The sequence below is a fragment of the Dermacentor silvarum genome, chromosome 6 (assembly GCF_013339745.2).
Source record: "Dermacentor silvarum isolate Dsil-2018 chromosome 6, BIME_Dsil_1.4, whole genome shotgun sequence".
Taxonomy (NCBI): Eukaryota; Metazoa; Arthropoda; class Arachnida; order Ixodida; family Ixodidae; genus Dermacentor; species Dermacentor silvarum.
In genome coordinates, this window is record NC_051159.1 from 127,015,227 (window position 1) to 127,237,543 (window position 222,317).

General features: G+C 46.3%; 1 protein-coding gene across 2 annotated transcripts; it reads left to right on the plus strand.

The window, feature by feature from the left end:
• The first annotated feature begins 43,941 nt into the window (after positions 1–43,941).
• On the plus strand, positions 43,942–220,900 carry LOC125946399 (uncharacterized). Of its 2 annotated transcripts, XM_049669461.1 has the most exons (5): positions 43,942–44,132; positions 55,334–55,397; positions 100,010–100,091; positions 162,370–162,577; positions 220,508–220,900. In XM_049669461.1, exons 3-5 carry the CDS (start codon positions 100,029–100,031, stop codon positions 220,588–220,590), a joined length of 354 nt encoding a protein of 117 aa, XP_049525418.1. In that variant the 5' UTR covers positions 43,942–44,132; positions 55,334–55,397; positions 100,010–100,028; the 3' UTR covers positions 220,591–220,900. The 2 variants fall into 2 exon arrangements, 1 of the variants encoding a protein (XP_049525418.1); XR_007467555.1 differs by lacking the exons at positions 162,370–162,577; positions 220,508–220,900 and adding an exon at positions 100,567–101,247 and having other exon boundaries at positions 43,945–44,132.
• Positions 220,901–222,317: the final 1,417 nt, after the last annotated feature.

Below are 222,317 nucleotides of genomic sequence, written 5' to 3' on the forward strand. Positions count from 1 at the left end.
TAGACGCTGCTGCTAAGCCGCACTCAAAGATTATGCCTGTTTGTTCTTCAGGCCGCACCTGTGGTTATAAAATAATTATGTAGATCATGATGAAACCTATGGGAAGCGAAGCTTTATGTAGAGAGAGAGAAGGAGAATAATATATTGAGAAAACGCAGAGAGGTCCTCCAGCGTACCACTTTGCTCAGGGGGAAAGGGAAGAGGAGAAAAAAAATCGGAGACTGAGAAGTAATTATGAGGACAGGAAGTTGTGTTCGGAAGGGACCCGTTCACAGCCTTGAAATCTATAGGCCTGTATTAACTAAATATTATTGGAGAACCTTCATGGTTTGTTCATTGTTATGTCCGTTCGACGGCCCAGCAACACTTTTACATTATCTGAACGCGTCCTGTTGTTAATTGGTGCTAACAAAGAGACTAAAGCCTGCCGTTCACACTCTTACTGGGAACAAGCAATAAGTATACGTGTTTCAGTGTCTCAGGCACTTTGCAAGCATCACAGTCTGGCGAGTCTGCGTGTCGGATGCGCTGCAAATATCGGCTCGTTAACGCAACACCGAGTTTGCCCCTGACGCAATACGTTGAAAAACGGACCAACGGTGCTACTTTTATAAATCTCGGAAATATGACGTGTATGTAAAAATGAAGTAGCCTACTTGAGCCACAACTGTAGGTAATGCATGGATGAAAAGCTCCAGAAAAAGTGGCCAAGGTAAACTGAAAATTGTTATAATTTTTACTTATATAGGGTTTCGCTCCGGAATGAAAAACGTAACGTTCCGGTTCATGCAGTTCCTGTTCTAGCAAACGATGTTTTTTTTGGGGGGGGGTTTTCGGTTTTCTGTTGTTACGGTTCGATAACCCGTTTCACTGACCAATGATGGACAAGTGTAGCGTAAGAGCTTGCGTTGCCGAATTAGTTTGTTTTTCCTGTTTTTATTTTTTTCTTCACGTCTAGCTTTTGCAGGTTCCTACAATTCTCGGTGTGCCCGTCCAACTACTATGACAAAGAACTATAATGATGATGTCACCATCGCTACTATAAAACAAAATCACTGTCAAATAAGGCAGAAAAGAAAATCAACTCGCAGGTTCAGGGGAAACGCTCACCGAAGTCTGAATTGCCATAAAGAAGCCAGTTAAAACTGTTTTTCGTTTGTCTGCAGTTTTCCCACCTACTTTTTTTAAAAGCGAAGATTTGCCTACCCTCCCGCGTTTGGCGTTTCTGCGGCTGTTGTCTGCTGCTGGGTCGGTCGATACCTCGACAGATATATTTGCGGATATAAGTACGAAGGTTATATGTGCGCCGATTGCAAGTATCCTACCAGCAAAAGAGTTTATATAACCCCTGTAAGCTGAACGACGAGGTAGTGCCACTAAGCGCCACCTCCTGTTCTGCTTAATGAATAAATAAATTCCTACATAAAACCTGAGCATAGTGTTTCCGGCCGTCGTTTGCATTCAGTGCTCGCGGCTTTTCGCTGAAGATATGTTCTCCGATTTCATTGATTTCATCATTTTGCCATACAGAGCGGGCGCTCATTTGACGACGACGCCTTGTGGTCGAAAAAGTTGCGTTCACGTTTTCCTATTCTTTATTCGTTATTACTTTCGTGCACTAGTACATTCATCACTTCACATTTTTTTTTTTTTACGTTGACATTATTTGATTCGATTTCGAGGCGCCCCATGCTCGCTTCGTCTACAGATTCCCGGTCCAGCCGAGGCTTGTATAGAAAGCGTGCGCCAGCTAATGGTCTCCTCTGCCTCCATTGTTGACACGGTGGCTCAGCGTGGCTTGCTGGCGTAGCGCGCCGTTTTACTGGGGCGCGCGTGTCACGGCTGAAGACCATTAGTCAGACGCGTCTTCTAACAGCGCATACAGCGCTTGACGCATCGCGGTGGGTCACATGGGTGCTGCTCGTTGGTTGCGAAGGGCAAGAAAGAAAGGGGGGGGACATTACAATAATAGGAAAAGCAACGCAAAAACATAATTCTTGCTGAGTGCACAACGCAAGCCGTTGTTACGACTTGCTTTAGCCTGAGGGCATGAAACTGCTGTTATTTGGAAACACGCTGGAGTTGTGTATGTTTCCAAATACGGCAGAAAAAGGCAGAAAAGGAAATCAACTCGCAGATTCGGGGGAAACAGAAACTGAAGTATGTTTCCTGTCATTTGGAAACATACACGTGTTACCGCTAGCCTCTTACCGTGATACCGCGGACGATGTAGACGCGAACAGCGTCGCTTGTGGCGACGTCCTGTTAATGTGGGTTCAACTAACGTGCTCAATTTCTTAAGGTGACGAGAGACTGCGCATTGCTTACCTGATGACCTATAAATGTGTCGCCAGTGACGCACCCTTTCTGAAAGTGCACGCTTTAAATCTTTGTTTTCTTTGCGTTGAAAACTTTGAGTTAGCAACATATTGGTCGACCTAGCATTCGGAGTCTACGGAAAATAACGTATACACCAGACAGAACAACAGGACCAGAATGCACAGCAGCACGCTATACACTGTTATTTCCTATGCGCAGGCAATTTTGCTAAACATTACTGTTCTGGCGCAGCCCTGAACGAACGAAATTAGACAACTAGACAAATTGAATGTCGCTGCATTCTGCAGCACAGCGACGTGTGTAATACTCAAGCGATAGAGGAAAACAAGCGACTATTCTCGCTGGCGGTGCCGCCATGTCACTCTCAAAGTGCTCATGAGAGACAGAGAGATAATGAGCACGCACGCCAACAAACAGAGCGCGGTTTATATGTACTGTCGCGTTTCCTTCGTTGAACGCTGCAAACGCACCGACAAAGCACAACTCCTTGAGCGCAGATCGTCAGTGAAGGAAGCGACGGACGAGGATTCGTTTCCTCGCGTATACTCGAGAAGATCTCGCGAGAAAATTACGCCGTTTCATCACCATCGTCGTGGCGGCAGCTTGTTATCTCACGACACTGGCGGTGTGCGAGCACCTCAACCCTTCCCGTAAGAAAAAACGGCAGCAGCGTTTCCTTCCAAAAATATATCGCAGCCTAATTTTTTTCTTGCCTTTTCCTGCCCCTGCTCGTTCTCCCACGACCAACTCACTGCGCACCCCTTTCGCATCTCGCGCGTATCCAGGTCGACGGCAGTGCTCGTTTCCCCTCTGCTCCTTCCCCTCTCCCTCGGGGCAGCTGCAGTGCACGCGAAGATTATCGGGCGTGCGGGGTGGTTATATATATCTACATTCGACGCGGCGCCGCTATCTGCCTGCCTGCTTCGCAGCGCCAGTGGTGCGCCGCGCGAGCACGGAAGTCGGGGCGGGCGACGGCGAAGCCCAGTCGGCCCCATGCGAGCTCGCCGGCTGCCCTGCATCGTGTCGGCGCCGTGCTGGCCTCGTGGCCACCGAAAAAGAAAAGAAACCAGAGCAGGCATCGGGGGGCCCTCGTAGTAGTAGAAGCAGCAGCAGCAGCAGCAGCAGCCACTGCCAGACGTGTCCCGGGGCAGTCGCGTCTCGGCAGTAGGGGAGACGACGGCGGAGGGGAAGGGTTGCGCCGCGCTGGAGGAGGAGAAGGGTTGTACTCTTCCGCTTCCCGTCTGGGCCGCCGACGCCGCGACCGCGAGCAGCGTACGCGCGTAACAACCGCGCCGCGACGCGTCGGCGCCGCGCCGGCGCTTCTCCCGCTGCGTGCGCCGCCGCAGTCTGGCAGTGCGGGCCGGGCCGTGTCGGATCATCTTCTTGACCCGAAGACCAGTTCTTTTGGACCGAAGGGCTGTAGAGCTGGCAACAGGACTCCCCTTCCCATCCACCTTTTGCTCCTCTCTCTCCACCTCTCTGGTCTTCCTAACCTCCCCCCCCCCCCCCCCCCCCCCCCTGCACGCAGCCCGGAGAACCACCGCAGCCGATGGAGAACGCCCACCTACTACCGCCAACTCTTTCGCGCGAGGCAATCGGTTCCTCTTGTTCTGTTTGTTTCTTCTTGCTCCGTCTTCCCCATTAGCTATCTCTTTTGCATCTTGATCGCTTTTCTTTCTTTTCGCGAGCGCCTCTTTTGCCATGCCTATAGCACACCGTACGAAACACCGGTCTCCCGCCCAGTCGCCGCCAACCGCTTCGGCCCTCCTCGTGAGCGGCGCTGTCTGGGCACCGTGTTGCATATACGAGGCGTGCGAGGAGACGCGTGCGGCACAGCCACGGGTCGTTCGATGTGTGTACGCTCCGCGCCGGTCCGGTCTTCTTGCCACTTGCCCGTCTTTCTCTCTCTCTCTCTCGTCTGCCTCCTTCGTTACGGGCCCTTGTCCCGTCGCATTTGGGGGACGTGAATATTGCGCGAGGCCATTTTGCGGGTCAAGGGTGGGCGGGCCTGTCTGCAGTTCTGGGCACGCGCCAGCCGAGCTTCTTTCCGTCTACGGCGACCGCGCATAGCGCGAAGCCGGGCGTCGACCGAATAGGTCTTGCGCAAGCATTTCGGACATGTGCGTCTCTTCACTTCCTTCTGTGGTGGTGGCTGTATTTCTTTTTTTTCGTTTACTTTATTTGCCTACATGCCACGGCTACAGACAGAATCGATAGGTTACTGTTCAATAAAGTCCGTGTTGGACCGTTTGATTCCGTCCTGCGCAATACAAGAGCACACGAAAAAAAGAGTTTGTGCTGTCTCTCGCTCCATTTTTTAGTCAGTGCAAATGAGGTTAGGACATTTGGTCACCTTATAAGTCTTGCTTCGTAAGAGTGCCTTATCGGTTAGGAATGTGAGAGCGTTTTGGCAATAATAAAAAAATAGAAAAATGACACAGTGTTAGCAGCCGCGAGTGAATGACTGCGTTAAACAGCTCCACCGTATGTGTGCCCCTTCATATGGCCTATAGCAACGCCTGTAATACAACCGAGCAAATGTTTTAATAGGCAATGCTCGCAGTTGTACATTGGTCGGGGACATTGTGCCCCTGCAAGCGGGCAGATTGATCCTAAGTGGTGGTTCGGGTTATCGGTGGCAGACAGAGGCGCACACGAGTCCCCAACGCGGTCCAGAAACGTACTGCTTCACTTGGCACTCGCTAACTTCCCAGGCATAGTGTACGGCGTGCGGAAGCAGCGAACTGAAGGCCATCCGCTCCCGAAGGAATGTCGACTCTGCACGAAGGGCGCATCTTTCGTATCTTCAACCCTGCTATACAAACGATGCAGGGCACACCTCGTCTGATGGTGGTGGAGGCGAGGTTGATGTGAGAATGCAAATTGTACGATATCGGCAATTCACCTGATGCCGCTTCCGCCACATTCTATATCTGTCTACGCTTCCTCGTCGCTTCTTTTTGTTATCTATGTCCTGACACTTTGACATATGCCGTCGGTTTACCAACCGACACGCGTCTCCAGTCCAACTTTATTTGCTCCTCTTATCCAATTTCCGCAGATGGCTCACTCATGCATGGGTCATGTGCCTGTAGTAAAAACGACACAATGCACAGGGCAAAGAGTCTCTCTGCCCCCGTGCACCCCCCTTTTTATGTTTTTTATTTATTTTTATTTTTTCTGACCGCGCGCACAAACGTCATCCTCACCAGCGCTCAGGCGATTTTTGTCGTCGCCAGCTCGGGGTGTCACCACATGCTCATGCGCGGGTCAGTCAGCGCTCGCTCGCCTGGTACCTACAGTGACCGCACATTGCCTTTGCGGATTGTGCTTTTCAATATGCTAACATTCACCGAGATTTCACTTGGTTGCATCCAAGATGCGTGTGGTAGAGGCCTACTATACGTCCACGATAGGTACAAATCACGCTTAACACTCGCTCTAATTAAGAATCGATAGAGACAGAACGAACAGGGGCGGTATTCTGTAAGAGTCCAATTAGTGGACTGTCCATTTCGGCTGTCGCTGATTGGCTGCTGCTTCACTTGCAGGAAGGTGCCAGCCAGTCTCCTTCCTGCACGTGAAGCCGCAGCCAATCAGCGACAGCCGAAATAGACAGTCCACTAATTGGACTCTTACAGAATATCGCCCCTGGTCTTTGAGTCTATTTCGGAATAACGTAACAGCGATCGAGGCTTCAGGTTGAGAAAGCATTTGCAACATTGCGAAAAGCATTAATCCAAGGCGGACGTTACGCAATGAAAAGAAAAGAAAAACAAAAAAAGAATGTGAGAAAAGAGAGGATACAGAATGTGGTGACAGCATCGCCTGCGCCTCTAAAATACACGAGAACGAGGAGGCGACGTCATTTTTTGGTGCCCTCGACTCCTTAGTCATGTCAGTGGGTGAAAAAAAGAAAACGATACAGCGTGACGGGATGCAGTTACTAGACGCTAAATTTCGTCAGATGCTTTCAGCAGGCCTACGTATGTCCTTTTAACCTTGTTTCTTACTCCTTCGTCGGAATCAACGCCGGAAATCACGTGCTGGCGACGTGACGGCTCGCCGCGGTCGGAGCGACGTGGCAGGTGTCAACGTTAACGACTTGTAACAGCGTAACACCGTCGCTTGCCACGCATGTTAGCTACTGCTCAAGCCTTCCTCTATTGTTAACCAAACGCTGCGAGGCGAATCAGTAGACTCCCTGAAGCGTATAGTATAGCGCTCTAGCAGTTTAACGAATGCCGGGTGACAAGACCATTAGTTGGCGTGAATCGACGGTTACGTAACGACCCGGTGTACGTGGCCATCGTGATCTGCAGTCATCTGCGTAATAGCTGTCAGGCAGGTGCCACAGACATGGTCTTGTTAGCGTGAGATCTGTCGAAAGATGTCTGGCGTGGTCGCCAGAGTATAGAGTGCAGTCTGCCGAAGCGGTAGCCAACTGACGTAGATGAAAGTGGCATCTCTAAGTAGTTGTAAGCGTTTTTTTTTTCTTGGTTTGAAACGGACTATCATTAATGGCGTGAGCGTATGTGGCGTTCAGCTGTTCATGTCGTGTAGTAAAATCAGTGTCCTCGTGCAGCCGCGCAGCTGGTCTCGGCACGTATTGTGAGGCAATAGTAGGAATGACACATGGAAGTAACGCGGGTTTGCTTGTACGTTTGCATGATTTAGTGAGATATATTTTATTTTCTAAAATGTTTGCATTGCTGACAATTTGCAGTGGACTTACTATAGGCTTGTTGTAGGTAACACCCTGAAGTCGATATGTAAGTGACAGATTTTCTCAGAGGAATGTTGTAGCTGTAGCAAATTCTTATTGGGAGCTTAAATTCGCAACCGAAGAAGTCGAGAAAAACAAGTCCCAAATATTAGTTTGACCTTATTAGACTAGAGAATGTATACCAATAGAGAGACATGTATACAAATATAGAGACATGTATACAAATATTCAGGAGCGGGTTCCAGTCGAACAGATTGTACCGGGACTCCCCATACACATTAAAATACAGAAGGAAGAGAGAGACAGAAGGTGGGAGAAGAAAATGCAGGGAAGTTAATCCGAGGGCGCGTCTTGTTTGCTATATACATATCTCAAATAATACATGTTGCTAAACTAGATGCAATTACCAGACTCTGCAACAGTAAATGATGTCTTTGCTGCGCGAAGCACGCGAGCAGATGGTGTTCGAGATAAGAGAGTTTATTCACGCCATGGCCGAGGAGGGACACCCCATCACATTTCAGTATCATGCGCTAGCTTGCGCTAGTTTGACTTGCTGACAGATCACTTTCGGAACGAACCATTTCAGTACGCCGTCTTCGCAAGTCGGTGAAGCAGAGGGCGGCGAATGCATTGTTACAATTATTGCAGGAAATGAAACCTGCACCAACGGCTTTAGCGTTAATTGGTGATAATTGCGATCCTGTGATATCTGTGCGTGAGGTAATGGTGAACGGCTGCGGTCGAATACCTGTGTTCAATGTCTATCTAGTGCTTCCATCTTGTGTTTCTACTTCGCCCTGCACCATACTCCGGTGTACGGTAGCAAACCGAATTAGAGCAGGAGGAACCTTTGGCAAGCTTATAGCACTGTGTGCCTGTTTAAAATGTTAGTCTCCCTCTCAGTGACGCCTCCCATACATAGCAGCGTAGCAAATTTATATTAGAAACTAGGACGCCATATTGGGGTAATGTGGGCGCAAAAATCAACAACCGGCCACTCTTGGGTCGCGCAGGCCCTGTACTGTAGAGCACTGCACGGGCCTGATTTTTCGGCCCGAGCCCGGCCCGGGCCCGCTTTACGAGGCCCGAGCCCAGCCCGGGCCCGTAATACAAAGCCCGAGCCCGGCCCGGGCCCGGGCGTACATGACCGAGACCAGCCCGGGCCCGACCCGGGCCCGTGGTTCCAAGCCCGGGCCCGACCCGGGCCCGTGTAACTGAGCCCGGGCCCGGCCCGGGTGTTCATTACTAAGCTTAGCTAGGGCCCGCGTGTGCATGACCAGGCCCGGCTTTTTTTTACTTACAGATTGTGCTGCATCTGTCAGCCTCACCTTCTCGAGGTTTAATCAGCTGCAGTATATAAGCAATAAAAGGCCGAAATCTTTGTTTCTCCCACGGGAACATCAGTAATCCGGCCCATTGCCTGTGCTACTATTTTTCTGGTGGTGCGCATGTACTTACCTTGATTTGTACAATATGGTTCTATGATGTCATTTAGCATGCAAATATACAGGGCGTTTCATTTTAGCTGAACCAATTTTTTAAAGATTGCCTGTGGCAGATAGCACAGTTACAATCCTTGATCTAAACTACTCGATGAGGCGGCCATTACTTCCCCGAGAAATCAAAACGCCTAATTGAAGAATTAACATAATTACGCTAATTAACGTTTTAATTAATTATTTCATGGCACATCTTTCAATCCAATAATTATATCCGCCGAGTTCGCAAGGCGTATCCACTTGAGCGAATTCTCAGGACTAAACCAGTTTCGAGATAATAATTTTCGAAGTGTCCGACGAAATCAATCAAATCAATTCAATTTATCGTCCAGTTTACATGCTGGACGGTTATTTTGGACTAAAAGCCACATATGTAGCTTGACATGACCCGAAAGACCACACATGCAAAATAATTCACATATTCACATATTCACATTCACAAGTGAATGGTAGGTCATGTATTAACGACTGATGCTTATAGAGTGTTCTGAAGTATGGAATTGACAATATCTCAGGATTTCTTGTGTTCGCATTAATGCGACGACGCTCTAAGGAGGCTAATTGTTTTTTGTAGTTACAAGCTAATTCTGACATGGATTGCCTAATGGATGGTAAAAACGCCTACTTGAATATTTAACATAATTACGCAAATTAACTTTTTAATTATTTTACGGCACATCTTTCAATCTACGAATTATAGCCGCTGAGTTCGCAAGGCGTATCCACTTGGAACGAATTCTCAGGACTGAACCAGTTTCGAGATATTAATGTTCAATATGCCCGACAAAATTCATGGGCGTTCCAATTACCTTTTTGAGGAAAACGCTGTTTTATGCATTGAAGCAAAAAGTAACTGGCCTTAGCGCTAAAATAATGCCATATTATCGACACTGGTAATAGTGCGATCGCAAAAGCGGTAACATGGAAATGGTTTGAGGAGTGGTTCTTTGTATAATTTATTTTTCCTTACGCGGAAACAATGTACGTTTTTGCGGAAAAGGAAAAAACAAATTAGCGTAGCTTGCACTGGCTGCGCAATGCTAAAGAGACAGCGGAGATGATGGGCACCTAGCTAGTCCTGGCTTCTGGACTAGACTAAGCACTACCAAGTCATCCCCAGCATTTCCCGGAATTTATTTATTATTGATTGATTATCGATTAGCTATTGATTGGCTATTAATTGGCTATTGCAAGATATTGGCCACGTATTTAGGATAGGCTAAGCACTACCAAGTTATCAAAATTTATTGAATATTGATCCATTATCGATTAGCTATTGATTGGCTGCCGATTGGCTATCGTAAGGTATTGGCCACGTATTTGGGCTAGGCTGAGCACTACCAAGTCATCCCCAGCATTTTCGGGAATTTATTAATTATTGATCGATTATCGACTAGCTATTGATTGGCTATCAATTGCCTATCGATAGGCAATTAGTCCCCACTATTCTTAGCTAGACTTATCCAGGCTCAGCTTCGCTAGTTCACAGGTGTATGTGCCATTGCGCTTGGACCCTTTCTGCACTGCTGCCAGGATCGGCCCACATTTTTGGATTCAGCGGACACATTAGGCCCGGCTGAAACAGCTCCGCTATTAAAAATGAGAACTTCATCTGTTTTACTATTTTCTTTGATAAGATATAGTCATCTGATAAGATATACAGTCAAGAGAGCGGTGTGGATCTGAGAACAAACGGGGATAACCGATATTCTAGTTGACATTGAGCGGAAAAAATGGAGCTGGGCAGGCCATGTAATGCGTAGGATGGATAACCGATGGACCATTAGAGCTACAGAATGGATACCAAGAGAAGGGAAGCGCAGTCCAGGACGACAAAAAACTAGGTGGGGTGATGAAGTTAGGAAATTCGCAGGTGCAAGTTGGAATCAGCTAGCGCAAGACAGGGTCGATTGGAGAACGCAGGGAGAGGCCTTCGTCCTGCAGTGGACATAAATATAGGCTGAGGATGATGATGACAGTCATCTTGCACGTGTCACTTCAGCTTGGCACAGAATGCATTGAACCATGCAATGCATAACGGTCGCGTATGCTCGAAGGCCTACTTAGGCCCTTCAATGAGCGGGCCCGAGTCTGGCCCGGGCCCGTGGCTTCAAGCCCGAGCCCGGCCCGAGCCCGCCGACAAAACGATTCGGACGGCCCGGCCCGGGCTTTCGGGCCGGCCCGGGCCCGTGCAGTGCTCTACCCTGTAGTGACGCCTAATGATATCGCGCCAAGAACGCTTGGCCTCTCACTTGGTCGCTTGGAGCATGCTCACAAATGGTCATAGTTCGCTTTTCCGGGTTCTCACTCACCACGCGCTCCACCTGCTGTAGAAACTCAACCACCTGAATGGCATCTGACCACTGAGAGCAGCTTATCTCTTTTTTGTCGCAGATGATAATTGGGTATAAACTGTTGCTCACCCCTAAAAGAAAGGATTTGGCGACATTTAAGAAGGTGGCGATCTCCAAGTCACTGGAGTCGGAGTGGAAGGCATCTAGGACAGCGCATGGCTTCATCTCCTGTGTCAGATTGGAAGCTAATACACTGGATTAAGTGCGCCGAATATATCACAGAGGCACTGAGGATAACAAAGTTAAACGTCTAGACAGCTAGAGTACGAATGTTAACATCTACTGCATGCAGTTCGAAGCTACTTCCATGGCAACATGCTGCCCGTATCTCATAGTATGAGACACAGGCAGTTAGAAGTTGTACTTATGAGAGAATAGAGTGTGGTTAGTATTCCCCACGACACTACAGTTGATCGAGTTGCGTGAAAATTGTTTGTGTTCGAACAATCGTTGTCTCGAGTTAGAGTGAATGTTGGACGAAGGGGTCTTCACCGGGCCAACGACGACTCGTTTTGTGCAGCATAGTTGTCGTTGCCCCGACCACGAAGTGAAGTGCCCCTCGTCAAAACGTTGGCTTCGGCCTGATTCACCCTTTATTCGACCACTGCTAATCACTCGTGTATACGACGAACAGCAGACACGCAAGAACTCACGAAATCTTAAACGTTTAGGCGTGACATTGCCATATAGTTGTGGCCTTTAGCACCGGCGCCGTTACTGCAGCGTCCCCTTGTGTCTGGTCAAACTGGCGAGGCATGTCACATATACGATAAGTGGTGTCGAGACGCTCCGCAAGGCAGGGGGCAACGACGCTGTGCGCTCCAGAGTGCGAGCAGAATCTTCCGTATAGCTCGAGCCGAACGAAAGCGAAGCGCGGAGAGCGCGCGGCGCAGCTCTCGAACGAGCGGAAAAAGGGGCCAGTCGTGGGTGACCGATTAGGGAAATGACCGAGCCGTGCACAAACTGATTTGGGCGTCGTTCCCCGGCTGCCGCAGCCTCTGATCCGTGACACTGTCGTGCTTCGTGTTTCAGACGCCCGCACGGCGTCGCCTAACGCGAACTGAACTCGGTAGCACGTCGCTTGCCTTGGTACAATAACCTTTCTGTATGCTCTGTAGCAGCGGGTACATTTAAACGTTGTACGGCGTCAGTCATATATGGTAAGATTCCTTGGGTGAATAGTTTCGAGAGCCTATACCGAACTGCCCGTGCCCCACGAAAACGAATATTTCGTCAACATTTGTGCAGCAGCGGAATGCGAACAGCTGTAGTGGACACTCACATTTTCTTCTCGCGCTATGTAATAAAATAACGGCGGTAGAAAATCATGGACAAACGAATGGTGCTCAAATTCGGTTGTCCGTGTTTTGAAATATGAAAGTACAAAAAGCCACCGACTAGCCCCTTTCATCGCCCTTTTTACGTGGGTGCCTGAGCTAGTCCAACATACGCTAACTAATGAGCCATCGCTCGAAGGTTAACAGCTAGGGCTTTGCGCATTACATCGTGTAGCATGCGCGACCTTTTATCTAATGACCCACGAACTTCTGATGCCGAAGCACTATGATACGTTCTGCAGCGTAGTTCAATTCGGAAACAGATGGTGTGCGTAAATTTAAAGCTCCTGATGAGAAATACATGTTACCCGTAACTATCTCGTTCACCACAAGACGGCGAACGATGCGCGAACCGTAAACACCGACGAACAGTTGACCGCCATTAAGTGTGCCTGATAGGTAGGTGTTCCAAAGTTCATTGAGCTAGGTTCAGTAGGACGGATAGTTGGGCGAGTTGTTATTTAATCATTCGGAAACTATGAATCGCTGAGACGAGTGATTGATCAACGGAGTTTATCAATCAATCAATCAATCAATCAATCAATTAATCAATCAATCGACAAGACACGAATAAAAAAGGACATGTACAAGCGCCTTGAGGTTCAACTCTGCTCAATTTGGTCGGAACAGGGCGAGGACAGCGGCGTACCTAGCCAATATATGGTCAGAGAAGGTATATAGCAGTAGCGTACTAACGACAAATATGCTTCACAGAACTTTTGCAGCCCGATAGTCTGGAAAATCTTTCATTGCTTCTACGCCGTTGGGTGATCGTCATATTACCACTACCATTACCACCACCACCATAATCGTCATCATCATCATCATCATTGGGAATTATATTTAATATATGTCCGCTGCAGGGCGAGGGCCTCTTCCATCGTTGCTGAGCGCTCATTTATGCATAGATCTTGTTCGATGTATAGGACGAAAGTATATCGCTCATGTGCGGGACTCATTTACCATTTTTCTGTAGCCCCCCTCCCACCCTCCCCCTCCAAAACATCTCTCTGACAGGACACGCATGCTCCTATTCATCTGCGTACCCGCTTCCACTCTTGTAGTATCACAAGCGTGGATAGAGAAGTGTCTTTGAGGAAGAGATGTGCCGGGGTAGCCCTCACTCCTGCTTTCGCCTGCAAGTGGAAGGGCTTCGTCAAAACTGACATTCGGGCGAGTTGGTTTAGCTTCATCTTGGGTATATACAGCACAACACAAACACGGGCAAGAGCTAAGGAAGTGACGGGAACGGGCTTCATCGGGGACGACGCCACCTCCACCAACGGCACGACCTTCGCACAAGACACCGTTGTATACCACCTGTTGTGGACGTGCCCAGGCGCACAGCATATCTGGGAGCTCTTGCTCAGATGGTCTGGCCTCCGCAGTGACCGGCATGCTGACTGCATCACCTGGACTCAGATGGCTCTCATTACAGCGCATTACTTGACTTCCTTGCAAGGTGCGGGGTTGCGTCCATTTACATAAGATTTTCTTTTTATTGCGATAGCAATTATATGGACACTTGAACCGGATTTCTGCCGTCGGCGTCGTCGTCGCCGTCGTCGTCGCCGTCGCCGTCGCCGTGAGGTTCCCTATAGATAAAATCTTCGCCGCGCGCCGTATGCCCGAGAGGAAGCGTGCGGAGACGCGCGCTATCACGGAGAGCGAACGCACTCAATCTCCCACGCGCAAGCAAGGAAGCAGGAAGCCAGCGCCGGAGGGAGCAAGGGGGGGGGGGGGGGGGGGCGCACTTCTCTGCCAACAACCGCGCTCGTCGCTCGCTCGCGCCGTCTCTTATCTCCACACGGCTCTGACCTTTAAGTGCATTCGCCGCTCAGTTTCCGTTGAAGCAATAGACCGCACGTACCTTCGCCCGCTGCAGCGTATGCTTGCTGCCAGCGTTTTAACAGTCGTTGTCTGCTGTCATTCAGTGTGATCTCTTCGTGTTTGTGCGCGCTCACACCACGCTTGTTCATTCAGTTCGTAATAGTCGGGCCACATTTTCCAACGCACGCTACACACGCAATGCTGCCCGGATCGGCAGTGCAGCGCTACAGGTGTGTCCCTTCGCACGCGCTGCCCACGGGAAGCGCTTCTCATCAACACCACCGTTTCACACGCGCCTTCTCGTGGTCATCGAGTCTCTCTTCATGTCGGTCTACTTACGCCGCAGCACACCTGCTTACTTAATCAGCTCATGTTTACTACAATTCATATTGCTACCAAAGCCGCTCACCTTACTTCGTATGACATTGCTGTGTTGCTATCGCATTCATTGCTTCGCCCTTAGGGCGAAACTGTGACATTTTTTTTTTTATTATTGTTACTACGTGTAAGGCAGCCCGTGTAGAATTAAACAAATCTCGGTCGAGGTTTGTCGCGTTTCCAAGTTGCTATGTAAGGGGGATCGAGGTACGTAGGTTTTCCAGTCGTCACAGCTGATGGTGGGCCCACACTAAAGTCAGATGCGCGCTGTCATTTTTATTTCGCGCTTCCACTATATGACAACAGACACGCACCGTCTCGCTTGCTTAACGTCCCGTGCAAGATAGAGCCAGTCTTTCGAGCGCTCGCCATCCAACCAAAACTCAGATCAGGTCTGTTCTATAGCGCGCATAACTTTGGGAGCCAGGTACCGAGGTCGAAAGTTTAATTATCTGCACCCGCCGTAAGGGTTGAGTCGCGCTGCCATGGGAAAGTGTCCCGCGATGTGACTTTCGCGTGTTCTCGAGGTAATAAACTTAATAGACTGTGCCAATGTATCGCTGCTCCATGTATCCCCCTCCTTTCCTCCGTCGTCAGTCTCACCATTTCTAGCTTCCGCGCAACCATGCGCAGCGCCGTTAAGCATTATTGCGCTCCTGTCTTCACGGGTGGTCCAGATTAGTCGCGGTTCATGGCTGTCGTTTTTTTTTTTTTTTTTTTTTTCTGCCTGGTTCCAAGTATCGCATACTTCTGCGCCTATTTACCACCGCAGAAGGCTTGGTTTTGTCGAAATTCATCGCTGCAATCGCAAGACACGGTTCATTGATGTCGCACTGACCTTGCCAAGGCCTTTATTGACTGATTCCCACGGTAGAAACAACAGACTACTTGCTGCTGCTACTCAGTGTGCAGTGCGAAAACTCGTACTTCAAGGGAAGCGAGCTTGTTTGTCGATGCTAAAGCGACCATCGGAGCAAGTTACCTTTAGTTTTCATTGCTACTGGATCGTCCAAAGAAAAAAAAGGAAAAACAAATAATACAAGCCCAAGCACTCCGTACAGATGGTAAACCAGTGAAGCTGAAACGCGTGGCCCCGGTGTTTATCACTGGGCTAATCCGGACGGTTCATTAAACGATGGATGGGTAGGCTGCTGGATACTCCGTTCGCATTTGCTGCTTGCGCTCGGCCACCAGGGTAGGGTGGCTAGAAGGGGAGGTGTGAATACCGGCGGCGCTTTCCTTGAGGCGCGCGTGACCCGCTTGCGCACCAATGCCACCAGCGGAAATATGGCGTTACCGCTCGCGGCGCGGTAAGCATAGCCGCGCCGGCCTGCCGGCCTCGCCTCCGTGCCTTCGCCGTCAGTTTTGGTCTCGTCGCCAGTTTTGGGGTGTTTCTCGCGATACATAGCGTGTTGCACAGCATCGTCGTGGCATTGCCAATTGCCATCCTAGTATTATTCACGAGGCCTTTCACGCTAGCTCAATCTGATCACCACCGTCTGTTTTTTTTTTTTTTTTTTTCCTTAGGTTTATCGCTCGCGACTTTATTAATGGAACTGCAGTCTTGATACCACGTCGCATTCTTGCCCTCTCAGAAGATGCCGTGCCCACAGTACTTCCGAACTTGCCAAAATACATTAGCAGGACTCTGACGAAAGAAAGAAAAAGAAGAGATGCTCACGTGCTCCACGGGTCCCAGGTTCGGCACGCAAACCACTTCGGTGTAGCAAGTTCCGCCTTCTGTGACCCTGTATGCCTGGACTACATATTCTACTCCCTGAGTACGAACAAAGTATTATTATTATTATTATTATTATTATTATTATTATTATTATTATTATTATTATTATTATTATTATTATTATTATTATTATTATTATCTTACAAGAGAAGCGGCGCTTGTCTATTGACAAGCGCCGCTTGTCAATAGACTTGAATACATGCCCACCGGCAGATGGGGAGGCTGCAAATATACAGCGGGACGGAATGCCCAATCCAGTCGCAGAAGAATTGTTAATTTTCGAGTTTAAGCGACCTTTGAAACTGTGGTCACTGCAAAAGTTTAAACAAAACATTGTTCGTTACCAGACTGCAGAGTTTACAATGAACGAAATGCCGCGGCTGTTGTGTTAATCAAAATGGTAGTGTTCTTCATTGGAGAAGGACTTGCCAGCTGTAGCATCTACTTGGCTGGGCAGCTTCACAACGAAACCGTTGTGGAATCTAAAGAACAAACAGAAGGGACCTTGGGGGCCTTTTATATCCATCAGAACCATTCTACAAGCTGGTCGATGCCCTTGAAAACAAGCTCACTCGTTTGCATGCCAAAGCTGTAGCAGAGTTTATGCAGTCGATCATGGTGGTGTGCTTTGCAGTCGTGGTGTGCTAAAAATTGGTTGCCTAGAGCATTCTGCTGCCCTGACAGCATCAGTTGTACGTTTTTATTGTGTAACAAGGATTCATTTTTTGCTTAAAGGTGTCATTCAGCAGGGCACTGAATAAACTAAAAGCACTGAAATCTTGCGTGTTGTAGATCAAATTTTCCCATAGTTTTTTTTTTCTTCACTTAAATATACGATTTTATGACCAGATATGTTGCTGTCTGCAATCATAGGAAATTGCTTATTTGAGCGTCGAAAGGACATGCTACAGGTCAGCAAGCGCTGGCATAAAGTGGTTTGTACGTCGAGAAGTAATCGGGTAATGACTGCAGTTTAGAGGTCGTACGTACGGCACGCATAGGGTGATTACTGCTGACCTCGAGGACGACGGTCGCATTTTGAGGGAGTCGAAGTGCAAGTCACCCGTGTGCCGTAAGGTGTCAGTGCGCGTTAAAGAACCCGAAGTGGTCGAAATTATTCCAGAGCCCCCAGCCCCTATATGATCCCGAGGAAAAAAAAAAATTAAAAAAAAAACGCGTTTGAATCTATCGACGCAATGCGGACTGGGCCGTAAAATCTCACAGGAGTAATGATGTGGGCTGATAAAACGTTGATTTCATGATAAAGACGTATTCCATGACGCTCGCAGAAAGCGCGCGATACCCGAGGCTGGCGATGCGCTCAGTTCGGCTGCGTGCCTTCCCGCGCCTCGGTCAGCAGCGCCGCCCTGCGGCATCGGTGCGCTGGGGGGCCACGCTTGCGCCGCCGGTATTCACACCTCCCCTTCTAGCCACCCTAACCAGGGCCTGTTCTTGTGCCCGGACTGCAACATCGGCACGGCGAACACGAGCTCTCCCACGGTGCTGCTGTCGGCGCTGTTCTTCGTAAGCTGCCTGCTGTTCGGGAGTTCGTACGATGCGTCGCCTATACCCATGTTGCAATCGGAGAGAAACTGCTGAACTCGCGCTCGGCTGCGACGGAGAGAACGACGTCACTATCGGCGCAGCCAATGGCGCGCCTCTCTTTCTCTTTTACGTGTGACAAGGGTAGTTCGAGGGCGCGTTACAGGTCCCGGAGTCCACCACCCGCTTGGCGCTGAGCCGTGCTCCGTCAAGGGTTGCAGGAGATAGCGTCAACCTTTCCCTTTCCACACGAACCACTTACTACCACCACCCGGAGTCCACAGGGGTATGTTACCTTGAGCTTGGACCCTTTCTGCAGTATCACCATGATCTGCCCGCATTTCTGCGTACATCGGAAGGACGGATTTTGGTTTCGCCTAGCCATATACAGCTTCTCTGTAAAAATAACACGGAAATGCGTGTCGTTGCCATGGTCTTCCAGACCTTCGTGATGGCGGCCTTTCCGCAAACATTGCTGGAACTTTTGCGACGAAGCTTAGTGCTCGAGGGCTTGAGACTGCGCAGCCGGTTTACGTTGACGGTTTACGACTGGGCGCTTTTAAAGTTTGAGGTGTGGATAGTTAGCGGAGGTGCATTCCTATGTGAACATAACAAAAAGAAGGAAAGAAAGAAATAAAGAAAGTGAAAAAAAAAGAAAGACAGAAGGAAGGAAATAAAGAAAGAAAGAAATTCAAGCAAGCAAGGTGTATATTTTTATATACTTTCATGCGCGAGCATATATAATATACAACGCAGGCAAGAATAATTGTTGCAAGAGAGAGAGAGAGAACAAAAAGAACTTATTATGACAATGTTTTTTAGGCATTTGTGATTTTCCAGTGCATGGCTTAGCCGCAACACTCACCGTCGCCTCACCTAGACGGATTATAGCCGAGACGCCTGCCGCGCACCGTAAAAATCGCAATTCACTACTACGGTTGCGTTGACTATACTACCACTGTTCTACTGGTACTGTTATTAACAACTGTCGGCCGAAATGGCTGAAAGCTGCGACAGAAAGCAAGGCACGCCTTGCAATCACCGCGATGTCGCTTGCGTGCCCAAACCTAACCACAGCTCGCGCAAGATAACGCAGCGTGGAAAGCTCATTATAAGAAAAGCAGCGCGCAATTAAGACGACAGTCAGCACTTGGCCTCCGCTACCTTCTTTCGCTCGACCCTATAGTCTCTTGTGCGCTGTTTCTCTCTAATTAAAGTTAGGAACCGCAAACAACCCCGAACATGCACGTCGCTAAAAGCGCATTGTTCCTTCACGCACTCATGCTTCCGCGAACGTATCTCTAATAGTCATATCCATATAGTCAGCGTTCACGTGCATCAAGTCCAGTCGCTTCACGAGGTCCCTCGCGGCCTCTGGTTAACCCTAATAACAGGGTTCTTCGTTCGGGACACTCGTGGAGGGCCGCCGCATTGCGGCGGCTAATGAGACAGTTCTCGCTCGGCGGTCAGCAGAGTATATGAAAGGAAGTTGCATAGCTTTGGAAGATGAGGGGGGGGGGGGGGGGGGTAAAGAAGGGTTTGTAAAGCTTGATGACTCAAAGCGAGCTGGAGGGAAGGGGGGGGGGGGGGGAAGCTAACAGTCACATACGAGTGCTGTCGGCGCCCCTTTCTCTTTTTCGTTCACTCATCGTCCGCACACCTTCGTTCTGGCCGTCAGATAGCGCTTGGTTCACCCTGGACATTGTTAGGGAGCGTGAATGGGCATCTTGCAGGGCTCTCCGTGTGCCTTTGTATGCCCGTATATGTTTCTTCTCGCGCGTGTGGTGGAGGGTCCTTTTGTTTCGTGGCCGGCCATCGCTACACACTGGCTGAATGGTGAGTGGACTTGAGCGGGAGTAATGAGCCGTGAGGCATGCCGCTACACGCTTACGTCCCGTACCCCTAAGGTGCCGCTGTGCCCCGTGTCTGTTAAGCGGCAACAACTTGGAGAGTATTTGCGATGCTTATAATTTCGGCACGCCGCACGATGACCGCGCTGTTTTATTGCGGTCGAAATGAGCCTCACGTGGTCATCGACTAAAGCGTAAGCAGTGCCCGCGACGCACAGTCCGGCCATGACAACAACGTGGTTCTTGCGCGGCATCACTTCGACACGTCCAACACCGAAACGTACGTCGAAAACACCTTTCATAGATGTCGCTGCCTCCTGCCCTGGGAAGATAGTGGTGTGAGTTGAGATTCGTGCAGAAGGGGACTGCGCGACGCGATTGCCGCACTTTCCGCTTGATAGCCTCTGGGCCAGTACATTAGGCCATTAGGCAACCGTGGGAAGTGTGAATGCTCGAGCACTTTGCTAGTAATTAGATAGCTCAGCCTAAGCTCAAACGACGGTATTTCCCATAAGAGGTGGACGAGAGTATAGTATAAGTCGAGAAATTACCGGCTTTCGGCTTGCTCTCCAGGGGCCGTTCCTGGTTGTCATGGTGTTGCTGACTGCGTTTTAATATTATCCTCACCACTGCTGCTGTGTTGACGATAGTGATGATATATATGTCATCAGGTGTCGGAAGTGTTCATGATGCCTGCCGTCTTGGTTCACTTTTGTGGCAGCACCGCAGCTAAGCACGTCGATCGGTTATCGTCAACATTTAGTACATATTCCAAGCGTTGAAATACACGAAACGCCAAAATCAATCTGTGCTATAGACATGCAGCTTAGCGTGTTTCGTAATCATTTCAACTGTCGGGGTGACGGACATCCTGGCGAGGTGCTTATGAAATGCTCTATAACACTACAACTTCACTTTTCCCGAATAAGTTTTCCAAGCTAAATTGACGCACCTTGCATGGTTAAGGAGTCTGGTGATGGTTGCCTGGAGGTGGCCTCCTGGCCCCGTCAAGCTGTACACTTACAGCTTTCTGGCCAGGGTGGCCTTCAACACTGTATTCTTTACATGTTGTAAATATACGTGACTTGACTTGACTTGACTTGATGTATTGGAAGCACACTGCTTCACATTTTAGTTCATACGCGCCATTGTTCCTCAGCTATCATTTTGCTGAGTCAGCAAAACTAAAACACAGAAGCTCACTCATTTAAGATTATCCCAACACTCGCGGACCATTCTTTATCGGCAAGCTCAAAACACTTGTTCACTGGCATGCGCGCACACCTGAGCCGTCGTTATTGGCAAATTAAAATAAGTAGTATATGGAGAACGGGACTGTAATATGGGAGTGCCCTTATGCCGACTTGGGTAAAATAGAGAGACGACGGAATCTCAAGGCGCCGCCAGTTGTACGCAAAAAAAGTACGCTCAAACAGTCTAGCCGAGACGTGTTACAAGGTAGAAATGCCGGTACCTGCAACAGCGCTTCCCTGTATACGGCGCACCTGACGTATGGAAGCGTTGAGTGGGGCGCTCTGCATGGGGTCTAGGCGTTAATAGCCGACCGAGACGGCACGGGCGACCGCTCCCACGATTAAGCAGCGTGCTGCATCTGAGGGGGGCCGCTGTGGAAGGAAGTGGCGGTGCGCTGCGCACATACGCGTGAATCCACGCATGAAGCAGCGGACAAAGCGAGCGCTGGCGTGTGCCGCGCCAATTCGAGGGTCGGGCGTCCGGTCAGTTGTTTCCTGGCGGTTCCGGTAGGGCCAGGTGGCGATTAATCCGGTAGCGCGTGGAGATCAGCGAACAAGGCGCGGACGCTTGCAGATCGCGGTGTCCAGTGCAACCGAGCACTCTACTGTCTCGTCGAACGCTGAATGCAACAAACGCAACTCGTTGTCAAAGGCGGTGTTTCACGCTGTTTACTTGCCTCAGGCAGCGGAGAAGATTTAGAGCCAACGGTAGCAAAAAGGTGTGTCACGCCACGACATGCAGGGATCTAGAATATTGGTCACTAATCAATATATCTGCCGTTCGCGCGATAGTTGACGATGGTCACCGCGGTCACATACCTGCAGAATACCAGGTGATATAGTCACACACACATACACACTCAAAAAAAAAAGAAAGAAAAGAAAGAAAGCTGCTAGGTCTTCGTGCGCCTTCGCAGTTCAATAAACGAAGAAAGTCTGTATAGACAGGTGAAGTCGCGAACACGAAAGACTGCTACTTTCAGCAGATACAATGAACGCCCCAAATGTTACCCCTGCAGCGTGAAAATCGGAGATCTACACTTGCCAGAACAACTTGTGCGCCCGAGTTCTTTGTTGGTTTCGTTGGGACGACGCTTCTTCGAGAAAGAAACAACGCGGTTGATGTCAACCGAAGAAAAAAAAAAAAAACAGCAGAAGCGAGAGGGCTACGTCGGCGCTAATGGCCACTTTCGGTCAGGTCGCGAGCGACAGCCCGCAGAGCGTAAAACCACGACCGCGCCACCCTCCGACCCAACTCAGCGCCTCAGCGTGGACGAGTCAGACGGGCCGCTGTCATCGCGTGGCGAGACAGGCGGAGAGGGTGCGCGATTACACCCTGCTCCCCTCTGCGAGCCAGCGCACGTCAACGCCGCTTCGCCGCCAGAATTACTCTTGACGCGATTTGTTGTTGTTCCGAGGCTTTCTTTACCTGCTCGTTTCTTCCTTCTTAACTTCCACTATGATTGCGTACTCCATTTCTTGCTTTAGACTACAGTTGTACTTTATCTATCGCTTTCTTTCTATGTCTTTCCGCACAAGCCTGCGAGGAAGGACGTTCTCGAAAGACAAAAGGCTGCGCCTAGCCCAGGCCTCCTCTCGGTACGGAGGCGATGACGAAGTCGAGGGAACCGAGTTTGTTTCCGCAACACGGCGCCGAGCTTTCGGTCGCGCGCGGAGCAGTGCGTTAAGAAAAGTCGTCACGGCGACGCGGAGCTAGAACCGGCGCTCTACGGTGCCGAGCGGCACCGAGGTGGACTCTTCCCTCACCTCTCTCCTCCTTATTTCTTCCTTTCATCCCGCTCGCGGGAACCGTGAAAATGAGTGGGAATTATTTTTGAGTCTTTCTTCGTGGATGAACTCCCTCTCGGACTCAGTCGAGAATCTTCGCTCCTCTTTTCTCCTATATACACTTTACATTCTCTCGAAACCCCGTGTGTCTGTGTGTGTTAGCGTGCGTGTGTGTGTTCGCGTGTCATTGCTGTGCGAATCCGGCTATAGCTGCTCGGAGGTCTAGCGTAGGCGCCCGAGGGGGTCCGGTGTAGGCGTCAGCTCTGTGCAGGGAAAGCTGTCTCGTAGGAGAAGAGAGGGTGTACGCGGCACGGAGCAAGCACCGTTCGGTCGGTCATCGTCCCTTCTATTAGGAGTCATTCCTCGCCTTCACCGTCCGGTCGCGCACGCTTATATATTTATTTATGTCTCAATGGACGAACGGATCTCGACGTGTACACACATCCGTGTGCCCCATACAAAGGGGATTCCTTGCCTCTCCCTTCAACGCTGGCTTCCCGCGTACTGGCTTGCGCCCTCCCTCGCTTCCTCCAGCACCTCGGCTCTTCCTTGCGACAGTGCCGACCGGTCTCCCGAATAAAAAGAAAAGGGGAAAAGAGGGAGTAGGCAAGTTCAGCTGGCCAAAAAAGGCGAAGGCATCGTTGGGGACGCCAGTGCCGCTTGTGATGAGGCGCGATGGGTTTCTCCTTGCTCATCGCGTAGGAAACCGAATTTAGTTATTTTTCTTTCTCGAGTGGGGTGAAGATTTTAAAGTTTTCCAACTCCCTTTCTTTCCCCCGTTCTCTCTCTCTCTCTCCCTCCGTGGCTCATCGCCTCGGTGTCTTCTTTTCCTTAAAAGCTTTCTTTTTCTGTGTTTAGCGTTTTTCGTAACCCCGGGTCTCTTTTGGTGTCTCGTACAAGTGCCGTTATTTGTTGTCTTGGCATAACAGAAACGAAAAAAAAAAGTAACATAAGTGACAAAGACGAAGTTCGTTGAATGAAACCGCGTTATGAAAGAGAGAAGAAAATAAATAAAGGAAATAAAGGAAACAGAAAAAAAGCGCGTAGCACTCTTTAACGCTGCAAGCCGGCGGCTATTGGGAAGCATTGGGAAAGGCGCGACTATATAGGAAGAAGGAGCGCGCGGGAAGTTGGAGAGTGTACGGACGGGCAGGACGGAACTCGCTGGCTTCACCTCATAGCTTCACGGCTCCGCGGCCCTGTTCTGTTCCTCTCCCCGCTCGCTGTCCACGCGCTGCCTGGCACGCGCTTCTATGGTGGTGCGGGGTGGCGAGGAATAAGGCGGCGGGGTGCGGGCAGTGCAAAGTAAAAAGCGCTGAGCCAGAACCTCTAAACCGGGCTTTAAAGTCCCTTTCAGTAATAATATAGAAAGAAACGCTGAAGGTGAGAGAAACGGCAGGGTGCTAGACCCCCCGGCTCCCCTTGTAGTCGTCCCGGCGTCCCTTCTCTTCCTGTGCCGAGAGAGAGAGAGAGAGAGAGAGAGAGAGAAGCGTTAAAATGCCAAAATTACATTGAAAAGAACGCAACAAAAGAAAGCTGATTTTGGAGTTATTTGGCTGCTTCCTTTGTACGCTTGATTCGTTGAATCTGTATCTGTGTCCTCGCGCACGTCTTTACGTGCCCTGTCTGGATGCCCCCTTTTGTAAAAGAGCAACAGAAACATGGCTTATTATTACTTTTCTTTCGTTCATTCATTTTATTATCATTCGATGTACTTCTCTTTCTCTCTGTATTTTGTCCTGTATTTGTGAGTTTTCTGTAAATGTGCGTTCGTCGACACGCGAGCGCGAGGAAAAAGTAGTGGACTTGCGTGTGTGTGTGTGACTCAGTGCCGCGAAGGAAAGAAGCATACAAAACAGATACTTTTCCCGCTCTTCTGTACCTTTCTTTCTTTCTTGTGCGCTTTAAAAAAGAAAATATTCGCAGTATAACTCGGACGGGGGCGTTTTTGAGCCGCCGCACACCGCCGGCTCGCTCCAGTGTGCTGCAATGAAGTTGTAAAAGCGACGCTCTCTGCGAGCAGCTCCGAGGGCAACAGCAGTCTCTGTTCATACATGGTATATATGTGTCCGTGTGGGAAGTGTAAAAAGGTGGACTCGAGGGGGGCAGTCTGTGAGTCTATGGTGCCAACAAGATCGGACTTCTCTCTTTTGAGAGGCTTTAGAATCGCCCGCGAGCGCCGCGCTTGACGCCACTTCGCCGCTTCTCTCCCTTTACGAATCTCTTTTTGAAATGATGAAGAGGTGAGGGGGGAGTATAGCTAAGCCAGTGCAGCAGCAGTGAAAGAATAGGAAGTGTAGGAAGCTCCACGCGTCCACCGAAGCCTGACCTAAAGTTGCTCTCTTTCTTACGAGACTTTTCCTCTCGTCATTCTTTATGCCACGTTCTCTGGCGCGCCGTATTTCGTAACTTCGACAAACCTTCCGCGCGCACGCTTTTATTTATTTATTTTTTACCCGACAAATATCCGCTCCTGAATGCCCGCTCGCGCACGCTTTCGTGCACACAACGTCCTGCACACACACGTAGGTTTCCCATTGAAGCACCGAGGGCTTTCCTCGCAACGTACGTGTGACTTGAGTATTTTTTTTTTTTTTTTTCTTCGAAGGAGGCATGCAGCCTTACGAGAGCAGATCAAACAAATTTTGTTCGCTTGCTCGCTTTTCATCGGTTCTACTGGACAGGCCAGAATTGGAAGTGGTCGAGAGGTGCGCGGGGTGAATAGCTGTTTAATCCCGGTCTCTATTTCGCGTCTAGTTTGTAGAAAGCGCTGGCGCGCTTATCGTTGAAATGCACGCGAGCCAGATTGGGACGAAGAGGCGAGCGCGGACGTCTTCGAGACGGAGCTGTGTCATAATCTTGGCCGCGAGCCTTGTTGCGACCCGAGGCGGGGAGAAAAAAAAAACGAGTGCTGCTGTGCCCAACAGTGTGTCTCGCGGGATCGCAATTTTCGATGTAAACAAACGAGGAAACTTGGGTGTATAGTGGCAGCTTGCTCAATTACTGATTCACAGTTATATTTAGGCGATACTTGCCTTGCTTGCTGCGATGGGACAACACGTCGCACCCGCGAATGGTTATAGAACACCATCCGAAAGAGAGAGAGAGAGAGAGACGCATATAAGGAAGGCAGGGATGTTAACCAGTCAAGAGTCCGGTTGGCTACCCTGTGCTGTGGGAAGGGAGAAGGGGAAGAGAAAGAAGGGAGAGAGAGGGCGGGGGGGGGGGTATGGAGACGTGCGCACGGACTGTACTACGGAGTAAAAGGCGGTCGTACAAACCAGACGCTCTCAGACGGCTCCGCCTTCAGCGGGGATAGGTGTGCTGCGCTCTTTGGCAGCCCCGAAGTCAACGACCAAACCCTGGCTGTTCATAGTGCCCGCGATCGGGCCGTCAAGCTCGGCTTGGCGGCCCTATACGTGGGATTAGTCGGGAGGCGCGGGGTCTCCCCTGCGTCTTCTCCGAACCGAAATAGTTATTTCACTCACTCAGACGCTCTCAGAAAGCACAAAAGTGCCTTCACTGGCTTCTGAGCCGATGATCAGTGGGGACGGTGTTCTAGCGTAGTCTGTTCAGTCAGAGGACGACTATCTCGTCCGAAGATGTCAAGCGCAACGGTAAGCCTCGCTGTCGCTGTCATTGCATCGCCCGTCGGGTGAAACTGCCAAATTTTTATAAGCGCTAACGTCTACGTTGAGACAGCACTGTGCTTATAACGCAGATAAATAAGTTTTCCTTGAGGAGAGAGGACTAAAAAAACGCAAGACTCTTTGCCAGGTTAGCTTCGCTTCACGAGAACCGCGGATGTGCGTGCCCATTTTGTGCCGAAATTGACCTATCACAAGTGGTCTCCTTAGACAACTACAGTAGTGTCCACATTTTTTTTTTACTGTTTTATGCCTGACTTGAAGTATCACGTGTGGCCTCAGCGGGAAACTATAGTGGCAGTGCGCTAAAGGGAAGTCGCAGCTTCTTGTGTGCGAATGCTTGTTTCAAACTATTATTTCTTCTAATTGTCGTAGGCTGTTATAATAAATATTCGAATTCGTTAATACAGCCATTACATTGCGAGAGAGTGGAGGTATTTACAAAAAGAAAGAAAAGAGTATACGGAAAAGTAAGGTGGTTATAGCATGAGTCGGCACTCCCTGCACTACTGCAACCATACTGGTGCCTGGAAAGTCAGTTGGTGTTTGAATTTATAATGAGTCGTGCATTGAATTTATTATGACTTGGCTGGCACATCCGCTTTCGCCGTGGTTTTCGCTTTACCGGATGTGCTTGAGGCCTGTAGGTAATGACAAGGTGGTATTTGTAGCAGTATGTATACGCCGTCCGCTCGCGTTCTTCGAACCCGTACCTTAAGCAAGTGTCACCGTTATGTTACATAAGTGAGAAAAGAGATGAGTGAGTGATACAACTTTAATGGATATCCTGCAAATTGATGGTCTGGGTCTAGGCCGCGCCGGAAGCAGCAGAGAGACCCTATCTCTCGGTAGCTTCCCGGGCTTGAGGTGTGCCAGGCAGTGAAGAGTTGAGAGATTGAAGAGGTACGTGCCAAATTTAAATTATTAAATAAACTAATAAGTTAAATTATTTTAAATTAATAATTAATTATATTATCTCCGCAGCCCTCTACCGAAGAGGATGACATCCATAAAGAAGCAATGAGACGGACCCATTATGAACTGAATTCTGGGCATCTTTGCAAATCGACTTAGAATCTGTATTTGACATCGTTTTCCTCCAGGAATAACTCTCTGGGATGCATAAAATATTATATATACATCCGAGTTATCCTTTTGCCTTTATTATTTCACGTTTCACACTGACGACGCTGATAACACGCTTTCGTCAGTCAGAAAGATGTTCGTCGATAGTTAAACAGGTTTGTTTCAGTAATATTACGACAGTTACATTTCTCTACACCGAAAAATAAAGACAAGAATGCGAGACCTCAAGTCACAGGCATCAACGCTGTAATCAAAATAACTTAGCAGCCATGTTTCACAATCAATTGAATGCGAAGCTAGTTGTGTGGCGCCCATTTCATGTGTGGCGCCCATTTCATATTTGCGGCATATAAAACGCGGTTTCGAACACGAATACGAAGTGCGTGACCGCCCAGCACACTTTGTCCAATAGACCTCTTCACCACCCACATGAGACAAGTTCAGACGGTGAACCGAAAGGGGCAAGCAAACGCAGTCACTTGTGAACAGCACACTACACAGTCGTGCACTTAGATAAGACCGTTGTGCATGTATGCGTATGCGTGCTGTTGGCGCACTGGCCCGACACGCATTGTGCTCAGAGTAGCCGCTGTTACGTGCCGGATTTGGTAAACCTTCAACAGCGTCTGCTTGCAGCTCGAACCAGGTTGATCATCGGAAAGGGTCTGGCAGGGAACACGAGGCGATGTAAAAACAAATAACACAAGTTTAATACATAGTTATGGGTGAGCGGTGTGCTCCAAAGAAAATATACAAGAAACGTTCAGCATGCATGCTCTTGCACGCTAGGGCAAAACAAAAGAGTTTTCCACGCGGCAGCTTGCTGGCTTTTTTTACCCCTCCACCATCCGGGCATTCTCCCCCTTTCGTGCCCCCACTGCAGAGGGCCTTGTTAGGACACGTCAGGGCAAACCAAACGAAGTAGTGAGGGTTGGTGATGGTAGCGGGGTGAACGTCCCCAGCGGGGATGAGCTGGTCGCAAGGTGGCACGGCAGGTTTCGCACATTCCTCATACGTACGTTTGTTCATGTTGACGAGCGAGATCGTTAGGCACGCCGTTTCCAATGCGTTTGCACGTGTTCCGGGCATGGCCGCTCAAAGTCAATCGTAACATCACCGATCAGTGGCGTCGTAAGCGCAAGCTGCTCGGTAAGACAAGCATATCAGCGCGACATACCGAAAAGAAAAGAAAAAAATATATATATAGAGAAAGAGCGTGTGAAGCGGGCTTCACCGCAATAAGACTCTGCATGCGGTGAAGCCCGCTTTGACAAATGCTGTTCAGTGAACTAACAGACGTTTTTTTTTTTGTGTGTGTGTGTGTGAGGCGCACAACAAGCTACCATAAACACGCTTTCGCCTGTATAAATAATAAAAACCAATAACATTGAACTGCGTTGTGCCAGTGATGAATACACCTGAATTCTTGATTCAGCGTTAGCCGCTCGACCAAATGAAGCACAACCCAACGGGTAGCAGTGCTTGAAGGCTATGTGATGGCTTCACCTGGTGGTCTCATGCTGCAGCCCGTAGCATCTAAAACTAGGGTGTCCGAGGCTAGTACTGGCCCGGTATTTCTCATCTTGCAGCTGCCGTTGCGAGCCGCGAAGACTACATCAAAGAATGGCATGACTGCTGAATCATAAGTGACACGCGAACGGAGGTGCTCTGTGTTCGGCAGGCAAACAAGAAGAGGCATCCTAAGGACATCGCTTAGTGTTGTCATTATGAAGTATTTTTCGCTGCATGTGGCTGTTTCTTTGCTTGCAGAGGGGCATCATCGTTTTTTTCTTTTTCCTACAAGAAAGGTTTTTTTTTTTGGGGGGGGGGGGGGCATTGCGTAAAACTTTTCAATTAGAGCGATTTCGAGCAAATTTAGAATGACGTGTTTGCGGAATAGTGCGATATTGTGAAATAGTGGCATTGATTCGCAGTGCTTTTCTTTGACAGCATGGACGCCATGATGAAACAATCTATTGTAGAAGTCTTCTCGCCCATTCTGCACTGCTTAACATAGAACACCACATAATCCTAACGGACTCTACAGGGCTGCTAGTGTTTTCGCGGAATCTACGCAATAAAACATGTTACTTCAAAATTTGCAGATTCCTCCTGCTCTAGGCTCACAGACAGCGACAGCGACAGCAGCAAGTTCTCACGGGGGACCACCGCCACATTCTCGAGAACGACTCATTCTTAACTGTACACACAAGGTCGTCCTCGTCCGCTCGAGTGTTTCTTGTTGTGCCCTCAGAAATACACACAAGCCACCACTCTCAGTCTGCTCGGCGCGCGAGACTCTGCATAAATTACCAAGCGCCTAAGTGGTGTGGCCGCGCAGTAGTTGGCACTCCGAACTGCATATTGCCGCAGGGACGTGTGTTTCGATCGCCAGTGGCAGTGACGGGCAAAGTATTGTTTTCTTTCGCTATAAGGTGGTGTTAAAGCTGAGGGTGAACTGGTTGCCGGTGACGACTTCGCAAAGACAGCCGTTGTCGTAGGCGTAACTGAAAGGACGTACGCGAGAAACGGAGCATCTAAATTTTAACTGCTGTTGCGGTTAAAGACAACACTGACCGCTTTTACGGCGTACCGTGCAAAAACAAAGAACAAAGGCAGGAAGGTTGCTGAAGCGAAGCGTGTGAAACGGCACAGTCACATGAGACTATGTGAAACAGCGGCTGGACTAACAGTACAGGTAGAACTTTTGTCGCGCCACAAAAAAATACGATTACGAAACAAGACACATCTGCAGGAAGTTCTCTGCTTGCTTTTTTGCGCCATAATACTTATTCCAGTGTGTCTAACTCTAGCTTGCCACCAAAGTCCAGCATATATAGTCAGAATTCAGTAGTGTTAGCAGAGCCCAGTGAAAGCATTGCCCGACTGAACGTTTGCTCAGGCAAACGCTCAGTTGGAAAGTGTTTGGACTAGCAGATCACACACACTGGGGATGACAAACAGGGCCGGTATATTGTAGCGATGCCTTTCCGATGCTAATGCCTTTTCGCGCTTTTCGCGCTTTTCGCGGTTGGTCAGTGGTCAGAGCGACGGCCCGCTTACAGTTATCAACGGGATCAGCCGGCCGTGAGCGGTGGATGATAAGACTAGTATAGAATACAGCATAACGCATCGCTACAAAATACCGGCCCAGAAGGCTAATTTGGACCGGTGAGCCGACGAGACGCATGACGAGATGCTTTTCAGGGCGACGCAAGTGTTTTTGGGTGGGCTGTAGAAATTCGGTGGCAAAGGCGGGTTACGGCTTTGGGTGTACATTTCTTAGTGCGATACGCAGTATTATAGAAATTCTAGGCGATGGTACGTCTGTAAGTGTTCTGAAGTGACCGGAGTGGGAGAGTATAATTACGTAGCGTGTTGTAAGTGCAGCGCAAATGGCGCGGGCAGGCTATCGCAGAATTGTCTTTGAAAATGAATTCAGGCAAATAAATTTTATGCTCAAATAATGTCGAGTAAGAAGAAGCATAGAATTTGGTAAGATGTTCAAGGTAAGGTTGCCGCTCAATTTAGCTCTGCTACATAACGTACATGTTGATTTATTCGATAATATTGGATGTGGTTTTCAAGCGTTCGTTGAGCGGCTTTTCAACAATATTTGATTATGCTGTGAACAGATCGAATTGAATATGCGAAAATAAGAAAGTAAAGTGCGCGCGTGCGTGCACACACACACACGCACGCACAAGCACAGGCACATACACATACGCGCAAGCACACACACACACACACACACACACACACACACACACACACACACACACACACACACACACACACACACACACACACACACACACACACACACACACACACACACACACACACACACACACACACACACACACACACACACACACACACACACACACACACACACGTGAAAACTGGAGTCTTAGACCGACTGCAACGTGTTCGGCGTGGACGGGCCGCGGCCTGGTCGCCCAGGGAGGGGTGCATACGTAACGAGGCGCTACGCGAACTTGAATTCGAGCGCAGCCAGCGGCTTCGCCGAGGCCTTCGCGCTGCTCCGTGTTCCTTTTGAAATGCGAGCGGCGTTTTACGTTCTAGAGCGGAATCTCTTTCCGCCTGATTTGCTTCGAACGCCACTGTTCTACCGTGGCTTTTGCTTCTGGCATCGCTGTTCTTCACACGACGAACACGTCTTTGGTTTTCTTTCTATGCGTAAGCTGCGCGGTGCGGCACGACGGCTGGTCATGGCCGTGGCGCAACCGTCACGCATCGCTGTGTCGACTCGACTTGGAACGCGAATTGAAAGAATAACATACGACTCGCTAGATTGAGGTGCCTGCTTAAAGGAAGAAGCTTGGGCCCTTATTCGGAAGCGGAACCGGCGTCACGCCAGCGCTCCTTTGAAGAAGCTGTGTGGGAATAGTGGTTTTCGAAGACATGCGTAATCCCGCGATATTATAGATTCGAAGGCAATGACCCGTGCGGCCCCCTCCTGGTTCAATATGGGTGCGAAATTCAAAACCACGTGCTATTCCTGTCGAGTATGATCGCTGTTTTTTCTAGTTTATTTTTAATTTTTTGGCGCTTCTGCGCTTTATGATAAACGCCTTTCGTAATTTTTCAGACAGAGAGAGTGGACATTGCGGATGCGTGATCGTGACTCGTGTTGATTTCCCTTGCTTACTGTTTTCATCTACTTTTAGCCGTTAACGACTGCTAGTTTTTGAATCATGTGATTTCTTAATTATCCAGGCTTCGTGGTGCCCTTACCAATGCTACTCGAAAAAAGAAGAAGAAAAAAAAAAAGAAGACAGCAGACTTGTGCGATCATCACAACCCAATTTCCAGCAAAGCCGTTTCTTTCGAGTCGTTGCATTAAGAATTCTAAATGCTTGATATTAAACCACATAGTCTAAAACCCTAACTGCCACCGTACACCATCACATAATACAAACTCGGCATGAATCTAGTTGGCATTGTGTGATTTGTGTCCCTTGAAATCCGGAAAGCGCACGCTCTTGCTTCAACCCACTTTTCCGATGGACGCTGCCGTTTTTGTTTTGATGTCCTAGCGGTGTTTCGCCCTAGTATAATATAGAACAAAATTTTTGATATTTTGTTAAAGTTAGAGACTTTCGCTAATTTCAATGCTTATCGTGTACTCCTGTTCCAAATTTGTGCTACCGTTAATACGAAGTTTATGCACGACTCTCGTAACGCTCCGAATCGCTTGTGTACGTAATTTACTGCTCAGGCCGTAATTAGTACGCGCACTTAGAGCTTCACCTACACATTACCCATAACATAACCCTACTTTAAACTAAATATGAGCACGGTGTCGCGTTTACTTCGCCGAGGACAGAGGAAAAACCTTCCACGAACTTCGTACAACGCATGGAAATAGCTAGGGAAAAACACGAGTGTTTACTTCCTATTTTACTTATTTGCACGCTTCACGGCACACGCTTATATTGTAAAGTAGGGGGTAATCACCTTAATAGTCTAGTTCCGTGTTTCCGCATTTCAAAATGGCCACGTAGGCCCGGATAGCTAGCGCCAAATTAATGGTTAAATTTACATGATCACGCACGCGGCACCGTGAAGCTAGGCTCTCCGTCCAACTCATCTGTGGCGTAAAAGTCTGGCGTAGAAGGGAGCCGCTGTCGCGCTTACCTCTTTCCACGAAAAGATTTTGCGATTGGCGGTCTACGCAACTCGCGATTGGGCGCATAGTCATTCCAGCAGCAGGGGCGAGACATAACATCTTTATCTCGCGGTATGGTGAAGCGTTATTTTACGTCGACCTACTATACGACGCAGGGGGGGTTGAACGGCGAGCTGCCAACCGCAAGAAGAATCTCAGGTTTGCTCCCCTACACTACATGGTGGAAAGGGAAACAGAAAGATAGATATTGAAAACGGAAACAGAATTAAGCAAAACGCAAGAAACGCGGGAGCGCTAGAATTGTTTAGACCACAAGGAAGCGCAAGCGCTACTCAGCGGCCAGTCGTGCGACAATTTTGCGTGTATTCGCGGGCTTCTTTCACGCTCGGAAAAACACTTTTACGTAGCATGCCTTGAGCATCAGAAAGTTGTATCGAGAGTTTTTCGTGTTGCTCTACAATTTTTAAGCGAAGCTTTACAGGCTCCCAAGTGTCGGCGGTGGTGGTGTCACGCTGAAAAGTGGGCCGATCCTGGTGATAGTGCAGAAAGGGTCCAAGCTCAATGGCACATACCACTGTCATGTGGGTCTAGGGTGCGCGACGAGTTCGCGTCCTCGCCGGACCTGTAATAAAAGTTATTTCACTCACTCACTCACTGTCATGTGGGCTGATCCTGGTGATAGTGCAGAAAGGGCCCAAACTCAATGGCACATACCCCTGTGGGCTCGGGGACCTGTAAAACGCCCTCGAACTATCCTTGTCACAGGTGGGACCCAAAGAGACAAAATCACCAGCATTTTCCCTATCGAGAAAATGGGGGCAAGCGAAGTTTGTCGTCTGATTCTAACGCGAGGGCTTCCGAAGCCCGGGCGAAACGTCAGCGAAGAGCCGCGGACCCCGAGTTGCGGGAGCCCGATGTTGAGGTCAAACGTCAGCGAAGAGCCGCCGACCCTGAGTTTGGGGGCAAACGTAGCGGAACGCCTGCGACAGTGTAGTCTTGCTACAAGCTTCGCTTGCCCCCATTTTCTCGACAGGGGAAGGGCTCTGAATTTTTTCATTTACACTTTTAATCTAATTGTAATATTCGAGACGTTCACTTATTAATTAAAACTAATTACGCAATTAGGCGGAATGCAAAAAAGCTAATCTGAGCATCTCGAAGCGACGGCAAATATTATACTTTGGTTCTGTCCAGCTAAGTGGCATTTACATATTTTTAAATCTTGGGGCACGATAGTTGGGACACCCTGTATACTGAAAGTCCGCTGTCCGCGGCGGGGGGTGCGCGCGAATGCGAGTGACCCCATGCCACGCAGGCGCATCCGTTTGACCTTGACCGCGTCACGGCCTGGTGAGGCAGAGGCGTGACACTCGACACGCTCACTTGTCCCATTCTCGCTCCCATTGTGAGCTCCGTGCGCGGACTTTCGCGCGCTTAATTGGCCCTGGCAGGGCAGCTGCCCCCGTCGAGCTTCGCTAGTTCTCCGTCATTCAGAACCCGAGAAGCGTAAACAGCTTAGGTGGACTAATTAGGGGAGGGCCCGCCGCAGTCCTACTTCTTCGCCCTTCTCTTCTTTTCACTCCTTGGTTACATTTTGTCGTGAACAGATTAGGAGTGGAATGCACCGTGGTGACGTCACTGTAGGCGAGAGCACGCGCCGGCATGTTTTACGTATTAAACGGGTATGCGCGCAGCCCGTTTACTAGGTGTCTATCTGTACGACATTTTTCAATGTCGTTGGTTGCTGAAAGCAAAATTTTACTGCGGTAGGTAGATTTCGGGAGGCCGACAAAAATTCTATGAGAAAGCAAATGTAAATACTTATCTTATTAGGAAACTTAAAAAAAATCTTTCTAATCACTTGAAGGCACATGTTGCAATTGATGAATCGCTTATTTAGAGATACAGCGCAAGCGCGCAAGACGGACGGGAGCAGACACGCATCGCTAACTTAAAACAAATTTATTCGATGAACGCGCGCAACACATGCAAGCCTACACATTCGTAATTTCCGGTGCATCAGAGCTAGAATTTTTTTTTTCCCAACAACAAAGCGCTGTGTGCCGCTTCTACCCGGGTCGTGTTCCTGGGCTTTACAACTTTACTCCCTCGATTTATTGATTTCGCAAGGCACGTCCACTTCAAACGAAATTTGAAACTAGCGCTTGTTTTGAAGTAAGCGCGCTCAAACTTGCGGCGGAATGCACTGTTGTTCCACCGAAGTGTTGATGCACTGTTGTTCCACAACAGGGGAGGGCAAGTTTATGAAGCATACTTACCGCACTAACAAAGACGGAACACAAGTTTATACGATATGCAGAGGACTTGCGATGAACGGCAAGGGTCTCACATGCGTTACATTATGACGGATGCGCTGTAGTAAGCTTCGCCGCAGTACAGATGCGTACTGCGGTGAGATCATTTAGCATGCGAAAATAAAAATCATACCGGCAAACGGAGACCTCAAGAGGGCACCTGAGGTTATAATAAAGCGGGAGGCGCGTGATCTCCAGGACACCCAAGGGGTAGTGGGTGAATCAAAGCTCGAATCATGTAGGGAGCTCCGTACGTGAGTTGGGGTCCCCATAGTTGGGTACGCGGAGGCTTCGGTGAGCCCACAACACACGGACCAGTCCAGGTTCAAGCTCTCGTATTCCCGTTTCCACTTTGGTGTCCTGGAGGCGCCTCCAAAGTACTCTAAATGATGACACGTTAATTACACTTAGTACTTGCGCAAATTCTCACTTCTCTTCACCGCATTACACAGCTAAATTGGGATGAAGTCATTATGTGACGCATAAAGAACTTGCTCGCAGGTCATCAACTGACTTCACTACACAAATGATTACATGCACTAAAAGCTGACATTGGCGGCCAAATCCTAAAATACATTATAAAGAGCTCAACTCAGCCGTGCCGTTTTTCTTAGTGCTCTGAATATGTTTCATAATGACAGTAACCACCTCGCCGAGTTTTCAGCACTGTAACGAGGTCAAATTTAACTGGGATAGCAATAAACTTCGTCAATCATATGGGGAACGGGTATTTCAAAACCAGTGAGGATTCCTACCAAGGTAACTTGCGTTGCGACTGCCAGGACCCCAGTTCGTATAGATGAAGTTAATTCGTAGATTAATTCGCAGCCCCCCCCCCCCTTTTCTGGATTTGCCAGTGATCGGAAGTGACAAATTTAGCTTAAAAATAAGTACGTTTGATTAAGCTTGTCTAATTACCCGTAATTAGCGCGCAATAATTATTGTGGGGACGGAGGAGCACTGATGCTCGAACAACGTAGGTATCATAATCGTAGATTTTTTTAAACATCTTACGTTAACTCGGACACCCTGTATGTGGCTAAGGCGCTAATTATAAAACATAATTTTGTCTCGTAAGGATGTCTGTTTAATAAATGAATAATACTGCACAAACTTAATGAATTTCATCTACATGGAGATTCCCATTGAAATTGCGGAGAAATTGCACACTCGATGATCGAACGTGTTGGTTCATATTGGCAGGTTCAACAAGCGTGCACTTTGCAACAGTCAAAAGAAGAAATCTTTTTTTTTCTTTTTGCCACTTTTGCTAAGTCAAGTGAGAGCCACCGCCCAACTTTTCTGGCGTTGTTCACCGATAGAATTCTCCTGCTGCGTGCTGCCTGCGTCGCATTACAGTCATGCGGCAAAGTCCACTGTTCGGGGGAGAACAAAACGGGGGCCGCATGAGTTGTGTCGGAAAGCATAATTAATTAGCGGGTTATTATGCATGGACATTAGGAACAAAATATCCACACAATTTATTGCGAAATCTCGTCTTAATTTCGTTTGAAAGATGGCCCACACCTTAGAAAAGAAATGTGAGGATCCCACGCGCTGTGGGAATGGGTTGAAGCGAAGCTTTCATTTGGGTTTCCGAAGAACGCTGTTCTTGTTTAGCGTCCATTTGCAAGTATAGAGCACACGACCAATTAATTTGGACACATTTTCGCCGGAAAACGCCTCGCTCAAACGCCTGTGGAGCTCAAACGTGCGGATACCACGCTGGACAACGAAGGAATTTCAGTTTTGGATGTATGTTGCAGGCCACGTCGTAATCTCACTACTGAACTTGACTGCCGCATTCGAGAGCTATATACGTGTGACGTACGGTGTCAGTGACAATTCGATAGGTGTTCGTAGCACTTGCTGTGGGCGGCCAGTGGAAAATACGTATGCGATTGCAAGTTCATGCGAGCGCCAACAGGCAAGGACAGAAGTGGCAATGAGACAGGTCGTGGTGCTGACTAACAACGATACGTTTACTGCGTTTATATAGTATACGTTTACTATGCGTTTACTACGTTATACGTTTACTACTGTACGTCTACTATACTATTACTTTACGTATATTATACGTACATTATTATATGTCTACGATACGTTTTCTTCTCGTTTCGCCTCCGTCTTTGTATGCTGGCGCAGTGTGCATTTGCAACGTCCCACCAACTATACCAACGAAATGTGTTTGCCGCGTATGCGATTGTTTCTACCCTTCATATCAATTACTGATTTCGCCGAAATTCACTGCAATCACGCTTCATTGTATATTAGTAGAAATCCTATATACTTGAATAATATCGTGTGCAATATTTCATAACTTAAAGGTGCAAAAAAAAACTTTCTGTTGAACACCACCTCTCCAACAGCCAGCTCATCAGCGGTTTGATGCAGAACACGGCCAGGTATTCTTTAGAGGGGTCTTTCGTGGCCATAAATCGAGACGTTAGGTGGTGCGTTTCAACATCGTTCACTTCGAAAGCGTTCACAGCGCACACAAGCTAATAAAATAAGGAGCAAGCCAAAGATGGTAGGCTACTTCCTGAAGCTTGCACGCTTGCACTCCTGATGTTATGTACCCAACCCGAGGTAATGTAGCCAAGGCGAAGGCATCGCGTGGCTGTAGCAGGTGTCAGAGTGGGCAAGAAGAACCAGACTTAGCTATTGTGTCAGTATTTCGGTGGCTTTTAAAGCGCATGTTCACTTCTGTACCGCAAAGTCACATTTCAGAGATTTCCTCATGGGTAAAACGTAATCACCGTTACAACTAAGTCATTGTTGAAGGCGTACTCGACTCGAAGGTGGCATTGCACACTTTTATACTTGAAACGATACATCACCGAGGCGTGAAGGAACGCGGGGTCATTTTTTCAGTTGATCTTTTTCTTGCTTAATTCTCAATTTTTCATTTTTTGAAGTCAGTGGGGAAGTTGCTCGGTTAGTCCACGGAGAAAACAAGTACTTATCAATTTCGCTTTCAAGGACGGACGCTGCAATATAACTTCGTATATTTGCCTGGCAATGCTCACTATCCGACTGGAATGGGCCGCATTCATAACATGCCCGATTTCGCTCCCTGTGGGCTATATTAAGCCATCATTTACCATAAGGCCTGCCCCGAAGAGGTGCGCCAAAATTGTGTAGACGTTTGGCGTGGCGTTCACCAATGCCTACGCTTTGAGCATAGGGATGGCCGATACAGCTGCCTTTGACCACTGCGATCAATGGAGAGCTATCAGCCATATTCTGTGCCAGTGCCCGCATTAATGTGGGGACACAGATGCTCACTCGTCGGTGTGCTCAACAAGTTCCAACCATCGATCCTTTGTCGGAAAAGATACTTCTACAACATAGACGTGACTCACCATCGCATCGGAATACCTGTGAAAGCATTGTGCTTTTTTTGCGATTCATCAGACTCTGTGACCGCCAACACAATCTTATTTTTATTCTCAGGTTGCTCCTATGTTTCTAACTTGTTTTTCCCCGATTCATGTGCAGGGTAGCAAACCGAAAACTTACGTCTGGTCGATCTTTCTGCATTTGCACTCTCTTTATATAAGGAGTTTTGACGAAAAAGCCGGCAGATCCCACGCCCTGTGGTAATCGATATTATGAGAAGCAGTGTGCGCGGAGCGCCTACCAAGTTATAATGCATCGACCATGAGAGCACCAAGACATAGGCGGCTGTTTCATGACCAACATGAGACGCATGTCATGAGTCCTCAGGAGTTCTTTTAGCTACGCCTAGGAGACCTTAAGGCGAAAGCCTTAGTCATGCTCATGACTATGACTTCGACCATAGTTCTTTAGTGTTTCCTTCACTTAGCACCTACGTCGGAACCCATTCTAGTGGTTTCTGAGTGTTCATCTTTTTTTGCTGGGTCATTGTCATTTTGGGCGGCTGTTTCATGACCTACATGACACGCATGTCATGATATGACCTATCATTTATGTTCTTCATACACTCGTGTCATACTATGCCAATTTTGGTACCTACGAACTTAACGAAACGACCATAAAAGCACCAAGACGTAGGCGGCTGTTTCATGACCTACATTACACGCATGTCATAACATTCATGTCAGGACTTATAATTTATGTTCGTCATACACTCTTGTAATACTATGCCAATTTTGGTACATAACAAGTTAACAGAACGACCATGAGAGCACCAGTACGTAGGCGGCTAGATAGATATTGTAAAAGTGGCAAATGTTCGCCAAGAAATGCTTCGCATTTAAAATTTTCATTTATCGCAAAAGAGGCAAACATTTGGTGAAAATCATTCAAAAGAATTTTATATGATGCTTAAAAAGTTGACTGTTTATTGAAAAATTCGCAGACCTTGTTCTGTGCGGACGTTATGAACAGGTGTTCTATCACAGCTAGAATGATTTGCGCCATGGACAAACGGAAAAGTTCATATAGTTCATTCGTGACAGATTCACGCAACGATGCAAGGAATTTCAGTCGCCGTTATATACATTGCTTCTATTAACAGGTGGAGCTGCTATGGTTAGGCCAGAATAATCGAGCAAGCCCGGAAATTTAGCCCTACAGGCCTGTCGGGGACTGTCTGTATTCTATAAAATCAATGTTGCCGTGGATGTAAATCAGTTTTACCCTAAATTGAACGCCAATGGAGGAGGAGGAGGAATGAACGTTTATTGCTAGAAACAGCGAGAAAGTGTTCTTTCTTCGCCCTAGGTGGGCGGCTCTCTCAGTCCAGAAAGCCGTTGGCTAATGCCGCAGCCCGGGCCCGGTCCACCAGACTTCGCTGATCCTCCAGGCTCTGTGCCGTTAACATTGCCTCCCACGTTTCTTCGGTGGCTTGTATCGTTTCTGAGGCATCGTCTTGACTGTTTTTCTCGCGGTGTGGGCACACCAACACCATGTGTTGTAGGGTGTCTGGTACATCACAATATCTGCATAGGTATGAGAATTTAGTGGGATGCATCCGGTGCATGATAATTCCATGGACATATGTATTTGTTTGTAGTCTGCGGAGGGCGGTGGCTTCTTCCTTGCTTAATTTTGGATGTGGTAAAGGATATTCTCTTCTTTCGAGTCGGTAATGTTGCAGTATTACGGCGTAGTTGATGGGAATGTCCTCCACCCTCGTCGATTTCCGGATCCCGTGCGGCAGGAAATCCCGGCTGGTATGTTCTCGGGAGACAGCATGTGCTGCTTCGTTTCCTGCCAGGTGTTCGTGGCCTGGGGTCCATACGACGTAGGTTTCGGGTAGTTCTTGGCGTCTTGATAGCTCTTTTAGAATTTTCACGGCTGCGGCAGAGATTCGGCCTTTTTGTAAGTTTCTACATGCCGTTTGCGAGTCGCTCAAGATGACTGCGGTGTCCTTGCATGTGGCGATGCCGAGGATGATGGCCACTTCCTCCGCCGTTTCTGGATTTCTGGCCGGTATGGTGGCAGCGACTAGCTCATTCCCTTTGTTGTTGGTCACGGTAATTGCGTAGGCTCTTCTACCTGGGTATTTTGCCGCATCTGTATATCTCGTGTTGGGGTTCCTTGAGTATTTCTTGCTTAGCGCTCGAACTCTTGCTTGTCTTCTGTCTTTGTGGTGTGTTGCATGCATGTTTCGAGGTATTGGAGCGACTGAAATAGAGTCACGGAGAAGTGGTGGCAATCGGGCTTTCACGTCTGAGTCCGCTATAAAGTTTTCGCTGTATGCGAGTTTGCGAAGTACTGCTCTTCCTGTTTGAGTCAGCTTAAGGCGTTCCAGCTGGCTGGCCCTGTGCGCTTCACTCATTTCTTCCCAGGTGTTATGGAGGCCAAGTTTGAGTAGTGTCGTGGTTGAGGTCGTACTGGGAAGTCCTAGTGCGCTCTTGATTGCCTTTCTGATGACGATGTTGAGTTTTTCAATTTCAGCTTTCTTGAGGAGTAGATACGGGGTGCCATATGTTATCCGGCTTATAAGGAGTGCTTGGATAATTTGGACGGTTTCTTGCTCTTTAAGTCCTCTTCTTTGAGTGGTTATACGTCTAATGAGATGAGTTACTTGTGTTAGGGTCTTCTGAAGCTTCGGAAGTGTAGCTGCACCAGAACCATCTTTATGTAGGGTGAGGCCAAGGACGCGGAGGGAGTCAACTTGAGGTATATCGATTCCATTGAGTGTGACGTTGGGATCTGGGTCGACGTAGGCTGGTGGTCTTCCCCGGGTCCTTGCCTTGAGTATAAGTAGCTCTGATTTTTCGGGGGCGCACTGGAGACCGCATCTTGATAGGTACTGTTCTATTAGATCGATTGCCTCTTGCAGGGTAGTTTGCTGTCGGCCGGTTGTCGACGCTTTTGTCCATAACGTTATATCGTCGGCGTATATTGCATGGCTTAAACCTTCGATGTCATCGAGTTGTTGCGGGAGCTTAATCATAGCGAGGTTGAACAGCAAAGGTGAAATGACTGACCCTTGTGGAGTGCCTTTGTTGGGCATTTCGAATTTGTCGCTTCGGATGTTGCCGATGCCCACCGTAGCCGTGCGATCCTTGAGAAAGTCCTGTACGTAATGGTAGGTCCGGATTCCGCAGTTTGTGTCTTGGAGATTCTGGAGGATTGCATCATGCTTCACAATATCGAAGGCTCCTTTTACATCTATTGCTAAAATAGAGAACTTTTTGTGGCGTTCTAGGTAGTCCAAGAGGTCTTCCTTGAGCTGTAAAAGTATATCTTGGGCTGAGAGGAGCTGTCGGAAGCCAAACATTGTGTCAGGCATGAGTCCTGAGTCTTCGAGGTATGTGGTGAGGCGATCGTGAACCATGTGTTCGAGAAGCTTTCCAGCGCAGGAAGTCAGGGAGATGGGCCGTAGGTTGCTGATTTGTAGTGGCTTGTTGGGTTTTGGAATCATAATGACTTCTGCGTGCTTCCATTCTGCCGGGAGCTTACCTTCTTCCCAGCAGTTATTCATGTAGTCGAGGAGCCAATTTAGGGCCTTGTCCGGGAGGTAAATTGAACGCCAATGGAATATTGTTAAATTATTGGGGTCAATACGACCATCGTAAACAAGCTCTCGAAATCGGACATTTTGCGATGAACTCGTAAATGTTTACAGGTATGATCAATAGATTCTTAAGTGAATAATGAAGCTGTCTGACCTGGCCACATGCGTAGCACGCCACACCAGATTATATGGATGTCTCGTAAAATTACTTATATTATTCCAAGGCAATCGGATGTAGAGGGCTGCGGTGATTAAGGTGGATAATGCCGTAGGTTAAGGTGGTCGGCTGGGCTCACTTCACCTCTGCGTTTCCCACGCACCAGCCTCTCGCCTGCTTGAACACGGCGATAACCGGACTGAATTTCTTCCCGTGTATTGGAAAGTTCTTGTCACATCGACTTTTGCTGCACTCTTCAATAACTTAAGCGCTTTTCCTTGCAGCATTTGTTATCGGGGGCCGGGTGTGAGCTTTATCAAGCTGCCTAATGTGCAGTATTTTTTTCTCACTCCCTTTGTTCTGCACTTTCAGAGCATCAAATAATTTATTTGTCAACTTGCACTGACTGGCCAGGATTACCTGATAACCAGCCTACGATTAAAGGTGGTGCGCCTTCGAACAATTGTATGGAGAACGAGGAACAGATTGATAAGTAAAGTTACTAGAACAGCTAACCTGGTAATGTTGTTCGACGAGAGAGGCCTGCCTCACTCAGAGAAGGAAAATTTAAGGCGCCCTATGCACTTCCGTAGACGGTGTGATTTGGGGGAGCTTTTCATTAATAAGACGATTTTGAGCGTGCAATGCTTCAACAACGCTAACATATAAGCCATTTTAACACTGGCATATTTTGATAACGCCCGGACCAAGAAGAAAAGTAATGAAATATTTCTAGCAAAATTTAAGGAATACCGATGTTATTTATTTAGAGAGCAAGAATACGAGACAGTTAAAATGGAAGAAATAGGAATGAATTGTTATCTTCGTGCGTTAACTATAAAGTATAGGTTACATCGTATACAAGTTGCAGCGTATAGCATCGTTGGTTTTCATCTCTCTTGGATACCTCATAACATAACATTGAATGCGATCGAAGAAAACAGCGCGAAACGGTTCGAATTTTCAAATCTCGCAGAACGCGTCGCATGCCAAGTCAGGAGCCCGGCGCACTGCTGCCATCTCTCCACAGTGACGAGAACCACTCGCGCGAGGCATCTTTTCGGAAGGCGTTTTCCCGCCTTTTCTCGTTCGTTTTGTGCGCTTGTATAACTGCTACGCTTGGTTCTTGCAGTCTATAGCACATAATGAGCATTCTCAAATTTTCCCATTTTTTTCGGCTAGTGCTTCGTCGAAAAGTTATTGGCCAACGATCGATATCTCGAGTTTTTCTTGATCACTTTTGGTAGCAGATATCTCCAGATGAAATTAATGGAATAAAAATCTAACGCCATGAGGTAATGCTGAATTGAGTGTTCGCCTTCGAGGGCTAAGCATGAGCGGTGACGAATAGGGGAAAAAGAAAAGCTCACAAAAGCGCGCGAAAAGTTCTTTTGCTTTGGCGCCAAACCAGCACTGGACTAGCTGTCGGCAGATGGCGGTAGCATTCGCGGCACCCTGTTAATTCGAGTCAAGGAAAGGGAGGAAACACGTGAATTTGTACCTGATGGCCTCTTTTCTTTTTAGCCATCACAGACGACTTCCTAGTGTCAATCAGTGTTTTTGCTGTTGTGTAAAAAGTATTCCCGAGTTAAAGTGCTATCTCGTCTCCTATCCACGAAAGGACTTTGCTGCCACTCGGTGGTTCTGCTTTTTCTCAGCGGCATGTGCTAACAAGGTAACATATATTCAGTTCGAAATTGCTCGATGCAATGCAACGAACTTTTTGCGCGGTTGCTTTAGTGCGCAGAACATGCCGACATACCGATGTGAACGAGCTTCACCGCTGGTCGCATGTTGAAAAGCTCAGTGGCCACGATCAATAGTCTGGTATGCAAAGGTGAGCTATATTAGTACAGTAACTGATGTAACTATCGGAATTGACAATTCAGTCGCAACAGTCGCAGTATTGTAGCTTCAAATTCCAAAGCGAAAAAGTGCTCGACAAATTTTTGTAATTTCTTTTTCTTTTAGCTGCGTAACACATATTGATGCCTCCACTGTGGCTAACGGGCAACCACTTTTGTTTCGAGAACTTGACTCTACATATACCGGCAGCAACAGAACACTCTGTACGTGACACATTAGTCCTAAAGCAGGATAACATCACTGTAAAGGTCACCTTGTGGGTTTAGCAATCGTTCCGTGTTGTTTTCTTGTGGCATGCAGCCACGAATGTCTGTGGAAATTCATTCACAAGCAAGAAATCATCGAGGCAGTGATAAACATGGCAAATTCGTTCAACTTCAGGAAGATATCAGACTCCACAGCGGTTCAACATAAGGCTGCATACTTTTCTTACATATGTGCTACTAATGCATGAATAAATACTCTTTTCGCGTTCTCCGTAAACTGAGTCCCTGTTTTTTAGGTACATACGTTTATTTGGTTGGCAACTGCATTTTTCTACGCTGTTGCTGTTATCGCGGTGAGTCCTTGCCGTTCGCAACATCTTTTCTCGGGAGCGATTTCTTAATGGCGACAGAATATCAAAATACGCACGGCGCTCTGATAAGATACTGCAAGCTAAGTTGTAACATAATTCACCATCGTTTTAGATGGCGTATTTCAATGTCTCATATTGTAATCCCATATTTTATATTGCATCATGCAGTATTGCATATTACATGATTAATGATTTAGGATGTCACATATTGCAAAATGTCTCAAAATACAAGCTTCGCTTGAAATGTAATACAATTTTTTTTTCCCGGGGATATGAGCTCCTAGACATCATTGCTGCGTTCGTAATTCAATATCAGTTGATGCTTTTTGTAACTGCGTAGTTCTAACGTCTGGGGTTCTTTCATTTGTTTCGCATGTGCACATAAGGCACCCTTATTGGCTTTTGCCCTGGTGACCTTTAGGTGCCACAATTACTGAAACCATGTGCACGGCCGAGCGGATACAATTGTTTTTAGGACTAGCAGCGACTATTTATAAATAGTCATGATGATTGTCTGCGCTCGCTCATTTCATACGCCTGCTGCCGTGTGGAACTATACATATATCGTGGCGCAGAGAGGCTCGCATTATAGTAAAATATATCATAAAGTTAATCTAACTCAAAGAGCCAAACTACCGGTGCAGTGACGGCTGTGTTGTAGAGATACGAGTATAGGTGTGCGCTAAGACATGCATATGCAGAAACTGTCAGAGTTTAAAGAACATATGGTTGGAGAGAAAAAGAAAAGCGAGAAAATGTATTGGTCTGAAATCGACACTTTGATACTATCGATTGCTGTGTAATTAAAGTGTTAGTAACGTGACATCATGTTCTTAGGTGGGTGACCGTATAGAGCTGTATAACGGCTTAGGCAGTGGCTTTACCGTAGCTGTTTTTCTCACAGCTAGCTGGCTTCGGTGTAATGCAAATGCATGTAACTTTAGAAATGTTTCGTACTTCTCAACAAAAATTATTTTTTTTTGCTTCGCTGTTACATCGACAAATAATTGCCTAAGTGTTTATTTTTTTTTTTACTGCTTTTAGCAGCTGTTTATTTATGAATAACGTGGTTTCTTTATAGCGCTTTCAGACCTTTGCAGAGAATCGCCGGGACTTCTAATAATCTTTGAAGTCATTCATCACGTATATACGCATAGGTGTTTCTCCTCTGGTCATAGAAGCAGTGGTGCTTCTTTTGCAAGGCTTCATTTGTGTGCTTTATAAAATGCATGAAGTTGGCAAGTAAACCCATATATATTCCAGAAATGAAGCTGTTGTGCTCCAGATATTTCTAGATAAAGACAGCCAGGTTTTGTTCGTAAGGCAGGTCAATATCCTTGATGCCGATATCATTCTCAAAACAGTACATTTCGTCAAATTTTATCGTGCGTATACGATGTTCACAACTTGCTGTAAAATATGCCAGATATATTAATAATCTCTACAATGTTGACTCGCGCAATACTGGCGCTTTGTGCGTGTCTTCAGGTCACGTGGTTGCTCATATCTCACCCTTAATAATCTTAATAGGCCTGCCAGATACATGTGCCCGCCTCTGCTGCCAGTTCTATTTCACGAAGTCTCGTACGATTGCTTACAGTTTGTATTTATGGGGAGGGCGAGGTGTATATACTGGTAAGTTTTGTCAAAAACTAGTATGTAATTGCGATTGCGGTGCAACATTTCCTTCTGATATATATAACTATGATGTCATATTACGTAGACGCCGGAAAAAATCATGGGAATTTTAAAACCGATCACACATCGACATTCTCTTATTCATAATCATCAGCGTTCTTGCTATGCCTTGTTACATTTTACCGCTGTGTTCCTGGCCAACCGTATAATGACTTTTCGGTCTCAGTTTATTTTGCTATTGAAAATTCATCGCACTAAATGTTAAACAGCTAATGCTTTGTGAGAACATCTTGCAACGTGATTTACTTAATCAATATTTTCTATCTCTCGTACAGTATATATAGTCTTCTGAAATGCATGCCTGTTTGATTGTATATGCTGGGCACACAAACCTTTCAGTGTGTTGGCACATAGCCTGTAATTAATCATTGTTCTGGGGCATTCGTGATATCAGACCATTGGGATAAAATGTCACTTACGAGAAGATACATTACTTTATGTTCGGTTTGAAAGATGAACCTTCATCTTATCAGCTTTTACCGAGCTACTGTGTTTGGAAGTCTTTGATTAAAACTCCCTACCTGGTCATGTATATTACGTACATGTTCATGTACTCGTAATTAATCTCCGATGTCACTAACGCTGCTTTTGTCTTATGAGACTTGATCTACTAAAAACAATAACAAAACATAAACCTGAGGAAAAAAACAAAATGTAGTTATATTCTCTTGTATTGGTCTTAACCAGCGTTAGAACATGGAACAAAATGTAAAGTAGATGACAAGATCGTTGTCTTCGCGGCAAACGATTCTGTTTACCAGTAGTAAACTGTGCCAAGATGAAAAGGTTAACTTTCGAGTGAATGTTAATTTGTTTGCAAAGAGCGTTTCAGCTCGAAGCATAAAAAACGAAGTAAAATAGATGACACGAAGCGAACGCTGTTTCTTTTACGTAGTGAGCATTTCGATGTGCCAGAATTACCGCTTAGTGAACTTTCAGTGCGATTACGATAGATATGAACATACACCAATTAAACGACATATTGTAGCGCGAAGGCCCAATTACACAGAAGATACACAGACACCCGTCATACACCAACTAGTCCAGCTTTCGATCTTGTTGCAGGTGTTTCCTTTCTGCAGCAACAAATAATCAACAAACTAAGTGTAACAGGCCAGGTGTGAGTGTGACTCATTTCTTTTTCTTCATGCTCGTAAAATTGATGGGAGGCATAATCTAAATGTAGTCTTCAGTGGCTAAATCTTGTCATTGACATTTAATTAGAAGAGAATTGAAAATTTTCAATAGGGAATGTTGCACGCACCCACTTTAGTGACATAAAGAAGGGCTCGAACAGGCCAGGGACATTCTTGCAGCAAATAGAAGTCTGGTGTCTTTTCTGGGACCAAAAAGAAATGTGTTCGTTGGTACGTTCTGTCATGCGCAGAAATACTAGTGTTACATATCTCGTAGTACGCTTGATTGGTATATATCAATTTCGCGATCTACTCGAACTATATATTGCAATACTTTTACGGCTATCACTGTAAGAACCGGAGTATAGGCTCGATATAAAAAAAATGTAAGTGGAAAAGGTCTTATATAGTCCTCTCTGGCACAATTTCACTTGTCGTCTGGCCACTGTGGAAGAAGAGAAAATAAAACCGGACTACAGTGTAACCGGAGAAAGTGACGCCATTTTGTTGTTGCCGTTGCGGACGCGCGAACATGCAAACGAGCGGTGTATATTGCTGTCTCATGATGCAAAATTAGCAGTATCGGCTTGACGTTAGGGCTGCATTCGAAAACGATGTGATAGAATACGCAGAAGCGAACGGGAGCATGCATGGCGGTACTGCACCGTTCGGTTGCCGCGAACAAAAAGTGAAACGGTGCCACCAACGGCATCTGTTGACTTTCACCGAAAACTTCTTTCCACGATCGCTACGCTATTCATACTGAACTTGAAGACATCGTAGTGGAATTTATTTGCGAGCATCGTGCCCGAGAACGACTACCCGTCTGGGAAAATCGGCGGATCGAAAGGGAGGTGTCGGCGGCAGTCTGCGAATACGGCGCGAAAAATCTGAAGCTGCTATCGACGGGAGCTAGACCATCAAAACGAGTGAATGAGCGGCAGTCACGCGAGGACGCCTACAGTCGGCTGTAGTGATCGTCAGTGGGCACCTTTGGGGTGCTCAGTGCGGGCCGCTCATTGCCGGATGTTTAGTCCTGCGTAACGAATTCCTTGGACATCACCGACGGCGTGCTCTGGGGCGTCATACATGACTAGCGGCTGTCCGCGGACGAGAATCCTAACAGTTAACGTGCGATTTTTGTCTCTGTCGATGAATGAGTGTATTGATCGAATAAGGTATGTTCTGTCGGCAGGGTTGCCATTTTAGAGATTTTGTCGCTAGATTTAGCGACTTCTTGGTCTGTTTGGCGGCAAACCTTTCTGTTATAGTTACCGGCGACTTTTTTTTAGATACTTCGCAGAACAGTCGGCGACATTTTAGTGACTTGGATTTGCTTCGTAAATAACTTTTTATAACGCGCTTTATTATTCAAATGCTTCAAGAAAGCGGCCTATATTAGCTGTACGATGCGTGGGCTCTGTGACCATGCATGATTAAGCAACGGTTGTCTGTACTCATGGAGGCCATACATTGGGTTTATTGGCGCTGTGGCAAACAGGCTTCCCACTGTATTCACAAAATGCACATACCTTCGTTCTTTATTATACCCATTAGAATGGGTCTTAACGCCGCTGGTGCTGCATTTTCATTATGTTCGATTGGTGGATGTTTCGCAAGCTATAGCAGTAGGTTAAATTGCCAAGACTTACTGTAATACATTTTATGGTCATATTTAGAGCGCATCAGGGGAATGAGAGGGCAGATCAACTGAAGAAATGCGTACACGTGGAGACAGCTGGGATTATTCACGTGAATCTGAACGCACCGCCTCCGTTTTTCTCAACTTTCAGACAACTCTGCACTGAGATTTCGGGCGTATCAGTGGGTGGCAACGTATTATTTGACAGGTAGAAAGGCCCTGCCATTGTCATTGCCGTGTAACAACATGACGAAGATCGTTTGGCAGAATTTATTTCTCCTTTCTCGAGCACCAATAACTAGAAAGATTGCAGGCATAACGTTGATAAGTGCTTCTTTGTGATAGGAAATCGGGTGACCCGTAATCTTAAAACCTGGAGGTAAACGCAGTTTTTCAGCTGTCATAATTAACTGCTTTCTTTTTCAAATACAATATTAAAGTAAACGTCATCTACATCTAGCTGGTAAATTCGCTGTTTATTTCCTCGCCTTCACGGGCAGTAGACGTGCGTGAAACGTTTTGGTAGACGTGTTACGGCATGTTGGTTTATACTGTAGCATTCCAAGGACGCCTACGTTATATGAACATTACTTGAGAGTTATAGCGACAATCTCAGTGTCTTTAGAGCAAAGTTTACCGACAGTTGAGCGAATTCTTCGTCACAATTTAATGACTTAATTGCTAAAGGAGGAGGAGAGAAAGAGAAGGCAGGGATGTTAACCAGAAATGCGTCTGGTTGGCTACCATATATACTCTGGGGGATGGGAAAGAGGGAATAGAAAGATGAGATAGAGAGAGGAGGGGGGGGGGAGGACGCTAAAAGTTTGTAACACTGTCGGTAGGTAAGTGCATTGATGATTTTTTTTTCCCTTGAATAAGCTAGGAGTCGACTTATATTCCAGATCCACCTATATTACGGTTGTTGCGATATTGAAATTGGTTCAGCAATTGAGGACCAATTAGCAGCAAAAAACTGGCACGTGGTTTACGTAGGAGCTTTCCTGCTAGCGTTTCTGAAATTTAATTTTATCCGGGCTCCTTGCTTGACAAGGTTCTTGCATGCTCATGTATTTAACTGTAAATAATGAAGTTACAATGGAAATAATGGGATAATGGATGGTATGCACTCACATTTCTTTTACATGCGACCAGGAATATTAGATGAAAAAAGCATGCTAAGAAAATGTTCTGAGGGTATGCTCATGCTGCTCCGTTCGACATGTTATCACTAAAGACTACTGACGTCGCATTTTCGCATCCTGAACGCCGCGCTAGACGAATGAACGTGTCGATACGTGGCCCGCGTTTGACGAATTCTGGTTTAATGCCCACGTCTTAGCCCGCACAGGTTCCTGGTGTCCTGACTTCTTAAGCATACTGTTAGTGATCCTTAACCCCGAATTTGCCATAGACCCATCACCGTATATTTCACCCTATACTAACCAGACCCACGAGTCAACATCAGGCAAACTGTTAAAACACCCTATTTTGCTAGAACTGACACATATAGGCATTCTTGTTTTTCCACGCACAGTTTAGGATTCGAACGAATTAACCCTGGCATTTTCTTAGTCTCTGCTACCACGTCAAGGTGCCCCTGTTGCACGATTTCACCTTTGTTATTGTAGTGCTGTTATCAGACTAATCTAGAAACAGGTACCGTGTTCTTTTGTATTCTTTTGTGTTGTACCTTAATACACTAACCTCGACACAGTTTTAATTGTTGCTTTTTGTATAATGTCTGTATTTTTGAAACTGCCCATCTGCTTGGACCCGGGGGTCAGCAGTATGTAATAAATAAAATAATTAAACTTGTTTAGCACCTTTTCGTCTCAGAAGTGAAGCAGGGCACAAGTATTGAAGTCTTCAGGACGTCGAATTTTCAGGCGTTGAAGCTACATTTGCTAGTATAGAAGCGAGGAGGAACTGTACAACAGCAGCCCTAATTTTTTTTTTACTGCAATCGGCACATTGAAATACAGAGCATTCTTCACCTTACCGTAAGATACCTTATAATTTAAAAATCACTATACAGGGTGTCCCAGCTATCATGCAGCAGGATTTAAAAAAAGAGGAATGGCGTTACGCGAAGCAAACCTAGTGCGTATTGTTTCCAGTACAGTGTAGTATCGCCAGTAATTTTTTCGTTACTGAGATTTAATTAGCTCATTGTAAATAATTATCTAACTCGAGAAGTACTGTCCTAATTATCAAAGTGTCAATGAGAAAATTGTAGAGCAACATGAAAAACTCCCGATACAGCTTTCTGTTGCTCAATACGGGCTACATAAAAGTGTTTTTCCGAGCGTGAAAGAAGCCCGCGAATACGCGCAAAGTGCCTCGAGTGGCCAGTCGCGCGGCAATTCTGCGCGTATTCGTGGGCTTCTTTCATACTCGGAAAAACACTTTTATGTAGCACTTATTGAGCAACAGAAAGCTGTATCGGGAGTTTTTCATGTTGCTCTACAATTTTCTCATTGACACTTTGGTAATTAGGACAGTACTTAACGAGTTAGATAATTAATTACAATGAGCTAATTAAATCTCAGTAACGAAAAAATTACTGGCGGCTACTACACTGTACTGGAAGCAATACGCACTAGGTTTGCTTCGCGTAACGACATTCCTCTTTTTTTAAATCGTGCTGCGTGATAGCTGGGACACCCTGTATATATACGATGCGAAAACATTGTGATTCAGCAGAGATGCGCTTTAGAACAATTTCCCAATTGTGGTATTTTAAGGTGGGCGTTATCAGCAAGTGTCTGCTACTTGGCTGTGTACCTTATATTGCCATTCGTCATTGAAAGCATCGTGTAAATGTTATCCATAAACGAGGCGATTTTAACATTAAGATTTTCATCGGCGCTCTCATTTTGGACCGTGCGCACTGTCTCCTTATTTCTGCACCGTAGAACGATCACGTTGTGTTTGTCAAAGTTGTGGAAGGTCTGGACAAAGATTTAAGTTTTTTGGCGAGAGAGTTTGTTGTTGGGCAAGGTCGTACACGATATTTGTGGTATGGTGCACGAAGAAACAGTTGCTTGAGGTGCATTACTGCCACTCATTCAAATTTGTCCCTTCATCTGGCGATATTCCGCATGTATATATATATATATAGTTTAAGGATGAAGGCAAGATTCGATGTAGCTAGGAAATTTTGAATCGTTTTTACCAAAACAAATGGGTGACCTAGTTTTGACATGTCTTCTAAATTGTGCAGTTGCTATGTCGAGAGTGTCGAACGACAAAAAAACGTGATCATGGGTGTCATGGGTGCCATTTTCCAGCTCTGCTGGAAAAGCCTCGCACTTATAAATGGTCGGGCATGTGGTTGGTCTCACCATATTATTCTGCACGGGGAAGATTATACTTCATTTAGCAGTACAAAGAAGCAAGGTACAGAGTAAGGGTCCATTCGCACTTGCGACTAGGACAAGGTCGCGCGACCAAGTTAGTCGCAAAGCGACCTGTCGCAAGTAGTCTCAAATGGTCGCTCTTCTCGAAATGCGACCGTTTCGGGCCATTCGCTCACTGCTCGATTTGTCAGTCGCGCGACCGCAGTCGCAGAACAGCTGAACCAATCAGATGCGAAGGAACAGGACGTCCGTATACGCTGACGCTTATTTTACGCTGAGTTGACATTGCAAGCAGACGTGAACGGCATATCGCGAGACATTTCGGTTTAACGACTCGTCGGTCGCATTTGTGAGTGTGAACATCGTTCGTCTTGAGTAGCTTTCTGGTCGCCAGTCGCAATCGGTCGCGCGACCTCGTCTAGTCGAAAGTGTGAATGCGCCCTTACAGTGGGAGCTCTTTTCTCGCACTATCATGAGATCACTTGCAGACAAATAGTTGGAACACTTGTGGATGCGTGGATAGCTTGAAATGCGGCAGCAGCCAGCGCATGTTTCGAACTCTCAGCAAGCCTAAGAATGGGCTTATTTGCCCACTACATTCTAGTATTGAAGAGAATCTCTTCTCCAGGGCCAATTGCGAATCATATAGCATCAAGTGAGCTGATGAGGAGCCTTCAGGGTTCTTTAAAGGGGTTATCACTCTGGTGGTTATGCTTAGTCGAGAACTTGGTCAAGTTCGTCTGGCTAGGTTTAAACAAGAATGCCATTCGCCATTAATTGCAGCAACTGAACAAATTTAGTCATATGTTCAGCGCTTCGAAACAGCGTGCATGTTCCTTATTTACTAATTGCAGGCTTTAATTGGTATTGGGATGACAGACGTTCTGGAACTACACGTTCGTTCCTTGTTGAACACTTAGCCCGCATGCGGTTTCGAAAAGCCTTCATGGACGTTGAGACTTTGTTCATGGCTGGCAGTAGTGCCATTTCTAGCAGAGTGTATATGAAATGAACTCCTGCAGTATTCCAGTGAATATTTATCATTGTGCTGAGCGCAAAAGTTGCACGCACATGCGCATCGGACGAACCGGGCACTAGACAATTCCGAGAGAAACAGCACACACGTTATATTGCTGATAAAGCATACAAACCATCGTGCCATCTTCCGGTATCTGGTTGGGATCGAAGGCAGGGAGGGACTGTAAGAAGACCGCTGCTTAATTATTATAGACCAACTTCTTGCGTTTTATTGTGAGTCGGGAGTCTTCTATATATGTAAACATAAATGTGACGATGTTGTACACTGTACGAAAACATGTCCTTTTCTCTCGTCGTTTCACCTGAAAAGCACTTGTTACAATGTTTGAGAACGTGAAAAAGGAAACTAAGGGCAAGTACAACTACTACTACTGCGAGTAATATGTAGTACGTTATCGGGCGGGAGTTCAGGAATGTGTCGTCGCTTAAGTCTGCAACGCGTTATCGAAAGATTGCCCGTACTTTAGACGCGATGTCGCATTTACATGGTACCTTTCTTTGTTTGCGTGCTATTACATATAAACATTTATGAAAAGAAGCAATAAAAAAAGAAGAATGACGAGGGCGTGCTTCTCCACCGTTGACGACATCAGTGTTGCTTGTGCATTTATCTTAAACGAAACTCCAACTGTAGTCAAGCGCACGTTGAAAGCAGGCGTTGATTGCACCAGCAATCAACGCCTATTTCAAGTTGGTGTTTGCTGCAGAAAATTAAGACATTTCTTCTTGCACTTTAGATTGCCTCTTGTCTTTATTTTTTCTATTCACGATGCCTTTACATTTAAGCAAGGCGTCTTAAATTCTATGTTAAATGTGCATTCTAATCTGTCATCTAGCGTTAATAATAGCGGATAACGTTAATAACATGTCTCTGAATCGTTATTCTCTTTGGACAAGCTAATACTTTACGGTTATTTATGAAAAATCACTGTCGTCATCCACTGTACGCATATCTTGGAAAATGGCAAAAGTTATCCCCATGTACGTACAAGACTAGCGAGCAGCAATCCTTTTTAATTTATAGACCTATATTTTAACATCTGACTCATGCAAGTTACTAGAGGGCATAATCTGCAAATCTATCACGAATTTTCTTGAATTAACTATATCCTCTCTGATGCTTAGCACGGCTTTCCCTGCCGATTCAGGACCAACACTTAGTCGACAGAATTCATTCACGGCATCTCTCTTGCTCTTGACTTTGGTTTTCAGGTTGACGCATTATTCAGACTTGTCCAAACGTTTAGACATCGTCATCCACTGTAAACTACCTAATAAACTTAACCTTTTAATAAGTAATCCTTCACTTTTCACTTTATAATTAATTTCCTTTACAATCGTCTTCAGTACGTCTTGTGGTTCATCTGCAGCACTTCTATCTCCTGACTTATCCCAGGGTTCTGTACTAGGATCTCCACGCTTTCTTCTATTTTAATTGATTTATTGTCCGTGCACAGTTTGTACAATAATTGGTCTTTGTGCTGATGGCTGCGTTCTTTATAGCAAAATCAAGTCGCGGGATGATTACGCATGTCTTAATTCGCTTTGAACTTTCTGCAGGTGGTGTGAAAACTGTCAAATGAACATAACCTTTCAGACGACAGTTGGGGTGGTTTCGCAAACGGTAAGCTCCTTCACTCTTTCATTACTCAGTGAATGCTTCTAACCTTAAAATTAGTATTGCGGCCTTCTTTTCCTCTAGTGTAATCAAATTCACCTTACTTGTAACAAAACTCCGAAATAAAACGAATATCTAAGTCGCTCGTTATGAATAGTTCCAAAGGAAACAAGATTGCAAACTTGAAAATATCATAAGACCAATTCAATTGAGTCTGGTACCACTGTCTAGCGTACATGTCAAAAGGAAGAGAAGGACATCGGCCAAAACGGGTGGTTAAAAAGTATTACAGGTTAGCCTTGTTCGCAAACGGTTTTGCGAACAAGCCGAAGCGTTTGTTACTCTTAAAAACAATCTTTTTTGCGACGTCCTCTCTTGTTTCTGACATGAATTTACGACGAATGATGTTTGTCATGCATGGTGTTTGTCTACGGAAGACTGGTGATGAGAAGTGTATACAGAGATGTAGTGCACAAAATGTGGATACATTGAAATATTTTATGCCCTTCGTGTCGCAGCGGCACATACTGTACTCATTCTGGAGGACTGGCCAAGAATAGGCGTATGCCCAGGGGTACATATATACTGAATGGTCCATGAATTGATAGTCTAAATAGAAGAAATTAAAAAAAAGAAAGTGCGGAAGCCCGTACGCCACTAAGAGGTCTGCGTACTTTAGAGGCACCTCCCTTATAAAAACTGACTATCGAAATGTCACAGTGTTGGCAGATTGTTGAAGAATTGTTGACTCAATATCCTTTCAATAATATATCAACAGTTATTGAACGCACACAGCAATACCTCAACAATAAAGTGGTTGACCACTCTACAACAGCAAAGACATTGACTAAGGACTGTTGACTTAATGTTGAATAATGTTGAGTACCATTGAGCCTTGTTGAGCAATATTGAGACTCAATATATTTGTGAAAAGCACGTACACGTAGATGTGAGCATGTTTTTCAGCACTTGCCCCTCCTGCCTTCCCGGTATGTACGACTAGCTATGAGCCGACGTTTTTTTTTTTTATTGATATGATATAAGGAGATGTTGACGCACAAAAAGGCGCCGGCTACTCCTTAGCTCTTGAATTGGTCTAACCTACAATGTACAGGGTTCAACATACAAGAATACATGTCAAATAACCTTCTCATACAAGCAACGTTTGCACAGCAACACGACAACGTAAAAAACAAACAAAAAAAAACGTGGTATATACATACAATGAAGAAGTTCAATCACTCCACGGCACTGCAGAAGAAAGTTTCAAGAATACAAATAATAATGTGGCACCTTACAATACAGTCTCTAATCAGCGGGTGGTGCACACATCGTGTCAATCATTATCACATATAGTCAAAACAGAATAATAAACATAACATAATCCACAAACACATTTACATATACAACGACATTAAAATAAAAGGGACATTATAAGCGTTACTAACGGAAAATAATGCCGCTCTCTTCGAGAAATGTTGTTAACGCTTTTAGAGCGCTCTTTTGCAAGGCCGTTGTTGACCAAGGGTCCAAAAGTTTCCTTAAACTGAAAGGTCTGCTGTCTAATGCCATTAAAGTTGATTTAAGTCGGCGTCTTGGTGTGTCGTGATGTGGGCAATCTAAAAGGAGGTGATATATATCCTCATTTACAAATCCACAATCACATTCGGGGGTTTCCGCACGGCCAATTCTATGTAAGAAATGTTTTGTGTAGGCAGTGCCTAGCCTTAATCGATGAATAAGGGTTTCCATATTTCTGTCTAATGACAATGGAAATTTGAGTTCAGTAAGCGGATCGATATGGTATAAATCAGATCTCTTCGAATTCTGGTCAAACCACGTATTTCTACACATTTTGAAAGATGTTGCCCTTATAATGCAGCGTAATTCATTTTTTGATATTGGGAGCGAAATCGCATCATCACGGTTTTGTCATGCATGGTGTTTGTCTACGGAAGACTGGTGATGAGTAGTGTATGCAGCGATGTAGCGCAGAAATGTGCATACATTGAAAGATTTTATGCCCTTCGTGCTTGTCATGCTGCTTCATCGGCTGCTGTGTTGCCAGGAATGTTACAATGTCCAGGTATCCACTGCAATCTTATTTCATGCTTCTCTTGGCTTGCCTTTGTGAGGTCTCTAAGTGCTTCATGTATTATACTATCACTGATTGTTTTTGCTTTTGTGCTGCAGAGTGATATTAGTGCCGCCTGTGAATCGCAGAAAATTACCGATTTTTCCGCATCTCGTACTGAAGTTATAAATTTGACCGCACATAGGATTGCGAACAGTTCAGCCGTTGTGGAGGAAGTCGCACGAGATAACTTAAATGATTCTTGTTTATTGAGGTGTGGTATATAGAATGCTGAAGTTGACGAGGTTGCTGCACTGGAGCCATCTGTATAGACGTGTATGTATCCTGAATACCACATATAAATCTGGTAAAGTGCTAGTTGTTGAGCAGCTTGAATGCACATGCCTCTTTTTCTGAATATGCCATCTACTGACAATTCGATTTTTGGACGAGTAAGCACCCATGGAGGATATTCGACATCTGAGTTCCAAAATTCATTTCTTGGCAATATATGAAGATTTTCCTGAATTTTTTATGAACATAACTTCTATCTCGTTTCATTATGTCTAGAGCCAATGGGTGGTTTTTATGCTGTGTTTGAAGACGAAAATAATGCCAGCATGTTTCTGTAGTTCTCATAACTGGAAACGGTGATTGGCGAGCCTCAACTATTACAAGACGGCGAGAAGTCGCTCGTGGAACTCCTAGACATATGCGCAGTCCTCTAGCTAAAAGTCTTTGAAGTCGCTCTTCTGACGTGTGCGAAAGTCCGTGCAAGATGGGCGCGGCGCGAAATACGCATTTTTTGTCGTATTAATGCATTGTAAACAGTCAACAGGGTTGATACTGATCCACCCCATGATGTGCCAGTGAGTATGCGAAGTACAGTCACTATCGCATTGATCTCATTTTCGAGTTTTTTTATGTGGGGTGCCCAGGATAGTTGCCGATCAAGTATTATTCCAAGAAATCGATGCTGTTTGACTATCATTAGAGGTTGTCCTTCCAGATTAAGAGTGACATTTTTTAACTGCCTCCGAGTAAAGGGCAATACAGCTGTCTTCACATGTGATAGCACTATTCCTCTCTCTCTCTCAAAAAGTGGTTAATAATATTTATGCCGTCTTGTAACGTCATCTGAAGTAATTGAACGTTAGTTCCAGATGTCCAAAGGCACACATCATCTGCATACAGTGAAAATTTCAACTGTGATGGCAGTCTTCTCGCTAAATCAGCCATGACGCAGTTAAAAAGAAAAGGGCTGAGTACGCTTCCCTGTGGTACTCCCTGCTTGACAACATGTTCAGCACTCTTTCCTTCGCTCGTCTGAACAAATATTTTGCGACCTGATAAAAATTCAGAAATCCTATCGCAAGGACCTGCCGGACATTCCGAGTTCTAACATACTCAGCAGAACATGAACGTGACTAACAGTGTCAAATGCCCTCTTGATGTCTAAGAATACTGCTATCGTCAAGTTGCCACATGCACGTTCGTGTTCCACACAGGTTACTATATTCAATATTGCATCCATTGTGCATCTCTGTTTTCTAAAACCTGTTAAGTAGTTGGACAACACACCCGTTTCATTACACCACTACTGAAGTCGCGTGTTAATCATTTTCTCCATTACCTTGCATTAACAACTTGTCAAACTAACTGGGCGGAAGGATTCAAGGCACAAGGGCGTCTTACCCGGTTTTAAAATTGGTATAATTCGAACGTCTTTCCAAGAATCAGGTACAGTTTCTTCTATCCATAGATTATTATAGATGTCTAAGAGAGCACTTGTACCTGTCGGCCCGAGGTTTCTTAGCATATTGTATGTAATGCCGTCCGGCCCAGCAGCAGACTTTTGGCGACATGATGCAATTGCACATTGAAGCTCGCTTATTGTGAATGCAGGATCTAATTGAGAATGTTGTGCCCAATAGCAAGCATTTGTTTTCTGCTTAGGTAACACTACTGAATTATCAAATTCTGCACATTGTGATGAAAACGCAGGTTTGGAAATAAGCTCGCAAAATTCATCTGCAACTATTGTCTCAAATGTGTCCCGGGCTGCAGCGAGAGCACGAAATGGGAAGCTCTGTGTTACAGGGCCGCTTAAAGAGCGAATTTACCCGCCGTGGTTGCTCAGTGGCTATGGTGTTGGGCTGCTGAGCACGAGGTCGCGGGATCGAATCCCGGCCACGGCGGCCGCATTTCGATGGCGGCGAAATGCGAAAATACCCGTGTACTTAGATTTAGGTGCACGTTAAAGAACCCCAGGTGGTCCAAATTAATATGGAGTCCCCCACTACGGTGTACCACATGATAAGAACTGGTTTTGGCACGTAAAACCCCATAATTTAATTTTTTTAAAGAGCGAATTACTAGAAAAATTCTTGGGACAGACGTGTGAGGAGACTGCGTGCTGCAGAAATCGCGCCAGCGCCGTTTGCCTAAATTTTCTATGTGTCTGCGCATTACATTGTGAATTTTCTGAGCGTTTTTGTATGCTTCTAAACTTCCGCTCCGTTGGTAGGCTCTTTCGGATTGGCGTCTGATGGCTCTTAGGTGTTCATACTCTCCGTCAACTGCAGCATAATGTCTTGGAATTGAGACCATCTTTGTGCATATGTTAACATTATCCTGCAAAAATTTAGTAAAATTTTCAACAGTTGTATGTTGACTAATTTGATCCTTTAGGCGGTTCCGAAAAGCTTTCCAGTTGGTTAGTCTGCTGTAACGCCTGATATCATTGTGCATACTAGGGTGATTTACAAGGATGGGAAAATGGTCACTTCCGCGCGTTTCCACATTCGACGTTATATGTTAAGGTTTTATATTGTGATTTGTTTTATTACGCAGAACACAGATATGTTCACTGGCACTATTTTGTCGGTCATCATTCAGTGACATATGTATATTTGCCGGTTTAACCGGCAAGGCGGCACGTAATGGCAGTGCCTAAAGAAAGGAATTACCGCATGCGCGGAAGCCTCATAGCTCGTCGATCGAGACGTACTATTCGACAGAATCAGTCAGATCTACAGCCACCTTTCTCCCGCTCAGAAATCGTTTGCCTACTGTGTTTTCTTTCACAGGTTGTGCTTTTGTGAAGGTTAGCTGCATGTATAACCTGGCTGTTTCGTACGTGCAAGATGTACATGAAGGCAGGTGATCCACTGGGTCATTCGGCAAGGCGTACCGTGCACTGCGCTGTTAGCTTCTAGGTCGCGTGGGAACGCACAACGTTTCACGCATAGTGATACAGACTCGACGAGCATAGCCTGCCACGTCATCTCGTAAGCTTAAGGCTTAACGAGATTAGCGATGCACGTCCTTTCTATAGAGCATGTGCCATCGCCAATAGTGCCATCGCTTCTTTATTAAACTCAGAGAGAGAGCGCACCGTTACTGCATTATCCTTGGGTGTAATCCTTCTTTTCAGCGCAGGGATGTATGCCTTTACAAGAGTATAGGCGCACATTTCGTCATTAACGCCGTGCCTGAAACGAACGGGCGTTTCTCATTTGTCTAAAACGCCTTGTGCAGCGTCTGCATGCATACTTCTGGTCACGTTCGTCGGATCTTCCCTTTTCTGGGCTTGCGCGAACGCGGACTGCGGCTTCATTTCTCACCGCAGTGGTGAAGGATTGGCGATAGCTGACAGCGCCGCATATATAGTTCAGCCCTGCCGGCCACGTGGTCGTCGCCAAGCACGTCGCGGTGATGTCGGTGGGGGGCGCAGACAAATGGCCACCTCGGACGTCCGTATTTAGGTCATGCCGGAATTAACGCTCTGCAAGAGGCGTTTCCGTTAGCACATTTGCACAAAGATTGCTAGAGGGCGCACCAGTCGTTCTGCCATCGTGCACTGACAGCATACGTGGATTCCTCTGGATTTGAAAGCGTGCGTTTGTGACTTCTTTGATTCTTTCTTGGGCTTCGTTATGCATGCCTCGCAACGTTAGTTCACTACTCAAACTTCCTGCGCTCAGAACGTGTTCTTTGTGAAGAAATTTTATTCGCGCTAAATAAAAGAGTAAAGGTAGCTAGTAAATGAACGCAGGTTAAAATTGAAAAAGAAAATAATCTTGAAACTTGAAAATTGCAGGTGGATCTCAGTAACTGCTGTGATGACATTTATCTTAAGACATTATATCTTAAGCTGAGAGCTTCTGAAACATAACCGGCATGTTGTCCTTATAGTGTCTATGTTTGTACACGGGTCTCCGCATTGGCGCTAAAGCCAGCATGAGGATAAGGGGTAGTGCAGTTATCGGCTGCACACGTGAGGCTTGTGTCATATAGCATGCCCAGCGATTGTGACAGACTAAATGACTTTTTTGACCAACGAAACTTCATCACCGTGATGCTAAATGTTTTATGTTATCTCTTCAAAAATTTGCACTCCGAAATGATAACTCATGGTTCAAAGCATAGCTGAGCTTGTGGTAAGGTTGCGAGCTTTTGCTCCTGTACAATATCTTCTTTGCTTTCGCAATGATTAGTCGTTGTCACGGTAGAGTCGCCACTCCATAATATGAGATTTTGGATTTGGTAACACTTCTACATGTGTACGCAACATTTGGTGATCTGGACACGTGTCCTAAAGAAATAGAGTATTCAGATACTTATTACACATTTACTGATTTCCTCTTCCGCTAATATTTCCCTGCCAAAAAAGTAGACAATTTTAACTCTGCTTCTCCGTCTTAAGGAAAATTAGATCTTCCTTCATGAAGGAGATGATTTAGTGTAATCCGCTTTCCCTAAAGCTTACGAAACTCCAGGATCAAATTGTTTTTATTTGGTTTATTGTGATTCTGATTGGCTTTGATCCGATGAACAATGAAAGCTTACGTATTAGTTCATCAAGGGTGGGTCTTTTTTGTTGCCTCACCGACACGCAGGTTTCAAAATAGGTTAACATTTAGATTTAAGTATACCGCTATCTGCGAGAACTCCCGCGTTGAAGAAACCGCGTTGTGTCAATAACAATGTCAGGAATAAAGCTTAGAGTGTAGCGTTAAAGAACAAATAATATTTATGGCCTCTTACCAGTTAAACAATTTAAACACCCTGCAGTGATTTATAGCTTTAAACGAAAACATTCGGTGCCGCATCCAACCGCTTAGCAGATATACCCAGATGTCGCAGCCATCCCGACTGCCATAAGATAACGCGCGAAATCACGAGACCGTCAGTGATGACCATGGACCATATCGGCATGGCGTTCTGCGTTCTTGGCGAAACTGAACATTTTTATTTTATTTGGCGATCGAATTTCTGGGAAAAGAATATTTCCAAAGGCAGAAGTTGATCTCTATATCTGGCATGTGATACCTTCGTTATGTGCAATTCGTGTATCTTGTGTTCGTGGGCGTAGACTGCACCGTATCACGGTGTCACTCACCATGAGTCACACATAAATTATCCCAAGTATAGCGCGAGAAAAGTCCAGGTAAAATACGTAGATGTTCTACTTACGACATACTAGAAACGACATGCTTACATTTATATTAGAGAAAACCGTTCTCGACTTTAAATATTTCATGAAAACCTCTGGCTCAAGTTCTTACAATCGACGTCAGAATAGCGCTCACTCAATGATTGACGCGTTAACATCATGGCATTTTCTGCCCAGCTCAAGCAGCGAATATTTGGAATGTTTTCCAGGACATTTTACGGAATCAGGAGCATGGAACCGTGCTCAACTCTCCAGTCAGCAGCAGTGAAAATATTTCATGCCCTATCTATACTCTCAAGATGTCAGCTTTTCCATTTTGTTTGTGTGGTGATGGCATACTAGAAGTGTTAATGCGGCAGTTGGGTACGTGCAGTGAGCTACATATTGCTTATCTGATTGCAACTTCGCTCATGACAACTGTGTTAGCAACCGCTATGAATTACACCATATAGTTGGTACTCCTTCATACTATTAAGTCTACAGCCCAAAAGCAGGACACAGGACAACGTATAATCCGACGAGGCCAATCGATGCATTGGTACTACGAGTATATAGTGTTACCTGCAACCACGGTGCTGGCAAGCATTAGAAAATTCGCCCGTAGAGGGCTGTTCCCTCGTGAAGCAGGTTCCATATACTTCGTCTATATGTCACTCCGGCTTTCATACATAATACTGTGAAGTTGCGCCCCATCCCATCATTGTGACGTATACGTATATACGATAATTTATTGGCAGGGGACCCCTCACCAAGGTCGTTCAACTATTTGCGGGATTTTTTATTTTTTTTAACGGATATATATCGCACTTGAAAGCAGCGCGTGTCCGTCTGTGGTGCGCAAGATCCGTATAGCGGAGGTACTTCAGTGCTTAAAAAAAAAACAGGGAAAGCGCCGGTGAAGTATTTGCTCGCGCATACTGTGTATGGCTGCTGAACCCTCTTTTACAACGGCAGACTCCGGGTGCAAAAAGAAAAAAAAAAGAAAAAAAAAAGGCGTCTCGCTATCTGCGTGCGTGCAGCGGTCGAGGCACTCGGGAGCGCGCGCTCATATGCAGAAGGAGGTGCTGATAACGCATATCCGAGCCGCTTGCATATATGTGGGCGCTGCGATAGCACCGACAGTTGCAATTTGGAGCACGCGCATGCTTCTGCTGATATGCATATCTCGTGGAGAGCGACGGCGTTTGCGCTCTCGCTGCGCGAGCCCGTTCATGCGGCAGATCTGCGTGACACGAGAAGTTTTGTAACGGCGTCGCCTGCTATAGAAGCTTGCTGCTTCAGGGAAAACCTTTGGTCTCTGCACGCAGTGGCACCGTATAGGAGCCTGGTTTATTCGCGCTGTCTGTGCGTTGCACATTTTCGAACCTCATATAGAGCCCGGAAACTTGTCGATTGACATGTTTTAACCGTACAGTTTTCTGTAGTCGGATACAGCTTAAGTCTGCAGTGAAGCCCCGCCCACGCCCTCATAACCGCCAGCCACTGTTCCTCCGCGAGGCTGCAAATAGTTCGTACTTCAAACTTTCCCTGTTACTTAAATAAGGCGGTAACCATAAAGTTATAAGCGATTAATTTTATACGTTTTCACTCGTCTATTATAGCGGAACGTACAAGTACGACAAGTACAGTCGTATCAAGTACGACGTCATTTTGAAAAGGTCGCATGACGACGCTTTTGTTTGCTTCTGTGATTGGCTGGCGGAGTAACACAACCCCGCGCGGTCCGTGTGCCCTTGTTGCCAACTGATGTTTTTTTTTTTTTTTTTTAGTTGTATCCTCTTATACAAAAAACTACTAGAGGGAACATTGGCGCTGTGATTTTTCAGCTATTCCTTGAGAATGTTGGTATAGTACATGGACACATGGAATTGTCTAATCTTCGATCTTGTGGCTCCTACAGTCGTTCTTGTATTACTCTTTACGTTTCTAAGTTTCCAAGCGATAAATATATTACTTTTATATTACGACTTATCGCCTGAAGGCGATAAGTCATTGCACTCATGAGTAATCACTCCATATTGTGGCATTTATAAGGCAGTATTTTGTTGAATGTGGTCATATTGCAAAGCCACGCCGCATATAGGGCATGGGCTCCCGTTCAGTTTTGGTTACATGACGTTCTTCAACGTGCACCCAAGGCTTTTTGCATTCCCAGTGCTGCTGGCATTTCGCTGACAATGTAAGGCTGCCGTGAATCGAACCCGTGGCCTCAAGCTCAGCAGTGAAATGCCGTACTGAGACGCCGCGGACTATTGGGCGATGCATATGGTAATCATCGCGTGTATACGAATCACAGCTATATAGGAAAAGCACCGCTCACGAAGGTCAGAACTGTTGTTAATATCCATATGTATGCTCCATCATATCGAGTTCAAGCAGAGATTTGTAATTTTTCTGCTCCCTCTTCTAATATTTAAACGTCTATAGAAAGAGAGGGGCTTCACTATATTCTGAATGCTTTGCATGATGACGATGATGGCGCTATACGCTTACAAAAATGGGTTTATCCACTTTAGATACTGTCAATGGACTTCTTATAGACGACTGCATTGCCGTTCTGTATGTTTTTCTCTCTATTAATCATCTACAGATCGCCAATAGACCGTAGTCGCTATGTTGCCATTTTAGTCGATTCCCTGTCCACGTACATGCAGATTGAGTACATTCCATTAACCGAAGTTTTTAGGTTGGCTCTTTATTTCTTTAGTTTATTCCTTGTCTATGACAGTGTGTTGACAAAAGTCGTTAGAGCGCCTATTTATTTTAGTCTGTATACTGTTTGCCTATAGAGAGTCTATTCAAAGAGTCCGTATTAAGTTGTCGATTTCTTTTAGCCTGTTCCTTGTTTGTAGTCAGCGTATCGAAAACAGTCCTTAACATGCCCATTTCTTTTAGTACATTCCTGGTCTATGAACTGTCTATTGACGAAATTATTTAAAGTATCTATTTCTTTCCGTCAAAGCATGGTCTATATATAGGCGGCGCATATACGCGCGCTCTTCGAATCGGACGATTTTACAATGCAGACCATGTTTAAGAGTCTACGGTTATCACCGTTCTCTTTATTATTTTTTAAAGCTTTATTGCGTTTCAAGAAAAACTATTTTATTACACTTCTTCCTAGAAACTTCTTCGCTGAATGGATCGCATAGCGACCGATTTCATTGTAATGAAGGGTCATGTATGCGTATTTCTTTCTTAGCTCACGTTCGGTGACAAGATTATTCAGACTGCATGCACGTGGTCACAATTAGAAAATTAGAAGTTTGCTTGCAAGCTTTTGAGAGACATGCTGTCGCATCTCCACCGTTTCTTTCCTTCTCCAGTGAGTCTCATTAACTTGAGCGAATTCACACTTTATTTCTGAAGAACTCGAGGGCGTGACGGAATCCCGTCTGGTCGGGAAAGATCATAGTAAAATAATACACACAGCGCCAACCAAAGTAAGATGTCGCCGAAAGGTCCTTTAATTGAATTGAATACATTTTACCTAGTTTGGTCGCGGCGCTAGTGTGTTATTTACTATACTTTAATTCTGTCCGTCGACGTACCGGTAAGTAATTGCTGTTCTAGCGCTTGTTTTAGCTCCGGTAATATATTCTGAGTGTTCGTTATGCTAACGATTTGCACACTAATGCATTCGTGTAGTGCAGCGCGTTGTATCGACACCCTTCGAACAGCTTGCGATAATTTTCGTTTCGTACAGCTGCAGTTCTGCCTCGCTGGAAAAGCCGGGCTGATGGGATAGCCTTTAGATGTAAGTGGTTGCGCTATAGTCTGCGCTCGTATCTATAGTGGTTGTCCCAGTTAACGTTAGCCAAGCTGGTGAAAGAAAAATAAAAAAGAAAGAGTAGAAAAGCACACACAAGAAGAGAAACATGGTGCGAGATGCGATTACAAGTCCTATGGCATTCGATCGTAAGAGGTCCGACGGTCGAACACCGTAGGTATACTATAATCGTATCTTGCACCGTGATTTCTTTTTTCTTTCAACAGATTGACTTACGTTACAGCTGGGACACCCTATTTATATGTAGAGCCAAATGCGTCTAGACAATAGTCTTGCCTTCCGCGTATCAGCTGTAGCTCTATAGATACCTCGCTCCTCAAGTACAGTTAGAGAACTTGCGTGCTCCAACTGCCCAGTATTTCGGCACCCAAGGTTAACGTCTTTATCTTCACCGATGTGTATACAGGCTACGCGTTTGTTAGTCTGAGTCTGGCGTCCGCAGTATCGGTTAGGCTAGACTGGTTGAGACTGGATGGCTGTGGAGCTCCAACAGGCAGGAAGTTGCGGGCAACGGCTCTGGGTGGCTAACCTCGTATCCTGCAAAGTGTTGTACACAATTCAATTTCTTTATGTTATTGTTTCCGGGTTGCGGTTCGGCTGAGTCAGCACGTGCTGTTGTTGTTATACAAAAACCCGTTTCCCCGATGGCTATAGCCCTCGAATGAGATATGCGGGTAGATAAAATCAAGCTGTTGGGCCTCCCCATTTCTCTATAGGCCGGTGGTGAAACCACTTCCTACGCACGGAACGGGGGGGCCCTCACGTCTGGAGCCTGTACGTACTACTACGTCTCGCTCGTCTGTCCCGGAGATGACGGCTTATTTCCGTCTCGGGGCAACGGAGCGCGGCGGGCGATTTCCCCTTCGCGCCGCGACTGCCCTGCCGCCGGTGGTGGTTCGATCGATCAACGCCCTCATAAGCGGTGTACATCGCGCTTTCAGGCTTCTTCGCTGGCGCGCAACAAAGGGCGAAGCGTTCCAAATGTGTCTCGTCGTTGGCTGAGAAACACTCTAGCGAGCAGCGCTAGGTTTTCTTCGAACCGTTTTCTTCGTTTCTCCTCTCTTCGTCTATCCTGCCCCCCCCCCCCCTTTTTTTTTTTCTTCTGGTCCTCGTACACACACTCTTTCTCTCCCCCTCCTCCTTTTTTAAACGCACCCTCGACCTCGCATTGCCAGCGCACACTCGCACTGTTCGCCTTCTCCTTTTTGCCATTGTCAGCCCCTCCTCCCTTCTATACCTTTCCGTGGTCCGCTCCGCCCCCTCTGGCGTCCGGCAACCAATCAGGCTATCTCGCTCCTTCTTGGGTTCGGAGGTGGGGGGGAGGCTCCGCTGTCGCGAGACGCTTTCGCACCCCCCCCCCCCCCTCCTCCACAACACCCCCCACCCCACTTGCAACCAACCCCCCGAGCTAAACACCACCAGCACCGGCACCGCATGTCCTCTAAGGGCAACCCTCGTGGTCCGCTCGCTGCTTGCGTGTGGTAAAACAAGGAGGCGACGTCCGTTTGGCTGACTTTCCGGCGCGGTTTTCCGAATTAGCATACCCTACATTTCCAAGTTCACGTCCTCCGAGGCTTTTTCTAGCCTGCCGGTTGCTAATCCGCCTACTACTACCTGCATGACTCGCGTCTCCTTTCGTGCTCATTTCTTTCTTTCTTTCTTTCTTTCTTTCTTTCTTTCTTTCTTTCTTTTTCGTGTCGTTCGACGCTAATCGAAGTCATACCAAGGAATCAGGCATCCGTCCATTAGTCCTCGTTCCCCTTTATACACGTGGGGTTCGTAGCCGCATGTACGGGCATCATTTCCGCGCGCCCCAGGAGGCGCGTCAGCAGCAAGAAGCAGAACACAAGAAAAAATAAAGAGCGAGAGAGAGAGCTAAGAAAAAAAAAAAAAATAAAGACATCTTATAGAGAGAGTGAGGCAAGGTATCCTGGTGAGACAGCAGGCAAGCTTATACACCTGAGGAGACCTTGACGTGTCTTCATTTTCTCTTTTCTTTTTGTCTTTTTTCTAGTGCTTCACTCGTCGCTGTACGTTCGAAGGCTATTTTTCGCCACAGAGGTCTAGTCGTTGCCGCGTGGAACGCTGAAGGAGCCTCCCAAGTTGCTTTGCCGCCGGTTTGGTGAGGCGAGCGTGCCTTCGGGCACGTTCCACGCTCAAGGCGCCTTCAGCTTGACCCTGGTGCCAGGGAATGCGCGCACTTGCGTTATCGACGCGCCGTCCCCGGCGGTGCTAAAGAACACCGGCGGCTTATATACAAGTGGCGACCGGCGCCTTCGTTGCCCTTATTTCAATGCTGCGCATCAACAAGCTCGTCGTCACTGACTACCCTTGGATGATCATCGCCCTTACGAAACGAGCCACGGGGAAGCCGAAAACGAGCTTGCGAAGTCGCTCTGTATTGAGCGCTCCGATTGGACACAGGTGGTCGCATCGCCGGCTTCAGAACAGGACAAATATAATTGAGGATGAAAGAACGCAGTATGGGCGGTCCGACTTGGCGTGCATGCATGGTGTGATTTAAGCCTATATAGCTAGTCGTTCGTTGTATCAGAAAGTTTTGCGTAATAAGGAAAGAAAAGAAGGTGGCATACGTAAAAATTCATCTACGTTGCATACTTGATTGCAATGTCTTCACTGCACTGCCTTTTCTTGCGTGTAATGAACTGCTTTTCTCTGTAGAATGCCGGTCGGCTGAACTCTGCGAACAAACTTTTTGTTCCGAATGTAGGTCGGTGAGACCCAGAGCCGGGTGTCCTATCTTTCTGGGGTTTTACGTGCCAAAACCACTTCTGATTATGAGGCACGCCGTAGTGGAGGGCTCCGGATTAATTTTGACCACCTGGGGTTCTTTAACATGCACTACAACGCAAGCACACGGGCGTTTTATCGGATCCAATCTTTTGAACTAATCTAATATCTTACTTTTTCTTTGTGGAGGAAGAAAATGCACCAGCCACATAAAGTTACTGCATTGAACAGCTGCATGAACAGCGTGGCTGCCCCCTGATTTCATAACAATGGGCAACGAATATCGTTCGGTTACGTCGATTGAACATGTATTTAAACTATTAAAATGCAGTCATACCATCACATTAGAAGAAGAAAAACAAGGAAAAAAATTAAAAAGACCCCCGGAATATGTCAAGGACAACAGGAATTTATGTCATGTTTTTCTTATATATATATATATATATATATATATATATATATATATATATATATATATATATAATCAGGAAACAGCAAAATAGGACGAGTGTTTCAAGATGCAACCATTCAGGACTGGATACAATGTAAACTTCTAATGGCATGGAAGAAATGAAGAAACCCTGACTTCGTTTTTGTTTTCTTTGAGTTTTTGTCGTCATCATAGTGAAGGGATTATTACTGAGACGGTCGGCTACCGCTTAAAATGTGCGAGCACTTTTATACTCATAGACATGGATTTTGGCACGTTTATATGTCGAGAGAAAAGTAGCGCAAGCGGCAGTATGTGGCATGCATAAGAATGGCCATAATGGGGCTCGTCGAATTTATATCTTTTCCAGCCATTCAAAGCATTTTAAAGATCCGTTTCCATGACGTTTGATGTGTCGATCACGATATAGCTTAGCTCTTCTGAAACAACGCGTAGCCCTTTGATTTTGTTACATTGCTATGAATAATTACTGTTAAAACACACATGCTCGCCACGACTATACGATGTACAGTTACACGAGGCATGAACAATACCGCATTCGGATCGCTTAATTTAGAAGGAAAACGAGAAGTTCTGCGCAGACCGCATATCTATTTCACTAATATAGCTCCGTAATAATCATTGACGTGTTAAATTATGTGAGGAAAAGTAAGTGCGACAGGTATTATACGAGAACATCTATGTACATATTGCACGGAGAAACTTAACCTCAGGAATCATGTAGTTGCACCGTCTTGACCGCGTTTCATGTGACGTAAGCCACGTTCAAGCCAAGATGAACTTTCTATATTCCGATATTGCGTAGTGTCAGAGTACGCTAAGAAACTCATGTAGACGATGGCGAAATATTTTCCTAAAGAGGAAGCTTCAGCTCGGGTTGCATGAACTCCGATTTTCCATCAAATACATGTAAAACGCAGAAATGTTCGTATTAGACAAGCGCTATATCATGACCATCATCATCAGCCTATATTTATGTCCACTGCAGGGCGAGAAAGTGTAAGCGTGGGGTTGAAAATGAATATGCAGAAGCGCCATATAGACTGACCCTAATGAAATTTGTTCCATTTAAGAGAAAAGGCTGAATTATACTGACTGCAGAAACAGAATTTTCATTTAGGGGCTCATAATGTTTAAGGAATTATCGAAAATCAGTAAGTTAAAAAAAATATTGCACGAAATACGGTCATCTCAGTTCTGTAAGCTGCATCTGTTAGAACACCAAAAGCGGACAAAAGTGGCGTACGAGTTTACATATTAGCTAAAATTTTTTATAGTGCTACGAGGGTTTTGCAAAAAGTATTACAGATTTGTGGTTTATTGGAGAGTGCGTGTAGTGACATCAATGTTACCCGTTTGAGGTGTTGTCAATAGGTGCAGTTCACAGAATTATACTATCAGTTTGTCGTTACTAATTTAGATTTGTAAGGTGGATGCGTAAGTTTTTGTTTTTATTTTCAAGGGTTTTTGTAAAAAAACTTCACGACCTTAACCAAAAATCTGCTTGCTACTGTCTAAATTTTGACGAGATTTCTTTGTTTTGTATTTGTTTTTTGAAGTACAAATATCGACGCGTGTGTGTGGACGCCTATATACGTAACGACGTCTCCGTTCCCGTACATGTATTTAGATATATATGTATAGCTCCTGTGGTAAACCTTCTGTTTAGGGTATAATATTGGACGAGCTTCTGATCTTGCAGATCAGGATGGCATCTTGTGAGCCATAGTATATGTATATATGGTCATATAGTCAATACCGGTATCCCGTTATTCGGGAACGTGCTACAACAATATAATGGCATACGAATTTAGGCTTTTTCCGTGCCGGCGTGTGCCCTGATTCCAATTTTTTTGTGTGTGTGTGTGTGGGGGGAGGAGTTCTCAAATCTATCTTCTTTGTAGAATCAACGTCATTACACATTGGCGTCATCATGACGGCGTTAATAAATTCTACGTTTTAATGCAAAGCTTCTAATATTGCATCTTTTGTCCGCTTTGCGGGTGCTGGCTGCGCGCTGCATGCATTGCCAGTTGTGCAACTCAGGGCACTGGGTAATGTGCAAGTGGGCATGTTCCGCTGGGTATGTGAACATTCTTGGCCCATCCACAAGAATGGCTATGTGCTAACTGCACCGGTATACCTGAATAGACAGGTAGAACAAGAGGCAAGAAGTCAAGCACTCGGCCACTGACTGTTGACCAAAAAAAAAAAAGTAAAGGAAACAAAAATAGGATCAGAGCGTGCATTCTATATACTCTACCCCGGCCTACACATTTCACACTTTACCATGACCATGCACGTTCTGAGGAGCGCGTGTGCTCACGTTCTATATAGCACGCCGGTGCATATAGTCAGGTGCAGGCCCTGGACACATTTGTCTGAAGATGAACGGTGAGTGTATTGACGTGAAATCGCAGCATGTCCTACTGAAAACTGCTTCCTCCGTCCGCTGTGTGTTATGGCGCTACTGTTGGCGCCCGAAGTTTCAGTGCCGGTTTAACGTATATATAGGGAATGAAGGCGTTGCCGACGTGGTGTCCGCTGCAGGAATGTGTGCAGGAGAGTGGTTCCAGCGTTAGTGAGAGTCGCGGCGACGTTCAACTGCCGTCGAGTATATACTCACCGACTAAAAAATAGCTGCTAGCTCTATCGAGCTTTCTTCATGGACAAACCGTCTGAGCAAGAAAGGCTATATCATTTTTGGCAAAGCCCGTGAACACTTATTGTCACAAACAACCAAGAGCGTAAGGCGCCTTCAGACTTTTGCTTGCCTGCTTTGTGAACTCGAAGCCGGCTAGTCCGCGATGCAAGTGTGATTCGTCCAATGCAGTGAAGAAAAGCGGGTAATTTTTTTGAGTTCGTCGTAGTAATCTGCTCTGAATTTCCCTTCGAGCCTTTTTGCAACATATTGCAATGTTATAACGTGCAGCAGATCCCAAAAGCAATGGCGTTGCGAGAATTCTAACAGCGAGCATACCTTGAACATGTGAATATATATATATATATATATATATATATATATATATATATATATATAGTTCCAAAATCTGTTCACTCGAACTTCGCTATTCACTTTCTGATCAGCAGGCAAATAACGAACGTATTGTTCGTTATTTGTCTGCTGATCAGAAAGTGAATAGTGAAGTTCGAGTGAACTGTTTGCGAATTAGCAATCACGTCCACCCCCAAAGAAAAGGTTGTGACAAAGTTTGTAACTCGAAGAAAAGTAGAAACTGTTTCTGTAGTCACTGTTGATGTCATTTTATGTGTTCTGAAGTGAAACGCAGAAGTTATCAAGAACGAAGTATAAAATAAAGGAGAACATTAAAGAATGCTTTGCCGCCTATGTCGCAGCGTCGGGGGCGAAGTCAATGAAAGTGTGAACCATGTGACACCAACTACGGCTTCATAGGTCTGATTGACAAGATTACTTCCTTGCGACGCCATAGTGTCTCTACTATAGAAAGTACACCCGCACGAGCGACTAATTGATCGAAAGCGACGTTTGCGACCACCGTGCAGCGTGACACATACACAGCTTAAGCGAAGTGAAACGCCGACCAAAAGAGTAGTGAATATAATGACGTGTACATCCACTGCTCTTTTGATCGGCGCGTCAGTTCGCTTCTTTGGACAACATGCATTTTGCCAACAAGTAGGGTTGCCGTCAAACTCTGGGTTTCGCAGATAGTCGTCGCGACCATAATAGGAATGGGTGGGCTTTTACTTATCGAGAGAGAGAGAGAGAGAGCGAGACGTGATAAGGGGAAAGGCAGAGATGTTGTTAACCAGGATTAGCCTGCATGGTTGGCTGTGCTCTAATAGATACGTTCAACGGCGTGGAAGAAAGACGACAGGAGTAACACGGGTCACGTATAATATACGCACACCCACACGGGCGCCGACTTCCAACTGTTTTCCACGCCGTTGACCGTATTTATGAGAGCAATGAACCAACTAGGTCACTCTTAAAGCACCACTGTCACCTAAGTTTAAAACTGTAGATGTTTGTGTCGTTCGATTATCCTGCATATATAATGGTTGCTTGCTGGGCTAGTTGGTTCGTTGCAACTTATATGTAACAGCGTGAAAAATAAGGAAGGGACGAATAGCGCTCTCTTTTCACTCTGTCTCTATCGTCGTGCCTTCCTTTTTTTCGCGCTGTTACATAAGCTGCATACATATATAGATACCTCTGACCGAGTATCAATGGCAAACGTTGCCTTAAACATATTTTAATATGGTTTTGAAGACATCCGAGCGGCTGTTCTGAGTTGACAGCAGCTCGCGACATCGTCATCAATACTACGCGTTTAGTTATGATTAGTGGCTCTCTGTGACCTTTTGCTGGATCCGCGATTATTGTCTACGTCATAGATCGAGATTCTTGCGCGGAGCACGACGGGACGCTGCTTCCTCGCTTCCATGAGCTGGTCGTCTGCTCGCAAGAGACACGGTATACGATCCGGCGACCCATTCCGCGTCTGACCAAGTACTATATCCAACTGATTTCCAAGTCGCGACAGGATATAAGGTTGGATCCCGGAGGTATATGCTCAGCCGCGCCAAAATGATTGCATCCTTTTCAGGTTTCTGTTATTTTTTTTTTTCGCACTTTTAATGTTTCAGTCTGAGAAGACTTAACGTAAAAGGCATGTGCTGTCGGTGTTTTGTTTCATGACATTTGTTCGTGGGCTGTCATTCCCGAAATTCCGAGGAATATTAACTTTGTCAAGAATGTAAGACAAGGTAAATATGAGCAACCTTAGCGATAGAATGGTGTGGCAATATAATCCGCATATACCGCATGTGATATAGCAATAAAGGCGTGGCATATGTATACCTAAATATATACGGGAATTTTCGCTCACAAAATAGCGCCTCTTCCTCTTCACAACCACAATCTCTCTCTCTCTCTCTGTCGCCGACGCGGGACGCCGTCACCGGTATTTCTGCGACACGGGGCCCTTAACGCTGTCGCGTTAAAGTAAGCGCTCGTACTATAGTACTGACGAACTGCGGCCGGATACATGTGTATCAGTGCACATGGTCTGAACACGCCGACATTCGGGCATTCGGGGCGGGTTGCAGCAATCTCCAGCGTATAGCACTGGGATGGCACCGCGCTTTCCATATCATTTGTTTCTCCACGTGGGGCACCGACATCAGTTGGTCAACTTCGCTTGCAACAACGGTCGACATAATTGGACACCAGGAAAAAGCAGCCAAACTTAGCCGCTTTATATTGTTGTTGTTTTCTCTGCACTCGCTTGATTTCGCGGTGCCTCGTATAATAGTGGTCATGCACGTTTTCATTTTCATCATTGTTTGCAGTGCATGTCGTAAGTTTCCGACCCGCGCTGCTCTGCAGGAGCCAAGCTGAAAATGGTTCGTTACATCCTCCATGGCAGCGATAACCGCCGCGGTGGCTTAGTTGATATGGCGCTGCACTGCATACATGCATGCGAGGCACGAGGTCGTAGGATCCCGGCCGCGGCGACGGCCGCAATTCGGCGGGGGCGAAATGCGGAAACGCCCGTGTGCCCATGTTATATAGGGCGGATAAGAATACCCAGGTGCTCCTAATTAATCCGGAGTCCCCCGCACTACGGCGTGTCTCATTAAGATCTCATTTACGGCATGACGTTTAGGGGTGACGTTCAAATTGACAATAATTAACAATGCTATGATTAACTATTCGTCACATTATAGCATTTACGGTTTCATTCCGCGATTATCAGACACAGATCAATTCAATAAAACACAAAAGTCAGAAACAGACATCGGCCTTTTAAGTTTTGACTGTGGCTATACCCTGCGCACTGCGGAACGAAGTAAAGACACTTAAAAATAAAGAGAGAAGTTCACAGTATGCAGGTTCGCATATGCAATGACGTGTTTAACTGAACGATAGTCACAAGTTGTCAGGTCTGTATATAGCCTGGTGCACCAATCAAATCCTCTATAAAAGGAGCGTGCAGAGAAGGAATGCAGAATTATTCTGACCGCCTAGATGTATTCGGAGGACACGTGAATCGGTGTAGAGGGGTGCTTTTTTTTTTTTTTTTTTTTTTTTTTTTTTTTTTTTTTTTTTTATACGCTGCGTCCCCGTCAGGTCATACGGCCAGCGCGCGTGCGCAAAGTGAATCTGCGACCTCGTGCGCGGCCGCGGAGCATCTGGACACGTGTGCAGCTGCGGTCTTGGCTGTTCCAGGTATAATTGCTATTCTTCGCGGACATATTGACGTGCACCAGGATTAGCCTGGTTGGCTATGTTCTTTCTTGTTCCGCTATTCTTCTTCCAGACAACATATACAAAGTAGCGTGAAAAAATGAATGCTACAAAAAGATCCAGTAGTAGAAATTCGGCAAATTAACATTTCCTGCTTACCGCTTTATACTATATGCTTATGGATTCGGGAGAGACGTTTACCATTGCATTAACTTAATTACGTAATTTTTTTTGTCTATGAAATAATTTTTTTCTGTCAGATTAAGTGCATTTCTTTTTCTTGCTCTGACAAGACTGCTACTCTTCGTCAAACGGCCGGCACAGGCGAATGGGTGTGAGTCAGCCCATTCGCGGCGCATGCATGGGCGCGGTGCTGTGGCGAGCAGGTTTTGTAGCGGTAAACTATAGTCAGCTACATTTAGCTATGTGCTCGCACACAGGTGACAGTTCCCCTCTCGACCAGCTGCAAGGCCATCGTGATGCTCGAGTGCAACGCGAGTGCGTGTACATTATATGCCGCACTTGTGGCAGCCGCTCGTCTCGTGTGGTGAGGTTTCGTCTCCATGTTGGCTCAACTGACTCTGTTCAGCTTGTGCGTCTTCATACCCCCCTTTATTATTTTCTCTCTCTCTCGTCTAAAGCCTCGTGACGTCCACCTCGGCACTCTGAACATATGCCATGTGAACGAAATTAAAGTTAGATTGGCTGGACGAAAAAAAAAAAAAGGAATGTGCTTATTACTCGTTGTTCTCTAAAGGCAACTTTTTTTTTACAGATTTCAATGAATGAATCACGATTATGTAGTGAGCAGAACAAAAGCAACTTGACGTACATTATCTGTGCCGTGTATACTCGTATACATGATATCAGTGTTGTACACGTTCCTCTAAAACAGGAACGAAAGCTCGTTCCTCGTTCCTTCCCAATCTTGGAACGAGTTCCCGTTGCAAGTTCCTTTAATGCGAAAGGAACGCGTTCCAGTTACACTTCGAACATTGGCACGTGCAGTTACATTAACGTTACATTTGATTTTCTTTAAATTAAAATATAGTGCCGGATAATCCTGAGGCGAAATAAAGTGAGCAATTTAGAACTCACATTGAACTACGTATATATTATACGAATTTGAACATTGCCAGCAGCAGATTATCACGTAACATAATCACGTAACAGGCGAGCGATAGTTCTTTGCTCCTCACGCGGTCGCCCGTCCGCCCTGCATGATGTGCTGCGTACGTGCGTGCGTCTGTTCAGTGCCATGGAACTTTTACAGAAGGAATGTCGTTCCCTCTGCCGTTCCTTCGTAAACATGACGAGTTACCGTTACAGTACCACCGACGCTTAATGGAATGGTGGCGTTCCTCCGTTCCTCCAAAAAGGAACTAGTTCCAAGAACGCCGTTCCGTACAACACTGTATAATATACGCTATTTACAAAAGCCCCTTAGCTCGCGCCATGCTGCCGTCTGGTCTGGTACAAGCGCGCGCTGGCGGAACTGAGCAGAGGACAGGCATATATTGTTACGGACATATAGTGTTACATATTGTAAAAGCCCAAAATGTGAGCCTCTTGGTATTCGTTTCGATTACGTCAGTACGTTTCTGTGTCGCTTAACTGTAAGGGGTGCGACAAAAGATTTGGCAGTGTCGTCCCAAGGGCGCAGAGTTGACAGTGATAGCAAGTTCTATCGTTGCGTTTAATCTTCTGCATGGGACGGTGTTCTGTCGGTGAGGTACGTTGGCTCCACGCAGCACGCAAGACAACTGCTGCTGCTGAGCAGAAACAGCGCCATGGTATGCTACCAGGCATCTCACCATGATGGCGTTACGAGGAGCGCCGCCAGAGACGTTGCAGGCATCGCACCTTTAGCACCTTGATAGTGCATGCACGAGATGTGACCGTCGGGAAACCGTCGGCGTTAGTCAGCGGCTAGAGGTAGAGTTACTGTACATGGCAACGCTAGCTAGAGGAATGTAGATGACGTTGTCTTGACGTTTACTGTTAGACCAGTGCGTACACACAGCAGCGCTCAGCAGGAACGCTAGTGTGTTTGTATAGTATGCGTATACGCACAACGCTCGTGCCAGCAGCGGAGGGCAGAACGCTACCATTGCTCGGCCGCCGAGGCAATGGAGCGTCGTGGACGGTGCGTCCATATCGCTTCGCCGTAATTGCAGCCAAACGCACTTCGCGTCACTGGAGACAGACTGTGAGCCGCGCATGGTTCACGTTTCAGGCGAAACTGCCAGTTTTAACGCGAAGTTTTCTATGTCTCACCGATTCGTCCGTGAGTGCCGAAAACGCACTGCAGGAAAGCCAACTTACACAATGGAACTATCTGTGCATCTGCGCACACAATTAATAGAACAACGGCGCACGACATACTATCGGCCCAAAACGTTTACGGGCCACGCGATCTCGGAAAAAGCTTAATATCCGAGCAGCTTTTAAAGGTAGCCAGTCAAACCGTACATCACAATGTTGTTCGCATATACCAGTAGAGGCTGGAAATGGGAATACCAGGCTGCTTTTTGAAGCTGCGGATATATTCAGCTTTTTTGTCAGATTTCTTGGTCCGTAAACCTTTTTGGTGGATAGTAGGTATCGCAGAACACTATACAGTTAACGAATCCGCAGTTGTACCGATAAGAACAATGGGAACTGCAACGCCACGCTACCCAGACGAACTGTATATATCTGCATTCTATCACGCGCGTCACGCAATGCATTCCCGGCCATCACCATGGGTAGGCCGCGGGTGCAGCTCACGGCAGAAGAGGCTGCCGTACGCAAACGTATGCGCGAGCGCGATCGTGCCCCTAAGGCCGATCCCGTGTATCGGCAACGGCAGAGCCTCTGACCGTCTACCACAGCGATCACAAGGCAATACTGTGCAAGTGTAGAGTCTTCCGTGAGAGTGCGAGTGTGTGCGTGTAATCAATGGCTACGTGATCCAAAATAAAGGCTATGCAACTTAACGAAATGTGTCTTCATTCAACTTCAACGTACAAAAAATGCAATCCTAAACAAGCTATCAAGTCACATATGCATCGCATCGGGTCGCTCAGCATTTCTTGGGTTCGTTACGTGGTCGTAATGAACCCAAGACCCAAGGCCGTGACTTTGACTTTGATTCAGTTTGCATGGGAGAAAGCTTCGCGTTCAACCATGCATATTTCTTTAAGAAAGGGACTTTGATGTTGTTTAGTGCGATAACATTAGGAAGTCCAAAGTGGAGAAAATGCATATGTGTGAAATGTGGGATGCTGGTCACGTGGTAGAGGTGGAGAGGGGTTGGGAGAGCTTATAAGAGCGTATATATATATATATATATATATATATATATATATATATATATATATATAACACTTTTATGTAGCACGTGTTGAGCAAACAGAACGCTGTATCGGGAGCTTCTGACGTTGCTCTACAATTTTCTCATTGACACTTTTAATCTAATTATAATATTTGAGGAATTAAATAAATAATTAAGAATAATTATGTAATTAGGCGGAACGCAAAAAATTATCCGAGCATCTCGAAGCGACGGCAAACAACATTACCTTGGTTCTGTCCAGCTAAGTTTCATGTGCATATTTTTAATGTTTGGCCAAAGTTAACTGAAACACCCTGTATAGTAGCAACACTAAAAGACAAACCCAGAAGAAGATACTCCCTGCCAATGCACCAAACATCGTAGGTTTCTCACGTGCACTCGAGAAATAATTTTACATATACTGTATAGCTACCTTGAGTAACAATGGCTCTTTTGGAAGGTGCGGGATGCACTAAATGCGTAATATGTGACTATCGAGGACCTCACAAATTTGACGATAGCGGTCATTCTCAAAATTCCGATTAATGACTTTCTCAGTAACTTGAGACATGCTATGAGAAGCTTTAGCGATAGAATGGTGTGGTAAATATAAGCCACATATACCGCATGTCATATAAGAAGGCGTGGCATACACGTGTACCTAAATGTATACGAACATTTTCGCTCACGGAACACTCCGCCGACGCCGGCGCCGACACCGACACTGGATCGTCTGCGGCATGGGGCCCTCAACGCTGTCGCGTTAACATTACCTACGTGGACCCACTGCTGTTGCTCACTGGCTGAGGCGTTCCGCTGCTGAGCACGATGCCGCAGGTTCGTTTCCTGTCCGCGACGATAGCATCCCGATGGCGTCGGAATGCAGAAACGGTCAAGTACACACCGAACATTGGATGCACGTTAAGGAACCACAGATGGCCGAAATTTAACCGACGTTCTGCACCACGATGTTTCACGTATATATCCCCTCGTATATACGTTAAACCCCATCAAGCCAGCAAACGACCGCGCTCAACGCCCAAGTCGCCGGTGCTCAAACTTTTGCTTACGAATTGATCGCTAGCTGTGGAGCTATATGCTTGTCAGTTTCGTTTCTTCAACCATGCTCTTCTATAGAACCTGAAGGGGGAATTCGCGAAGCTTTTCGTTCGCAAGAACTGTCTAAGTCTAGTGCTGTCTAAGAACGTGGGCCGATCTCGAAGCTCGTGCAGTTCAAGCATGTGGGCTGTTCGCGTGGGTATGTGCCGGCCACTAGGTATGTTCCATTAGGTGTGTGCCTCTCTTTAGGGAACCTCTTTGACGCCAACCCAGATGTGTATATACCACTGAGTAAACGTGTCACTGGGCATATACGTGCCGTTCTTCAATGAAGCTCCTTGATTCCAACTTGGGTCTGCAGTTCACGCGTTCGTCATACACGACGCGATTCGGCTATTTGCATACTTGGATATATTCATCGTAGATGAGTTCTGCCTGAACGTTTTTAAGTGATTCGATGTCCGGAAGCACGATTGGCTGGCGCCTCTTCATTCGAATCGGTCAAGCGTAAGAACTGCTTCATTGAAGCATGCAAATTTTTATCTACCCGAAGGTAACAAAATGCTACAAGTGCAAGCCGTATACGGGTGGCTTCTCGGGTAGAAAGCTTCGCAGTTGAAGAAAATTTAGACGTGGTTCAAGAAGAACTCTCTCTCTCTCTCTCTCTCTCTCTCTCAAAATGAGGGCATGACGAGTCAAAACCACGATCTCATTATCAGGAATGCTGTACAGCGGGGGACTCTGGAATAATTTTGACTATCCGTGGTTCGTTAACCTGCACCTAAATCTAAGTAAAATATCGTTTTTGTATTTTGCATTTCGATGCGGCCGCCGCGGCCGGGTCGAACCCGCGACCTCGAGCTCAGCAGCGCAGCGATATGACCACTGAGCTATATACCGCCTTCATTTTATTGCATTGAGCTACACCACGGCGGGTGGTATAACTTGCAGTCCAAAAATTCAATACTTGAAATTTTCTTCACCCTGGAAGTTTTCTTTCTGAGAAACCCATACGGGAGTTTCCTGTGTACATACGTGGCTTCGTGCTATACTTTCTGGTGGATTGCGATTATTCCCTTTTACGAACTTCTTCACACTGCGAATTTGCGCAGAGCTCATTTGCCGAGAACTGCTTTGCGGAGACGTACTCTGGGTCCTCGTGCAAAAAAAAAAAAAAAAAAAAGGCAGCTCTATCTACATAATTTCGTAAGAGTCGCCGACCAATCATTCTACATACAGTCGAACCCGTAAATATCAAAGGAGATCGCGAAATAGTTCGATATATCGGTAATTCGATATATAATAAATAAATAATACTAATTTCAAGGGGATTTTACGGTTGTTCGATATACACAATAATTCGTTATATGTTGGTCCGATATATCCGGGTTCGACTGTATAGCGAGCATAACAATAGCGAAAGCGAACGTCCAATGACAAGCATCGACAAAACACTGACAAAACTTTGCGAATCGGGCAAGTGTTGAAAAAAAAAAGTCACATTACGTAAGTATATCTTCCGTAATTCGCCATTGTCGCGGTTATCGCACTTATAATGAAAAATTTAAGATCTTTACAGAAATTGAAAGGGGAACTAAAAATGCATTTATTGTTGAAAGACTAACGAGAAGATTTGTTGTGTCCCGTTTATTTGATATATCTTTTTTTTTCATCCGTTCTTTTTATTTCTTTATTCTTGTAATTATTCTTGTAACAAAGCTTGTAAATATTATTCTTGTAATTATTTTAATTTTTTTCAATTGTTCTTGTTCCCATGAGATATGCTAAACCTTGTTATTCTTTACAATCTACTGAGTATTTTGTTCTGTAAACCCTCTTTTCTTTTTTTGCTTCTGTACTACTTTATTGTTTGCTACTGTTGCTTTAAGATGTTAACTATCATAATTGCTCTTGTACAAGAGGTCCCGATACAGTCTTTGACCATGGGACCTCCTTCTGTATACTAAGTACTTGTAACATGTCCCAACCTTTAATAATAAAATTCTGATTCTGATTCTGGTCGTCTCGTGATTGCACCGATCACCGCACCGTCTTATCATCGCAATGGTGGCCATTCGAACGCCGGCCGGTGAGAAAACATATTTACGTAAGAGAAGCTTTGTTAGAACAGCTGTGAATTAATAGGCCATAATCGTTAGCTACGTTTACTTGAACCCGATAAAGTCGGGTTGAGTTGACAATTATCGAGCCGAAATCTGGTCGTCGGGCTTATTCAAGCACTAGCTGGTTGGGCCGCGCGAATAGAGAGTTCCAACTTGGCCGCAAACGTACTAGCGTTTGCGGAATACCGGGTTACCGGAAAGGTGTACGGCAGCAACAACTTGTAGCGACATCTGGCGAAGCATTGTTTAACTAGAGAGCACGCTGAATATTGCAGTGACTTACATGAAGTACTTATGAAGTGCCGGTGTAAAGCGTTGGCAATGACGTAATCATTAACGTGCTGCACCTTTTGTACTTTTAACAGTGGAGCTGTTTAAGCTCATGGTTAGGCCGCGTAGTGCGAAACAAAAACCTGCGCCTGGCGATGACGTCACCGCGCGTTGCCTAGCAACCACCTCGCAGAGAGGCGTGTGCTTTGCTGCCTCTTCGTGCCGTGCACATGTTGCCTTGACATGGGACGTTAAGGAGAGGGAAGGAGAGCATGCGCGCGGCACGCGCTATGCTCGGGAGAGGCAGAAGAGAAAATGAGAGGAAGAGAGAGAGAAAGAAATTGTAGCAGCACCAACGAGGCAACGCGCAGAGCTGCTGCCGACGCCGTCCGCGTTTTCCCGCGTTCGCGCCGAACGCGCGTGGTGTCCGTGACTGCAGCCGGCGCCTCTGGCAGCGACTCGGCAGGTTTCGACCAGCCACGCCCCGGCAAGTGTGGAGGTGCAGCTTGGCTGTGACGTCACCGGGGAGATAAAGCTCGGAGCCGCCGCGACAGCGGCAGAACTCTCGTTGACTCTGTCGCGAGTACATGTAGCCTTGACATGGGACGACCAAAGAACATCCGGACAATCGAAGAAGAAGCCGCCCATCTTGATGCGCGTCGCGCGGCCAAGCGAGAATCTGCGCGTCGGCGCCGAGCCGATTCGGAATACCGTGCCTAGCAGCACTTAGCATTTCCTAGCGAAACTTAGCCAAGCCTCGTAAAACCTGGAAGAAGCTAATTCGGTAGCTAGCTCCACTGTTTGCACCACTAGGGCAAGCTGCGCACATTTTTTAAACTTTCTTTCGACGATGACACTGACGCGTTATACAAGAATGTTTGGACAAATCGCAAAAAAAGAAGAAATTGTTCGGTGGATTAATTAACGTCGAGGTGTGCCTGTTTGGTGGTAATATCTACGTTTTTTCTCGTTAAGTTATGTTATGAGACCGGTTGATTACTATACGAGTACATTGTTGAATATTGTTTCAATTGTAAACGACGCATCTACTCGAGGTGATTCCGTCATTGCGCGCAAGCCATCGTTACATGTGCTGACTATGCCAAAGAATGTTCTCGGCGCTATAGCTACAAGAGTAGCGCCAACAGCGACGGGCTAATTAAAGTAAAGACTGTGCCTATCTTTCTTTTTTCTTCGTTAGAAGTTTGAAACATGCCAGTAAAAACTTAAGATGGGCATTGACATGTTCTCACTTAACCTCGCGGTCCCATAGAACCGTGAATATCAAAACTCGCAGGATGAATTCGTTCATTCTACATCAGTTGATTCGATCTCCCGGTGCTCAAAAGCTCACGAAAAATGCCCACTTGTTTTAACTTCTTTTAATTTAAACTTAGGGTGCTTCGCACCTATTCGCATGTCCCGGCAATGTAAATTTTACATGAGTATGGGACCTTTTTTTGATCTACTCTATATTTATGTAAAGACATATGTTGTAATTTACTTCTAAAGCAATGTCTATTATTAATTCGTGGCATGTGTATATGCTGCATGCAACGCTAAACAAGTGCGATTCTTGAGATGAAATATGAGAAATTACCTTGTTCATCAGCCCGGAGGATATATGCAGCTGTGCACTGGCAGTTTTCAATTTAGCCTAAAACCATAGAAATAAATATCAATACTGCTGTGGTTATTCTTTCCTTTTTTTAGGTTTATACCAGAAGTGGTTCAACGTAGAAATTTCCTAAGGCAAGAGAATGCATACGGGCCTTCGGATGTCGCATTGCGGGTCTAATTTGATTAACCAACTTACACGTCTATAAATTTGCACAGAGGTTTATCTTGTCATTGTTATTATCTCACAAGTCTTGATGAGACCACCACAACGTCACCCGTGTTGCTCATTTTCAAGCGACCGAAGTTATTGGACTTCGAAATAGCATTGCGCGTTATTAAAGTGCCTGAATTATGGACCATATTTTTAAATCATTTATTCTACTTCCGACCACTTTCATCTTGATATTTATTTTCTCTATATCTGCTTTTTTCTTTTATTTCCTTTCTTTTTCGATATTTAACTTCTGTTTCTATCCCCTCCCTCCTAAAGAGTAGGCAGGAGTTGTGCCCCGTTCCGTGCCAATTGGGAGCATGCTTCATCGCTTCCTTTTCTCTCTGTAAATTGTATATACGTCTTCAAACTGAATAATAGCAGTAGCAATAACAATTTGTTATCGTCTGACCCACCATGCGACATGTTCCTGTAATAGCGGGAACTCCGCATTGTGAGAGCCAATGATGAGGGGCAAAAATACTGGGAAATGTAAGTTACAGTTACAAAATGTTCCACAAGATTTTCTTTATTTTTCTATTAGAAAACTAACTGCTGAAACGCCAAACTATTTCTGGCTTGTATACTGCTACTTAGTTCGTCGTCCTTTTTTTGAGGCAGAATTGAGGGAGTAACAACAATAACCTTGGAAATCCTGACCACATTTGTGCATTCGAAGAAATTGAATATCAAATTGTCCTGTAGGGACCGGACACCAGGAGAAGCTTGCCTAACTCCGAAAAATAACTGCCAGTCATGTCGTGCTCGTGCCACGAACCGCTCATCTTTATTCTATACCTCTTATGCTTGCTGATTGTGCAAGCCTCATTAAGCTGTCGGAAGAAGGCGCTACAGTCCTAATCAAATTATTTGATTCGAAATGGAAGTATGCTAGGAGTTTCCGCTATAACTACATCTGATTAAGAACGGGGTGTTCGAGACAGAACGATCATTCGTCGTAGCAGCTGCACAGTTTCCAGCAAATCGCAATGGTATGTGCGTACTGACCAACTTATATTCTGTAATGACGACATATTCAAAAAAGCTATTATTAAAATGTGAATTCATGGCAGTAAGGTAATTTATGATCATACTAGCCATTATCGAGCAGGTTGACTGCCGTTGCAAGACAACTTGATCTGCGAAATATATCATTTTTCTCGAATGTCCGTTCCTTATTAATCAGGGACCATCATCAGACAAACGGCCGATGTTCTGCTTGCTGGTTAAGAGTAATTCGCCAAGTTTGAATATTCAAACTAAACGTGCTGAATCTCGTGTATAATTACCGTTACCGCACTTTCTTTTTTTTTTTTCACTCTCTCGCGAGGTATATAGGCTTATTTTTAAGCCAATGTGCATGTGTCATCCTATGCCGTAAATATTTCAATGCATTGCGTCCTTCCAAGATAGCGTGCCTGCGTGCCGCTGTAAGCTTATATAAATGTTCTCAAGCTGCTTGCTGCATTCAGCTTGCTAATTTAATGTAATTAGCAGTCAAACGTCGCGCGAACGCCCCGGACATGTTAGTGTGCAATGTCAGAATGCCCCATGGCTACCGCCGCTGTCTCGCATTCGTTCGCCGGAGATGAGTCATTGAGTCGTCTGTTTCACTCGTTTAATCGCTTCTCCGAATTAATCATCCGTTGTGGTTGAATCGCTTTCGCAAGAGACAGAACGTCCAGTCCGTTCTGGTTAGTTTGGCGCCAACTGCACCGATGACCGCGCACGTTACAGGCTGCTTACGTGGGCCCGTTTCTTCACAGAAGCGACACTCATGCGTTGGCAAACCATTTCCCGTCGATATATAACCCGTTTCGGGGCCTCGGAAACATGGTTTCTTTTTCCATGACCTCGAAACACAACGTCGAGGGAGATTAGGCCCAATCCTGTAACACGACAGCAAGTGTTCGTTGCACAGCCAATTTTTAGGTAACGTGCGCGCGAAAAAGGCAGCCACTCGCGCGAACGCGCTGGCCCGTCTTGACGACCGGCCGCTTTCGGAGCAGATAGTCCTGGAACGCTGGTTCCGTACAGTCGTCACACCACAAGTCGGTTAAGGCACTCTTCAAGATTTTGCGCGGCAGACTAGCGCAGCTGCGGTTCATGAAGCAGTGTTACACAGCTTGGATGTCAGTTTCGGTTATATTTTGGAGAGTCAAATGCGCAAATAGAAGAATAAATTTTACAGCAATCGTCTGTACATGCTTTAACCCTAAAGAAAGTTCAATTATGGGGTTTTACGGGTCACAACCGGGATCTGATTATGAGGCACGCCATAGTGGGGGACTCGGGAAAATTTGGGCCATCTGGGGTTCTTCAACGTGCACCTAAATCGAAGTACACGGGTGCTTTAGCATTTAGCCCCCACCTAAATGTGGCCGCCGTGAACGGGATTTGATCCCGAGACCTCCCGCTTAGCAGCCCGACACCATAGCCACTAATCAACCACGGCGGGTATCTGTTTGAACCTAACGCGGGTGTAGGAAATATAACTGACATAATTCTAGTGGTTCTACTGCAAGCGTAACCGCATCACTTTTCCAAATTATGTTCTCAACTGAAAGCTACATCTTCGGAGCTATACAATGCGTCAGAAATAAGTTATATCAGTGCTCTAAAATCTGTGTCCTGTTAATAGATTGGCGTGCTACTGAATCACCATGTTTACGCGAACGCTGCTTTATTGTTGTTGTACAATGGTCACTGTATCCGTTCGTTTCTTCGTCATGGTTACTGCAGTTGCATAAGAATTTTTAAACATAAAAATGCACTCGGGCTGTTCAGTCACGAGCCATATGCTGATGAGCAAACAGTTCGATGGATTTGGCTGTGGTTTAGCTGATCAAACTTCAAGTTTTGGACCTTCTAATGATTTGTCGTTAACTAAATTGGCTTAAATAATAAATTTTTGTACGCACAATTCGTACACGCACTCATCCGTGTGGAGCCCAATAATTCCTTGTGTGTTGTACACCACTAGCTGTCTCGAATTGATGAGCTATCCGTATTAATTCCGAAGCATTTGCGTAAAAGTGGCATGTGAAGAATGTAGCAGTATTCAGAGTGACCAGCGGTATTTTCATCGAGGTACGTCGCCTTTTTAAAGCAAAGCTGAATAAAAAGCGCGACGTGTTCGCAGTTAGCCATGTGAAGCGGAATATTTCGTCCCAAGGATCTGTAAATTCGGTTTGTCGTAACTGAAGTTGCGGTTCATGCATGATATTTTAGTGATCGGTCTGGTAGTAAGAGTGAATGTGTTGAAATATCGAGAAAAAATGGTCAGAAACATGGTTAAATTTTATCGGCGGCTAATCTCCACAAACAGTGCCGCTTATTGAAAAGCTATGTGCTGCTCTATTGTCTCTCAACAAGAGTAACCGTCGAAATCAGTGCTTCAACCCAGTCAATGTCAAGCAATTTAACCATGCGCAAGGACTCATGAATGGAAGACAGGCATACACATGTTCTTTGTCTTTTACGCATAAAGAGAGAACTCGAAAAGATAATAAGCCGAGAAAAGAGAGAGAGAGAGAGAGAGCAAGGAGAGGAAAGGCAGGGAGGTCAGCCAGACGAGCGTCCGGTTTGCTACCCTACACTGGGGGTGAGGGAGAGGGCAAATAGAGCAAAAGAGGAAGAGATTGAGCACTGAGTGCACATGGGATGATGTACAGGTGCACTATATATATAAGCGGTCTCTCAAAGCGGTGCACTTCAATTAGTTTACTAGTGCACAAATCGCTTTTTGTGCAAGTGACGAGTGTAGCCACGGTCCGAGTATCTTTTGACTCAGAGAACGGTCTCGAGTCCAGTCGGTTTAAAGTTGTCCTGAGAGAAAGGCGTATCGTAGGTGCTCGATGATTTCTTCGCACCTACAGGAGTCGCACATCGGGCTCTCGGCAATTCGCATACGATAGGAGTAAGCGTTCGTGAACGCCACTCGCATTTGTCATCACTCGCATAACTTGTGAACATCACTCGCATATTGGCACCATGTTCATAGTGACATCAGGAATTCGCAAAACTTGGCATTAGTTTTGAGACACTACAGGAGCTCACAAAAGCAAGTGAAGCAAGTTCCAATGGATGGCTCGCCAGGTTTTTTCGCCGGGTGAAAGGCTATAGATGGCAGTTGTAGCCTTAGCAAGGGGTCCAGCTTATGCAATCGGCAACCGAAGGCACCTGAACATAAGCACTTGAAGAAGAAAATGAGATGAGAAAAAACTTTAGCGCAACAAGCGGCTGAAAATTCGCAAGTGACTTAGCGAAATCTGTAGACCCTGGAGAGCTGGTGTATTAAGCCGAACTGGTCGTTGTGAAATTGTGGGATGGCGCCCTGATTTCGCCAGTAATGGGTAGACTACGCGTGTCTGTCGGTCGACACTCAGCTTTGTTAACGTTAACACAATAGCGGTAAAAAAAGTGCTGCATGTAATTTTGCGAGGCTAACTGTAAAAGAAAAGGGAGGGGTGAAACGGAAATTAAAAAAAAAAAAACAAGGGAAAAGAAAAAGAACGAAGGGAAGCGGACGTCGCGCCCGCCACGTCTGCGACGATCCGTCTGGCGCAACTTCGTTTTCCTGTCGGGCGCAGATTTCAAAACGCTGACACTGACGACACGTCACGGCTGGTTAGTAGGTCTACTTTTATTTCTGTCGGTTCGGCGTAGGTGCGACCGCCCGGCTCGTTGACGAGCCGGTATTGGTTTTGGTTCGTATACTGCGCGTCGCACGGCCCGGGAAGGAAATGTTGATACAAGAGGGGTAATGATGAACTGCTGCTAAAGAACCCCGCGCTCCGCGCAACGTCTTGCGTGACAGCTTGTTATGGTGTTTATAGTTAGCTCCTTGCTAGATCATGTTGTAAAACAATGTAGCTTCCAATATGCGTTTCGTATTTGTTCAATTTGAAAGTCTGTATCGAGTACCACGGCTCGCGCCATCGTCGAGTATGCACGGTGCGCAAAGCGCTGTTTGAAGTTGCAATAAACGATCTCCGCCACTGGCGCCACGCTGCCTCGTCGCGTGTCTAGGTAATCATTCGGTCTTGTTATACCAGAACACACTTATTACCATGCACGTACCTTGTCGAGGAAAGAAAAACTGCATGTGCCATGTTAAGAGAGAGAGAGATAACTTATTTGAAGGAAGGCAGAGAGGTCGGCCTAAGGTAGCATGCTCTAGCCTGCTACTCTGCACAGGGGGAGGGGGGAACGGGGACATAAAGGCTGGATGAGGGGTGATGATGACATAGAAGAAGGATGTACAACGGTAAAGACAGTTCAGCATCCTCGTGGCTATCAACAAATCCAAAAAGTTTATTCAAACGTGTCATCTACCTTCCAGAGCACGGACGGAGTCACGAATGCAAACGAAAGTTCACAAACACTCGCCGCGAAGAAGCTTGTGCATAGGCTTCTCCTGCGTGAGCAGCACAGGTGCCAAGCAAGGTAATTAAAATATGTGAAGAGCAGCGATCAGCTGCTCCAGTACGGCGAGGAAATGCACGGCGCTTTTAGCGGCCGGAGTCTGGATACCACAGAGAATCACTCACGTTGATTCTAGCAGGCGTTTCAGCATTTTTCAACGCTTTCTTTGTCATTCTTTTCCGCTCCTTCCTTGCCTATAGGGCCATCGGCTTTACTAGCCCTAGAATCCACTTCTTGACGTAGAGGAACACTACGGCTGGTATCGTGCCCGTGGATCTACTAGGCAGCAAAGGCCACTCCGTGTCTTGTGCCACCCAGGGGCGACGAATGTGCACCCTGGGTGGCAGAAATACATGCAGCACTTTTTTACGGCTATTGTGTTAACGTTAACAAAGCTGAGTGTTGAACGACAGGCACGCGTAGTGTACCCATTACTGGTGAAATCAGGGCGCCATCCCACAATTTCACAACGACCAGTTCGGCTTAATACACCAGCGCTCCAGGGTCTACAGATTTCGTCAAGTCACTTGCAAATTTTCAGCCGCTTCTCACGCCCTGGAATAGTCCATGTTAAGACATACGATGACGGCACTGCGCTTATGGGGTATAACTTGAGTACGTGATATTTGGAGGTCAATAACAGGACCGTAACGTTATGTGATTCAGGTGCACAAAAACCTACTACCACATCACGAATTTTGGATCTCAGATATATCTCCTACCCTTCATGGCGACTCGTCACCCCAAAAATTGAAGTTTCGGTTCAAGGAATTATTCGCAAAGCAGGCATGTTTATGCTAGCAGCACTACAACGGGCGTTATACCAGATATACTTTCGGTACCCTTGCTATATTCAAGCGTATACAGATAGTTCTTGTCAAACAAATTCTTCTACAGCTGCCTGTGTTCATTCCAGAATGGAACCGATGACAGACGTGTAAGCTGTCTCACACGATATCATCAAGTACAGCAGTGCTTTTCTGCAATATTATCAATATGTTCATGGTGAAATCAGCAATTCGCAAAACATGGCATTAGTTTTGAGACACTAAAGGAGCTCACAAAAGCAACTCAACAGAATCGCGCAATAATGTTCCAATGGATACCTGGCCACTGCAATATCCCTAGAAATGTTGCAGCACACAAGGCCGCTGGACAAGCGCATATTAAAAACGATACATATGGTCTCCCTCTTACGCAAGGCGAATTGATTGCGGCACATACTAAGAGAGATCTCAGCCCGTGGTTGTAAAGCGACACGGTTTTAAACATAACTCGAAATCTTCAGATTTATTTCACATTGACCCTTCGCTTCAATTTAAAATCCCGTCCACATTGCATACAACCTGAGCCTTTGAAACGCTCATTCACCGTCTGCGGCTCGGTACCGCATACACGAAACACTTTCTGTAAAAAAATTTCAAGAGCTGATAGTCCGGTATGCACTTGTGGCCACGTGGATGAGAATGTATAAAGTCAACCGCAAAAGTTTATGGGATGCGGTTTCCTCTGAAAATGTGAATTACTTCACTGTTATTGCATGACGCTTCTAATTTAATGAACCACTGTTTACGTGGCGAAGGCTACTACATGCTGGAACATTTACTTTGACGCTGTGTGACCACGCTTCGCGAGAATTCAGCTTCTTGGCAGATCCTGCGTCCCGTAAACGTTTGCGGTTGACGGTATAAAGCATCTTCTGTTAGAATGTCCGCGACACGACACTCACAGACAACGTTTAGCAACGGCTTTAGTGGCATTAGACCGCAAGCCCATCAGACTCAGGAAGATCTTAGGTCCTTGGCCAACACATTCATTGCAAAGACGAGCGTTAATGGCCCTCCAAAGATTTCTAGAAGCGAGCAATATTCTCGGAAACTATTGAGTAGAGTGTTTACCTGTGATAATCTCACTCTATGTGATTTTTTAAATTTACTTGACGTTGGCCATTTCGGCGCCTGGGTTCATGTCCCTTCATTTGAATTTCATCCGTGTTTTCTTATGTGACCTGATTTTAGTCTAGTTATGGGACAGGACTTTGTGTTAGCTTTAGTGCACCTTTGTGACTGAACTTTTTGTTGCTGTGTTTCTGAGTTGACGTTCAGTTTTGTTTGGCATTAGTATGCTTTTGTGACTGGACTTTGTGTTATTGTGATTTGGAGTTGACTTATAGTTTTAATCCGTGTAGGTTAATTTTTTTCTTCCATATCTCTATGTGAAAAGGAGGAGCCGGCGCCTATTAAAGGCGACATCTCCTAAGTACCATAAAATAAAAAAGTGAAAACGTGAAGTTCAGATTTCGCAGTGCAGTACTGATCACTACAGCAGCACACTTACGCCAAAGACCACATCGTACTGGAGCCATGCACCTTGCCGCTTTCATCCTTCCAATCATAGATCTTAAAGTAAAGGATGAAGGTTGCGGTCAAACATCGCTGCATATGATGTTTGTAACCTAATTTTGATATTAAACCCACCATCTAACAGCCTTATCGAACGTTCGAGTAATAAAACGAAATGGAGGTGTGCAGCTGGTCAGAACGAGAAGCTGGTATAGAACGGTTCGCACGCGGGATGTATCAGAGTAACCGAAGTGTTCTTGAAGTAAGAAAAACGCAGTAACTGGTAAAATTGCAGAATTGGGATGCGGAGTAATTGGAGATCTCCAACAGAAGGGTGTGTCCTGCCGTCGAGGCCTGGTGACGAATGATGGCGATGATGGGGCTAATGGTGGTGTGATGATTGTTGATGTCGAGAGGCAACTGGAAGCTGCCGGTGACATCTTGTAGGGTCTTGTACAACTATATAGATTTTAATTGAAAAACTGCTGCATTGCGCGGCTATTCTGCGCGACAGATAGGCACAAGAAACATGGGAAGATCAGGTAACAAGTTCTGTCGACCTCGCGAAACGAAACTCGTGTACGTCTATCTACATAGCTTTCGCTCGGCCAGCTAAACAGCAGTAATCTTCGAATGATACAGAACACGGCAAAATAACTGTCACTCAGCGGACGTAAGGCTCGCTGTATATTTACTTTTCTAAGCATCACAAGGTGTAGTGGTGAGTTACATACCCGTGCACGGGCTAATTAGCTCTGACCCCACGAAACACGGAAGCAGCTATTTGGTGTCTAAAAGATGTCTTGAACGGATAATTCAAAGGTCTAGCTGTCTTGATCAAGACATTTTGTAGCCGTGGACGTCTAAAAGTACTTCAGTAAGCCCTGCTAACGTTACTCTAAAAGTTGGCTAACGGACATCTTGACAAGAACAACCAAAGACTTCTATTAGACATTCCCTCAAAGTTTTGTGGCAGCAGCTACAGTTGCACGAGGTTTGTCCACAGTTACAACTTATTTTAAATAAGGCATGGATATCAGAAATAAAAACATTTATATTGCCGGATAGAGTGATGCACAGGTTGTTTTTCCAGATGTGAACCATGTCAATAGTGTAGCACAGCCCGATTGCTCGACTAGTGCATTTTGCTTAGACCAGTCAATTGAATGCCGCCGGTCACAATTATTTTGTATTTAAACAAGATCTGTATTGTATGCCGATGTCATGCCAATGTACCCCCTTTGACTGAAACAAGGATGTCACCTCTGCATGAGACACATCACTGTCGACAAAGCTTTGCCCTGCTGGGTCTCCTGGGAACTGAAATAATTTCTAGCAGGAAACATTTTTGCCAGTGATGCTGCGGTTCAGGCAGAGATGGCATCTTGGTTTCAGTTACTGCCGGCAGAATAGCATTACACAAGTATACGAAACAGAATGCTGTGCTACAATGAATCCTTAAAAATAAAGAATGGTTCACATCTGGAAAAGCACTCTGTGCACCACTCTATCCAGCAATACAAATACTTTCGTCTGATGTCCGTGCCTCATTTAAAAGTAAATTGTAACTTACTTTGTGGGCCTCTCTTGTTAAGTATCGCCATATGCTTGCAGAGCATCACGCAGAAATAATGGCCAGTTCTTCGGCATGCCATCCATTAGTGAGGTCCTTGCATATTGCATGTTACCGGAACTGAAAGATAAATTAGAATATGCTGTTATTTTTTACACACACTGTACGATGAGGTTTTCATGCAGTGCAGTGCATAGAACATGATTGCAAGCTAAAATGCTGCAAAACATCTACTTCACACCATGTGACACAGTCAGACTTTATTACCTAATAAATGAGAAAATATGTAGAACGTGTAATTAACAAGAGTGACAAATAGCAGCAAAGGTGACCATGTATTCATCTTGACGATGATTGCTGCCCCAGCCAAAGCAGGCCAGTCTTTGTAGGAGAGCACTGGCTGCCAACAAATGCTTTCTGTCACAGGTCACGCGTGAAGGTTCTTGTAGACATAGGCAAGCAAACCCTGCACAGACGAGGGAACAAAAAGTGAAAGAGGAAATCAGAATGTGCAAATTGGAACTTCAATTAGCAATATGCGCCAAGCAAGAAGTTTGACTAAATAAATTTAAGCCTTCCTTCGTCTTAAAGTACTGGGCTCTTACATGTGATAATGCTTAAAATTACTAGTATGTTTCCTGGCACATAGTTATTAAAATGCAGAGCAGAGTCAGACAGAGAAGTGCCTTTAAATTAATATATGGTGTTTCGTGGCTAAAAAGGCACTTATCAACTTGTCAAACAGGTCTGAGAGCCTCTCTGCAAAATATAATCGGTTTAACACAGTTAACCATTCTGCAGGTAAATGATCTGCTATCTTGATTAAAAATTAAATCGCATTTTATATTAAACCAAAAGCAAGTTTGTCATTTTGCACTGTCTAGCTGTCGCCTTTTTTCATACTTAAACATCACATAGCACAGGTTAAGCAGGTATAACACAAAGGACTGGTGATAAAGTACCACAATGCAATGCTTCTGGCGTTGGGTCAATCACTTTTGTTGATATATTTTCATCAGACCCGAATTGGCTTAGGGTCTGATGACACCAATAACGCGTCACCTTGGATGATACCTCATGCAAAATTGAAAGTATCTCATGATGTGATCAAACGAGAACATTGCCCCCTGTCTTAGAAGTGTTAACATACTGGTTGCGCCAGAAAGTGCAAAGTGATTTGTAGAGGTTGCAAGTTCATCAGTGCATCTATATAGCCTCAGGTAATTCTGAGCATCTGCATTGACTAGCAGTAGATAACCCGCTACACACACACAAAAAAAACTGTATTCAAGTAATTTTCCATGCTGAATAACTGCCCACCTAGCAAAAGGTGAAACGTGGCAGCCTAGTCAGAGGGCCAAGAAAACTAAGTTGCTAAATTCTGATAACACCTCTGATTGATATAATTGAAAAGATTACAAAAAACAGCACAGGTAAAATTAGAGTTATGACAAATTTTTGCAAAGCAGCTCTGAACACTGCTGGAACCCGCAGCATCATGCCTGTTCTACACGCACATGTGACAACACAATCTCAGGCACATGCGCCTCCACACATCATTGTGCGATCCCCTCAGAGTAAGGTTAAATGACAGTCTGCACAGCCTATATATCTGCGATGATTCATTCGGCAGGCACCAGTCAAGTGCTGATGGTGGTAGAACCGTATTGAAGTTCGTTCTTGTATGGACGCCTCGGCCCATGTGTTATCAATCCAAGCAGCAAAGCATACATCCTGCAGCACACTCAAAGATCTGAAATTCGGCTCCTTGCTTATGCTGTACAGTAAATTCCTGTAACGAAACCAAATCACATAGAAAATCATTTGGAATACAAAACTCATCACATACTGGCTTGAACACATTTGCGCATTGGGGAAGCAAGGTGCAACGTACACTGTTGTAGCAAAATGTTTCTCATGTATGAAATACTCGTGCATGATGACACAACAGAGTTAATTTGTGAGTTCTTACATTGTATTGAATACCTACAGTTAAGTTTTGGAAGACTTAGGGAAACTAAGTAGCAGTAGAAGTAAACAGTGTACACTGAATGGTGCTGAGAAATTGAGAATAATAGTGGCAGCTTATTAGGGACCAGTGCAAAAAAAATTTTTAAACGCCTGTTTGCGAATTGCTGGATAATTTAACGTGAAGTGCTCCCTGGTCTTAACCCATATACAAGCACTGTGGGGATGAAAGAGGGTAAAGTATATTGGCTTACACGGATCATAATGATGAGGTCCCGCCATCAAGCTAGCGTCAAAAGACGAGATGTCTAGCGGTCTATACAGTGAAAACAAAATAAGGGAGCATCAGGTCAGCTGAGAGATAGATATGCAATTACAAATGAGGTAAACCACATTTATTCGTTAATAAGCGACAAGCAATCGTCATTGCACTCCCAGATGAAGCACGTACGAGGCTACAAATTTTCACTTCCACTTCAATTAACTTTTATTTCCTTGAAGACCCCTCATTGAGGGTATTACATACGGGATGGGGTTTACAAATATTGGTTGTTCTAATTAGTGCCCACATGTGTTCAATGAAGAATATTAGTATTAAGCTTATCATCAAATGCCGATGAACAGGTGATTTCGGCGATGTGATGGAGCAGGCCGTTCCAGTCGGTCGATGATCGGAAAAAGAAAGATGCAGAGAAGGTTGTAGTGTGGCTGCGTGGGCGCGTTACTTGCAAGTTCTGCAGCTTATTTATAACAAAGCACCTGTGCAATTTTTACATCAGCATCCGATTGCATTTTACATTGTATAAAACAAGCATTTCGGTGGGAAAGCTACAACCTGTATAGTGACACATGCGAGCGCGCGCACACAAAGCTGTAACCCATGCAAGAACACAAGATAGGGCGAGTACATTCTGGCTCATGATTATCAGCAGCGTGTCCTCTCTGAATGCACTCCATTCGGTTGTTTCATGTTACGTTAAACATAAACCAGAACCCCCGTATAAACATAAAGCTGACGAAAACCGGCAAGGCAGAAGAGCCCAACCATCAGTAATTGTCACAGTTAACACCTAAAAAAATTCGGATATTGTTGACGAAAAACAAACTGCAAAGTATTTCACTTACCGGTAAAAGTGCTATCCAAACGTGCGACGTACAAAGGAGCATCGAGAATGAAGGTGGTGAACGCAGATCCCGCCATTGTGGTAGTAAGCCGTCGGCGAAAACACACAATACAGCCGATGTACACAAAGCACTGAAAAAGAAATACATGGCAAACAGCGTCTTCACAGCTAAATGACTACAGTTGATATCAAATAAATGTATAGAACAGCTTAGAACGGCGCACAACTTGCACACCGTGCGAACCCACGAACGAGACATTGCGTACGTCAGCGACCGTTTTTCAAACTTCCTGCCTCCCAGTGTTGCCAGCACGGAATGGGATGCATGACAAATTTAGAGCCTGTCTACTTGACTACCGCCAAAGTGATCGCACCGCGGTGGCTTCTCAGTGACACCGCTGCGATCACAGCCACCGTGATGCGATCACTTTGACACTGGCGTTTGGCTCCTTCTGTCAGCCCCTGCATGCTGCGCGAGCATCGCATAATGGTTTCCAGGTGTCGTGTGTGCGCGCTGGGTTGAAAACGATAATACACCTTTGGTTGTTGAAGTTCCGGTGTGAAATTATTCAACAGTGAAGCCAGCTTGTTATGTTGCTTCTTATGAGTTCGTTTATATGTGGCTTCTTTTGTTCGTTAACGCTGACGGTAACCTCTCTGTAACATTCTGTTTGTCATTTTATCCACTTTTAGACAAAAACATCTAAAAAGTTCTTGAGTTAGACATTCTGAATGCGTTTAACAAAATACACTCTGGTGACACAAGTAGTGAGTTGTTACCGCAGATAGAACATATTGGCACATGCCGTCACATATGAGCCGCCCGCTGTGGCACGTACACCCTGGGGGCTGGAAGAAGAGAAAGTTTTTCCTTGGTCTGGTCTCGGTAAAGACGTGGACTCCTGTCTGGCTCTATTGTTTCGCTCTTGACATTACTAGTGGAGGTGCGGCATAAATGCACCTTCGCTTCGAAGTTTCCGCCGTCGCTCCTGGCACCTTACAGACAGCCAGGGATCCCACAGCAAGAATCAGCCGCCGCCTGCAAGGACTACCACCCGAATTCGGTCCCTTGTCATCGAGACTAGAAACAAGAATTACAACGACCACTACAAACCAGGCGAGCCAAACCCACGATCCCCAGTCTTCTCTCCCGCATGTTTTTCATGCGCCACAGACACCCAGACCGTTCCACGGAGACACTTTTGAGGATGTTGAAGGCTGGCTGGACTACTTCGGTCGGGTTGCCAGCATCAACGAGTGGGATGATGTTCGCAAGCTGCGGAGAGTTTGCTTCGCGCTGGAAGACTCTGCGAAGACGTGGTACGAGAACCATGAGGGTTCCTTTGCGACATGGCAAGAGTTTAGCCAACAGCTCCGCTATGCGTACCGCAAGGTCGAAAGAAAGGAGAGAGCTGAACAAGCCATCTCTTATTGGAACCAGTGGCCCAACGAGAGAGTATCGATGTTTGTCAGGGACATGCTTCGTCTTTTCAGACGCGCAGACCCTGCAATGTCCGAGGAAAAAAGCTGCGACATTTAATGCGTGGAGTCAAGGAACAGCTTTCGCCGAACTCGTACGCAATCCACCAACAACCGTGGCCTAGTTCGTGAGTGAGGCAACCACGATGGAGCGTAGTCTCCAGCAGCGATCATCACAGTACGAACGCCACGTATATTTCAGGCGCTTAGGCTATGTTTAAAGGAAATCCTATTTATTCTTGTCGTAGACCAAGACGTCTATAGCCGCTTGTAGCCGTTTCAAGATGTTTTTAAGAGGTTTTTTGTTTCGTGCGTGATGTTATCAGTTGTTGAATCAATTTAAAACAACGTGTTTTATACAAGAACGGTCCAGCTTACTTCCGTTGACTGAGTGCCCTATACGGCAACCTTGCACTTGAAATCTACATAGTCGCAAACTACGCACATCGCATTTTCGTTTTTTCCGCACAGTTCTCCATAAACCTCGCATTATCGCAACGTCACTGATGGACAGGGAACTCCAGGAGTGAGCTTTTGTGTGCTGAAAGGGTTGTTACTAACGAGTTCGTCACTTATGAGGTGACTTGGGCCTTGAGTTAAGCAACCCGCCGTGGGGGATATAAGTGGCTTTGGCGTTATGCTGCTAAGAAGTAGGTCACGTGCTCGATAGGTCGATCTCGGCCTGTTGCATTCTAATGGGTGCGGAGTGCAACAACGCTCGTATTCCTGGAGATAAAAATGAATCCGGAGTTCTGCACTATGGCGTCTTTCATGGAAATCGTATTGCTTTGGGACTTTAAAATCAATCAATCAATTAATCAATCGATCACTTATTCAATCTGTAGCTGAGCACTGTCATATATCTTAATTTAGAATTAGCGCTTTCGATCACTAACTTTATAGCGTCTTCCAAAAGCAATCCTTGATTAGAGCGCATTCTGTCTGTATCCGGACGTCGCGCACAAATGACAAGGCACGCATGGAAAACGTCTCGCCTATTGCACCACTGGCCCCTACGTTCTTCTAATGCTGCTTTCTTGTGGCAACCTAGAACTTTTGGGTGATTGTATGAAGGCGGCACCTTTGAACGTTACCAGAGGCTCGACGTACTTGGCTTCGTACCACCGACCTTATTCATGCCTCTTTCCTTTTCCTATGTCAGAAGTTGAAACTATTTGAATTCAATTCTCTCGAATGCCCGAGCCGCATGTGCGTTGATGTGAATATACTAGTTAGCATCCGCGTGCTACTCGTATAACGAACGAGCCGTCTAGACGTCATCAATCTTCCGCGACCGTGGCTCAGTTGCGCGACTGAGAGATTTGTTTTTCGTTTTCCTCTCTATAGGTCGCGACGACGCACTGAAATGGAGTCTGCTGGTGGCGCCATGTCACGGCTGGCAAGTGCTGCTGGGGTTGCATCGCGTCACGTGAGTAAGGCCGCTCTTTTCACCGAGTCTCCAAACTTAACATTTCGGGGAAAGCTTGGCGAGTTTGTTTGGATTCATCCTTGAATTACCTAGCGCTTAGACGCAGGACAGAAAAAGAAACAGACAGAAAGAGGAAGGTTTGACTCGCAACTGTGTTTACTTCAGCAAGAGAATGCAGAATATGCTTACAGCTTTCGACTTCAGTGTCAACTGTCCGCGTGAAAAGCTTACGGGGAGCACGATCTGCGAGAAAACTTTATCTCTGCGAGGCTTTGGCACCTAGTCTGAGGTTAAAACTTACAAGGTATGCAGCAGGATGTGCAAGTAATCCAGTATTCAGTTGATTTAGACTCTGCGTGCCCGAAGTGAACAGAAATTTTAGTAAATGGAGGAACCCACGTCTCGGATAGTTTTGACGCTGATTCTATATGCACATTGAGATGGAAATTTGGGCATGTTGGTTTTGCATTTTCAGGCAAATGGTGCGAAAACGACGATGGCACACAGACACACCGACACACACGTGACTAATGGCAAAGATTCAGGCGCATGTAGGCAAAGACTGGCAACGTGCGACTACAGGAACAACCAGCATATTTTCATTTGCTTACGGTCATATCTCATTATACCTTATATTATTTGCCTGTAGTTCCATTAATCGACGCAGTAAAGTCGCAAGCTATGTAGTCTGCGTTATTTACTAATGTGAACTCAGCTGCGGGTCAGCGTGGTCTCTCTTGCTCTGCCCTATCTTTTCGCGTTTGTTATTTCAAGTATACGAACGTATGAAAGGAATAAGTTGTCGTCAACCCGATTTTAACACGAACCCACAAAGAGAACCTGTACCGGTTTCGCGGAAAGAAAGCTTTGCAGTTGAGGAAAAACTCGTCCTGGTCCGGGATGCGAACCCGGGACCAATGCCTTTGCGGGGTGGTCGCTCTGCTACCATCTGAGCTAACCAAGAGGCTTGCAGATCTGAGCGCGAGGGCGAATTAATCGACAACTCGGGGTAAAGGGACACTAAAACTTGGACACTGAAACCGCTGAAGTCATTTGCCATACACCAACATATGTGCATCGTTTGTCTTCTCGGAGACCATGCACAGTACGTGTAAATTACGGTGTATGCAATCGAACTTGCACCTGTTGCATGCAAGGTCTGGCGGATTGAGGCACCTGCGTTGTCATAACAGCCGAGGTGCCTTCGCGGTGCCGTAATTTTTCGAATCTTAGCACCTCAGCCTTGTACATTGTTGTACAAATACTCAAAATGAAAGAGTCAAAAGCAGAGCGGGAGGTACGGTTGGATATGTAAAAGTGTGCTGGCCGTCGTTGTGCGCACTCCTTCATAATCACTCATTCGAGTTGTCACTGACATCGCAGTCTTCCGCGCTGCTCAACGCAGCTCCAGGTGTCCAAAACAATTTACCTTCAGTGGCGTCGAGGTTGTCTGTATAATGAAGTAGTTCTAAAGTAATTCGCCAGGATAAACTCGCGAGCGTCAACAACCGGTGTTGTTCACTCACGCATTGTTTTTCTTGCTGTTATGTACTGAAAAGAAGGCATTAATATTGGGCAATTTCTCTTTTTCCCCCTTTTTATTCATTTATATGTTCCCTGAAAGCCCGTTAGGGCATTTAATAGGAACGAAAGGCAGGGAAGGGGGAGGTTCAAGAAATGGTGAAAACAAAAAGAGAGTTCTGTGAGCAGCAGCAAGAGGACAAAAACGAAATCAAGACAAGGATGAGACAACATCGAAAAAGCATGGTATATCACATACATTATACAAGCAGACATATGCGCGTTACGTAGGAAAATGCTTAAAGCTATGTTTGTGTGGGGAACTGTGTGTGCGTGTGGGTTGAGGAAATATTTCCTCAGCATAATATACTTCTTGTTAGAGGACGAAACATTGTGGCACGCATTTAGCACGTGACGTCTGCGTCTTCATCGCAAAGATGCGCCTGAAATGTGCTCTGTGTTGACGCGTTGTGCTCTATAGCTGCTTTAGCCCATACGTCTTTTGTGACCACTGCGTTAGCCTTATATCTCACCAAGTGCTTACGCTTGCGAGACTTTCACTCGATGCCGGCTGGAGAAATCGACATACCTTTGGCTCCCGCGGCAAAGCGATTGTGGGTGTGTGCCCCATTAGATGTGGGCTGTTAAGGGCTCTTACTCCATGTGCGCGCCCGTATATATCACGCTGCCAAACAACAGTGCATCTGATCTAAGCCTGTACTAGTTGTGACCAGTTTACATAACACCGCCGCGGCTAGCACTCCGCGTTCCCCTCTCTCTCTTTAAATTCTTGCGATGCTAAAAGTTGCAACATGAAGTGATGAAAGTTAATTATCTTTCTATTGAACTTTAGGACATTGATTCAGATGTTACAGCAAATTATTATGGTAAAAGAAGGTGTTGAATGTTTGGAACTTGATACAACCGTCTTGTGAAGCTGCACAACATCGCGACTCATAGGATTTGTATGTACAACCTCTGTCAGGTATATACGGTGTGTACCGCGCTGGCTTATACTTAAAATAAAGAGGGCTATGCGGACATAGGTGATTTCGGTAACAGGGCCCAGCAGGTAGCTTCTTGCAAGTCTCTGTCAGCTGCAAACTGTTCCGCCAACTGCTTAAGAAGCAATAAACAAACAAAAACAAACATGAGCAAACAAAAAAAAAAAAAAGGGGGTGGGGGGAGAGAGTGGAACCCTCAAGAACGCAGAATGCGTGTTCGGGTTAAGTGTAACGGCGACTGTACAGCAGGCACACGATATCTTAGATGGTACTTTAATTTCAAACTAATGAGAAGGACGTTAATTACGTAGGAACATCATAAGCTTCTGGACTTGAGTAAAAGACGTTTGTGGTTTACGCGCAGGTATATAATGCATACTCCCGGTGCGCTGGGCGAAGCCAGGCCGCGCCTGCCACCGGCGAAACGGGCGTGCACCGCCTAATGCGCCCAAACGCATTCATTGCCTCGGCTAGTTGTCGCGCGAGCTCTCGGCGCCATGAATATTTATGGCGCGGCGCGCCTCGAGAACCGGTAATTGCCGTGTGACAAGCGATCGTCGCGCCTCTCGGCGGCTCCCGCAGCAGCCGGGATCGGTTCGCCCGTCGCACAATGGCTCATTAGCTTCGGCTTCCGGGCGACCTTCTTCGCGCGGGCCACCCCGCTGTCCAGCTGCTTGTAATGAACGAGCCAGGACCCCGGGGGCACTGCGCTAACTCCTTTTGCCAGGCTTACTGGTGCAATGAAGATTTTCATAGGCAAGCTCTTATGGCGCTGTCGGTGTTCGTTCGAGACAGCGCATTGGAAGTGACGCGCTGGTATCAATGTGACCCCCTTCTCGATTACTTTCAAAAGGATACTCAGACGAAGCGTTTTGAGGATGATGGGACGTGTGACTGCGCTTGACGCAGGGCAAGTTGAGGTGCCTTTGTCCTACATTCACACACCACCTTTGTCTCTCCCCGCACTATAATGACGACAGGCAAGTGACGTGTGCTTTCCTGTATAGGCTGGGTCATTATCCACTGTCAAAACAGAAGAAGTGCTAGGCATAGGTCCACAATCTCAGCGTTGTTGTGCTTCTTGCGGAGAACTGGTCTTAGAGACAGACTAAGCAGTCTCGTATCTCCTTTCTCGTTTTTCTCTCTTTTTTTCTTTTGCTCTCCTTTCCTGATTTTTTTGTTGTAATGTCTCTGTTATATTTTATTCCCCTTACACCTTTTCCCCAGCACAGGGTAGCCAGTCGGTCTGAGAACTGGCTAACCTCTCTGTCTTTCCATCTATTCCTCCTGCTCACTCATGACTCGACTAGCTCACTTAGACTCAAACCAACCCCTGAGTCTGAGTTCGAGTGAGCCCGGCTGAGTAGAATTTTGTGGAGTGAATTCGAGTGAGCCCGGCTGTGGGGAATTCGCGAGTTGAGTCCGAGTGGGCCTTACTCAATAGAAGTTTGGTGAATCTGGCCCTGAGCAAATTATATATTCTTGAGTTAGGCTGAGTGAGTTCTGCTTATTTTGCCGACGTATGCCAGGGAACATGCGAGACCGAGTACATAGCGGAGTGCGCCGAACCTGATAGCGAAAGAGGTTCGCTGGCGCGCGACTGCCCGCTCGAGGCACTTTGCGTGCATTCGCGGGCTTTTTTTCACGCTTTGAAAAACAATTTTATGTACGTATTGACAACAGAAAGTTGAATCTGAAGTTTTCAGCGAAACTTTATAGGCTTACAAGTGTCGGTGGTGGTGGCGTCACGCAAAAAAGTGGGCCGATCCTGGTGACTGTGCAGAAAGGGTCCAAGCTCAATGGCACATGCTCCTGTGGGCTCGGGAACCTGTAACGCGCCCTTGAACTACCCTTGTCACACGTGGGACCCAAAGAGACAAATTTACCATCCCTACCCCTGTCGAGAAAATGGGGGTGCGTAAGCGAAGCTTGTCGTCCGAATCTAGCGTGAGGGCTTTCGAAACCCAGGAGAAACGTCCGCGAAGAGCCGCCGACCCTGAGTTTAGGGCAAACGAAGCGGAACGCCTGCGACAGCGTCGTCTTGTCACAAGCTTCGCTTACCCCCATTTTCTCGACAGGGGAAGAGATCTGTATTTTTCGTGTTGCGCTGCAATTTTCGCATTTACGCTTTAAATCTAATTATAATATTTGAGAAGTTGATAACTTAATTAAGACTAATTATATAATTAGGTGGAATGCGAAAAATATCTGAGTATCTCCAAGCGACGGCAAATAAACCTTACCTTGGTTCTGTCCAGCTACGTGTCCAGCTACCTTGGCGAAAATGCGCCGTGACGAAAAAAAACCGACGCCGCAAAAAAAAAAAAAAAAAAAAAAAGCTGGGATTGACGTCACATTTCTCAGGGAGGTTCCTGTAAACAAAGTAAATTAGTCGCTTTGAAAAGAATTTTTTTTACATTTCTGTCTGGGTGGGAATCGTACCCGGGCATCCGGGGTGCGAAACGAGCACACTCCCCTGAAGCCACGCCTGCACCACGGTCTGGTTTACTAAAGGTTTGCTATAGTGCGTCCGTGATTGCACACGTCACGTCGCAGCCATCTCGCTGACTAAAGGTGTGGCCTTGCGCGTGCGCTAACACGCTGCACTTTAGGTATTACGTTAAGTGTTCATATGTGGCGTTCGGGGGGTCGCCTTAGTGCCATACGTGTACTTCCCATTGCGGCTCGTTGTGTCTTGCAAGAAAGTCTAGCCCCGATTGTATAACTTGATGCAATACCAATATGTCTTACAAAGAAGTCTAACCCCGATTGTATAACGTCATGTATTACCAAATGTGCAGCAGGCTGTCACCTTTTGTTACAAGAGTGTAACACCTGCCGAACTTTTAAAATCTTGGTGCATGATAGTTGGGACACCCTGCATAGTAACCTGGGCTCACACTCTGTACCCTTGCAAATGTTACGTCGGTATTCTGCTCGGTGATAACGCCGAACAGGCAGTAACAATAATCAAAAAAGCTTAGCGCAAGAAAAGGGAATGAATCAACAAAGCTTGTGTCTTGCTCTAGATATTCAAGAACTATTCATGATTTCCGAAGATGTTCGTGATTTACAATTTGTTCTTTGTGCTCGGAATGTGCACACTGCGATGATTCCTATAGCGCGCACGCCGTATTCATAGCGATTAATTTAGTCTCGCGCGTATAAATGTATGTGTGTGATTATATCTTGCAGATCACGTCCGAAATCATTTGTTGTGAGTCATCTGCCGCGCTACTAGATAGAATCTCAGGTATCCTTCGATCATGAGAGAGGACGCCCGCTGGAATGGCTATGGAAAGCAGGATCAGGTCCATTCAGCTGGGCCTGGACCTTCCCGGTTTGTTTTATATCCGGCGCTTGTTTGCACTATGTGCGGTACCGGCCAGTATTGCAAGTATTGCTAGCAGGGATAACAATGACAAGACGACGACGGCATGACCGAAGCGTGCCTTACTCTTTGTGCAATATAGCATTCAATATTTCCAGCTACACTCTGTTCATTCATTCATTCATTCATTCATTCATTCATTCATTCATTCATTCATTCATTCATTCATTCATTCATCATTCATTCATTCATTCATTTGTTTCGTGGGGCGCAAAAACTCAAACGCGCAAGAAAAAACATATTGTTGCGCTAGTTGATTTGTTTGCTGGCAGATGGCGCCGAGGAACCTGAAGGCCAAGAGAAGCCATGAGTATAGGACACCTACGACTCTGGGAATTTGTGCTCATAACGTTCTGGATCAGATGCAACAACTCTAATATCACCGTACATCTTAGTGTGTCCACCAATTTCTACCACTTCATATTTTCTGGCGCATTCGTACGTCAAACATGCAGTCAAAGACTCTTTGGCGATTTTATCGACAGATATATACCCCACCTGAACATACTAAAATTAAATGCACTTTGACATATCGCGCGTGGTGGGGCACTTTTCGGGATATAAAAATTAAACAATGAAACACACTCAAATCACCTTATTTTTACGTGATGAGACGACGTATGGTGAAATAATCGCTGTAGTGGAAACGTGACCTTATCGCCTGCGAGTTAGATCTACAGTAAAATAACATGGCGTTTGCAGATAAGTCTGCAGGAATTTCGGAGAATTAGTGTACTTTGAATTGTGATTTGAAAAATTATAGCGATTTCTATCGAATGAGCGACTTTTGCGTTGCTTCAATGGCCTTTGGCCAAAACCCACTAACTTGGTTCAGGATGATCCTTGTGAAAGTCATTGTAGAAATTTTGCTACGTTTCTAATTTCTTCTCGTTGCCTTTAATACGTTTTAGTTTTGATGCAATTGAATATAATGCAAGACTTTGCAAGGGCATGCAGTCTAGTTGAACATTTTCTGTGATCTTTCATTATTTTTCTCATTCACACGTTTTTTGCTCGTAGCTATATCATCACGCTTAACTTTTCCGTGTTCGCCGCCAGAAAACGAGCTGATTTTCAATAGTTCTGGATGTTGCCTATATGCAGGAATGCTAAATGGCATCCTGTAACATACTCGTTGGTAAATGGCATCCTGTAACGTACTCGTGACGCCTGCGGCAGAAAGGATGTTCCACATCGGCCACCTAGGTTTGTGAGTGGTGGCGCTGGCTAACACTCCCAGGGTTAGTTCTAGTTGTAAAACATAAATACCTCAGAAAGTGGATGGGAAAACGGCGCTGCGGTAGCTCAATAGTTCAATAGTAAGAGCATCGCACTCGTAATGCGAAGACATGGGATCGTTACCCACCTGCGGCCAGTTGTTTTCTTCATCCACTTTCATTTCCATTAATTTATCATTTCCTTAATTCAATTAGTAAGTACAAGTAATTTCCCCTATGTTGTCCTTGGTGTCATTGTTTGTTGGCTTCTTATGATACCACTCAGAAGTAATTTAGGTTAGCAGAATGTTCAATTTACCCTAAGCTTAATGTTTGTGCTCTATGCCTTGCCACCACTGCATAGAAATGTGTAAAGTACGTCGGGCCCACAAATGTGGACGCCGTGACTGAAAAGGGAAAAACTGTGAGCCAGGCGGGAAACCTTATCGCAAACGGTCTCAGTAGTATATTTTTATGTTTTCTCGTGTTCTGGCTGCAATTTTTATCTCTCTCCAATATGGTCCGGGCTACTGTGGGCATTATTTGAAAGAAATGAAAAAAAAATACATATATGCAGATCCCGTGCGCATTGGAAATCGGTTTAAGCGAAGCTTTTATTGGTGTTAGCGAAAAGTGATGTACTTTCTTAGCGACTACTTGCAAGTATAGAGCACACGACCAAGTTGGGCGCATTTTCACCGGGAACCGCCACGCCGAGCATGTAAAGTGTGGCGCTCGATCAACAAATGAATGCAGTTCCAGAGAATATGATCTAAAGGGGCTATGGACCCACATAATGAGCAGTGTGGGTCTATCAAGTCTGGGTAAAATTCTACGTATATTTGTGCGTGGCGAAATGAGTCCGTCTGTAGTCGCTGTCAGGTGACTTCTTGTTCCTTGGTGAGCTTGGGTTGAAGTGGGGGTTTTGTCTGTCTTGCGAGGCGGTAGTGTTGTTCTTTTTCGTGGTATGTTGTCAGTGGCTCGCTGACCAGGTCCCCTGGTTCAGAGACGGGACTCTAAGTGCCAGTATACGTGCGATTAAGTGCATACGACAACATACCCTACCTCTTGCAGTCTGCAAACTCGTGCGCAATCATGTACAAATGCTCGATTTTTTTTTTTTTTACAGCGAAGCGGTTAGCCTCTAGTGGGTAGGCATTTCTCGTGTCCACGTCCGTCAGCAGAGAGAGAGAGAGAGAAAAAAGGCAAAGGAAAAACAGGGAGGTTAACCAGACATTATCTCCGGTTGGCTACCCTGTACCGGGGGAGGGATAAAGGGATTCGACAGGAGAGAGAGAGAAAAAATAGGTACAAAAAAGGGGGAAAAAAGGAAAGAAAAAAATCGCACACACACACACACACACACACACACACACACACACACACACACACACACACACACACACACACACACACACACACACACACACACACACACACACACACACACACACACACACACACACACACACACACACACACACACACACACACACACACACACACACACACACACACACACACACACACACACACACACACACACACACACACACACACACACACACACACACACACACACACACACACACACACACACACACACACACACACACACACACACACACACACACACACACACACACACACACACACACACACACACACACACACACACACACACACACACACACACACACACACACACACACACACACACACACACACACACACACACACACACACACACACACACACACACACACACACACACACACACACACACACACACACACACACACACACACACACACACACACACACACACACACACACACACACACACACACACACACACACACACACACACACACACACACACACACACACACACACACACACACACACACACACACACACACACACACACACACACACACACACACACACACACACACACACACACACACACACACACACACACACACACACACACACACACACACACACACACACACACACACACACACACACACACACACACACACACACACACACACACACACACACACACACACACACACACACACACAAAACAGAACTGTTTCTGTGGGCATTGTCACGCAGTCTGCGAAGGCGTTCTAGTGTTGAAAAGTGTCAACGTCCCATCCTACGTCACACAGTGTAGAGTCACAATTTGTCACTGAGTTCGGTGTCTTTTAAATAACGCAGCAGTGCCTTCAAGGTGGCTCGCGCTGTTGTTCGTGTAGGCCAGTTTACAAGGATGTTGAATTGCGTTATTAAGCGTTTGTCCAGGTCCGTCAGCAAAAAATGTGACCCGATCCCAGCTGTAGTGCACAGCCAGTGGCTTGTAACCCCGTAAGGCAGAGGCTTGAAGCAGTCAGAAAAGTGAAGCGAACAGTGCATACCATACATGGTTTGGAATCACGCATACAACATACCGAACAGCACACGTTTCAATAAAGAACAGGCACAAAACAAGCATCGCTACCACATAATTGATGATAAGGCGCTCCTGATAACAATGTGAAGCACATAGCGCTCTCCGCATACGTTTCTTGACAAAGATTACTGTTGTGCAAGCTGCATGCCGCGGCGACGGCAGCTTGCGACGAGGGGGAGTGACGTCCCTAGCCTTTCGTATATAAAAGAACCAGCCTAGAAACTTATTTCAGGGTTATTGCAGCACCGCCGGCGGCGGCGTGCTGCCAAAATTACCATTACTCCCAATACTACAAGTACTCTAAATTACCATTACTATCATTACTCTAAAGCAATAAAGCATTGCACACACCCCTCAGTAGTTGTAGTGGTGGTTTTCAACAGCTTCGCTGGACTTCCACTTTCGCATGGCCGGGATGGTGAGTCAATTTTTTTGTGAATTGGTGATTCGGTGAATTGTCTAATTAATATACAGAAATAAATGAATAGATGAGCAAATAAGAACGTACCCACAGACACACACATATGTGCACCCATGTTTCAGGCTAAATTGTGACGCGCGTCTAAAAAATTTACAAAGTTTACGACGTTCAACACGCGCAAATCGTGTCAAAGAGCTATAGTTAGCGTTGCCACGAGACGTACACGCGTTGATTGCGGCCTAATGGAACGGGTATCGGGCTGTTATGCTCCCAAGGGAGTCAGAGCTTCGATCCCACCAAAAGACACTTGATTTTTTATTATTTTTTTATTGAAGAGGCCCGGATCGATGCGAGACAGGAATACGTATATACATACCGCAATATGACTGGGATGAACCGGATGAGGCTTCAAATTGAAATTGAAGTATATATAGTGTCTTGCTGCGCGATCGCTACCGTTTTTTTTTTTTTTTTTTTTGACAGTATGCCTGTAGAGATACGGGGAAATAATAAATATCAGAATGTGATATGTGGCATAGCTGCCGCTGTCAAACTTAAGTGCGTCATCAACGTCTTACCTGGGCTACCGGTACGCCTTTCGTTTTCCCATCCTTTCTTCACGCCTGCAGGTCGGAGTCCGCGATACGCCCGATACACCGCGCATGCCGCGATATTTCTTGTCGATAGACAGGATCCCATTATACTATGTAACATCCACAGGTTCATCGCCCTCCGGGTTTTTTCGCGACGCAGGCAAATAAATTACGCGGTTTGCCAATTTGCATATATGCAATTAAGCGGCTCTCTTCCTCTCTCCTGATTCATGATCGCCGCGTACCTCTCGCGCGTATGTCTATAACGACGCGACTTACATGTACACGCCTTCAGAATGTTGCTGCTTGTTCACGCCGGTGTATATCACGTACTCGTGCACGCGCACACACGCACGCACGCACGCACGCACGCTCACACGGCCACGGAGCTAGAGGTTCCGAGAGTTATAGCGTCCGCAGCTGCCATGCGACATCTGGACATCTGGGTTCGCTCACGACGCGGGCCCGTATCAAAGGACGCCTTTGGCAGAACGCCCAGGAGATGAAGCTCAGCGGGCTTACGGGAGTAAACACGATGCCATTCGTTTTGGAGGCGGAGACGTTCGATAAAGACGCGTCCGGTGCCGAAAGGGCTGCATTACGCAGCGACCGGGCTTCGTTCACATGTTAGGGGAGTCACCTGCCGCCTTCAGGTAGTTAAAGCATATATACATTTATCGGGCGCGCTGTCGCTACTGGCGCGTTATGTAAGATACACGGTAGCTAGCTGCGGCAGGTTCACTGATCTCTCCTCGGCATAAACTGCCGGCGAGGACACCTGGCTCTTCCGTCGTGACCTTGTGTGCGTCTCCCAACGCGCGCGCGCGCGTCCCTGCGTGCCTGCGTGCCTGCGTGCGTGGCGTTATGCGCGCACGGTGGCTTTGCTAGACAACCACGCTGCGCCGCGCACCGCTAGCCGCCCGAACTCGATGTGTATAGTATTTCGTGGAATGCTTCTCCGAAACACAGATGTGGTAGATCAAACGGAAACGGGGCGAAATTTTCCAATTGCCGACGGGCTTCGTATATTTTCTTTTTTTTTTCTTTCTTTTTTGTGTGCATGTACACTAAAAGAAAGTCGGTATATCATTTACGAAATTAGTTATATAATTTCTGTGTTGTTTCTGTTGAGTTCCTGTTGTCTATACTGTAAGATTTGTGTCGAGGCGCAGTTGAAGATCGTGCACAAGTGTTGCGAGGGCATATTCACTGTCTGTGCACATCTTTCACAGAAATCTCCGCACTGGTTTTCTTTTCCACACCTGCGAACCGCTGAGGCAGAAACGCAGAATCTCGTACTCATTTGGATCTCGTTCTCGTGATCTGGGAACCGCGACGTGATTTTCCCCCTAAGTACAGAGAAATCGCGTTATCTATCCGTGTTGACGAGCGGGCTATGAATTATTTCAAACCGCCCCTGTTGGTTGGTAGCGCGGCAGTGTCCGTCTCTGCGCACGCAGCATGACGGGGCAGGAGGACGCCAAACTGGCTAGTGTTGGCTAATTAAGGCAAGCGCACAATTCTCGCGAAAAACTTGGGCGCACGCCATGCGCGGATGACTACTGACGCGGGTGCATTGTGCGCGTCACGCGATGGGGCACTCGATGGTTTCCTGCGATGCGCACTACTTGCTTGCAACGCATAACCACCTCGCCTTGCGTCAGACCAGCAGGCCGCGCATTCATGGGAGGCTGCCAGCTGCCGGTCCGCGTTCCGTGATTCGAGCCGCTGACCAACTCTTTGCCGCGTGCGCGATTTTGGGATGCGCCAACGCGGTCCCGTCGGCCGCAGCGTTTCGTTTGCGTGATTTCGTTACCCAACTCAGCCCGTGGGATCGGTCGCACGTGTTTTCCGAGCACTTCGATGAGTTAAGTTTTCGACTGCAGACCTACCTGCTCGTGTCAGAGACGGTCGGTCAGTGTTGCTCCTTGACTTTCTCCTCGTATCAACGGATCGAGTAGCCTGGATTACTTCGTTAGGAAGCAAGAAAAACTAAACAAGCGTGCTGTTTCGCCTATGTAATGGCGGCCTCTAATGTGTGTTTCTGGTTGACTGATGCGTCATTTTCTTTCGGCCACCCTGCTTTGTCGGCTATGGCTAGGAGTGGCGTTTACGAAGTCCTTTGCAGTTTTTTTTTTTCTTTTTTTTGCATCGAAATAGCCGACAACGCCTCGTGTGACGGCTGCGGTCTCGAGGACACACTTCAGCATGTTTCGTGTGGCTGTCTTCGCTATGGTTTACGGAGACAATCACTCGCAATTACGCTAGTTCACTTTGATCCAAGACCATTATCAGAGCAAACAACCTTGGAACGCTGATCTCCTAAGCCGTCGAAGCTGAGGGAAACGAAGGCACTGCTACAGTTGTTTAAAAATAACAGACCTGCACAAGCGGCTGCAGCCTGAATTGGTGTTCGTTGTACTACAAGGGATCCAGTGCTCTCTCTCTCTCTCTCTCTCTCTCTCTATATATATATATATATATATATATATATATATATATATATATACGTGCCACCACCAGAACGCGCTAACGCAATATTTTGCTCGCACTGACCTGTTGAAATTTCTTATTTTCCAAGGACCATACATGATTGGAATTGCCTTACTGAAGCAAATGATCAAACTATGAATTGCCATTTTTGAGCCTGCATTGGTGTTGTTCTTTTGTCGTTATTTATTTTGGTTTTTGCGGCTTTGTTTGTGTTTGTATTGTCCACCCTGCTTGGACCTTGAGTCTGTAGTATTGAATAAATAAAATAAACACACACACACACACACACACACACACACACACACACACACACACACACACACACACACACACACACACACACACACACACACACACACACACACACACACACACACTTTCTACCTTCCTCTCCACCGTTCCCCAGCGTAGGGTAACAAAGCGAATTTTTCCTTCTGGCTAACCTCTCTGCCTTTCCAGTTTCTTCTCTCTCTCTCTCACTTCCTTAACTTTCTAGGTCAGTGTGTTGTACACACTGGTAGCGTTCTACAAAACGGATCATCGTTATTATGATGCACAGAGAATGCTTCCCGGAAACTTATACGTCGGTTTCTTCTTCTTCCTGGGGTGTTACGTGCCAAAACCAGTTCTGATTATGAGGCACGCCGTATAGTGGAGGGCTCCGGATTAATTTTGGCCACCTGGGGTTCTTTAGCGTGCACTACAACGCAAGCACAAGGGCGTTTTTGCATTTCGCCTCCATCGAAATGCGGCCGCCACGGCCGGGATTCGATCCCGCTATCTCGTGCTCAGCAGCGCAACGCCTTAGCTGACTGAGCCACCGCGGCGGGTATGTCGGTTTCTGAAGAATGTTGATGAGACAGTTACGTTTCAGTGTAGAAACGTGCCATTATACATGGCCGCCATATCGAGTGTCCCTAAAATGCAGACGGTTCCACGTGCGCATGCGATACGTTCTGAGATTCCGATTGCACCTTTGATATTTTGTGAGGGTAAAATATGACTGCCACTGCTCACAAGGGGGCCATCGCATGTTAAAAAAAAAAACGATAATAATATTTTTTTTTTAATCAGAGGAGTTGAGAGACCTTGCTTGCACCATTGAGTGGCATTCTAAGCACTAAAATAACAAGCTAGCACAAAGAATGGATCAGGCTGTCGTTAGGCCAGTACAGATGTTTCAGACATACAGGAATCGTGATGTGGAATAACGAACTTTGGATGTGTTTCTTGAAAGTAAGGAGCCGGTTTCTTCAGCCAACGTCTTCAACCAAAGAAAGCAACAATGAAAGAAAACTCATGAAGGTGATATCACTCGGGCGAACCATGCCGGTCCAAGCGTCTGGTTTGGTCTAAAGAGAACACTCGGTGGCGTTCGGCTTCTCTGTCGAATCGTGCGCACTGTGGGAAAACAACCCGTTTTCTTGTGTTACGGCGAGTTTACAGCTGATCACGGATGTGCACGCGCAGTTTGTATTGCGATAGCCACTATATAGAAACTGCAGGGGAATTTTCTGCAGGTGAACTACACACGAACGCCGCGAGTTTCGCGCAGTTACTATGGTGCACTGGATCGTCTACCCTTATATTGATGGTCGACTTCCAGCATTTACATTAGCCGCGGAGCGCGGATGAATGGCTCTCACGTCAATGTGAGGTTAGGTTGGCCAGCTACCAATGCAGAGCCCCACCCCTGATTTTTTTAAATCGTTATCGGCCTGGATTATCGACTTCTAAACATTGCCTCTATTGTAATGAAGACGAAGCCATTGACCATTTCCTTCATAAGGAGTGTGCTGGTGTGGGCTAGTTGTTACATCATTCCCTTACTAACATGTTCCCTTATAACATTTCCTTCTTGTTGCGGTTTCACCTCCTTGAACTCCCTCTCCGCCATTTTGCGAAGCTAGTGTGAACGTTGTTACACGGGAACCACCAAGCCAAGCGACGTACGCCACGCGCGCACGCACGTGTGGAGAAGTGCAGCATACACCCCAATTCTTTTTGGCCGTCCGCCAAGCGCAAGTGTCTTATTGAACTAAATTAATGTTTAAAAGTAATATGCGTCTGAAAACGCGTAAAGTACGACTTACACACAAGCTGCAGACATGATAGCCTCGGATTGTTATTTGAATATATGAGAAAACATAATTCTGTTACGGTGGAAACTCAAATACAAGCCTCTTTTCCAGCTGCCGTTCTTTGAGCGAGCACGCCGCGAAAAATTCCGACCAACTAGAGGCTATCAGCTTCGCTGTCAAATACATTTGTTCTTAATGAGTTGCATGAGGCGTCTTCCTCGTAGTTTATAGGAGCGTCAAGCCGGTTACATGGCTACGGGTTCTATCTCGTCGTCGAGATTTTATCACATGTTCTTTAAATTACTACTCTTCTAAAGTACGTTAAATAAAAAGTACATTGTACTACTTTTTACGTATCATTCTTAAATTCTCATTTATGGGGCCAATCCCCTCCATGAGTATGTCCCCATGTGGAATTAAATCAACATCAACAATTCTCCAACGGTGCGGTACTGTTCTGGCCAAACTACCGGCGTAAGCGCAGTCCTGACGCGAAGTCTCAGAAGCCAAGCTCCTCAACGCGCTGGCTTGCACGCGGGAAATTCTTAAGGTCAGTGCTATCAATGTCAATGCTTCGCTCTTCGAGCGAACGTGCCATTATTATTATTGTGTTGGTGCTTGCACTGTTATATACCTTGTGTAGCCGCATGCGCGAGGATAAAACTCAGTTGATAGTTCAGCGACGTCCTTGCCCTGTCTCCATTTGTTCCGAGATTCAATTAACTCGCTAGCCAAAACCACTATCTGATTACAAGCCCCACTACGGCGTGCCTCATAATTTGTAATGATTTTGTCACCTGAAAACCCAGAATTTAATTTGATTTTAATTTTAGCCGTAAACTCCGTTGAATACCATTCCGTCAGTTATTGACATTTCATCAGTCATTGCCAGCCGTACTAGAGCATTCACTCTGAGCTCCTGATTTCCAGATATGTGGCAACCATAGACGGACAAATTTGGAAGCTACTCCAGTCTATATATTACTTCGTCAAGGGAACTTGTCTGCACCAAAGCCGTCGCGATTAAATGTCCTTTTATCCAAACGCTGCAGCTGCTGAAGTTTACTGTCTTTGTGTTATCCCGGATGGACTATAATATTTCCTCCGTACAGTTGCCCCCGCATACTACGGAGATTTTCATGCAACGACAACTTCAACAAATAAGGGTTGATATCAACTACTTTCGTCTTCAATCTTGGCTCCACAGTGGCACACTGCAGACGTTATTCTCCGGCTCACCAACACTTGGACGGGGCGTTCGAACACAGGGTTTCCACTGACCATATGACGTGACGCGACACCCTGTGCACGACCGTCCATGCATATAATGTATATGATCACAACTCCTACGGTCGGTGCCGAAGGTGCGCGTCTAGGTCGCCCAGCAGCCGCGGCGGTCCATCGTACATGGCGGGCTGGCGGCGGGTCCCTCTCGCGCCGTTACACGCGCGCTTTGCATATACGGCCCCTCGTTATGGCCGGGCTCGCCGCTCTCGAGACCATTCCTGGTCTTTATCAATTCTGTTACCGCGGCGGCGGCGCGACCAACGGCCGATGCGGCCTCGTGTGCAGGGCAAACGCCAGAAAAGGAAACTGGGCGCGCCAACCAACAAACGATAAAAAGAGCGGGGCCGTCCGCCGGCCACCAGTGGTAACGTGCGCGCGCCCGTCTCCGGCGATTTTCAAACGGACCAATGGGGGCCGCCGCGAGACTGTGACGTAACTTGAGCGGGTCGGGTTTTCGCCGCGCGGAAGGCCGCAGCCGCCGTTGGCAGCAGCGGCAGCAGCCGGAGAGGAAAAGAAGCAAGATCTGGGAACAGGGTCGAACGAGAACGTCGTCGTATGGCCGCTGCCGTCTCTCGCCTCTTTCTCATTTCTTTCTTCTCTCTCTCTTTTCAATGACGGTAATGCTCTTGTTTTATTATCTTGATTTCTTTCTTTCGTTTTTTTTTTTTTCAGCCTCCACCGCTCTTTTCTCCTTTTGCCATCTTCCGGTTCTTTCCTTCCATTATGGTTTCTTTTATATATATATTATAGCGTTGCTCTCGCTTTTCTTTCCTCGCCTGTCTTCCCTGTTTGTCTCCCCGAAGCGTTCTCGTCTCGCCGTGAGTTTTTCCTTTTCGTTTTATTTTGCATGTCGTCGTCGTTGTCTCGGATATCGATGGCACAAACGCTAGCCATGCACACGCTCACACTTAGTCCTAAGAAAAAATTATAATAACATAGAACGAGAGAGAGAGGCATGAGACGGCAAGCACGGCCAGACGTGGCGAGAGAGAGAAGAGAAAGGTGAGCCACTCCGAAGTATCGCTTCTGCGCGTCTGCGACGAGCCCCGGGACGGTAGGAAGAACAACACAACGTGCTTCGCAGCGTGGGAGCGGGGAGCATTCCGCGCTCGCTGAGTCAGAAGCGACGGCGGACCGGGTCAGACCAGACGCGTCGGCGGTCGCTCCGCGGGTACTAGACAGACCCTAGACGCGCGATCGTCCCGACTTCCAGTCCCCCTCGCGCCACAACGCCCCCCCACTCCCCCCAAACCTCTCCGCTTCCTCCTCCATACCGTCCCTGTACGACGACAGCGTACAACGTACAACACTGTACCATCGCCTCTCCCCCCCCCCCCCTTGCCCACCTTCTCCTGGCCAGCGTCAGTACCAGGGCGAGAATAATTTACGGGACGAGGAGGGGCGCGACGTAGGAGGAGGGAGAGAGCCGTCTAGGAAGACGAGTCGCGCGCGCGCGCTCCGTGAGGATATGGAAATGAGGAGACGACGACGCTCGCTGCGTGCGCTCTTCTGCACGCGCCTGCTCGCGCGCGCGCGCGCGCGGTGCCCGTTTTTTCTATTGTAGCCCCGTATACACTGCGACTGCTTTCTCGCTCTTTGCCATAGCTGTTGTGCTTCGTCTACTTCTTCTTTCTGTTGCCTCGTGCGGCCGCCCGCCCGTCTCGTTGCCGCCTCTTACGAGAGAAGAAGGGGGGCCCCGAGCGAGCTATACGACTTAACCCCGCACCCGCGATAACTCACAGGGGTCACCGCTGTCTCGCTGGTGCGTCGGGCTGCTCTCGTTGGCCGGTCCGCCCGAGGAAGGGACCATCCCTCCCCGTGTTTAGCGAGAGGAACGGCCACGTGACCTGTTCCAGGCAGGGACGTTCACGGCTATGGTCGGATCTTTTAATTATTCGAATACACACCTGGCACCATGACCGTGGGGAAGACGACGATTAACGCATCCAGGGACAGTTGCCTTGGATATATATGTGAAAACTTTCTCCGAGAACGAAACACGTGGGATGGCTACGTCCATCGCGTGCATCACGTATATATAGCATAGCAACAAGTGGCTTAAAGAAAGCAAGCGCGCCAGTTTCTTGAGTGTTTTCCTCAATGCAGCTAGCGCTATATTTTGAGCATATATGTGTGTGACATTGCACCGGCTTCGGGATCGGCCCAGGTCATGACGGAACAGGTTGTGACGTTCCTTCGCCGGAGGACAGTACGTGAATCGTCGTGCCGTCACAGCCATATAGCATCGCCGTAATCGTCGCCTTGCTGTTGTATACTCAGACATGCACGTTCGCGTTGCACACACAATTGCTCGATTTGCACGATCATGTTCGTCCGTCCCGTAACGCTTCGCAGAACTCCAAAAGGATGATGGATTGCCACGGATACCTGCAAAGTGATGCGCGTAGCATCTTTTCCCGCACTACGTGGGTTCTGCTTTATTATTTTCGTTCTTTTGTAAGCATATAGAAAGCGTTAAGTCCCGCAAGTCGAGTGGACTACCCGCATCCGCACATGTAACGATATAACGGAACTGCACGTGGGATCACTGATGAGGGCCATTTGGTATTGCAGAGAAGAGCGTTTCTGATACCGATGTTACGATGCCAAGCGTTAGTTTGAACAACCATAAAAACCAGGGTCTCGAGAGAGCCTCGGGTACACTGATGATAGTCGCGTTCAGGTTATCTCAGTATATTTCGATCTATTAAAACGTCATGGAGTGAATAGAGGTATGGAACGCAGTTGAGCGACCGGGGCATGATGTATCGATGTGTAAAGTATTTCGGTTGGTATCACATAGACTACTAAAGATATTGCTATAGAAATAATGCTGAAAATCTTACGCACGCGCAGCGCCGTTCGAGAAGTCCGCGTAAATGATAATAGTACCGTCTTGACGTCGGTGCTTTAAATACCCCAGCCAGACTGGCAAATTTAGTGACACTTCGAGCGACTATAGTTGCACTTCACTGTTAGTGTCGCTCGCAGGCTGTCAGACAGAAAGGTTTAGTGCCACTTGCTGTGGAGTGCATTTGCCAGCGAGTGTGTTCGAAGAGTGCACTTCGCTGCGTTGAAGTGTGTAGCCTCTATAGCAACGCTTCACGACTAAATAAAATGCTCACAGCAGAGTCGGCACTAATTCTAAGACCATGTTTTTTTGTGTTTTTTTTATGATTTCAAATGTTATGAGCGACCTTGCGACATCAGTGAAGCCAAAAAAAAAAATAAATAAAGCTTTAAATGATCATTTCCGACAGATTCCGCCATTTTGACCCTGGGGATTTTGGATATAATTTCTTGCTTGTATTTGCTCAAAACAAACATGCGTACGTCTTAATGGGATTACAGTATTTATATTTTTGATGGCGGAGGTTCCTGTACATAAGCACCTTTTTCGTAATAAAACAGTGACCGTTTCTAAAACACAAAATATCGAGTATCATATCAAGCCCTCTGGCTTCATAGATTGTCGTTGCCATCAATACCGAATGACACTTCATTTTGCCGTCTATAGCACCACGCCGCCGAAGTGACACTCAGCGACGCGAAGTGCACTCGCACCAAGTGTCACTACGTTTGCTGGTCGTAAGCTTGCTTCTGATTTGTCAAGATGCTCTACTGAGGGCTGGATAGCTGTAACGACGTCGCTACCGCAAGGAGTTGTCAGGAACACGAGGTTTGCTACAAAATTTAGGGTCATTACAAAGACGCTATGATTTTAGTTAACACACTATAGCACAAAGGGGGGGGGGGGGGGGGGGGGGGATGACTGGAAGGTTTCATATGCCTATGCTCCACTAAGGTCAGCAATTATAAGACCTTTTCAGCTTGCCTTTAACACCTTGCTGACAACAGGATCTGACGAACAGCTATACGCATCTAAACGGCTCCTCGTACGGAATCCTGTCGGAAGTGCATGGCCGCGTTTTCATTTACCTATAAGCTAAACCTGCGTTGCTGGTTAGCGTCTTGTTCTCGTTTGCTTCGTTTGACGATTGGCCGGCGGTTGTCCTTACTAGGCGTCCTTTTGTTTATTCGCGCAGCTTTGCGATTCCCGCTTTATATTCTCTCGCTCTACAATGCTGTCTGTCCCTCATGTGACTCGCGCTACGCGGGAAAGGCAGACGTACAGACGAGCTTCCAAACATAGGACAAGGCACCTTTAACAATGGAATGGGATTTTGTCTTAGCTGCAACATGTTACGAATGTAAGGATTGTAGTTAGCAGAAGTGATATAGTCTGATAGCCTAGGCTGATCTTGCAGGTATGAGGGATCCGGACATTTCAAAACACGGGAAATGGTGATGTGGTTTTAGGTTGCTGAAATTTCTTGGCCAATGACAACAAGGGTACTTCAGCCACTGCAATTTGAGGGGAGACTATGTAGATGTGAACACTCAACAGTTTTACACGATGGAACGCCAAACTCGTTTGTCCTTGTCTGCCTTTAATTATGAACTTTTCATGTACTCTTCATAAACTTTCCTCCACCTCGCGGGCTTCCGCCAAACTCATTTATTTTCCCCTGTCTGTAGATACGGACAAAGTTACGTTCGTTCTATGAAAAAAAAAGAAAAAAAGAAGGAAGATGACAATTCGACTAACCCAATCATAAGTGCATATGCAGAGCACTCAAAGGCAGGACGCCAATACTGAGTAAATATAAGAATGAAGAACTGTGCTCATTTTTGTATGCTGGTATTTTGACAGGCTGAGCCGTGCTACAAAATTTTCCGCAAGGTCGCGAATAAAAATAGTTTCCTGCCGTTCCTTTCTATGTGCATTCTTTTTTTCTTTCATTTTTTTTGTAATTTCTTGGTGCGATGTTTCAAAATACCCTATTTATATCTTAGAACGAACGTCTGCGTTTTACATAACGCTATCTTCAGTGACAAGAAATGAAGCCGGATTATTGCACACTTGCGAGAAGAGCACGTGCACTGCACTCATGTGCACCTATTGGACTGCACTGTACATACCACGTGTATAAAGAAAGAAAGAAAGAAAGAAAGAAAGAAAGAAAGAAAGAAAGAAAGAAAGAAAGAAAGAAAGAAAGAAAGAAAGAAAGAAAGAAAGAAAGAAAGAAAGAAAGAAAGAAAGAAAGAAAGAAAGAAAGAAGGAGGCAAGTGAGCATTGAATGTAAAATCACATTACAAAAAGGACCACCCCTAGCAGTGTAACTTTCCGGAATCGTGAATACACTTGTAAAGAGCTGATAGAGTTGTCCCGTTGCTCGCACCCAACTGAAATACACTGAACGACAAGATTCATTCGTGTTTTCTTCGTGTCGGCTGTATTAGTGGCGTTGGTTCTGATCGTGTGGTCTGCCCTGTCAACCTTGAGAAAAAGTTACTTGTAAACGGGTGCACATTAGCGCACGGATCCGGCTTTCTGACGAAGAGCGACGCACGTGGGAGTACAAAGGCGGGTTGTTGCCCTATCAATCCGTTCGCGACGTGTGAGGCAGACTGGACAACTGAATGGAAAGCAGATCGCAACCTAATAGAAGCGTGACAGAGGGAGGACTAGTGACAACCGGTGAGTCGAAGAGATGCAATAGAAGAGAAAGGTGGGCGAATTGGCAGAATCATTAGTATTGCTGAAGTTATTGATGCGGTCTTCTGGTCGTAAAGTTATACGCTCGGTGTTCGAGGAACGCAGTAGTGGATGCAATAACTTGACTAGGGCCAGTTCACCGTGGTGATGGGTTTCTGGATACTGTACCAGTCTGTTTGTCCGACAAAGGTCGCCTGTCTGAAAAATAAATCTAATTTCTTTATTAAAAATTGTGGAGATCCATCGCGCATTTTGCAATCTGTATGAAGTGAAGCTTTAGTGAAGCGATTAATTAAATGCTTTACAACTAACGGTGACACGTACACTTGTGTTTACTTTCATGCTGTGCAACGTATAATGCCATGAAATGCTTATATTTATCCACCACAAAGGTCAAACTTTAAATCTCGTGCAAGTTTTACTTTACAACACCGCTGACAAGATATACCGAAATGCAAAGAGCAATCAGGCGGATGCACAATGTGAGACGTCCTAAATGTAGCGATGTCACGGAAACGAAGTTTATGAATACTGAGTGTCAATGGGGAGAGAGAGAAATGCATTTCTTCCCGTAATATTTTTAGAGGATGGAGTCCTTAGTCCAGGGCCCCCATGGCCGTGGCGACGTCTAGGGTCCGCCGCACCAGCGCCTGCTGAACCTGCGAGAAATGCAAGTGAGAGCCGTATGTACAGAGAAATACGTCACATACTCGGTACATTTATGGATTTTTTACATTTTGTGTCGCCGGTAGCACATGCATACCCATCCTGGAACATTGATCAAGTATAGGTGCACACCCAGTGGCACATGCCGAATGGCTAAATCAAACAAAATCCAGTAAATCCGTCGAATATAATGTGCTATTCCATTGAGAGATCGATTTGCTTCAGTACACTTCGAGCTACGAACGCTAACGGTTTTCCTTCTGTCTCATCTCGTATACACCATTGAGATGCGGTGCCTGCAACGCCGGTGGCGGCGCTCCGCATCACGCCAGCGTTGTGAGACGCCTGGTAGCTGATGCCAGGGCGATGTTTCTGCTACGCAGTGAAGTTGTCTCGCGTGCTGTGTCGCGTCAACGTGTCGCCCTCGCGTGTTGTCATGCAACACGGTCTGTAGAGCTTCAGCGCAACGCGAAACCTTCGTGTCGATGTCAATGCTAAGCCCTTCTTGCGAAACAGCCTAATTTTTTTTTGTTATTGCGCAGAACACAGATGTCTCTTACTCGCGTTACTTCGTATACTATACAACACCTGTATCTGTAGCGCTACTCGTGCTACAGCATACAGGTGTTATATAAGCCCGTTCGCTAGTGCTTGTATTCGGCGAACATATAATATTCGTCTGTATCTCGACAAATATATCCTCTGACATACTGACCGACCCAGCAGCAGACTGCAAATATGTTTGCTGCCTGCTGCAGCAGCCTGCAGCAGAAGTCACGCCAAACATGGCAGGGTAGACAATTGGAAAACTTCGCTCTAGTATTATGCAATGGAACGTCAAACGTTATCTTGGCCGCAACTTTCGTATTTTGCGTCATCAAATTTTCAGCACCCATGGAATGAATCCCGTGCACTCTCTAACCTGTACGTATGTAGGTCACCAAGGTGGACATGTTGCGTCAATTTCTTATTGCTAAACTCTCTTCTATACTCATATTCTGTGCACACCGCTGTGATTCGTTCTATTGAAGCGCCACCCGCTCCAGTAGAGAGTTTCGGATCGTAGACACATTTCATTGTCACGCCGAGGCGTATCATGGAGCCGAGCTGCCATTAGCGCAGCGTATTGATTGCAGTCTTCATTCCAACTTTACATTGATGTGATAGTAGTCACCGACTCTGTTGCACTTATAAATGGTTCAATGATTTGGGAAGTGACGTTGTCTGTACGATGGTATACTTTAGAATACTGAACAAAGATCCACAGGAAGTCGCCACTAGTACTGCTGTTCATGGCCGTTGCTCGTTGTCGCTGTAATACACATACCATAGCAGTGACAGATACACACCGTAAGGGCCAAAATCTCTCTCTTAACTAAAGACGAAAGCAATTGATTGGAGACGGCACTAGTATGTACAATAGACATGTCATTCCAGCGCCGTTTATGGAGCTTCCCATCACGCGAAAACTGGCACTCGTCGATCGACGGCTTGTCTCGTTTGCTGAGCATAGACTTCCAATAAACCGACTTCGGCTGTTGGAACGGCTTTGGGGATGCCGACACAGGGCCGGAATAGTGCAGCCATTCTGCCCCAGTGCCATTCATTGCCGTGCTTCGTCACTGACCCGAGCAGCATGCCGTCTAGGCTATCGCCAGAATCGTCTGGGCGGGAGCGGTGGATGATTAGAATGAAATAGAATCGAGCGTTGCGTTGTACCGTCCCTCGTGGTTTCCATATACTCTTCGACTGCCATATACAGGGTCGCGTGATCAGAAGACTGCAGACGGTGGGGCGAGGGTTAGACCTGGCCGCCATGCAGACAGCGTCGGCAAGGCAGGCAAGCAGAGCAGCGAGCAGCAGACATGCGACGTGGGGTGGCGAGAGCGGGGGCCCTTCCAGACTGGGGAAGGCGTTGACCCCCGTGCAGTGTCTGTCTGCTGCTGCTCCTATAGCCGCCGCCGCCGCCGCCACACTTGCCCCGACTGCTTCGAGCATGCACGGGTGGGATCTCCATGTGCTTCTCGGACGGCGGGAAGACGAACTGGTTGGCCAGTCTGTTGCCCACAAACCCGGCGGTGCAGTCTGGACGTTGCGTGTTCGCCTGCACGTGCGCGTACGTGGCCCTGCGTGCGTGCGTAACCCGTGTGTGTGTGTGTGTGTGTGTGTGTGTGTGTGTGTGTGTGTGTGTGTGTGTGTGTGTGTGTGTGCGTGCGTGCGTGCGTGCGTGCGTGCGTGCGTGCGTGCGTGCGTGCGTGCGTGTGTGTGTGTGTGTGTGTGTGTGTGTGTGTGTGCGTGCGTGCGTGCGTGCGTGCGTGCGTATGTGTGCGTGTGTGTGTGTGTGTGTGCGTGCGTGCGTGCGTGCATGTGTGTGTGTGTGTGTGTGTGTGTGTGTGTGTGTGTGTGTGTGTGTGTGTGTGTGTGTGTGTGTGTGTGTGTGTGTGTGTGTGTGTGTGTGTGTGTGTGTGTGTGTGTGTACGCGCGTGCTTGCGCGCTCTATGTGTTAGGACGTGTGTATAGTTTTTAGACCGCATCAGATCTGAAAATCCGCTTAGAAATTCTACCGACTCGCGAAACCAATCTTTGGAGAACTAACGCAAGACGCCCTCGTTCCCCCGTGAGCCATAATTGGACTGGCGTTTGTTGATCAATCGTTACACCGCTTGAGGAGCTTGTCAGTTAGTCTGCGTTGCATCTGAAGTCGGATTTTGAACTTAGTCAGCACGCCATGGCATTAAGTCGGTGGCCTTAATTGCTGCTTAAATTGATTGCTTAAATTGCTGCTTAAATTAATTGCAGCGCAAGAAACGCTGGCTGCTACCAGCGTTTCTTGCGAGTTTGGCACGCAGACAGTCTTCAGAGCTTTGCCACCTGCCGAGGACACCACTCTCTGTAAGAAACGAAGGGAGCGAACGCATCGCTTGGCATCTATGCGAACTAAGCGCCGGTGAGAATTATCTCTGGTGCTGTTCCGGTGGCTTGACAGGCCCTTGTCGCTCAAGATCGTTTTTTATTGCGATAGCAATTATATGGACACTTCCACCGGATTTCTGCCGTCGCCGTCGTCGTCGCCGTCACCGTGAGGTTCCGTATAAAGTCCAAGGGTGATAAAAGCGTCGCCGCGCGCCGTATGCGCGAGCGAAAGCGCGCGGGGGACGCACGCTATCACAGAAAGCGAACGCACGGCGGAAAGCAAACGTGACCGTCGCGCGAAAGGCCGGGGGGGTATGGAAGGGAGGCGGGGGGAAGCTCTGCTCCGGCACCAAAGGCGTATCTTGCAACCGGGTGTAAGGGGAACTTGCCACGCAATCTCCCACGCGAAAGCGGGAAGGCAGCGCGGGAGGCAAAGGGGGGGGGGGGGGGGGACGCAGCTTCTACTCTGCCAACAACTGCGCTCGTACTTTGCCCGGCTGTGGCGATCGCCTGCACCGTCTCTTATCTCCACACGGCTCTGACCTTTGTATGCGCTGTGCATTCGCCGCTCAGTTTCCGTCGAAGCGATAGACCGCACGAAGCTTCGCTCGCTGCGGCGGCTGCGCTTGCTGTCAGCGTTTTGACAGCCGTTGTCTGCGGTCATTCAGTGTGATCTATTCACGTTTGCTTGTGCGCGCTGACACCACGCTTGTTAATTCAGTTAGTAAGCGAATGTATCCAAGTTTATGCAGCCGATAAAACTACTATGCCTACTCCGAATAGCTCTCTACTAATTTGCTATCGCAATTGATGCTTCGCCTTTCGGCCGAAACTGCGACATTTTTTATAGACACCAGGGTCTCTGCATGGACAACCAATGTAATTAAACATACCTGTTACATGTACTTGACCTTCCCGAGGCTATTCACCTGCAAAGCTTCCTATTCGAGTGTCGCGGAGGCATTAGCATTGGACTTGTAATGGAGCCTGAATCTCTCGCACAACGAAGAGAATATCCTTAACACGCAGCCTCCATGGATCTGAGGTGTCCTCAGACACTCTCAGGCTGCCCGCCCTATTTCGTCCTGCGACCTTGTTGGACCTTGATGGCAGGGGCGTAGCCAGATATTTTTTTCGGGGGGGGGGGGGGGGGGGTGTTCACCGACCCGACCGGGTGGTGGGGGGGGGGGGGGGGGGGCAAGCGTCTGCTTTCCTCTACGTGACGTGATCGATAATAAATATCGGTAGTTTAAGCAGACTCTATACATGTATATCAAAGACATGGGACCTCCCCCCCCCCCTCGCGTGTGCTTGTGATGAAATTAAGTAAAAAGTAAAGTAAGCTCAGTAAAATACAGTAAGTACGACAGGTACAGTGGGCGTTTGGGGCTACGGTCTCTCATCGAGCCACTCAATGGACCAGTCTTCGAAAACGCATCATTGAGACGACCCGCCCGATCGGAGAAGACATCGTTAATCTCCGTTAAGCGTAGATGGCGTCGTCTTCGTCGGGCCAAGTGCGTTTCACAAGTCAAGGACGGCTATACACGTGAAAATGCACGTGTGACCAGGCTATACCTACTCCCATAGCAATAGCTTATTCGCCGCGTCTTTGCGCTAGAAAACTTAAATACGCACAAAAACGCGTAATGCTTTTTTTTTTTCTTTTTTCGAAGCTTTCGTCGCCCTGCTCCCTCATATGAGAGGGTTGCATTTCCTGCGGCAAGTGCATGGGCCGCTGTGTCTTCCGCTGTGTCTTCCGCTGTGTGCGAGCGTGCAGCCGTCATTTGCCTTTACGTCAACAGATTCTGAATTGTACAGAATATTTCACCGCACAGCATAGATATGGCATGTGTACGCATTTTAAGTAGTGCGTGCAACTCATTTCTGCTTCACTTACACCGCTGCAAACGGGAAGCGCGGCCTTGTACCTCACAGAATCTCGATTGATTGGTGTATTAGTGATGCAGGAATGAACTCCGGTCTTGTTCAGTGCATAGTGCACATAATCAATTTCTCAGGACGCGTGAACTCCGCCGAGAACTGTCAGCGCCTGCAACAAGAGTTTACTTACGCTGTACTGCGCACAGCAGTAATCCATGCTTGTCGGCTGTCTGTTTCGTGCATTCTGTTGCGAGTCGATGGAATTTCACTGCTGGCATCAACCCCTTCGTGTGTACATTGCTGGTTTGGGATTCAACAACACAACAGTAACTACCAGCCTTCCGCAGGGGCGCAATCGCAAACAAGAGACGTTTCGCGCGTCGACTAAGATCCTGCGCGAGCGCGGCCTAACCGGCACCTAAAGGGAAGCGACGGAAATGTATACCGGAAATTTCGACCACCTGGGGTCTTTAACGTGCACCTAAATCTAAGTAAATGGGCCTCGAGCATTTTCGCCTTCATCTAAAATGCGGCTGCTGCATTTGTTGCCTCATTTGTTGCGCATTTGTTGCTTCAGAATGCCAACACCTCACAGAGTGTCAAAGCCTTGACAAACACCGTGACAGTTTTTCACCATATGCAGACATATGATTTGCTGTAAATTACCAACCCAAACGGAAGCGCCCAGGAATGAAATTGTGATAGTAGCACCGGTTTCTTGAATTATGTCAGCGCGAAGCGACGAGAACAAAGGGTGGGTAATGAGGGGGGGGGGGGGGAGTTTGAACCCCCCCCCCCCCCTGGCTGCGCCCCTGCTTGATGGACCTCTGTAATGGCGCATTTAGTACGTAAAACACTACTTTCTTTCACTTCTGCAACGAAGTCATGACTTCTTCACTGGCTTCTGCATCGTTCGTCGTCGGAGACCGTTCGCCTTTTGAAGAACAATTGTTCAGTGCTCGTTGTTTCCAGCGCAGTGTCAATTGTTATAGTATTTTGGCGAGTAATTAAATGTATGGTTGCCAGTGTTCTCGTATGCACTAATACCAACGCTTGCAGCTTGAATGAATGCTTGTCAACAAGACAGGGCTAACCTTCAAGTTTACGTCTGAACAATTACTTATTCGTAATCTATATAGTGTCTACACAAAGGTCGATGTAGGCAAACACACTGTGATAAAGTTAATTAAAAAGAGGTCAAGTGTCTCAGACAATCTGGGCGACGTTTCGAGAAGTGGACCTATTTCTGTCGAAGGCGGCCTTATCATCCTTGGCGTGTTAGTTTTAAGTGGTTAGTGGTGTAACGCCACGTGGAGGGGGATGGCGACGGCGGCTAGTGTGAGCTCCCATTGTGTTAGAAGGAAGGCACAGCTTCATGTGATACCAGATCACTTGCACTCGTTTCGTAGCACGAAACATTTCTTCTGTGAACTCTGACGCATCAGCGCGGTCGCATCTCATTCTGCAGTGGTAGGCGCAGTGGGCACAACAACACTTGTATACACTCAATACTGTGCTGCGAAACAGGCGTTAGTCGTCGATTGACATGGCGGTGAATGTTGACAGTGGCTGTGCAGCACATACACATGAGCCTCGTATGCCTATTGGTACGAATCATTCGGGACATGAGTCAACTGGTACAGCGTTTCTGCGGCGTGACCGCGGAACTGCATGGTTGCCGTGTGCATGGTACACTTGAACTGTGTAACGGCGGCGCTAATTGGGGAACGCCAAGTGAAGAACAGGAGGATGACGCAGACAATAGGACTCCGCGAGAAAACGTGTCACTTCCGGCCTACAAGCTCGCTCGTTAGCACCTGTACACGCGCAAGCCATCTGCCGTTTTGCTGACACGCGAACTGGGACTCTTGCTTCGCTCGATCTCCACAGGATGCATAAAAACTTGACAACGGAAACTGCGCGGCGGGTCCAAGCAAATGCTGAGTGCATTACAAACACGTATACGGAGGCTGTTCGCACGCACCCGACCCATCGATCAAATTAGGATGCACGCGCGCATGCACCCAACTTCTCATGTATGTTTCTTGTGCGCACTGTTCTTTTGCCGCGCCCATTCCTTGTATTCTTATTCGGTGTTATCTGTTCTCGGGTCTTCTGAGAAGGTTGCTTCCGCCGGAAGGCGGCAATCTTAATGCATGTGTCCAAAGGGGAACAGCCGGCATATAAGAACGTGACGCGTACGTAAAGACGATCATCGAAAGGGACTGTTTTCAGCACAAAACAAAACGCATACATCCGTTATAACGCGTCGCTCACAAATGTTGCTGGCAGTTGTAGATTGCTCGGGACCGTTGCGATAACTGAAATGTATTTATGATGCTATGCGACTACATGTATTGCGCTGCGCACATTTTTAGGACCACTCAATAGCCTTGTTTGGTGTCTAGATGTCCAGCCCGAATGAGCAATCCATGACCTCCCATAGTTTGGCAGTCTGATCAGCCTGTTTTAAGCAATTTACTGTAATTGTTAATAAGCTCGCACTATTCATCCTAGTTGTCCTCGCTAGCTCTATGGCTTAGGCACCACATTTCAGGCAATGTACCGCGTTGGAGCCGTCTCTTCTATGTGCCTAATATCGAATACGAACAGCTCGTATTCGATATTAGATGCCTACTCCATACATCACAAAAGAAAGGACACCACGTGATGTTTTAGTGGTTCCCAAGTCACTGCGGCGTCATAGGGAACGAAAACGCCGATAATCCCGCTCGGGCAGCTCTTGAAGGCACACAGGAAGAGGCCGTACCACTTTCATGGTCCGATGCAGCCAGCAGACTTCGCGTGCTTGCACAGGAGATCACGCTCTCTCTATGGTGCACACCAAGCAGCCAGACCAACCGGAGCAATCGTCAATACCACCTGCATACTGGACTCCGCCGAAGACAGGCCACTCTGCTTTATCGCTTATGGATAGGGGTGGCATCCACGAAATCTTATTCATTTCTCATTGTAATGGCCCGCAACTCTCTTTGCAATGCCTGTCTTTGCAAGGAGACGCTAGAACGCATTCTATGCGACTATCCTGAATATAATGTTCAGAGATAGTTCCTGGCCTCCGCTCTAGCGCACCTTGACAATAGAGTAATCTCAGTTGAAACGATTCCCACATGTCGTCGACAGAAGACATCGCAGCTGAAGGCGACGAAGGGACTACTTAGGTTTTTGAAAGAAGCGGGCTTGGACAAGCGGCTGTGACGGTGATCTCACGTACCACGCAAGAGTGACGGACTGTGACTGACGATGTATGTGCTGTGCTATGTGCTATCTCTCTCCTCCCCATCTTTCATACTCCCCCATCCCGCTCCCGTGTGTAGGGTAGCAAACCGTTTGTGCTAAACTGGTTAACCACCCTGCCTTTCCTTCTCCACTATTTCTTTCCTTCCTTCCTGACCAGCTGTGTGCCTCCCTAGTACGGTGGTAATAATGATGCAGGTTCGTAAGGCGTCTCGACATTTTTTCTTTGCCACGACAAAGATCGCACACTCCTGCGTACCTCTAACATCCGACCTGCTGTCGCTTCGATAATCTGCGCTTCCTGTAACGGCATGCAGACACTTCGAGCATTCTCACATTTCTTGGTCTATACACATGGGTCAATGTCCGGCACGTGTTTGCGCACGTAGTTCATTTCTGGTCGAGGTGGCAGAAACGCCAACAGAAAGAGCGCAGACGCTCCCTTAGAAGAGTATAGGTATACACACGGGCGTACCGGCGGGTTTCTTATTAAATTGAGCCAAGCCCATGGCTTGACGTCGCTCGCGTCGCCATCTGGTTCGGGCTGGCAGCATCAAACGGAGGGCGAGGCTCAGCAGGGCCAAAACAAATGCCCCGCTCCGAATAAGAGCAGCATCAGTAACAGCAGTGCATTTGAGCAGAAGCAGCATCTGCAGAAACGAAACAGCGGGGCTTTCTTCGCATACACGCATGCCGGCGAAATGAGGAGGTGAGAGAAGATGATCGGTTCTCGGCGATCGGCTCCCCGCACCGCGTACTGCGCTCCAGTCTACGTTAGAACACGCGGTTCTTGAACTCTGAAGGGATGGTGGTGTTCGTGGCGCTCTTCTCGTGAGAACAGGTCTGGTGCCCTCCTGCCACGGACGTTCTTTGCTGCCGATGCCCCCAGTGCATGTTCGTACACGCTCATTCACCGCGCGCGGGCCCGGACTACACAAACACGCACGCACAAACATGGCCGTCATATATATGGGCGTTTGTAGCGAGCGCAACGACAGCCGGCCGTTTAATTAGGGCGTGCGTGCGTGCGTGCGTGTGTGTACAAGCCTCTTGGATGCAAATGAGTTCGCGGCGTCACCTCCGCGTACACACTCTACATATAGTGTGGACCCTCCTTCTCTGCCACTGATTACGCGGCGCTTAATTGTCCGCAGACGACGTGTAGATGAGTGCATGCATGCGTTAGCGCTGCTTATGCGCTTATACGACCTTCCCGCTTGCCGCAGATGCGTGTGACTGCATACGAAGTAAAATGTGTCTCCTGGAGCAGACACCGCGAAGAGTAAACAACACTTCCGCTGAGTATACTATACGCTGCCCTTTGCTGCTTCCTCTTTGCAACAATTGTTATTCTTTTACTGACGTAGCACACTGTGTTACGTGCGCGCGTGCATGCTATGGGCATGACGCAGTTGCCGACACAGGCATGGGATAAGATTGTTAATAAAGCAATGTGTGATGCGATTTTGAAGAGGTTTAGTTGATGACTAGTGGAACCTCGTTGACACAATTCTGCATAATACGTTTTTCGGGATGATACGTCTTTCCCTCCGATAATACAGTTTAGTTGGATAATACGTTGGATGATACGATTTTCCGATGATACGCTTTATTTTCCGGTTCCCATGAAGATCGTGTCAATGAGATTCCACAGTACACACTCTGTTTTGGATTTAAAACTGCGTAGGCTAACTTTACACAAGAGGGATAAGTGATTGAGCGAAAAATATTTTTCATGTTATCAACGTAGGTATGTGATAAGATAAGGTGGCGACAAAGACAATGTATGATGTGGTCCGGAAGTGGTTGTAGTAATGACGTATTGCAACGGCTTATGCTACTTTTGCACAATATGGGAAATTGGTAGAGCATTGAGAAGCTCTTCGTGTTGTCGACGCAGGTATTTGATAATACGGTGTTTCGCGAAGTGTTGAAATAGTTGAGGTAATGACGTACACGTCTGTTTTAGATTTGGAACGGCTTTTGGCTACCTTACATAATATGGAAAGTGTTGAAGGAAAAAATGTGTCAGAGCTGCTTCGTTAACGCCAGCAGCTTCGGTTCCCATAAATCACGATATACTACGCGTGCGTATACCAAGCAATGAAATCAGTAGAAGTAAAATGTTCAGTGTTCAAGGTTGGATTAAGCTTACTGTCGTTATATAGTTGTCGCCTTTTGAAGATCCAGTGAAATATGTGTCGCTATCTAGTATATGAGAAGTTAACTCCTGCTCATGCTTAGGTCATGCTTAAGCTTGGTGGACTTTTTATTATTATTTGCGCTGAGACCGTCAGTTCTGGCACAGTGCATCGACAATGCCTTTTAGGTGGTAATTTATAGCTGGTGCCTTTCATGCCATCGAGAATTACTCTTCAGCCTTTTTAAAGATCCATATGCCTGTGTTGCATAATGATTATTCCAAATACGTTTTGAATGCTAATTCCAAATACGGCTTTCGAGTAAAGCAGTTATGCTTTCCTTTTTACTTAGGACTGAATGATGGGCCATGTCTCAGTGTAGTCACTAATGTAAGGTAACTGGTCTAGCTTTCGCATATAGGAGCCACTACGCGATTTTTCGGATGACTATCGCGTACTTAGAATTGACATCGACCTTTTCTCTTTATGTTTCCAAAGTCAGCGCTGAAGTAACTTCGGATGTGACGTACGAAAGAAGGATTAATAGTAGGGGCACATCGTGCTGATAAATGATAGGTGCGCGTCCTGCTCACATCGCACGTTTAACTCTGAAAGACAGACATCTGAAACAATTCAGGTAATGTAAGCGCGGTCGCTTTCCTCGAAGAAATGCATAGCGTTTAAGCAGTATGCTGATAGCATCGGAAGTGCTATTCACTAAGTATCCTACATGTTCAACCCGCAAGCAAAGTAAAAATACCGCATTTGCACTGTATCTGCTTCCTGGGTGGTCCAAGACACTGGGATAAAAAACAAAAACAAAAAAAGGGAGAGCTAAAGAGAGGTCCGGTGTCCGCCTAGCATAGCCATTACGCATATACATAGTGAGTAAAAACAAGCGTATGCTATTGTGAAATGGCTGCTGGGACTATGTGGTCCACGTGCTCAGAAAGTTGATTGCTGCTTGGACAACGTTGAGTGACTGACACGAGTCGGATGCGCGCCGCGCCTATAGATTCCCGCCGCGCCGGCCACGACGGACGCCATGCCTTATCGGAACCACCCATCTTTCTGCGTTAGTAGGAAACCGGCAACCTGTAGCCAATCGTCGCGCAGCGGTTTCAAGTCTGGGAACTTAAATGTATAAAATAAACTAAAGGCAACGGTTAAGTCAAGAAAAAGTGGCAGATTAAAGCTCGAAAACGCCTAAGACATCAATATTATGGAAAACAGAGCTTTTGTAAGTGAGAGAGAGAGAGACAGAAGAAAGGGGAAAGGCAGGGAGGTTAACCAGAGGGGAAGGTCTGGTTCACTACCCTACGCTGGGGAGGGAGGGAGGGGGAGGTAAAGTGATAGGAAAGTAGAGATAGAGAAAGGGAGCACAGATACACAATCACAGTCGGTCGCTGTCACCGCATACATTCATTGCACAGCACAGTAGCACTTGTAGCACATTAAACATCAGGCTACAGCCACTTGTCCAATTCTGTAGTTTTTAAAAACTACAACAAAGCTCTCGTCGCCCTCCGCTGCGATGTCTTGTGCGGTGTCGGCATTCTAAAAGGGTTTATTCTGTTAACGGTCCTTGGTCCAAGCGTGTAAATCGAGTTAAATGTAGGACATGACTTGATATTCTGCCGGGACATTCTAGTACTGGCCCGATGGCGATTTGAATTGCGCTCGAGGGATGTTGCCCCTTCAGTCGCGATTTTCTCTGGAACTATATAACTCTTTTCTTGCCACGAAGCAAGCGCTAAAAAGTTTCTGGAATGGTATTTTAACAGTCCACGTTGACCTAACACTTGCCTGTAATGTCCCTTTAAGGGTACCGCTGTCTGGACTTGTGGGCTATCAGCAGGTACGCCCAGCTGTAAGTGTTCTTTCCTTCGTTCTTGCTTTGGTGTCCTGCCTCCCGAAACTGCACATGGATGGGTGCATGCGACATGTACCATATATTATACACAGTAACACTGGGATGCTGCAGGCTCTTTTCTGCAACCTGGGATGCTTTATCACTACCGGAAAATGAAGAACACAGGTGCGCACCTTCGCATCCCGCTGCAACCAAAACGGTTAGAATCCGACCTGCAAGCTTATGCTCAAAAGCAGAGCGCCGTAACCGCCGAGCCACCATGCATGCAACACTGTGTCACAGTCTGGTGGTTAGCGTGGCGGTTTCGCAGTGCTATAGTTATCATCTCGTGTAGTTACTGCTCGACTGGAGTGAATATAAAGCGTATACGAGATAACACCTGCATTGTGTGGTGTTCGACATGCACCTGTATTATACGCAGTAACAGTGGATTCATCTGTTTCAGTTGATAATTTTCGAGTTGTCGGCTCAGTCTGCCGCTGTGGCGTGTACCAATTTCTCGCGCACAAGACGCTTAATCCCTTAATGGCCGGCTGCGTGCTTTGTGGTGCGGAAAATTAGGAGTGCGTGCTTCTGGAAAGCTTCGTTATAGTGATAAGCAAAGCTCGATGTTCCCGTATACTTTCTGAAAACGAGCGTTACGTGTCCCACTCAGGTTTCGCGATTGCGTGCTGTATTACTCACGGAGTAACGTGGAAGGGAAGCAAATTGAAGAGGCAGTCGTATCAAGCCAAGTGAAACAGTGAATCGGCCATTCGAACTTCTCAGCCGCTCGTTTCACGACACATCGGCAGCGATATTGCGGAGTTCCTATTCGAAATAAGCAGTTAATCTTGGTTCACTTTAGCTGCCGGCCCGCTGAAATGATTCTGGTGACGCTGCAGTGGCAAGGGTATTCTTGGGAATGCAGTGAGAACATATACAAGGCATATGTGCTGTTAAGTGTTGGCACTGTGGGAGAAAGTGGTCACGGAATAGGTATTGTCGATTATGAACGAAAAAAAAAAAAGATCTTAAAAACGAACACTTCACGTATCAGTTCGTGGTTGCATATATCAATTTCGACCGCTTAGGAATATCTCGAGCATAACTGATAATTAGTGCGGTGTACTTATGTGCATTGGCGCCGATTAGATGGCCTCGCCACGATGAGGGGTCTGTGACGCTATACCTGGCGGTCAGCTATAGAACGCCTCAGGCGTTGAGCTTCCCTGAATTTGTCCCTGAATTTGCCCGGCGGCCGCCATTCCCACTGAATTATTATCCTTTACAAGCCTCTTTCGAAGGGCAGACTTTCAGTGTCAGCATTTCTTTTTCTTTTTTTTTTCGCTTCGTAAGGCTGTCGCGTTACCTAAGACTTCTTAACCTTCTCCAGCATGTCGAAGCGCCGCTCATGCTCGCCAATCGAATTAGTTTTTTTTTTTTTCTTCAACCGTGCGTTTCCGTGCAAGAGCGCCGGACTAATCACCAATTGCGGTAACTGCGATCACCTTTCGTTAATAGCGGTCGGCGCGACTTTAGGGGAGAGTATATGCGCTTACATGCACGCTTTTTATATTAACTCGTCTCCGCAGGAGTATAGCAGCAGTATACAGAAGCCACGTAAGCCCATGTAGCGCCACACGCACTGCTGCGGGCTTGCATATATCCACTTCCTCGCACGCGCGCGAGCGCGCGTGTCTGGACAAACCAGACTCTTCGTCTCTCGTGGGCGGGGCTTCCGTATCGTTAGCCTGCCGTTGCCGGCTCGCTTTTATCCGCGAGAGCGGCACGTCGGCAGCAGACGGTAGACGACCTTGGCGCATGACCTTCGAGACCGCGGCACTCTTTTTTCTTTTTTGTTTCTTTTACGCACACACCCGTCTCCGGTAATGGTGCGATGAGCCTCTCCTCGAACCGAACCTCGCGGCAGCGTCTTCTTGGTCGACTCCTGCACAGCGCTGTCGGTGCACTGCATCAAACTCAGTCGGTCTGGGTCGGCGGCTGGATCGGAAGAAGGACCCGTTGCAAGCCTCACACCGATTGCAAACGCCATGTTCGGCGACATAACTCAGCGTGAACCATGCCGGCATCGTAGCTCTGCGTCGAACCGTGGCTCGTAGGACCGATGTGGACTGGAATGAGCGCGAGCCCTCTGCAAAAGGGCTACGCGAAGGGCAGAAGGCATCGACATTAGCTATCATTTCGTGTTTCTTTCGCCTCGCTTTCTCTCTGGGCACCGGGTCAGGCATTTTGTGTTCGCCGACGCGCACGTTCGCAAAGTCTCACCTGGCGTGCTTAGATCTATATACGACGTCGGCGAGCATAAAGAACCCGCTGAGTCTACGTCTCCGAAGGAGTGTTCTGAGTCGCGCTTCGCCGCGTTCCTCGGTTTGCCGTCTGTGTGTACTTAATCATCGGTTAGCGTCGGGAGCACGAGGGAAGCGTCGCATTCAAGTTTCGTGCTGGAAGGTAGTTGTCGGAGCTACACATCTGTATCATTTATTCTCATGGCGGCGCGTATGCGAAGGTGGCAGTGTTTATTACCGGAGCTGGCCATATAGACACTGGGGACGCGCTGGCTGGTCTCTTTAAAGCACCTGTATTACCGCCAAGTAGAAAATAAGATAAGAAAGAAGGTGAGAAAGTCGCACTCTCGGTGGCCTGCTGTGACAGTTCGCCGAAGGGCGTTTATTTTTCGTATACAAGGCGTTTATTTTTTGTATTACCAAAGAAGTCAATATGACGTGAGGGACAGCCTTCAGAGGGAGAGAGAGAGAGAAGTCATAAGGGAAAGGCAGGGAGGTTAACCAGACTGAGCCCGGTAGCTGGCTACCCCGCACTGGGGAAGGGGGAAAGGGGATTGAAAGAGGAGAAGGAAGAGAGAAGTTCGCACCTTGCACAGTTACACAGTCAGGCATTTCAAAAAACACAGCATGCAGCGCCTTTGTAGCCTTGCACATAGCAGACGCTCGAGGCCACGGGCCCAATATCTCTGCAAAAGGCCTGTCGTCTAAGTGCCCCAGAGCTGTCCGAAAGGCACTCCTCTCATCTTCGTATCTGGGGCAGTCACATAAGAGATGTATGGTGGTTTCCTGAACACCACATGTTCTGCAACTGGCACTGTCCGCCATTCCAATTAGGAATGAATAGGCGTTTGTATAAGAAACTCCTATTCGCAGGCGGCACGGTATTGTTTCTTTCATTTTTTTTTTTTTTGAGCTACTCATATATAGTTGTCGGTTGAAACGCGGCGGCATTCGACTGCGCGGGAGCATTCACAGCTGCTCCTGCGATGCCTTCATTTCGCACGCAGACTTTTCATGCGCGAGTCGTTCGGTGGCGTCATCGATAAGGAGAGCTTCACGAGGCGCTGCGGGGCCAGATTTGCCACCAGATCCGCTCACTCTGCAGTGCGCTCGCAGAAGCAAGCTGGGTCGAGCCGGCGGTTTCCGGTAGGCGGGACTCTTCGGAACGCGCGGCTTCCGCTCTCTTGACAAATGCGCGGGCGTTCTCTGCGCGATGTTGGCCAGCGTGTCAGACGTGCCTCACGGCTGCCTGTGCCCTCTGCAACGCCAACCAAAGATAGCCGCCCCGGTCATTTGTTCGCTTTGTTTTTCCGTTTAACTTGGGCGGTTTGTCATGTTGTCGTAATCGCTGGCTTAGAGCTTCACGACCGCGTGACCGTTTCCCAACTTTTGAGTTGGCTTTCCCACACGACGTTCTTGCCCAACTCGTTGCGGCACCCGCAGGGGCGGGGTTTTTGGGGCGAGGCTTGAGAGGCTGATGGAAGGGACGGGACACTCGGTGAGTGATGCATGTAGCGGGCGTGTTCTAATTAAGGGTGAAAGCGTGGCGATTTGCTATAGGACGGGGTACTGGGTGTTCTTGCGTCGCTCTAGGTGACACCACGTGCTGAACTCGCCGGGACATAGTGCACACCTCTTTTGATGACAGATCACACTTAGAGACCATTTTCAAATTACTTGGTCCTCTTTCTCGATGAACATAGCTGTGTTCGGAAACTCATCAGAATAAGAGAAACAAATAAAAAAAACCGTCGCACGTTATCGTAACCTGATAGGCGTGATAACTTTTCGCGGTGGCTTGTCAAGCAGGCGTAAGTGAATCCGCATTCTCAGCCATAAACTGCGAACATGTACTTATGTCAAGCTTGCTTTTTAGCTGGAGTAGCGTTGCGAACGCAAGACGTAAAACACGACCGCAATATTATGTGTTGCAAAACACTATGCTTTTTTTATTTCATCTGACGGTCGGCTTCACTTACTTTCACTCGGAGAAGTCAGCCTCAACACCGCTCTTTATCTACGAGTAAAACGAAGGGAGAGCTTCTCTGTGAAAGGGTTATCGGTTTTTCGCAACTGTAAGAGCACTGAAGACGAGCACTGAGGGGGACTTCTGCAGAAACACAACCTCAACGACGCTACCTACAGGCGCGCGCACCGGTTTCAATAATGGCTGACTGTCTTTTAACGCGATAGCGTTTAGGGCCCCGTGTCGCAGAAAATCCGGCGTCGGCAACCGGCGTGTGATCGTGGCTGGCAGAGAAAATCATCCAACCACATCGACCGCGCAGGCCCTCCACGTGGTGCAAGGTTTTGGTGAACAAAAATTGAATTTCTCACAGTGAAATCCGTCGGCGCTGGATTCGCCGTCGGATTGTAATTTGAATGTACAAGAAAACCTAATTCTGCTACGAGGAACTCAAACACAAACCCCTTTCCCAGCATTTCTACCAGACCTGCGCGCGTCGGGGCAATAGCAAACAATTAATAAAACAATAAAAAGGTGCTAGGGCCTCCACATTTTAATATAAGACCACTTATATTGACCTTGAAAAAACGTCTTTCCAGCAATGCATCTCAGTTTAAAAGTGAAGCCGACTTTAAGAGGATCGGTGTAAGCTTGGTCTTTGCAAGCTGGCTTTCCCACGTTCAGTGTTACAGTGAATGAAGCCTACTTGCCGTATGCTAACGATGCGATGCGAACGGGTACCAATAACGCTATCGTGTTCTACTCTTAAAGGCGAAGCTGAAGCGTCCTCCAATTTTTCGTTTTTGACGCTGCTTAATTTGCACTTACCCGCTATGCCTAACGGCCAGAAAGACAGGCGGTAAGAGACAAATAGACGGGGGGAAATATATATATATATATATATATATATATATATATATATATATATATATATATCTGCCGTTGCAACACATATGTTGAAAGCTCTGAGAAGCGAACGTGTCGTGAAGAGGTTAATAAACGCTGTAAAGCTAAGTGCGCTGCGTGCAGTTGTCTTTATTACGTGTAATGGCATGCAATATGTATGTTTATGCATATTAAATTGCGTCGAGTGACACTAATCACGGTAATTAACACAAACGGACACGCCAGACAGGACGAGAGAGCGCAGAGTATGCGCTCTCTCGTCCTGTCTGGTGTGTTCGTTTGTTTTAATTACCATGATTAGTGTCACTCGGCGCAGTTTAAAATAAACGAACACCAACTAGCCCAATTCATCGCCTTACTCCACGTAATGTTTATGCATAGCACAGGTCAGAACATTATTGTCACGCAGTATTTATGAACTTCAGCGTTCACAAGCGATGTCGAACTGCAAACAGCAGTTCATGCGAATGCACGCTGTGAGATATCGACGCAGTGATGTAACCAGGGCATTTTATGTTGGTGGAAAGAAGGATGGTGCAGGAGAGGCTAACGTAGAGAGAAGTATAGGCTACCAAAGTCCATTCACATGGGTAGCAAAGACAAAGTCGAAATGCGTGCAGGAACCAGTTGGAAGTAGCATCAACTGCTGACTTACGATCGCAGCACGTCTTCATCTCGGGGTAAAACACCAGTTCATGAAAAATTATACATCAATTCCATCACAAATGGTGGTGGAATTGATGAATTTGATGACTTATGGTGATGATGAGTTTTTTATATAGAGCTTCAAGAAGTCCTTTAGAAAATTTTATAAAACATTCATAAGAGTTTAACGAATGATTTTATTTTCGGAAGGCTCCGGTATATTATATGTTTTAGATATATTTGTTCAGTGCCAGAAAAGAACTGCCGCTTACACGCGTGCATGGCTAGTCAAGCTGAGAGGGTGTTTTTTTTTTGTGAATATATTGCAATAAACTGCTGCTTCATTTAATGCGTTAGCATTCTTTGGATAATTCACGCACTTTCCGGGGGCTATCTATGATATATATATATATATATATATATATAAAGTGTTTTCCCGCATGCCTGGGTCACTGAGTAGTCCGTGGTCGAATGGGTAGCGCATCGGGATGCTGTGCTGAGGTAACAAGGTTCGAAACCAACCATCCGACCAACTTGGGTCACTGAGTATGTGCCACTGAGCGTGCCGCAAGCGAGTGAACAATTCTCAGTGTTCGCAGGCATTGGGCCGCCGCGATTCTAGTCTCGGAGGCCACGCGCGGACTTTACGGCAGTGTCACTAGATGGCGCAGCGTGTTCAGAAAGAAGCGCGAGAGAGGAGCCCGGTTGCTGCACGACGCGTTTATCATCGTTCGCACGCAGAGGCGCGCCGCGCATTTCGGAAGCTACCCGCAGGCTTCGCGGCAGTGATGCTAGATGGCGCCAAATGTTCGTGGGGACTAGGGAGCCTAAACGCAACGCTGTTTTTAGCGTTGCATGTAGGCTACCTAGTATGGAGCGCAGTACACGCCTCATATATAACTCGTTTCGACAGTGTCAGTACATCATGTCGCTGTATAAATGGTTTAATGCTATAATGCGGTTTATAGCTATATATTGCATTACCGTCGACAGTGATCGTGAGATGGCTTCGGCCGCATTTTTTTTTTTTGCTGTAGAATTAACAGACTTGCGTTGATTCTACGGACCCATACATGTGGTACCTACTCTTCGACACCCGGGTGAACCCAACGCCCTGCAGTAATGCGAAACGCGCGAAGGTTCACCGTTGAAATGGCTGCCTTTAGAACAGGGGATATAAGCGCTATAAATACCGACAGACCAGTTGCTCCGTTCGGCCCGCAGTGTGATTCGATGTTGAACATTATCGCTTACTTTATTTCATCAGTCGCTCTTGCGCTCATTCAGGACGTTCGCCTGTGCCCGGGAAAAATGGGTCGAGTCGGGTTGTCGGGTTGGGATTGGCCACTCGTGTTCATGTAAGCACTGGCTGATCACGGTGAACGAGCACCGAGTCGGGCTGGTCAAGCTTGACTGCACAAGGTACGTTTGGCTCGGCAAGACCCATATGAAACACGCATGCGTACGCGGGCGTGTCGGCTCAGTGGTCAAACTTCACCGCAGGAATGAGGATATCATACCAGGATGGTGCAACAGGTTAGATAAGGAAAGGGTATATTAATGCGATAAGCATTCTTTGGGAACCTTGCCCATTTTGCGGTTTTGTACGTTTGTATCTAACCTTTTTCATCCATTTACCGCAGTTTACTAGCTTGGACCGCTGGGTATGTGCTTACTGCTGTCTTGCTGAGCAGACAGCGTGGGCCTCTGGGTATGTGCCGAATAGACAACTTGCGGCTGGCTTCTGTCAGGCCTAGTGAACAACTTGGGTCACTGGGTGTGTTCCCGAACAGACAATTTTGGCACTGCGTATGCGATATTGGTATGTGCACACTCTTGGCCAATCCCCTAGAATGGATGTGCCAAGGTGATGCAAGGCTAGCTTTAAATACTTGCATTAGATCGATGGCGCGCCATCCGCAATAGACACCTGCGCAAGTCGAGCGCATACGCTTGATAGATAGCCATTGCAACGAAGTTACAGCCAGGATACTATAGGGGTAGTGGTAGTTGCTACGGAGTTTCAACTGGGCTGCAGATGTTACAACAAGGTGTACTGTATCGCGGCGTAGTGGTTGGCAGTGAGATTGCCACTTTGGGTGTCTGCTGATGTGCCCATAAGGCGTCGTGATTCACGAATGGAATGTAGATACAATAATAATCATAATGATCATGATATCATATAAACGTATCATAGCCAATTAAACACAAATCTTAAGATTGCTAATAGCATTAACGTCGCCGATCATCTCCAAAGGATGGTGCACCACCATTTTTTTGTGTGTGTGTGTTCGAATAGTGACGTTGCCGAGTTGAATCAAATACAAATGATCGAGAGAAATGACCACAGAATATCGAATCAAATGGAGAATATTTTCTAATTTCGAAAGCAACATGAAATATGACGCTTGCGTGGAGTTCGTTAAGTGAAGAAAGAAATCAGGCTTATATACATTGAGACATGCATTTAATACAGTTCATAATTAGACGTCCTGACAACTGAGGAGCTTATGAATGATAAAAAATTATTTAAGCTATCTGAGGAACCACAGAAATGATAGCAATGAAACAAGGGAACGGTCTCCCAGTGACCGCGATGACATCCAGCGGATATCCTTTGGACATCCACATCAAGGATATGCATGTTCCTGGCATGTGCTGAATTGCACGGTCCAGTGGACGTCCTTCGCGTTATCGTTCGTCCGCACTACCGCGTCCCACGGACATCATTTACATGTGCCCGAGGGACATCTTGGGGGACATATGCTGGGCACATTGCACTGATATGTCGTGGCCTCTTGCACAGTGATTTCTATAATACCACCTCTGCAGCAGACGCTGTGCGACACATGCAGCGAGGCAGAATGGCCACACAGAAATATCAGATACTTCGCATGCACACGTATGCGCACATGTGCGCGCAACTGCAGTGTCCTTCTAGGTCTTGCTTCTACGTCTCCTTCTAGGTCTTGCTCCAGGCACAAGTGACATTGCAAATATAACTGATGTTATAGTTGCGCTTTCTTGCGCCACTGCCGCCTCCCTATTCTTTCATATTTATTGGAGTCGTCGAGGCTTCAATAGTATGACAGTTATGTGAAAGCGGCTTTTTGATTGATTTCTTTTTGATTACGCGGCATGAACGCGTTCTGCTGTCTATGGGCGCTTGGCCGGGCGGCAACGTACGTAGCAGAAAGCCCGCAGAACGCGACACAGTTCCTATTAACGTCGATGACGTCTCTCCGCTCGAGTGATTTCACAGCAGCTGCGCGCATTCACGTTGAGCGTATAGACAAACTCGCACAGTTGGAGATGGGACGGAAGAGTTGCCTGCGTTCTCGGCGGCAAACCGCGTGGCACTTTGAGTCACGGTGCAGGTACGTGCAGGTACTGCGCTGTCATCGCGCACTTCTGTGGCGAGTAAACAAGTGGCATAGACCTAACTCCCAAAGACACGGCCTGCACCATTCGGAGCAGTGGGCGTCACAGCGGCGTCCGAACGAAGCGTTCCTGAGAACGAGGACTCCTATATATGGAGTATTCAGCGAAGCATATATAGAAGTGGGATTGTTGCCTAGTGCTGATTCTCCTGAGAAGGGCTTTTTCAGGGGAAATTCATTCAGCCGTAAAAACTCGGTCAACAGCGCTTGCGAGGCCAGGAGAGGTGGCGACAGAGACTGGGCCTTGTATGTTAATTTCTTGTTCGGCACTGCCTGCGGAACGAAGGCAACAAACTGATCCGCCTTGGATATTGGAAGTCGTCCTTTGCGACCTTAATATTGCCGGGCTGCAGTCCAAGCGGTGAAGAACGTCTTCTGAGGGCCGATGTCTGGTGCTTGAACATTTGTACGCAAATTATCCCAACCACCTCCGTGTCAACACGGACGGATCGGTTAGCGTGGAGGCCGATATCTGGACCGCTGCATATTGGATCCTGTTATTCGGTATGCTGCACATGTAGCGTGGCCGTTTTGGCCGCCTATATGGTCTATTTGACTATTGCAGGCAGTGTCGCTATCGCTGAATGCTCTTCGCAATCTGAAAAACAGACCCTCGGAAAACGCTCGGCATCGAAGTCAACAATTCGCACACTTGTCAGCAATTTCTACGAGAGACTGGTCTAAATGACTCAAAATGACGTATTTGACGCGGCAAGAAATGCTTAGGCGAAACCATTGCCGGATAGATCTGCTATAGGCTAAACTCGCCTGTAGCAACCTCCCCACTACGGCCATGTACCACCCCCATCCTAACGAAAGTTGCACACGTGCACGCAACATACAAGTATTTTTCTTTGGTCTCTTCCTCCTAAGTTCTGTGCGTGCTCGTCGAGGCACTTGTAATTTGTAAAGTATCTGTATGTTTCAAGTTGGCCAACCAGTTCGTGGGATCTTCAAGAGCCGTTCGTGTAAGCATATTAGCCGGCCAATCGTCGTAGCGCACAAACTGATGAGTAAAGGCACCGGAAAACGATATCAGATGTTACAATTAAAAAAATTACTGTTTAATTTCGGAACCAAGAAAGGTTATCGCAGAAGATGCGGCCGCCGAGTGTCATAGAATAGTGAAAGTTGTCACAACAAGGTTTGCAATTATATGGCGTTGAAGTGAATATTTTGCCCATAGAATATTATACTCACTTCGGCGCAATTAGACATGAAATGTGTAGGGACGCAGATAATCACGCCCCGCAACCGTCAGGCCAGGAGATGGAGAAACGCCGACGACAGACCACAGCATCTAAACCATGGTGGAAGAAGATCTAAACTCTATACTCCACAAAGCTCTCACGCGACAGCGCGTGTGTCTCAAAGAGGCGTTCGGTGACAAACGCGTCCAGCAGCTAGTTTGCGCGAGCAAGTGAAGAGACAAAGAAAGCTAGTCGAATTAAAACGGGAGACAAAGTCAAAGAAATCAATTTGGTTTATTCATGCAATGATGCGCTTGACGGCGAATATTTTTTTTATTTATTTTTTTTTTTTTTTTTGCTGTGAGAATATTTAGGTAGAGTTTGTTGTTCCATTGCGTAATTCCGTAGAGTACAGTGCTGGTTACGCGTTATACGCGTGCTCCTGTCTTGAGCCATGTCGAGTGACGACGTAGTTCTTGTGAAACAGATGTCTGCGGGAGACTTCGAGAAAAACCGCTTCTGTGGCAGAAAGCTATGTAAATTCGGCCCATGATTCACAAAGATTACTTCAAAAGGCTCTGTAAATACAGCCTTTTGTGCCGATGCCGAAGCCGGCACGTATGTCTACAATATGGTGCCCAGTTTATTACGGTGCCGATTTATTACGCTTCGAGACTTCGCAAACCTTCTCGTGAACTTATATGTTGATCCCGTATAGCACTATACATAAAACTACTTCGTGAGTAGACGTTTTTACTTCTGCAATATAGAAACGTTGCTCTGTAGGCAACTTGGACAGTCGCGTGCTCTTGGAGGAGGGAATTATCTTGGTCCTAACATGCATCCACCCTGCCCAGTGTCGACGTCAGGAGCTCTATAATACTCCGCTTTTTAAGGGCTCGGTGTTGTCGGACGCAAGTGCCCGTGGGTTGCTTCCCTCTTTTTAACCATCACGCCCCCTTTTATCCACTCAGGGTAGCCAATTAGAACTTGCTTTGGTTGGCTTCCCTTGACTGATTTTTTCTTTTTTTCTCTCTCTGTTCTGCATCGTAGGCCGGTGAGCGGCTGGCCAACGCACGGGCACCAACCACTCACCGTCGGCAGCGAAGCGTTAACTACGCCGCTAACCAGCCAAATACCGCTCCTAGAAGCGAAAAAACTTATGCGCTCGCGCTTAGATTCACAAACCCGTACTTGCGCACTGCGGTTCGTAAGAACAGATGCTAGCCGCTGGCGACAGCCTAGAACATGACAACGAAAAATGCCGCCCAGTGACATTGATTTGCTGTGATGAAACCCTCTGTGATCCCTGAGCTGCACCCACAAAAGATCTCATATAAGCCTTCCATAAACTCACAAGCTCGCTGCCACCATCTTCGTACATGCTGATTGCTATTTTGAGTGGCAAACACCTGAATGCTGATGAAAGATGAAACGAGCTTGCATAAAAAAAAAGGGGGGGGGGGAGAGAAAAAAAAAAGAAAACAAAGCTTTTCTGAATACGGATTCTGCCCTATAGTTCTTCTCGTGGCTGCTTCCACAATATGCATCCGTAATGCTCTTCGGTATAGGTATACTTTTCGTCATTGACTGTTGCCTTCGCTCTCGGAATTCGTTCTGCCATATATATACAGAAATTGCGCCATGTTGTCGAATTCGCTGTTTCGTCTGCTCTGATTGGCTCACGGGGCGTTTACAGCCTCTCTGATTGGCTCCGAGCGCCAACATGGCGGAATTTGAGAACGTCCAGAATCGCACCCCTGGTATTCGCCGACGCTCATTGTTACTAACCGGTTTTATCGCTATAAAGCCACAGTCGAGAGGCTTTGCTGCGCCGTAAGGTGGTCGCGAGAGGCACCGTGGCTGAATTCGACTGTGGTGAAATGTAATGGCCCGAAGGTATTTAGTTCTATATCTTAATGATAAATGCTCTCCACGGGTTAGCCAACTACAGCATGACATCTCTATTCTTTTAACATTTCACAACAATGACGTATGTTCACAGCCTTTATAACACGCCCTCACATTTGATGGTGTGGGCTGACATACCATGCGAATATTGCGTCGCGCAATCTGCCGAGGAACAGCCTCTAACCGTGACAAAGCGGCCTTGGTTTTTCTTGGCTTTTGAATAAGTCATCAAAAGGCCATTGCTGGGTTTCTTTCTTTCTTCCTCTCCATCTATTTTCCATCATTAAAAAAACGCTTTTCACCTCGCTGCGTGCAGTGTTATGTTTAATCGTATTCTTACCATTCGGGGCCGAAACGGCGGTTACCTCATTTGGTCGCATTAAAAATAATAATGATCACGCCGTGGCTGAACTTTGCATTAGAAATTGCGCTAAGCTGTGCTGCGACGCGTTGCAGAGTGCGGGTGAGCCACGGCGAGAACTGTTGTGCGAACCCCTTAAGTGCTACTTTAAACTGATACATGGGCGCTGCAATTTCGCACTTTGCCTAATCCTCGAAAGCCTCCTGCGATCGTTAAATCTCACACAAAATGGCGCTAATTTGAGAGAGATGAAGAGATGGCCGCCGTAATAAATAATAGCGCTACAACTACAATATATGTATGTATATAAAAAGAGACAGACATCCGCGAACTGCACCGACATGCACTTGAAGGCGATGCCTTCAGTCTCCCCTATAGAACGGTCCAAACTATCCAAACTACGCTTATGAACTCGGGGCATTAGGTATGTGTGTGCGTGTGCGTGCGTGCGTGCGTGCGTGTGTGTGTGTGTGTGTGTGTGTGTGTGTGTGTGTGTGTGTGTGTGTGTGTGTGTGTGTGTGTGTGTGTGTGTGTGTGTGTGTGTGTGTGTGTGTGTGTGTGTGTGTGTGTGTGTGTGTGTGTGTGTGTGTGTGTGTGTGTGCGTGTGCGTGCGTCTGTGTGTGAGTTTGTGTGTGCCTGTACGGTTCGGTTGCGTTGGGTATGCCCTTCCTGTCGCCTTTCAAGGCATGCGCTGAAGCGCGCCACGTAGGGCGCACTTTTTTTTTTTTTTTTTTTGATGATGACGCCCGCGCAGGCTCGCGCGGACGGACTTTGCCGGAGCCCTTTCACGCAGCAGACAGCGGGGAACGCGCATGGTCATTCCCGGCCGGCCACAGCGCCGTAGTGTACGTGTGCACGGAATCATTTGTATCTGTCCGCTGGCTCCCGCCAAGCGGACAGGCGCCGCACCGCGTCGTGGCCGCGAGCAGCATGCATGCCGGCGTCATTTACGCCCGGTGACTTAAACGACGCCCGAGATACGTGGAACGAAAGAGAGAGCATCCCGTGATTATCCACTTCCGCGCAATTATGCGCAAGGCGGCACCCTTGTCTCCTTTCCGATTTTCGTTTATTTATCTCTCTCTTTCTTTCTCTTTCCTTTCAGATGTCTTCTCACCCCCACGTGTTTATACAATGCGATGCCTCTCTTTCTCTCTCTCTTTCTCTCGGTTCTAGTTACATGTACTGAGTTAGCTTCCTATAAAAGAAACAGCCCGTAGCATCCAGTTTCTCGCGCCTTAATTCGACACAGTCATGCGATCCGCGGCGTTCCGTGGGCGACTTAGTGTTGGACTTGGTAAACGCGCAGGAACCGCGGGTCTGAGGGTCTCTATTGTCGTCTTTCTTTTCTTTTCTTTTTTTTTCTTTTTTTTTTTTTTTTTTGCAAGAAGCCGAGTTGTTAGCTGCGATTTCGGTGGGCGCTCGTCCGTGGCGACGCTTGTCAACAGCGGGACGTAATAAATTGCTCCCTTTCTCAATGGCACGCGAGAAGCTTATGCCGCGCGCCAGCACGTGACAGTCGAACGTAAGACCTCGCGTCGCGCAGTTCCAAGAAACGGCGTTGTTTCTGTACGTGTCTAGGGTGCTGCTTGGCGCTGGATTGCTAGGCGTGTTCACGGATGCATGTACTGGGCATTATTAGTAAGCGTCTCAATTATGGGCAGTCTCAATTAAGACTTTGGCACTGAGTTGTATTTGCTGAGCGCCATTTGTATTGTTATACTGGACAGGTGCAATGACATACCAGTGAGACTTGCCAGATTTTCGCACGGTGGTTTCGAGTCGGAGGGCCCAGTTTATACGAAGGCGAGTTGTCTGGCGGTGTTTATAGTTGGTATTCTTACTTGGTTAACCTCCCTACCTCTCCCTCTTCGTTTCTCTCTACCTTACTCTAGAGAACCTGGAGTCGCATTGTGCGAGCTCCAATACCCACAGTCTGAGTCGCACGATATATAACACATTTCTGGGCTGTACATTATTTTCTTCTTTTCGGTGTGAAGCACCTTATGCGCTCGGGGTGTCGGCGTCTCCTGTCGTCGTCGTCACGGTAAATCACGCTCAATCACGCGCTCTGCGCTCGGAGGAGGAGGAAAAAAATTTATTCAAAATTTCAGACAATAGATCTGAAGGCCTTGGCCTCTAGGTGGCCTCGGTTGAGGCGACCTGCAGAGCCCAGGTCGTGAGAATTTCTTGGATGGTCTTGTCTTCTGACCTTAAAAGGGCCTCCCAGGCTTCCTCAGAGGGAGCTGGCAGTATTTTTTTTTTTCGGAGGGGGCTTGGCAGAGCATCCCGATAAGATATGATTTTGGGTGACCAGTTGGTTCTGGCCGAAATTCAGGCAAATTGGGTGCACATGTCCGCACGTAATATACGCCAATCTGTGTGGGCAGGGTAAAGAGTCAGTTTGTATCTGACGTAAAATCGTGACCTGTTCCCTGGATAGCTCCTTATTTGCAACTGGATGGATTTTCCTAACCTCTTTGAAAAATCTGGTAAGTTCAATAAATGTGGTGCTGGCTCGTTCCAGAAGTCCACCGAGTCTGAGGAGCACCCCGCCCGGTTGGTTAAGCCTCGGGCTGTTTGGTGCGCTGCTTCGTTCCCGGCATTTCCCGAGTGAGCAAGGACCCATACTATATTTGTGGTGCGATCGGTTTGGAGATAATTGATAATACTATTCGAAAGTTTGCCTACGTATCCCTTAGCGTAAATTGTGATGGCACGCTTGGAATCACTTAGGATTTTTTTTTTTTTTTTCTGTTTGAGAGGGAGTGCTTGCGCTATGGCTCCTCTGCTTCTATAGGGTGGAAGGTGATTTTACGGATGCCGCAATTCGGACAGTCCCGTCTCTAGTCACCGCACAGATGATGTAATTTTAGGGGCCCTGTTGGGGCCGCATGTATACATAGACCACTTCTGTGTCATGTTTAATTTTTTCGTCAAGTGCCTCGGCCCTTGCTTTGCGTCTATGATGATGTCTACCTGCTAGCATGTGTTTGGGTAGGGGGCGCTCCAATAAGTGTCGCCTTATCTCGTCTGATAACCTTTTTCGGCCCACTGAGGTTGCAACGAGGGTGTTAACTCCCAGCCGTCCTAGGATGTATCAACCCGTCTCCGATCTGGAGAGACGTTCCCTTTGCGATGTTTTGTGTGCTTCTATAAGCTCGTCTAGCGTGTTGTAGACTCCTAGTTTGAACATTTTCTCAATGCTGGCATAATGTGGAAGGTCTAGGGCTGCCTTGTATGCCATGCGTATTACACTAGCAATTTTTGTCTTTTCGCAGAGGCGGAGATGGTAGTACGGGAAGGCATAGATGATGCGGTTTATCAGAAAAGCCTGAGTTAACCTGCATACGTCAGCTTCTCTCATACCTCTACGTTTTGTGGCTATCCTTTTTATGAGGCCAATGATCTGCTGGGCTGTGGCTGTCGGCATCTCCTGTCGTCGTCGTCACGGTAAAGCAAGCGGCTCGTGCTCGCGCTCGGCACGCGCTCGTGCATCTGCTCCGGCGTTCGTCGTCGTCGTCGTCGTCGTCGTCGTCGTCGTCTACAGCTGGCTGCGTTCCCGCTCATCATTCCAGCGTACAATGTCACTTCTCTTCTGTCGTCGTAATGGGAGGCCGCGTTTACGGGATTATGAGCCATTGCTTAAGGCAGTATGAGCCCATTAGCGGTGCATCACTGCATGCTTCGCACCTCCCCAGGTTTCACGTTAGTGGAGCTGCATTTCGCTCAATGGGTCATTTGAAACTTACGCATATTTTTTTTGTATGCGACGATTTAATGAGGCTATTAACCCTTTCTGGCCAGAATCTTTCGTTTGAAGTAACAAGTTTATGTTCTCTGCACATGAACAAGAAAGAAATTGAAAAGGAAAAAGAGGATACATTTCCCAAAGCAGTTAATTTTTGCTCATATATATCGAAACCGTCTGCCGCGAATACAGTACACTGCACAAAGCTGATGATCGAAGCTTCAAACTTTTGCATTTCAGTCACACGTGTCCGAAGAATGCGCGCAGATTATTCCAAGATAATCTCCGTGCCACCTAACGTGTGTTACATGCATTCGGCGGCAGGCACTGAAAATGAGACACGGGACCAGTCCAGGCATGCAGCATCTATGCGTGTAGACATTTGCGATGTTTCTGAAAGAACCGATTATCTGAAGCGCGAATTCTACGTTAACTATGCAAATATGGGTGATCTCGCTCTGATACGTTTTGTTATATTTTGATGGGTCGGGTATTCCCTTTAAAGCAATACGATTCCTATACAGAAACAGTTTGACCAAGAAAGGCTAATCTAGTTACAAATAACAAATATTAATACTGCACTCTATAATCCCGTTACAGATAAGTTCCACCAAGTTCGTGCAATATATATTTTTTCAAATACGTAACAAGATTAAAATTATCCGCTTAATGAAACTTATGTGAAGCGATAATACAAGCGGAAAATTATTTCAACTATGTTGCACTTATACCACGTTGAACGAGAATGAACCATGTTGAACGAGAACGAGAATGAGACTGTATATGAGGGGTTTGCGCTGTGCGGTTCTTACGGTCGTTAACGGTATGACTGATTATTTTTATAGGGAGTTTCAGTCACGCCAAATTGGCGTGCGGGAACGCTCCTAATTGTACTGTAAACTTATTATACCCGTCCCAAATACAGCAGGTGCAACGAGGAGAATTTCCGTGTTGTCGTAACAGCTGATGTGGAAATGTCACACGGCTGAACTGTGTACATTTAAGGAGCAACAGTGCGCAGTTATAAAACAACCGCAGTTTTTTTTTTTTCGTTTTCTTTTCGAACTAAATATATATAACACACCATGGTCTGAATCCTCGCGTACTACGACGCAGGATGCAGAAACCACACTTCGTAGTGCCTACTATCATTTGTGCGCAGAAATATTTGGGCTATAGTATTCACAGACGCACAAGGCCCAGGGCTGCTCGTAAGAGCTGAAGATGCCGGCCAACCGAGATCTGGGGCATATTATGGTCGAACACGTCCGGTTAATGGCAATTAGAAATCGTTAATGTCGTTAGAAAAAAAATGGTCTGTCGTTGTTCCTCTTTTTGTGTTTGGGGGTTTCGGCGTCGTCAGTCAGCAAGAGGCAAACATCACTTACGAACAAAAGAATGTGTGAATTAGACCTCTGTATATTTAGTAAGCGCTCGCTTTCTCTTTCTCATTTAATCACGTGGCCTGAGGCCACGTGATTAAATCCCGGCCGCGGCGGCCGCATTTAGATGGGGGCGAAATGCAAGAATACCCGTGTACCGTGCATTGATGTGCACGTTGAAGAACCCCAGGTGGTCAAAATTAATCCGGACTCCCCCACTACGACATGCATCATAATCACATCGTGGTTCCGGCATGTAATACCCCAGAATGTATTTCATTAATTTTCTGTCTTTCTCTTTCACAAGGTTCTGCGGAATTAGCGCCTTCACTATCCATTAAACAGAATGGCATCGTCGGTTTCACATTGAAGCTGAAAAGAAATTGACTGATGCTCTTCTCAGTGTAATTTCCTATGTGTCTAATTCTTGTATGTGGTTGTTGTATGTGCGCGTGGTTTGGTTGAAGTGCGTTTCTGCTGCCACTGTAGCATTCGTCAAGCTGCTACGCGCAGGCACAGTGGGACTTCCGCGAGTCTTCTTTTCTATGAGGAAAACATTCAAAAGCTGTTTCTTTCTTTGTCTCGTGTGTCCCGGAAGCTTTTCCATGTTGAGCGAGGAAGCCACCCTGCAGGAGATCCGGGAAGCAAATCGTTTTCGTTAGTGTCCCCTCTTTACGGCAGATGGCGCAACGCTCCTTCGATCGACTTGGCACGGCCTGTTGGCTGCTTTGTAGCGCGCTGTGCTCCAACGGCATTGTCGTTGGTACAATCTTTGGTTAGAAGGCGTGCGCTGAACGCATGCGCGCTAGAAACGACATGAACCCATAGTTGAAATTGAAATATCGCGCTTTGTCTACGCCTGTGAAACTTTGCAGAAGTATTTCGCAACGGACGTATACCGCCATTCTTCCTTACTCGATGAACACGTTTTGCATCGCACATTCGCATATAGTCTTCTCAGTGGTGACGATTATGGCCAGTAAATTAATCGCCCAGGGCAAGTTGCCCTGCACGTCAAATTAAGCCTGACGTTATGCGTAACTCCGACTTTACTGTTCATATACTCGGGGATGGTGGAAACGTTATTTCTACCGAGCCACTGTGCTGATAAAAATGAACTTCGATTACCTTGAAATATAAATCAAGCTATGACCTCTAATTAACCGAATTTACAGACTTACGATCTCTTATTTTTGTGCATTCAACAAACGTGAAAACCAACGAGCTTGAACTTTGTCGAATTGCATATGGTCAGCGCTGTACCTCTCTCGCATGACCAGGTGCGGAAATTTCATAAAGCTTCATGAGCTGCTCGATCTGCTCATGAAGACGGCATGCAGGAACCAATCCCGCTGTCAAGAACAAATGCAGCAGCGAAACTTCGAATGCTTGCAAATGATACCTTACATTGATTGTGGAACACACCTAGTTTCCAGCACACACGTCTACATCGATTGGGCCCCTATCTACAACTTTATCCTCCACCTGGACTACCCCGACCTGAGACAATGGTACTTTGCCGATTGTGGCTTGGAGTCGCATTTGCGAAGTCGTTTGCTTTCCGCATCGGATGGGAGGATAGTGCTACGTGTGACCACTGTGGTGACGAGGAAACCATCGAACACGTACTTTGTCATGGTATCCGAAACAGCGCACACAGGCAGTCACTCGCGACTACGCTTGCGCGTCTTGATGACCGGCCGCTTTCGGAGCAGACAGTTTTCGAACGCCGACCCATACAGTCGTCACACCACAAGACATTGAAGGCACTCTTGAAATTTTTACGTTCGAGTGGCTTATTGGAGAGACTGTAGTTTTCATGGACGTTCACAACCTTCCCTATCCTTCTTTTTAATTTTTTTTTTTTTACTGCTGTGCCTTTTCACTCCGCTGTTCTTTCCATCTTTCATTTCCTCTTACCCTTCCCCCAGGACAGAGTAGCAAACCAGAATCTTGTCCGGTTAACCTCCCTGCCTTTCCCATCCCGTTTATTTCTCTTGTGCACTTGTTATGGACACTATTAGGTTGGACTGATTGGACAACACATGCTTCGGCGTATATACATATATTATATGGTGCCGTTACGTCATCACTCATCACCCTCCTCTACTCTCCTGTACTTTGCTCTTCCCCTTTATTGCGGTGTGGAGTAGCTAGCCAGAGGCACGCTTCTTCGGCCAACCTCTCCGCTTTTCCTCTCATTAATCCTTCTGTATATCTCTATCACTCTAGTCGTTGAAGTTGTCGAGTATCAAACTTTGTGAGAATCGGAAAGTTTGTCTATTGAGTCTGTAGCTCTACAAACGTCTGCAGTGATAGCCGTGAGCAGCGTTCATAACGATGTAACCGCCGCGGAGGCTCACTGGCTATCGCGTCCGGCTGCTGAGCACGATGTTGCGGGTTCGATTCTCGGACGCCGCGGCCGCATTTCGACGGGGCTGGAATGCAGAAATGCTCGTGCGCTTAGACTTAGCTGCGCCTTAAAGAATTTCAGGAGACCAAAATTGATTCGGAGCCCTCTAGTGTGGCATCTCTCCTAGAGTGTTTGTTGCTTTGGGACGTTAAACTTGCGATAAACTTTCCATTTATTCGATGTACGAATAAATAAATCCTATAGCGGTTGGGGGGTGTTCCTTGTGCGTGGTGACAAGTGAGAATAAGGCGCCACAACCTTCCGGTCGCTTATTTTAAGGTGATAGCCTTAGGTGTTGGTGTTGGCGGTGCCCTTGGCGGTGACCTTGGCGAAACTGCGCCGTGACGAAAAATGTCCGACGCTGCAAAGAGTAGAAACATGTCTTAAGAATGCTCGGATTGACGTCCCATTTCTTAGGGAGATTCCTGTAGACAAACTAAATTAGTGGCTTTGAAAAGAAAAATTGGTACATTGCAGTCTGGGTGGAAATCGAACCAGGATGCGAGACAATCGCGCTTAATTCCCTGATACCACGGCTGCTCCACGGTTCTGGGTGTGCCAGTGCGTGCCTGATTGTACTACGTCACGGGGTCACAGAGACGTGCTCGTGCCACTGCTCGCGCGTTCATCTCGTCTTCCACAGCTGGATCCGATGCCGCTCATCATGCCAGCGTTCCCAAATTCTGCCCCTCCAGGCTCTGCGAAAGCGCTTACGGCACTGGCCCACTACCAGTAGGTACGGCGATTTCAGTGAGTTCTGTCGGGCGCTCCAATGGACGGCTGCCATAATTCCTCATAAACGTATCTTAATCGTGACAAAAAGTGTGTCAAATGTGCAATCAGGTTTTGGCCTTCACGTTTCACAAAAGTGTAACACTTGCGTAATTTTTTTTTCTCTCTCTTTAAGTTTGAAGACCTAATCGTTCTTCTGTGAGCCTCAGGTGTATAGTTGCCGATCGGTCACACTAACGAAGTCACCCATCAAATTGATCAACGTCTCTCTGCGCAAATTCTGTGCGTCAAACGCTGATCCCTTGGCGCAGTGTATAAAATGAAACGACGCATTTTGAGAATGTGGCAACTTGTATAAAGGTTATTATTACTCAAGGCCCATCGGCAGTTTCTGCTCAGCAACTCCGTGTGATCAGAAGAGCGACAGGGCTTTCAATTTATCGTGGCCAAGCTGTCTGTCGTTCCGTTGTTCGTCGCTGGCGTATTAAGAAACGCCATGTAGGGGGGAAATAAAGGTACCGTGTTCTCGAACTAGCTTGAACAGCGGTTATCAGATGTCTGGCGCGTATCCTATACACGTTGGTTATTTTCTTCGAGGCTGACTCTCAAGGCCTCGACGTGGTCAATTCGATAAACGCGCACTTTCCTTTCTTTCTTTCTTTCTTTCTTTCTTTCTTTCTTTCTTTCTTTCTTTCTTTCTTTCTTTCTTTCTTTCTTTCTTCTTTCTTTCTTTCTTTCTTTCTTTCTTTTGTTCGTGCGTGAACTGAGCTTAGGCATACTCAACTACATCAATCTGGAACTTCTCTCCTTTCGCGTATCTCACGGCCGCCGTAACGATTGGGCTGCTACATCACCTGAGTGGAAGTTTAGGTGGTGTGGTTAGAACTGTTCACGCTGGAGAGGACGTTGTGAATTGTACATAGAAGCGGCAATTGTCGTCCCGCCAAGGCCTTTTGGTTGTGTGTGCGCACGCAGACGAAGGGAAGGGTGCCTAGACGTATATACTTGCCTTCCGAGAAGATAATTGAGCCCCTGGCGTCTTGATGACTCCCGCTGCGGCAGAGGCACCCCGCGACTGGACCTGAGTGGCATGCAGACGTGCGTCTGTACCATATGTGATAGTGATGTGCGTCTCCGAGGGGGAAAAAATCATTGCGCAACCAGCAGGAGTGGCTTGTGAACGTTGAGTCCTGTTACCTCTGTTAACGCGCGCCTTTAGTATATGTGTGTAAACAGGAAGAAGAAGCGAAAGCCGAATCGGTCTGCGCAGACCATTTCCTCTGCGAAGCAAATAGGCCTGTGTATACGATTGCCATGAGGTGCAGACAGTGGCACATCCTGGAGGCGACGGCGATTACTCCTCCAAACAGGAGAAGCGAATAAGACGAAGGTTAATTCGGTCAAGACACTGAAATTAAACGGAAGGATGAGATGAAGATGCGAATGACGGAGTGTTAAGCTTGCAGATGAGCAGGCACATATGCACACGTTGTTCAAGCAAAGGGAGACGTGAATAAAACTCGTATTCTATATAACGTCTGGCAAAGGCACTTGCTGAGATGAATGCAAGGGCAAACGCTTGTGCATATATCCCTCGCAATATTATGTACATTTAGTTGCGCGATACCGTTGAGTAGAACGGTGGAAAGAATAAGACATAAAGGAAGATAAGGAGATTCATTGTGAAAAAAATAGGAAAGGCGCTCGCGTGAAGTAGCGTGTTCTTTCTTCGATGGCTTAATTTTCGCGATGTTTCTTTCCGCTAAGTCCATTACGTTGCATCTTGGCACATCAGGCCGTCTCGTCCGGTGTGCCCACGGTATGCAACATACAAGCATCCACGTTAGTACACGCCGCCGCTTACAGTGCATTTTGCTGTTGTCCAGCAGAATTTAGTAAGTTGCCACGTAAACTGAAGGCAGATTTGAGTACTGCCTTTGTGGCTGTAAAGTGCCTGCAGTCCCAGACAACATGACCTAAGTCATTGTGAACATTGCATAGACTATATAGTAATAAATAATAGTAATATATATATATATATATATATATATATATATCCTATGGCGATCGCGTCAATTGCAGTTAGCAGAGCTGGTGGTGCAATTATTCAACAAAGGCGTTATTATTCTTCCTCCTCCGCGACACTGACCTGAACTAGACACTTTGGTTGTATTCTACCGTGTGGTCATGTTCCTTGTGTACGTTGTAAGGTGTATAAAAAATGCATAGATCATTTTATACATCACCCTTGTCATCTGAAGGATATTGGGGGCGAGGAGTTACGAAGTCGCCATCTGTCGGAAGCGCCTCGCTTGCGTATAGTATGAGGGATAACGCGGCGCGCTCCTCGTAGGTTTGGCTGTCGGCGCTCAATAAACCACCACGCGGTCATTTCTGTAAGTACTCTCCAAGAGAGGGAAGTTTATTACTGTCAAAATAATAACGTTGGGTAAACATACAGCGCAAAATAGTTTACAGGCGCTATCTCTTTACCGAATACGTACAGTGAACGCCCATAGCGCGCAGTCGACGCGATGGAGTCCCCCGAACCAGCTTCTTGCGTGAATGGTAGGCAATCGCTGAGAGCTGTCTAAGTGAAATGGGTTCTTATAGTGGGCTGTCTGTATAATCAAATGGAGCATAAAAGAACGAAGCCTCAATGCAGCGATCGCACGGGTTAGCAGCGACCGACTGGATGTGCGTCTGCATGCATGTCCGCGCACAATGTTTCGCTTTCGCTGCAACCGTGCCGTGAGCTTTAGGCCGCGGCACATAAACAGTTGACAGTACAGAAGCAACTATTGTTGCGTGGACGCTATCAGAGCTGTTAAAAAATAATTTAATTATATATAGGGACTACGACGCCTACGGCGACTTGTATATATGTGCCGTCGCGATGATTCAATATTTTTTTTTTCTAAATTCATGGACGTTTCAATGTTACTATTTCTCAAGTTACGTCGCACTGTATGTTTGTCGGTCTTCTCAGCGATGAATTTCCCGGTGCTTCTTTTTGGTAATCCAGTACATTCATTGTTTGGTGCTAACCCAAGCATCAGCATATGCCATGCCATTTTTTAATGTGCTTCTTACGGTTCCCTTTTCATTCTGGTGAACTTGCCACAAGTATCTAGTATCAACAAGTTCATAGACCAAATCTTCATGACATTAACCGGGCAGCGCGCGCGGGCGAGCTTTTCAGTGCGTGCTTTCTGCCACTCACCGAACATCGCAGCCCCAACGCCGTATAGCAGAAATCTCCCGCGCGGAAGTGCTTGATACACTCCCGAGTTGTAGCCGATGGCTGCTTGCCGGTTCTAAGTTTCGCAATCGAAGGTACACGCAGCTTCTTGGCCTGCGACTATACGTGTGAATGCTGACACCGGGCTCCGCTGCGTACGGACGTGAGCAGCCTTGTCTACAGAACGCGGGAACGGCGGCTTCCGGGGCTCCGGAGAGCCCCGGAAGCGGCCGTTCCCGCGTTCTAGACCAGGCTGCTCACGTCTGTACGTCCGACGCTGCGGCACCGAGCAGTAGCCTACCATTTTGGACGGCTTCAAAGGCAGCCACCACCTATTATATCGTGCTCTCAAATGGTGTCTAGCAGACACCCGAGGCAGGGAAACATCCCCACTTAATCAGAACCGGAGTGCAGGTGGAACATTAAACTTTCGTTTTCAGCTCGCTTCTGCGCTTCCGCAGCAGACGACGCGGCCGCTGTGTCCACGTGATCCCTCATTCCACGTCACGCCGACGGTGGCGCCAGCTTTACTAGTGGTGGAGCTCGCCCCCAATAGAATTCCAAGGGCCAGGCGACCATCTCCAGCAACCATAAAAGAATCTCTCTCTCTCTCTATACATACATGGTTACCGACCAAGATATATATAAACTGTGTGCCTCGACGTGCACGCTTGCTTGCTACTCGTCTGACGACACGAATGTTACCTGCTGTTTCCTTTCTGACCACATTGGCCGCTTTCTTGGCTATGATTGGCTAGTTATCTGAAGCCCTTCCACAATTCTCGTTGCCGACTGCTGATGCATATTGAAAATCTGCAATTCGGACTCACGCCGAGTGATTTTCTCGCGCATATATATATATATATATATATATATATATATATATTCATTAATTTATAATTTCTTTAATTCAATTATTAAGTACAAGTAATTTTCCCTTATGTCGTCCTTGGTGTTATTGTTTGTTGGCTCATTATGATATGCTTATTAAAAATCGGGCCCCTCGGTTCCCTTTCTTCTCGTTCACTGCATAACGAGGGCTCGAATCCGGCAACAATGATGCCTTCAGGTAGCATATGTGGGTTTATTGACCAGTTGCCATCACCAGAAAAGATCACGTGCTCGTGACGCCTGCGGCAAAAAGGATGTTCCACATCCGCCCTATGGCTTGTGAGTGGTGGCGCTGGCTAACACTCCCAGGGTTAGTTCCAGTTGTAAAACATAAGTACCCCAGAAAGTGGACGGGAAAACGGTTCCGCGGTAGCTCAATGGTGAGAGCATCGCACGCGTAATGCGAAGACGTGGGTTCGTTCCCCACCTGCGAACAGCTGTTTTTTCATCCATTTTCATTAATTTATAATTTCTTTAATTCAATTATTAAGTACAAGTAATTTTCCCTTATGTCGTCCGTGGTGTTATTGTTTGTTGGCTCATTGTGATATATATATATATATATATATATATATATATATATATATATATATATATATATATATACTCGTCGTGCGCCGAGCATGGATGGATGATTCCTCGCACGCATCATCGCCTCTCCATGTCTTCGGCGATGTCTTATTTACTTCCCGTGGAGACAGCCGTGCGTGTGCATTCGGTCGGCCTTGTTCATGGCTCACACGACGCCTCCCGCCTCAGGAAAGAGGCACGCATGTTGGGGGGTATCTGGAAGAGATGATGACAGGTTGCGCAGACGGAAAAGGGGGCTACGTACCGCCGTGATTGCCGCCGCCTTTTGGTATGGCGTTTAAAGGAAACATATACACACTTTACAAAAAGCTACACGAAAGAGGAAAGCAGTCCACGTCGCAGTGCTCGTCCGCGTCTATAACAACGACGAGGAGGAGTCTACAGCGGTGAGAAATGCACCTACATAACGCCCTGAGAAGTCATCCGGCGAAGATTTGTTTCCTCCGTCAGCCCCGCCAGACAATGCCTACGGGCGCTTAAGCGCATGACCCCTCTTGAACGTCACGTGCGGGTAGTGACCACGCTTTTCAGCCTCGAAAGTGAAAACAACGGTGAAAAGAAAACGAAAATAATAATAAACGAGAATGAAGGAAACGCAGTGCGGGAGCCCGCGGTGTCTCTCGTGTGGCCAACGGAGCGTGGTTGATAATTAGATTTGAACGCGCTCGGTGACGAAAAGGCGGGAGCAAGAAGGTGTTGCTGAGGGTTTTTTTTTTTTTTTTTCTTTTTTTTTTTTTTTTTTTTTAGGAGAGGCTGTTGGCACGGTGGCCTCCTGCCGTCGGCGGTGCGTGTGCGCGCCCCCGTCCGTTAGCGGCGTTTTTTTGCGGAAGTGATCGCTCAAAGTCGCGGCCGGATACGGTACCGGAACGCCGTGTCCCGCCTCCCGGCAGCCTCGTAGTTGCGTAGCTGCTGCGAGAACCGGCCAGAACTGACCGCGCGGCGCTTCCCGTATTCGCAAAGAGAAAGTAAGAAAAGAAAAACGCCGTTCCAGTTCTCCCTTTTTGTTTCCCTGTTGCTTGCTTTATTTTTTTTTTTTTTTGCACTTGTTTTTTTCATTCCGCTTCGTGTCTCCTCCCGTCGTGTCCGTTTGTTCGGGCGCATGCGAGTCCTAGTTCACGCCCCTTACACATGCGCTGCCGCAGATTTGGCGTGAACACCGGCCCGAACATCGGCCCGAACATCGGCGTGAACATACTTGGCGCAGCTGGTTCTGTCTTGCTCAGACCTACGTTGCGGGAGCGAATAATATAATATTTAATGTGGGACTTGTACTCTACGCTAGCGAAAATATGCCCTTATATCGGCGATGAAGAAAAGAAAGCCTCACGTTGTTGTTGTTGTTGTTGTTGTTGTTGTTGTTGTTGTTGTTGTTGTTGTTGTTGTTGTTGTTGTTGTTGTTGTTGTTGTTTGTTGTTGTTGTTGTTGTTGTTGTTGTTGTTGTTGTGTGTTGTTGTTGTTGTTGTTGTTGTTGTTGTTGTTGTTGTTGTTGTTGTCGTCGTCGTTGTCGTTGTCGTCGTCGTCGTCGTTGTTAATGTTGTTGTCGTTGTCGTCGCCTGAAAGCATCACGTAGCTATATACTACATGGCCAGTCATTTTTTTACTCCTTACCCTCGATCGCATTGCTACATTCACGAAACCTCTACTGCCGTCAGACGTTAGTAACAGTTTTAATATTGTCTCTGCATTTTCTTCCAATACAGGGCGCGTAAACAACGGGCATAAATGTGTAGGCGTCGTAGTGCGCTATACAGTGCTGCCCCGAGTGTTTGTGAGACTAATTCTTTGTTTTTCATCTCTTTGCAGGCATACGAGTCGATGCTGGAAGCTAGGCAATATCGCGTGTGCCTGTGGATTACTTGTCAAGGAGCAGCTCGAGGAATTCCTGGGACGCATCCTTTGGACTTCGAACTTACTTCGATGTGCACGGCGGTCGACGAGGTGTCACCTTGCCCACTGGGACAGCAGCCACTGAATGCTGATGCCCAAGCTTCACTAGGCAAGTCTTTTCAAGGTGAGTGCGGACGCACATGAATCGTGCGATTTTTCGAACAGCTGGTATGTACAAATGACACTGTGGCCTTGTTTCCGTACCAGTGCATTCTGAAGTGTATACAGTGGCTCAACGAAAGATTTAGGCGCATACTGAAGATCAATAAGCAAGAAAGCAACGTAACGTCCTGTAGACGAGAAAACAATAACTTGCAATTCTCTAGGAGCGGTGTTCGTGCAGCAGGTCGACTTGATGATAACGATGAATATAGTGATGGAAGGGGGGGAGGGGTTTGGTGGTGGGTGGTGGTAGTTATGATGATGATGATGATGATGATGATGATGATGATGATGATGATGGAGTTGAAAACGATAATTGGAAGTAAGTTGAGCGTTGTTGCGAAAATTAGCTTGCAGGAGAACACAAAAACGAACCTCTGTATCATACCAGAAGATCTATAGCTCGAAATATACCGCAATGTATATTGGTAATGTCGACAACCCGTTTGAATTATTCTCATCACCGTCGTTGTCTCCGTTCTTACGCAATATATTCACCATCTTTGTCGATGTCTCACGTGACAGCTTTCTGTTTCTCTGGCCATAATTACGAACTTTTTTTCTCTCGGTATTTCTTGCACAGCTGCAAAGTCATCGTCGATGGGCACCTTGTTATTCCCCCAACACGTGCTACGTGTTTTGCAAGCAGCGGTAGCTCGTATTAACCCATGATTTGCTTGTAAGGTCATGGCATGGAAAGTATCGGGTTCTTGAAGTCCTGAATTCGATGGCTGCCGCGACCATGGTGCAGCATTTTCTTTGATTTTATTTCTTATTTGATGGTCAGTGGTCGGTAACTCAGTGTCGGGGAAGCATTACGAAGCAATGGTGAGGTAGAGGCGAGACTATACTCGAAATCTGCAGTACTTTGGCAGGTTCGTCACTCGGGGCTCAAACCGGGCTTGCCTTTCAACTATTAACATTCTCTGGTCAGTCGCACCACCAACCATGACTTTACCTCCGAGATCAATCATTGCTACTTATCTCGGGGGCGACGGTTTAAACGAAGGAGTTCTGAGGAAACTCTAAATGCAGAGCGTCGTGCCGTGTTCTCACTCTAAGGCACGGTGAAATCTTGTGTGGCTTTAGCAGCAGCCCCGTTCTCTACGAGCAGCTGTATCTTTCGCGAACTGTTTGCGCCCCTCGGGATTTCTAGGTTACGCGAGTCACGGGAACAAATGACTTCACTTTGTTTGTTGAGCTTTGAAGCATTCGTGAGCATCGGAAAATTAAGTGAGCAGTAAGAGTCCGCCTCATCACACCCTCACAAATGCATAAGTGATGCCACTGCCACGCCGAACCAATTGCTACATGAGACACGGCTTCAAACGCGCTTAAATGTCCCACCGAATGAAATTTCGCTAACACGGTGTTGCTTCTTATTCCCTATTCACTCAAGTATCTCGTTTCTGTTTCGTTAACGCACTTGTTTCCTCCACTGCGTGTTTCCGTCTCTCAAAGGACTGTATACAACTGTGCTGATTCACTTTCACTTCCATCGCGTTCTTATTCGTCTGCATTGGCCTTCTCGCTCAGCGTGAACTACTTTTGCGCGTGAACCTCTTCTCCGCTTCTTGCGTGTCTCGTAGGGGATACTTGATCTATCCTTTCCGGGACGTACGTTCTTTGCAGTGGCACCAGAGCACAACGTTCTTCATCCCTCAATGTCATTATCATTGCTGTCACCCTATACGTTTATGGCCAGCACAATTATCCGAGGCAACGATGCCAGTGCACACGAGCCGTTGCTGAAAACGTGTAATGGTTTAAGGGCGCGCTCACTTTTGTGGAAACCGCTTCTTTTTTTTTTTTTCTGTGCTAACGGAAATTCTCTTTTTGTACGAACGAGTATGAACGCCGTTCTCCTGCTGATCTCGTCACTGCAATGACACCTCCACGCCGTCGTGTCGACGCCCTTCACGTTATAGTGAATCGTAAATTGAGCTTTCTCCGGATGTGCCCTTGACACTCGCTTCTATCAGCAAGCTTGTAGGGAGTCCACTTTAGCGGTTGGTAACAGCACGGTCTTTCCGGCACTTCTCTTTGACGGCTACGCATGGATGCCTTTCGCCGAAGTAGACACAATGGCAGCGTCACGCCCGGAGAGAATCGAGCAAATCTCCAGGGGCAGTCCGCCACTTTTGTGATCAGCGAATATCGCCAGGGGAAAGTGCACTGGAAAGTCGATACACGTATAGAAGAGCGTGTATGTAAAGGTGTAATTCAAATTTGCTGTCTGCTGAACAAAGGAAGAGTTCACGCGGGCTCCCTGGTATGATGCATATATGACCACGCGCGCCGCAATTCGTGAACAGTACTCCGTATATATTGACCCTTTTCGCGGAGCAGTTTGTTTTAGAAAAACGAGATGGCGCTCACAGCGGCGCGCCATAACTCTCCTCAACGACCGCGCACGAATACGAAACCATTACCGCTTCTACCTTGCTTCTGTGCGATCAGCTGTCGGAAATGCAACTGAGTTTTCGCCAACACACTGTGCTCCAATCATGCTAGATTGAATCATGTGGATTGAAGACGTGTGCAGTAGTTGGCTGCAAAAATAGTGACTGGCATGTTAAGGAATAGAATGAATCTGTGTGGCCAAGTTCGCGGACCGCTGCTGCAACTGTCCGAACGTGTTACCGGAACTTCGTGATGTACGGCTTTCCTCGAGGATACAGAAATTTGCTCATCCGCCAGCCTTGTATCGCTAACCTTCAAAGAAAGGGCTTCATCCCCAGAACGTCGACAAGAGAGTACCACTCGTTAAACAATTACAAAGGGAGTAGCGCCGCTTCCTGTCATTGTAAGTTTCGCGCACGTTATCTATACACATCTGTCCCAAATGGCAGGAAAACTTACGCCCATTCTATCGCCGACGTATCACGAATAAGTGGATGGGCGCACACTTGAATATAGGCGCACTGTATACGCAACTAAATGACGGACTACACCTATGGCGCACGAATGGTCGAAGCTGAGTGTTTCGTGACGGTCCACAAGAGTAGGCGAGTTACTAGCTTCAATATATATTTGCTACAAGGTATTACAATGTACAAAACAGCTACGTTTCAAGAATTGTGCGCAGCAAGAACAAATATATCGTAACTGAGCACGCCCGCGAGCGATTAGGCAGAAAATGATCAGATAGTGGCCGCACCGAGGAACTTCACTGAGTCAGAAACTGACAAGCCACTGCTTCAAAATGCTTGCCGAATAAAGAACAAAGAGCAAAACGCACTAATCCTGACTAAATTCATGAGAGGAATGTTTGGATAGCTTGGAATACATATTTAGCCCCGCTTTTAGAACAAGCACCATATACTCAGCTTGCGCCATTTGGACATAGTTTAATCAGCTCCGAAAGCGCTTTTGCATGTTCTCTGAAGCTTTGATCAAAGGTTCGTGTCGTCCACTTAGTCACCGTCTACGATATCTCAGAAAACAGAAGTTTTCTAATCCGCGCCGGCATCATACACTTCCATTGTAAACAAGGAGGCAACGGAGGCAGTTGAGGCAAGCAATGGACGCGTGACCACGTGATCAAACATGGCAGCGCCCACGGGATCGCCGCGAAAAGGGTCAATACACGCACATTTAGGGGGGGGGGGGGGGGGAATAACGAACATATCTTTTTGTGCCAGTAGGGACATGGGGCCAAAAGCAGAGACAAAAGCATACAGTAAATATTCCCAAAATCGAAGTGTGCAAACAAAAAAAAGAGAGCGATAGAGAGAAACAAGCTTGTACAAAGGTTAGATTGAAATAAGGAACACATATCTCCGGATCAGCTCATAAAATAAATTATACCCATATGGAAAGAGAAAATCAGGTGTGCGTAGCATAAAATTATGACCACGGCTGTAGCTATTAACGTTACGGCTCTGACATGATTGCACGGTTCTGTGCATAGCCTGTGCAACTGCAAAATAATGGGCAGCCTAAAATGCCTTAATTTAATAATTAAAAAAGAAACCAGAAGGATGCTAAGTATCGATATGAGACAAATTAAACAGGGTGTTTCATTAACTTGGGCCAATTTTAAAAAAAAATATGCATATGCTACGTATAGCTGGATAGAGCTAAGGTAATGTTCTTTGCCGTCGCTTGCAGATACTCAGATTTCTTTACATTCCGCCTAATTAGATAATTACTCTGAATCGATTAATCAACTTCTCAAATATTGTAATTGATGAAAAAAGTGGCCTTGAGAAAATTGTAGAGTAGCATGAAAAATTCCGAATACAACTTTCTGTTGTTCAGTACGTGCTACATAAGAGTGCCTTTCCGAGCGTGTATAAAGGAACAGAGATCTCTTTTGCGTATACTATAGATCTTGCCACCTTGTTCACCATATACCATCGGAAACTGTGTGCAAGCGCTGCATGGCCTCGAACCAAACATGGCGTCAGGTATTCCTTTCATCAGCGCAGGCGCCCGACAAAGAAGGGAAAGAAAAGCCTTACGTCTTTTTTTCTCTCTCCAGCTCCAATTGCTGTACAGTCATCCACACTTGCGTCTTGGACGCACAGCAAGAGAGACAGCAGACTTCAGCGATTTTTTTCGACTCGTGACCTCATTTGCTGCGAGAGGAGCATTCATCCACAGTTTAAAAAAAAGAAAAAAAAAAAGAAAAGAAAAACCGCCATCGTATTTTTGCTTGCCTAGCTGCTTTGGCTGGTCGCAAGCATTGTCTCTCAAACCGACCAGCAACGCGCAGATGTCGATTTCTTTGCATCGCGACGCGTTGATTCATCGCTCTATATACGGAAATCTGGACCGACTGCATATACGTGCCTCCTGCGGGCTGTTATTGGGCTGGCGCTGATTTTTCGTGGCCTCTAAATGAATCCATTCAATAGGCCCGACTTCAATTTGGCCTATGGCTGTTTGACTTTGCCCTGATATCGAGGTGTGAACGAAAGGCGGCGTAGAAATTAAAGAAAGAAAAAGCACGGCTAGGAATGTTGGCGATATTTTATAAGGAATATTGCATATGCCTCCATTCCGGCGCGCAAGCGAGAAGTATGTGGCTGTAAAGGGATTTAACATATGTTCCACCTCAATAGTTCCACGCAATTTGTTTCGCCCATTCAAGGTAAAGTTCAACAAATTGAATATTTATTGAACGAGAGCATCACTGCTGATGGATATATGGTCTATATGCATTGAGGCGACTGGGGAGTAATATGCCGTCCATTGTATTATTTATTGGCCCTTCGCAGAACCAAATATTTATTTAGAAGTTGGTATAATACCTTGCATATCTTTGAAAATTTGTTAAATAAGAAAAGAAAGCCTTTTTCGGCACACTGTGTATACCATTCTTAATAACGAAGTATCGTTGGTGTATCTTGTTTCCCAATGAAATGTGCTTCTTCCGCTCACAATGAGCTGTGTTTCAGCGCGCATCCTTATACGTTTATGGAACCCTACCTCGCATAACAATAACGACATCTCAAGACCAGGCGTCCTGGCTGAAAAATTTAGAAGATCAGCTTCTGTCGCACTCTCCCTATATATAGCTACGTTTACACGAATGTGACAGTGAGGCGCATATCGCATCGCAATTATAGTGCATGGCGTTCATGTAAGCAGCGGTGATGCGCATAGGAAGTCGAATCGCATTAGCTCTCCGGTAAGGGGGTGGAAAGTCGCGTCACGCGGTACGCATTTATGCGCTCACGTGTCATATCGGGTGACGAGCAAACCACGTGAGATATAGCATGTCGGCGTGTTCTGTCTTCCAGTTAAGCGCGAAACTAACTCACCGGAAACAGTTTCCGGCATGTTTTTCGGATGAAGGGGTATGCGCCACGTGTGATATTGCGTATAGTGTTACCGTAATGCGCTAAGAAATGGGATCACTATTGTCGCATTTACTTATAGGCGGCTTCTATCTCTTTGTGTATATACCCCCTTGCCCATTCCCTATGTTGTATGTGTGGGGCAGCCAAAGAGAATCATACTTCTGGTTAGCCTGCTTGCCTTTCGATACATATTTTATATGTATATCTCCCTCTTGGGCTTGTCCTCCTTCGCTCGATACACCGGTCACTTCGTGATGACGCCTACCTCAACGCACACTGGCAGCTGCAACCCATTCGCATGCAGATACAAGTGAGCGACCGCTATAGACCAGCGCCGAAGAATGCTTCGCCATCACTCGATGCGCTTATAGACCGCATTCCCGATACAGTGATTTGTTCTTCGCAGCGAATCCCGCTCTCGCCACCCTCGAGTGACCTCTGCGAGATGAGCTTGTTACTCTATTTTAACGAGTACTAACGAGTAAGGTGACACATTTTCCAACTAGCTGCTTCTCCCTATAACTATCTTCTCATTATGGAAAACAATTTAACGCTCTATTTCGCTTGTATATATGTCATGCACGTACCGCGCTGAATGATCGCGTGATCATCGTATAAACAGTCCCGATCACTTGTAAATTGCATCAAAGAAATCATCCACTGCTTGTTAAAGGCCACCTCTGATGTAATGCCCCATGACTGTACTTGTCAGAAACAGTACACATCATGTGGTGATGCACTGACAGTAAAATTGAATTACACCGACGCTGCAGCTACAGCGCTTCTAGTGTCACGAGCATGTTACGAATAAACGGCCTGTCCATTCTCCACGGACAGGTAGCGCATTGCTTTACTAAATATTTATTTAGTTTTCAAATCCATGCAGCATGTGCATAAGAAATTAGATATGTTGTCTGCACTTCTATACCTCTTAATCTAGCGCGTCCTAGATTTCAATGGCGCGCGGAAATATGTGTTCTCGTTCTCAAAATTTCAAGAGCTGTTGTTTTGACAGCAATTTGTATGTTACGCCGACGTACGATAAGGTGCCTGTCCATTGCCTCTTGCACGCTAGTGCATTCCTTCTTGCATTAGAAAGAAGGCGAAGTATAATTAAGCCGGCATGTGCACCTTTGTTAATTTAATAAGCTGCATCCTATAATTCCAAGGAGCTCGAAGTTGTCCGTTCCTCCCGAGCATCTGAACAAGAAGCAGCGAACACACACAATGCATTGCAACCTGCAAGACGGGAAGAGTATACGCACGAGATACACCAAAGGTGCGCACCGCATCAGTTCTCTCTCTGTTGTGTGTGTGTGTGTGTGTGTGTGTGTGTGTGTGTGTGTGTGTGTGTGTGTGTGTGTGTGTGTGTGTGTGTGTGTGTGTGTGTGTGTGTGTGTGTGTGTGTGTGTGTGTGTGTGTGTGTGTGTGTGTGTGTGTGTGTGTGTGTGTGTGTGTGTGCGTGCGTGTGCGTGCGTGTGCGTGCGTGCGTGCGTGTGTGTGTGTGTGTGTGTGTGTGTGTGTGTGTGTGTGTGTGTGTGTGTGTGTGTGTGTGTGTGTGTGTGTGTGTGTGTGTGTGTGTGTGTGCGCGTGCACCTATATGGGACAGCCTGAGTGCGTGACTCGACTTCGCTGGCCTCCCAAGCCAAGCAGGTATAGTCGATTCCCGATACCTACACGCCGTGGCGGCATGGTGTCCGACGAAAGAAATAGTTTCCCCCGCGCCGACGTCATCGTCGTCGTTCAGTCGGCGCGGCCGAAAAGATTTACCGCCATTCTCGAGACGGCGCGCGCTTGCGCGGCCCGCGCGTCGGACAAACGAGCGTAACTCATCGCAAAACGTCAGAGACAATGCGTCGCCCCGAGAGACACACGGCCGCCGAAGGGCGAAAGCAAAACAACGCCGACAAACGCCGTCTCTGCCGCCGCGTTCGACACGTGCGTCAGTATGCGGCCTCCAGAGGCCGCTAATAGAGCGGCGTTATTGGTCTTTGTATGTTTTTTTTTAGGCTCGGCTCGGAAGGGGCGAGCAAAAGGCGGAGGAGTGAATGTGCGCCTGTGTATACGAGCTATTATGCAGTCAGCGGCAGATATACTGTCGGCCCGGCGCCACCCTATATGCACTGATAGAATGGTCGGCCGATTCTATCTGCGTTCGCGCCGTCGCGGCCGGGCATCGCTGCGTGGCTGTCTGAGGACGGACGAGCGCGCGCGCCGTATACGAATTTGAGTTAGTGTGACGGCGCTCTTTGGAAGGGACGCCTATAGCCCGTTCCCGTGCACGCCTGAGCACTTGCCAAGCGGGCCCCCGATGGAAATACGGCTCCGGTATTGTCTTCCTTCGGCCCCGACAGTTCTCTTTTATTTCCTCTTCTGTTATTTCTCTGTTTCCTCCGGGCCAGGTATAATAAGTCCAAAAGAGTCGGAAAACACGAGCGTGTAAGCCGAAGTTATTGGCTGGAACAAGAACATCCCCGGCAGCCCGCACCAGAGGGCTTGCAGAGACGTGGTTTCGTGTATTTGGTGCAGTATATAGACTTATTTATGTGATGGCGGTCGTGTTGGTGCATATATACTACGCGTTCCTCGCGCGTTTCCCTAACAAACGAGCCCGTGGTGCGCCGGTCAGATAAGCTGCGACGTAACTTTGTTTTCACTGTGTAGCGTGTTACCGTCGTCGACACTGTGGTTAGTATATACAAGAAGAAGGTCTGGAAAAAGAAGAGACTTAGAGGAAGAGAACCCTGGTGCTCTTTCCCTACTGAGAGTACCCTGAGGACACTGATAGTAACCTGGTACTCTCAGCAAACTTCGGTTTGCAGATGACATTGTCCTATTCAGCAACAATGGGGACGAATTACAACGAATGATTGTGGACCTTAACCGAGAAAGTGCAAGAGTGGGGTTGAAGAAGACAAAGATAATGTTCAATAGCCTGGCAAGGGAACAAGAATTCAGGATCGCCAGTGAGCCTCTAAAGTCCGTAAAAGAGTAAGTTTATTCTAGGTCAATTACTCACAGCCGACCCTGATCATGAGAAGAAAATTTACAGAATAATAAAATTGGGTTGGAGTCCATACGGAAGGCATTACCAAATCCTGACTTGGAGCGCACCGCTGTCGTTGAAAAGAAAAGTGTGCAATCATTGCATTCTACCGGTGCTAACATATAGGGCAGAAACTTGGAGGTTAACAAAGAAGCTCGAGAACACGTTAAGGACCGCACAAAGAGCGATGGAACGAAAAATGTTCGGCCTAACGTTAAGAGAAAGGAAGATAGCTTGGTGGGGATCAGAGAGCAAACGGGGATAGCCGATATTCTAATTGACATTAAGAGAAAAAAAATGGAGCTGGGCGGACCATGTAATGCTTAGGATGGATAACCGGTGGATCATTAGAGTTAAAGAATGAATACCGAGAGAAAGCGCAGTCGAGGACGGCAGAAAACTAGGTGGGGTGATGAAGTTATGAAATTTTCAGGCGCAAGTTGGAATCGCTATAGCGCAAGACAGGGGTAATTGGAGATCGCATATGGAGAGGCCTTCGTCCTGCAGTGGACATAAATATCTATAGGTGACTGCTGATGATGATGATTCTGGTGCTGCACCTCTATGTTAAAGCGTTCGAACAAATTAAAGTGCGCTAAAGCGCAGCATGCATCGATGTGGAGCCAGCAGTTTTCTGGTTCGCACTTTCGATGCGAACCGGTCAGCATGCTTTTGTGCGCATTATCCCAAGTGATGGTCGCTATAAAGGAGCTGGGAGACCGTACGCATGTTCGTCACCATTTCGTGCAATTCTTCTGGGTGATGCGATACACACTTTCTGGAGGGCACTATATGGGGTTTGGTGCGCAGTGTGCGTGGCATCACACTGTGGTGACTGATGCGCAACCGAGGCTTATTATAAGGTTGGAGCGGGCGATATGTCGCATATTGAGGGTCTTAAATTTGTTGGCCGTACATGTCGCACCGCCTTGTGGTTTTGCTAGATGAGTCGGGTAATGTGGCGTATACGGTGTGGAGAAATACCGGGCCGAAACGAGATTCTCAGTCAGAATCAATGCAGCGCGCTATGCAAGCACAGATTGGCCAACAGCAAATATATCGCGCGCCCCCGCTCGATTACAGTCACTCATCTCTCTCACCCACTGATACCCTACCTCATCCAGTCATTGGCCGTTTGGTTTAACTATTCGCTCGTATTTGAAATTGCTCCCATTGAAGTCAGTCATCAGAGTCTGCAAACATTAGCTTCTTTAGCTGTATATGTATACAAATTACCCTGCGGTATTCACAAAGGGACGTCGGCTTGTGACAGTTTCGGCAGGCGGCTCCTAATGGCGCCGCTCCTCAGTGGCTCCAAATATACGAGCAGCACTTGCTTGAGAAACGCACCTTCATGCCGCCATGCAGTTCATTCGAGTCGACGGCTATAGATCAAGTGGTTAGGAAATTGGAGGAAAGTTCTAGAATACGGATTGAGTTGACCATGGAGTCGTCACAGCGGTTCCTGGCCTGGTTGAATGCGAAATATGTGCGTGTACCGAGCTTTAGAGGCACTTAAGGAACCCCAGGTGGCAATAATTAATCTGCAACCATGTATATATATATATATATATATATATATATATATATACGCTGCCGCGTCGCGTACATCCCCTGAGTCGCATTGGGACGTTAAACTCCATCAGTCACCGTTTGCACCCCCCTATAAAAGAGCTCGCTTCGCCAGTTCGGGCAGCATGGTAAATAATTGTCTGTGCTCATATTCGAGCGAACAACGCTATGCGCAGTCCAACCAAACCACTCCTTAGAACCGCTCGGCACAATGGGCTCATCATGTATACACGAACCTTCACGAACCACCGAGGCAAACGATGCGCCACCATGCCCTAAAGCGGTTTCACGCCAGGACGAATGATCGCCTGTCTTTCGCGCGCGCACAATATATCTATATATACACACACATCCGCCCGATACCGAAAGATCGTCTTTCCTCTTTTCCCGCCTCCATTAAAAGGGTTTTCTCGAAAGGGAGCCTGAACGTGAACTTCCCTTGCATGGCTTTGATGAAGGCTTGCGATATCTCGTCTCGTCGCTATACGCAGCACCAGTATGCTGCCTTGCACAGCTTCACGCTCACGCCTCTGTCATTTCAATGCAGCACGCTCACCTTCTTGTTTTTTTTTTTTATTATTGCTTTGTTTTCTTTTATTTTGATCTTGCTTCCATTCAAGTGCACCGCCGCATCGAGGACGCCGAAAACGCCCCGGGCTTCTTATACTGTATACGCCGGCATTCATCGAGAAACTTTCCCGCGGAAAACTTTTCTTAAGCGTGCAGGGCGTTTATCTGCGCAAAGTTTCGTGCAGCTTGTGTGGCATGTATGCAATGGTGCAACGGTGCCAAAGCACGAAATAAGCTTCTCGTTCTGTAAGTATACTTCAGGCGCACGTCCAAGTCCCGACGTCTGAGCACGAAAAATCTGCTAGTGTGTATAATACTCATGCGTTGCTTAATGTGCCAATCGATCTGCCCTGCGATTTACGCAAGTGATTGTACTTTTTTTTTGTTGCGAACGTAAAAAAATGGTACTCGCAGAGATTAAATATTAAAAGGCGTGTGATATTGACTGATCGAATTCAATGTCCTAAAGCGGCATGGGGGCTTTGAGACACGCCTTAATTATGTCCACTTGTTTTCTTCAACGCCTATATACCAATGCTTTGCGTATACTATAGGAAATGCTTTATACACATTTGAATGACCAAACTTCGTTTTTACAACCGCGTCACACTAAGTCCACCTTTTTCATGCCCTGTTTCTTTCTCTCGTTTTTTTCTTTATTTCGCCCACCTTCTGTCTCTCCTATGGCCTTTCAATCCGTCAGCCTCTTCCATTTGATGAGTATATATCATGTAGCCGACGCGCGCGATTAAACACACGCCCTTTGAAATCTCCGCGTTGCGTCAGAAAGTTTTCTCTCTCTTTCTCTGAATGATCTGTACACCAGCATGTTTTACATTTCGAACCCATCGAAATACGGCTATACCGCTGCCGGTACTCGAACCCGCGGCCTTCTGCCAAGTTGCGTGACGTTGGGAGACGTTCTGCCAATTTGTAAATTACAAGTTGGGAGAACTAATCGCTACTCTAAGTTGACGTCTTTGATCCCTGCGGTAACATCTGCAGGAGGTAACAAAATAGCAGAAGCATACTCGTCAATATAATGCCGAAGTTCAGCGGCGCTAGAGAAACACCGCGTCCGTTATACATCGCATAATCGAATTAACGTTCACACAGCGAATAAATGCGCAGAGTTGGATAATGTTAAGTAGTTATGCACATATTAAAATATTTAGCACCATGAGATTGACAAGCAGCAGCATTACCGGCAGTATATACAACGCGCAGTTTCGCTGCTTCTGGCCTCTTACGGTTGTGCATGTTCTTATCTTACGGACAACGCCATTGGTTATCGCACGGTAGAAGCACTAAACTCAAACACCCTACGGTGGGGGGCTGGAGGGAGAGGTAGAAAGATAAGATAGTAGAGATAGATAGATAGCAGGCACACGATCACGGCTGTTCACGGTCGCAGCACATGATCACATTTGAGACCAACTAAGTCTAAAGCCGTTTGTGCAGGTTAGTTATCATTAACAATTGCAGCAATGCCTACGTTGCGCTCTATACTGCGATGTCTTATGAATCTGGCATTCCAATATGGTAATTCTGAAAATGGTCTGCCATGAACGCAAGCTACCGTTGTTTGTAAGATATTACCCATTACAGAATATGAAGCTCAAATTTTGACGACGATGATGATGATTTATATGCACCCCCTCTGAAACGGGGCGATCACAAATAGTCACCTAGCCTGCCTTAGTTAATCTGGTATTCTGTACATGCTTTTCAATCTAGCTTTTTTTGGATATACATCTCCTTAATCTTTTTTCTCTGCCTCAAAAGTTATCTACCTTGTACCGCTGCCTGTAACGGATCCTGTTGTATTAATCTCTTCCTTGATTTCTTTCCCACCAATATTCTAAACGTATTCTGCTTATCTCGACTGCTGACAGGTTGATGATGCTTCCGTCAACTTTAAACCCAAGCGCTTCTGGAAGGTGTACGTTACCTACTGGTCTCACTGGGTGAATACCTTGGCATACGGTTATGATGTGCTGAGTGGCCTCCGAATTATTGCTGCAGCACAGCAGCTCAGGGCTGTCCAGAGAGCCACGAGATCGCCGAGAGTCTCAACCTCCCGGCTCTATCGTGGGTGCGGCCCGCAGACGATGCCCCCTGACGGGGGAACTCAGTCGTCTTCTCAGGACAAAATAAAAGTTCTTTGTCTGTCTGCTGCAGCAGACACATGCCTTATGCCATGTGTCCTTGAATGTTAAGTGTCGACTTTGGCGCCAAGCAGTGGCGCCGATGGGCGTCACTGAGTGGTGTTATAGAGGGAGCTCTCTCTTTTTTTCTTTCTTTTTAAGCTGCGCACCAAGTTCTTTAATAATTGCCTGTGGCAGATAGCACAATTCTTACCCTTGATCTAAGTTACTGGATTAGGCGGCCATTACTTCTAGGAGAAATCAAGATGCTTACTTGAATATAAGACAACTATGGTAATTAACGTTGTAATTAATTACTTTACGGCACATATTTTCATCTACGAATTGCAGCTAGTGAATACGCAAGGCATATCGACATTGAACAAATTCTGAGGATGGCACTGGCTTCAAGATATGCAGCGGCAGACCTGCGTTAAAATATGCACGGTTGTTCCACTTATTTTTTCTAAGAAAACGCTGTTTTATGCATTACAGCACAAAAGTAACTGGAATGCCAATGCATTTCGTCGGACACATTGAAAATTAATATCTCTAAGCTGGCGTAGACTTGAGAATTCGTTCTAAGTCGGTGTGTTTTGCCTACTCACTAGCTACAATTTGTAGATTGAAATATGTGCTGTAAAGTAAATTATTTAAAACGTTAATTAACGCAATTATAATAATTGTGGTATTAAGCATTTTGATTTCTCGTAGAAGTAATGACCGTCTCATCGAGTAATTTACATCAAAGATTAGAATTGTGCTACGTGCCACAGGCAAGTTTTAAAAGATTTGGTGCAGCCAAAATTAAGAAGAGCCTGTACACAGAAGAGGCATTTTCATGAATTTTAGCTTCTTTATTTCTTTGTTTAGCACGAGGATCTTGGGAAAGCTCTCGTGCTGAGTTTACGTTGACTTATGAATGTAACGTAATCATTTACTCTAATAATTAGACACTGACTTTCTCGGTAAAGGGCTTCACATCACCCGTGACGTCGCAGACAGCCTTGAGAATGCGAATGTGGCTCCACCACTCGTCTTTCGCTTTAACACTTTTTCCTTCAACATTAGGCATGCACTTTTGGTTAAAGCTTTCTATTTGCTGTTTTTAAACTACGATGTATGTCCGCTATACCGAACTCACAATTTTCTTTGGTGCCCCGTTCGAAATAATTGAAGATGCCGTTCCGCCAGCAGGACCGCTCTCCTTGACCTCCCTCCCCTAAATGCCTTGGCGAAACGTGACCGGAGCGTTCCGACGAGCCGTTGCTCCGTGAGTCGCCGTCCCCACTGACACGACATCTGTCACGTGCCTCGGTTGCCACGCGCGTCCACCACTCACCTGCTCTGCACGCGAGAGGGGGTCAGGTGGACCTACCGAAAGCAGTGACCATTCACAGGGCGGCGGTGCACTCGCTCCCCCTCCCAGCAGTTCGCGGCAGCAGATGCATCACTATAGCCCGTCACTGTGGCCACCAGTGATGGTTCTCGGCGGGGCTAGCACAGAAGTCCGTCCACCGCTTCCTAATGGACAGCGCCAAGCAACCGTGAAACGGCGTGGCTCAGAAGTGTGGGGAGGGAGGTTACCATAGGTTGGGGGGAGGTAAAGGGGGGGGGGGGGGGGGTTGTCGGTGAGGCTGCCGGGAAAAGAGACGGCCATACACATTGGCTTCCCGCGCAGTGCCCAGTCGTCACATTCTCGCTGGGCAGGCACTGTGGGCAAATGGATTTTTTTTTTTTTTTTTTTTTGGACAGCGGGGTCCGTTGGCGGAAGCGTCCGACCGGAGCGGGGCCAGAGAAGGAGGCGGTGGGGGACGCTTTTGTGGAGTGGAGGGCAGCGATAGAGCGCAGAGGCTGTTGTGTCTCGTCTTTTCGGGGCTGTCCCGAGTCGTTGGACATGCGGGGCCTCGTTGGGCGGACCAATCTGCTCTCCACAGGAGACGTAAGCACCGCCCGTCTCGTGCTCTTCTAGGGGGCCCACTTCCGCTGGAAACGACGCGCACAGACTATCGGTACCCGACTGGGAGGGGGGGGGGGGGGGGGGGGGGGGGAGGCTTCGCCTCTGTACGTCAAACACTCGAGCCACGCAGAGCGTACATGGCCGGGCGACCGTTTTCAGAAGGCGTGAAAACGGAGGCGCTAATGTTGGCTCTTCCGGTATAAGGCCGATAAACGTGGTGGGCTGGGTCTGTTTAGCGTGCCGTTTATCTCTACTCGCGTCGCGTTCTGTGGGACGTCATTAGGCGAAGGGATTTGCGAATATTATATCGCAACAGCAGACAGATTGGTTTTTACGCTGCATGTCCGGCATTGTTCTTAAATTAGACTCGGCTACTGATCTCGGTCACTGTACATGAATACAATGTCGCCCAATGCGAGGATTAGCAACTCCGTCTGTCACCGAATATGCCCGCTCGGGCATATGGTAAATCACTTTATCGTGGTCAACTGACCATATGCAATAGTCAACCAGTCAGTCTTGCTGCACTAATAAGAGCCTGGAAATAAAAGGAATCACAATGAGAGACTGATCATGGTACCTCGGAAGCTCGGTTGAGCAGGCATCACTCGCCTTGATACGATGCTTCCAAGTCGTGACATAGTGTCAATGTCCGCATGGTAGTTTCCCAAACAAGACAGTATAGTATAACGTGCATGTATACTCACTGCAATGGCTGCAGAGTTCCTGCTTGGGCAGTCATAGACCAAAGTTTCGACGAGTCCACCTAGTGGACTGTCCATTTCGGCTGTCGTCGATTGGGCTCCAGCTGCACGAGCGCGAAGGAGACTGGCTGACTCCTTCTCGCTCGTGCAGCTGGAACCAATCGGTGACAGCCGAAATGGACAGTCCACTAGGTGTGTACTCTTACAGAATACCCCCCAGGAAACCTGGGTGAATTACCCTTCACAGTTACCGGTGTAAACAAAATGAAAACTGTGTTAGTTCAAAGGACAGAAATCCCCCCCCCCCCTCCCCCCCTAAATCTCTTTCAAGCTATATGTCTAACCCCGCAAGCCTGGTGCGCCCTTTAATCTTCCGCGGACGGGCGCACTCGCGCGAACGCATTCTGAAAGCGAGCTCCGCACGCTGCAGGCACGCGAAAGTCGACGAGCAACGCGACGAGGATAAAAAGAAGGGTCGTGTCGTGCCAGACGGCGGAAGCAGCGGCGGCGGCTATACTTTCCATTTCCGCCAGACTCCCTCCTTTCCGGGTCTTTGTCGCCGCCGCCGCCGTTTCGAGGTCAGCGGGCGAAGAGGGCGACCCGCGCAGCAGCCGTTGTGACCCCCATCTTGCATTCGACGCCTATTTGGAGACGACGACGAAAGCGAAATTAGTGCCGCGGCTGCCTTTCTAGGGTGTCTCGTTCGGCGCATCCTCTGTCAGGCCATTTCTTTACCTGAAACACACCCTTGTCCTGCAGTGCTCCGACTAGAAGCTCGAGTCTATGCTATGTTAAATCGAAATATCGAGGGCTCTTGCAATTTCGTATTCATTTGCTTATCTGCTGGTGTAAATGTTTCCTCCCGTACTGACGTAACCGTCACAAACCAACTCTCGGTCTCGCCTATATAGATAAGCCGTTCAAGGTGAGGCCGTCTGAGTATATGTTCCGTTACCAGCCTGTAGGTCTTCCGACGTGCTTATATGATATAACAGTAATTGCCAGCTCCTCTGGCTATACCCGGTCAGTGTTTTGCATTTGCCCGTGCCGCTATGCCCAATTTCTTGGCACGTTGTTTGCATAGCCTACAAAGTGAGCTTGGAAGAAAGAAAGGTACACTGAAGACCAAAGCGCAAGCTAAAGTTAAGCGAATACAACAAGGGATAGCTTTTTACCGCAGAATTACTTTTTCTTTTCTGTTTTCTTTTCTCCTTTCTTTTTTTTTTTTTTTTAGATCTCCCGCAGACTTGTGTTTCACGGAAAATACGTCAAAGCCCGACATGACGGCATACACGGCCTGCCCGCTTCAGGGCGAACTAACCCGTTTCTAGATATATACTGTTGTCGCACAGTTTTCTATTCTGGTGTTATAGTCTTCCGCTTTCCTTCATATCACCTCGGCAGGAAAGTTAGGGCAAGGTAGTAGCGAAGCTTCCACAGAAGCCCATACCTTCAAAACATGGCGGTTCATCGGCGGCTCACTTCCTTAGCGCCATCTGTGGGACGAGGGAATACTTCCGGCGGAACAAAACGTTATGTGACGCCATATCCGTTGTGAGGGGAAGCGTATAGTAGCAGGTGAGCTTTACGAGTGCGCCTTTCTGCACACTTCAAGAACGGTATTATATTGCAATTTAAAGCTGCCTGAACAACCCCTTGTAAGCGGACTCTGAAAAATCGGTATTTATTGTTAATCATAAAGTAAAATAGAGTTGTCTTCACGTACCCGTGTGAAACACTGAAGTATTTTTATTAGACAACTTCGTTAACGATATTAATGAAATTAGTTGCACGAAGAGCGCAGAACACTTACGTTTAAATATTGGATTATGTGCTTGGGATAGAGAGAAAGAGAAATGAAGATGGAAAGGTAGGGAGGTTAACCAAGGACGTGCCCGGTTGGCTACCCTACATTTGGGGAGGGGAAAGGGGAAGAATAGATAAGGAGAGAAAAGGAAAATAATAGAGTCAGTCATTTGCAGAGACAGTCACAGAAGAATCTACGCTGTTACAAGCGTTCGTACAATCCAGTATGCTTCAGGAACTGCAGAAGGGCTTTTCGTAGGCATTTTGCATGCAAGAATGCATAGGCCATATGGCCCAAGAATCTTTTCTTCCGAGAGCATATACGCTTATCTAACAGGTTGAGTTTAGCTTGGAGAGTACGTCGTTGAGTGTCAAAGGACTGGACAGTGACACAGAAAGTGCTCGAGAGTCTCGTCGCACCCGCACAAATTGCACGCCGCACTGTTGGTCATCCCTATTAGGAACGAATAGGCGTTGGTAAATGCGACGCCCGACCACATGCGACACAGTAAAGTTGTTTTGCGACGGGAGAGTCCAGGCGGTAGGCGAAGCCTCAAGTTAGGGTCAAGAGAGTGCAAGCGTACTTGTGATAGTGCATTCAAAGTGGTATATTTAAGACGTGAAACTGTAAGGCCCCTGTGTTAAAATCATGGAGTTTTACGTGCCACAACCGCCATCTGATTATGAGGCACGCCGTAGTGGGGGACTCCGGAATAACTTGGACCACCTGGGGTTCTTTAACGTGCACCCAAATATAAGTACACGACCCTGGCCATGTACGTTGTTAACGCGGCCATGACAATTGCAGGACCTTTATCGTGTCCATTACTACGTTGCTGCCTGTGGATCCACCTGAAAGATCCGCGCAGTATTGATTTGCCCGGTGTGTTCCGATTCGCGTGAACAAACCCATTCGCTATGATATGTTAACGCCTTTATACAGTTGATTTGTCCTATTATTCACCTGCATGCGTTCTGAATCTCACAAATAAAGCTTATTGCTGTAAGCTTTCCTAATTTAATTTAATGCTATGCTCGCGAAACATCTACCGATTCAACGTACTACTAGAAACGACAGCGTCAAACAGCGCTAGGGCCCTCCTCTCTCATATGTGTTGTAAAGACTGAAAAAAGCAAAATTTCAAAATCGCAATTTCTAAGCTCAACGCGAGGCCTGTTTTCCTAAGCGCCCAGAAACGCAAAGTGTGGCCTGCGCGCGAGTGCAGGGCTGCAGGCCGTTGTGAGGTCAACTGTTCAGAGATCACGTGCCATACAGCCAATTTCAGCCGCCCCCTTTTTTTTGTGTGTAGCTTATTTAATAATAAAGCGTGTTCTAGGAAGTCATTCACGAAGCAACCTTTATGATTCGAAATCACTAAAATGTCGCCTGTTGTTCTATTAGGTCGCTGAAAGAAGTCGACGGTCGCTAAATATAAAACTTTGTCGTTAATAAAACCTAGAAGTCGCTAAATCAGGCTACAAAATCGCTAAAATCGCAACACTGCTTTTGATATAGACCCTTTGTTTATAAGGATTGCGTGGCCTCTTCCAGAGTCTCGCAAGTCTTCCGTGCTTTCCGTAGTCGTCTTCTTTCTATATCACGTATGCCTATGTATCCCATTGGTTTCTTTGCTTTCTCTGAACGTTTTTATCTTCGTATATGGCATTTCGTAATTTTCTCTTTTCTCATCGACATTTTCTCGCTTCCTTCTTTCTTCTTTTCCTTTCTTTCTTTTCTTTTTTTAAAGGAACATTTCCAAGCAGCCAGTACTTTTGGTGACCAAGCTTGTCTCATATTGCGCAATTTATAACCAAGAGCATGTACAACTACGACCGAATTCTTCCTCATTGTGATAATAATATTATACAGCAAGCCCTTATGCAGCGTAACGTTAAGGTGCGAGCAAGGTACGGACGCAAACGTCTACGCGCATATATCTTTACGAGTAAAAGGGGTGGACCTGCATGCAGTCATGCTGTCTTCCCTTGCCTTTGCTGAGAGGTGATAAAGGAAACTGGCGTTTCGAATTGTTTGCAGTTCGGCGATAAGATAAGACAGAGTCGCAAAGGCCGTCGGAAGAGTGATTCACTACAGCCTCTTTCTCCGTGGAAGTTGGCGCGCCGTGCACGATATACCTTGCAAACGTTTGCGCAAAATTACGTGAGCGCGTGCGCGCCGAGATAAAGATTACTGGAAGGGCAGTCAGTTTGGAGGAGGCATATCAAAGTGAGCGGATTAGATATCTGCGCAGGAGCGAAAAACTGGAGAGAGCGACGCAACAATGCGTTCGTATACCGGGTCATTTCACACCCAATGCAGTGGTGGGAAGGCTGCTATACAATTGCTCTAATCTGCTGCATTCTGTTAATACGGCTACATCCGTGCTACAAATGCGAGAAGCTGCTCGGAAGCGGTTCCAGGACAAGTCGCGCCGCGCATCTCTGAGGCCACGACGAAAAGGAGGGCTGGTCAAGTCAGGTGGTGGTTGCCACCTCCCAGTACAAAGAGTGCAGTCGCATCTCATGCCATTCGTAAAGCTAAATGAGCGAAAGGGTCATTGGGCCAATCCAATCCAATGTGCGCAAGCGCACATTGGATTGGATTACGCGCCATATCATGGGTTGTGCGTGGACATGCAATGCGTGGATGAAGTTCTGTTGGGCCTGTAGTTGTGCACGCTCGGCCCATTTCGCGTTGCTGGCGTGTCCCCCATGCATGTACGTGCTGCGTAGCGGCTGTGCGGCCTTGGTGGGAGAGGCGTTCCTCATGCCGACGACGCGCACTTCGCGCGTTCGGCGCGGCGACATTGGACATGTCACTCAGCAAAATTACACTTACCTGCTTGCATGTTGTTAGCTTCTTTGCTGTGTCGCGTTTACCTGTGTGTTCTGGTAACGCAGCGTATTTGGAGGTAAAGGCCATTTTACCAGCTAGACAACTTTAGACATAAAATAATATTGCTCGAATGGCCGTCTTGCGTACCACACGTGACTGTATTGCCTCGGGTTTGTTGTGGCATTGTGTGGCTTGCTTTGCCGCTGAGAACGCGCAGTGTTTTCTTTTTCGAGTGCGCTGGTTGACTCAGTGTGGCCGCGTGATGGTTGTAATTTGTTCGTGAGCGGTAGCGTAGGCCGATTATCTTGCTCGAGAATATTCGCGATGATGTACGCCGGTACTATGGAACCATTTTGGACGCTCATAAATAGTCTCCGGCCGATAACCATTTAGAATAATTATTGTTGACTTCCAAAAAATCTGTTCCGAATTATGATTTTTCCTGCAACAAAATTGCACCACAACGCTCTTGGCCATTCCCACCACTGCAAATGTCCCAAGCATGTCCATGCTCGACGATTTCAGATTTCCTTGTAAGAAGTAACTATTTTCTACCTTCCTCAGAGGTATTTCGTGGTATAATTCTGTTGAAAATAGAGTAGGTTGTCACGTAACGTGCTTCAAAAGTGGTTGTCATGCGATAGCGTTCTGCGAGAAAGTTAATTATAAAAATGTCACAGTTTCGCCCTAAGGGCGAAGCAATGAATGCGATAGCAACACAGCAATGTCATACGAAGTAAGGTGAGCGGCTTTGGTAGCAATATGAATTGTAGTATAAACATGAGCTGATTAAGTAAGCAGGTGTGCTGCGGCGTAAGTAGACCGACATGAAGAGAGACTCGATGACCACGAGAAGGCGCGTGTGAAACGGTGGTGTTGATGAGAAGCGCTTCCCGTGGGCAGCGCGTGCGAAGGGACACACCTGTAGCGCTAGCTGCACTGCCGATCCGGGCAGCATTGCATGTGTAGCGTGCGTTGGAAAATGTGGCCCGACTATTACTAACTGAATGAACAAGCGTGGTGTGAGCGCGCACAAACATGAATAGATCACACTGAATGATTGCAGACAACGACCGTCAAAACTCTGGCAGCAAGCGAATACGCCGCAGCGGCGAAGGTACGTGCGGTCTATCGCTTCAACGGAAACTGAGCGGCGAATGCACGGCGCATAAAGGTCAGAGCCGTGTGGAGATAAGAGACGGTGCGAGCGCGGTTGTTGGCAGAGTGAAAGTGCGCCCCCCCCCCCCCCCCCCCCCCCCGCGCTCCCTCCGGCGCTGGCTTCCCGCTTCCTTGCTTGCGCGTGGGAGATTGAGTGTGTTCGCTCTCCGTGCTAGCGCGCGTCCCCGCACGCTTCCGCTCGGGCATACGGCACGCGGCGAAGATTTTATCTATAGGGAACCTCACGGCGACGGCGACGGCAGAAATCCGGTTGAAGTGTCCATATAATTGCTATCGCAATAAAAGTTATTTTGGTATTTAACGCCGCACGTCTTCACCTGTTGACCCTATAAAGGTTTGTCTTCAATGTATAGTTGTGTTTATTGGCAATTTGGGTCAGAAAAGGGGCTTTCAGAGCCTCAATTTTCGGTAAAATTTGCCAAATTGACAATTTTTTATTCGTCTAATTACTATGCATTTGTTCGTTGCGATTACATTACCAAAAATGTTCTGGAGCAACACTTTACAGTAAAAATTTTCTTGCGCCAATACATCGTACGGATTTTCTTTAAAAACCTGACAAATATACCAAAACGTCGGTGTTGGTCCACTTTCAGCCCTGGTTTTCGCAGTGAGCTGCTTCATGTAAAAGTGTATCTCAACGTGCATTAGACAGGCGTGTTTGTTGTTGGTCCAGTTCCGTCATTACCTCATTTTGACTTATGTTTTAAGCGAGGTATGATTTTTTTTTTTAATTGGCCCCTCAACCAGCAGGCTCGGCATAGTTCTGCACCAGCACTTCACTGCGCAGCTCATTGGCTTTCGTGCTTCAATCAGCCCCGCACGCGCTGCGCGGGACTGTCCATCTCGAATTTCCTCAGCATCTGAGAGCTCTACTGTGTTGGCCCTGTCCCCCCCAAAAAACATCATATATATTGTATGTGCCTTGTCTTCCGGTCATAGATCCCTGAGGCATCATAATGCTGCGAGAGTTCAAGAAAAAAAGAAGTCGTTTTGTTTGCCCGTAGGTTTAGTGCAGCCCCTTCCAACTATGGAAATGAGAGGACTTCACACAATTTTGAACCGATGTCGACATGCGCTGTCCACCGGACTTCGTTATCAGCGAAGCAAGAATATAAAGTGTCTAATTAACAAAGTCGCTCTGGGAGAACAGGCTTCGAATAAAAGTTTTGACAGATCCAATTCGACTTTCGTTGTTTGGGGCTAGTCGAATAAATTTATAAATAAAAAGATCATGGCCGTATATTGCGCTCGTTAAGCACAACGCACGGTTTTTTAGAGAACCAAAGTAGAGGCGTGTTTTTCTGCAGTTCACACGATACAGGCAAGCAACGATGATGACGATGAGGACGATTATTTTGTAGCTGTCTTGAATGTCACATTATAGTTAATTTGCACGCCTTTTCACCATGGAGCTCTATTGCATGCCACGCGCGGAATTACTCGCCGACACTGCTTATCCACTTTCTGCATCTTTATCCGGGATAAACACTTCATTTGTACTAAATATCTTTCCAGCGTGCGCCCTGAGTGTGAAAGATTTTCGGAGAGGCGTGTCAACCGAAATGTAAGGGGGAAAAAAAAAACCACTGGCTGCGATAAAAGAAGCGAATTCCAAGAACACACGCCCGGCCTCCCGGCCTTCTGGAATGCTCTGCTTTCTTTTCACCCTATATTCCTTTCCCCCAGTTCAGGGTAGCAAACCGGACGTGCGTCTGGTTGACCTCCCTGCCTTTCCTCTCTTCTATTTCTCTCTCTCTCTCTCTCTCTCTGGGAAGCACGACAGGAAGACAAGACAAATACAGTATTTATAATGGCTTTTGGGACTGGGCAACACAGCCGAGCTCTCAAACGCTGAGGGAATTCACGTTGCTGAGGAAATGCGAAGCACGCTGCGCGTGCTGTGCGGTGAAGTAGTGGTGCGAAACTACGCCGAGCGTGGTTGCAGACGACAGTTTCAAAAATTCATGTCGCTTAAAACAAATAAAAATGAGATATGCTCAGAACTTGAACGCCGTCAAACAGGCCTATCAAATGCACCTTGCATCATGTTTTTACATGAAGCACCTAATTCCGAAAATCAGGGCTGAAAATGGACCAAGATTGTCATTTTGGTACGCCTTGTCAGGTTTTTCTCAGAAATATCCGTACAATGTATGGGTGCAAGAAAGCTTTTACTGTAAAGTATTGCTGCAGGACATTCAAGTAAAGTGATTACAATGAACAAATACATAATAATTTTCCCAGTAATAAATGATTAGGTTCACAGGATCGCGCTAAATTTGTGACTCTGAAAGCACTTTCTCTGATTTAAATTTCCAATAAAACACCGCCACATATTGATGACAAACTTTTCTAGGTTTAGTAGGCGAAGCTGTGCAGCTATACACAAAAAATAACTTTTATAATAATATTCTCGCAGAACCTTGTTTCACGTACTTGCGGAAACTTTGAAAGCACGTCACGTGACAGCAAGATTTCTTTTTTTTTAGCAATCATATGCTGCAAAATGACTCTGAGCAAGCTAAGTAATAGCCATGATTTTTATAAGAAAATCTTAGATGATCGAGCGACACGTCTGTAGAGTGCGTGGCGATAGCTTAGAGATAAGCGGATCATTGTGACGTGCTGTCTTATACATTGCTAGCTGTGCATGATGGCATCAGTTCAAACTAGGGCTGGACGTCGATTAAAACTTTTTACCCGTACCTTTTAATCGATTAAGTCATCGACTAATCGAGTTTGTGTATCTACATATACATAAGCGGAAAAAAAAGCAAGGACGGTGATTTGTCACGATACGTATACACGTTGAAGAGAGAAGTAACCGTGCTATTTGAATCGAAAGTTGCCTTTATTATTACTTGAACGACACTCCGCGTAAGTGGGCATTCAAGCGTGTCAAACTCATTCAAACGCAATCATTCGTCCAACTGCGGAGGCAAGGAAGCTTGTTAACGTTCTCTGGCAGTAGAGCGTTCATTTAATTTGCTTCATCGTCATCATCAGCCTATATATGTCCACTGCAGGACGAAGGCATCACCCTGCGATCTCCAGTTACCCCTGTCTTGCGCTAGCTGATTCCAACTTGCGCCTGCAAATTTCCCAACTTCATCAGCCCACTTAGTTTTCTGCCGTCCTCGACTGCGCTTCCCTTCTCTTGGTATCCATTCTGTAACTCTAATGGTCCACCGGTTATCCATCCTACGCATTATATTGCCTGCCCAGCTCCATTTTTTCTTTTAATGCCAACTAGAATATCGGCTATCTCCGATTGCTCTGATCCACACCGCTCTCTTGCTGTCTCTTAACGTTAAGCCTAACAGTTTTCGTGCCATTGCTCTTTGTGCGGTCCTTAAATTGTTCTCGAGCTTCTTTGTTAACCTCCACGTTTCTGCCCCATTTGTTAGCACCGGTAAAATGCAATGATTGTACACTTTTCTTTTCAATGACAGTGGTAAGCTTCCAATTAGGATTTGGCAATGCTTGCCGTATGAACTCCAACCCAATTTTATTTTTCTGTAAGTTTCGTTCTCATGATCAGGGTCGCCTAGTGAGTAATTAACCTAGATAAACGTACTCCTTCACAGACTCTAGAGGCTCATTGGCGACCCTGTATTCTTGTTCCCTTGCCAGGCTATTGAACATTATCTTTGTCTTCTGCATATTAATCTTCAACCGCACTAGCTCTTACACTTTCTCGGTTAAGGTCCTCAATCATTTGTTGCAATTCGTTCTCATTGTTGCTGAATAGGACAATGTCATCTGCAAACCGACGGTAGCTGAGATATTCAGCGTTGATCCTCACTTCCTAAGCCTTCCCACTCTAAGGGCTTGAATACTTCTTCTAAGCATGCAGTGAACAGCATTGGAGAGATCGTGTCTCCTTGCCTGACCCCTTTCTTGACAGGTAACTTTCTACTTTTCTGGTGGAGAACCAAGGTAGCTGTGGAATACTTGTAGATATTTGCCAAGATATTTACGTATGCCTCCTGTACTCCTTGATTATGGAATGCATCTATGACTGCTGGTATCTCTACTGAATCGAATGCCTTTTCATAATCTCTGAAAGCCATATAGAGAGGTTGATTGTACTCCGCAGATTTCTCTATTACCTGATTGATGATAAGGATATGATCCATCGTAGAATATCCCTTCCTGAAGCCAGCCTGTTCTCTTGGTTGACTGAAGTGTTGCCCTGATTCTATTAGAAATTATCTTGGTGAATATTTTATACAATACTGAAAGCAAGCTAATGGGTCTATAGTTCTTCAATTCTTTAACGTCTCCCTTCTTATGGACTAGTACAATGTTGGCGTTCTTCCAGCTCTCTGGTACGCTTGAAGTTGTGAGGCACTGCGTATAACGGGCCGCAAGCTTTTCAAGCATGATATCTCCTCCATCTTTGACTGTTATTCCATTTTCTCCAGCCATTTTTCCCCTGGTCATGTCTTGCAAGGGCCTTCTAACTTCATCGCTATTTATAGAAGGAGCCTCTGCATATTGTTCGTCACTACTTTGAATGAAACTGCGCGTTCATTTGCTTATTGACACGCAAAGCGCTAAACGAGAGATATGGAAACTAAACAGTTTGACATATTTTTGTCGCAAGTGAATCGCGCATGTGTGGGCGCAGTCGGAGCTCGTTCCCTTCCTTGCTGTTCAGCGAGAGAAGCGGAGGCTTCAATGCCGGCACTTGCCTGATTTTCGTCATGTGAGATTAACCGATTAATCGCGATACAAAGAAATAGTTGACATGAAATACTTAATTGGCTAATCTAAAGGTGAATCGATCAATCGTCCAGCCCTAGTTCAAGCCTTCCCAGGGCACGGGAGCCACTAATCGCGTTTTACCTCAAGCGTTCCAATTTTGATACACGGAAGAAATTGTCCTGTTGGGCAGACCGCAAAATGATTTTGACGAAACACACTCGATTCCAAAAAGCATGTTAAGAGCAACAAAATGACAGGTTAGATTCGGCCCAACCCAACATCTTCAACGTAAAGACGTTTCATTAAATTAGCTAAATTCTGGGGTTTTACGTGGCAGAACACCACGATCAGATTGTTAGGCACGGCGTATAGAGTGGGACACCAGGTTATTTTGTCCATCTGAGGGTTATTTAACTTGCACCTAAATACAAGTTCACGAGCCTCTTTGGCAATCTCCCCCTTTGAAATGTGGATTCCACGGCCCGTATCGATCTCGCAACCTCGAGCTCAGCAGCGCAACGCCTTGTCCACTGGGCTACCCCCGTGAATCAACGACATTTTGTGTGCACGACTTTTCAACAACAAAATCCTGAAATTGTAAAAAAAATTTTTTTGACGCAAAACAAGCGCAGTCCCTATTAAAGAAATAGCCACGACGCTGGTATTTCGCCTCTGAAAACATGTACTGCAATGTTTTCAGGCTAGAAACGCCCAAATACTATATATATATATATATATATATATATATATATATATATATATATATATATATATATATTCCCAGCAAATCCCATATATTTGCTGGGAATATTGCCATATATTCCCAGCAAATCATGGAGTCAATATATTAAAGGAACTTCTGTTGTAGACGGCTCAAACTTAATGTGTTTTCGCTGGGGTTTTGCACGTACATCCGCTGACTTTCAATGATGGGCAACCTTAGAGATGGTGCTCTGACATATAGCTGGGTGCAGACCAGTTACGCGCAGGTAATCTGTAGTGCATGTGGCACGACGAGCCCCGCATGTAAAACATACTTGCGCCAGCGTACCGATTGTTCTGAGGTGAACGAGTGCTTGGTCTTTCAGCCTGCGACCCCTTTAGCCACGTTTGCATAAATGCTCCAGTAGCGTGTCGTACTCTGTAGCGCATCACGGTAATTACTGTACGACATCGTTTACATGTGGCGAATCCGCGCTCCCTCTCCCGAAACAAGGCGGAACCATTTTCCTTCGATTTGCGACCCACCGCCGGCGGTGAGTGAAGAGCACACGGCGGCAGCCGTCTCTCTCTCCCTCATTGCGACACGCCAGAGTGTTTACACGCGCCCGCGCGTGACAACTCTGAACTATACCCCTTCATATCGCACCAGTGCGCGTTTCGCCTTCTTAGCACAATGCGACGCGCGAGAAAAGCGATGCAATGCGCCACTTGTCGCATTCGTGTGAACGACGCTCTTGGTCCCGAGACACACTGTAGTTTGCAGCTAAAGCGCTCGTGCCTCACCGCACGACATCCCTTTTATAAAAATTTTAGATACCTTTAATGCACCACGGTATGTAAACGACGAATTTCATTCTGTTAAAACAGTAAATACGTTGATTGATATAATATTCGTAAAGTTGAAGGTGTCCACATTTTTTTACGCCACGGCGTCATGTCGCCATATGGACAATAGTATGAACAGTCTCCTACTACAATATAATATGTTGAATGGAATGATGGTTTCTTTTGCAGCCCCCTAGAAAATACTTTTTTTTAAGCGATGCTTTTCTTTGCGAACCTTGCGAGGTCTCGTGACCGTCGGTGCTACGGCCTGGCTGTTCTCTTAAACAATAGGCCAACCAATGACAGCGGCGTACGCGCGCCGCTGGGTTCCGAGCACCACTACCAGATGGCGCTCGCCTTCGCGCATCCGCAGCAGTGGCGGCGGCGTTGCATTAGCCTCTCTACAATGCCTTAATAAAACCTTCCGTGTCACTTTGTGTGGACATTGAACAAACACAAACTCGTGTTTCGACTCTTTATGTACTCACACAAAGCCTCGGTGTATAAAGATTCCAACTCGTTGGATCTGCTGCATATTTAATTTCAATTCTCATTTTGTATCGGCATCGATCATGAATCAATAGCAGTATGTGACGGCCTACAAGATAAGGCGAATGCCAATTTAACAGTTCGCATACTGTTGCACCATATATACGCGCCGAGGTCATGATGCGGATGTACCTTGTTCCACGATAATGTTGGCACGTCGTATGCGACTAGTCATCTGTGCGCGACTATCATACTGCTGAGAACGAGCCATGTTGCCTGCAACTAACATTACAAGGACTGGAATTCTCGTGGTACCCTAATAGCAACTCTTTAGCTCTCTTTTTATTTCAGTATATTAATTTCATTTAGTCTGGTAGCTCATATATAGTGGGAATGGCATTCTCGGGTTGGCAAAATTCTAGGAACACTTCCGTTTCCACAAGCTTGACAGTTTTTCGCAAGGATCACAAAACTATCCAATCTGCAGCGACCACCGCTCGTTGTACTTGAAGCTATAAAAAAAAGAGGGGGGGGAGGGGGGAGAGGGTAGTACAGGACGTGACTCTGCAACCGTTAAAAATTGAAATTTATTCAGAATTACACCATCATTGCTCGATTTCCGCTTCTGTATACATGCCGGGTGCGCGGGATGCCGTAGCGACGCCGTCTGCGAAGAGAGAGAAAGGAAAGAGAAGATGATCGTAAGGTACACTGAAAATCACTCCGCAATCATCGAAACGACCATCACCATGTGCTAGTAGGGCAGTTGGTTTGACTTCGCTACGTACGTTATATGGGGCGTATTAACAACAGATGAACCACGGATGAACCGTTTTGAACAGTGTCCTCCTACGGTTTTTCGTGCGTGCTGTAGACATTTGTAACCATGTAGCAATGACCTGCTTGAACAACAGATGAACAACGAATGTGCTGCACAAGCTGCACAAGCTGCACAACGAATGTGCGGTGGGCACACTTTTTAAATGCTCATACTTCATTATGTACAGGACAGGCCGCTTCCTAACAGTGTCTTCACCGTTATGTTAGATTCACCGTTGCGCCACTGTCTTATATATATCATACTCGCAACGTTGTTCGGCGGTTATCCTTATCTGCGACAGCCCGCTAATCGAGCGTAACGCGTCAAATTTGGGCGTATATCATAGAGCGTTTCTATACGCTTTGAAGTAAACTAGAAGTTATTTATCGTGATTACCACAGCGTCTGTAGTGTCAATCAATTAAGGGAGGAGGTAAGAAACAACAAATCTGCAAGCAGGAGGAGGTGACCAAATGCAACAATCTCTGCAATGAGAGAGGTGAAATCAAATTCAGACATTTAGCAGAGCTTAAAGGAACACAATGTTGGAGAAAGGAAATAATTTCACAAATAAGCGCAGATAGTTAGGGCTATACAGCTGCATTTTTTAAGCATCCATTCATTCGGGCGCGCTCATTTGAGGCATTGCTAGTAGTGCAGCCTTATGTTCAAAAGCTTAAATGATGTTGTGTTGGGCTTGGCCACAGCACCCAGAGTACTACGGCAGAAACACATTCGCCGCGGAAGACTATCATTGAAGCTATGCACAATGTTTGAAACGCATCACTGACACGCACACAAACAAAACACACATCATGTTCAGTAACAACAAAGCGCTAAAACCACAACAGCCAGCAAGGTTAAAGAAACAGACATGCTGAAGCAGCCAACAGGAGAACGTATTATTTTCGTACCGCAGCGCTGCTGTTCTAATATATATATATATATATATATATATATATATATATACCCATTTAATATTTCGTGACAATGTTGTGCCTATAATATGAAAAAAAATTTTGAGGACGCTTAAGCTTTGCCTTTAAGAGTGCAACGCGATAGCGTTATCGGGATCCGTTCGCATCGCATTTTTCTTTTAGTAGGCTTCACTGCTACACAGAACGTGGGAAAGCCAGCTTACAAAGACCAAGCTTACACCGATCCCCTTAAATTCGGCTTCACTTTTAAACAGAAATGCATGGCTGGGAAGACGTTTTTTCTAGGGGCAATATTCTTTATTCTTTATTCAGACATATCCCCGCTTAGCCCGAAAGCGTTACAGGAGGGGGGGGGGGGGGGGGGGGGGGGGGGGGGGGGGGCTACAAACATGAAAGAACAACATCTTGATTGAAACTGCACACCTGTTCACATGACAGCCGATTCCACTGAGCAATAGTTTTAACAAAAAAGGAATTGGCATACAGGCCCATCCTAGCCTGGTATTCTCTAATTTTGCACTGGTGGTCAGTGCGTGCAGACATATAGTTTGGCGGTTTTAAGTACACTTCCCTATCAATTCCAGTTTTGTTATGATATATTTCATACAGAAGTTTTAGCCGCAGTTTCTTTCGGCGAGACGATAGCGATTCCCAATTGAGCTCATTTTTCATTGCTGTGCAACTGTACTTCCTCCCGTACCTACCCAAGACGAACCTGGCTGCTCTGTTTTGTATTTTGTCTAGTTTATTTATGAGATATATTTGTGACGGGTCCCAAAGGGTGCAAGCATATTCCAAAATAGGTCGTATACAAGTTAGGTACGCCGTGCTTCTAAGGTTAGAATTAGCACATTTTAAATTTCTTTGAATGTAATTCAAAGCAACTGCCGCTTTGCCAACCACATAGTCCACATTTGCCCGCCAAGAGCGGTCGCCCGACAGCATCACGCCCAAATATTTAGTCGTGAATTTTTTACTTAAAATATTATTCATAAGATAGTAGCTGGCATCGATTACATTTTTCTTCTTAGTAAACCGCACATGGACGCACTTACCCGCATTCAAATTCATTTTCCACTTAGAGCACCATTCGCAAATACGTTCTAGGTCGGCCTGCATTTTGAGAACATCATTTTCATTATCAATTTTTCTATACACAATACATTCATCCGCGAAGAGCCGCATGCTAGAGTCAATATCTAAGTTAATGTCATTAATATATATGAGAAAAAGAAGAGGCCCCAGGACAGATCCTTGCGGGACGCCTGATGTGACCTCAAGATAATCTGAATTAGTACCATTCAGGACAACACCGACGAATATAAGTTGTCTCACATTAAAATGTGAATGCCCTAGGACCTTCTTTTTATTAATTCTTTGATATAGCACCGACGCGCGCGCGTGTCCAAAACGCATTAGGCATGCCAAGTCCCAATTTGACCGGCCGAGGATGCGAGCGCCATCTGGATAAGATTTTCGCAAGTAGCCTACCCGAGCGCGCCGCTGTTGGTATGGTAGAAATGCTGGCAAAAGAGGTTTGTGTTTTAGTTTCCTCGTAACAGAATTATGTTTTCTCGTACATTCAAATAACAGTCTCCAGAAGAAAAGTAGAAAGTTACCTCTCAAGAAAGGGGTCAGGCAAGGAGACACAATCTCTCCAATGCTATTCACTGCATGCTTAGAAGAAGTATTCAAGCTCTTAGAATGGGAAGGCTTAGGAGTGAGGATCAACGGCGAGTATCTCAGCAACCTTCGGTTTGCAGATGATATTGTCCTATTCAGCAACAATGGAGACGAATTACAACAAATGATTGAGGACCTTAATCGAGAAAGTGTAAGAATTGGGTTGAAGATGAATATGCAGAAAACAAAGATAATGTTCAATAACCTGGCAAGGGAACGAGAATTCAGGATCGCCAGTCAGCCTCTAGAGTCTGTAAAGGAGTACGTTTATCTAGGTCAATTACTCACAGGGGACCCTGATCATGATAAGGAAATTTACAGAAAAATAAAATTGTGTTAGAGTGCATACGGCAGGCATTTCCAAATCCTAACTGCGAGCTTACCACTGTCGTTGAAAAGAAAAGTGTACAATCATTGCATTCTACCGGTGCTAACATATGGGGCAGAAACTTGGAGGTTAGCAAAGAAGCTCGACAACAAGTTAATGACCACACAAATAGCGATAGAACGAAAAATGTTAGGCCTAACGTTAACAGACAGGAAGAGAGCGGTGTGGATCAGAAAAACGGGGATAGCCGATATTCTAGTTGACATTAAGCAGGAAAAAATGGAGCTGGGCAGGCCATGTAATGCGTAGGATGGATAACCGGTGGACCATTAGAGTTACAGAATGGATATCAAGAGAAGGGAAGTGCAGTCGAGGACGGCAGAAAACTTGGTGGGGTGATGAAGTTGGGAAATTTGCAGGTGCAAGTTGGAATCAGCTAGCGCAGGACAGGGGTAATTGGAGATCACATGCAGGGAGAGGCCTTCGTCCTGCAGTGGACATAAATATATGCTGATGATATATATACGACGCTTCACTGTCTCGCTAACTTTAGTCTATGACAGGATAAAATCGTTGAAGAACTCTAGCGCTTGTCGTAGTGCGAAAAAAAAAACACAAAAAAGAACGTTCTGTGCATCTTCAAAACATTAAAAAAAAAAGGAAATCACAAATCGTGAGCGGTTTCCGCGAAGCGCCAAGAGAGGCGGATGCATGGAGTGACGCCGTCATATGCACGGTGAAGAACCGGACATTATCATCAAAGAGGAAGTTAACAAAGGTTAAACTACCTCAACACTGATATAGCCGAAGTTACGCATTACACAATAAAAGTCGCCATAGAGCACTTCGCCCATTTAACAGCGAAGCCCAAGTGGATACGAAATACATTCAACAGGCTTTTCTCCTCTTTGAAACACGTAAGGTCGTCTTCTCTGATGAGAATCTTGCACTCAGGTGATGCGAACGTAGCAGTCGAAGCGTCGCATTTACTCGGAGGTAATGCACGAATGAAACGGTTAATGATGTCCTCACCGGCGCACGACGCGAAGCCTGTAGTATTCGTCACGGCTGCGATACGTCGTTTATATACTATATGGAACGAACGGTGCGCGTTTTGGCCCCGACTTAAATGCTGAATCCATTCCACTATGCGTCCATCACTATCTACAATAGTGATGGACGCATAGGAAATTGCAGCTAACACGCGAGATCCATGGCCGAAGCTACCAAGCTGCTCCGGACTTCCACACGCATCATGGAACAACAAGACCATTAGTAAACACGAGATGCCGCCGAAAAGTCTCGGATATCCCGAGACACGAGAAATTTGGGCACCGTCCCATCATAAAGGGGTTAAGTAACGAAAATTGCCTTAAGAGCTTTTCGGAACATCTTTCCTTTCTATTACTTTTTTGTTGCGTTCAGGCCATCAGGAACCGCCTCTGTCATCAGAAAGTCGGAAGACAAGCCAAGAACGCGTCCGCCCGAGTAAACACGCCAACTCTATAGAGTGCTCCCCCTCGCGGGCACTGTAGGAAGCACCAATACGCACGCACGCACAGAAAAAGTGCGCGCGCGTACAAACGCATTGGAAGGTATAGCAACAGACACGTGTACACATGCGTGTGCGCAGATAACGCGCTCACACAGACGCGCACGTGTGCGCACGCACATACGTGCACGAACGTAGACGCACGTAGTATATACACGCACGCACACGGAGACGGCAGTGCGTTCGCGGGTGCCTTGCGTGCATGCTGTGCACAGTGCAATTACGCCGCTTGTTGTTGTCTCTGCTGCCTGATTATTGTGTTCGTCGCGGCGGGAAGACGAGTCCCGGTCGCCTAATGATGAAGACGACGACGGCGGCTGCTGCTGCCTGCCGCCTCGGCTGCTTCGCTGCCCCGCCGCGCCTGAGGAGTGTCTGCGGCGGCTGCCGCCGCGACGACGGGGGCGTGCGTGCCGTTGACCCTGCGGCGTGCACCACGTAGATCGGCCCCCTCTTGGTTGGCGCGATTCGAGCCGTTTCTGTCGCTTTCTTTTTTAAAAAGCTGGTCACGCTTGTTCGGTCAGATCGAAACAGTGGCTGCCCCGCGCGCAACATCTAAAGAGCGAGGCCGTTCCTCTTAGCAGGGTTGGAAGATGCTCTCGCTTGAGAAAGCAACCTCGAAATTATTTTGTTAGGTTTTGCGCCCCCAAAACGGTGAAAGGGGGTTAACGTTGCAGGAAAACGACTTCCAATGGTAGCTTCGCCTGGAAGCGTATGCTTCCGCATGCTACCACACATGGCTTCAGGAGACCTCACCTTTCAGCTGTTTCGAGCGACGTCATCTCACTCTCTCTCAGGTTGAGATGAGGTTGAGAACTCAAGCTCGTCTCTACCTGAGAGAGATCGGAGACGCGATAAAGTTGATAATTCATCCGCATTATTGTTGCGCTTATTTTATGTCTCCCACGATTAAAACTACGTTCTACATGTTCTATGTTCCGATACATGTTCCGATGGCTCTGACACAGGTGGCTTATTTAAAGCCACGATACAGAAAATAAACATAATGCTCTATGAGAAACTATTCAGTAGGAGGCTTCAGCTGCGAAACATTGTAAAGGTGTATTATGAACTATCGGTATAATCTACACCTACATTAATAAATGCTCATAAAGCTGGAGAAGTTTAATAAGAAAGTCTACTAAATGCTGCCGGCTCATTCATTCAATGGAATGGGATATGCAGATAACTCGTCTGCACGAAACGTCGACCTCTAAACTTTACCTCGCCGAGCATTTGACGTCATTCAACCTCAAACTCACTGATGGGATTGAGGTCACAATTTTTTTTACTGCATTCAGAGAATTTCTAGTGATTGGCGGGTGCCTGAAACATTCCGCACTAGGAGAGGATCCATCAGCACTCCGCTTACCCATGCATGGGCTGTAGCCTACGTCTGATTTATTAGAAAGCGCTGTGTCACAAAAAGCAGCGTCGATACGTGTAGTCTGCGTGTCTTCCATTCTACAAGACGACCGTGCTTGCGAGAGTAATGTAAAATTATAAGCTCAGTTTATGAACAGCAAAGTTGGCGTCCACCTGATGTACTATAAAAACTGCACTATAGCAGTTTTTGCAGCCGCTGGTGTGAAATCTGACGTACGCATTCTCGTCAGTTAATTATTGCTCCTGCAACCGGATATTGTGTTTGGCGATGTCGAATTTCACTTAATTTGCCCCCTCATAACTGTTTTATTTTTCGACTAATCACTGTACACTCGTTGGCACGATCACAGTGTGGCCATGGCCTACAGAACTGGCTATACATGTTCGAACTGGACAGAGAGAGAGAGGGAGAATAAACTATACAAAAGAGCACGCGAGCGTAGGTAGCTCCTCCGCTCTGCAGGGGGTGGCCCCCTCAGTCCAGGTGTCCGGCGGCCTTAGCTGCGCTTCTCGCTCGATTGACCAGGTTGAGCTGGTCCGTCGAGTCTGAGCTCGATACCGCTGCCTCCCATAGCCGTGTGGTTGGGTGTGTTACGGGTGTGAGCTCTGGTGTGCTTTCGCAAGCCCATACCATGCGGTAATTACGTGCATTGATCGCAGTGTGGGCATTTATAAGAATACACAGAATATAAGAATACGCACGGTGTATGGCGTGGTAGAGAATCAAGTGTGGATGTTTTAATTGTTGTTGTTGTTGTTTTTGTTTTTTTTTTTAGTTTCCGCCATACTGCGGCTTCCTCTCGCGTGAGAGCTTTATGAGGCGGTTGTAGTGTTGTTCGGGAAAGGCGATACGTGTCGTAGGATGTGCGTGTAGGTGAATCCCGGCTACGACGGCCGTATTTCGCTGGGGGGTAAATGCGAAAAACACCCGTGTATTTTAATTCAGGCGCACTGTAAAGAACCCCATGTGGTCCAACTTATTCCGGAGTACCCCACTACGGCCGGCCTCGTAATGAGATCGTAGATTCGGCTCGTAAAAACCCTTAATTTTTTTAATGGCATCGGCTCGGGGTGGAACTGCTCGGCGCGTCTCTCTCGCGGCGCCCGGTGTGACGGAGTTGAAGTAACGCAAGAACGATGCAATAGTAAACATTCAGCGTTTACCAAGGAAACACTCTTGCTTACTAGGTGTACTACATCTTGAAAGTGCAACAATCCACCCCCACCCCCCTCCTCTCTCTCATAACCATATTTTTTCTTCTAATTTTGGCCGATTGCCACATGACAGAGAGGCCAGCGAATTGAACAGGTGCTGGTCCGCCTCATGCAATAATGATAAAAGTGGCTTCTAAAAACTTGTCCACCAGGAACCAACGCGATTCAATTATCATTTTTGTTAGCCCGAACAGCGAAGCCCAAGACGTTGATTTGTATCGAATTTTGTAGCTTCAGCCCTCCAAGCAAGGGATTTTCGTTATTTTAACTTGTTTGCAGCGTTTGTATGTTGTGTTGATTAAGCCTACTCCCTTGCGTACCACAGAGCTATGTAGCCTTAAATCCTCACTATCGCGAGAATGTGGATCGCAAAAGTGGATAAAAATTGCACATGAAAGAACGAATGAGGACATGGAATATGCATATAACAGTTAAAACTCGATCTAACGAAACCAGATTTTACAAAGTTCCCGATCTAACGAAGAAATTTACATTCCCCGACGTGTACTCATAGGATTCAATGTTGTCATCAACCCGAATTAACGAAACTAATGGCCACTAAACCCGATTTAGCGAAGTTTTTCCTGTAATAAATGAGTTAAAAAAGCGGTGATTTCTTTCTAATTATGACAGACGGGTTTTTCTTCGAGCGTACGCTCTAACGCTATCGCGTTAAAACATCTCCACGTCCTAGTCACGGTCCTTGCGCCCGCGTCTTCGCATATCTGCAGCCTGTCATAGCTTCAAGTGACCATCTACCTGGCCTGCATAGCACACAGCGCAAGCAATTCGGGCCGTCCTCGAGAACTTTTCACGCGCGCAGGCGTGGGCTTGCGGCGAATACAATGCCGCGGTAGCGTTTGGGCGTCGCTACGTTACAATTTTAGATTTAGAAGGACCGAAAAAAATCCCTTTCTCGACTTTACGAAATTCCCGATTTAACGAAATAATTCGAGCGTAGTCATCGCTTCGTTAAATTGAATTTCAACTGCATATTGAATTTAGCAGATTGTTGTTAGCACAGTGTAATTATAATTAGGCTGAATGTTCGGTATAACTGTCGTAACTGGCAGGTCGAGTGACATCTGCAGGCAGCCAACCCGAAGGCAACCAAAGAGTCGGCGCCTATTGCAAAAGCCGCGCTTTGATACCCCGCTAAGTCCGTGTCGTGAACGTAGCAGGCAACGCGAAAGACAGTGGCCGGCTACCACAGCGATCTGGCGACAAGGGGCGTGAACTCAACGTCACAGCCTCTCCTGCGAGCGTATACAAACGTCGCCTCGCGGGCCAGCGCCGGCGGAAAGCGGCCGCGTCGGCGGCTCATCCGCGGAAGCCCGCGAACACGCCGACCGAGCCAGACAAACGCAACAATGGCAGGGCAGCAAAATAAATCGATGCCGAGAGGCCGGTAGTAGCGCGCGTGCGCTCGCTCGAGCCGTGCATTTGTGCATGGCTAGTTTGCTTTCCCTCGCTGCTGCTGCTTTATCTCCTTCCCCTGTTTTCGTTGTTTTTATTAAGAGAGAAACGTCACGACTAGCTTTTATTTAGTTTGCTGCGCGCGCTCGCGCCGGGTTTGCCGCTGTTGCTGCTGCTGCCGACGAGCGGCGGGTCGCGATGAGCCCGTGCGGCGCAGAGAAAGAAAGAAAGAAAAACGCGGCAGCAGACGGCGGCTGACCTTGCCGCTTCGGGAGCAGCAGACGACGGCCCGCGCGCGCGCGGGAAGGAGCGGGACTTCGCGAGAGTGGCGAGAGAAAGAAGGAAAAATGGCGGGAAGCGTCGCAGGGAAGAGAGCGCTCGCTTTAGTAGCACGTATACTGCAAGTCGAAGATTGTGATAATGGCTCGCTGATGCAATGAAATTGCAATAATTACGTCGTCGATGATATGCTGCACTAAGTAACGACAAATTATTGCTCATCTGGGTTCTGAACTGCGTAGCATAGTTTTGATCCCTCGCCAACACAGTTCTTCACTGACGATACCGGTGTTAATTTCGTGCAACGTTGCAGTAACGACAACAACGCAGCTGCACTTATAGATTCTTTCAGGCACTGCTTTCACACGCTCTTGCCTGTCCCTTTTGTTTTCCATCGTGGTAACACAACTTTTTAAATGGTGCGTCAGATGGTAGCATTAGCCTGTCCATGCATTATAACCGTTTACGGAATACACGAGACGCGGAGCGCTAATGACGCCATCTTCGTTGTACGGGCTCGTATCCTGTCGACTGCGCCAATGCATTTCTATCTCAAAGGATCCGGTCCTGTCGACTGCGCCAGTGAGTTTTCTCAAGTTCCTTAAAGCTTTCCTGCCTTCTAACTGGCGCTGTCGACAGGATATGAAACTTTGTGGGAACACCCCAACATTTTCCCATCTCATATATTTATATCAATTTGACTGCTCCAGTGATTTCCATACCATAGCCGCGTATCCTGTCGACTGAGCCAGTTAGCTTTTCTAACTCCTTTAAGGCTCTTTGAATCTGCACGTACATTGTAGGGACTGACAGAAATACATTTCAGCTTTTCGTCTAAGTGATTTCCCAATGTACTACCTTGCACAGGCAAAGAACCTTTAGTAAAGGTTATGAGATGCTTAACCACCATGAAGAGGTCTTTTATCCAATAAACACTCTATTACTCATGGAGGTACTGCATAATGAAGGAGTGTAGAAAGCATAGCTCAACATCATAGGATATACCTACAGAGGTACCAGAGCTACCATAATTAATCGCAAGAAAAAGAGTAATAATAAATACTGGCAAAGGGTGTCAAGCAACGAGGCACAATCTTTCCAATGGTATTCACTGCATAAATTCAAGGAGATTTCAGTATGCCAAACTAAGAAGGATTAGAGGTAAATATTAAGAGAAATATCTAAGCAGCCTGCAGTTTGCAAATTACACTAGGCTCTTTAGCAACGTTGGAGTTAATCTGCAAGAAATGATTGAGGGGGCCCTTAAACTGGCAAAGTCCAAGTGCGAGGATTAATATGCAAAGTACTGTTACTTTTCGGTAGCCAGGGACGGGAACACAAGTTTGTGATTGGTAGTCAGCCTATTCAAGCTTTGCAGCAGTAGCTAGGCCAAGTAGTCCGAGGGTATCCAGATCATCAGAACGAGATCACCACACCAATGAGAGGAGTTGGAGTGCATATGGCAGACATTTTGACATCAAGAACGGCCGTTCAAATTTTTAATTGTTAGGTTTAACGTCCCGAAGCTGCACTAGAGATCTTTGGATTAATTTTGACCATCTGGGATTTTTTTAACATGCACCCAAAGCCTGGTACATGAGCATTCTTTTGCATTCTGCCCAAATAGGGTTACTGCCGCCTTGGCTGGAAATCCAATCCGCGATTTCATGCTTAGCAGGACAACGCCATACATCGACTGAGACACCGTGGCGAGTCACACTTGCCCTTATCCTTCAAAATAAAAGGGCACAATCATTGCATTCTACCAGTGCTGACTCACGAGGGCCGAAACTTATTACTCATTGAAATTTACTACAACATACAAAACTTGAATAGAAGTTAATGATCACGCAACGAGGAATGTAATGGACAATGAGAGATGTAACTTTATAAGACGGGAAGATGGCAGCATTGATTACAGAGCAAACAGGTGTAGCTGGTATTCTAGTGCAGATTAAAACGAAGAAGGGGAGCGCAGGCAACTGATGGCCCATTCAATTAGCATAGTGAGCACCTATAGGGAACGGAACCAGAGTCGGGGATGGCAGAGAGTTGCGTTGTAATGAGATTTGGGAATTCGCAGGTGTGGAAAACAGTCATCTGATGCGAGACAGTATTAACTGGAGATCATTAAGAGAGGACTTCGCACTGCAGTCGACATGAAATAAGCTACATCTCGCGGTGTCAGGGTAATAGTGTGATTTAGCACAATGCGTATGAAAAACATTTAGACGCAAACATATTACAGACTAACGGAGAATTGGTAATCCTCTCTGCCCTTAGCGTATAGCAAGCAGGAGGCTCGTCGGGTTGACCTTTCCTCTTTGTTTGCATTCTATCTGGGAACACCATCGCTAGTAGCGACATATTTTTACGCGGTGTTACATCGCAAAGCGGCTAAAATGTGTCTCTTTCGCGCTATGCTTCTCTCTTTAAAATACCTTCAGCCTTTAAGATACCTTTAAGATGCCTTCATCATTGGTATGTTAATGCCGAAACGTTTATGTCAGGCGATAAGTGAAACGCTTTTGACCATTGCGATAAGAGTTTATGCTCCTTTTGGTAAAGCCCAGCGCGGCAAGATATCGACACAATCGCTGTTGTGCGCGTCTATGCCTTCCCGTATTCCATCAATCAGGGTGTTTCAGAGAACACTTTCAAACATGGTTAAAGGTTGCCTGTGGCAGATAATAAGCTGGTCAACTCGAATAGGCGTACATTACCCGTACAAAAAATTGAACGGCATAATCGTCTAAGTGAGCAAAAAATCACTAATTAAGTTTTTAACTAATTATCTATGGTCCACATTGCAATGATACAAATTCTAGCCGTGGAGTTCGCAAGGCGGATCCACTTGGGACGAATTCTCCGGATGACACCACTTTCGAGATATTAATTCCCGAACTTTGCGTAGAAATGCATTGGCGTTCCGGTTACTTCTGTGCTTCAATGCATAAACCGACGTTTGTTAAGAAAGTAACAGGAACGCCAATGCATTTCTACGCAAAGTTCGGGAATTAGTATGTCGAAACTGGTGTCATCCTGAGAATTCTTTCCAAGCTGGGAGATCCGCCTTGCGAACTGGGAGATCCGCCTTGCGAACTCCACGGCTAGAATTTGTAAATTGCAATATGGGCCATAAGGTAATTATAGTGAAGAACTTAATTAGTGAATGTTTGTTAATTCGTCGATTATGCATTTCAATTTCTTGTGCAAGTAATGTCGGCCTCTTCGAGTAGACCAGCTCATGAACTAGAATTGTGCTATCTGCCACAGGCAAGCTTTAAACATTTTTAATGTATTCGCTGAAACACCCGGTATACGTGCAGCCTTTGTCAAGAATACACAGGTATTTACCTATTGTGCGGCTGTGCAATGCGGGCGCGCTCCCAACTCCATACCTCTGGATGTCGTGTACAGACGAGGATTCTGTTCATTCCCCGTGGTGTCCGAACATTTGGTTTATCACAGGAACTCACTTAACAGCCTGTAGTGAAAAGAACTTGAATTTGGCCTAGTTGGTGTTTGGCCTAGTTGGTGTTTCATCTTTTATTAGCGGTCAACATGACGTGTAGCCTGTAGCCAGCTTGGCGGTTGCAGGATGCGTAGCCCGTTTATACTTTGGAAAAGAGTAGGCGTCTATGCGAGTCTGTCTATGGTGTGATAAAACTCTCTAACGACCCAGCTGGCACTACCCATGACACTTCACCTTTGCGGGTACTAACAATGTGCTGCGGCTGCATACAGTAGTCGTGAATTGGCTTTCAGCTCCCCTAGCTCTTGTGTCTGTCATTACCACGGGGCTCAAAGGGGGAAATCCTTTGGGGAAAGTATGCATTACTCGCGCGTTTCAGTAGTTAGAAACGCATTGGAGCTACCGGAAAACGTGCCCAGGAAATTGTCCGTAACTGCTAGAATTCAATGAAGTTTTAGCTACGCTAGCTGCTTTGGCCTGCCCCGTGCGCACACAGTGAGATATGTGTTGTAGCTAATAACATCTTACCGCAAGCTTTGCCGCTTAGCTCAAGAGGCGAAAAACAAATGAGCGCAGTTAGCATTGTAGTGACTCAGTCTATCAATAGGGTTATGTACACAGATACTAAGGTAAACTTGTACTAGATCTAAATCTTATTTCGTTGGTTTTTGTCCTCTTCGTTCATCATAAATTTGTGCTGTGATTGTCATGCTGCACATGCAAATCTCCAGCAGTCCTTGATTGTCTGAGCATGTAATGTAGCTACGCGTTAGTTCAAATTTCTCGGGTCCCCAAGTCATCTTCCAAGTGCCAGAAGTTCGAATAATTAGAAAGTGAACTGATGAGGGGTTTACTATAAAATTTCGGGTGTGCGAACAAAGCGGCGTCCATATATATTTTTTCTCGAACCCCAAATACTATCGCGCACGCGCAAATATAAAGCTATTTTACTACCCAGCAGTCATCACGTGTGTCACAGATATTGTCAGTAGCTGACTCCGAATGTCAACATTCGGAGTCAGCTACTGACTTAACAGAATTAACCGGAAGCGTTCTTTAAGTTAACTTAATCTAGTTTTTAATACAGATTAGATAGGTAGCGGGACGCCCAAATTTTTTTATTTGTTCGAATATAGGCTCTTGCATGTGAACTTCGAAATACCATGATTTTAGCCTGTAGGTGTATTCTAGATAACAAATACGGATTAGACGTCGTTTTCTTATCCGATTCAATTATGTCATATTCTATCTTCATATATTTGATTGCGAAGACGCCATAAACCCACACACGTGGTTTCTGTTTACTAAATGCCGCAAATTTCATTCAGTGAACTTGGCTGATAATGCTTTCATAATTCGTGCTACTCTCCCTTACAAAAATTTTATTGAGAAGGCATTGAAATGCCGTTGGTCAATGTTGATTACGTTATCGAAAACTCATTGTGAGTTTGTCGAGATATCATTATGTGAAGTGTTGAGAGCTCTTGCATGTGAAGTGTTGGGAGCTCAAATTTTATTGAAACACCATTGGGCAAGTAAATATTGGATGTCATTGAGTTACCATTGAAAGTACATTATGCTGATATTTCGTTGAGCAATGTTTGTTGAATTGATGTTGTTGGGTTACAATTGATGCAGCATTGCAGTGGTGTTGTGATAGTTCTGTTGACCAGTTAAGTCATTGACACAGCATTGAAAATACATTGTGCCACAGCTAAGATAGCATTGAGATTTCATAACTCGCCACTAAAAGATGATTGATATTTCGTTGGGCGAGTGCATTAATATTCATGAAATCTGAAGATTTAGGCTAGTGCCTACGTCACTCTTAATAGTGTAAATACATCTGAAATGCTATACATTTGAACTCAATCGGAACAATCATTGTGGTCTTCTCTTCTGACTTATGTTTATGACTAGAAGACAAAGTGACTCAAAAGGCCGAGCTTAAGCATACCCTTGTAACAACTAACTTTGAACACATGAACTCTTGAATCTGGCCTGCATGTGTGAACACACAAAATAAAGACCACTGAATACCTTACAGGAAAATGTTTCACACACCTACACATCTCAGAAGGATTTACGGCTGCCTGTGAGAAGGCAAAATATCGAGTAGAGTGGAAACGAATGACTTCATGTAAATATATACAAGACACCTGAATCATGTGTTTCTGACGAATCAGGTTTGTTTTCTTCAGAAGTAAACTAAGCTTTTGTGTTCTAAAAGCAGCTTACCTCACTGGCACAAGTCAAGAAATAACTGCACAGCATTTCATTTCTTATGTTAATTTTGGGTACAGAGGAGTTTATTTCCTGAATTTAGTGAGCTCATCAGTGAACTTTTCTGGACTTGCACAAACCTAATAAAAACACTTCTTTGGGCCTTTTTCACCCTACTCAGCAACTAAGTCGTACCTCGGTCAATAAATAGCTAATGCAAGGCTAGCTAAGACTTTCAGTGATATAATAAAGCGACAAAAAAGGGCCTATTTAGCACAGACAACTAATTCCCAACAGCGAAATAAATGGTCACCTGCACTTGCAGCATCAAAGAGCACAGAACAACTCATTATAAAGCATGATAAAAGGTTCTAATGACTGGACAGCTAGATTGGTAGGGGAGCTAATGAGAAACGCAAATAAATGCACATACAAAATACCATTTAGCTCACTTGCGCAGGTAAAATATAAATAAAATGCCACCGCTATTTCACTACATAAAATGATAAAAGTTGCATAAAAGTTGGGTCAAGGCAGTAACTGTAAGACAGAGGGAGCTACAGCACCCGTGTTGGAAAAAAATTGAAACGAAAGCGAGATACATGCATATTTAAACTCGCGGAAAACTTCACTCCAAGATATAAACTAGAACGCGAATATAAACCTTGCCAACTCCACGGCTAGAATTTGTACATTGCAATATGGGCTTTAAGGTAATTAGTTAAAACTTCATTAGTGAATTTTTGTTAATTAGTCGACTATGCATTTCATATTTTTCTGCAAGTAATGTCCGCCTTTTTTAGCAGACCATCTCTTGAACTGGCATTGTGCTATCTGCAGCAGTCAACCTTTACAAATGTTTGAAAGTGCTCGCTGGAACACCCGGTATATATGAAGGAAGTAGTTCGCATCCGGTGTTTAATCAATTGAAAATGCAGGCGCACGAAAAAAAGTAAAACAAAAAAACATTTAATGTCGATGTATCGGGCGGATTCCATCCTTCATCAAGAGTGTGTTTGTGTGTGTGTATGATTAATAAAAATCGGGCCCTTCGGTTCCGCTTCTCGTGCCTATACTCATATATATATATATATATATATATATATATATATATATATATATATATATATATATATATAAAGCAGCACCTCGGCTTCTCGACAGACCTAAGACGCGGTACCGAAAAGAAGCGGCTGCGCGGGCGCCTCCGCAGGCGTCCGTCGCGTTCGCGCATGCGCGTGCCCTGATCGGCTCTCGCGCGCGCACCTAGCGGCAGTGGGCGAAGCAGCAGCAGCAGCAGAAGCGGAGGTAGCGGAGGCTCCTTGCACGACGGCCGGACGGGGCTGGGGCTGTTCGTTGACCCCGCCGTCGTCAAAGGGGTTTGTGGCTTCATTCCCCGGCGGCGGCCGGGAGGAGATAGATACGAGGCCCGCGGGCGTCCTTCCTATACTACATGTGACCCCCCCCCCACCAGCAGCGCAGCCCCGATAATAGCCGCGATAGCCCACGCCTGGCTGGTGGACCCGTTCCTCCATGGCGACGACAAGGTGTTGTACTACGCGCGCTCGCGGCCTGGGTTCGATAACCGCGGGGCCTCTCGCTCGCTGGCCTCTTGGCGCGTTCTCATTTGGACAGAGCGACAGGCGGCCGCAGCGCGTCAAGCACACCCGAGGAGGGTCCCTGGGAAAAACCACTGCCAATCCAGCGTCCCGCCCGGTGCAGGAAAAAAGAAAATTCCACAACGGCGACGAAGAAAAAGCCGTGCGAAACGTCCCAAGTGCCAACGGGAATCGCTTTCGAAAGGGGTTCGCGTTTCATTTCTTCCTTATCAGATTTGCTCACTGTTTCGTGTCCAGGACGCTCTCTTGACTTCCTTGGGGCAACGGGGCCCGATGAGACCTTGTCCGCAGCTTTGTAAATAGTGTCCGTTGTTCGTGTGTCTCTTGCGTGTTTTGTGTGTTTCTCCTGCGCGCGCGTGTGTGTGTGTATGTGTGGGTATCATTCGTGTTTTATTTCTTAGTCGAACTACTAGCACGACATGTTTATGATTTCATCTAACATCTTCAGCGCACGATTCAGGTCGACAACCCTTCCTTTCTGATGTAGGTACGATACGATCCAATCACTTTTTTTTTTTTCGCTCACTCCTCGGACTGAGATGTTACTGTAGATTACAGCGGCAAAAAGCAGGGGCATTCACACCCACTAGCTGCAAATATCACTTTACCACTCTAAAGGAAAAAAAATTAATCAGTAAAGGTTTCTCAATCAGCTACGGGCCGGCGATTCCTATGAACTCTGGTAACTTTCATAGCGCTTCACGGCTGCAATAGTGTGCGACACTTGGCTACACCACTGGACGCTCAATACGTAGTTTCTTTCCCTCCTCGTCCTTCTCCGCTTTATCATTTTATTTTTTTCTAAATTTATTTTTTGCGATATGTGCTGTACGTTCTCGGTAAGCATTCTCGTGCGTTGTATGTACTATTTCACACCGTAGATTATTTTGGTTGCACAATAATTATCAGGTGTATCAGACATAGCAGTTCACTCAATATATTTTTCTAGCTTATGTGTGAGGACAAAAAGAGGACTGCATGGTCAAATACTTAGGGTTTAGGTGTCGGAAGGGGCGGGAAGACGAGAATGTCACGCCGCATGTATAAGCATGTTGCCTGACCTCCTTGACTAGCGTACTCTAATTGGCTGCGCTCTGATACGTCGGGTCCCACGTGTATGTAGGACTATATCTGGAAACAAAAGACACACTATTAAAACCTACAAGTTGCTTTTGGCGAGGGTGCACGTCAGCGTATGTCTACAGTACTGTTTTGATAGACTAAGTGGGTGGGGGGGGGGGGGGTCAAAATCTGAAGGACGAACATGGCTGGCTACTTACGATAAAGTGGGGGCACCATTATACGTGTCAAAACGCTATGGAATAATTACGCTTGCGTTGTTTACGCCGTAATAACGGCATGTACGCGCTTGACACACGTATAGGTTGCACCTTCCTGCCTGCTGAATCGCCGCTGTAGTTCGTGTGTTAGGTGTTAGGCAACTGCCTTGTCTGCGTGTGTGCGTATGCTTCTCTCTGATGTTATTTGAAAGAAAGAATGAAAAGCACCATAAAGCCGGGACTGAGCAGAAGACGGTACAAAACGAAACGTCTACCATGTTCGCTTGATTTAGAGACATATGCCTGCGATCCTATGTGAACACCATCTTACAATGTATTTATTTTTTATTTCCAGACGTACACCTGAAGCTGCATGTTAAGCTTGTAGCGAGGCTAACCAGTGTAGTTTTTATTAAGCAGCGTCTATCTCGGAGCCACTCCTCATATTTTGAGAGCATAGTGTAATCGAACGGCGTACTTGGGGCCCATGTTTGCCAGCCGTCAAGTATAGTTGCAACAACCTGGTGTGCTTGTCAATCGCATTCGCCGTATAAGAATTCTATTAGCAAAGTTTTTTTTTTCCAGCACTCCTTTAACTGTGCAGGACTGACCTCTGTAGTATATGATGCAGGGCTGGCAAGTTATACAACTGTGCAAGGTACGAACTGTTGGCGGTCCATATAAATCATTATCTTGTGACGACCACATTCACCCCACAAAATTCTGTAAATATGGAAGACATCATCAAAACTGCATTAAAGGTCCTGGAAGAACATTGTAAATGGAATGTTATCTTTTTTTGAGTGCACCACAGTTTCCCTTAAGTATCAGAGGCCGAATGCACAAAGCTTTTCGTTCAAAAGTGTTATTTGCCATTGGTCGGTGGGCATCATTGGCTGGAATATAATTTCCCTTGCGAACAGTTCTATAGCGTCAGAACATTTTTTTTTCTTTTAGTGATTACGGGCCCTGATTCTGAACTTAGCCAAATGCACATTATGCTACTAGGTTGGCCTTAGCTACTTCTCATTTTTGATAAGGCAATACAAGGAAAAAGCGATTATATTTTAAGATGAGCTTTAAGAAGCGGTTAAGCAGACGTGAAGCTATACGAAATGTAAACTTAAGAGTCGTTACAGCTACATTCTGTCCTTGACTCTTTGTAATCGCAGCGTCTGATCACAATTCATGACACCGAGAAAAAAAGTGATGAGAGAAATACAACGAAAACATGCGTGCAGTCTAAACACGGCAATTTTTAAGGGTGTACATTTGTAAGTTTTAACGCTAATCAGCGCTCCGAAACTTGTAGAGTCGGACCTTGCGTTAATGAAGTTGTATCCGACACGAAAATACCATCATTATATCCGGTATTTGTTATAAACAGGTATATTTGTTATGTGCTGATATCGGCGACATATATTTTAGATTTATTTCGTTATAACCGATCATTCGTTAAATCAGTCTTCATTATGTCGAGGTTCGGCCGTACAATGGTTGTAAGTAGCATGTATATAACTTGACGCCAAGTTCTGAAGTCAAGTGTACATTTATCATGTTGCCCGCGTAAACTTACGAGCATTTGAATCGGTGTGGGGACTGTGTGGAAAAATAGTGTAAGTTACTTAGAATAGTACGTATATTTGTAATTACCTTTAAGTACCTTATTTTGGCTAATAAAAAATAGGGGCAAAGACTTTCTGATTCGCCCTCGTGCTTAACATCGATGCTTCATTTAGACGTTGATGAGGGGGGGGGGGGGGGGGGAGGCAAAAAAAGAAAAAGGAAAATAAAAAAAAACCTGAATGTCCGCACGATTTATCATTACTGAAGGCAAAAAATACGGTTAGATTAAAATTGTGAATATGCGCAGGTTTATAAGGATTACCGTGTTTAGAGTTCACAGTGGACGCGCGGTAACCCCATCTTCAAAAGTTCCTAATTCCATTCCGTTCGAACGAATCAGTGCATGCTGATGTCGTATTACCCTATGTTTTCAATGCATCTAAACAGCTTTATTCGGTTGGGTTACTCAATTTTGTTGCTGAAGGGGGGAGGGGGGTTACTCAATTTTGTTGGGTAACCCCCCTCCCACAAAAAAGAAAAAAAAAAGACATTTACCAGCTTGAAATTCTAGAGGAAAGTGGTTCGCTTTATTTTTAGAAAGCACAGGCGGCACGAGAATTCTGTGCATTGATGGCCGATAACCGGATTACGGCCCTTCAGACACGCAGGAAGATAGCGTAGCATTTTGTTGAAGAAGTGAATACACCGCCACCGCATTTTCTAAAGCATTCAACATCGAGGAGAACGCGAAACTCCGAACCACGAATTACAAGCTATCTTTCGCTCGAAGCGGTTGCGTTTCAAGATAGTTTCTTCAGAAAAACTATAATGTCTTTGGAAGAAACTTTCAGAGCTTACGTTTCAGGCGCCCGACTTTCAGCATTTCCTCGAACAATGTCTCTCGCAGAATGTTTACGATAATTTTCGCATACTTTGTGTATTATTTGTGTGCTTGCTGTCGTTTTTGTTGTACGTATGCAGTTAATTGTTATATGTGCTATGAACACTTGTGATGAAAAACAAAATCATTCTTTAGGGAGGTGGTTGAAGTGTTCTTTATCGCCTGTGAAGTTCTAACGCTATTACAAATATGTCCAAGTTGGCCTTTGTCGTCAGTACAGCTATGTTCACATTTTCGATATCTTTTTCTTGTATACTTAACAATATCTCGGTTATGTCTATGCTAATTTTCGAATAATCTTCCTCTTTTGTTTTCTCTTCTTGTGCGAGTGATGTTGTGCATGAAAGGTTTGTACATTTACTATGCCCCTCCTGATGGCGCCAGCGACACCCTGGCCTGCAGTATACCGAAATAAATAAATAAATAAATAAATAAATAATAAATAAATAAATAAATAAATAAATAAATAAATAAATAAATAAATAAATAAATAAATAAATAAATAAATAAATAAATAAATAAATAATCATAATGTAACACACTTAGAAAAGTCTAGCCTTCAAGGTCCGACGTCTTCACAAAGTACCGTTGCAAACAGCCATACAGTACAGCGCGCGAGAGTTCCTTATCGAACGATAAAGTTGTCTCGCGGAATTTTCACTTATGTTATTTAAGCATTGTAGCCGATCGACCGTACTACTGAAGACTACATACGAAGAAGGACAGAATAATGCGCTTTTTCTTTGTGTGTTTTTCTTAAATCATAGACGTCAATCGTGCAAACATTTTACTTCATTTTCGGGCCAACGAATACGCAGTCCCAAGGATTTTGAAATAAGCTGCCATTTCGTCACGCTCTCTCGACTGCGGCCATCCCGCCTGCAAATGTAGCAGCTTGTGATTGATATTCAATACATGTGGTATTTGCAACCGGCCTGCGCTTACATGTTCTGATGCTCCTCTGAGCAGTGAATTATAATTATTGCGTCAATCTGGAGTACAATCGAGGAATTCATATCCGTTTATGATATAGCGTATTCATAAGCTTATGATTCGATCGTGCGTCTTTCGAAATATCTAGTGAGCTTCGCACAGTCGCTAATTCCTACTGAAGTACGGTACCTTCAATGACATTTAGACCCAATATCAACGCACAATTGTTTTCCTTGCCATGCAAATGTCGCTTCAAAGACCTTTGCCATAAAATGAGGGCGACAACTGGCCGTTTAAACAAGATAAGGACAGGTTCCTAAATGTGGGCACTTTCTATGTTTTTTTTTATTGTTGCTGTTTCGTAGCGACGCCCTGCTATATTCCTGACGCAGAGTTCAGGAACCTTTAGAACTTCAGCTACTAATTATTAACTACTAAAACGCATACCCCACTCACTGCACAAAGTTCTCACAAAGCGCATTATCAGGGTTTTATTTTCAGGCCTTGCAAGTCAAAGTTACGGTATAGTCACAGTTTTGGTGAAGCATCATACTTAATTCAACGAGCTCTGCAGTGACATCCCTGGAGCACCAGCACATTCATCATCAATATGTCCACTGGCCTGACGAAGTCCTTTCCCAGCGATATCCTATATATCTCTTCTTTCTGGGGTTATACGTGCCAAAACCAGTTCTGATTATGAGGCACGCCGTAGTGGAGGGCTCCGGATGAATTTCGACCACCTGGGGTTCTTTTTACGTGCACTACAACGCAAGCACACGGGCGTTTTTGCATATGTCTTGCGTCAGCTGTCTCTATGCCATGCTTACAAACCTTATCACGTTCGAGCATATTGCTACCGAACAGTTACTATTATACTGATCAAAAGCAGGCCTATATATACCATGTCATGACTGTGAAGACGACGACGTCATAACATTACAATGTTCAAAATTTACTATCTTCCGGAGCCTCGACCTTCGGGCACATCGACAGGAAGGTTGGCGATGACATCCAGGATTTCATTGCAGGGTCAGAAAGATTTAGACTATAAAATCAGAGCTTAATGTTCCGTTATATTTTTACAAAATCGATGACTAGCTGTTTATTTTTTTTAGTTTTCATTTATTCCTTTATTATATTAAAACCATGGGATATAATCTACCTCATATACGTACCTATTCCCAAAGTTATGTTTGCATTATTTTAGAATTATCCTTTCTTCTAATTGTTATATCGAACTGCCCGGTACTTGGCCAATCCCCCAGAGTGGGTTATGTGCCACAAAAAATCTAGGCTCTACATCTACATCTGCACGGGCTGTTTGTTTTGGGCATGTGCTATGTATATATAGCGACGCTTTCCACACCGGCCGCCGGCCCATCTACGACTATGCGACTTGCGTCACGCTTTCCATAACAATATATAACGTGCTAAATACTGCACGCGCGAAAGCTAAATTTTTAAACGTACTTTCGCAGTAATTCGACATCGTCATTTCATTCAACAAAATGTCAAAGGTACTCCCCGTTTATCATATTTCACTTTAAGTCTCCTTCCGCTCCCTCTGCTTAAGCACTTCCTGCGGTTTACGCAAGCTGCCGAAGCCTTTTCTCAAAAGATATGCGGGTATGTCTGTCTAAAATTCGTTCGTAACACACATTACGAGCTCAAGAAAGACAAGAAAAGGATAGTGCGATTCTGGTTACAACTGTTTCAGTCCAGGTGACTTCATACGACTACACATGTTTTAATGTTGTCAGGTTTGCTTCCAATATCTGCTAGTATTTAGTACTTATTCGAGCAATATAGTAGGCTTGCAGCAGCCAAGCTTGTTTTTCAAGATTACACATATCCCGTGCTAGTGAATGGTATACGAGAGTACGTGTTCGTTTATGTGATATTTCGAGCGAAGCTGCTATCTGGTAAAAAAATCTGTACAACTATCTATCAATGGTTCGTTTTACACGCCGCATTGGATCGAGTCAGGGTATCAAACTAATTATGCTGATGGTGGCAAAACAGAATTCTCATTCTTTACACCTTTAAAGCATAGGCTAAATTTAAGTTCTAAAACTTCCATGAGTTATTCCGCTCTAGCGTTGACATGAACACAGCCTAAATACTAGATGTTTTATTTTCCTGAGCACACTGAGAAGCCCAACCGTGTTCTATTAAATTATCAAACAAAAGCATCCATTGAGGCCTTTTAAGGCTGTAAAACCTATTCTAGATATGCTCGCCCCCCCCATCTTTTTTTTTTTTTTTTTTTTTTTTTTTTTTTTGCTGCGCAATATTTATAGCGGAACGCACAACTGGTGGCTACAACTTATTGCGGTATGATATTCTGCCGGACACTCCGCAGGCGTGCTTCCCCGCACATCTCGATCTCTACAGCTAATATAATTAACAGCCACTTTCGCGTTCGAAGAGCTGTCGAAACTCCGGGGTGGCGTATACCGGCAAATCAAGAAAGCCAGGGGGCGGAACGATTCCGCGCATATCGAACGTGATGTGCGGAGAAACCTGCCTACGGAATTTCGCAATGTATGTTCGGCTCAGTTAAAGACGTAGTGCATGGATCTCAGCGCGCCGCTTTCTAAACCCTTCCGACGTTAGCCGACAGACAGCCAAAAAACCTTCGTGTTTGCGTCTCCGAAACAAAATGACATTCGCCGCGGTATCCCACTGGTTGTGGAATCGCGCTGCTGTACTCGAGGTCGCGGGTTCTATCCCGGCCGCATTCCCATGGATGCGCAATGCAAAAAACGCTCTTGTACCGTGCATTTGGTGCACGTTAAAGAACCATAGGTGTGCACACATATCGGAGTCCACCACTACGATATGTGCCGTAAAATGAAAGAACGACCATGACGCCCCGCATGAACTGAGGAGCGGGTCTCCTAATCGTGCGCGCCTCTCGCAGCGCCCCCCCCCCCCCCCCCCCCCCGTAAAATAAATAAATAATGCATCCATCGTGTATCACTAAGTTTCCTGGGTCAGCCGCACTGCATGGTGGCCCGATTAGAGAGATGTGTGATGTACTATCTATGGGCGGCTCCAGGAGCCAGGTTCGGGCGAATAGAGCCAGCATGGTGGTGTAACAACCGAGCGCCATGTTGCACAGGGTATATACAGCGCTGCTCCCCCACCCCTCCCCGTTCCTTCACAAATCAGGCACGCTAAATGCCACGGCACTGTACGCGTAGCAGCAGCAAGACTGGCGCGTCCGCGCCCTAATGTGTGCGGTCGCCCGGAGCGCTGCTTGCAATGGCGGGGAGGAAGCGCACTGCAAGCACCGTTCGCCCAGCGCCGACGACCAACATGTTGCAAACCCCCTCGTTCCCGCTCATGAAGCGCCGGCTACACTGAGCCAAGCTCCCTGTGCTCGCTCCAGACGTGGCAGCGTTTTGCCTCAGGGCCACTTGTGTGCGGCGCATCGACTTTGTGTGCGTGTTTGGTGCGCGTACGCTCCAGGCTTTCCCAGAGGCGTCGAGGAAGGGATCGCCACTGAGAAAGACCGGGGCAGGCAGTCCTGATGCTCCGTCTACGTAGTTTAGCGCATCGCGGACGCAATATGTTTTAGGGCCGCTGCTCAAGCACCGCGGCGGCTGCAGCTGACGGCGAATTCGTGGTCCCGATGGTCGCGCCACTGTCCAATTTGGCAGTGGCGGCAACAAGGTTGCTGCCATTTTACGTCCTTACGTTATTCGAATGGCAGCCGTGCAGAAGAAGACGTGCCAATTATCATACCCCCGCATACGGAAATGAGCGTTAACTTGAAGCCTATGCTTCACTTGGTCAAGATAACGTGCTAATTTGTGCGTGTACAAAAGTATGAGCGTGTGACGTTGTCGGCATGACATAAACGTGCTAGCGTTCACCAATACAGGTAGACCAAGAGACATAGTTGGGAAGAGCTGTGCTGGTGGTGGCATTTTATCACCTTTTTTGTTCACCCATAATTCACCACAAACGTCCTTCAGTCGCACGACTGGATCCCGGACCCAGTATACTCAACGGCTCAGTAAATATGTTTTGTCTCCCTCTCTCTGTCATCACTGAAAAAAACGAAATAAACAAATACCCACGCGATGACTATGGCGCTGCCAACATGTTTATGCTGGCAAAAAAGCAAACATATTCGTTCATTGAAAATGAGCGTTCGACGCGCTTTTGTTGTTCGCAGAGTCACGAGATGTGCCAACCTGCGGTGGTTACATGTAAATACATGTAAAACGCAGAAACGTATTTCTGAGATAACCACTCGATCGATTTTAATGAACTTTGTTGCATTTGAGAAAGTTAAATTCTAGTGACTGTAGGAAGCTAAATTTTGATTTAGGGCCTGAATTCTTTTAAGAAGAGTTTTCAAAGATTGGTAAGTTTGAGATTTGTAAGTTTGAAAAATATAGAAGAAAGGAGTTTACAAAATTGTAGCGCTGGACCAAGCATAGATATTGCAGTTATGTCAGCTGCGTCCGTTAGAGAATTCAAAGCGGACAAATTTGATATATCAATTTGTACCTTACGTGAATTTCTTACATTCTTTACAAGGGTATTACAAACGTGATACTCACATGTTAGTGGTCTATTTGAGAACCGTGTATATTAATTTTGTCCGCTTTAGATTTACTATTAGATTCAATTTACTCAATTGTAGTTTCATTTTTCATTGCCGAGTTATAAAGTTGTAAACTTGATAGTTTCGTTTCTGAAAATGCGACTCTCAACAATCTTTATTAAAAAATGGATGGCCTAAATCAAAAGTTCGCTACCAACAGGCACAATATTTTAACTTTTTTCTTTCAAATGCAACAAACTTCATTACATTTGGGGCAGTGGTTACCGAGAAAAACGATTTCTCTTTTCCCATAAATTTAGATAGCAGCCCCCGAGTTATAGCTTCCTCTTTTGGGGGGCTTCTGTCTATACACGGGAAAGGAGAAATAGTTTTTCTGGGTAGCCACTGCACTAAATTTGATGACGTTTCTTGCATTTAAAAGAAAACGTTAAACTATAGTGACTTTGCACTTTACGTGGCTCTCAAGCACATGTAAACAATGTCACAAATTCACGTAAACCATAAATTGATATACCAAATTTGTCCGCCTTCGATGCTCTAACGGACGCAGTTAACTGAACTGCGACATCTGTTTTTGGGTGCCGAGCTACAACTTTGGAAACTTCGTGCTTCTATTTCATTTTTCAAACTTACCAATTTCTGGAGATCCCTGTAAAAAATGTAGGCCCTAAATCAAAATTCCACTTCAAATACTGACTATAATATAACTTTCTGTCTCAAATGCAACAAATTTCATTAAAATCAGCCCAGTGTTATCTCAGAAAAGGATTCCTTCGTTTTACAGGTATTTAAATAGGTGCCATCGGAGTTCGGCTTGAGCTAAAGCTTCCTCTTAAAGGAAACACTTAATCAGAGCTCCGTAATGAATTACTTCTGAGATATGCTATGGAGGCCCGCAGATTATTATTCTATTCATGGCTATGTGTCCAGTGTATTGTCATTTACGTTTCCAGTCATAGTCGAAGCAATATTGCAGTTATGCACTTTTACCAGTATGATGTGCCCTTTAGGAGTGAATCACACTGTACATCTTCCAGTACAACTCCACGGTGGCACATCTACAAACGCCACTCTAAAATATTTTATTGTTTGCAAGCCAGTTTGCATATAATTTGGTTAGACCACGTCTACCCTATGAGGATTGCGGTTTAAAAAAATAATCTTACAAATATGGTTTTTAGTTTCGATTTTTCCAAATTTAGTGGAGAGACGGGGCCAAAAGTAGGGCATTGCTTTTCGAATGGATAACCAGAATAAAGTCAGGTTATCTCAAGGTTCCCGAAATTTTCCTCCTAGTCAATTCATCCGTGCAAATAATGGGCACAAGCACAGATCCTCTGCTGGGCTAAATGCACGGTATTATTACGTGCCAGTTTCTTTCTTATATGTTATTTGATAAAAATCCTTTCTTGTATATTTACCAATTCAATTCACAGCATTTCGTACCGAGCCTTTTCGCATGCTTCTCTACTGAGAGTTTATTTGACTTTGAGCATATACATTATCATTCGTATGCATAACTGTAGGACTGTTATAATAGCGGTATGGCGTAAGATTGTGGTGGTCAACATTTTTATTCTGGGAGGCAAAGTTACTCTTCGAAGCCATCTCGTAGTGAAGTCACGTGATGCGACATCAGCTGAAAAGCGGATTGAAATGATTCCAACTTTTTGGCAAGATATTTGCGCAAATGGTTCGGTAGTCGCTCATTTCTAGTACTCACTTGATTCTCCTTTGTAATAGATACACTATGAAATGCTAACGAAATGCCTATGAAACGCTATGAAAAGCCTATGAAATGCTAACGTCCTATTAGGAACATTCGTAGGAAAAGCCTTTCAACCAACCCTCACTACTACCATGACGATGTTCGACAGCACTGACACAACAGCCCTTGCTTTGTCACTTTTAATCAGTTGGTCGTGAGCAGCTTATAGTTTAAGCTTATTCAAGGTGTGCCATCGTAATTTTAACGTTTGTAGTTTTTTCTAGTCTAAAACATATGGAGTGTTTTCTATGCACTTAAGAGTGGCCTAAGCACATCCATATTGTGCCTTGACACCTTGATTCAGAAGGCGTCTTAACAGTATAGAGTCCCTCTGACAGTTTTCAACCTTGGGACACCTTATGAGGCTGCTCACTCTGTATTTAGGCCACATGTATAGCATAAGCGCAATACAAGTAGTGGAAATAAAAGTAGCAGTAGAACGGAAATGAAAGGATTGAGAGATTTGCAGTATTTCGTAGTATACAATAACCAGTGCTTTGTACAGTTCTAAACGTGGCCGTCGCACATCTCTAAATGAAAATGGTACGCTTTCTGAGTGTATATAGCCCTTAGCAATTTGACTTACTACTCCCTTGGCATGACTTTCTGGAGAGAGAGATTAGGTTAGCCTGACATTATCACGTCTGAACGGTTTTTATATAAAATATTTTAATTGAACTCTTAAACACAGGGACTGTACTTGTAGAGCATTGACAGTATTGCATGCATACAATATTGAAAATAGACAGTGTAGAGTATTTCAAGTTATATATTGGGTTATCGCTTCTTCGTAGAGTAGTGAAAACACATTCAGTGAAAACGCTAGTTAACACTTTCTGCAATAGGATGCTTATCTAGTAAATAAAGCTGTACCTGAGTCAGAACCTCAGTTAACATTTTACAGCAACTTGCACTGATCCCTGGTTACTTTATTTAGTGCGTCCAAGGGACTGTCGACAATCTTTTTGACAGGTTAATTCTTTTCATGCTCGAGAAGCTTAGGATGCCTTAAACGTCAGCGTTGCAAGCGGCGTATACAGTAGAGTTCCCTGTGATCTTGCCACTCATTTGCAATCTTATATTGGCGTAATGGCACTATACATACTATCTACCTCTGTTTATAGTTGGGTGTTATTCATCTTTCATAATGTAACTGCGGTGACATCATGAGCCATGACCGTTGCTGTTTCGCATTTCAGTGCACAGCTAATGTTATTTCTCTCTTATGGCATAATTCGCATTTTCTCGTATATAAACTAGTTGTTTTCTTAACGTTAGCGCTTGTCCAAGCACATTCGGCATTGGGTTTACTATTTCAAGCGAGTTTTATTTATTCCTCTTGCTCGTCGTCCTTCACGAATGCATCCGATTCGATCGCACTACTGCAGCAGACCAACGAACGGGCCAAATCGGAAAAGTCGTTTTAGGCTGTAAGGGAATTCCTTAAATATTGATCGTCCATTATTGATCGCAGGCGATCAATAATGGACGGTCCGCAGCATAAAACACTTTTCGAAGTTTGCAGAGGTTTGCCTTTGTTCCTTTCCAGCTCCTGCTCACCGGTACCTCTCATGGCATCTCGGCGTCTATAATAAAACTAATACATCTCTTGACGTCAATCGGACAAATTAATGCTTTCTTAAGCTGCACTCTTTATTAGTGACATCGGTGCAGTAGGCCCGGATGGTGCTATACGTGGCGGTATACTAGAAGAGATCAAGTTATTTCTGCGGCGACTCCTGCTTTGATGGTGAAGCATCACCTTGAACTATAGTGTGGCAGCGCTTGTGAGCCCTAACAAGGACTGATGGTGGGGGTGCGCATGCGTCTTATTTATTCTATAGTCATAAGCATTGTGACTCGCCTTAACAAATGGCCCTACTCGTGGACAGTCCTTCGCTAACGCAAGTTTTTACCAGAAACGCTGTAGTGATAAGAGCGTTAACAGAAAGACAGCAGTGTACAATTGGGATGGGTCAACTGCCATATGCTCATTTCCGCGCATCATCGACCGTATGTTTAGGCGTGTGCAACACACACCACGGCGTCTGGTTCCCTTGTTACATCCCTGAACTGATCTTATTATCGTGGCAAGCGAACTGACATGTTTGAGCATGAATTGTATCTCCAACACGTATGTACACCATAGACTCGATGTGTAATTTGTTTTTGTACTGCCATGAAGTATATGCTTCTATAGTATATGCTTCGGTTTAGTCATCGAGAATTGCTTTTTTTTTTTTTCGTTCTTAAGGGAGGTAGTTATGAATATATTTTAATATCAGGGGAAGGGTATTCGAGCAGTCAGTCTTTCAGTTGAAAGTGGTCACTTCAGGTAATATAGGCAGAGAAGCACGACCATTTACCAGACTAATTGACCATTATTGACAGAAATTATACAGCAGTAACCATAAAAGGAAGTACGTAGCACGGCTTCCTGTGCAATGCTTGGGCATTAGGAGCGTGAACCCATTTTCTAGCAACTCCGATGTGGGCCTCAAGCGGCTCGGTGCCTAGACATTTACCGCACTTGTAGTGCAATCACACATTTCTCAACACGTGAACTGGCTCTACAAGATTTTCAGTACCAACAATGGCCTCAGCGGCAAATCTTGAAGCTTGGGGCTAATAACGTGTGCTAAAATTCTAAAATAACTATACAAACAGAAACCTGTTTCTCAGGTGAACGACGTTTATTCTCCACGCCGTTCCACATATATACATGACAAGTTCCAGTCTCGACCAATGCAATCGCGAAATGCGCTGCCAGATTCGTTTTTCTCGTGCGATATGAATCACAGTGGACCTGTAATCACCCATTTAGGGTTACGTCAGGGTCACCGGCAATGGAGGCCGCCAAGCCTCTTGAAAATTTCTTTGCGGCGTACCCTGCAATGTCGACGCAGCATTAGGTAAACACTGTCCCTGCCGTTAAGGAAACGCGCACGTCCCGCATCTAATGGCGCATCGCTCGACATCCACCGTTCAGCTGTGACGGCGCCCGCAAGCCATACACCCGTACGTGCACACACCGAATGGCTGCGGAGCTCCAGGCTGCAGTGATCGCGCACTGACGGAGATCATGATTCGCAGCATGCGAGACTTGCAAGACAGTGCTGCATGCACATCGCATTGTTAAAAGGATGGCCTTCTCTTCTCGCTCCACACATGCGGAAGACGATCGACATTTGAACGTCGCCGCTGGCTCGGCGTCGTCAAAGATGGCTGCCCGCGCGGTCGCGTCGCCCTCGCACAAAGGCGCACATAGAGGTGGCACTCATACGTACCCGTGTTCCGAGCACTCCGAAGCATATTTAACTAGCTGGCACAACTGGCTTCGTGGGGTTAAACACGGGAGA

Coding starts and splice junctions, on each gene's coding strand:
- LOC125946399 (XM_049669461.1), top strand. CDS start 100,029: ATGGAGTCTGCTGGTGGCGCCATGTCACGGCTGGCAAGTGCTGCTGGG. Junction 100,092..162,369: donor CTGGGGTTGCATCGCGTCAC/GTGAGTAAGGCC, acceptor ATCTCTTTGCAG/GCATACGAGTCGATGCTGGA. Junction 162,578..220,507: donor ACTAGGCAAGTCTTTTCAAG/GTGAGTGCGGAC, acceptor GTTCCTTTCCAG/CTCCTGCTCACCGGTACCTC.